Below are 288,358 nucleotides of genomic sequence, written 5' to 3'. Positions count from 1 at the left end.
TGGGAGGGAAGCAGAACAGCATGGCCCCTGCTGTTGTGGGTCACCTGCCTTTCCTCCAAAGTGAGAGGCTATTGCCTGCTCTGCCAGGAGGGAGCCCTTGTTACTTGCCTGAGCATTGCTCCAATGAGCCTTACACTGAAGAAGCCAAACTGTCTAATGGACCACATTAGCAATTGAACAGTATGAATGTGTTTTTGTTGCTTTCCTCCCCTGGCTCTTACCCCCTGAAAAGTAGCATCTCTGTATGTACACCCCATGGGTCTTGATAACAGAACAAAACTCGAGACAGCTTAAACAGAGGGTGAAAATGAATCATGTTTTTAATGGCATAAGGTGTTAAAAAACATCTGTCTGTGGATATTCGTGTATGTAACACAGCGAGTAGGGAACAGAAAATATCTAGTGGGTTGGGAGTTCTCTGTTCTTCTAGTGCAGGATTGTTCTTCATAAAACATGTCTTAAAAATACATTCTTGTTTTGTTTGCTCAGGAATCTCAAGCAGTAGGAAGTAAAGAGAAATAGCATTTGAAAGGCTAATTGGCAACTAGATTTTTATGAGTCAGGAAAGTTTTTATAATGTGGTTTTTAACTCTTTCCTTTCTTAATAATATTTGGTTCATCATATGAAAATTTTTTTGTACTGTGTTGCACATCCTTCTCTACATACTCACAGGGTCTTCCTGCTAATCATCAGCTATTGCCAGAGATTCACAGCCAAGGGTTCTATTTGCCATAGTAGGGACTCAATTCTCTGGCTTCCTTAACCTCATTTGGAAAAGATAATTTTAAAAGGTGAGTGAGCAGGTCAAGTTCCTTTATTCTTCCATCTTTGCTTTCATTTCTAAGGGTGAAATTTGGCTTCTCATAAACATTGGCATCTAGTGATAATTTAGATATATTAAAGCAGTCACCATTGCAAAGTAGTGCAGGTCTCCCCTGCCCTATTTACTTACTCTGTATGGGTCATTGTCCCCCAAGGATGTATCAGAAAAGAATAGATAGCTAAATAATAATAAAAATGTCTGCAGTAGAGATGGACAAGACCGTAAAACAACACATTTAAAATTTAGTCCTGAAGGGATGCTAAGGATAATGATTCAGAAGTATCCATTTAGAGCAATAGCTGATGATAACCAGTAAAGACTCAGTAAGCATGCTAATTCAGAGACATCAAATTGGATAGGGAAAAGGAAAAAGCATTAAATGTGGGAGAGCAGACTAACTATGCCCTTGTGCCCTGCCTCCCCTTCTCCCTCTGCTCCTCTTCTCCCCCCTCTCCCCTCTCCTCCCCATTCCTCTGTGGGTCACTTTTGAGTGCAAAATTTAGTGATTCCTGTTATCTATCTGTGGTTTATAATTCACTTCATAATTACTATTAATAACAAGTGTTAGTATTCATTTGAATAAGTTCAAGTAAAGACAGTATTTGAGGAAGTGTCATGTCTATTGATAATAGCATTAAAGCATAAATTTTACAGAAAAGTGACATTAACTTGTATCTTGTAGGAAATCTTGTGAGACAACTGGAATGAGGAAAATGGTATTCTTCAGCTCAATATTGAACTAGAAGTGTGAATTCCAATAAAAGTGTTCATGCTAAGTTACATTAATGTATCAATTTTACCCCCTGTGGTAATTCTTTTGTTGTTCTGCAAATCATACCAAATCATTAATTTGATAGAAAATTGTGCTGATGGGGAAAAATAAGAAAGGATGTCCCTGCACTACTGAATAGTAGGATCAACACTTTTTCCACTTTTGCTGTAAATTTGACAGCTATGTCTTTGCAAAAGCCAAACTAATAAGGTCAAAGTAAAACATCTGTAAAAAGAAAGCTGCTAGTCCAGCAATATTTCATGGTGCTGACACAAGCTATGAGGTACCTTTAGCTTGCTGAGTGCATATATCATTTTCTATTGATACTGATATTATTTTGTTTCTTTTTTTTTTAGTTGTACTGCTTTTCTCACATTTTAGTTGCATTTAATTTTGATGGTAACCAACAATATGCTTTATATATGTAGAATATTATAAGAATCTCTTATTTTTCTCTTCAAAACCATTGTCTATTTTGTATAAATTTTCCACTGAAGCAACTACTTCCTACTAGTATGTTTTCTAAAAATGTTGGCATAGTAAGACCCATCTATCCACTGAAAAATGGCAGCAATAATCTACAATAATACAAATATTGTTTATTATTTTCTTCAGGAGCTATTAGTGTCTCCCTCAAAACATAAAAGGCTACAAATTTCTTGTACTGAAAGAGTTGATTCAATTGATTTCTGGCAATAACAACTTTGTAATAAAAAGGAATTGTAACTTAGGAACATGGGAAATAAAATAACCATCAAAATACTATTGTACATTATTTTTATTGTATAAAAGTATCATTGAATTTAAAAATCTCCTGCTTTCTTCAAGGATTGAGCTTTAGTCTATTGTTTTTTGGGGTTTTTTCCTCAAAAAAATAGTCCTTTTAATTTCCTTGATGGTATATTGTGAAGGTAACTGAAAGCCTATTAAAAATAGTTCATAATGCTGTTGAATAGCTAAAATAGCCCTGATCTTGTGATAGGCACACAGAGTACAAAACACAAAGAAAATATTGCTTCCAGTGTTTGAGGAAATGTGAAATATATCAGCCAACCATATATAAAGCAGTGACAAAGCTTATGCAGTAATTCTATACTGTTCCTTGAAAGACAAACTCAATGACTGTTGAAAAATCTGTGGGATTCACTTGTTTCCACTGAAGCTACAGTCTCAGGGACACCACTTTTCAGACACTTGAGGACTACTTCATTAGAAAAGGAACAATTAGAAAAGCTACTCATGGATTAGAGTGTCTGGTGTCCAAGGAGTGGTGCCTGTTAGAAAGGAGAGCTTAAATAAGTACAGGAGCAGTCATTCCTGCATTTCTATTTCCATCAGGCTGTGTTAGCAGGTAATGCTGGCAGAGCTAAAAATGGAGCCGTGGTTAAAGCACAGTTTCTTCATGTCCAGGTTTTATTTACTGTGCAAGTTCATCTCACTGCAATGTCTGGGTAATTTTGGGAATGGATCATGGACCTCTTTTCTTGAGGTGTGTTGAACCATAAGGCTTTCTGAAGCTAGTCAAAACTTTTACTCTTTCAAGGTCAAAGAAAAGGTTAAGGGATGTACTGAAACTATGATGAAAGTTAGTTGCTAAAAAAAAAAAAGTGCATTTTTTGTAATTTCTCAAACATATCCTTTTGTCTGAAAGACAAATCATTCTGTTGCAATAGAATAACTGGGGAACGGTAATAATACAATTATTTTAAAGGGAAAAGGATTGTGAAAATTGGCTCAGATGGATGAAAAAGTAATTCAAGACATGTTCTTATCTAATTAGTCATATGTTCTGTTTTTATAATTATTTGAATGGCTGTCTTTTGTGGATCTGTTGAAGCTTAAACTCTGTTGGAAAAGCTTGCATCCTGAAAAAATTCGGATGACTAGTGCATATAATAAATGCCTGGATAATCTAGAAGGGAGATGTGCTCCTCCACAACACTCCTCAGAAACCTGCTTTCGAGCTATTAAAATGTAAATTGCCCACTGGATTTCTAGCTTAATATGTGACATCTTTATTGAGCACACAAAAACACAAGAATTAGATTCCAAGAAGTGAGTACTCCTTTTTTAATTGAAATCCTGCAAATAATTACAATATAACTTCCACTCCAATTAATATTTTTCTCTTATATTTTAATTAAGTAAAATCAAGCTCAGTTTTTTTCACTTTGCAGTCTGTGCACTTCCCCAGGGAAACATCATCTTTACAAGAACTGAAAACAGCAGTTATGTTTAAATGTGTCTGTCATTCTTCCTTTCAAAGATAAAGCCTTAGATTATTATCTCCACCTCATAATCACCTCCAATTTTCTGATTAACATCATGTCTGTGCCCAGTACTAAAACAAGAACTAGAGTATTAGACTGTGCAGGTGAAAAATTCTACTCATCATCAAAATGGGCTAAGAATCTGCCCAATGCTCTGCCAAACACCAGCACACTTGCTTTCTGAAGAAAAAAAAAGGTCAATCTGATAATGTTTGGACTGAGAAAGGGCAAAGAAAACGAGAAGAGTTGACTTTAAGGATCTCATGGTTCTAACATTCTCCATAAAATGCACACATGGAATGCTGGATATGTTTTGGAACCAACTCCTGTCCTATATATGTGAATGCCTGGAATTTGTCAGCTGGAGGTAGAAGATATGTGAATCAGGATCAGAAGCTGAAAAATGTCTGGTTTTCTTTCCTGGCAAGCACCTGCTTCTGAAAGTCTTTGTTACTTTATGAAAGTCAAATATACAGAAATATTTTGTGTTATACTCTTGTGCATCAACAATGACATACAATGATTCCAGCAGAGTAAGATAAGCCTGTCTTTAGAGCCTTCATCTCACTGATTTTTGCAACCTTCAAACTCTCAGTTTTGGAAGGCTTGTTGATTTTTGCTTAAGACTCTCAGCTTGCATTCCTGATTTGCCACACAGGCCAAGGAGGCAGGCATCTGGTGGCTTCTCTGGACATGCAGACTCATTGGTGGAAGCAAGAGTATTTACTGAGATAGGGTTTCAATGAAAGGCAGACACCCTACTGACCTGATTTTAGTATCTTTGCACTCTTTTCATGCTTGTATTTTGAAAACGATCATCATATAAAAAAATAAATTATATATTTAAAGTAAATCTGCAGGCTATTTTCAAAAAGTCCGTTAGATGTAGTTTCTTTTCCCACGATATTATATTCCCACGCAATTTTTGATCCCTCTCTGATTATTATTTTTTGTTCAGCTGATAGAACATTCCCCATGTCCAGAAACATAACAAACACTTCATATAGATATTCATGCTTCTATTGTTTGTATATGAGGTTTTATAGCTATTGGTCAAATTATCCCCTTGCTTACACTGAAGACAAACTTTGAACTAGATATGGAAACCCATAAATGCTTCTTAGTGATTTTTTTCCTAATAATTTTTCCAAATAGTAATAGTTCATTTTTTTCTATTATGCTTGTGGAAGATGTCATAGCCATTAGTATGGATTAGAAGAGCATACAGTGATATTCAATAAAGCAATACAGAAGGTGTATCTCCAAATTTGTCTTCCAGAGTTCTGAAATGGTTGTGCCTCAGCCACTCCCCTTGCATAATTTAGTGAAACAACATGGCACTGGTATTTTCGTCTCTTGAAAAAGCATTATTTATGGTGAATTGTATTTATCACTAAGTCAATGTGGTTTTCAGTGTATTTTCAGCTTTTCAATATCTTTTCCAGTTCTAAGATCATTCTCTTTACATTTGAATGCATATAATTCATGCTGGCAGTAAGTTCTTTGCTGTGGGCAACATGTTAGCTGAAATATGGTATTTTTAAAATAGAGAGAGGTGTAAAATCCACATCAACCGTATCATATTTTAATTAAGCTTAGTGATGACACAAGGAAAGAAATGCTGAAAAATAAGGCATGTAAATATTAAATGTTTGTATTTTTATTGTAACTGGAAAAACTTACATCAGGAGTGCAACTGTGGCCTGTCTGTAATGCCTGGAATTTCTGCCACTAGCTTCAAGCAGTCAGGAATTCACATAAGAAGTCAGGAGCTAATGGCTTAAAAGCATCACGTGTTCTTAACAAAGTCACTTCCAAAGATGCTTTTGAAGGTCCTGCTCTTCTTCATTATGTCAGTTGTATAACAGCAATGCACTCAAGCATATTTTTCATTAAAAAATAACCATTCTGAACTCCTTGATTTGCCATATGTTCATTAAAAAGGAATAAACTGCTTTCGTATTGTACAAGACATTCTTGAATGGAAAAATTAAGGGTTTTAAAGTGAGCTGCAACTGTCTGTGACCCCAGCCAAAGGACACAATTGTCACCTGCTAATGCACACTAGCCAGAGGTGAAGTTTAGGGACCCTGACTGTAGGTGACAGTCAAAAAGCAGCTGGCAGCAAACATAAGCATGATGCAGGGTTCAAACCCATGGTAGATCTCAGCTGTGTTACTGCTGCCTGACAAGATCTTGTTTGTCTCGTTTGGGCTACAGGAACAGGCAGCATGAACCTTCTTCAGCTGTCTCAGCTGCAGAGTGAAGCAGGCTATCTGAAATTCAGGTTAAGGAAGTCTCAGCTTTGCAGTTTGACAGCGGGGGGAGAAGCTCAGGGGACACAGACCCACCACTCAGCTTGGGAACACTGCTTCTCATTAGAGTGGACCATTCTGGCAGCCTGCTGTAAACACAAAAGAACATTGTCAGAAAATACTCTTTTTGTTCCGACTCTGCTTCCTCAGATTCTTCCACAAGAGAACCCCAGTCTTCCTAGTCAGATAATTAAAGCAGTAGATCACAGAAATTAGCCCCTTACACTTAAAAAACCTAAATATAGTGAAATGAATTGGTTTCTTTCTAAGGTGTTACAGGTGTTATGTAGCACCCTGGTTGTATTTTCATGCAGTCCTGCCTGGGGAAAAAAAATGGGAATTCAGAACAGATGTTTACTTTTCATTTCCTGATTTTTCTAATACTGAAGACTCGGTTTTAAAATTATAAGGCTACAACTTTGTTCAAAATATATTGTCATTTTTTTATGACAGCTGATTAACTTAGTGCTCCTTGATGACAGTTATTAAAAATTATTTTATACAAAACCTGCAAAAAATACCACTGTGTTTCTGAACAATTACTCACTGGCTTATTTACTGTCCCCTCCCTTGAGTACTACAAATGATAATGACAGATTTTTCTCTTAGAAATCATTCATCATTGCCTTGAGCTTGTCAAGATGAGTAAGGCTGTGCCCTGCTCTTCTATAATGGCATTATTATTTTTGAAGCCAAAGATTTCACAAAGATAAGTCTCTTGGAGGTAGAGAAATTTTGTCATGTTCTTTGTAATATTTAAAGTCACTCCTTAATTACGTATGTGAACTCTAGAAACACAATTGTAATTTCTAAGAGCTCCTAAAGAAAACAGAGTTTAATGTTACTTGTTTCTTTTAGATTGGTATAGTAAGTAAATCTCAGTTATCCATACTGTGAAATGACAATAGGCAAAATATGCCCTTTTAGCTGCTTTTTAGTCTTTGAATTTCATACCAAATTCATTTTCATATTTATGTTGAATCTAGAGGTTTAACAGAACAAATCATAATTCTGAGGAAGAAATGATCATAGATGACAAAGTATACTAACAACATGTAACTGTTCATTGAGGGTGTTTGGGCACGGTGCCAGTGTATAGGCATTCCCTGTAACAGTGGTGGCCATGCAGGGCCCCATCTTATTGCTGAGTGTTCAGCTGGGGGGAGATCAGAATCCACTTTACTCTACACCTCTCCCATGACAAATCTGTCCACATGCTGAATATGAATGGAGTGGGCAGCTTTGCCCTGCTCATGTGAGGTCTCAGACCCACAGACTGAATTTTTGATTCTCTGAATCAAACAAAACAGGCCAGGAGTTCGTGGCTGGCTTAGATTTCCAGTGGACATCAGCATTAATAAACAGCATGCATCTTCTTATATAACCTGTATTAAGAGGCAATTTATGCTGGAAATCAGGAAATCAGATAACCTTATTTGGTAAACATATGAATCTGAAACAGTTCCTCTTGGGCTTCAAAAACATAAATATCTTTATGGGAGCAGCAGCAGCTGGCTGTGCCTGGGGTCGTTCCAAACAAGAGGAGCCATTCCTGGGGAAGGGACAACAGATCAGCAGCCACTAGATCACTCAGTTCTAGACTGGGTCCTCCTTTCTGTCTCTACCAGAAAAAAATTGATCCCAGAATACTGTGAGCACCCTAGATAAGGCTCTCTCATTATAATTTTAATTGCATCTAGGTGCCCTGTTGCATTCCATTGCATAAAATTCTGCCTGTTTCTCTGACAGATGTGAATTCACTCAGCTTGAAAACCTTTCAGAGTTTGAGTTATGTATGCTCATGGCAGGCATTGCACTTGCTCCAGATGGCTACAGCTTTAGGTTTGTAGCAGTTTTTAGGAGTTCTTTTTTGAGTTCTTTGGATATGCCTCCACGTTTTTGAGAACATATGCTATTACAGAGCAATGATATCAGTCAGCAGGCAGAACCCCTCAGTACCCCCAACCCCATAACACTTCATTTCACATTATTTATTTAAACATAAAAGAATGGAACTGAAGAACCTGACAGAATGATTTTGAAAGAGTGCAAATAGAATGAATGGAATTTGAAAATACAGCATATAAAACAGACAGGAGAGAAATGAGAGTGTTACAGAAAAGGTATTATTTTAATCTATTTTCTTGTAGTTTGTTCTACAGATGCCATTTTTTCTATGGGAATAAAGTAAACAAATGATCAACACCACCATGGTTTTCTAAAAGTGGAATTCAAAGATAATTCCATTATTATCTCCATTAATGTGTTTATAAATACAGATGATTGAACTACTTATCATCCGTACAGTCTGTACCAATATAATATCTGAACCCCTCAGCCTTTAATGTACTGTAGTACTAACATTCCTGTCAAGTTTGAAAATGTGATTTTGCCATGTAACAAATGAGAAACTGAGGCAGAGAAAGGGAGAGCCTTACAAAAGGACAAAAATTTTGTCAGGTACAGATACAACACTGAGGCTAGTAGAGAATGGATCATGTATACTCTTACATGGAGGAGAATATAAAGTAAAGGAGTATTTGTTTTAGACAATGTCTGGAGGCAACAGGGTTTATTTATTTTCAGTGTAAGATTTTGAGAAAGAAATTAATTTTCCAGGTGTCTTAAAAATGCATTCTGACAATGGAAATGTGTTTTATTTATCAGCTGTAAGTTCCTCCTATTTTCATCTGTTTCCTTTTGAGCTACAATGTAGGATAAGTCACAGCAGTGATCCTGCATTTACTGGCTCCAGAGGGTTTTGGTGCTCCACATAATGTTTTTCACCATTTGATGACATAATTTGGCTTAAATTTTTATTTTACCCTTTTCCTCTTTACCTACAAGAATTGTAGTAGCTCTTTTGTACATATCCACAAAAGCAGACTTTAAGTGGTTTCAGGTAAGGCAGGAGATCCTTAGCTAATCTGAATTATTTTCACCGTGCTGATTCTTTCTCCCTCCTCAACCTCAGTCTATCTGCCTAGGGCGTTTTTAAGGTTTTTATACTTGAATTTTGTCTGGAGATATATGCTTTACTTAAGATCTTCTGGTTAAAAAAAAACACATACAATATTAATACTTAGTTCATAGAATCACAGGATCACAAAATGGTAAGTTGGGAAGGGACACCTGGATATCCTCTAGTCCCATCTCCCTGCACAGGGAGCCTGGCTCCTCTTCACAATTTTTTCTCATCAGGTGCTCGTGCACACTGAGATCCCCCATGAGCCTTCTCTTTTCTGGGCTCAAGGGTACCAGCCCATATGGGAGATGCTGAGAGATCTTTGCAGTCCTGTGTTGCACTCACACAAATAAGTCCATGTCTTGCTTCTACTCAGAAGCCCAGAAATGGACTCAGCATTGAGATGTGGACTCATCATTACCAAGAAGAGAGGAAGAATCACCTGACAGGAAGGAATCTTAGGCAGCTGGGGATACTTTTTGCTTCAAGGGTGTGCTACTATTGTTCCCCAGGACACTGAGGCCCCTCTTAAGAAAGCTGCTTTCCAGCTGGTGAGCCCCCAGTGTATACAGGTGCTTGAGGATGTTCCTCCCTGTGTACAGAGCCCTGCATTTCTTCTTGGACTGCATTGTGTTCCCCTCAGCCACTCTCTGGCTTGTCCTCTGAAAGATGGCACAGCTCTCTGGTGCACCAGCTACTGCTCCCTGTTTTGTATCCTCTGGGAACTTGCTGGAGCTCTCTCTGCCCCACTCATCAGTGAGGATATTGAACAGCCCTGGGCCCGTTAGTGAGCCCTGAGATGCAGCGCTCAGGACTCGCCTTCAGCTGGACCAAGGCCTCAGTAAAATTGTGCTAAGCATCATCCACGGCTCTCCTCTTATCCACCAGTGCAGCCTCCCCACTGTAGAAAGCTGTCAGGTTGGTAAAGTAGGATTTCCTCTTCCTGAATCCAAGGTGACTATTCCAAATCAGTTTCTTGAGCTTCATGTATTTGGAAATACTTCTCAGGAGTGCTTTTTGCTGTAAAACAGGAGTTAAGAAGGCAGATTTTATCGGTGTTATTCTCTTCTGCATATTTGCATATGAAGTCACAAGGTCAGAAAGTAGGTTTCTATTAAAGGGTGGCTTTTTTGGTATCAGACAATAATAGTTAATTTTTCCAGTGTTCTGTATTTGAAGATATTACCAGACAATAGCTACAACAATATGGGCAAGAAGAAGGAACAGAAAAATGCAGATACTTTTCAATCAGAGCCTCAGTATTTATTTTAAGATATCATTACCAAAATTAAACAACACAATTATCACAAATTGCTGTGCTCTGTAGAGCCATCACTTTGGACATGGGGGCAGTCTGTCAGGCATGACCACACTGCTCTCTCAGCAAATGTGTATGGTTATAGATCATAAGAACTTGAAAAGCAAAAAGCAAAATTGATGTGGCTGATTGTTGCAGAGGTAATGTTAAGCACTTGGCTGGGCTGCCTAAATTAGGAGTTACTCTAGCCTTTGTGTCTAGAGAGAGAAGAGAAAAATAACCTCAAGCCTTCAAGTATCACACATTCTTGGAATGTATAGAATACTTTAATTTCTTTATCAAAAACTAGGGAACTTATTCTAACCTCAAATTTAGGCAACAAGTTTTTATATGTTTAATACTTTTTTATAAACTCTGAAACGGATATAGATTGTGGTGGTGTCCTTTCCTGTTTACATGGAGAACAGATATTTGTTTTTAGGATGCCTGTGTTTTATAATATACAGTACATGACTGGTAAGTGCTCTACAAAAATAAGTCAACAAAATATTTATGTCATAGACATAGATATTAGGTCATTCACTAGTTTTCATGAGATATCTGAATAAATTAATTTTCTGTCATGGAAATCCACTTAGACCACAGTCCTCAGGAAGGGACCTTACTCAGTCTTCTATACTACATTTCTCTATAACATGAGACATACTGTGGTTTTGGCTTAGCTACCCAGTAAAACCTTTATCTTTCACTATTCCTACTGACTCTATAGCTCAGTTTCATCCCTATGAACTTTAAGATTCTCACCAGGATGTTTAAGTTGAGAAAGAAAATTTTCTGTGCTCCTTCTGTGCACTTTAGTGATGCAGCAAGAGGCCCTCAGGGAGTGACTCCCATAGGGGCAGGTGAGTTTGGTGCTCCTTTGATGACAGAGTCCGGGTAGCTACACTCAGCTCAAGGCACTTAATTAGATGTGGGTTGGAAAATATTATCTAAATGCTAATTGGTTGATAGGGATGACTAATTTAAATTTACAGGCCTTAAACTCCTTGCTGTATCATGTCATGGTTTCAGTAGGAGAAGTGGCCTTGGGCTAGGATAGCTGGTAATTTGGGCTGAGGACCCTCATAGCAGCTTTCAGCCCCTCTGGCTCAATTCATATTTTTTGCTTCTGTTGGGATTTCTTTTTTTTTTTTTTTGTTGGTTGCTTTTTTCTTTTTTTGTGGGTTTTTTTTTTGGTTGTTTTTTGGTTTTTATTTTTCTGTGAATTCTTTATCTACCAAAGACAAAATAGTGAGGTAGGTGAATTGAACTACGTATTTTCTATTTTGTTTTGCTTTCCTGAATTTTTTTCTCTAATTTAAAAGACGTGTGCTGACAAGCCTGTTCATACAGAGGGGCTCCTTCTACATCCTATAAATCAATGTCTAAAGTTGGGAAAGGGTAACATTTCAGGTACATTCCTCTTTCTAGCTTCCTTCACTGGCAGCTTCCTGGTAAAATTTTGTAGGATGTAGGAAATGGACCATAAATTTAGTTTGGAGTAAAAAAGAAGAGGAAAAAAAGAGAATTTACACTGAGCTCTTGCCCAGGACTGTAGTGTCCCTTTTGGCAATGTGGCAATGATGGAAGAGTAGTTCTGAGCTGCCTTACTCTCCCACCTCTCAGTTTCTTTGAGCATCTGTGGATATTGGCAGAAGGAGAGATGTGGCAGGTTCCTGTGTATCTCCAGAACATGGTCTCAGTTTCAAATCAATGAAGTAATCTGAGGTCCTTATTCCCTTCCTGTAGGATTAAAAGTGCCAAAATAAAGGGTTTGGTCATACCAAATGTGTCACTTGATATCACATCGAAGAGAAATACCAGTGCAAAAAATTTGTTTCTGGCTTAATGGTGCACAATACAGAGATCCTGCTTTTAAGGTTAAAAAAAACCCAAAAGGGCTTGGTTATGTCCAAATCTCAGTGCTGCTTCAAATCAATATGCTGTTCAAATCACTGCCTCTTTGCTATTTCTTATAATTACCTACATTGGGTAAAGTTTTTGAAAAAAAAATCACTGTAAATTTGTGGATTTTTAAGTCGAATTTTGCAGCTTTTAGAGTGCCTAAAGTTACTGTTTCTAAGGGCAACCTATTCTCTCTTCACTTTTTTTTTTTTTTTTTTAATTCATCTTTCCCCAGTTGTTTTGCCATAAATGTGGGTAGTGGGAGAATCTCATTTCATCTTGCTTTGCCAATGCACTGCTTTGAATTTTTAATGATGACAGCTCAATAATAAACTTTCCCCAAAGGTAAAAAAATCACGGTAACATTCTGATGCCTTCTCTGTAGTCTGCTTTGGAAACAAACATCTGTGAAAGATGATTTCCTTTAATGCTGCCTGATGGAGATGACCTTTCGAGTTATCACAAAAGCAATGCTTTAACCACCTGCAGAGGAATAGAAGGCAGATATTTGCATGGTGAATATTTGAACAACTGCTGGGAAAAATATCCAAAAAATTATTTAGGTAAGTCATCAAATGATATAATAGTTGGAAATTGGGCATTAGGAATTTCTCCAAAGTTAAATTGTTACAGTTTGTGTTCATGTTTATTAGGTTATAACACCACAAAGGAATAACTCAAAAAGTACCAAACACATAGGATTTTGAATAGGCACACACGGTATTTTATCTGCAAATTGGGAGAGAACAATATTAAAAAAATATTAAATATTAAATTTAAAGTTACCAAGACTTTGGGAAGCTGTGCAAAGTAATGGCTGCAGTATGGACTAAAGGAACCCATGCCAGAGTAGCTCCAGGGCAGCAGCTGGAAGTACACTAAGTGATGGTGATATGGGCTGATGCAAACTAGCAAATGCCTTCTGAAAAATTTCCTGGGTTAAGTTGAAATGCAAAGCAGAATTTACAGAAGACTTCCATAAAACACAGTGCAGAACAGAATATGACATTTCTAATATTCAGAGCTGTGAATCAATATGCTTTGAGTATATGAGTATCATTTTTTCAAGGAGAAAAAAATCTAAAAGATTTAATTTTAAGTTCATATAGATTTTAACTAAAATCCAGTTATATTTGCACATAGGCAACATTATGCTGACATGCCAACATAATTCCATGTAACATTCATAGAACACAATGGGTTGGAAGGGACCTTTAAGGTCACCTACTCCCAACTCCCTCTCCAGTGGGCAGGGACACCTCCCACTACACCAGGTTGCTCAAGGCCTTATCCAACCTGACCTTGAAAAATATATTTACACAAAATGCAGGGGGAAAACCCACAAATTATTTGCTTTATTGTGAGATTTAATTATAATTTCCCACTAAATTAGAATTATTTTGCCTAAATCCAGTGTTCCACAAAGCTACAGTCAGAAATTTTTTTGTTCCATGAAAAAGTTTATACCCCCAGAAATGCATTTCTTCCAACATTTGTGGGGACATTGATTAATTTGGCCTTGAAAACAAGATAAGCCATAAGTAAAGCTTCAAGTTACTACATGTTGAGCTACTAGCATTATTGGGAAATCTCTTCCTTCATGTCCTTGCTTATGTTGTCAGAAGAGACTGAGTCACAGAACATGACTCAATGTCTATCTTTGCTTCTTGAATTTTGTGGGGTTTTTGTGGGTTTTTTTTGTTTGTTTTTTTTTTTGGTGGTTTTGTTTGTGTTTATTTTGGTTTGTGATTTTTTTGTTTTGTTGTTGTTGTTTTTTGTTTGTTGGTTTGTTTTTTTGGTTTTTTTTTGTGTTTGTGTGTTTGTGTGTTTGGGTTTTTCCTCCTGTTTATTTCCCATCCAGATGGGACTGATTCCTAGTGAGGAGATGTAACAATCTCTAAAGTATCTGTCATGTTTTCTAGTTAGGTTATGTTTTTCCCTATTAGCATATAAATTTGACTTTCACAAAGTAATCTTTAATACTTGAGGGACTATATTCTGAACACAACAGTATGTGGGGAGAATCCCTATAATTATAATGAATAAAATAAAAAATCTAAAGGGATGAAAACATATCTTTATTTTACCCAGACATTTATTTAGTGACTGGAAAAGAGGTAAATTTGATTTTTTTTTTCAGAGAAAAGCAATTATCAAAGTTGGTTAACTGTTAACTGCAGGATTTAATAAACCTTAAATGATCCAGACAGAAGATAAAGCATTAAAGTCAGCCTTTAATTATAGAGGCTGGGCATTTCTGGTAGGAGTTCATGCAAAATATCATCTCTGTACAAATAGTGTAGATCCTTTTCTTTTAATATATCAGGTCTGCTTAAGATTTTGACAATGGTTTGCTTAGACTCATTGTAGGTAGATTAATGTTAGTGGAGTTTTTGTAAGGTTGTTTTTGAGGTTTTTCCTATCTCATAATTCAAGCTGAGTTTAAATGATCTTGTCTACAGTTATCCTGGCATGAGTTTTTACCAGTTTACAGTTCCTTGAGAACTGTTCTTTCAGCTGAGTTCATGGGTAAAGTTTTTCTGATATGCATGCAGCCCATTTAAATCTTGGCTATACAGGGAATACATACTACAAGATCACCCATCTTCTCACATAAGCTGTTCTAAGTCTTGAGAGATAATTTCTGGATTTTCATGGACCCCTTCTCAGAAAAGAAATAACTTCCTCTTTTTTCCAAAGTTTTGAGAAGTGACTATTTATATGATATTTGAATTTCAGCTTGAGTTACCCTTGAAGTGGTCTGGGTAGGTAAATAAGAGAAGAGTTTCATTTCAAGAGCCTAAAGTGCAACAATTTAAGGTCACTAGTATCTGTAGGTATTGGTTAATCCATCTCCAGACCAGAGACACTCTTTGCTTATGGGTAGCTTGTGCTTGTGAGAAGACTATGAGGTTAAGATGAAATGTGTTACTCTGAGTTGCCAGAAATGAATGACATTGCAGCTAATGTCAGAGGAATTCTAGAAAGTAAAAATTTCAAGTGCATCACATTATGTGGCAAATAATTGAAGCATGCTCTCAGCTTCTACCTTAATCATAAAACTAATAAAATTCAATTATCAGTTATCAGAAGCAAGAATGTGTGAAGTATCTTCTTTAGGGATCAATCTAAATTTTAATGAAGGATTACATTTGGGACTTTGAAAACAATATAAAGCTCTGTCTGTTGGTCTATGGTGAGAAAAATCATGAGGGCTGAAATATTGATGATTCAAGGATTTGGGTGTTTAAGCAGTTTGTCTATGCTGAGATTGTTTTATAAGACCTTCATTAAAATTCTGTTTGAACAGCTAAAGGAGAGAAATAGCATTGCTAAACCCATTTTCTGGTAGTAGGACTATTATATTATCATCCACTTAAATTCTAATTGAAGCATTTAACCTGTTTAGGTCTGGGACATAGGCCCATATCCACAAAGCTATTTGAGAACTTAATTCTTATTTGACCACCTAATTGTCACTGATTTTGAGAGACTGGACTTGCCAGAATGGGAGTTAAGTGCCTAAAATTACCTTGGAATAGCTGATTAGTAACTCTTTTCTTCAGAGCTGTAGTTTATGCAGGTACCCATGTTCTAATTTTTGGTCAAACTCGACAATACTTTTCTAACCTTCTCTATTCAAACCATACATACCCACAAATTACAGTCTGACACAGTTAAACAGGAAGGCTTTAATCCCTTATTTTTATCTATATTGTTGCAGAAATATAAAAGCTAGAAATTTATGTAAGCAAAGAATGCCTTGTCAGTCCATTTCTTCAATATGCTTTGACTTTGTAGTTGTTAATGCTCTCTCTCTGAGATATTGATGTCAACAGCTAAATGAAGCTCTTGTGAATAAGCAGGAGATTTTTCTTAACTGGAAGTACAATATTCAGCTAGCAGAGCCACCTGATTAATTAATATCTTTATGTTTACATAGCCATACTCACTTCCATGTAATTTGGTTGCTACTATTAGCAGAAACCATCCAGTCTTTATTAAACATATTTGTAAACCTAATTTTCATTAAATATGTAACATCTGCATTTTTGTCTGCTGGGTTCTGCCTTCCTACCTGAAACAATCAAAAGTAGACACATTATACATCTGTCATCTTTCATAATCTAGACTGCCTCAAGCAGGAACAATGCATTTATATTTTCTAATGAAAAGAAAGCCTCTGAATGCCAACTAGTACACACAAAAGATTATCTTTCTATTTGCCAGGCTCGGATTGTCAGACATTAAATTTTTTAACAGCCACTTCCACTGAATTATTGATGTTCTCACTATTTAGAAAATGGATCACATCACTAGAGTAATTAGCACCCTGCCACTTCTGGCTATGGTATTTAATGTGTCGCAGGAGAAGGCTGTGTTGAGCTATTTCCTTTTAAGTGAATGACTAGCATTGCTTCTCATCATTGGCCTGCTGCAAATCACCCAACTAGCATAGATGGATGGTGTTCCATAGGGTTAGGATCCAACATGCATATGTGGATTCCATTTTGTATAAGTATACATGTTTCTTGTCAGAATTTAATGACATAGATTTCTCCTCAGGATTAATTTTTACATGCAAGACAGAATGGATAACTTCTGCAAGTGTTAAAGTTGCAGTAAAGGCAGTAATTGAGATGTGTGCAAATTCATATCACAGAGTGTTATCCCTCATATCTGAGATGACTCATTTCAGGATATCTAATTATTTAGAAATAGTGATGATAAGCAGATTTTTATTCTTTCAAATGAATAAAACAGAATGCTGCTTTGAGCTTTATATTCAACAAATAACTCTTCTTGAAGAATTGTCTAGATTCAGATAAAAAAAATCCCAAAGGCTTCCACATAAATACAGAATCTCATCAGAGTAAAAGTTTCTTGCTGTAATTTTCTATCCTTCTGCAAAATTAAAATGCAATATTGGTGGTTTTGCTTTCTTCCTGATTTCTAGACCTATATGCACTTTGGAATTTGTTGTGTGTTAGTCATCTGTTTCTTCCAAAGAGCCTGCTAGAAATGACTGAAAACAGAGCTAAATGTGTACCAGTAAAGTAATTTTATCAGGCCAGTAATTTATAAACATACTGCATGTTACTTAGAAATACAATTTTCAGAGCATATCTGGAACTGCATATTTGCACTTAACTGAGCACTCAATTATTTTCTGAATTTTATTCTCTGTATATCAATACCTGATACTTGGGAAAGCAGTAATAATAATGGAGATACTTAAGAAAATAGGGAAGTGGAAAAAATATCTCATAGAGCTCATGCTTATCAAAGTTATTTTTTAAAAATCATTGTGTACCTGAATAAGAGACTACAGAAAGGGAAATTGGCCTCATTCAGGTATTTAAATGGACAAGGGCATTGATCAGCATAATTAAATGCTTAACTAGACGTACTAGTCTATGGATTTGAATGTGTAACTATGGCACACAGGGAAGTACTGAAGGTGTTCTGTTTCAGAGGACTTTGTTTTCTGGTTTCAGGCTATTTATGTGACTGAAGAATGTAGATTGTGTAACAAGGACAGTAGGGGCAAAAAAACCCCAGACACAAACAAGAATCTTCCACAGAATACATAAAACAAATCTGAAAAATGAAGACTAAAACTAAGCAATTATAAACAGAATCAACATAATGACCCACTTCTTAAGATAATTTTTTATCTGTGATAGATATGCATTTAAATTTTGTCCTGCAATTGGAAAGTGAAATTGCATCCTTACTTTCAAGTTTAAGTGGATTTTTCTTGAAGAAATGAAGAAGCTGAAGAAATGGAAACTTTCTTGACATCTAGCACATTTGGGGTGGAAGAACTGCCAGGCAATTTCTGTGATCACCTGGCAGGAGTCTCCAATTTGAATGAACTAAGCCTTAGGACACATTTCATGCACTAATGGAGGATAGAATCATAGAATCACTTAGGTTAGAAAAATATCAAGTCCAGCCATTACCCAGCGCTGCCACACCCACCCCAGACCATGGCTCTAGGTGCCTTGTCTGCATGTCTTTTAAACACAACAGGAATGGTGGCTATGCCATGTGGCAGTCTGTTCCAATACTTGATTACCCTTTCAGTGAACAAAATCTTTCCTAATATCTGATCTAAACCTCCCCTGGCTAGAGCCCTTTCCTCTTCTCCTGTCACTTCTTATCTGGGTGAAGAAGCCAAGCCCTACCTGGCTACACCTCTCTTTCAGGCAGTTGTAGGGAGCAATGAGGTCTCCCCAGAGCCTCTTTTTTTTTCCAGGCTAAACATCCCCAGCTCCCTCAGCTGCTCCTCACAGGGCTTGTGCTCCAGAGCCTTCTCCAGCTCCTTTGTCACTCCAGAAGCTCAATGTGTTTCCTGTGCTGAGGGGCCCAGAACTGGCCACAGTATTTGAGGTGCAGCCTCACCACTGCCAGTGAAAAAAATGGGGGGAAAATATCTGCCCTGGTCCTGCTGTTGGCACTATTGCTGATATAGGCCAGGATGCCATCAGCCTTGTTTGCCACCTGGGCACAGCTGGCTCATGTATTCTGATGCAACTGAGTTTCTGGGTTGTGAAGCACTTGTAGTAGAAAAGCAGAATATTTGATTTCTATGCAGAATGCAAAATAAATGGTAAACAGTACATGCACTGGCTGGTAACAGAGACAGATTGAGATATTTAATTGGGTAAGTAACTTGGCCTCTTTGTCTTTCTCCCTTTCCTATTGTCCTTGCCCATGCACTCTTCCATATTTACTAAATTTTTGTGAGCAGACCAAATTCTGTTTCTTCACCATGCTAAAAAAAAATCACTGTTCTGGATGTCTTGTGCTTCCTGGATCTGCAGCTGAACCTCTTACATGCTGACTCTCAGATGATTGCAGAGAAAAGCTTGACTTCTCTTGTAGACTCAGTTTCTGGATTAGGATCTGAAAGTTCTCCTTTTGTTCCAGAAGTTGTAGTGTTGGCTACCAAACCAGAACATGTTTGATACTTCCCACAAGGTGTGTTTTACTTTCCCCGCTTGTTTCAGAGTTCACGATTCAAAGCTGAGGTTCTTCTCCAGTAACAAACTTCAGTAAGAAAGGAAAAAAATTGAAATGTAGTGTAACTGAACTTCCTGGTCTGCACTCCTGCAGGTAGCAATACCAGGCTTGTAGCACTGCAGTGGAAATCACAGAACAGAGCGTGTACCACCAATGCTTGCATACCTTTTAAGTTTAAGTCTGTAGGAGAAAAGGACTGCTATTTCATAACAGCACAATCTCAGAATACAAATTGGGAAGTTCTATAAGCAAAAAATGAGTATATGTATGTGTAAAAATTGCTTGAATTTTGTTGGGTTTATATTGGGATTTTTTTGTGTAATTAGCTTGGATGTACTTCAAAGAACAATTGTGGTTTACAAATCCCTTTTTCCTAAGCGCAGCCAAATAATAATGAACAAAGGATGTGTAGGAAAAATAATTTTAAAATCACTTCTGTTCCTTTCAAAAAGTAATTATGTACACAGAAAAAAAAAAAAAAAGAAGTGACATTGCAGACTAATAATTGAATTTATTATTTTCATTTATCTTGAATAGTTGCAATAATCCAGAAAACTACTTAACTTATCTTTCTATTAGGATTATAAAACTCATGTAATATTGTGTTTTTACTCACCTAATTTCAATATGAAATTTTTGTATCTCTCTGCTGTAAAAATCTTGCTGTAGTATTTGACTTAAATAATTACATCACACTGTCTAATGGAAATAACAATAAAGAAAAAAGTACTTTGGTGACTCAGGACTTCCTTCTCATTGACTTTCAATAATACACAGGCGTCTAGAAGTCTTACTGAGTCATACAGAAAGACACTGAACATTAAAAAGGAATTTAAACAGACTTCAAGCCCATACTTCTGTAAAAAAGTCCCATTTAGCAGTCACCTTCCCCTAAAATTCAATACCTCCTCCTTATCTGATCTGGCATTTGCAAAGCCTCTTGTTTGGTGTAGCCATGCAGCTGCCCCAGTCTGACCATCTGACTCATACCTAAGATTTGCAAAGATCAAGAAATTAGGGCAAGTGATGCTTTAGTCCTTTGGAGGACTTTTCTGGCACTTCTGCTCTAGGGGTGCCCCATAACTAGGCCTGAAACATGAGCTAGGTATGGCAGCCTTTTTTTTTTTTTTTTTTTTTTTTTGTGAGCTTTTTTTTTCCCCCTTCCTTTTTTTTTTTTTTTTTTTTTTTTTCCTTGTCAGACAGCTTAGCTGCCTTTGGGAGAGCACCTCAGGGTAGAAGCTCCAGATGCCTTCTGTGCCTTCAGTGGTGAAAGAGCAATGGGAGGCTGCTAAAACTGGTTCCAATCTGCATTCTCCAAGTCCTCCAGATCTCCCTGAACTCTTTTTAAAGAAAGAATCCAAAAAAAGGAAATGTTGTAAATTTAGCCTATTATTTTGTGTCAGTTCACAATATACAATATACTGCAGAAAAGAGCAAAACAAAACAAAAACCTGACAAATAATTTATTTGCATCAGCCTCACTTCTCTATGGACTTGATTCTGAACTTAGATTTTTTTGGTGGTCTTAAATGCCTTATCTCTAACATTGCAGTGAGATATAAAGTATTTAGGGATAAAGAGAGGCACTCTATCAGCACATCTAAATTCTACATCTAAGGACTCAAATCAGTGTATTGAGGTCCTGAAAAGCTATTTATCTGCTAAAGCATCATTTTGAGCTTTTAAATAGAGGACTAGAAAGACTTATCAACATCCTGCAATGGTAAAATATGGCTTCCATGAATACCTACAGCCATGCTTAGGAGCCTAACTTGCAGCTTTGCCTGTGTTCTCTCAGTGCACACACAAACCTACGAAGATTTCATATTCTGAAATAATGTTTAGTAAGTAACACAGATACTTTCCCTGCAAAACTGAATGAAAATAATGCTTGTTTTTTTTTTTCTTCAGTAAACTTCCTGTGAAATAATGAGGATAAAATATGTGTTTTCTGTGATAGGCTGCCAGGAGGATAATGAAAATATCTGAGTGTATAAAGCTGCTCAATTATTTCTGGATTTTGTGCACTGCACTTCTGCACCCATGCATTTATTATTTTACATGGCTTATGTTCAAATGAAAACTATGTGTGTGTGTGCTAAAATACTCGACCTGAGGAATTCCAGGAAACTAATTATTTCTTCAAACTGATCTGACACCATGCACAATTGATACTGATGGGTGATGAGATTATAATTTTCTTGTGATTAACTGATTGGAAAAGTAGTGGCATCTGTTAGTGGGTGTGGGTAGCTTGCACTGTAATTGAATGATGGCCATAAACTCATTGTCATGTGTAGTTGTTGGTTATCTGTTCACAATAAGAACCTATTGGTCTTGAAGTTTGATAGCAATTGATTTTTCTCTTTAATCTGCTGCCAAGCAGATACAAATTCTGGTTGCATTAACATGCCTACATTTCCAGACAACTGTGGTAAAATCATCTCAGGGATTGTCCATGTTGAAGCTAGGTCTGATATAACAACAGAGCCTTTTTCTTCATGGTTTTGATTACAAGTGGGAGCCCAACAGCAGTGGTGTGAGGGACAGAGAGCAGTATATTTAGGATATATTGTTATCACCTTTAACAGTTGTAGATTTTTTTTTTTTTTTTTTTTGCATTTGAGATTGGATGGAGACAAGGGGAAAAAGGAGACCCTGAAATAACATAATCTGGACATCTATTTTATCCTGATATAAGCTTCATTTTTCTTTCCTGTCAGCCATAGGTCTGCTTCTGTGCTGGCTCTGTGATACATTTTTTTAGGTCTTTGTATGTCTGGAAGGTAATAGTGTTGCATTTGGTTTATTTACATATTTTGGATTCAAGGGGAAATCTCTGCCCTTTGGGAAAATGCAAGGGTAGAGGATGAGAAGAGCGTCATAAAAGTTTATTAGGAGGCAGACTGCCTTCTCTGCCTTAGTTAGGGCTTAACTTGTAGCCTTTTTAAAGAATTTAACATTTTTTCTAGAATTGCAAAGTCAATACCTCAAAATGGTTACTGCCAGGATCATTTCAACATTGTCATTTTGAGCATGTGAGTGGCAATGACCTTAATGTGGTCACATACTGCTCCCTTAACCCCTCTAGGTCCCTAGACCTATTCAATGTGCAGAATGTGCTTTGCAATTAAAAGGTAGGAACCATTAGTTAACCTTTTAATCTTATTGCTCAGTGTGTGGCACTCAAATTTATCTACTGTTTGTTGTTCTAATCCTCCTAGAGATACAAAATTATTTTACCCATATGCTTTTCTGTAAATCTTCATTATCCTATCCAAAGGCATAAACTAATTTTCATGATACTGAGAAAAGGGATATTATTCCATTAGTGCCATCTCCCAGACAGAGGACCTGGGACATCAAGTAGGATCAATATTGGAACAGATTTTGTCTTTCTTTGGAAGAGTTTGCATTGCAAACTTCATGCCTTGAAAGCACAGTTCTGATCAGCTTTAGACACAGTTGTGGCTATTCAGTGACTCAAGCCCCAGAGTCTCAAGATGTGTGTATATAATTAGAAAATATATTTATATCCAACCATGAAGCTTAATATGAATGACTGTGCAAGCATCAGGTCAGCTTGAACCAGTGATAGTGTGGCCAGCAGGACCAGGGCAGTGATTGTGCCCCTGTCATGGTCCACACCTTGAGTGCTGTGTCCAGTTCTTGCCCCTCACTGCAGGAAACACATTGAGCTGCTGGAGTGTGTCCAGAGAAGGGCAGTGGAGCTGGTGAAGGGTCTGGAGCACAACTCCTGTGAGGAGCAGCTGAGGCAGCTGGGGCTGTTTAGACTGGAAAAAAAAGGAGGATTGGGAGAGATCTTGTTGCTCTCTACAACTGCCTGAAAGGAAGGAATGTTGCAGAGGGGTTAGTCTCTTCTCACAGCTATGTGACAGGACAAGAGAAAAGGGCCTCAAGATGTGCAAGGGGAGGTTCAGATTGGATCTTAGGAAACATTTCTTCACTGAAAGAGTTGTCAAGCATTGGAACAGGCTGCCAAGTGGTAGAGTCAGCATCCCTGGAGGTATTTAAGAGATATGTACATATGGCATTTAGGGGCATGGTTTTGTGGTGGCCTTGGGAATCCTGGGTTGATGGTCGGACTAGATGATCTTAGAGGTGTTTTTCAACCTAAATAATCCTGTGGCTCTGTGATTCTGTCACAGTTCACATTAGTGTGTTGCTGCACAGTTATATCTCTTTGCCTACATGCAGAGCTCAGCAGATCTGCATTAGCATGCATTCCCACTTTGTCTGCTCTGTTTATCCTCAGTGGAGCCAAGCACAGTGCTGTGCTGTGCACATAGACTCTGTCAGATGGAGCAGTAGCATCCAGCCTGGCATTGTGCTGTTTGTGTCCTTGTTCACAGGAGCAGCTTCTGCCTCTGGGAAAGCCCTTGTCTTTATTCACTACACATGTTCTAAATCCCTGAAACCATGTTATAGCTGGTAAAAAACAGGTCCACCTGTTTATTTAAACCTATGTGGAGAAAACTAGTGCAAAATGAGGTCTTGGAAGATTTTATTTTTATGCATTTGTGCATGGTTCTTGGTTTGAAAAGCTTGGCTTTATTCAGTGTGGTTTCTAGGAAAAAGCACTCCCAGGGAATTCTGATACCACTTGCCTGATTTATTCCATATTCTCATCTTCTTACAAAAATGTATTTGCTCTGTTGCTTACTCTAGCAATGCCACCTTGTTCACATTGTTTTCTCTTTGTATGAATCTTATGTGATCCTGTCTCTTTTCGAGCAGCTGGCCCCACTTCCTAACAGGCTACAACAAATCAATTTCTCTAAATGGATGTAAAATGGTAGACCTTTCTAATTGGCATTTTAAAATACCAATTTCCTTACTTTGACAATAATTTTAATTGAAAGTACCATACTTTTAAAATAATTATAGCACAAGCACCAAGCTGTGTTTTGGTTTTGTGTTTGGTGGTTGGGTTTATTTATTATACTTTGTTTGGTTTTGTTTTCATCCCAATGCATTTATTTGATCCTATAAACCCACCTTTGGCAATTCTGGTGCAGCTGTGTTCAGGATTCTGACAACTCATCAAACACTAGGAGGCCAGTGCACATTCTAGGCAAACAGCAGGGATCAGATGAGGACTGAATCACAACTCACTTATTGCTTAACATCAGAGGGGAAGTAAATGCCCTCATTCTTACTTGTGGGGTATCTTGCATCTCCCTTCCCCTTTTTTATTTTTTTTTTGTGTCAGCTTCACCTCCCTGTCTGGGAGCAAAAATGATACTGTCTGTTGCAGAAATCCTTTGGCTCACATACAAAGTGCCTGGCATTCCCACTCACAGGAGATCAGCAGAACTCCTTTGCTTCCTCATGAGGACATGTGCAACCATGTCATCAGCTTCTGTCTGCTTCAGCTCTGCTCTTACCCCACGAGGTAGTGCTGGGATCTTTTGTTATGCCTCCTTCTTTCCTCATGTTTTGTTAGGTGATATTCAGGGTATGCTCTTATCAGATGCTTCTGAAAAACTAAAGTATGAAATATTTCCACATGCCTGCTGTAATGGTAAGATCCAAAAAAATTCTTGCAAGTCACTTATGAGATTTAGCTCTTTAATTTATCTTTGGTCTCTGTCAGAGCATGTTTTTCATTCACTGTGGAATATATCCTTTATACTAGATCTGATATTAATATATCCATAACTGTTCATCCTCCTTCAGTAGTGCTCAGCTACTTTATGATTACACTGAACCTGTTTTTGTACTGTAAATATGACATTATCCTTCTGAGAACACTTTCTTAAAACAGTATCTTCTGTCATTTATGGGAGAGTGGGATTATATTTTATACAAACAGAATCTTGACATATGGGATGTGAGCTTGTACTGTTAAATGTCTCAAACCTCCATTTCCTTCTCTACCAAAGTAATAGTATGGAGAAATCAATACTAAAGGTACAAGGCAAGAAATTCTAGCTACCCAGATTTTTTCACTCTGCTTTTTCTTCAAGCCAGACTATGGTTTGTACATATCTGCTCTTCAGTCATTGGACTTCCAGAAGTCAGAAGTTCTGTTGCCATAATCTACAGATCAGTGGGTGCACCAAAACCTTCTGGAGCACCAGGGTAAGTTAAGCTTATGCCATGACAGCACAGGAGGCTTCTGGTTTTTGCACTCTGCTGTCAGGGAGATTACAAGTGCACATCTATTGTGGTATTTCAGGCAGTGCTAGAAAACTCATTCTCCAGAAAGTTTTTCTTCTTCCTGGCTGCAAATTAAGAAGGTGTCATGATAGTTTTGTTTCAGACTGGATAAAGCCACCAGAGTCTCTTCTCTGTCTATTTTCTGAGTAGTTGCAATGTTCTAATATTTTTCAGGCTTTTGATTAGTGTGACAAAAAAACTTTCTTCATTTCCATCTTCATTTCCTTCCAGTCTCTTAGCGATGTATCGCTAGACAGAGTACTTTGTCTATTTTAATACATGACTAATCTTTTCAGACCCATTTCCATTACTATCTGTGCACTACAATTGCTAGCTGTATTATACCATTCAATATGGTGTGCAGCAGTCCATCAATTCTCTTTTTTCATCTAAAGGCAGAAAATATATAGTAATTGCTTAATAAATCTGCCATTCCTTTATCTCGGTTTCCCAATTCCCCATTTACATTTTTAGTACTTTTATCTTTAGGGCTGGCTGGTCATCTAACCAAGACAGGATGATAGCTAACTTTTATAGTACAGAAAGCAATAGGAATCTGTGGTGAATTAATATTTTTTTTTATTAATAACAGATACTAAATCTTGATGGAATAGTTAATGTCATGCATAGCTCCAACCCCTGCAGAACTTGTCTTGGGTACCTGCAATGGGTAATGTTCTCTTCATTTGCCTCACGCTGGCAATGCAAAGAAGTTTCCAGCACAAATAATTTGACAACAAATTCAGGGCTGAATTCCAGCAAGGTCAGCTTTTCCTGGGTTCTTAGCAGCTATTCTTTTCAAGACGATTACCACATTTTTAATGAAAATAGTGGCAGGCACATTATTGTTACAAGGAATTCTTCTTTGTTTCTTGCTGAGCAGTGACAGATTCATCAGGTGTGATCTTATTTTTCTGCTACAGTATCAGAGACATCATATTAGTTGAAACTATCAATGATTTCAGTTTTTTTATGTGTATAGTTATTTATGAATTGACAAGAATTGTTTGCTGTGAAGAAATCTAAAATTTCTAGCTGAGAAAAACAAAGGAAAAGCACAAAGGCTTTCAGTTAGTATATTAACCACACTCATGTTTTACACCTCATTCTGTGCTGCAGTGAAGTTTAAGAACACTCCATTCCCTAACTGAAGTTTAATTTTCTATTAATTGTTTGCCTTCTGAACTTTGAGCTGTGTGATAGGGAGGATGTGCAAGGAGGCATTTATCACTGGTGTTGCTTATATATGTACTTCTTGCCATTTCTGAACAGGAGCTTTTGTTGTGCAAACCTTCTGATTTGATAGTGAAAATTTTCAGCATTTAGGAAGCATGAACCTCTGCACACTCATAAAGCATATCTCATCAGCAAAACAGCATTTTGTAAACATCTTTGACCCATTTCAGCCCTCAGATTCTTCAGACTTAGGTTAGAAAGTGAAAGCAAGTTCAAGATCTCTTGTCTTCATCCCGAGAGAACTCCATAAAATTAATCTTCAGATATCTAATTTTTTAATTTAAGAAATTATAGCATAAATCCCGTTTTGGAAAACTGGCATTATGCACTGTCCTAATTAGGATTAAATTTTATTTCTGATGACAGTGAAACTCTTAAAGGCTGTGCTTGAGACTATGAACCAAACAGGGAATTTTGAAAAATGTAGGTCTTGTGTCTCTTTTCTTTAAACTATGCCCTTGCTAGAATAAATACATAACAATAGATAGAAATGAAGAAGAAAATCCCCAAACCAAACACTTTTAAAAACAAATTGGAGAAGTCACTAAGTCAAGACATTGATTGCCTGTGTTTCTGAGGGACTGTTAATAAATGGAAACACATGGCTGATATTTAGTTATTTTGCCTGTATAAATACCCAGGAAGTATTAAATGCAACCTTTGGAGGATTTCCATAGAACTGCCAAAATGTATTGCTGCTTGCTACTATTATAACCTACATCAACATTCAGGAGCAATATTAAATCCCTAATTTATTTTGAATTCAGTGCCAAAGGAGGAATAAGCAATTTTGAAATAAGTTAAGTACAATAATATGACACACAGCTCTGGCTTTATGCTTCAGGGAACCAAGGAGATTTTATTTCTGGGGGAGTAGAGGTACATAAGGGAGTATACAGTGGAAGAATTACTGCTTTAATGTTTATATTTTAAATATAATGGGAAAAATAAAAAGAGAAAAACTTTCATAGTTAAGCTGAACAAATATTTCTTCATGGAACCTTCTAGTATAATTTTTTTTCAGACACAGAATGGACCAAATAATAAGGATGTGAGATGAATCAGGCTTCATGTGGCATGTGGTCCAACACATCTCAAATTAAAATTTGAGATGAGCACAGCAAGAGACAGAACTGTGTTTTATATGGAACAGAGTGTAGATCTTAAAAGGTAGTTACAAGAACACTTAATCCAGACTGACGATAGAATTCCTGCTTAAAGGTGGCATAGCCACATCCAGTTAATTTTCTGACTTGTAAAGAACTACATATGCATACTATAACCAAAGACCTTCCTGCAGTGAGATTGCTCTGTGTATGTGAATATCTCTTTTCTCCCCTCCTATAATGGAGAGGCAACCTCTTTCTTGTTCTTCAGTCTGTTTCTGATTCACCTAGGAATTTTAAATTCCTTCCAATTTTTCAGAGTATTCCATATTTAAAACTATTCTCATTGCTTCTGTTGTTCTTGATTATTCAATTATACTTGATAAAATTGGTCTTTGTTGCCCTATTTTCTTTTAATTTCACCATGGGTGAATTTCAGTTATCTTCTGTTCTTGTTCTCCTTGCAAATTTTGATCTTATTTTTTTAGGCTCTTTTACATTTTTAAAAGAGACTTATATTAAAAAAATAGCTTCTTTTTTTTTTTTCCATAGTGGATTTTTTGAGTTGTTTTTTCTTTCTTTGGTGTTATATTGAATGACAGTTCTTTATGGAAGTATTCTGTAATATTAAATTCACTTACTTTACTTTTTCCCATTTGGCATATGAGTTCATGGACAGCTTTTTCCACACTGCCTTGTCAGGAAACCAAAAGGATCAATCTCACTCCTTTTTTTAAAGCCAGTGGCAGAAATCCTTCTGATTTATCTAAGGGGAAAATTGAGGCTTCTTGTAAAAATTCCTAGAAATGTTTCCCGAGTTCCAAATGTGCAGTTCTCCCAAACAAGACCCTTGCATTTTTCACAGGTCTCATGAAACCTTTCTGCAGACATTCAGCAGTATACATCATTCATCTAACAGGCCAAATGAACAGGGTAACTTCCCTGTATTTCTTACCATCTATCATTCTTTACCTTTACAACTGCCCTTCTTCCTGCCCTGCTTTTCTCTATACATTTGATAAAATGTGCATTCTTGTATTTTTTGTTCCATACAATGTTTGTTCTTCAGTCAGCCTTTGATATATTAGAGTGAGTAGAACATGTGGATTAAAGGGCATGTATGGGGTTTTTTCTTTTTTTTTTTTTTCTTTAAGTAATCAGTGTTTTCTAAATGTCTTCAAGTAGGTAAAAAGGAAGCCAGTCCTTGCTGTCTGTGTAATACTTGAATATCAAGGCTTATACCTGTAGCTAAAGCACAGATGACTTCACTAAGTAAAATCTCTGAAGTCTGTTTAAATGGCCATGGTTCTGCAATGATAATGTCAGTAAAAGCCTGGAACTGCTATGAATAAAACAAATATAAAATTGAATCATTTCTTTTTCTGTCCTGTAACAGAAAGGGAAAAAGAAACTTAAAATTGTTTTGTGTCAGCATTTTATGTGAAGTTGGCTTCTGTGTTCAGGAGAAGAAAAAAAGACTGGAAGGGCAGAAGGCAAAAGAATAAAGTAGTATTTTGAATTATTTTCTACATGACATGTCTATGAACTACTTAATTCTGTATCTGTGTGGGATTTTAAAAAAAAAAAGATCCACAAACAATGAGCCAACTTGAGACTTGAATCATAAATTAATTCAGAGATTTCTGCAGAAATTGCCAGTGTGTAAGCTTGGAAAAGCCACTGTGCAGGATGTATCTTCCTCTAGCTTGCCTTGGCTGATCAACTACACCCGTGCAAGATGTTTCAACAGATCTCAGCAGACCTCAGGTCTCACCTGAGGAGTCAGGAGACATTCCTGGTTGACCTGGCTGCAGATTTGGAGCTGAGAGTGGGGAAGATTGATGTGAACTGTACTAAGCCACTGCAGATAGCGACACGCAGTGATAGCAATAAACTTTCAAGGAGTTAATTTGCTGTGTGGAGAGGGAATGCAGCAGTGAATGCATACTCATCCTCTCTCTACCCTGCTCCACACTCCTCTCTTTCTACCCAAACTATCTTTTGTAGGTGACCATACAGGTACTGTACTTTTAAATATACTTAAATCCTGATTTTAGAAAGAATTATTTGCCTCGTGGCCTCAGAAATTTTATTCCATCTTCCCAATCTTATTGCTGGAACAATAAGTTCATTTCTAAGGCATCAGGAAACATGATATCTGGTATGGAGGTTCTCTGGAGGTCTGGGAACACCATTTCTCCAAGAGGGAAGGATCCACTTGCCATCTAGCTGCTCAGTGTCATCCCTGTAAAGTTTTTGCTTCTTGACAATGAGCAGCAGCAGAAGGGTTCAGATCAGAAATCAGGCTGCATCCTTAGGTCATGGGTGACTTAAAAACCTCATGTCTATGGTCAGATATACCAGGCAAGGAACAGAGCAGGACAACTATGAGCCATAAGCTGCTTTTTGAACAAAGTGCAAAACCAATATTGATATAAAATATTCTACTCTATAATGATACATAATATACATACATACATGTATATATATGTGTGTGTATGTATATATATATTATGAAACAAAACATCTGTGTTTTGTTTAGACTGTTTTCAGTTTGGGCAAACGGGAATCTGGAAATCACTTTACTCTTGCCAGCGTATAATACTGGTCCTGGGTTTTATTGTATTTCCTTTACAGCTGTGATTTGTGACCATTTGCATTTTTGCTGACAGGTACTAAGGGTAAGTCAATATTTATAAAATACTTTTTCCTATGCCTTCCTTTTACTAGAGAATTTCCCGGTTGTAATGAGCTTTTTTTTCAGAAAGTGAAACACAATTTGGGTGCATATGCCAACAAAAATTGTACTTGTCAAAAGAAGCAGATAACATTATAACTGCCTGAAATTTAATCACCAGAAATGTGATAATTCATATGGGAAATCATATTTTATTCAATTTCTTTCTTTCCATGTGGTTTAGAGTAGTTAAGGGGAAAAAAATTATTCTGTTTAGGCCAAGAATGCAGAATGGCATAGAAAGGCAATTTAATGCAAAGCTTTTTAAATGTGTTGGTGTTTCCTGCCAACAAAAACATACCTGAGACTCCAACAATAAGAGCACCATACGAGAAGTTGGAAAAAAGTAATTATATTTAATACTTGTGTAATATACTTACTTGGATTTAATTTAAAATTTTAAGATTTTTCTTTTAAAATTTTGGCAGTGCTGCTGGGAGCAAGTATAATGTAGCATATATAATAACATTTCATCTGTGAAGTGTGAGATCTAGTTCTGTCATTAGTGTAACTGGGCTAATATGTTACATCAGATTTGTTCCATATTGATAGTCATATAAGTGAAGTTTCATCTGGGCCAACTCTCATATGCAAAAATCCACTGTAATTTTAAATTCTGCTTTAAGTAACAACAATAAAATTACTTTTTAACAGTATCAGCCCATTGCTCTAAAAGCAAAGAACAAAAAACCCCAGATCACAAACTCAACAAAACCAATCATCCAGTAAAACTCAGCTAATCGATCCATAAGTTATTAACAAAAGATATTTTTATTTATGTTTTTGTACCAACCAAGTTGTGTTCTTACTGTGTTGGTTGGAGAACCTCATAACCAGAATGAAGATAGATCTTCAGAGACAGACTTTAGATGTGTGAGCCTGGCTGGAGGGAAGAGCAGAGAGCTCCTGTGCTTGGTTGCCCTACAGAAAGCCTAGCTAGAGTTCCAGCTGGGGTCAGGCACAGTGGCTTAGCTCTGAGCCTTGATTTGCCTGTCAGCTTCTCCCTGTGAATGCCTTTGTCCTTTGTCACCTTCTGGTGGTATTTTGATAACCTGTGGGATCCCTTTTTGCTGGAGGCATCTTGGTTAGCAGAAGGAAAGGCTGATTCACTTGAGATATGTCTAAAAACTTTGGAAAGAATGGGTAAAAGTACAGTCATTACTCAGATATCTATCCAGCCTTTGCAAGAACACTGTCAAGATGAGGGTTTGTACTCATTTGGACTTGTGTGTGTGTGTGTGTGTGTGTTTTTGGTTTGGTTTGGTTTTTGTTAGTGTTCTGCAGAGCAGTGCTCCCATTGCACAATCAAATTAAATACAGGAAAAGAGTCAGTAAGTTGTTTATTATAGTGTTCCTCTCAGAAGTACAAAGAAAATGAATATGTCTTTTTGCCCTGTAATGATTTCCTTGAATTTGGTCAATGAGTAATAGGGGTAGTCTATGTGGCTTGGAACTGAAATTCTGCCTACTTTGCTTTATACCTATTGATTTGTCCTGTAAAAGGGGAAACTTAGAAATTCAACAATCTCTTGAAGTTTTTATGATTGTGGTGTTCCCTGCCTAGAAATGAAGTTCTGGAGCAGAGTTTGGAAACAAACAGCAACAACAGGCTTTAATGGAAACAGGCCATGGCAAAGAAAAACAGGAAGTTTAAAATGAAGATGATTATAAATGCAGTTCAGAATAATGATTATGTACTTTTCATCAAGACTGATAGAGATTTCTTTGCCCAGCTAGGAAAATTATCAATAGTGCAATACAATAATTCTGGCAGGTGATTCTTTGTACTCAATACTTGCTAATGTGTAAAGAAAAAAATAATGGTTTGTAGGCTGTGTCTTGCCATACCCTGCTATAAATTCTTAGTTTTGTTCAACACTAAAAAGCTACAGAAGATTCTGAAGGGGATTTTTTTAATATACTTTCTTTTTTTTTTTTTTTTTTTGCTAGATATAAAATATGAAGAGTTGTACATGAAAACCATTCTACAAATTGATGAATTTAAGTGTTGGTATGACCATAGTAACCCACCATAGTTTATATTTCAAGAGAATTTTTCTAAGAACAAAGTTTCCTGCTTCAGAAAGAAGGTCACAAGCAGTATGCAGTGACTTAGAGTTGATATGCTAATATATCCCTAAAGGATCCAGCAAATAATTCTGAAGAAACCAGCTATTTATATTGCAATCTCATGAAGAAAGAGCTCTGGAGATGTAATCTAAGAGTTTTGAGCTCTGTACAAGTACTAATCATCAGAAGAGCTTGACAGTTCTGTAATTTTTCTCTCTGTGGGTTCCCACAGTATATTAGTAAGGCGATTCATAAAACAAGTCAGCTACAGATTTAGGATTATAAATATGTGAGCTAAGAGAAAATATTTTAATAATTTTCCTCTGTATTTATATGTAGCTGTATTTACTATTGAATTTAGGAGCATACACCTAGAGAACAGTGTCTCCTGTAAAACATAGGCAATCTGATTTATCAGCAATAAATTTCACAGTGTTGCAAAACTTATATTACAATGTAGTTTTAAATGAAGGCAAAGTGAAACCTCCTTCAACCATGCAAAAGTGCATAGAAAGTGGGTATAAAGATTAAGCTTTTGCCATTTTATCATGCTTTAGGTTCTTGAGCATTATTGCTATGACCTCATTTTTCAGAGATGCCCACAGTGCTCTGTGATCTATTTTTCATCATGATATCCAGCATTTAAGATACCACTAATTTTTACTTTGATTTTGCTTCTGTTAGTGGCCCCTGAACTACCTGCAAGTGATGCCTCTGGTGTTCTCACACCATTGGCAGTGTTCATCTTCTGCCATGCTGGGTGTAGACACTGAGGGTGTAATAACACCTTATGAGTGAGAAGAAGTTAAGAAGTGTGTGTGTGTGATTTATAAATGCATCATTTGCACCCTGAACCATGCCCTGTGTATTTTCAATAGTGACACTGATTTCTAGCCAGCTGGTACAGAATCCAAAGAAATACGCAAATGAAAGAATTTCTATTAGAAATTTCTCCTTCCATACCAAAATGAGGAAAAGCTTGCCGTTCCACCTGCTTCCCAGGTGGTTTGGGAGAGCAAATAAGAACTGCTAGAGCTTAGGGAGGTATCAAAATTGATTTTTAAGCTATCTCGACAGTTGGAAAATACATTTAACTGGATCACTAGGAAACTAAATTAATTTGGGACATCAGTAAGTCCATTAAAATTTCTCTATCGATTGCATAAAGCAACAGGGAGCAAGAGCATCTAATTTAGACCCACATATTCCAAATTCAGCAATAAAAAGTGAAACACCTTTTTTCCATTTCTAATGCCTGTTGGAAGTAGATAAGGGAGAGTTTCATGTGTTTTCCATGCATTTGTATTCCTTCCTCCTATTACCTATTAGTTGCAACAGTACTTCAGGATAGTGTGTTCCATTAAACAGTGTGTCTTTCCACTGTATAACCTCCACAGGGCTTACTCACACAGTGTTTTCCAGCCTCTTTCATAGGTTAACTGGAATAAAAGAAAAGGGATCTTTCTCTGGAGATCATCATCTTGCTGCATGGAAGTGTGAACTTCTCCCCATGGAATTGAAGTGGGTGAAAGGAATGCAGTGCTTGACAGGAACAATTGTCATATGGAGCCAGAGAAGTGAGGAAGGAGACTTGAAGCTGGTTGGCTTCGTGTGGCCAATGGTGTTTATTTAACTTACTTGACAAATAAAAATACAATGTAAAAATACAATAAAAATGTTTTGCCCTCCATGAAATAAAGATCGTTCAAAGAAAGTGGGGAGAAAAAGCAAGGTGGGAATTTTAAGCAGGTGAGAGATGTGTGTAAGGCCAGCCATCAGCTAGGTGTGTATGCAGGCAGGTAAGGATGACAGGGCTCTGCTCTCAGTTTTCCCTGCAGCATCTGGGAGATGGTGAATGTACTTAAAGAAACATTGTAGACTGCATCTGTCACAGATAACCTTTGATGTCTTTAAATTACAGATGTTTAGGATGAAACCCAAGGTCCAAATATCCTTGTTCAATTTAGAAATTCAAAACTGAATCTAATCCCATTTAGTATTGAGACTTTCACCTGTCCTTAATTGCCTGATCAGCTCTGATGAAAGAGAAGAATCTCTTAATTTATATTATTAAGTAATGTAGTAAACACCAAATCCCTTTCTAACTATGTAAAAACTAATCCAAAAAGTACAAATCGTTTTAGTAGAATAAACATTTATTGGGTAAATTATTAAAGAACTTTGAAATAAAATTTAAAATAATTGAAGAATTAAATAACAAACAAAATCCCTGAAGAAATGAGGGAAAACTAATCTTTCAGGATTGTGGCTCCAACATGTCCTTTCAGTGATGGAAAGTTGTAAGGAGGATAAAGCAAATTTTATGGCAACTTCTGGGATGATTTCTTTGCAAATCAGATAAACCCAGATGAAGAAGAGCCCTATGCAATTTTAATTAGGAGTTTAATGCTGGGATGAGCCACCTACCTCAAGAGAGTGGACAGAAGCAGTGCACAACATTACAATGCTAAGATGCTATAATGAGAAGTGGCTGGTGATATCAGACACTGACTGAACAGGATCTTCTGAGCAGAGCTGTGAAGTTTTGATATCAGAACCGTGTGAAATGTTGATTGTATTTGAAAAGCAAAGCAGAGCTCTGAGGTCTGCACTGATCCAGGACAGTTTAAAGCTGATGTCCAGGTGACAGTGCATTGTTCCATGCTCATGGACCGTTTGCTAATGGGATATAATCTAATGACATACTGCTCTCTTCATAACACTGGAAACCAAGCCCATTGTCTCCCAGTTCAGGTATTGTGAGAAAACAATTTTTTAATTTAAAAACTTCACGTCATATTTGGATTGATCCTAACTTACAAGAAAGAAAGAAAGAGAAAGAAAGAAAGAGAGAGGAAGGAAGGAAGGAAGGAAGGAAGGAAGGAAGGAAGGAAGGAAGGAAGGAAGGAAGGAAGAAAGAAAGAAAGAAAGAAAGAAAGAAAGAAAGAAAGAAAGAAAGAAAGAAAGAAAGAAAGAAAGAAAGAAAGAAAGAAAGAAAGAAAGAAAGAAAGAAAGAAAGAAAGAAAGAAAGAAAGAAAGAAAAAGAGAGAGAGAGAGAGAGAGAGAGAGAGAGAAAGTGGAGCTACCAGAAATTCAGTTTTTTTAACTTGGGTTCATCTTTCTTTCCCATGACTTTCACACATTATTCACAGTAACTCTCTACTTCAACTATTTTTCCTTTTGATGTAGAAGGAAGTGGTGAAAGGCTATCTGATTATTTCAGAGAGCTATTTTTCTTAGTTTCCCTTATCTATATTAACAGTTACATCTTCAAAGAACTTGAAGAAGAATGTGATACCTTTTCATTCTAAACTCATCTTTGAACATGCTAGATTTTCAGTTTTCATTCACTACCAAAGCCATAGTTTTCTTTCTAAGAAATTCTCTAAAATTGATAGAAAACTTGTAGGTTTATGGATTAATCTTGTGAACGATTTCCTGTTGGAAGACATTTTTCACATAATCTGCTGTTCTAATTTAATGTCTCTGAAACTTCTCAAACTATTCAGTAAGGTGTGCTCTGCTCTGCAAAATACATTTCTGTGCTCAAACTGTGGTGCTTTATAATTTTCTGCCATTGAGTAGAAACCTTTTTCAGCCTTACTTCCCCCAACATAATAGTCTAAGAATAGCATAAATTAAAATTTAGAATTATATTTTCAAAGTGAACTTTCTGTTCATGTTGTAGGTTTTTTTTTTCTGCTCTAACAACTTGCCTTTTCAGCAGTTGCTCAGTATTTATGGAGAATTAGGTGTATCTCTAAAATGACACCACTGCACTGGTTGGTTCCTGTAGTACTGAGTACATACATATACACCATCCCAGGACCATGCTCCAGCCTGATGATTTAGATGGAAATAGATAAGTTATTTTATTTTAAAAGCTACAAATTACTATTGGCTGCACACAAACTCCTTATGTTTTTATTTCAGACATAGGGTTTCATAAGTCAGGACTATAATTTTGACATTACTGTGTTGGTGATCAGTGCTAATGCCCCAGCTGACACCACCATTATAACATCTGTGAGCTAGCAGGAATTTTGTGTGACTTCATATGCATCCTTGTCCTTTTCACTTTATTCTGTATTTATAGAATAGTGATGCTACTTAAGTCACAGACTTCAGATTTCAAACTGTATATTTTTCTTAATCATGACATAGTCTAATGGGTAAAACACTTTTTTTCCCCTTTGAGATACCTTTTAATTGAATTTATGGCACTTACTCAGGAATCATTCAGGTATAAATGATAACTTTAAACCTCTTCCTCTTTTCTCAGGCTTTCCTTGCCACCTCCAGAAGGATCTAACAACAGCAAAACCTTCTGTATCTTGTCTCCACATCATCTAAGAGTCCCTTATCTCCTCCTAACATGCACAATAGCGAGAAATTGTTCACTTGGAGTAGAAAACTAAATCGGATTGTTGGTATCTTAGGCACACTCTCTTCTCAGCAAAGGCTCAGGTAACACCAGTGAGTCACAGAAACAGCAGAGAAGGGAAGAAGTCAGTTTTGCCATGGAAGGAGGAGGTAGAAACCAGGCCATCAAGGAATCAGATCAGACACCAGACCAGGGAAATATCAGCACTTCACAGCAACAGCTCCTGGTGTTCAGAAGAAGTTTATTTCTATTCAGCTGTCTGCTAAGGTTAGAGAAGGAATTTAGAGACTTTATATAAAAGCTATATGAATTTATATTTTAGAAATAGCAGTGTCTTAAGAACTTTTAAAAATATGAAATGCAATAAATTCTCAGGTTTGTTTAACTGGCTATGCTAGAGCTTATGAACAGTTATTTAGAAGCTTAATTTCACAGTGGAATATAGATATTTTTTTTTTTTCTTAGGGTAACCTTCCCCTCCCCTTCTCTCCCACCTCATTGCAGCCTTCCTTTAAAGATTTTTAGAACAAGATATCTTAAAAATAGGTATTAACTGTGTATGAGCAAATTATGATTGACTGTCATCATTGGTGCTGTGTCTTAGATGCTGCTAGATCCTGGATTAAAAGAGGCATTTGCTAGTTTCAGATACTTAAAGTGGAGAGGTAGGACCAGAAGGAGATAGAATGAGAGATGTCACTTATCTTTCAAACAGATCAGTTTAAAGCCCATGTAGATTCACTGACTCAGTTAGACAGTTACACTTAAATGTACAGTAGTGTATGGAACTAGAATCAGGAGTCAAATGTCTTTTACACTCTTGGGAGAGATTTTTTTTTTTTTTAGAGACAGAAGTAAAATAAGTCACAAGTATACCATGAAAAATTAAAGAGAAGGTATAATTTAAATATAAAATCTTATTAAACAGTATTCACTATTATCTTTTCATTGTTCTATAGTGAGAAAGGAACTAAAGTAGAGAAAACTAAGCTGTTAAAAAGAAGGAAGAAAAATTAAGTCAGAATATTATGGCTTATAAAGAGCTGGTGCAGATAGGTAACTTTCCACATTAGAGAGTGCTACACAACATCTCTTTTCAGTTACTGTATTTCCAAACTTTGTGATTAACATCCCTGTGCAGAGCATCATTGCACAGCTATTTATTAAACAAAACCTTTAGGATCAAATTTTTAGCTTAAATTTTAAAATGAATGAAGAAACATGGGAGTATTTACTCTGCAAATCACAGTTATTTCCCTAGCTGCCATCCAGTTCCTGGAAGGAAAGTAAATTGCTTTGGATCTAGCCTGCCTCAGTGTCTTGAGTGGGCCAATTCAGACTGATTTACAGATTTATTTACTAGTTTGTTCTCTTTGACTAAACATAATGCTTGCTTGCCCTGGTGAAAAATTCCACATTCTTTCTCCTTTTTCAGGGACTATAACCTACTCACCAGGTATTCCAAGAGCTATCTCAAAATGAGTTTTCCAGTTGTGGATCAGATAGCAGTATTTGTTGCTTGCCATGCACAGCCTCTTCTCTGAAAAATCCATTTTGAATTGAGCTAATGGCCATTCAGCTGTGAAAAGAAATACAGCACAGAGCAGTGCTAGAATTGATTGGACCATGGGATATCATCACAACCTGCATAACAATAAACCAAAATGTTCAACAAGCAGCACGACTTGAAATCTGACCTACATTCACCACAACTTGGGAGAAAAAATCCAGGACTCTGCAATCTGACTGTGAGACAATACACTGAGGCTTTAAAAAATAAGTTTCTCAGAATATTTTGATTCTTTCCAAAGTGGTGCTATTTATCTACTCAACTGTCCCATTCTTCTTGTTAAGAGTCCATTTACCAGAAATGCAGGGAAGGCTTCTTCCTATGACATTGTGCACGTTCTGAATGTTTCATTAGGTACTTCAAATACTCAACATGCACTAAACTTTTTCAAGGAGTGTATTGAAGAAAAAAAATATTGATTAAGCTTCTGTTTATTTCCTCTTGAATTCTGAATAATGCATTTTCTGCTTACTTTGTGATTCTCTTGAAGTGTTGTTTTACAGATTCACTTTTGCTAACAAATATTTAAGATTGACAAAGTACTCATATTCTCTTAGTAGATCTTGTGAATGCTTGGAGCCCCTTCAGTCAGTCTTATGCTGTTGGCTGGGTTTTGTCATTCTGATTTGGTTTATTTTATTTTAATGACTGAAATAGGTTTTAATTCTGAATCATGTCTTCCCTTTTTCCTTAATTTTCTTTTCTGAGTTGATACAGGTTCCTAGAATAATTTGTATCCTGGATTTCACAAACTTTAGTAAGTCCTTTTTGTTATGTGTTCATGTGGAGTATATGAATACCTAGAGCATAACAAGACATGTATCTTATTAAAAAGTACGGTGAAATTATTGATAAATATAGTCTTAAAAATATCTTTTTTATGAATGCAATGTCATAGCCAGAGATGATTGAAGTCAGTAGAAAACACTGTCATTCAGGGGCTAGTATTTTTTTTTAAAGGAAAAAAAAATATTTTTTGAACAATAAACTGCTTTTATCAAACTATAGTCTAAAAGACATTTGAAAATTAAATTTTGCTTTTCGAGTATACTTCTAAAAATTATAGGATTTACAAAGTATATGAAGTGCAGGAGGTTGTTGACAACTCTAACTTGTTTTATTATTACTGAAAAACAGCAAGACTTGAATAGCAGAATGCAAAATAAAAGTATTGAATGTGATTTAAAGAATCAGCTGAACAAATCATGTACCTTGGAAGAACATTCTTTAACTGGTAGTAGATCAGTTCACAAATTATGCCCACTAAAGTCACAATGAAAAGTCTAATCTTAAATAGATGTGTACAGAGAGGATGCAGAAATGGAATTAATGACTTAATTTCACTTCATCTGTCTCTCCAGGAATGGGCATTGTGTTGCCCAATATCAGCTCCTTCCTGTGTAAAATTTCAAATAAAACGAGAGAGAAGGAAGTGAAATACTATGGTTCATTATAAAATATGGTATTAAAGAAAAAAAAAAATGGAATGTTCTACAAGAAATAGAACCCTTGTGCCAGGCTTAATATACATTTGAAAATTAACACAGTCTTTAAAGTATTTTATCATGTATTTTTAATTTTGAAACCTAGATTCTAAAGAAACTAAATAAATGAGCAAATAAAATACACTGTTATAGTTTTTCCACTGATTTTCCATCAGTATGTCCACAAATTGTAGAAATATTTTATCCATTTTTTCCAGTACTTAATAGTGTAATGAGCTAGTCTTTTTAGAATAAATAATCACAGACTGTTGCCATGAAAACCTCCTTTAGTAATAGTGATCTTATTTAGTTAGAAATTAAATAGCCTTAGTACTAGGACTTAGATTTAAATTACTTCTAGTCTTGCCTACCAGTTGTCTTTCAAAATACCATTGTATATTAATTCCACAGCACTTTAATATCACCCTACATTCTAATAAAACACTGCTTCATGCTTTCTACCTCCATCTTAATGACATGAATGTGGAAAGTCTTTAAAGTAACTGGTATTTCCAGTGAAAGCATGATACTACAGAGCTGAACTCAAGTTTTCCAGCTGCTATGTATCTAAAAGTAACTACTCACATAAACAACCCACTAGACATGGAACAACAAGAAAACCCCGAAGAGTGTGACAAACCTAGCAGCCTATGTGGAACTCTTCTTTAATGTACAATAGACTGGAGGGAGGGCAAAACTATATAATTATATTTCCAGATTTTACCATATATTGTGTTTATCAAACTGTGAATAAGGAAATGTTTACATAGTTCTCAACTATATATTGTTATTTTTGGTTCTACCTTATGTGATAAACTTCTCTAGGAAACAGATATATAAATAATAGATTAAAAATATTAAAAAGTGTTATGGTACTATGAAAAATATGGAAAAGAATAATTTTTATATTATAAGATCCCACTGATTTTATGCTGAAAATTGTTTTATTTTTTTTAAAGTCTATTTTGACAGGGAAAAGAATGCAGCAGGGATTTTAGTAATGTTGTGTGGAAAACCTAAGCATCTTTTCAATAATAAATAAGCATGTTTTGTATGTGCATTATTGACTTCAGATTGAGTTTCAAATTTGAAACATCTAAATCTATTTTGGACTCTGACTATGGGATAAATTTACGTTGTTAATATAGATGTCATTATGAGTTTTGAAATATTAAATACTGACATTGAAGGAGGGAATTTGACTGAATTAGGAAATAGAACTGGTTAACCATGTTTATGTTAGGTTTAAGCCATTTCCAAATGGTGTAAGGAAAAAATGAACATTCATTACATTTAAGTAATAGTCATTGTAGAGTGTAATGCTCTTTAACTCTCTTTTACCAGCTGAGAGTTAATTTTTCCAGTTACAGTAACTAAAATAATCAAATATATTATTTCTGCTGACAGTTTTCTCCTCTTCCATCTCTGTCTCAGTCTCTTAAGAAGACTTGCAAAGTCCTTGCCTTACAGATGACTTCATTGTCTCAAGCAATGATATGCATGAGGCTATCTATGAAAATAGAAACCACTCCTCTTTAATTGGATGGTGGAATTGGAATTCATCTTAAAATGACAGTTTTTTAGAGGAAAGAAAAAAACCAATGGCAAAGAAGACATGGAAAGAATGACAAGAGATGAAATGACGAGTTATCCTTAAAAATGAAGCAGTGTAACTTCCTCTAAGATTGTACAGTGTCTTTTTTCTCTGTTTAACAGTTTTGATAGGGCACACCATATTTGATGGTCAGGAGCAAGAAACTCCTTGGAGGCCAAGTCTTTGAGTGCTGAAAATGACCTTACTGAGGGGCTAATGGAAAGAAAGCTAAAAAATCCTGTGGTGGATGAGTAATTTTGGAGATTTACTGCTTTTCAGTTCTGCTAGGTCAAAGCTGGAACCATCAGTAAAACCATAAGTCTTGATTAATGGAAAGTTTTGATGATCTTGTACTTTAGCACAAACATAGTTTAATATTTCTTCGAAAGTCTTTAATTCATCTACTTCTCTCAGAAAACTCTCTGAGAACAAGGTCTTATTGTTCACAAACGATAATGCCCTTCAGACTTTTGTTAATGTTCATTTGTAAAGAGTGTTTGTGAAGCCCAATCAATGAAGACTGAATTAGGTGAGACACTGAAGGGATTAGGGGACAGAGAGAAGTATGTATAGCACAGCTTATCTGGGAGGAAAAAAGCAGCTTAGTAGTGCTGATCTACTTTTCCACTCTCCAGAAGTTGCTTGAGACCAATAGCTGTGGACAGAAGTTCAACAAGAGGCCAACATTTTGGAAATGTGCCTCAGTGGAAAAACCCAGGTCCACTCAACCTGATTGCATTACAAGTGGCTTTCTGCAAGGTAAGCTGAGTCTGCTGTGCACTGTTTCCTGTATTGTGTTCTGGGAGGATGGAGCTTCTTATTTAAGTGCTAAATACTGCATCCAGAATATGCAGAAGCTAAATTTAGCAGTGCCAATTTGAACTCTTGGGTTTGGCTTGTTTGGTGTTTTTTACTGGCAAGAAAGAAAAACAGGGGTAAGAGTGCAACTGTTTTAGGCTGTACCAGACACTTGGCTACTCTTTCTGCACACTGTGAACTGGCTCTTCTAAATTTTTGAAAAACAGCTTGGCAGTATTAGGAAGTATTAACAACATAATTAACTGTGTATGTACAAATCTTTCAAGTATGGATCTTGCCTCATCTGAGACTCTTAAGGATGGAAAGATTAAAAGGTGTAAGGGAAAACTCTGTACTGGTATGTGTCAGTGCCTGAGTGGTTTCAACTGGGGTGATAGTTGTGCAGATGGAGATACTGAGTCCTTTAGAAAGATGTTTCTAAACAACGCAGAAAATGCTAGAGAACAAGAGCATCCCAAGGTACAGGACATGTGTTTATGAACACATTCAACAAGTATCATGTATCAACACACCGTTTGTGTGTACAAAGTATTTTTGAGAGTACAAGTGAAGCACTGGGAGATGTGGCTCATAGTAATACTGTCTTTATGGACCTTGTCTGCTGTTCCACTAATGGGGAATATGACATTGTTATAAAGAAAAAAGATTAAAATGTTAAGTGGAAAGATTAAATAAAAAGTTGACAGCAAGCTGCTCCTTCAACAGCTAGAGAGAAGTTACAGAAGCCTTTCATTTAGTGTGCTTGACTGAGAGTGATGTAAAAGAATGCCTTAGAGTGCCAGACATCCCTCATGTATTGTGATGCAGCTCTAGCAGAGTCAAAAATGGGTAATCATTGGAGTAGTTTGCTGTACGTGGCTCAAGCATGCATAGTAAATGATTTGCAAAAGCCCATTTTAAATTAAAGTTCTGAAGCAGTATATCATTAGACAAAAGCAATAACATTGCCCAGACACATTAAGAATAACAGTCAAAGCTTATGAAAAGTAGTCTTACATAAATTTTGTGTTTCAAAAAATTTGACTGAGAGCTTTTTGCTTAACCTTATACTATATTTTAACTCAGCCCTGTTTTCTAAGTGGCAGAGCTAGTGATCTGAATGCTGTCTTGGTTTGGGTAGATGGCTTTGCTGCTTTGAAATATATTTTCTAGGCAGCTCAAGTGTAAATATTTCCACAGATGTGGAGGTTTTGTGGGTGTCTTTGCAGAATTTGTCTTTGCTGCCTGAAAATGACAAACCATCCTGTTGCACTTCTCATTACATCTCTGGGCTGGGCTACTTTCTCCAGGAATCATTTCTTTTGATCTTGCCTCCTTTGCTATGTTAGAATTATGACCTGTACATAAATTTTCCTTTTGTATTCCTGAAAGTGGATTTATTATTAACAATGAATTTGCTTTCCTTAAATCTTTCCCACAAAGTATTGTCTGCAGGAAATAGTATTAAAAAATGTTCAGTCATTTTCCATAAAACTGCCAACAACATTAACATAGCATCTGATTATATGACCTGTATACTTTCTTCACGTAGAAGAGGCAGCCTTCCTCTTGCCATATAATCTGCTTTACTACACACACCTACATAGATCTATTAACTTGTGACAGGCTTACACTTTGAAAAATTGCTATCTTTCTTTGGTGTCCATAGAGCAATTGCAGATGCTTTTCAAGAAGCTTAAGAAGGTAAGCTGCTATCACAGTGCTTTAATTCCAGCTTCTGTTGTCTTCTAAGGAAGCACAGATTTGCAGGGAAGACTGTTGGACGTGGGTCTGTCATCATGTTATTGTTTGCCTGCTTTAGCAGGAAAATGTCATGCTGAGAGGAAGCACAGCTGATTCTAAAGACAGAACTACACAGTGGACTTCTATGGACATTGAAATGCTGGTGATTACAAGAATCTGCTACATGGCTTTTACTGATGCTCTTGCATTAGCTTTTCAAAGAACAGCAGTCCTGCAACACGCCTGCAGTCACAGTGGGGTGCCAGAAAACCTTAGGATAATTGTAAAGGCACAGGTTCTGGTATCTGCAAGCAAGGCTTCCAGGATCAACAATTTTTATAAGGCATAGGAGAGAAACAGAAACACCCAGAAACACAAATAATATCCAGCTTCTCTAAATAAATAATTAGGAATGAAATTAAATATTGTATTTTTAAAACGAGGAATGGAAAGAATTATTGCTAGGACTGCGAGCAAGTAGCAGAGCTGTAATTACTCAGCTTTTATGCCCATCTCGACAGGTTCAATGGAATTAATGCGGTTCCCCGCCGCCACCGGGGGGCGATCCTCTCCCAAGTACTTCGGGAAAGAGGCACAAATTTCCCATTCCGGGCTATCCCGGTGGGATGTCAGCATGAGCATGGGTCTATTTAAAGAGGTTTCTAGAAGTGAATTTTAAAAGGTAAGAATATTTTGACAGCTAACTTTTAGTCACATTCCTAGAATTCTTGAATCTGTGACTAAATTCAACTTAAAAAATAATTTAGAAATGACTGTGTTTTAAGGAACTGGAATGTTTAATGTATTCTCCTTGATTTCAGTTAATGAAGATTATTATTAAATATCTTATTCCTGCTTAGAGCTCAAAGATACTCTCAGAAGTCTGTCGTGTTCTTAATCTTCATTGTCAGTTTGTAACCATTAACCTAACATTGGTTAATACTTCCCTATTTATTATCCATATACTTTTGAAGAAATGTGTAATTTACTACTCTTTGACTTAAAGGAACAAAAGATAAAATCCTTCCAAATGTTCAGAGTATATATATTGTTAACCACTACTATTCTTCAGACCTTTAACCCAAACGTGTATTTCATTCCCTGTGAGTGCATTGGCATCATATACAGGACAAAACAACTTCATCTCCAGCTGCATAAAGCAGTTGACTAGTGAGTATATCTGAATAAGATAAAAGAAATGGAGAAATGAAAAGAAAAGGGAAATACCTGCCATTCAAAAAAAAATAAAATTAAAAAAAAAATAAAAATGGAAAGGGAGTAGTAGCACTACAAAACACAAATTTGTTATAAATCAAAACCCCAAAGATTTTGCCATTTCAGTTTAATTTACTGTAAACTCTTAAAAACCTCACTCCAAAAACCTAATAAGAGATTAGAAAAACGGGTGTTTTAATCTATATATACACATACTTTTTCATATTGGTAAAAACACTTTGAACAACTTATGGAAAGGACAATTATATTTTAAATACGCAGTTTATTATTAAAAGAAAAGAATTCATTGCATGCTTTATAACTCTCTGTCTTTTTATATTATCTGTGTACATGGCCTAGGATCAGGAATAATCAGGTTCAAACACAATTTCAAATATTCAGCAATTAGTTCAGACTCCTGGCATTCATAATGTGACTCGGTATATACTGATCAATGCAGCCTATTCAATTAATGTGAAAGATATAATTTCTTCTGCTGTTCTATTTCAATGCACTATTTTCAGAGCCATCTCTGAGAGGAGGTATCAAGATTATTTCCTAGGCACAAGTCTTATGACACTGTCTAAAAATGTCTGTGCCATGTCTCAAAGTATTGCCTATCCCCATAGCTTCTGTTTTGGTCTGAGACCTGTGGTCTATCTTGGAGCTAATTTGATTGAGCTAGGTTGATGTCAAAAATCAGAAAGCTCTATGTCATTCACTCATTGCTGTTTTTTAAACTTTTCTTGGTGCATGATTCTCTTCCTCTTCCAGGGCTACTTTAGGTGAAAATGTTATTGATTATTGTGAGTATCTCTCAAAGAGAAACCCCAGCGTTATGACTCTGACATGTGGTCACCAATACAAAAGTCACAGAGTGGAGACATTCCTCCACCTTGATTAAAAAGAAGTCTTCTATCTTGTGGCTAAAAGTGTTCCTGTTCTCTAACTCTGAATCTGAGAGAGACCCTGTTATTAGAATTAGATGATTCTTTGATATTGTTCTGATAAATGTGAGGCTGGATGCTGTGCAGGATTTTGGAAAAACTTGGACATTGATTTCCTACAATTAGTCTGGATTTGCATCCCTTAATGAATGCAATGCAACCCCTACTTCAAAGGTGTTAACAGTTTGGGGCTTGGATCCTCTAAGCTCCTGGCAAATTTCAATTCCTATGTCCTTGATTCTCCTTTTTGCTACTGAGTGTATCATTCAGAGTGATACATGAAAATCCAATTTCTGTATAGAATCCAGAACTGCACTTATACAAATGAGTGAAAAAATCTTGAAAGGACTAGCCTTCTTTCTCTCTTACAATTTGAGTGATGACTTATATTTGGTATTTGGGGAGACTATGTCATCACTTATAGAATTAGGGGTTTCTCTGAAAACCCTATGCTTATAGGTATTAGGGGTTTCTCTGAAACATAAGCAGCCTCCTTTAATTGAATCCTGCAGCAAGGAAGGGGCACTCTAGGTAATTATCTGTAATATAGGGAAATTATGTCACTTATACAATGTTTGAAGGTAAAAGGAAATTTGGAATCCTTTGTGTTTACTTTGATGATATGAAGGAGAGAACTATGAAAAAATATAAAAGCAATTCCAACAAAGAAAATTCCAAAACAAATAGCAGTGAAAGATCAGAATTGCTTGCTGTTGTACTCTCCTGTGTTTGCATAGTTAGGATGGGTGTGATATATGTTCATATAATAAAAGTATAAATCATAATAATTTATTATGGTGAATATAGATATACTTTTTTCTTTTAATGCAAAGTATTATGTTATGTATTAACGAATCATTATTTTACTCTAATAAAGTGGGGAACTATTGGACACATAAAGTTTTAAGCTAACAAAATATCCCAACAATTATACTTTGAAGAGCTATTAATTGAAGGTCAGCTTATGGTCTAATATACACATGCAAGGTGAGAGAAAGGGAAGAAGAAGTTTCATCAGCTGTGCCAATACATTTCTGCATTTCTGTTGAGCTCTATAGGAGTCTCTGGAGGAACTGAGGTCTAGTGGTGGGGTACTGCTGAATCTAGGGGGTAGCTCAGTGGGTTACTATCAGACTGACAGCATCTTCACTGCTGCCCAGAAAGGCACCAGTATGAAGGATAACAAAATACAGTGTAGAAAAGCATTTGATCCCTATTCAAGACCAGGAAATGTCAGTAGAAATCTTAAACCTGTAACCTAACAAATCTATTCAAACCTAGCTGGATTAAATCCTGGGTAAAATACAGTCATTTAAAGCCCTATACTTGTTAAGGTAAGTGGAGGAGGTTAAGCACTGTCTTCTCCCCACTTTCCTCTGTATGCACAGCCATTTGGCATACTATGTGTCTGTGCTAGGGAGAAAATGTTTGCAATGGATGCAGAAAAACTGCCTTCTCAGAGGGATTTAGATTTGGTATTGGAATTATGGTAATTCTCCCCATGGTGTCTTGTGCCCTTAGAAACAGATCATCCTAATGGAAAATCATCTTAAAGTAAGGGGCATGCAAGTTTCCAATAGATTTATAAATTGCTTTCCAGACTCCTCACAATGTGTACAATATTTTGTGAATTCCTTTCACATTTTCTTCCGTGTCAAATTGAGATGAAACATCAATGTCCTAAAACTATTTGTAGAATCCTAACTTTTAAAAGGATTTTTTATTTAATTTCAGTGTTTTAATTGCCTTGAATTGAAAAATTAATTTAAATTGAATGTCAAATTGCATCTACTTGTATCTCTAAATTACTTCTTTATTGTCTGAACTCTATGTTCTTATTCTCTCCTATGGCAATACCTAAAAAGACAGATGGTTAGAAATTTCCAGGTCTTTGGCCAGGCTCTGTGACAAAACTACATCATCCACAACTTGTTATGGTCTCCTTTGAGGTTTAGACATATCTGGCCCACAGAGTCTAGGACTCAGAAATTTACTCTTTGAAATACAGAAACTACAGAGTGCAGCCAATTAATTATGGTGGAAACAACTTTTTAGTAGGTCACTTAAATTTTGACAAAATTAAATCGTTCAGTTTGGTTGGATAAAGTGTTAAATTTTGCCCTGTGAAAATGCCCACAAAATAAGCAGAATTAGCTTTCTACAGGAAGAATTTATTTTGCGCTAACACATTTTAACTGTTTACCTGGATTATTTGTTAATTGGAATGTCATGGAACTGGAGTTCCTTTCCTGTGTTCCTGGGGTTATTTTCTAGTGGTGTGTGGGTTTTTTTGTTTGTTTGTTTGTTTTTTTGTTTTGTTTGTTTGTTTGCTTGCTTGCTTTAGAACTTCTTTTCCTGATTTTTAATGTATTAATGGTGACTGAAAAATCAAAATAGTTACAAGAATGATCATGTGGAAAAACTATTTAGTTCCTAGACTGTCCTGATTCGAGACAAGCTGCCAATTGTGAAACACTGCTGCCAATTCAAAATGTCCAGGTCAATACAGAGAGATTAGGCTGGAAACTGCAAGTAATCTATAAATCAGTACCAATCTACTCCCAATAGCTTCATCAATCCTGGTAATCTGGAAGGCCAACTCTACTCTAGAGCAGTGGTGTTTGTTGTTGTGGTCTTCTTCCACATCAATTTTCCACTTCTGAAATATGCCATATATATAAATGAAGAAAGTGAGAGAACAAGGGAGAGATGAAAAAAGATGGAAAGGAATAGGCAGAAAAGAAACTATGTATCTCTTTTCTGAAAACCACAGAAAAGAAAATTAATTGAAAAGAAGTGGTTTTGAAAGACAGGAAGTGACAGAAAGATGAGAAAGGTATTGCTGGTTTTAATAAATGAAATTTACGTGAAGATGTAAATTGAAGAATTGTAATAAGTAATAAAAGAAATAAATAATATTAAATAAAAGAAATATTATTAAATAAAATGAAGAATTGTGTCATTTTGAGTAATTTTCCCTGCAGTAAATTTGATATATTCATATTTAAATGTTGGGTAGAAATGCGCAGAGGCTCTTCTGAGTTATATCCTAGAAATTCTATCTTGTTTTTTTGCAAGATTTATGATCAATTTAACTTACTTTTAAATTATACAAAGGGTTTAATGATTACAGCACACTTATAAGAAAAAAAAAAAAAGTCATTTCAGAGACCTCAACTTTATATGGAGGTTATTTGTAAAGAAATTGTACTTAATTGCATATCCTCCTCTCACTTCTGAGTGAATTGGTAACAAGGTAAGACAAACAGCATGTGTGATAGTGCCTACAGGCCCAAAACAAATTAATGTAATGGGCACAAATGTGTACTCCTGTCAAATTATGTATTTGATTAGGAATGGACTTGGCTTCAACTGTACATGTGGATTAGCAGAAGAAAAATAAGCCCAGTTAACCCATGTAATTCTGAAATGTCCTACACAGGTATAAGACAGAGCCAAAGAATAGATATGGTTTGTGATTGAAGTGTAAAACTAAGATTCCTCTTCTGTAATACGGATTCCTTTAATGCTTACACTACTCCAAAATCTATCATATTAACTAAGCATTTATATGACATTTATAGCAAAATTATTTAAAAATATGCAGTCCCCCAGATTAACATCAAATTGGGCGGGAGTGTTAATCTGCTGGAGGGTTGCAAGCTCTATAGAGGGATCTGGACTGGCTGGATCAATGAGCTGAGGCCAATTGTCTGAGGCTCAACAAGGCCAAGTACTGGGTCCTGCCCTGCAGCCACAACCCCCTGCAGCACTGCAGGCTTGGGGAAGAGCAGCTGGAAAGCTGCCTGTTGGAAAGGACCTGGGTGCTGGTTGACAGCAGTGTGCCCAGGTGGCCAAGAAGGCCATCCTGGCTTGTGTCAGAAATAATGGCATCAGAGTGTATCAACAGGACCATGGCACTGGTGATGCCACACCTTGGATCCTGTGTCCAGTTCTGGGCCACTCACACAGGAAGGAGACTGGATGCTGGAGCAGGTCCAGAGAAGGGCAACAGTGCTGGTGAAGAGTCTTGAGCACAAATCTTACAAGGAGCAGCAGAGGTTATTGAGCCTGGAGAAGAGGAAGCTCAGGAGAGACTTTACTGCTCTCTACAGCTGTCTGTAAGCAGGCTGTAGCCAGGTGTGGGTTGCTCACCTAAGTGACAAGAGGAAACAGCTTCAACCTGCACCAGGGGAGGTTTAGACTGGATATTAGGAAAAATTTCTTCATGGAAAGGGTTGTCAAGCACTGGAACAGGCTGCCCAGGGAAGTGTTGAGTCACCATCCCTGGAGGTAGTGAAGACATGTAGATGTGGCACTTACAGCCATGGTTTGGGATGGGCTTGGCAGTGCTGGTTAATGGCTGCACTTGATCTTAAACGTTTTTTCTATCTCAAATGATTCAATGATTCTAGAGTAAAGAGATGTTTCAGGTGGAGGTGGCATGGTGAGTTCAGCTAAAATCTAAGTAATATAACTGTCTCTAGCTAGTCCCACAGGTTAATAATTCATCAACCTACAGTTAGTCAATAAAATATAGCATGTCAACCTGTCATCACTACAAAATACAGGATACAAGTGGGAAATGCCTTTGCTCAATTACTGACAGAAGAAAGAGGCAAGATGGTTTTATTTGATCAGCTTAGCTTTTGCTTTTATGCAGACTTTTGTGAAGACTTTCGTGAAGATATTGGTCCCCTTTCAAGTTGAAAAGACATCTTTCAGAGACATGACATTAGGCTGAATTTGTAGATACTCATCTTTAACTTCTGAAAACATGGACATTAGTTCTTTTATTTCTCACATAAAACATTTTGATAAAGGATAGCTTTCTTCATAAATGACACCTTATTGTGAACATTTTCAAACATTATTAGAATTATTTAGATTTAATTAAATCCTCTGTAACAGTCTCAATGGCAATGAATACATTAGAAGTGTCTTGTAATATGTGCTCTATTAGGAGTGTAAAGCTTGATAGGATAATTGATATATAATAACCAATATATGCCCAGTATATTTTAACAAAATATGTTATACTGTATCCAATTGCTTTGGACATCATTAATAAAACATTTTCAGGAAAACATTGGTTTCTTAATAAATAAGATTCATAAAAATCTGAAATAGGAACTAATATAAAGAAGAATGATTCCATATTGGACAAATTTGATTTAATTGGTTTAAGTATTTGAGCAGACCTTGCCATTTTGATCAGTGTTCTGGTAAAACAGAAAAAAATTAACCCCAGTTTTGCACAAAAAAACCAAAGTTTTTTTGTTTTATACAAACAAAGAAAAGCAAAGTCTTTTAACATGTTAAAAGAAACCCCATGAAACCAGTCTCAAGGTTAGAAATTTATCATTAAATAATTTTCTTGCTTGCTACATTATCTATAGGCTAGAGCTATTGTTAAGAGAAGCATTCAAGAATTTAGAGGACCCTGTCTCTTCAAAATAAGATGTAAGAACAGACAATGACTTGTGGTCAGGGAGAGTAAATATTGGGAAGGAGATTAATTAGCATGCCAAAAGAACTCTACTAAGATGAGGAGGCTACAATGGGGCTGAAAATCTCCAGCTGTGCAGAACTCTCAGGAAGGAGGAGCAAGTGGTAAATGAGGAATCAAAGAGAGTCCCCTACCTGTTTAATCAACCGCAATGATTAGAATAATTAATGCTTTTTCAAACTGTGTTGCAGAGACATTTCTTAAAAGATGCTGGTAATCTACATAGAAAAGAAAATACAGGAGAGTGTGTTTCAGAGAGAAAATTTAAAAAAAAGCTCAAATGCTTCTGCTATGTAATATGCATTGTTTTCATGTTATTTACATTCTTCTTCAAAAGAATGAAGAGCTGAAAGTTTAATTACATACTTCATCTTCCAGTTTTGTCTGCACTGGAATTACTTGCCCAGGTAAGTTATACAGGTGGATTAGCAAAATTTTTCCTATAATTTACTTCAAGCTTGAAAATCCAAAGTGCCATAAGGTCACCCAAACCAAATATACCTTTCATATAATACTATCACCTACAGCACCTTTTGTTGAGCATAACTCAAATTGTACATCTATATTTATGACCAACATATTTGAGCAAATGTGAAAATTTCAGTGGTTAAAAATAGGAGCAGTATCACATCCTCTTTGCTTACCTTTATTTCTCATTTTTTCCTGAGAACAAAAATCACGTGGAAGACCTTCTTCAGTCACATACTTTGGAAAATGTAAGCTATAGAGGGTATGAATTGGAAAACTGCTGACCTACTCCATGAACTTCTGGAATACTTAATTACAGAAAATGGTGAGAAAGGCAAGAAAGAAATTTAGAGAAATCTAAGCTCACAAAGGGTACCTATGTCTACCCAACTGCTATATGGCTTCTATTCAGATTTTATGGTGTTAGATGGTTAAAACACGTCACCATCCAATACAAAAATGTCAACTTGATGCCCAACATTTTTTGGTGCTTAAATAAAGCCAGATAGAAAATTCAGCCACAGCTCTTGAAGCTGTATAAAGGACATGTGAAACAGAGATGCATAAACTAGGAAAACATCTTCTCAAGGAGATTGTGAATAACACAGGAAGGTCTTAACAAACATTGGTTTAGAAGCTCCATCAATCTTATGGTTTTATGACTGTTTTGTTCACAGAAAATCTACTGCATATAGTGTTTGATTTTAAAGGGTGTGTCTGTGACTAGGACACAAGGAGAAATTTTCCTTTTTCTGGAAGCTGTGATGGGTGCCAGATAAAACTGTGGGATAGGAAAAGTTTCAGATTTTTTATGTCTACTGAGAACAGTCAGATGAGAAGAGTTTCCAATTTATAATTAATAAACTGCATCTAAAAGAATTGATATGTAGAGATAGAAGATTGTCCTTGGAATCAAGGCACTGCTTATTATTGTGTTGTAAATTTTACCATATAGTTTAAATTGTTCACTGGACAAAAAAAGTTTCTAATTTTTGAACATCAGCAAATATAAACATTCATTGCATGCTTTCTAGAGACATAAACTTAATTTTAAAAATGTCAACTTAAAATATTCCATAGTCAAAGAGATAAATTAAGATTTTATCTCTAGACAAGGTACTTTTCTTGAATATGCATGATGAAACCTGTGTTCCTGAGTTTGGTTGGGGAAGTTCTTCACTTTGTATTATATAATTAACCAACTCTTTCTATGTTTAACAAATTTGGATGAAGAAGAAATTCTCTTATCTTTGAAGGCCTGAGTTCCAGGATTTATCTTTGTGAATTCCTGTTGCATCTGCTGTGGTTGTTGGGGCTACATAGAACATCAGAAAGATTAGATGCAGTGTCAGGCAGAGATGTCACACCATTAAGATGGTTTCTGTTTCAGTTGTAAGCTTGAGAGGACTTTGCTTAGACCTGTCTTGAGATGGTCTTCTGCCTCTGATCTTGGACAGGTCCACATAACAATGCCTTATTCTGAAGTGTGTGTAAGCTGTCCATAAAAACAGATGGATGTGTCCTTAATGCTGACCATCTGAGCTACCATGCTCTCTGGATCTTTGTGGTTTCTGCCTTTTTGACAGTACTTGTGTTAGCAGAGACCCACAGGTGTTTAGCAATCTAATCAAATTCATGAAGAAAGAGAAATATGAGCACCTTGGAGCACCCTACAGGAAAAATATTAAGGATTAAATTGCAGCAATAGCAGAAGAATAGGGAAAGCCATAGAAGACAAATACATTAAATATTCAAGTCTGCAGTGGCCTAAAGTAGAAGATGAATGTTGAAGAAGAATGAAAGATGAATGCTTCAAAGCAGTTTGAGACATAAGTAACAAAAGTCAAGGAGAAGGTGAGATGCAGCTAGCAAAACACATCAAGGTTAATAAGAAATAAGTGCAAACATAGTATTACTATAAAGAAGATGAAAGGAAAGGATGAGTCCCATTGTGGAGGAAGAATGCAGTAAGGAGAGAAATTTAAGAAAAAGTAATTTAAAACCTATGCATCAATCATTGATGGCATGTAGTTGGTTAACTTAGTCATCACAGCAATGACAAGGAAAAAAGGGCTTAGATAAGCTTTGTCTGTAATGAATGTATTGTGTAATTTTTGTAAAAATGAGATTGTTGTAATAATCTTATGAACTCTGCCCTGAATATTAACAGAATTGTTTGAAAGGGTCCCAGAATTGTTAGTCATTGCTTTTGAGAAACTGTAGAGAACAAGCAGGTGCCAGATGACTGTAAAAAACCAAAGCAAATTAAAGGGTTTCTTTAAAAAAGGGACCTTCAAAAAAGTGGGTGAAAAAGGGTCAGAAAATGAAACACTTGTCATTCTACCTTCAATTTCTGGAAAATACCAGGACAGGTAATTCAGTACACTTTGTCTAAATGTCTGGAATATACTAAAGAAGATGCGAATCCTATCAAAACAAAATCATTTATATTCATGAAGTAAATCCTATGCTTTCTTCAATGATGTTTTAGTGTTCTAGACATTGACAATGGAAAAAAGCTCATAGCCCAATTCAGTGGCATAATAAAGTGATCAGAGATCTCAAAATCATGGTATAAGATTAAAAGAACAGGGTAAAAATACAGTAATAAACATATCACTGGGATGAAATAGAGAGTGTTGTTACAATAGATTCCAATATGGGAAAGACTGCTGATCAGAGGAAAAGAGTTATTTGTTCATGCTATTCATGTTTTCATGAATAGGATTCACCATAATTTATAAGCCTTAATTGCAGCAAGATCAACTTTTTTCAGGTATTGGAAACCTTTTCTAAAATTAGTCTAGTAAAACCACTGACACAGATCAGTGTGGAGTTTCTACCACTCACAGACTCCACCAGCGGTGATTCTAGAAGTAGATTTGGATCAACATCTGCCAGCAGTGACAAGGCTTTGCCTGTGGGCAGTAGGATATCTTGATGTTCCCTTGGGATTCCCTTCAACACAAGTTTATTCAAATATAATAGCACTGCTCTTGTGGTTAAAACAGTTTTTAAAAATGAACTTCATACTTAATTGCCTTAAGTGAACATATTCTTCATTTGCAGGAAGTGAGTGAAGCACTTTTGTGGCAGTGTTCAGGGCATAAATTTCCTTGCATTTCCTAATAATTCCTCAGCACGTCCCTTCTTTTCCATCAGTAACCTATGCATACAAACTTTTCTTCCAATATATATCTCCTTACATACATTACATAATTCCAATGCTCCATCATATAACACGCAGATGTGTACACAAAATACATATTTAAGTGTATGGTCCCTCTTTTCTTCTCTTTCCATTCTATTCCTTGTGCAACAACCATACTATTCATGCCAGTATTGTAACTTGCAAGTACATTACCAGCTACACCACCTTCATTGCTACCTCTCTGTAGGATGCATCAGCTAATCAGAGGAGAAGATGCCTGTACAGTTGTTATTCTACATTAGGAAGTCTTAATATTGAAATATTTTTTAACAAAAATTTGCAAAATAGATCATATTATGGAATTGAGAAGAATTTTTTTGTTAACAACAATGATGCTTCTTGACTGGACAGTGATAAAGGGCTATGAGGCAGAGTTCCTGAACTCTCAGTAAAAAATTATGTTCCTGTTACCATTGGTATTATACTCTTACCTCTGCTGCAGTAACAGATTCCCTGCCACATCTTAAGGATGCTATTGTTAAACACATCAGTATGTAACAATGCAGTTACATTTTCTGAAAGAAATGTATGTACATTTAAAATAGAGAGTATTTCTTAAGGTACATAAGTTTAATCTTTGAAGAGAAGAGAAATTATTGAGGAAAAAAAGGGAAAACTTCTTAGTTTTATATCTTCAAAATGCCATTTCAATCAAGTATCATTGTGTGCTTGAATAAATGGAATTACCAACTTGTGTAAAGTCCTTCATCAGAATGAGGCTCTTAAACCAATTATGTGGAGATCAGAGTGCTTAAAATTATAAGGAATACATTTAGAATTATTAAAGGCTTCAAATAGCTTGGTTCAGGCAAAATTACATATAATTGATCATTAGTATGTGTTGTCAGTAGAAACTGCAGTCATAGGTGTTGAAGATCACTTTTTAGACAAATTGCAGTGAAACTTTTGTAAAACTCAAACCATAAGAGATTTCCCCTTTCTAAGGATTTTTATGGAATGCAAATCTTAGCCACTTTTATTGCTCTTCTTTAAGTATGGAAAGATGAACAATAACTTAAAAGTACTAACTAATATTATCTGGATGAAATTGTCAAACACAGATGAAGCAAACCAAAACAAAGATAGATCACCTTTGATGCTGAGAAAGTAAAAACACAAATACAGGAATTGGCGTGCTGTTAAAAAAAGTTCAAGTAAGTAATTCTTAAAAAAAAAAAAACAACCCAAAACCCCAACACATTAGCTCTACAGAGAAATTTCTTCTTTGCCAAAGGGCAAAGCAATTTGTAGGAAATTAACATTAAGACTGACAAATACAAACTGGTTTGTCAGAGAAAGATTCTACGAAGCACTGACTCTATAACCCACCCTGAGAATAACATTACTGTTTTATTGATTCTTATTTTGCCTCTGTGCAGTCCCTCTATCCCTTTGCTTTGAATTTTATGATTCATTTATTACAGAATATAGTATCATTCTGGATAGGTAGCATTTTTAGAGTCAGGCACATAAATCCTAATCTGGCAATCATCCTCTCTGTCATACGGGTGACAGGATTTTCATTGATTTTAGTGATATGAGTTTAGGAACAAAATGGCATGTATTATGTACTGTATGATGTAGGTTATTTGATTTAATTAATACTTTTCTATCTGTTTGTAGTTACAGTTTATGACCAAAATCAAAACTTGCTAAAATCAGTGGCAATCTCATAATCACTTCTCTTTTTGCATAAAGTGGCATTTTTATGCCATCAGAGAATCTCTTGATGGACTTGACCATAGTTTCAAGTCTGAAAGTAACTCATATTTTACCACAGAAAATACTTTCAGCAGCTACACTGAGAGTGTTGGGTACTTGACATACGTGGCTACCTCGTGGTGGGTTAGTCTTGGCTAACAGCCAAGCGTTCACCCAGCTCACAGCCCCTCTCCCAGCAGGACAAGTGTAGGAAGAACTGGAGTGAGAGAGCACGATCACGGGTTAAGATAAAATCAGGAGTACTGTTTACCGATTACTGTTGCAGACAAAACAAATTTGACTGGGAGAAGATTTATTGCCAATTAAAATAAAAATGCAGTAACTAGTTTGAGTAGTTGTAAAGAAGGCATGAGTTAAAACATCTGTTCTCCCTTCTAAGGCTCAACTTCATTCCAGACTCTTGTCTCCCTGACCAGCATAGGGAAAACTGAGGGCACAGTCAGCATGTAACAATTTCTCTTCACTGTTCGTTGCTTCTCACACTTTTCCTGTGCTCTGGCATGGCTTTTCCATCGGCTGGAGTTCTTCAGGAAAATGAGCCATGGTCTGGGCTTGCCACGGTTTCTTTGGGTACATCCCTTTTCTCTGGCATAAGTGTTCCAGGGTCTGCAGTCTCTGCCATGGAGGGCACCTTCTCATCTCTCTGTCCCCGGAGCTCCCTGTTGTTTCTCACCGTTTCTGTTCCATTTCCTCTCTCACACAGCGTTTTCTGCCCTTTCTTGGCTGTGCTTTCACAGAGGCACCGCCGGCTTTGCCGAAGGGCTTAGCTGTGGCCGCGATGTCTCGGCTGAGCAGCTGTTTAGAGCCAGCTGTTCCCAGATCGGGAGAGTCCTACACCTCTTCCCAGAGAGGCCACCCCGCAGTCCCTGCCCCGCTCCCTCCACCGAAACCCGGCAACACGCAGCTAATAAGCGGAGTGTTACTCTAGGGAGTAAAGCTAACATTAAAAATTAGGTTAATTAGGTCAACAGGATGGCACATAGAACTGAAATATGGAGGCAGCTACGCTGGAAAGGTAATTGAACTATTTCTGCACCTTGCTGAATTTTAAATTAACTAATTCGGGAAAGCGACCAAATGTCATTGAAGACTTTGAGTTAACACACTGTTACTGTTTAAAAGACAACAGCCAGAAAGAGAGGGAAGAGTGCCCGGTCCTTACAAAAGGGATAACGCGGGCAGGCGGCATCACAAGGTGCGTCCATCAGCACCCAGGGGCGACCCGCGAGCTCGCGTCTCTCCTTGTCCCGAAGGCGCGGGAACTTCTTGGCATGACTGTGGGTTCTGAAGGACCGTGTCCGCCTAGGGCTTTCCGCCGATCTGACCCGGGCTGCGAGGCGCCAACGCAGCCGTGGCGAAGTTCCAGCGGCATCCTCGCCCGCCTGGAGGAGGCGGCGGCTTGCGGGGCTGTGCCGGTGTTGTGCCGGTGTTGTGCCGGTGTTGTGCCGGTGTTGTGCCGGGGCTGTGCCGGGGCCGTGCCGGCGCTCCCGGTGCTCCCGGCTCCGGGCGGGAGCGGAGGGCGCGCGCGCCTCTCCCGGTGCGGCGCGCGGGGCGGGGGCGGGGCGGGGGCGGGGCGGGGCGAGGGGCGGGCGGCGCGCGCGGCGCGGGAGCGGGGCGGACGGACGGGCGGCCGCAGACGGCGGCGCGTGCGGGGAGCGAGCGGGCGCGGGGCCGCCTTTCCGGCCGCGGCGAGGAGCGCGGGTGCGGGGCTCGCAGCAAGGTGACGGGCCGGGCTGCCTCCCCTTCCCCTTTCCCCCGCCGCGGGCGGCTGTCCCGTGCCCCGCCGGCAGCCCCCGGCCGGGCTCGGCTCCGCTGTGGGTAACCCCCCTGCCCGTGTCTCCTCTCGCCCAGATGCTCGCGGCAGCGGCAGCCTTGGTGTGCGTGTGTGCGGCAGCCTGGTGCAGCCCGGCGGCGGCGGCGGCGGCCGGGGGCAGACCGGACAGCGGCAATTTTCTGGACGATAAACAATGGCTCACGACCGTCTCCCAGTACGACAAGGAGGTCGGGCAGTGGAACAAATTCCGAGACGTAAGTTCAGCCCTTCGACCCTGCCAGCCGGCAGCCGCGCCCAGCCCGCTCCCGCTGGTTCTGTTCCTGCAGGGTGTAGGGCATCACTTGGCGAGCGGGGACTGGGGTACAGCCTCAACTTTCCCCCCCTTCTGCCCGAATTGTAATTATTAATTAATTGCCTGCGGCGCCTCGGCCAGGAGCATGGGGGTCCCGCCGGGCATCTCCCGGTGCGCTGCCGCCGCGAGTGGCCAGGACCGCCCGGCCCGCACCTTGGGAGCCCGGCCCGCACCTTCCGAGCCCGGCGGGCCGGGCCGCGGGAGCCGCTTCCCATCCTGCGGGGCGCCAGGCGCAGGAGGGCGAGCGCCGCGTTTGTCCGCCCTCCTCCCGTTTCCCGCCCCGCTGCCTGAGGGATGCTGTGGGGGCGCAAGGCCGGGCCGGGCAGGGGCTCGCCCCGCCGCCGCTCCGCCCGGGACAGAGCCCCCTCCTCCCTCCGTGCCCGGGCACCTGGCAGCGGCGGCGGGCGGCACCGCCGCGTCTCGCCGTGCCCGGTCAGGAGTGCGGGCAGGGAGGGCGGGGGAGGAGGGCAGCGCTCACGGCCGGGCTGCGGGGCGGTGCGGGGCTCCAGCGCGGCGGTGCGCGGGGTCCGGAGCGCCGTGCTCGCAGCCCGGGAGCAGCAGCCCCAGCCTGACCCGAATCTCATCAGTTACGAAACCTGCCGCTGTAAGGTGGCTCTGTCCTCAGCGTGCTTCGCCTGTGCGCCTAGTTCGGGCTGTGTTTGCTGCGAGTTGGGTGAAACACAACCCATTTTCAAAAGCCGTTCACAGTTCTCTCAGTGGAAAAGATTTTATTTGGTCATCCAGTATCCTGCATCCCTTGGCGTCACTTTTAAAAATCCAATTTCCAAACGTGCAAAATGATTTTCTGTTTCTTTACTGTTTAACCTACTGGATTTCTTTGATTTGGTGTAAAGCATTGATTTGGTTTGCAACTTCAGGGGCAACAGGTTTCTTCTTGTTCTACAGCCTGCTGGTGACTGCGGTTTGCTGTTGCAAACTGAAGTAAATGTGTCCAAGAAGTCTCTTATTTTTCTGAGGCGTGCTGTGTGTTGTGATGCACGTATTTTCTAGCTTTATGTCTGTGTTGCATGTGGGATTCAAACTTGGCTATTTATCTTAAGCAACTAGGAAAGAACTACTAGAGTTGTGGGAGAACTTATTTTCCCAATAGTTTTTATTAAACAGCATAATTCTGGCATTCGGGAGCATTTCCAATCAGTAGTCAGATGTTTTTGTTTGCCTTGAATATCTTAAAAGAAAGAGCTCATGTGAAAAATACCTGTTCAGTATGCTGTGCATTGGGACCTCTGAATTTGGAAAGAAAAACAAGTGAAAATCTGGTGCTATGGAAATGTTCTAGGATTAAGGGCTGCTGCTAGAAAACTCCAAAATACGTTCATCAGTTATGCTTTGTAATTGGGCAAAGTCATTTATGTAAGGACTAACCTGCAAGGCTGAGGAAGCTAAGTGCTCTCTAATGCCTGTCTCCTGGGTGCCCACTGACATGTACTGTAATATTGGATATTAGCCAGATAATTTATTCTGTGACAAGTAGGTGTCCCCAGGGCTTTTAAGAGTGACTGCTTTGAGGAAGTACTGCATACTGATTCTTCTGAGGCAATTTGCAAATATGCTGGCTTGTTTTTACACTGTGTAAGTTTTATAAGGCTGGTGCTTCTGTGAAGAGTATGCTTTTATTTCTTGTGCAGAATGCTTGTGTGCTATTGATTGGTACCTGGTCTGGAATATTTATTTAATTTTACAAGGCTCTCCTTTTAAAGCACAGGTAGTTTAACTGTAAGAACCCCCTAAAATCGTGTTAATCCTTGTAAGAAAACTTAGCAATTATCATACTTAAATATAACATGGTGGAGAAGTTTTACCATCCTGCATTTTTATATGATTAGTAAATTTACTTGTGTGACTGTAATTTGTTGGTTTTGAAATTGTGATTAGCAATGTGATCTGTGATTCAGATATGGCCTCCTTTTAAGTAACAAAACAACAGCATTTGAAACATATGTAGGGGTAGCTGTCTTGCAGAGTTAAAATCAAGGTATGCAAGGCCTATGTTTGTGATTTAATTCTCTGGTCAGAGTAGGATACTTTTTGCAGGCTTAAATACCCTACAGATGTAGGGGTGAGATGGAATTCTGGTGTGAAAAGAAGTATTTAAAGGCTTAGCTTAAGACTTAACTGACAGGACTGATTAATGTGAAAGATAATGACCCTGACTTCTGGCTCATTGGCTCAGTTTCTTAATAGTTTTAGATCACAGTGAGAAAGAACACAGTCATTCAGAAAGGGACGCCTTACAGAACCTGATAAACCAGGATATGATACTTTATTTAAAAAAAAAAAACCAAAAACCGAGCCAGCCCCCAAAAATGCCTCTCTTAAGATCCTCTAAAATGTCAGTTTTGTCAGTAATTTTTACTAATTTGAGATTATTGGCTAAGATCTTTTCAGTGCTTTATACAGGCAGAACTGGAACTGACTCTTCAATTCTTTTGAAAGGTCTTGATCATTCTGACAAATCTGTTGAAAATAATGCAGTAGATCTAGGAAAGAACTGTGCCTTAACGTGCAACAGTGGGAAACTAGATGTGTGTTTGAGGTTACCTACCTTCACACTTATTTTTCTTGTGCAGAAGTTGAGAATGGTCCTCTTTTTAAATAGGAGACTTTCCATCTTAAAGATGGGGGGGATGGGATATGTCAAATATCAAGTCCCTTAAGTTGAGTGTGCAGGTCAGACGTTTTGGGTTCTATACCAGGGTAGGTTTATTTTTTGCCTAAAGATGTATGGCAGGAAGAGTTTTCAGCCCTGTCTTAGTGCTGCTGGAGTCCAGTTGCTGAGTAGCTGCAACTATTCACATCTGTCACTAAAATAAGTCTCAGGGTTGATGTGTTTGTTAAGGTTTTCCAAGTTACCTAGTTATGGCTGCTTCAGCAGCCAGTGGTGCCACGATGCTGGGAGGTTCTAGCCCATGGGAATGTATCCTCTGTTTATTTCAGGCTTGGGAGCTGAGGCTTTTCAGTAGATGCTGTTAGGGGTATCTTCTGCATTCATATTTTGTTATATTGATAATGCTTCGTGGTAATGGTTTTGTCTATGATGATAGCACTAAACATTTGATAAATAAATATGCTTGTCTGAAATAAAGATTATTATTTTTGAAAAATGTGATTGAGAAATGGCATTATATTTATACTCTCCTACTTTGAACATCCTAAATCTGATCTAGCAAGCCTTCATTACTCCTAATGCTGTAAATCTATGGAGAAAAAGAGAGTATCAGAATATAGGAATTACTTTTTCTGATTACTTTCCAAATAGTGGTGGTGTTTTTAATCCTAGAGCAAAACACAATGGCTTTGTAACTTAAAATAATTTTGTCTTTTTATATCATTTTTATAGTCAATTGGAAAAAATTGCGTAGAACCATGGTTGTCTGCTGTTACACTATCTGAAAATCTTTCAGACTTTCTTTTCCAAAATTTTAATTTCTTTAAAATACAATGAAGCAAGATTCTGTAGAGTAACTAATTTTAGTAATCAATATTTTTAAAGTGTATTGTGCATTTGTGTTCATTAAAAAGACTGCATTTTATATGGTAAATTTTACTTGCTGCTGGAAGAGAGATTTTGGGTTCTAACTTGCTTGTACATACTTTTTTCAGAGGTCAAAATTTAAGTGGTTGTGATATTTTCAAATTTAAGTTGATGAATGAACTTCACAACTCAACTGTGTCATGGTATTGCTATGAAATAATAGGATTGGTTGATCATTGTAACCAGCTGCATCATACTACAGTGTTAACTATCATCCCACCATGTTAATACAGTTATCAAGGGTAAAGAAGCTAGAAGGATATTGAACAGACCATAAAACCAATCAACTATGAAGAGGAAGTCTGCACTGGCAGTGCGCTCCTTTTTACTCTGCTTTGCTGTGAGGTGTTCTCAGATTGACCATTAAATGTATGGCCTTCTGCAAGATGTGGCAAGTTTGAGCAGCTTGTGTTGGCTTCCCAGAGGAGTCTTTTGGCAGTATTTAGAGTATGTTTTTTCAATGTTAGTGAAAACTAAACCTCTGTGTTTGGAAAGGAGATAAATTGAATATTAGGTCTCCATACCAATTCAGTAATCGCCAGCATTAATTATTCCCTTGTCTGTTTTGGAGTTTTAAGGCTTCTCAAAAACAAATACTGCCCCTCAGTTAAGCTCCATGCCAGCTGTGCATTACTGTTTTGAGCAGAACATCTCTGTGTGGATCACAGCTACATCTTTGTACAACTGAGCAAGCCAAAGGCCCTTTTAAAAGGGATTCATTACAAGTTCTTTGCAGTTCACTGTGGGATTACCATCTAAATATTTGGAAGGTTTTCATGCTTCCAGAGTGGAGTACCAGTAACTTTACTGGAGGAAGAGGAGGACTTCTGTTCAACAAGGTTTTTGCAATGAACAAGAAGCCCTCCTTGTTTATGGAGGATCCTAAATGTGCTTTAGAGGAAGTCAGTATTTAGGGTTGGATAGTGCAGCACTTAGGTTTCCCTGAATCAGCTTATGGTTCAGGGAAAGGAGCCTTATTATTGGGTATGGCAGCTCTTCTCCAACATCATATGTCATGCTCATGACATCAGGAGAAAATGGAATAGCAAAACATGAAAGATGAGCTGCTTCTTTATGTTGCCTTAAGCCTCAGTTAAACCAAGGTCTTATAATAATGTAAAGTTGCTTTTGCAAATAGGGCTTTGAATCTTTTCTTTGGCTGTTAGCTGAAACTTACAGGCACTTCTAGAGTAGTTTCAGTCACTTTTTTCCATGACTTATTTTGTATGATTTGAGTTTTATTAATATGGTGAAGGAGAAGGATTTTTGAAGCCTAGGAGGTCGGACAGAAAGAATAAGTATTTTGTACTTTCACCTGTAATTACTGCCTTTGAAATTAAACTAATGAGGACTTGACTGCTCTTTTTAAAACTGTAAAATATGGGGAAGTGTTAGAAATTTGTATTAATTTTAATTAATTAAGGAAATTTAAGAAGCTGTTGAATTGTTCATAGCTTCTAGATTGAATGTAACAAATTATAACAGAAAAGAGTAATGTAAATCTTAGTTTTTTCTGTCTTCTGTATTATAGACAAAGGCTTCTAATTTTTATATTTGCTTTTAATTCATTCTCAAGAATAGATTCCTTTTTTCTTTCACATGACTATTTCTCCTATGCTCTGTTTTTGCTGCCTGTTTCTAGTGCCAAATACTTTTTTTTCTCTGAAAAGGCAGAGTCTACTAATCTCAAAGTATTGTTAACACTGAACTCTTGAATGTCTCTTGGAAGGCATTAACTTGGAAGCTCTTTATATAGCTAATGTTTAGAAGTTAAGTAAATGGTAATGTGCTTTTCCTTAGATTGCCCTCATAATCTAAAGTAAAGCTGATAACATTGTTTCATCTTATCTTTATCTCCTTTCTCTGAAGAATAATCTTTATTTTATATGGTGTAGGTTATTTAGTGGCTATGGATACCCAGTCTTCTCTTGTCTTTCCATTAAATCTTATTGGGATTGACTCTAGCCATCTGTGCTTATTATAGTGTAGTATAAATAGCTTTGTAATACACAAATAGATGGTAACAGTAACAGAAACCGTATAGACTATCTTGGCTTTACAATCAGGAGGGAAAGATGCCTAAGAGGTTTTGCAAGGGGTGGCAGAATGTAAAAAGCAGTGGATTGAGCAGAATTAGAATATTTTTAGACTGACACCATTAATCCTTTCTTCCTATCTCCTCTGCTTCTATTAATTCGTGATAATTGAAGCATTTGATGTAACTATCTGCTGAAAAGAGAAATAATAGCTTGGATTAGTATGCTTGCAAGTGTTGGCCAGTTTCTGAGTGTGACTCCTTCGACTGAGTTGAAGCAGTTGTGTGTTTCTGTGTCGTGTCCATGTTGTCATGACTCCTGGTGTGTCTGCCTTGCCCCCTGCACCCCCTCTCTTCCCCGCAAGATGTGCTGAAGGAAACAAGAAAATCTATCAGTAGCTGGTTACTCTTTTTGGAACCAAACTTTAGAGCAACTCCCATGCATTCAAGCATAAGGAAGCTTTTATTCTAACCAAGGTATTTGTATCACTTTTCTATCAGTATTGAAAAAATACTTTAGTAAAATAGCTGTAGTTTTGTTTCATGTTGATGTTTCTAATGTAGACCTTTTTAAAATTTTTGATATTGATTTTGGAAGGGTGTTTCTTCTATTGCTTGTTTTTCTATTATCCTGTTTGTCTTAACTTGACGTATTTTAATGTCCTAGTAACCATAGAGCATTTCTTTTTCTGCATCTGTAAGTCCCACTATGCTTAATGCTAAAAATCTTCCCTGTTTGCTTTAGAAACAAATACTATGGAGGCAATGCTAGTAAATATCAGCATAGGAGATTGTATTAAAAGTTTTTGTAATTTTCATATTTCTTGAAATTTGATTTCTGAAAGAGAAAAGTTAGTGGCTCGTTTTATCAGTGATCACTTCACTGGGCGTTCTTACCTAATTTGAACAATCTTTAGTTATGTTAGATTTTTTTTTTAATGGTTTTTCTCTTCTACTTTCCTATTTCACACTGATGGATGACAGTAGGGAAAATTATGTAGGAATTAATGATGTGCCTAAAAAAGGTGATGAAGTTTAAGGTGGCAATCTTGGACACAAGGAGAGATAGAATGAAATTATAACCCATGACAAAGCATTCACATTATGATGAAGATGTGATTTCAGTGTTCTGTTACTATCTTTGCAAGTGGCTGCTTTAACAGAACAGAATAAGAGAATGGGTTTATTGAATGGAAATAATGCAAACTTTTTGGTATTTTACCACATCCAGAAAGTATTATCCTAATATTGTAATTGTTAATGTAATTATTTTTACAGACTATCCAGTGCTTGACATTTTGCTGCAGAAAATTCTTATGAACTAATTTTTTATTTTTTCATGTGATACATAATCATTGATTCAGAAGAGACTGTCAGTTTGCATCTTGTCCAGTATCTCTCTAAAAAAGTCTGCAAGTCATCAAACAATTTTATGTAGTGCACTTGCACTGGGGCCTACATGCAACTGAAAACAAACTCCTTTGACATTTTTGAGCCTGATCTTGATGATGAAGTTCATTCTAATTGTTAAATCTTTCTAGCATAGCAGCAAGAAGTACAGAGCTTACTTCTTATTGCTTATGAAAAATGATCTGTGTTTCACCAGCCATTCATTAAAGCAGAGGGAAGCTATTAATGTGAAGAGTGTGGGGATCTATATTTAATGATGCATATATGTTTGAGAATTTGGCAGGGCTTGTGTTGGTGACTGGAACATCATTTTAGGAGAAAACTCAAGCAGTGATTCTTGGAAGTAAAAACAATTGTTTGGTAGGTAAAGGAGCAGTGACAAGAATCCATTGAAGAAAGTGGCCTTCCAGCCTTTTGCAACAAAGTTAACCACTTTGGTCTGATTTAAAAAGTCTATGTCAAGTTCTTTGTGTTCATAAAGTTTAGGGCCAGTAGTTGGATTTGGCAACATGCTTGCCTGTGTATAGTGGCTTATTTATTTATATCTTGACAGATTATATTACACCCAAAAATTTTATTTTGGCAAAAGCATTTCAGGTTTCAGGAATCTTTGTGTGCTACCGGCACAGATTAAGGTTTGCTCTCTAAGGCCTGCAGTGTGAGGGAAGTAATTAGCTGCAATATTCCCAGATGATCTAGATTTATGCTATTTTGCAGATGAATAAGGGAGAATACAATTTAAATTCACATTGGTCTGATCTGGAGGTATTTCCTTCTTTGGCCCAAATATGAAATGACTGGAATGAGTGCTTGATTTTTCTTATTCTAATTTGCTGTTTAAAAAGATTTCTGTTCTGCTATCTTCATAGAATTTTCTTGTGTGTATTGTCAATAAAAGCCAATTGCTTTTATATGAAAAATCACAGTTGATGTTGAAATGCAAGCCAATTCAAATTCTTATGGAAATTAGAGACTGGCTTCAGAATTTTCATTAAGATAATCACCAGGATATATACTGTATGTATGTATGTTGTCTTAATCTAGTATTCAAGTCTTTAAGCATATTAAGAAATAGGTAAGCAGTCTTGTTTCCAGCATCCAGGAACAAAAAACATGAATGTGAAGAGCTCCTACTTTACAAAGCCAGCAAAGGGCTGGCAGATTGCTCACTGTATTAGAGCACAATATTTCATATGTGAATGGTATTAAAGCCCACTAAGTGCATTTTTCTAAATCTTACTCAGTCTAGCATTTCTCTCCTAAACTGCTAAACTGTTCAAATTTTTATACATGTGCATATATTTAACTTTAGGGAGGACTTCTTGGTAGGCAGTTACAAGGTCCTGTTTTGATGAACTCTGGTACTTGGGGCATGAGTGGACAGAATTTCTTTATACCATTAAGAAAAAAAACTCATATTAGAAAAAGAGACAATTGATTCCACCTGTGATATCCACTAATATTCATTGGCTCCTCAAAAGTAAATATCCTCTCAAAGCATTCAGGGATATATGCCCAAAACTGCCTTGTAGTTACTGTTAGTAATGTGTTAGCCAAGTTAAGTGTAACATGATTATGAATCATGAGATTTCTCTCTGAGATCTGCGGGTGTAGTCTCATTAAGATGGAGAGGGAGGGATATGCAGAAGTAGAATTAACTGTGTAGGTTTGTACTGAGTGAATAATATAGACATATAAAACCTCAAAACATTTCAGTGTTCTTTTCTAGACTGATTGTGGGTTTATAAACTGGGTTCTACACAGTGGTAGAACTTGTTTTTGACAAAAGCTACCATACCCTTCTGTCTTTGCAAAGTTGAGTGTTTTGTTTTTGGTTTTTTTTTTTAATTAATAATAAGTGAATGAGGCCACTTGTGCATGAGGGCATACACATGCTTCTGCTGACTGGTACCTCAGATCAATAAATGTAAAGTGATTTTATGTTATCTATCCCTCATTCTGAGGAACAAAATGCCTCACAGAATATTAGAAGTATTTTATAGGTCCAGCCTCACCATGTCTGCAGTTTTATCTTACCATTTGATATCCCATTGATTGCAGATCATTTTTGGATATATACTGAAGGTGACATGGGTTTAACAACGTTTGTGGTCTGCAGAGTGAAATAATAATTCTGAGTTCATGTCTCAGATTTGTGAGGCAGTTATATGCGATGGTTTTAGCTCACTGACTACGTATTTTTTTACATATTGAAGAGCTACATTTTTTTTTACATTCCTATAAATATCACATAAGAACAAGGCAAGTATTGCTACAAACGTGTAGAGATTGTCAAGAAAACTCCAGCTTCTCCAAGAAAGGTGGGAGAAGTTATAAGAATAGTACTTAAAGAAAATATGGAAGTTATTCTGTGAAGCAAAGCTGATGTTTGATTCTACCAGTGCTTATCTTATATGGTGGTAAAATTTGATGGCATCTAACATAGTTAAGGTTTTAAAAAGATCTTTCTTGCCAAACAGGTACTCCTTTAGATGGAAAGTAAGGGGATCTTGAATTTTTTTACAACTGGATTGTGGCTTTCCGGCCAAGTTTGAGTGTCGTTGGACTATTCAACACCATAAACATTAGGAAATCTTTTCCCTAAATATTGTAAATTGCTGTCAAACACTATTAATAGTAAAAAATTCATCTGGTTAGTAATATCTGTTTAGTGTTGCTGCTTCTACAGATATCTATGTTTTTTATTCTAACGCAGATAAAGGTTAGTAATTTGTACATGCTTAATTCCCACATACACAGATCCTATTCTTGCTTAGTTATATCAGAAAGATGTTTCTTTAATTACTGGGAAAAGTACTAGTTGAAGCTAAAATTTCTAGAGCTGTAAAATTCTTCACAGTATTTATAAAACTGAGTTAAAATATGTCAATGTGCATCATTCATTTATACTGCAATAAAGCAAATTTAAGCTTGAAAATGAAGTAGATGTATTTTCAAATTTGACAAATGAGTTTTTCTGTTGTTTTAACTTAGGTGGCTGTAGCCAAACAGCTTGCTCATTAGACCAAAAAACCTGCCAAGAGTAATCAAACATAGGGATAAAAAAAAGACATGGTAATGTATTATTTTTTGTCCTGTGTTGATCAAGAGAAGTGGTTGATTGAAGGGAAAAGAAGAAAATAACCTTCATCATGCTGAATTAATTATAATTTCAAAGTGACCTGTAATCATTCAACCCTATAATGTCTGAATTGTTAAAGGAAGTTGTTCAAATAGTGTATTTTTTAAGGAGTTTTTCAGGAAGTGAAGCATTTCTGCTTGAAGATTTAGAATTGTTTTTTCCATTTTATCAAATCTTCACTGTGGGTTTCTCTGGGATGATGCTGTAATAGGCTGGATCTGAACCTGCTTTGCAGGGAGTCTTGTCTAATTGAGGTCACTGAGGATTTGTTCACTGATGTTTGTGAGAGGTGGAATTATGCCAGTGTGCTTATTTTAAATCATTATCTGACCGTTAAGTCTACAAAACAGACTTCTGCATGTATTTTACATCTTTGAAAGGTGGAAAGAAAGCAAACTTGAGCTGGAGAACAATTTAAGTCATCCATCCAGTACCTCTCTTTCGTTAGAAAAAACTCTCTAGTGGTCTAAAGTATAAAATACCAAGATTGTGTGTTTTGTTGCAAGTTTGTTGCAGCTTATGGAGTACAATGAAAACATTGTTTCTTTATTTTGTTAAATTACTATATTTGACTGGGGATTTTATTTCTGTTTTCAAGACATTATTTTCCTGAATAAGTTTTTATTCTGCAGCTCTTCCCGCCTTCCTCCCTTCTTCAGCTATTTGTGAGGTGTAGGTCCAAACAATCTTTCAGTTTCACTGACCTGAATCAAAGTATTTAATTTTGGCTAATTCATCCTCAAGGATTTCTTTTTGTGTAAGTAAAGTCTGTGTCTGATTCATTTGCTGTGTTGCTTCATGGATTTGTAGGTAGGTGCCTCTGTGCTGCATTGACATGCCCAGCTCCTACAGTGAATTGCAGGTTGTATGAACACTCTGCTTTCCCCTTTTGCTGAATCACATGTTGCTCTGTGCAAAACAGTACAGAAAGTCAAGTAAATTGGAGGGTGGAAAGTATGAAGTAGAAGTAAATAAAGTCAGACAAGCATTAAAAAAGCTGCACAGTGTGTAGGAAGGCAGTATTTCTGAGGCAAGACTTTTCTCCTGTATCAGAAAGGCCATTTATATAGATAATATTGTTAAAAACTGAAGCTGAATAACCTATTTTGTCAGAGGTATTAAAGCATCTGTTGCATGGCTTAATTCTGTGGGAAATCACAGGATTGGTGGCAAAACAAAGTACTCGGATGGATTTATACAGTAGTTGTTTCTTTCATCTGGTGCTAGAGTAGATTGATCATCTGGCATTGTTAATTCTTAGATGTCCCAAGTAAGGTACAAATCTTTAGGCAGAACAAGTCAAAAGCAGGTTTGGGTAAGATACACCATTGTATAATTATAACTAAAATTTTTGAAATCCCTATTTAATCTCTGTTTATATTATGGTATATGCTGCTTATTTCACTCATCTTAAGTGAAATTCTGTTATGCTTGTCTCAGATTTATTTTCTTAAGAAGTTGCTCAATGATTTGATGTTTATAACATTTGTATTTTTTCCTCATCTTTATTCAGAAATCTGCTAAGCTATTTATTTCCCTTGACTAAGCAACACAATAGGTTGTTCATATTTAAATATTTTCACGAAAATCAAAATATTTTATGTCCCTTTCCTTTTATGACATTGACCAGAATGTTATAAATGAGGATAGAATGAAATGGAAGTCAAAAATTTATTGCTGTTATGTCAGCTGTAGGGATTTGCAGCAAGTGCTTTATCCATGTGGATATTTCTTTGACACTGGTCACAGTGATAAATATCCCTTTCTATTCAACCTTTATGCCAGGTTCAAGTCCCTGGTCAATCCCATAAACATCTCAAGTGTTAGTGTTGCTTGGACTCTCCAGGCAAGGACCAGTGATTTTATGCCTTTTCTATACCAGTTTATTTTTATATATTTGGTATGACAGAACTGGAAAAATGGGTGAAGAAAGAACTTCCTCCTTTTTCAACCTGGATTTAAATCAAGATCACTCCTGTTTTAAACAGTTAAATGCATGAGACTATGAACTCTGAAACTGAAGGTCAGCAGTACCAGCCATCATGGGGTGGAGAGTTAGTGAGCATGTAAACTCCCTGCCCTTCCTGAACCTAGATTAGTGGAAAGCTGGGCAGTACAGTTTATTATATCATAAGTAGAACATCTTACCTAAACTTGAGTATCAATTCAGATCAGAATTCCAGGTCTTACCACTTAAGTCATGAGTTTAGAAGAACTTTTCTCATTCTATTTTTGTTCTTTCTGACAAGTAGGCTGTATAAGTCTGGAAGTTTTCCTGCTTTCCTCCTGCAACTTTAAGTTTCTTAAAGAAGGAAATGAGTGCGTGCTTGCTGAAGTTAAATATCTATAACAAGAATCTGCTACATTTGTGTATTCTGTGAAATTTTTGTGTGACTCTTAAGATAATGCCTTCTGGCTTTTCAAAATACAGGTACTTTCATGTTTTTGTCATTTGGTGGGGGCTTTTTTGGTTTTATTTTTAATTTAGAAGGAATTATGTACCTAATTTTTGTTAAAAACCAGGGTGGTTTGGCACAAAAAATGTCCTGTAAAAAGTGTAGATTGTTCACGTGGAAAAAGGTTTAAGAAGTAATCGAGTTAAAGGGGATTAAAAGAAGGTTAAGGGCTTCATTCCAAGAACATAAAATTATTTAAGGACTTCATACTGTTATTTAGCTGTGTATTGCTGTTCTGAGCCATTTTTGACTTGAGATGTTAAAAACAGGTGTTTTTAATGACTGGCTGCCAAGTAGATTTGTAGGACAGGGAAGAATCCTGCAGTCTTCAAACAGTATGTATTAGCTTTCTGAGAAGTTTCAGGAAGGTATGTGAAGTATTGTGAATCATCAGAATACTTAAGCCTTTTGCTAAATGTGGAGTAGAATTGCACCACCCCAATAACTTTTGTTTTAAAGTTAAAAAACCCCACAAATATGAAATAATTATTCCATGTTGTCTTTTGATTTACTGTTTCTCACCTAGCTCATTGTCACTGCTCAATTTATATTGTTTTCTCTCTAATTATAAATAGTTTCTTGCACAGAGCAATTAAATCAGCAGTCTTGGGAGAAAGCTTAAGAGCAATTTAGAGGGTTTCTAAAGAAAAATCGCTGGTTTATAAATCACATGAGTATTGTTTCATGATTTCTTCTGAAAGTAGAGCAGCACAATTTGTGAGCAAATATTCGTCCAAGGCATTTAAGTACCCAGAGTTCTTATCTCATAGATGCCTGGTTACCCTCTATAGGCAGCCTACTCTATGTGTTTGTTTGGAGAAGTGGGATTTATCTGAGTCTTTTACGAGATCAGATTCCTAGTTAATTTCTAGGAGTCTGTATTTTACTACACTAAAAATAGCTTGCTTATTTCCTTAAGTCACTTAGTAACATGATGAAAAGACTGAGCACCAAATCTTAATTTTCACAACAACCATTAATGTTTCAACATGTCAAGTGCATCCTGAAATATCAGTGATGAAATGGTCAGGTATAATGATTTGTTAATATAGCATTTAACTCTGAAGATTCAGTTTTAGTCCAGTACCTTTGTCCAGTACTTGGATAGGTTGATACTAGTTCTGGCACTGGATTTCTCAGTTGAACCAAACTGACAGTGTAATCATCCTAGTTAATCACTACTGGGACTGATTTTTTGCATACTGAATTTGAATTTCTCACATCTTGAGTGCTCTGTGTTCTATCCAGCAAAGAGTTTAGGCCTCTGGCTAGTGTAAGCCTGTCACCAAGCTTCTTGTGAAATCCCTTGTTGTGATTCCATTAAGTAAGATTATTAATCTGTGTTAAGGTCATTACTACCTGGCCAGTTTAATTTTTTTCTGTTCATTCCAATAGTGGGGTTGTTTTTTAATAGATGAAATGGTTGAATTGTGCGCTTCTGGCATAGGTGATGCCTTACTGGTGGGTTTGATATGACAGTATTACTTGGACATTTCAGAAAGTTAAGCTCTGCCACTTTGGAAAGATTAATTGTAGCACCAGTTACTTTGACAGCCTAATTCACATTTCATACATGCACAAAAAAAGGAAATATGATCAACTGTCCAACTACTGTACTGTCTGAAATGATTTGGTTCTTTTTTAAGAAAATGTTAAAACCACTGGGTTTTTTGACCACTGAGACTTACAGCCTTCTTTTAAATTAAATTTCTCATTACTAATGTAGTATAAGTATCCAAAGCAAAGAATTTGTGGAGGGATTTGCTGTGCAGGAGCAAATAATATTAGTGCCAGTACATATCAGATCAGGTGTGTAAAAACATGTAGATTAATTTCTAGATTGTTATTTGCAGATATAACTATTCTGAGAAAACACTACTCTTTTTAATATTTTAAAGTTTATTCAAGAGGAATATATATCAAGAAACCCAAAATATTTTCAGTAGTTAACATAGTTTATCTTAATTGGTTGTGTTTCAAAATTTTATGTTAAACAGTAAAGCTAAAATAAGATTGTGTTTGAATTAAAGATGTTACTCTATTCTGCAGTTTCAGTTATGTATCCCATCTTTTTAGTGTACTTTTGTGTGCCTAAAAATTCTACATTTCCTTTATAACTGGACATAAGCCACTTACTCCTTCCTGTGATGTAGCTCTTTTAAAAAGTTAAGCATTTCTGTAACACACAGATCAACAGTTTATTTTGGACACTGGCTTTCAGTACATGAATTTTAGAAACTTGCCTTGTTTGTAAATTTGTTCTTCTGCAGATGTGTTTTTGTTGTAGATCTTTCACAATAACTAGCTGAAGAATAAGCAATAACTAATCAAGAAGAGCAGAAATCAAGAGAATGACCTCAATTTTTTTATATCCTAGGGGAGCAGTTACTATATGAAATGTAACTTGAATATCATGAACTATTGGCCAGGTGTCTTTTAGCAGCCAACTCCTATAGTTTATGTGCTTGCATTCAGCTAGAGCTGCTACTCTGAAACCACTATCCTGAAATAGATTTGTATGTTTATTGAGTACCTTGGGAAGATTTTGTGTTGATAGGAAATTGTTTCAGGTTCTTTAGGGCTATTGATGAATTCAGCAGGAGATGAAAGTAGCTTTTAAATTGAACATGTGGAAAAACCGCTTTTTGATTTAAAATTATTTTCAGCAGATCTGATGATTTTCTCTGAAATGTTTGAAACTGTAAGCAGTCAATTTGTTTTCATTCAGTCTTTCTTTTGTAGGAAGTGAAGTTAGAGAAACGTGGTCTGGAAAGTTAGTTACATGCTCATAGACTTGTAGTATTAGTTGTTACACAGCAGTATCTGGGGGAAAAAAAAATCACCAGAAGTACTACTTATATGAGAAAGGTTCTCATGGGTATTAGTGAATTCAAGATACAGCTCTGACCTGAGAACAAAAATGGTGTATTCTATCAGACTATAGAAAAAAACTCCTCTAAATGTGTGGTATATTGCTATCTATGACTGCTGTTAGGCACTTCGAATTCGTACAGTTGTTTCAGAGTACAATTTATTTGTGGTCAGTGTGTTTCTTGGTAGCTTCTGTCAGTTCCTTGCTGCCCCATATCGCTGATTTGGAACCAAAGTGTGATACTGCAGTGTGGTTTCACAATAGGCATCATATTTTTGATGGATTTTGGCAATTGATTATATGCAGAGATATATGTGATTCTTAATTTGTATTTTAAAAATGCCCAAATGAACCCAAATGACTAAGCAACCAGAGAAGCAGCAACTTGCTTCATGTAATTAAGTTTTCTTGTTTTTAAGTTACCATTTAGATTTGGTTGCTTGGGGAATAATTCTTTATCTTTAGCATACATAGTCTATTTAAAAGGACAAAGTAAATATGCTTAATATTCTCTTTCTGGTTTTAAGGAGTAATTTCATGCACTTTACATCTTCATGTGTTTTCCTGTTTGTTTTTATTGGTCTACAACTGTGTTTTTCATATCTTCGTGTCTTGTATTTACTTTCATGTTGCTTTATTAGATAACTAATGGAACAAAAGAAGCTGAATGCATCTCTAGGGGAAACAGGAAAATAAAATGTTGATATATATACAACAAGCACTAGAAGGATATTCTCACTGATGTAAAAAATTATAGCAACAGTATGGTAATCTCTTCATAGCTGGATTTTTAAAGCCAATGTTAGGTGTTCTAGATTTATTTAGGCAAAAAACAGCAGGGCAAATATGTGGCTGTTTGCAGGAGGAGCAGGTTTTTGTTGTAGCGTGTGCCTACATATTCACATGGTGGAATTTTTTGGTGTACAATTCCTTTGACTGTTAACTATAGGACTGAGACATTAATATTCATCTCATTTTTTAGAGTGCAAGAAAAAGGCCGGATGCTCATTTTATATCTTCGGGAAGCTAAGCTTGAGGAAAGGGTGGTATAGGTTCTTTGTGTTGTGTACCTTGCTGTATATGATGTGGCATAAATTTAGTAGGAAAATTAGAAACTTTTTTATTTTGTTTTGGTTTTGTTGAGTTTTTTCTTTCTCTTGCAGTCATAAATTATAGGTTTGCATTATTTTGCTTAAAAAGGACTCTTGCAAAAATACTGACTTATAAGTTTGTCATGTGTACAATTAAAACTTTTGTCTCATATAGAAATACTTCATTTAAGTTGGTAATGTTAGGAAGACCTAAATCAGTTTGTGATAAATCAATGACAAATTATCCTTGCTGTATCAATTATAGCAAGTAGAGAGAGAATCTTTCCAAATGAAAATGGAAGGTCTTCCTTTTTTAACCAAATAATAAAGAGTTTTAGTATTTGGTGTCAGGACATCTGTCGCTCCTCTGGGTATTCATTTCTACTGAGCACTTTTTCTATCAGTGATGGAAATACGTCTTTGAGTTTCTTGTTGAAGAGTTACAGAAACAGGTAGTATTTTTCTGAAGCAGGAGCAATCTTGTGAATTGAGTCCTGATTACAAAATTGCTATCAACAGCTGATACATGTATATAATGATTAATGTAAAATAAGTAGGTATAGAGAGCAAATGCTTTAGCTGTTCCTTCTGGTATCTCCCTGTGGAGAGACTAAAGGTGCATCTGTGACAAAATGCTCTCAAGAGGTATGTGTAACGAGTGAGGCTCTGGTGGTAATAATAATATAGAAATAGCATAGCTCTAGTAATGCAGGGCATTAGGCAGGCAAGTTTATCCTGTTTCTGAGCAATGCCTAAAAAAGCAATATATGCTCATACTTTCAATGATTTTGGTATTTGAATTTGATGTGCAGAGGTGATTTGAATGAATCTTTGTGGTAGTTTTACACATTTTGTATAAAAGTGCTTAAGTGCCTTTATATGAAGTAGCTTAATATAAACCTCATTTTTACCACCTCGAAGTGAAAACTTAATGCAGAACAGTTAGCCAGCTTGCTTGTAGGCAGCAGTTGGTCCATTGAGCTTATTTTTGAACAACAGCCACTAAACAATTGTATATATTGTGGCTAGCAGGATGTGTATTACTGCTGCTTTCCAAAACCAAAAAATGTTCAGTGGCAATGTTGTAAAAGTAAGTTGTAAAAGACTGAAAATCACTGCTATTATCAAAACAGTTGCAAATACATTTAGCTTATTCATTTTTAACTTGAAACTTGAATAATATTTCGATTGTTGTTGTCCTAATTTTCTTGACTTGGTAACTAAATTTTAATTCAATTGAAAAAGAAAAGGAAATATTTTTTAAAGAATGTATTTGACACATTTCAGATGTTTTTTTTCTTTCAGTAATGCTTCAGAGCACTCCAAATGCTTATGAGTATCAAAGAGCCCATGCAGATCAGGGGCTCTGTTTACTAATGCAATTTATAAATCAGCTAAACTGCTACAAAGATTTTGATATTTCAGCTGGGACTTAATTCAAGACCCCCTAAAAGTTAGAAGTTACTATTTTGTGATTTTCAGAGTACATGTTTTCTTTGACTCATTTCATTCTAGCAACTAGTAGGCATGAGAGGTGAAAAGAGTCCTTAATCTGTGGAGGAAAGAAATATAGTTAGGTATTTTTTTGGCTATGGTTAACCTCACTTCTGAGGTAAAAAATGAAGAGCAAAGAGAAGGATTAAACTGAGAGAGGAAAATAAGTGTAGATACCCCAAAAACTTTAAAATAGAAGGGAGAGATGGGTTTTTCATTGTCTGTTTCTGGCAGTGGTTGGAGAGAGTGAAAACTTCAAACATTGTTTGAGATGTTCAAATCCTCTGCTATGTACACACATAATATTTAAGTTATTTTCCTGTTGAGTATCAAAATGGGAGCAGCCTCTTCCTACTGATGTGTTTCTTCAAGGTTCTCAAAGATAAAGCAGCCTAAGAGAAAAGAGACGTGTTCAAATGCTATTAGAGGTGTAATTTAATTTGCTTAAGGCTATTGCATCTCCCCTTTTCCTGTAAGGATAGATGAGGAGCTCGACCCGAAAGTACCAAAATAAAAGATCAGTTAGGAGAAAGTACGTGATTGAGATTGGGTATTGTATCTCTGTTCCATGACACTTTTATTATATTATATATTATTATATTATTATATTATTATATTATATTATTATATTATTATATATTATAATATATAATATATAATATATTATAATATATAATATTATATTATATATTATAAGGGCATTTAAGACAAGCTTAAGACTCCTCAAGTATGTATATAATAGTCTTGATATAATATCTGTTAAAATAGGAGGTATAAGTTAATATTATATTAGCCTTTCTACTTTGTTAACTGTGTACCTGTACATGTTTTCTGTTTTTCATTGTGAACTATCTGGAAATGGAGGAATTAGTAAGACATTTTTAAGGCTTTTAAGCCTTTCAGCATTGATTAGTGTGACAGTTGGAGAGAGAGAAATTTTGCTAAAGCTTTATCTCCTGAAAGGTCATCCCTTTTCCACATAATTTGAGCTGTAATTAAAAGGAAGGGTTGTTTGAAAGGGGAATGAGCTTAATGGATACTACACTTGTTTGAAAGGGCAAATCTGCTGTGGGTAAAAATTCTGCTTCCCAAGTGCCTGAGTTTCTTTCTCAAGAGATGTTTCTTCACTTTTCCTCCTTGTGTGAGCCTTTTAAAACTATACCTGAGTTTCTTTATGTCTCCATCTGAATCACTAAGAATACAGTCCAGGCAGGAGTAAATTGCTAACATTATCCTCAGAGGAAAGAAAAGACTTCAAGCTCTAGATGGCCATGTTATTTTTACTGACTGGCTGTTACCATCTGTGCCTTAAATCAGATCATGTCGTATGTGCAAGGTCTGTGCTCTGTACCTGCACATCTCTAACCCCGGTATCTTGGCCTCAAAGTGAGCACATCATACAGCTGCAAATAGTAAATACTTGACTTACTTTTGCTATGCTAAGATATGAAGCTTTTGTATTTCCTTCTCTTGTATTTCTTTCCTGTTTCTCTCCCCATCTCTTGCATGTTGATTTTTTTTTTTTATCATTTACATGATTGCAAATGGCAATGGCCAGTTGGCAGAAATATGTTGTATCAAGTTTTCCAATGATGAATAATTTTTGCTAGGATTGGTCTAGATAATTTCCACTGAAGATTATTATTACTCTACAAAAATTTGTTGTCTTTCTTTATAGGTATGAATGTAGTCATGGAGGAGTTTTGCTTTAATCTGAATGTCAGTTGCCTGAAATTGCATTTCATGCATTTCTTTGTGCTAGGGTCGAAGAAAGAGTCCTGTTATAAGGCAAGAGGAGAGATTTTAATTTTTATTCCAGAAAAGTTTTGGCAGAAGAAATAAAAGTGAAGGAAAAAAAGCTATTCTTTTCTATAACCCATCATGACTTTGTATTTTGGCCTTTGGGATACAAATCCTTGGAAGCTGAGAAAATGAAAAGAGCCAGTTCAAAAAAAGTTTTGGTAACAAAAATGCTACATCTCAAGGATGTCAGGATATTGTGCAGGTCTTCATGGATAGCTACATATATCACCCTAATACTGGAAAGATTTAGATAATCTTCTTTGTATAATTGACATGTCTTTATGTATTCATTTTTCTGTTAAAATTATTACTAGACAAGACATAAAGTTAGGCTATAACTTCCATGGCTTTTGTTGAACAAAGAAGACTACTCAGTGCCAGGACACTTACCTTGGTTCCTTAAACAACCAGGAACTTCTTCCCCCTTATTTTCCTTACCTGATTTCTATCCTTGCATTTCAACTAATTCTCTTATTTATAATTTAAAAGACTTGAAAATTATTTTCACCAGCATCTGAGGCTAGACATTAATTTGTCTTTCCTTAGAAATGTAATATAAATTAGGTATTACTATGCTACAAGTGGAGATAATGAATTGTTTTCCTAGAAAAATACCAACATTAAAGATTTTTCAACCTTTTTTTCAGAGAAAAAACCCTAGATGTAAATGAACTATTTTTGCTAGCTTGCAGAAATCCAATTCTGATGGAGGTTGAATCAACTGTGATAGTAATTTTTTGTTTCTTGGAATTGCTTAATTTTCCAGCCTATGACTGCTCCCTAGATTTCAAATGCCATGGTACTGTAATTGTAAAGGAAAAAAAGAAAGGTGCTAACAAAAAGCATTTTCCCTTTTCCATTTCTTCTGAAATAGCCACTTTTGGAAAAGTAGTCTTGGTTTTTTTTTGGGTAAATTGTGCAAAACAAGGAAAACTTTCTTCTTGTACATTGTCCAGGTGAAGCGCTGCTGGGTTTGTGTGTCGGGTGATAATCAGGGTTTCCGTGCTTGGCCAAATAACTACTGAGAAGAGAAATGGTTATTCAGAAGGTGAAGCTGGGACTCCTCTTGCCTAAGTGCACTAGTGTAGAAGCTTAGCAGAAGCATGTTCTCTGCAGACTTAGTTTATATGGTAAGTGGAGACAGATGTCTGCTTTAAACAGTTTTTTTGTTGTGATTTTATGTGTGGCATATCATCCTTTCAAAGTGGTCACCTTTTTCTGTCAGGAAGGCTAATTGTCCTAGGTGCTTGTTCAGATGGAAAAGCTGATTTTGAATTGCTAAAATTAGGTACAACTAGTACTTTGTTATTCTGTAAATTCTGCATGTGAAGAATAAGTATTGAACCTGCATGTAAAAGAGGTGTTTTATGTGTAGATTTATTTTTACAATGTGGCATTATAGTGCTAAAAGAAGTTGAAAACCTTTAACCCTGATATGTATAGCTAGTATGTAGTTAATAAAAATTTAATTATTTTGTTTCAACATTCTTCTACTTAAAATCAGGTTTGAGGTTATTCCTGAAGAATAAAATAGAGTTATCACCTGCAGGAACTTTTCTAGATTTTTTTTTCCTATTCTTTGATATTAAGTGAAGTTGTTGATGAATTTATGTACTTCATAAACATTTAATACCTTTTACTGACCACACTTATGTTAGAGAAGATACATTATATCCTTTTAATCAATTGTTTCTAATTTTTTTTCCACAGAAGTGGCTGATCTTCAGATTATCTTGTTTAAACATGAGATATTGCAGTATGTTTTATTTATGGTGGAGGACTGATAAAGAGCATGGCCTGAAATTCCTGGAAATATTTAAAGTACTTAAGTGTGCTGTGGGCTGGTCCTTGAAGACCATGCTGATTAATGCACTCTGGATATGAATGTCTCAGAACACTCTTTCCCTTGCCCCACATGAGCTGTTACAGTACTTTCTCTGAAGGAGGCATAGGCGTATATATTTTGTCAAAAATTCTGTTTTTGCAGTAGTGCTGCAGTCTGCAGAGTGGGTGTTGGTTTCTCCAGGGAGCTACAACAAGAACATTCTTAGGTGTGCTGTAGTTTGTTAAGGAAGTGTAGCTTTGTAGCTTGAATTGCTCTCCTGCCACTCAACTTACCACATCCATTTATATTCTGTAGTTTCAGGGAGAACCTTCAAAAGCTACTGATCAGAGTAATGAATTGAAGGATTGGCAGTAAATTTTAAAGAGGAAATGAGAACAGATAAGGCCAGAGTTTAAATAAAACTATTAAGTTCATAGATCATGTGAAAAGAACACAAATAAAAGGTAAAATATGCAGCTATATCCATGCATAGGAAAGCCAGAAATGAGAAAAGGAGAAAAAACTGAAACAAGAAGATAAGTAAACAGCTTTGTGTATACTAGCTGCCATACTTCAGTTATCTAGGGATGCATTATATAGTATTTATGAAGTTCCTACTGCATGTACAAAAAAATTGTGAAGCCTGCAGGCTTTGCACTACAACTGTTTAAGTAAAAAAGAAAAAGGAATTGCACAGTGCATTAATCTACCTATGCAAAGATAAAAGCTTGAGATTTTTAGCCCAAATCGCTCCAAACATTGAAAAAAAATAAATTTCACCATATTTTCTGATACAAAGTAGCTTTCACTGCAGATATTTTCTTTCTTGTCCTACATAGCTTTAGCCTGAGAGGCGAGTTCAAAGTATGAGTTTTCTGAATGTAGAGTGTTAAGTAAGGGACTTTGTTTTGGAAAGGGGGATGGGAGTGGAGCAGAGGCATCAGGCTAAAGATGGATTTTGGTGGCTTATTAACACCTGAAACATCTTGATTAAAAACATTCTTTCTCCTTCAGCCAAAATAGAAGAGGGGTGTGTGAGTAGTTCTTTTGGCAAACATTCAGTGATCTGAATTTATTTTTATAGCTAGTCAAAGGGTCTTTTAGTATGGACCATAAGAACACTTTAGCTTATAAAATTAAAGTGATTTTGGGCAATCCAGATACACTCAGGAAGATATTCTGGAAAGAAGAATCCAGAGTAGACTGCATTATATGTAAAATGTAAAATAATTTTAAAAAGTAGTTTGAGTGCATTAAATGGAAGCTTTGCTTAATGGAGTAAAGTGAGCAAAGAAATTTTGAACAGCTGGGAATAAGTGCTGTTTTAAATACAAAGTAATACTTTTATACATCCATGTGAATTAAAATTGGTCCTCTGTATTGTTCAAAGGAATTAAGATGTTGATATGATCATCAATGATTTTGTGTTTAAAAGCAAAGAATAATTGGTGCTGTACACTGCAGGAAAATCTAAGAGTTTACTTTTTATTTCTTTAGTGCTTCCTTCAGATGAACTTAGATATGGAAGGGTACCTTTGTTCACAGGCTTGCTAAGCTGGTGAAGAGAGCTTTTGAGCTAAAGTTGCTGGGAAGGGGAACTGCAATCTCTCCCCATCTTAACACTTTGATACCAGAACTAGAGGGGAAGCCAGAGGCTTGGAGAGGGTATGCAGAGCAATAGGAGAGGACCTTAAGGGCAGCACAAAATAATTCCAGTCAGTAAGTTAATTTCATAGGGGCCCAGCTTAAATGCCTCTATGCTAGTGCATGCAGCATAGAATTAAACAAAGAGTTAAATATGTGCACACCTGCAGGGTTGTGATCTTCTTGGCTTCACAGAGATATTTTTGGTGGATCCTGTGACTGGAGTGTTGGAATGGAAAGATACAGGCTTTAGGAAGATAGGGAGGAGAGATGGGGAAGGGGTGTCTCTTTCTGTGTCCATGACCATCTGGAGTGCATGGAGCTCCACTTGGGAACAGATGAGGAGTTGAATGAGAGTTTATGGGTCAGGATTAAAGGGAGGGCAGGGACAGATAACATTGTAGTGAGGAGCTGCTACAGGGCTCCTGACCTGAGTCAGAGTGGACAGAGTGGCCTCATTTTAACAAACCCTGGTTCCCACACAGGACTTCAACCAACCCAATACTTGTTGGAAGGACAACACAGCAGGACATAAGCATACCAGGAGGTTCCTGGAATGTGTTGATGACAGTTTTCTTCTCCAAGTGATAGAGGAGCCAATGAGGAGAGGTGCTCTGCTAAACCTTGTTCTCAACTACAAGGAGGATCTGATGAGGAATGTGAATCTGAAGGGAGGTGTTGGCTGCAGTGACCATAAAGTGGTTAAGATCCTTAGGGCAGTGAGGAAGATGCACAGCAAGCTTGCTACCCTGGAATTCAGGAGAGCAGAGCTGGCCCTTTTCAGGGATGTGGTTGGCAGAGCACCTTGGGATAAAGCTCTGGAGGGAAGAAGAGCCCAAAAAAGCTGGTTGATATTCAAGGATGACATCATGCAAGCTCTGGAGCGATGCATCTCAACAAAGAAGAATTTGGGCAAAATCACTGAGAGGCCTGCATGGATAAACAGATTGTTACTTGGTAAACTCAAACACAAAAAGAAAGCCTGCAGAGGATCGATGCAGGGATAAGTAGCCTGGGAGGAAAGCAGAAATTGTCTGAAGAGTCAGAGATCAGGTGAGGAAAGTTGATAAATTTAAATCTGGCTAGGGACATCAAGGGCAACAGGAAAATCTGTCACTGATAAAAGACTAGAGAAAGTGTGGATTCTTTCAGGAAGGAAGCAGTGCACCAGGTCACACAGGATATGAAGAAGGCTGACATACTCCACTACTTTCATGCCTCAGTCTTCACTGACAAGTGTGGCACTCACACTGGCCTGAGTTGCAGGATGCAGAGGCAGAGAATGGAAGAATTAAGAACCACCCACTGTAGAAGATCAGATATGGTACCATCTAAGGAAGCTGAGACCTGATGAGATACAACAGTGGGTCCCGTGGGAACCATCCAAGGTAGTGGCATAGCCACTGCCCATTATATTTGGAGAAGTTATGGCAGTTTGGTGAAGTTCCTTCTGGAAAAGGAAAAAACATAACCCTCATTTTAAAAAAGGGAGATAAGGAAGACCTTGGAAACCAGAGGTCAGTCAGTCTTACCTAAGTGTCCAGCAAGATCGTGGAGAAGTTCCTCCTGGAAACTCTAAGTGATTGGTGACAGCCCAAATGGCCTTCTGTGATGGGATTACAATGTTGGTGGATACAGTAAGAGCAGCTGATATCATCTTCTGGGAACTGTGAAGACCATATGACACTGTCCTGCATAACATCATAATCTCTAAACTGGAGAGAAGTGTATTTGTGGGTGGATCACTCAGGGCATCAGGAATTAGGTGGATGGCTGCACTGAAAGGGTTGTGGTCAACATCTTGGTGTCCAAATGGAGATGACTGGCATTCCTCAGGGCTTGGTGTTGGCACTGGTGCTGTTTAACATCGTTGTTGTTGACATGGACAGTTGGATCGAGGGCACCCTCAATAAGTTTGCCAGCAACACTGAGCTGTGTGGTGTGATTGTAATGCTGGAGGGAAGGGATGGCATCCAGAGGGACCAGGCTTGAGAGATAGGCTTGTGTGAACCTCATGAAGTTCAGCAAGGCCGAGTGCAAGGTCCTGCACCTGTGTTGGGGCAGTCCCAAGTACAAGTACAGCTGGGTGGAGAATGGACTGAGAGCACCCTCAGGAGGACTCAGTGTGTTGGTGGATGAGAAGCTGAACATGACCCATCAATGTGCTCTTTCTGCCCAGAAAGCCAACCACATCCTAGACTGCATCACAAGAAGCATGGCCAGCAGATTGAGGAAGGTGATTCTCCTACTTTACTCTATTCTACTCTCATGATGCTCCACCTGGAATGTTGCATCCATGACTAGGCCCCCAGCATAAGAAGGACATGGGTGAGGGAGCAGTTCTGGGGAAGAGTTATGAAAATGGTCAGAGGCCTAAAGTGCCTCTCCTGTGAAGACAGGCTGAGAGAGTTGGGGTTGTTTAGTTTGGAGAACAGAAGGCTCTGGAGAGAGCTTAGAGAAACCTTCTAGTACCTAAAGGGGGATGCAAAAGAGCTGGAGAGGGACTTATTACAAGAGCCATATAGTGATAGGAGAACTTTGTTTTCAAAGTGGAAGGGAGGAGATTTAGATGAGATGTTAAGAATAAATCCTTTACTGTGAGGGTGGTGAGACACTGGAAAATGCTGCTGTGGATGCCTCATCCCTGGAAGTGTTGAATGCTATGCTGGACAGCGCTTTGAGTAACCTGGTCTATATAAAGGTTCCCCATCCATGGCTGGAGAGTTAGACCCTTTAAGATCTTTTCTATCCCAAAACATTCTATGCTTCTATGATACCTTCTATTTTTTGAGTGTTTCAGTAACCTTTTCAAAAATCTGACTGGAATAGGAAGTGTTAACTCCAGGTCCTGATGCCTCAGTTTGTATGAGGTTCATTTAACTTTGATAGTCTTGCCAATTTGCTTTTTGACACTCTTGAAATGTCACTTTTTTGAATAAGTGTGGAGGAGGTTACAAGTAGGTTTAGTCCCATCTTCCTATTTATTCTAGTGAAACTAGAAAAAAACATGGCATTTGTTTGGAGTCAGAAATTGCATTTTGTTTAAAACCTCCAGTGCCATTTAACTGCAGTAATTTTATATTAATAGATTATAGTTGTTCTTACGAAGAATAGCTTATCCACTAATGCCACATGGCAAAGTAGTTTTACAGCAAAGTCGTCTTTTATTCTGAAGTCTGACTACTTTTTTTATTCAAATTGAATGTACCCTCAGGCTTTAGATTTGTGACTTCTCCTATATTAGGATAGCCTGAAGATGAGCTTTCTAGTTCTTGGCAAGTCCTAAGCTCTTTTTTCAGAGTTTTTGTCATACGGAGCTGTGACCATCTGGTGATAGTTGTCTTATTTTTCCTTCTGGAAGTGTACTTTTCCCTAGTGAGCATAAATATTCTCTAATCCCATTGAGAGTAAATAACTCTGTTCTGAAGAGCCTGGCAATACTTTTTATCTGGGTAGAATGCTCCTATTGTCTAACAGTATCCTGGAAAGAAAGCTTTCTTAATCAGTATTGCTAAGATGAACTCCAGTTCTCCAGTTTTACTTTTGTATCTTCTGTCAGTGGCCAGTTTCTTATTCTAGCTTATTATAGATCTAGATTCTAACCTGAGTTCTAAACAAAGGATTGCTTTTGACTGCGTGTGTATGTTTTTCTTGTAAAGTGTGTATACGTTCAAAAATAAAATGGTATTTTTTTCTACTTTATATTTGAAGAACATCACAAAAGTCCTATATAATGGATGGGAAACAATGCCACATTTCTTCTGAAAGAAATGGACAGTTTCAAAAAGTTACATATTAAAAAGAGAGATATTTTGATGCTACAATTAATGTGACTGGTGAAGAAACCTTTGATCAAGACTCTGAAATGGCTCTTCCCTGGATAGTGGTTAGATCGTTGTATTACAGAATTGTGTGAAGAAAAGCCAGGCAGATATTCTGGGGCATTCCCCACTCCTCCCCTCCCCTGAATTTTTTACAGCAGCTTATATTGCTGGCAAGTGTCTAGCTTGTAATCCTTTTTGCATTTTCCATTCCACCTGGAAAGGGAAGGCTTTGTCTAACTTGTGTATTCCCAAATCTCTTCTTTTATAACAAAAGAACTGTCCATTTACTCCACCATGTACATAAGTATCAAAACTACTTAAGATATAAAAGCAAAAGCCACAAAGGCATAATGCTGTCATTTCAAAGTGATACAAAGGCACTTCAGAGCAGCCAATAATATTACAGGATTTATCAGCATTGCATCAGTTCTTTCTTCCATAAGTGTTTCACTACACAAATCAAATAGTCAGATGTTTAACAAAAGTGATATAAGGGAAAAGATGTTACGAATCTCCAGTACAGTTAAAATGAGTGTGACTAAAGAAAGTAATTATTTCATCATTCCATCTACAGTTCCCCAGTTCATCTAGGAAAGCAATTATTGAGAAAGACTTTGTAAGGTTGAGGCCATGCTCATTGTAGGCTATTTTAAACTATGTAGTTGGCTCAGGTGCAATAATACATTTTACTACCCAAGTCACTGGAAATTTTAGAGAGGATTTATCAGGTTTTTTCCCCCTACTTAGTTACACATAGAAGTTCCCCTTTTACTTGGCTGTGTTACATAGAATATACAAGCAATTTTTTCTTTAGCTGGTAGGCAGTCACTAGAGGGTAATATATTCTCATCTCCCTTTTGGTGTTTCCAAATCCTCAGGCAGCTGTCTCTGCACATTTATTTAGCCTGTGAGGCAGAATTGGCAGCTTTTTGAATGTTTGCAATCAGAATACTTTTGTTGGATGTTGCATTAATGGGACTGCAAGATTGCCTGAAATATTCATTGGAATAAACTGGTAATGTCAATGCTGTTGGCAAATAAAGCCTGTATTTTCAGCAAACTCTTGAATTCTTGAATTCTTTTAATTTTTTATATACTTGAAACTCTTTGTGCAAAAGGAAGCCCCTTTGAGAATCTACCAGGATTATTGCTTGCAAAGAAGGATGATATTAGTCTTGGATTTGATGAAAAGTGTGGGGTTGAGTCATACGATTGTTTCAGACCATTGCAATCTGGGGAGAAGAAAATTGAAAGGAATCTTTTTATAAGTAGCTTGGTTTCATGTTACTGGTCAATTTGATGTGTTGCTGCTCAGAATCACAGAGAATTGCATATTCTCAAATAATGCATATCAGACTAAGTGTCTGTATAGAACTGAAAATTGTGAAACTTTTAATGCAATATTTCTATTTCAGCAGTCAGCCCTGATCTTCTACAGAATCTGAAGCAGCTTCTTATCTCATTTGACAACTTAGTAGCTACAGGTTATTTCAGGTTTTTCTGTTCTGCTTTGAGATTTTTCATCAATTTCTTGCAAGAAATGTTCTCAAAGATTCTACTGAATCAAATTTTCTACACTTAAAAGTGCATAGTGGTAACAATTTGCTTTTGAGTGGTAGTTATCACTTACCTATACAGACAAATTCACAAGTGCTTTTGAGAAACTCCAGTAATTTTTTCTGGAGTTCTGTTTTATCCTCTAGTCTAGTCACTGAATTCTAGTGGCATAAATCAGTTTGTTATTCTGTCTTTCAAAACTCTATCCTCCATTTGCACCTTTTTATCTTTTCAGGAGATTAAAAAATTACATTCCATTAGTTTTTAGAATATCTTAAACCTGGCCAATGACTGGATCTGTAGTGGATCTGGTTTGGTAGACACTCAAAGGTATGTAGCTAGAAACTGTAGAAGGAACACCAAGTTAACAGCTGCAGCTGTGTGCTAAAAATATATGAGGGGTTAGAGGAAGAATTGTAAAAGTAATTGTAGCATACCTACAGCCTTCCAATGACACTGATCCCAAAGTGCATCCTTGTCTAAACGTAGCCAGTGTTGGAATTGGCCACCAGAGGGCAAATTAAATGTGCATGCTCCCCATTTCTATATGTTCTTGAAAATCAGCTGCAATTCTTCATGTCACTGTAGTTAGATTTGTTTGTCTCTCTACATTAATGGTAAATTTTTTTTAAAGAAAATACTCTCTTTCATGGAAGACATCATCTTGTCTTGGCTCATTGTGTAGCAACAATAACCTGAAAGACCAACTTTGAAACAGTATGTTTCATAGGAATGATGCAAAACATCACCAGTCTAGTTTTATATCTTACTGCTGGATGGGTTTTGATGGCATGTGCAAGCAGAAGATTGTCTGTGGGTATTTTGCTTCTTTTCATGATCTAAAAGAGCATTAATCAGAATTAGACTATCAAAGAAACTCTTTTGTTTACAGTAGGAAGTCTTTAGTAATGTAAGTTTGAGAATAACTATTCTAAAGTCCATTTCCCTGACACTGCAAATACTGACATTCTTCCTGTGTGTTTGAAATGAGATAAAATTTTATTCTGTAATTTAGAGTAGTTCCAGGAGTTTCCTTTTACACCTGCATAGAGTTTAGTTATTTACATTCCGTTTAAAGCAAACCACTTTACTAGACAAAATTGCACAAAAGTTTTGCTGAGGCAGGTGCTGAATTTGGTCTCAGCTTAGGTATGAAAGATGATGGATCTCAATGTTAATATGCTTTTAAGTAAGTAGAAATAGAAAGAAGGTAGATTTCTTCAGAGGATTATGTACAAAATAAAAATGTAGTAAGGATAAATAAAACCATCTACTCTAAATCTCTCAACTGCTTAACAAGCAGGAAATTGATTACAGTCATCAAATTTAGTAGCTTAAATGGATATTATCTTGTGTCATTGTGTACTGATAGATACATCTTTATTTTAATTTGTCTTTCCATTAAAGAGTATCTTTCCTATTTGACATGCTGTCAGATGAAACAGTATCTATAATGAAATGTATATCTCTTTGGAAGGGAATGGTAAAATGACTTAATTTGGTGTTAGTTTTCATGCTGATTTTAGAATGTAGGTAAGTGCATTTTCTTCCTGATATTTGTCAATATCAAGCTATGATGTGATGTATTCCTGTTTAAATTTGGGCCAAAATCTCAAAATTTTATTTTGTAAACGTTTCAGTATGGCCTGTGTCAAACCACTGTGAAGCTAGATGAGATATTACAGGATAGAAAGAAATGCTCCTACAGGTTCTATATTGAGTAACTTTGATTTATAGAAACTGTGGATTTAAGACCCCTGATGTGCAGGACAATAATTAACATGGACTCTATGTTTATCATAATTTTTTTTCTGTCATTCTTTCTGAGCATTTATGTTTGTTGAGCTTTTTCTTTGGGATTCATGAGACTTTGTAGAAACTTTGGATTTGTTTCATATAGAATTGGTCATTTTATAATTAGAGAACATCATAGGTAGAAAATGATCCTGACAGAATAAATTAAGTATTTGACAAGTTTTCAATGGGTCTGCTTTGTAGATCATATGTTGTAATAGAATTTGAAATATATTATATTTACAATGTAATATTTCTGTAATGTCTGGCAGAGGAAGATTTTGAGCCTCTACATCTGTATACATCTACCTACTAACATGAGTTGTAGTAAAAGACCATTTTTGATATATTTTGATATATATTTGATATATTTTCCGCAACATCTTGAACATAACCATTGTGTTTCACAAAGGTTTTCTCTTGAAAGATTGAACATGTCCCTGAGCCATTAAAAAATGCAAGAAAGCACAAAAAAAAATTAGAAACTCAAAGCAGGAAAGTGACAAACATTGAATACTTGCTTATGCTCTGTGGTGGATCAAACAGCTTAAAGACTCATTTGATACATTTAATGCTTTTCTTTTCAATTAAAACATGGCATGTAAAGAGTCAAAATCCTCTCTGTTATTTTGGTAAATCTGGGTGTGTAATAATGTATATTTTGTTTCTTTTTTCAAAATACTCTGTATTCAGTATATACTTTTTTATTAAAATAAGGTGTTTGAAGTTTAAAAAAACAATTTTTGGGAATATTCTTTTAGAATATCTTAAGGCTTTGAAGTTCCCCTGCAGCAGGCAGCCTTTCATTATAGAAAAGAATTAATGACATTACAACTGGAACAATAGTCTGCATTGATTTTCATAACATCATAATAATAATGTGGGGGAATAATTTTATAATACCTTAATACAAATTTGGTTATTTCAAGGAAAAAAAAAAAATCAAGTCCTATTGTAGTACAGTTTCATATTTAAAACTCAAATGGTACTTCTGGCATATACAACTGAAGAGGCATACCTGTGGTCTTACATGAGATTCTTTCCTGACTGAATATTGAAACATGTTTTTTGAATTAATTTAGAAATTGTTTTTATGGCATTTCTACCATCTCCTGTTCAATTTGGACTCTTATCTGTATTATTAATAAACATTTTTTTTCCCCCTCTTCTCCATGAAACTTGACCTACCTGCTCATGGTCTTGAATAAATGCAGGGATGTCTACTCCAAATGACTACTGGAGAGGAAAAGTTTTTTTTAAAGTGACTGCAAAAATAGGGACTTCATTAGTGTATTGCTTACATTTCTCAATCAGGGTATAGTGAACAACTCTAAAGGAAGTCATTCATGACTCATCAACTGAATTATTGAAACAACTGAATTCCCTGGAAATGTTGTATTCACAGAAGATTTTCCAGATACATCAGAGATGTCTGATGTATAGATGGCTTTTGTTGCTCTGCCTTTTCTGTTCCAAATAGAAGTTATTGCTGCCTCTGCATGAGATTGGTGGCAGCTCAAGGAAAGAAAAGCGTCTTTTCAATAGTTGTGTTCCTTATGACTGCTTCAAAACTGGCTCAGATAAGTTTTTGACAACTTGAATCTTAATGACACAGAATGCATGTTTGCTTTGTTTTCTTTTAGAAACCTGGTATTTTCAACTAATCTTCTATCATTATGGAAATGTGTTGTATATTTAACTATGTGATCCTGCCTTTTTGAAGGCAATTTTGCTTGTTTGTTTAACAAACTGTCTTACTTTCAAGGTTCTTTTTATTATTATTGTTTTAGTAATGTGCACTGACTGAATTATAGAGTGCACCTTAATGAAGTAATTATTGAGGGAAGAACAGTCTGCATGCACTGTATAATTGTCTTTTGCTGGGTAATGCAATCAGATTTGTAGTCATCCTAATTCAGCTTTTTGTGTCTCTTCTGTAGGGTCTTTTAAGTGGATTGTTCTAAAAATAAACCAGTTGGTCTATCTGATATTGTACATCCTGTGGGGATTTAAAGTTCAAGGTATTTTAGAGGAAACAAACCCCAATGCCTTCATTGATAGACAGATCCACCGATACTTGCTGCTTTTTGTGATGCTGGCTATTAGCAGTCTGCTTTGTAGTTCTTCCACATTTGAATTGAATCTGGAGTTTTTCAGGAGTAATTTATGATCTTGGCTTCTAATAAAACTTATTTGGACTTTATCTTCCTGAAAAATAGTAAGTAACTCAAGTAACTGTATCAATGTCTCCGGAATATTTTCTGTAAATGTACCAGAGATGACAGAAGAAATAAGATCATTTTTTCTTTAAATTATAGAAGATTAAGGCTATTTGGGACCAGTATGTTCAGGCATATATCAAACATTAGATATATCTGTAATGTTTGGATTCTGATAGGGCTGCATGCAAATTCCTATATTTTAGTTCTCTCTTTTAGTATTTCTCTCATAATGAAATAAGTTTTAAGGGAGAGCTAAAGTGTATGGCATATATGACATTGATTTGAAGATAGCTATCCTGTTGGATTTGAACTGTATGTCTTACTCATATTTATAGCTTTGTATGAAAGGTGTTTGAAACATACACTGTTTGCTTGCAGAAGGGAAGCCAGTGATGCACAGCTGAAGAGATGTTAAGCTAGCCATTGGCTTGCCCTTTTTGTTCTTTCTTGTTCTTGTTTTGTCTACAGTCTTCTTTTGTTTCTTTGGCATAAAAATATGGAGAAAATGAAAAATTGTACGTTATCGGCAACCTTATGATCCTAAAAAGAAAGTCTCATACATCTGTAGTAATGATTTCTTTATATGAAATATAAGGGAAAATATATGAGGGAAATTAAAACAAGTTGAGTTCAATGTTTCTAGCCCAGCAGCTTATGTCTGATAGTTGGCAAGAACAAGCAACCAAAGTAGCAGATAAAAGCATCAAGGTAGTTATAGATACTTCCTCTTTAAATTTAAAAAAAAAAATAAAAAAAAATCTGAAAATCTGTAGTGCTACAGTATCTGAATGTATTTCTGTAGTGTGCTATAGCTGCTCCCCTTTTTTGTGTTCTGTTTTGCCATTCACAGCTGTAGTTGCAGCTTTGAATGCAAATTGCTGTCCTTCTGGTGGGATAATGGTTTTATTTTGTATTCCAGACCTTGTCCTATGTGGATATTTAAAAATTAGGAGCAACATTCTATTTAACTGAATTACATAAACCATATATAATCTCTATTTCCATAGAATTTAACCGGGAGCAGACTTGGCCTTCTGGTTAAAATAGATCTTAAGATAGATATTTCTGAGTTGAAAGGATTTCAACAAAAAAACCATCTTGGATATTTTTGACTTTGATTTTCAACAATTAACCAGCCAATATTTGCATCCAATAAAGGATGGAAAGAAAAACATATTTAGATAAACATATTTAGGTTTGTATTTTGGTCTTAATATAAAGCTACTCCTGCTTTCAATTTTTTTTTTCCTTCTTAATCAGTTATTTTGGATTTCCTAGCACTGGATTTGTACCTGTGTCTGTCAGTGATCCCTTTTCCTACTTCTGAAAACTTAAGAAAGGATTAGTCTTCTTTTCCTCTAACATTAAAGGGGTTTTTAGCTATTATAAGTGGCTGTGGAATCGCTGCTATTTGGAAAACAGTGATAATCTTAAGAAATCTCAGTTGTCACTTTTTGCTTGTTTGGGTTTTGTTATGTACCAATAAAATAATTCTAATATTTCTGATCAAGCTACAATAAATTCTGCAGTTCTTTTATTTTTTTCGGGTTTTTTTTTCTTTCCCATTTTTCCCTCAGGTTAACCGCTGCTTTAGTTTGTTAGATGCAGTGCTTACAAATTAGGAGATACTGCAGTACTTACAATCTCTGAAGATGTTTGAATTTTATCATTGCTGTTTCCTCATCAGATTAACAGATGAGGATAAAACATCAATTTGCCAGGGAGCTTGTTAACTGAATACTTAGCTCTTCATATTCTACCTTCATATAATTCTTGTGGTATTCTGTCCTCTAATCTTTGGCCTTCACTAAAGAATAATGTTATGGTGCATATTTTCAGAGTGAACTTGATAGTCATGATGAATTTAGCAGTCATTAGGCACTATCATGGTACTTTACTTGCCACCTTGTTTTGTGTGGAAAGCTATTTTAAGCAAAATACTGGATTGTGATAATCATGACTGAATTTAGAGTTTGTGGGCTATATTTAGGCATTTTTAGTAAGGTAGGCTCTTCTGTACTTGGCATCAGATTTAACTAGAATGAACTGATGTATCCTTGCTGCAAAAAACAGGAGAAACATACAGCAATTCAGGTTAGAAAGACAAACGAGTATCTCCAGAAACATGTTCTGACATGGGCTGGTCCATTTTATTCAAAGGCAAATTGTACACTTTCATCACAAGTATTTGAGATAGAATAATTTTATACAGTGAGCTACATTTTTAAGCAGCTAAGTATTACTTGCTTTCTTCACAAATCACTGATCTTCAAAAAATTAACATTAATGAAGATGCAATTTTCTGAAAATTCAGGCAATAGTCAGTATAGAGGGGAAGGAGAAAAAATAAGCTACAGAAGTGATTGTTAAAGGACTTACTAAATTCATCTACAATACTGAGGCCATTGAAACCACCTTAGTAGATACTATAGGCCCTCAGTGATCATAGAGTACAATAGTGGGTTTATGAAATGTGGAAAACTGTGGGTAGAAATCTTAATGGTGCCTTGTGTTTTGGAATACACAGGCTTCCAATAGGAGACAAGAAAATTTTAAGATTGTGGAGATTGCCTGAAGGGTTGGAAAATTAATATTCTACCCTTTTACTCTTTAGTGGTTTTATCTGTTTAGCAGGACTTATATAAACGAAACAAATGATACACAGTTTTCAGTAACTCACATGTTATTCAGAGTATGAGCATGTGAAATATATTTGTGGAATATGATCAATAATTCTGGATCTATATCTTGTTTAGGTTTAATGTGTACATAACTTAAGCTGATGTTATGGAACTGTCTTATAGACTGATCTAAAGTGCAGATACAATTTGGCAGATGGTGATGGCAAAATGGAATATGTAGGCACGTGCTTCAGTGAGCATATGGGTGTTTTCAAGTTAATCATATTCTGATACATTTTTATCATCTACTGAAAAAGTGTTTGCATTATCAGTATGTATTTAAATCCAGAATGCTACGTTTATAGAAATGAGCGAGGTAATCTCAAAGTTTAGTCATTGAAGTAAACTGCTACTTGTTTACTTTGATAGCAGAGTGGGGCCATTGTGTCATCTCTAATATTATGAAGTTTCATTGAGGTCTTCAGAGCTTACGTGGGTCTCTTGCCAGTATGTCATCTTTAAAGGAAGCATCAAGGTTCTTTACTTGAACCTTACACTGCTAAAAGTTCAGGAAGAGCCAGTTTCTCTCTGACTGTTTGAATGTTGCAAATAGCTATGTGCAAATTCAATCTTTCAATTTTGAAGTTTCATGTGGTTATAGACTGGAGTTCATTGGATTTTCTCTCAATTCTAAGTGCCATTATTCTTTGCTTTCAAAAAATCTGTTTGATTGTAGTGTCTTTAAAAAAAAAAAGTTCCCCTCCCTACTTTTATCTATGCTTATATAGAGGCAAATGATAGTAGGACAAATTTTTCGTACATGAATCATCTTTTTCTTCATCCTAGGTAACTGAGACTATGTAGATAAAAACCGGTGCATGATATCATAGCATCAAAAATACTTCAAACAGGAAAAAGTTAGTTTGTTATCTGATCAGTTTTTTTTATTTAAGACGTATTCTAGATTTGGGATTACAGATATTTTTATTTAGATGCAGTCTGTATGTTAAAGAAACCTATGGTTTAGGTTTGACAAAATAAATCATCTTCATAAGAATTGGTAGGAAGAAAATGCATATTGTGCTTACCCATGAAATAATTACCTGTGTTTTAATGGGCAGGCTGATGAAGTGCACTGATAGCAGTACATGGATACATGCAGCTTCCAAGCATGGACTTGGAGAATGAAGCAGTACATGCTGCTATATGAGAATGAACTCCATCCCAGCCAGACTCAGTACAGCTGCCAGTTCCTATTTGCATGGTTTCTATCTTTGAGTACTTCTGTTCTGTCTCGCTGGAGTTCTGCTTCTCCCATGGTTGCTTTCACTGTTATCCTGCTATGTAGGCTGTTTCTCACAAGAGACAAGACACTCACAAAATTTGTCATTATTCTATCTATAAGAGCACTTTTCAAACTTTGATTTGCTACTGTAATCATACACTGTTAATGAATTGTGGAAGTCAGAGGTAGCTGCTTCTCCCAGGCTCCCATTTTGCTTCTAATTTAAAAACATTACATGATGAATTAGTGCTGAAGTACTCTCCCACATGTATGCCTCTCTTCAGGACAATTACACACTTCATCAGTGTAGACTGAGTTGAGTACTTAGTCTTCTTTCCCACTCAGTTTGCATTACTTTTTTTTCCCTTTTTTCTTCTTTTAGTCTGTTTTATATCTTTTTAACCGCAACAGCTGTAGTCAAGGCAGATTAATTCTATATGTATTTAATACGTGTGTAAATATTGTAAAATTTGTTTTTTTGATGAACTTAATTACGGTTTAATTTTTAAAAATTATTATGGTCATTTCCCTGATTCAAAATCAGTACTTGATTTGGCAAACAGACAAAATAAAGGATGACTCATTTTAGAATCCTGATGAGACCAATTGTCAAAGAAATGCTCTGAGCTGTGGTATTTCTTAATGGAAAGGTGCTGAATACTTGAAATTGTTCACTTGAGAATGGTTAGCTTAACTCCTCATTGGATTATAAAATTATGGTCTTGGGTAAGGTATGCATGAAGACTTTAGGTTGTAATGAGTTTGGTGTTTTCTAAAGTAAGATATATCACTGTGCAGCATGGATACTATCAGATGTTCACACTCATTATTGCACATCAGGAGTATTGGAGGGGACTTTTGTTTTTTGGTACACTTGGCAGTTTTTTGCTTTACGTAAACTTTGATGTTACAGAAATTGTATTTTAAAACTTCTGCTGTGATTAATAACATGTTGCAGAGTTCAGGTGAACAGCTTCAAGAATTGATACTTTCCAGATATTTATGTACAAAGGCTGCTATGTACCCTGGTTCTTTGCCAAGGATCCTGTTAAAATTGGAGTATTGAAGGCTTTATCCTTTTTCATTGTTAGCTGTGTTTTTTGTGTCAATATTGATTAATTTGGATTTTAGTTACTGTTTGTCAGTGAACTGAAAACACTGGAGACCTGAGACTTTTGTTTATAATATTCATTACAATACAATGCTGTTGAAATTATATTTAAGCATTCTTTTGCATTTTCTCTCTCTTTTCACTGGCTTGTAACCTTGTGGGATAATTCCATGGAATAAAGGACAAAGCACAAAACAGTGGAAACTTCTAATTAGTTTTGAGTAGTGTTTCTTCTGCAAGTAGTCTAGTTAGTATACATTCAGAATTCAGATGATGACTTACACGAAATTAACATTACTAATAGGAACCAGCTGACCAAAAAGTCAAATAATATGTTACCAAGTATTAGAAAATAATAAAAAACAAATTGGAAGATGTGGTTAAGTTCCTGTATAATTCTGTGGGTCACATTGTCATTCCCCCTCTTTTTACCCTTCAAGATATAGTATAGAATTAGAATAAATATTAAAAAGAGTAAAATAAGTGATCAAGGGTATGAAAAAGTGGATTTTTATTTAAAAATTTCTTAAAAATTGAGGACTCTGATAGGGAGAAGGGATGGTATGAAAGGATGTTGCTTTGCTTTCTTTCTCTAAGGACTTCAGTCTTTGTTTATGGATCAGTCAGTATCTCTTCAATGACAGACTACTACTGCTGCTACAGCTGTCTGTTCTTGGCTCCAGCTGGAGATGGAAATAGGGGTAGATGGTTCCATGTGGCAGGGTTGTTGCCTACATTCAGTGGCATACTTTCTAAAAACAGAAACAATAATGTCAATGGACGTATTTAAATGCACAATAACTCCAGTGGAATGAATGCAAGATGGATTCACTTGAAATTTAAAGCCAAAGATAGTAGAAGGGTTTTAATAAAGAAAATTGAAGTCTGTGTACCATAAGTAATGGAAATGTGGAAGGGTTCTCAGTCTTGTGGGTGACCATGAATTTTGAGAGAAGAAAAGAAGTACTTCTTATTGAATTTCAGCTTTACAGGAGGAACAGTTAGGGTCACAAGGAAACGGAAAGATTTATTTTCCACAGCTTATGCCAGTCCTAGCAAACATACAAGCTGGGTGAATCTTTTATTTAATCTACCTCCAAAATCAACACTAGTGACCAAAAAGAACGCTGAAAAACAGGTGGTGAAATTATGTTTTTGAAATATATTGCTAAAACGATTATTTTATAATAACAGTCATGGTCTGTGGACACATGATTTGCTTCGAGTGCATTAAAGACACAATTCATGTATAGTCCATTATCTCCTTGCTACTGGATGGAAATCAAGATGGCAATTAAAAACCAAAATTCACCTCAGCAAAAAAAATAGAAACAAAACTAAGGAATAAACCAAACCTCTCATGGCTTTTTCTTTACCTTTTATTGCCTTCACTTCCACTCATTCTGATTTTCCTTCTTTTGTCTGAGTTTAAAAAAACCAAAGATCTGCAGATCAGTGAGCACAACCAGCACCTCTGTAAATGAACAGGGATTTATCAGCCTGTAGTTCCAGTCTCCCATATTTATTACTGTACATTCTATGAATAGCATTATTGTGGTAAGTTTTATTAATTGAGGTAGACTGGAGCCATAAGTATGGAATATCGCTGCTGCAACACTTTTATTTGAGGAACTGATGACAAAACTGCCAGCTGGTGACTGGTATAGATAAGGAGGATTTGTTCTATGATTGCAGATTGCTTTGTCCTTATCATAAAGATCTCAGTGTCAATCAGAAATTTCATAATATGGCATAAGTAGGGCTTGACATGTGATTATTTTTTGATTTCACTAAGTGTGGTTTTAAACTTTATTTTTGCAGTACTTATTTTTCCTAGTTTCTGATTATTATCTTCTTCTTTTCTGGTAAGGTATGGCCAGACAGTGGATAGCATTTTAGAAAGGCAAGCAGCAGTGCCTTTAAAATTCTGTTGCTGTTACTGATTTTACAAGATAAAGAAAGACTAAAACAGAAATAACCTGGGGTAACAGTCTTCTAGGATACGTTGTGTACCATCAAAAACTCAGCCTGAGCAATGATCCAAATTGAAGCTCGTTGCAGAGGGATGGAAGGACTGGACTTGGCATAAATTGTGTAAGTTGCCTAAACAATTAATTTCTTCCTGGTATACTTATTGGAAATAGATACAGTTACAGAATGAGTAAGTGGCTTTGTCAGTCAAAGCATGCACATTTTGTACAAAATATTCAAAGGAAATCTCACCCAAGCCCTAAGATGCTTGAAACTTTCAGATTTACAGTGAGCTGAACTGGCAGAAGACAAGTCGGCTGGCAAAAAGGAGCTGAGCACGTGGAGTGTAAAATTGCTTTGTTTTGGAGTCATTTTAGTGATACCATTTTTTAAATTATTTTTTTTTCTGCTTTTGACTTGTTCCTTGTAGTTAGAATGAGCTTGGGCCATGTGTGGCCATAATTTCTTCTTTCTTTCTCAAATCCTCTTGGAGGATTTTGTGGAAAAAATAGGCTGCAAATCTTGTATTCTTTTGTCATGTTTATTCATGTCTGCATGGTGGTGTATGTGAGAGAGCTGATGCTTAAAGTTAGATAAGATAAGGAGATAATGTGAATGTGGAGTACTTAAGACTGGTGAATGACTTATTTAGAATCAGGGATAGGAAAAGATTGGAAAAGATCCTTAAGATCATCAAGTCTAACTGTAAAAGCATTATTATTGAATTATTCTGATCCTTCTCTGGTAAAGCAAGTCTGAGTAAGAGGGTGGAGTTTTCAGTATGCATTTTTATGGTATGAGCAAAGATAATGCCCCTAAAACGCTGTGTAAATAAGCAGCATTATGTTTATAAGGTTATATTTTCTTTTAAAATTGTGCCATCCATGTTGTTTATAAAGTGCCTTAAGTTGGGGGGGGAAAAGAAGAGAAAATTATGAAAATGTAAGATAGCAGTAACATGTTGAAGATACCATTGATATACCTAGGGTTAGGAAAAAGCTGATTAATAAAAAAAATCAAACTACCTACCAGAAGGAGATTTTAGTGGTAAAACAGGATGTCTTCTTCCATGTAGTGAATTATATATTGGCATAAAAGAAATATGGCAAATCAGCCTTTCCTATTGAAACTGAATGTATGTATGTATTTAGCAAGGATGTGACTGGCTAGTATGGCAGGAACTTGGTATGATATATAAAGGGATTTTACAGTGAGCTTTGTATTAGTAGCACCCTTACAATGTCAGTTTGACTACTTGGAGTACAAGGATTGATACTGCTGGTTTTTAAAAATCTAGTTTAATGAAACTGAGTATTTTCACCCAGAAATATGCCTAACTCTGTTAGTACTTACTGTCTTAATTGTTCTTTGCTGTGAATATAGGCAACCAGTCACTTTGGAACATCTGTCCAAATTTTCTTTTGTCAGGTATTTCTAATAATGCCAACTTTTTTTTTTAAACTTTACAGCATCTAGTATGATAGTTATGAAATCAAGTTACTGGTCCTGCTGTTGCTACACAGTATGATACAGCCTTGTATCTGCATGTTTGTATCTTGCACCTATTAAGTGGAATGGATTTTCTATGAACCACGCTTGACTTCAAGGACAAAGGACTTATGAGTCATTATACTTTTGTATGTCATGTTTCAAAGAATAGGTAGTGAGGGCACGGAACTGCAGGAAGAAAAAGAAAGGTAAAGTTAGTTTATACTTCAAGTATTGGGTAACAAAATGGAATCTCTTTTTTCTGTGTTTATTTTAAATATTCAAGCTTTCTAACTTGAATAAAGTAATAGTATTCTGAGTGTTACATAAAAAAAAGTTATTAAAATTAAATTTTTTGCACAGAATCAGCTATTAAATATTTAATGAAATAGAAGTGATGAATCAATACTCTAGTACTAGTTGTCATGTCTAATGGAATATACATGGAAGAGAATACGTGAAGAGAATGTTACACTTAGAAGCCTGACTACTCTTATTCAAAAACTTCTTCTAGTGAGGTCCCACTTAGGCTTTCTGTCTGTGAAGCTCAGAGAAAGGTTGTGTATTCCCCAGAGTGAGCAATACCGTAAATAAGTTTAAGTTCTTAAACTTGATTCTACTTCAAAATATAAGTCAGCTGCTTAATCTGTAATGTTTTGTTGCAGATATTACATGTAAAGTTTCAATGAAGTTTCTTTCATGCAATCTGTCATAGTAAATTAAAGAATTAAAATTGAAAGTGACCATGGCCCTGAGTAACCTGCTCTGGTTGACCCTGCTTTGAAGCATGGGTGAAATTAAAAGTACTCAGTTATTCATGCCAATTTGGACTTCTCTTTTTCTGATCCTGCAAAATGCAGATGCTGATAGTTCCTGAATTAACAGATCATGCTGTTAGTCATTGTTTTCATGTCTTAAAGAAGGCTGTTGGTAAACTCTGGAATGTCTTCTGTGCTTTCTGTGTTTCGGGGTTTGGTAGTTTTTGAGTGTGTTTTTTGTTTGTTTTGTTTTATTTTTGCTCTGTTATGCTTTTTAAGGCATTTTGATTTGTTCCAGTTATGAGCCTAGCACAGCTTTTTGGTAAATTCTGTTGCAACTCAAGTGACAGAAGTGGAAGTATGTGCTACATGTATACACACAATATTAAAAAATAAATGATCGAACTCCTAAAGTTGTTTTGTATTGTCCTAAATAGCTTTTGTTTGTAAAGAGTAAGAAAGTAGGCTTTTGGATTCTGTCCAGTGTTTCCTTCTTGCAGACCTGAATATTGAGTTTCTTTGTCTGTGCCTTTCTTACAGCAATTCTGTTTCTGTATTTATAGTTTAATGGGAGCAGTTGCTTAAATGGGCACCTTGTTTATTCTGCTTTATTTTCATATTCCTCAATTTTTAAGAAAAAAAATATTTTCTAGTTAAATATAACGTTTACAGGCTAAAATGCTGATTATTACAAAAAAACCCCCCAAAAACATGATCTATATAGAGGCACATATTCCTGTTAGTAATGTTGCTTATACGTGTATGTGTGTATCTATGTACCTCATAACAAAACTGTAAAATTTGTCTTATTTTACTGTGGAATTAAGTAAACAGTTTGAAAGAAAAGTTTATTTCAGTGTAATGAATGTGTATATGGACTTTGCTACATAGTTCTGAAACAGGATTTATGTAATTTCAGTAGATTTCTGGAAAATAACTGGCTTTATATCTTATAAGCAGGTATTTAAGAGCACTTTCTTAGATTTGTGTACATGTACATGATAAGCCATCAAACTGTTTAGTAAATCAGTAGTTTTCTCTGGCCACTTTAGACACAGTCTTAACTTTGTAGTTTAAACCAGAACAAAGCAGAGTATTTTAAGATTGATATTTTTTTCCTGTAATGTCTTGCTTATTTATAATGTAAGTACTTCAGTGCTGTAGTGAAGATTTCTTTCTTGTTGATGAGAGTGGAATTCTTTGTATTTGACTTTTATATGTGAAAACTCTGAAAAGTGCTTGTCCACAATCAGATGTCTGTAAATATTCCAGGAGCAGTCTTAATATTTCTGTATAAGTAGGAAAGCTGCAGTGAAGCTAATGGTACATGTAGTAGGAGGACAGGTATTGAAAAGCACTTTGCCCCAGTACTTGCTTTAAAATCTGGAACTGAACTCTGGCTCTGAGACAATAAATTCCTTAATATCAGCCAAAGCTATTCAGATAGTAAATCTGCATGCAGGTATGCATCCAAATTGAAAGGTCAGTATTGTTTCTTTCTCCTCTATCTTCACTGTAATGCAAAGCAGATAAGGTCCAGTATCTCATTCTCTGTGTAGAAGACCGAAAGATGACTTAGTATGAAGGGACTTGGGGTAAAAAGCCTCAATATGGGGCTTTAACAATATGGGAATCTCTTCAACAGGATATTATGATTAAGTTAAAATATGTTGTTTGCCATTTTTAGGGGATCTGGAAGGTGACAAGAGAGCTCAAGTTTGCAAATGGGCTTGCAGCCTTTGGCCCTGATGTAGCAGCAAGCAGTACTGTCAAGCCAGAAGGAACACAGGAATACATGCTTTTCTTCACTGAACAGATTTCAGCATAAAAGACAATCAAAACCCCACCATGTATTGAGTAGAGATTTGAAATAAAGACGATTAGCATCATAGAACAGTTCTCATAGTTTTGGTCTTTTGATTAAGGATTATCATACTTAAATGTAGTATATTGTATAGTAGTATATAGTTCTTAAAATAAGAAAAAATTTCTGTGTATTTCATAAACTCATAGAATAGTTTAGGTTTAAAGAGACCTTTTAAAGGTCCAAACCTCCTGCCATAAGTAGGGATGTCTTCAACTAGACCAGGTTGCTCAGAGTCCCATCCAATCTGGCTTTGAATGTTTTCAGACAGGGCATCTGCCACCTCTCTGGGCCACGTGTTCCAGGGTTTCACTACCCTCATTGAAAAAACATCTATATATACCTTATATCTAGTCTGTGTTTGTGTTCTTATAAGTTTAAAACCATTAACCCTTGTCTTTTCACTACAGATGTATTTGTTGGGCTTCTGTTCTTTTATATGTCATTTTTTTTATTATTATCTAAGCATGTCAGCTATCATACAAAATACCACACATGAAATACTTTATTAGAAGAAATTGTTGGGCTTTGATCTTCTTGGAAATGTCGTGTGTGGCTGAAAATAACGGTTGTCGAAGCTAATATACTGTAACAACTTGGAAATTGGCGGGATATTCATAGGCTCAGCTTCAATATTCAGTCTGTGCTGTAGAAGAGCTGACTTGACTATATTCTAGGGCCTAACAGGCAGAAAATAGATCTGTGGGGTTTTTTGCGGTGTTTTTTGTTTTGTTTTGTTTTGTTTTTTAGCTATGTGTAGGGGGTAAAAGATGAATTTTTTTAGATTGTGATCCTCATTTATGTGCTACAGATATTATTTTAATCCCAGACTTGGAAATCTGTTGTAATACTGAATATGGCATTAGAATAAGAAAGCATGGACTTACTTGATTTTGCCTATTGTCTCACAAGAAATGTTTAGAACACCCTTGAAAGGTGTTTGCATGAGAGGAGAATGAGAAAATAACCTTAAATAGTGAAAACTAGGACAAATTTTGCTGCTGTTTTCAACTGCCCTTTGTGGTAGTTTAGAGAAGGTAGAGACAGACTGTTCTCCGTGCTGATAAGCAGGGGTTGGATCAGAGGTAAAGGACATGTTACAATATGAAATCCCTAATGAAGTGAAATTTATTGTGAGAGTAGACAAACAGTGGAATGGGTTGCCCAGACCAGGAGTTGGAATCTGTTCCTAGAGATACTCAAAGTTTGACTGGGCATGACTGTGCAAACTTTTATAATTGGACGTGCTTTAAGCGGTGGTTAAAACTGGATGGCTGCCAGAGGTTGTTTACAACCTAGATTTATTTTATGATTATATGGAAAAATAATATTAAATAAAAGACTTTTCTATTCCTAAGAACTGCAAGGGAGTTATTAAAATCTTGTTCACTAAACAGTCTGTGATAATACTTTAAGTAATTTGTGAATGTAAATTGCAAGCTTTAAGTATTAAATCTGGTACTGTTCTGCTGAGGAAGTTTACAAGATGTTCACTTCTTTCCTGTCAGAATGTGCAACTATCCATTATTTGCAGCTTATTTAATCATCAGGATACAGAAAATACCTGAGGGAGAATGATACAATAAATAAATAATTTTCTTTTTAGATGTAACACAAATAATACATAGTTACAGAAGTTAAATTGCAGAATATGTTTGAGAGAAATTATGTGTATTTATGTGTATTTTACCACAAACACATAGATCTGTACATTGGTTTACAAATTTTAGAAATTGTTGCTAAGTACCACTACCAGACCAGGAAACTTGCTTTCTAGTCTAGTTAAAAAGAATATAGAATGGAGGATGGACATTTTTTTTTTTTTTTTTTTTTAAATATCTTACAAAGGTAGTCTCATTTTCTGTTGTGGTTGTCTTACTGTCTCCCTCTATCTGTGTTCAGTGGTTTTGGTGTAGTAATTTCTCTACCTCATAAGAGTAAATGCATCTGTTTCTATGTTGATCATAACAGCAAAGAGTAGACTAATTCTACTTCCTTTCTTTTATCAGTAGGCTTTCGTTAGAATTGCTCAGCAGAACAGCTTAGAGACATATTTCTCCTCTGAGCCTTTTAACTGATGCTACTGAGGCAATGCTTTATTTTTTTAATTGTTTTAAATTTCATTCTGTTTAGAGTGATAAGAGGAGGGGATGAAAGGAAATCTCAGGCCAGTGAGGGTGGTGCAGTGTTATCCACTTTTGGATCTAACAGCATTGTTGTAGCATTTCTCCTAAAATCTGAGAGAGGTGCTCTAGCAGAGGATTTAGGACAAAAATGTAATCTGTTCAGAGACACTATGATTTTCCTAAAGTGTTTCAAGGTCCATAGAAACCTGGAGTCTGGATGCAGAGGCTTGGCATAAGGATTCAGATCCCAACTGACCTCACAATCCAAAGCAGACAGCTTCTTTCAAGTATTTAAGAGGGAAGATTGTTGTTTTAATGTGGTAGGTCATAGCTGTTGACCTGGAAACATTTTGCTTTTTTTGCTTCTATCACCAAAGCGAACTACGCCTGATCCTGACAAAATATAACTAGTTAAGGATGGGAACTCAATCTGTTTTTAAAGTATCACTGAAAAGAAATGAACTGAAATGTTAATGTACTCAAGTGCCCTTTCAGGCTGTTGTTTTTCTTTTCAGCAAAAGGAAGGTGGCACATATAGGCCATTGGAAATAATGAAAGATGGTCTTCAGCTATGATTGTGATTTATGTATAAAGTGTGTTATTACTGAACATTTCCATAGACTGAGGAAGAGAGTTGGCATCTAGTCTTAAATGTTAGCTGTAGTTCTTGTTATTGTTGAATTCATTGCAAAGATTTGGTATGTTGCTTTATTTTTTTGTAGCGAGCACATTGACAGCCGTGGCATTCTGCTGCTGCTTGTTTGTCACTGTAACTAAGAAAACTTGACATTCAGAGTTTGTAGGTAAACACTCAGTAAGGGCACTAAAGGTTTGATCCTTTCTTGGTTTGCAACTTTTTTGTTGCAAAGCTTACATGACAGAGAAAGGCAGTGATATGTGCAGTATATTAGAGATTAGTTTTATGGTAGATCAGGATTTTCTACATTGTCTTTAGGAGTGTATCAGCTGCAATGAGCTGTCATTCTCTCTAAGTATAGCTGTTTTTGCTTCCAAAGTGCTTCTGGTTTTAGTTGCTGTACTCTTCTGTCTACTTGATAGCTGCAAAACCTGTGCTCTTTACACAACAAATTGGAATCAAATATTAACGTCAGCATTTCAAGGAAATGTCAGGCACAGAGGACATGCAGACAGAAAGTCTGATTCTCCTTCCAGTTATATAGTGTACTTCTTTCAGAATCAGCATGGAATTAAATTAACAGAATAGTTATCCATGATGTTTTCTTTGTAATCTCGTTTCCCTGTTTGGAAATGGGAAGTCTCCGTTGTTTTTTACTAGATCAGTCTCCTCTGTGCCAAGCTTTACTTGGGCAGGGATCTACTGACAGACACATGTAGTGCCTTGCTGAATTTGACGTACCATATTCAATAAACTGGGTTTAGAAAAATACTTCATTTCTATGGCAACATTCCTTTAATATGGAAAGAAGAAAGTGTGTTTAATTAGTGATAGAAGTATTATTTGATGTTGGTCTTTTAATAAGGCAGGTCATGCTGCTTGGTATTTCCTCGTGAAGTAACCTCTGAATACAGATCCTCTGTGTTACAAAAAAAGTAGTGGTAAGTAATTCCATCCTCTTCCAGATACTAAAAGATCAGTAATTATTTTTTGTGTTGAGGTTTAGGATATTATGAAAAATGCAACAACAGGCAGGCTGGATATGCTCAACAGATCGTTATAATTTGTTGCATATTAAAGTCCCTTTTTCTGCGTACTCTAGGTGTGCCTTTTTGTTTCTTTTTTTTTTTTTTTTTTTTTCTTCATATAACGATTTAAATAATGTTGAAGCTTGGTCCCAAGGTGAGAAAAATATTTGGAAAAGTCTTAATGGGCTTATGTGGATTTTGGGTCAAGTCTATGGGGAAATATTCCCGAAATCTAGGCTTAGAAGCTTGATATAGTAAAATGAAAAATGAGGTGAGATGATTTGCAACAGATTTTTTTTTTTGGCAGTATAAGGCTATGGAGGTTCTTACAGGAATGTGGACTGGGGTTTAAAGGTACTGTAAAAAGAACATTTAATTTGATCTTCTATAATTTTGGCTCAGTTTAGGCTTTTAACAAAGATAAGTCTCATTAAAGTAATCATTGCTTTTTGTGAGAAGGAGTAGAGAGTTCTGTGTTTTGTCATCCTTAGTACAGATCACTGCATCAGGGCTTAACTCAGAAACAAAGAGAGAAAGAAAGAAAGATTAGGAAGAGGCTGAAGTTCACAAATTGTCTTCTATTTGGAAAGATCCCAAAATAAATTGCACTGTATTTTGTACAAATGATTAACATTTGGCAACATTGAAATGAATCTCATTCTGGGGCAGGATACAGCAGATTTTTAGTGCTCAGCAATAAAATTCTATTTTAAGGCAAGTTGAAGACTCTCACTGTTTTTGAAGCACAGGGAAAACTCAAGAATGCAGGATTCAATTTCCTAATTGGATACCAAAAAGGCTAATCTTCCCTTTCAGGGGGTGTGTGTGTGTATGCCCTCGCATGTGTGAAGAGTTGTGTCATTTGTAATTGCAGCTGCTAAGAATTCAGCCCAAGTAAAATAGTCAACTGTTCGGTGTTAAGTCCCTCAGAAACAAAAACGTTTCAAGCAGCACAGTCCTTTGTAATACACTGCTCCTCTGTGAGTTCAGCATGGACTTGGTGTGTCACATACTGAAGCATCAGCAGGGTTTCCTGCAGCCAGTGGGATTATCCTTTGTCACTCATCCTGGCAAGTTCTGAATCTGCTGGGTTTGAGATTAAAGTCCATAATAACCTGGCATGAGACCTGAGGGACTGAGATAAGAGAATGCTCTTGTAGGTGGGAAAGGAGGATGATGCTAGGGGTGCAGTCAGGTTGTGAAAGTAGTATGATGTAACTTCTTTGACTGTTAAATAATGATTTGTCTTGCTCATGGTTTTTTATTGTAATAGTTGACAGATATTTGGTATTGGCAGTTTGCAGTTAAGATCCAAACGTTGTGATAAACATAGCTTTTTAATTTTGCTGTGTGCAAACTGGTCCTTTAGTTGGATTGGTGAATGGGAGTTAGCATTCAAACATTTGTCTTGTCTGAAAATATTTCTGCTGATATCTTTGAGATCTGGAAAAGCCCTAAAGACTGAAGTAAGCAAAATGTAACTTTTTAAGAAAAAAAAGAGAAAAATTTTAAGAAAAAAATTCAAAAGATAAAGACTAAGATTAAAGAGTAGGTGATTAGTTAATGAAATTTGGAGTCTATGGTAGAGTCATTAGTGCAAATTGTAAGATGCTGCTGCAGCAGGGATAACAGCCAATAGACTTTTTTCTTTCAAAAGTTTCTAGTCTTAAATTGAGGGTAGTTTTTCCTTCTTCAGTTCCCAACACAGCTAATGAGACTTTCTTTACTTGTGCTTGGTCTTGGCTGATATTTCTTACCACAGAACTTTTTTCTGTCCTGTTTCACATTCAGGATGTCTGCTATCACAAGATCTATACAAATGTAATGGAAACTGTTTATGAATGGACTGCTTCTTGATCCATGTTCTGCTCTTCTATAAGGGATGCATTGCAGGGCATCTTACAGCACCATGTGCTGAAATTGGTTGGAGGTTTTTGTATAAAGTAGGAATTTCATAGTATAATGTATATTAAAATATATTTCAGAATAATGCGTCACTAATATCTACAAGAAATGGGTCAAGTACTCTGAGTTAAATTTAGGTGGTATGTAAGAATAATTCCTTCGAGAAATTCAGCACTTGGTGATATACTTGTTCATTATCCTGTGTGAATTTATTAAAATAATGCCAGTATTTCTAAACTTCCATTTGTGCTTAAAATCCTTTTAGATCCCTTTACTGATCTTTTGAATGCCTTTATTTATTCTTGAGGGTTCATCAGTAAAAATTACTGCTTTAGAGTCTGAGAAATAATATTGTCTTATGGAGCCCTGCATATTGAATTGTTCTTTTTCTGAATAGCTGCTGTTATTCAGAATAAGAATGAAGCCAGTCTTTGCTATTAACAAAAATGACTAATGGCTTTATTTTCTTTAGAACCAATGGAAGATGGCCATTTTGGGGAAGAACTGTTCTTCAGTAATTTCCCTGAGGAGGGCTATTCTGATGCAGCAGATTTGATAGATAACTTTTAGTGATTAAAAACCATCATAGAAAACGCACGGTAACAAAGTGTGGTTTTGTACATATTGTCACTTCTGCTCAATAAAGATGTTAAGGATAACGTTAAGTAGAATCTCTGTATGTATTTAGAAGAAAGGCAAACTCTCATTTTCTTTTCCTCACTTGCTGAGCTAAGATGTGGGTAAATAAACAGATGGTGCCTGGTACATTTACACCCCTAAGAGAAGACCAGTGTAGGAGCTGAATTAGAGAAACTTCCTTAGAGCTATTCCCAAACATTTGGACTAAAACTAGGGCTGGATCAGCTTCTGTGACAAGTGAAGGATCAGGAGGACAAAGAAAATGTCACATGCACAGATTTCTTGCTATATCTGGTAGTATTAATAGAGGAAGTTGAACCAGTCTGAACCCTTTTTGCTGCTGCTGCCCCTGCAGTTGGCAAGCCTAGAGCTGCAGTTGGAAAGACAGAGGAAGGCCACTGTTTCTCAGCTATTTTATGGTTTCTGTAGATGTATAGTAAGTAGGGTGTTTTGACTCATGTTTCTCTGTAACATATCCTGATTTTCTTGGTATTTTAGGAAACTTAATATATTATAGAATAGTTTAATGCATGTTAATGAATTAGGATATAGAGTATCCTTGGTAGTATTTACTTCATGTGGGAGTTTTTTACATATTTTTCACTACATATGGTTAAGATATTGAATCAACCTTAACTCTCCATAACATAGGCATAGTGGCTGGAGTTAGGAAACAAAAAAATCCATGAATTCTATAAAATTAATTTACTTTTAATTGGGATTCTTAAACTTCACTCTTAGTAGGATTGAGCCTAAACTTCTTGCCTTGCTTATCCACCTGGTATCACCATCGTGCATTTTATTTGAACCTGTTGCAACTTTCTTGCCTTAACTTAGCTGTTTTCAAGGGAAGAAATAATTGGAATGTGCAGTGTTGTTAACATTTTTGCTATTATTGTTTGCAGATACAGTAATAAAAATGTCACAGGACAGGTGTTTCTTACTTAAATTGTGGACATGCTAGAACTAGTGTTTGAAAAATTGGAACATTAGAAGGCTTCTTGAGACAGCAGCCTCTCTTGATTTATCTGAGCAATATTGTAGAGTTATATTAATCTCCACTAATATAAACAGAGCTTTTCTTGGAGGTATCTGATTAAGCAAAGTTCAGAATAGGTAAGTAATACAGCAATATTGTAAATTCTAGTCTTAAATTTCACCTTAAATATAGGTTGAATGAGCACAAATCTTACCATTTCTTCCTACAAAGGCTGGCATGTTTTTGAAAAGAAGTTATAGTTGTGAAGTACATAAAGGAGATAAACTGAAGCCTAAATTTCTTCTTAAGCATATGAGATGTTTGGCTTGCAAATAATTTTCTAAGAAATAAATCCTGAGTTGGTTCTGGCTAAACAAAGATATGCCAGTGAAATCCCTTTCATCTATAGAATAATTATTTCTTTTCAGTGACACAACTTATATTTTCCAAAAGTGTCTAATAATTAAGCCCAATTCAAAATTATATTGCTTGCTGAAATACATATTTTCCCAAATCACATGATATACCACTGCTGTACTAAATCACCTATCACCCTGAAATCTGGATGTTCTTCTTTTGTCTTGTTCTTCAATTTGCTATATTTTTAATTTTCTAATGCTGGCAAGAAGTGTGGTAATTTCTTTTTAGCTAACCAATCTTTTTTTCTTATTTTTTTCTTACGTGACATCATATTTAAATTCCTTGATTTTAAATACCAATTATTTTCCTAATATCTGTGTAGCACTCTTTTGAACTGAGACCAGTAATTTTAACTACTTCTATTAAGTTGCAAACATGTTGTATATGTGTGGTTTTCCTTCCATCCCATTTTTTGTTGACACATCTGTTCTTGTTTGCTTTGGAATGACAAGAACACTGTAATTCCTCTCTCACAATACTTTGTATTCCTTAATTTCTTCCGTTTTGGACTGTATTCTCACTAGAGTGTTCTTTGTCTCCATGGCAATGAGAGGTAGAGTAGAACATTGTTCTGAGCCTTAGCTCGGCTGAGAGATTTTTTTTTTTCTCTCCTCTACTGGAAGAAACATACCAAAATTCTGTCCATGCAACTGATATGGTATGTCTCATTATTATCTTTTTAATTAATTTTCTGTAGGCTGAAAAATGAAACAAACAAACAAAAGCAATGTCAACAAAAGTATAGTATACTATCTGTATAAGTATTATGTAAGTATAATATCTGTTTTGTAAGTTATATTTGTTCTTAAGTTATTATATTTATATATTATATATCAGTAAGTTATTTTGTAAGTTATTGTTTTTTAAGTTTTTATCCCTGACATGCTGAAAAGACATAAATTTTCACCTTCCTGAATGAAAATTGATGAGTAACATTTTTTCCCCCTCTTGGTGTGGTCAGATATAGTTAAAAAAATGTTTTCCAAAAACTGCATAAGAGAAAAAGCCTTTTCAAATCCTTTCCTAGACATTTAGTAGACCTTTAAAACCTAGTGTTACTGTCCTTGTGCCCTCTGTGTGTCCTTTGCGTCTTACAGGACTTCTGTCCTGAATATAATGCACGTTTTTATTGCTGCATTCACAAACTGAATCTTGAAAGCATAATAGGATGAGCATCACCAGAACTTTTTATATGTGTAGTGAAAAGATGGTTCATTATTTCTTTCATTCATTATGAGAAATATGAGATGCACTTTTAAAGAAACAATGTTTTAAATTTTACTGGGATTTGGAAGGTTATTGTGTTTATACTTTGATATTAATTCCTTCCTTTTCAAAATGTTTTTCAGTATTTTCTCTGTATTTCTGAATATATACTTTAGTGAGCATTTGGTATTTCTTGGCAAGTGATTTCAAATACTGGACTATTCAAACTTGCTGTTAGTAACACTTCTGGTACCAAATAGACAGCATCCACAGAAATCTTACTGAATGGGTGCTGTGCAACAGAGAGGGCTGAAAAGTGGTGGCTCCTAGCCCAGTGTCATCAATGGTACTAGAAACAGGAGGCAAAGGAAGGGAGCAGGACAAACATTAATGTGGGGAGCTGAGTGCCAGAGTCACTGGAAGCAGCTATTGATTCTGATTGTGCTTTGCCAGTCCCATGAATACAGGCCCCAGGGGCGCCACAGCCCAGGAGCTGGAGCCCTGGAGGAAGCTGACATCAGCTGCCCTGGAGGCTGGCACTGAGCATCAAACCAGGATGTGTCCTTTCACCTGTCAGTCATGCACCCCACTTGTGGAGGCTGGCTGCCAGACAAGCAGGAAAGGACTTTTGCAGCAAGCCTCTATCTTGCCTACAGGTGTTTAGGTCTTTCTCTGCCAGAGGAACAATGCTTTTTTACCTCTGGGGTGGTTCATTATTTTTGAGTTTTTCTCATCTTGATTCTTTGAGTTACTAAACTGATTATTACCTTGACTTCTTGATTCTCAGAAGTATTGATGCAAAGAGCCACTACCTTTATCTGTATCTGAGTACTTTGTGCACTGAACGCCTGGTGGTTTTGGCTAAACTAATTATGTTCCTAATCTGGAGTAAAAGCTGGCAGAAGTGACCATTTTGCTAGCCTGTAAATATCTTCTGAACTTTTTTTCTAATTTTCTACCTGTAATAAATGTGATTTATTTTTTTTTAAACTGATTCACTGAAGAAGTATTCCTGCTCTGTGCAGTTCTTAAATGTGGCTTTATGGGAAGCATCACAGGTATTTCAGCTGATGAGAAAAGGGAGATCCTGTTGAGTAGAGAGTATTAAGCCAAAAAATGTGCTAGATACAACAGTCTCTGCCTTCCTGAGACTAGTTCTGTTCCTAGTTCTACTGCAGACCTGTAGCTATGTGACATCACATAAGGTCTGACAGATCAATCAACCTATCCAATGCATCTGGGACAATTAGTAAAAAATGTGCTAAGGAGCACATGGTCCATCCTGGCTTCTTGCTTTCACAGATGTTCTGAGATACGTGAGATGCTGTGATAGTAAACAGGGGAGTGTGGTATCTGCCTTATTCTCATGTGTGCACGATCCTTCATTTAACGGGCTGAGCTAACACTCCACATTTGTACAGAAGAGTTCTCATGTGGCTTATGATAGATCAGATGCCTGTGCACATCAGTGGAGATGAAAACCATCTGATAGGCAAGTGAATATCCACATGCTGCTGAACAGCTTGTCTGCATCCTGGATGAGAATTCCAGACTGGCTCAGGTTTCAGGTTGAGGAATTTTCCAGTACATAGCCATAATGTGTTTTCCTGGTGCAACTTATAGTTCCTCAGTTATGGTTTATGTTTTGGGGTAGTCCTCTCATTAAATGTGTGTTTCTTATTCTGTGTATGCTGTCTGTGGCCCTCATTTATTCAAGGAAATGACACTATTTAAGATTGGTGGATTTCCCATATGATGGCATCTTTGTTGTTGTCTCATCCTTTTATTCTTGTAACAGTTCTCCATGTGACCAGCAATTTAATGCTTCATAGGATAATGACAATCTCACTGACATTAGACTGAAGGTCCTGGAGCAGAAAAAGATTCCTGCACACATTTTGTGCTTTCTTTTTCCAGCAGTGGAAAGAGAGTGGTGCAGAGATATCAGATGACAACCCTACCCCAGCTATTTCAGGGAGACTTAGGATGCAAATATCTATTACAGAGTCACTGGGGAGGTTTGGGGCAGATGAGTCAAATCCTCTGCTTGCTATTGGACTGGTCCAAAGATGTGAAGAGGAGATACTTGCTGAGCTTCTTTGCTGCAGAAGTGAGCTTGAGGCAAAAGGAGAGCTGTGATGTGGGACAGTTGGCTGAACTGAGTTGGCTTATTGAAGTCTGAAAATAGCATAGCTACCAAACAGCAAAGACCTAGCCTAAAAGAGGTAAAGAGCTTTCGTGTTGGATGAGAAGCAGATGTGTGTACTTGAGATGAAAATAGAAGAATTGGAATGGAAAGCCCGTTAAGAACTCCTTGAAATTACAAAGAGTGAAATACTCAATAGGAAAACAGCTAATGGCAGTGAGTAAAAAAACTGAGTCTAAGACTGTAGGTTTTAAGGAGCATGTGCAGCCAGAAAAACTTTTGCTTCTAAAATTGTCAAATGCAATTCCATGTCTCTCTACATATTGAAGGTTGTAACTTTGTTAAGAATAAACCAACTCCTCTGTAGGAATAGGGAGGGATTTTGTATGTATACAAATACATGCAAATGTATTTTTTTGCATTATGGTAAGTCATATAAAATCTGAGTGGAATTTTATATAGGCAGAATTAAGTTTGCTGTTGAACAGTGTTCAGGAAATATTGTATTTTCTGCTTTGGTAACTGTTAGAAGTATTGTTTATTGAAAAGTTATTATAAATGAAGCCTGATATTGTGCAGTTACCTATTAGACTTCTTCTAAAATAGGTAGTTTGTAAGTCACATAAATAACAATAACCCTGCGCTGCAACAGTGAAAGTGTACTTTGGTAAAATATAAAGATAATTATAAGTTCAGAAAACAGCTTCAATTTTAGTGGATTCTCTGTTACAAATCAGCTTTTATTTTAATGTATCAGCTTTTATTTTATAGGCCATAGTAGAGCTAAAATGTTGAATACAAAACAGGGACTGAGTTTTCTTTATACGGTTTTTCAGGTCAGCTTTGTTCTGAAAAATATTTGAGAAAACTTCCTTGCTTGCCCATGGACACTTGCTGTTCTCTGAGTCACTCATTAAGCAAGGAATGGAATATAGATTTCTGTTCAAGTGATGGCAGCATCTACAGAAAACGTTGTAGAAGAGAGATCAGTTAAATAATGTAACCAAGGCACTACAGAGGAAAGAAAAGGAATAGGATTGTAGGTACTGTGTTTATTGAAAGATGAAAACCTCTACTGCATAACTAAATTGCCATGTATGAGTTAAGTTTTTTTTCATTGAGCTTATTTGTCTTATCATACTTAAATGCGATTTTTTAAAACTTATGTTATAAATCCTTTTTAAGAATGAAAGAATACATATAGAAGAATATCGAAGTCCAAAAAAAGCAATAAAAACGTTCAAGGCAGAGGTTTTTTTCCCCTTATTTTTTAATATGTTTTCTGACTTAGCTGCTGTTTTGGTTCTTTTTGTGGGGTTGTCAGATTTTCAGATGACATAGATCTTTTTAATAGCAAGACCTTTTCAGGAAAAAAAATTAGTCTTAAAACATGTTTATAATTGTAGCATGAACTTAAGTTCTTATAAACACTTCATCACTATGACCCCGAATAATTTTAAGACATGGACATTAGGCTCATTGAAATCCATCATCCGTGGCTATTAGAAGTGCTTTGTGTCTTTCAAAGAGACACTTGAAAGAAATCCTGACATTTCACATCGTTTCAAGTAGAGCAGTAAAGATGAATTTTCTGTTTAAAATGTATGAATACCTTTAGCTGGAAGATGTTGAAAAAGTGGGATGGTTGCTGTTACAAATCTGTGACTTTTTTTCAGTGTACTTTTACAACTTGTCCTTTAGCATGCTCAGGACAAAGGCAAGGAAACCCCTAAAGAAATTCAGAAGACTTAGGCTCTGTCCTGAGATCCTGAGACACTGACTTTTGCATTTATAGATTGTAAAAAGATACTTTACCTAGAGATGGTGTGATGCTACCCAGCCTTCACTGTAAGCTGTGTATTCCTTTAATCTGTTTTTATATTAAATTATGAAAATGAAGCTCTGTACATTATGTAATGATCTTGATTACATTCTGCAGAGGATATTGAACATTATTATAATCAGGCTTACTGACTGTAGATCAGGAAAGATCTGAAAGAGGAAGCCGGGTTCTTATGCAGAAGATTAAACAGCTTCAGGAATATTTGTAAAATTGTGAAGCTACAATTTATTGAAGCAATTTCTTTACTTAATCTGACAATTGATTAAGAAGTTTTTTTGTTTGTAGAGGCACTTAGGGATTTTGGTTAACATATCCAATAGTGAATTTTATTAAAGTAGCAAAAAAAAAAAAAAAAAAAATTTAGGAAAATCAGCATAGATATACGTGGTTTATGGGTATTTATATTTTGGATTTAAGATAGAAAATTCCACGCAAACCATTCAAATCATACAATTAAAAAGAATCAAACCACAGACACAACCTACAAAGACAGTAGAGGGGTAGGCATGTTGGGGAGAAGAGTACAGAACAAAATAGCATCGTGTTGTGTATGGATCCATAATGCTGCTTCATCTTGAATGCTCTGCACAATTCTAGTTGCCAAGAAAACAGACTTGGAAGAGATTCACAGAAGAGTAACAAGAAAGGTACAGAGTTGCTTTGTAGACAGAAGTAAGTCAGCAAGACTTCTAGCAATGCCTGAGGGATATTATAATTTGGATCTGTGAAGTTGTCTGCAGTATAGAGATGAACAAGAATTGATTTATCTTCTGGATGGTTTGAGGCCAACTTGAGAACATGTAATTTATACAAGCCTCACTTGTACATTCTTCCTTAAGCAGAATGCAGGATGCTTTGCCTTTGAGGGCATATTTGTCACATTCAGGATGACTTCTCTTTTATTTGAATAGCTTTATGTTCTAAATATTTTGTTTTTTCACAATTTTAATAACAACAATCATGGTTGATTTAGTAGACATGGAAAGACAATCTACCAATACAATTTTTTTTTCTTCAAGAATGATAAGTTTTGCCACTGTGGTGTGACTCCTGGAACAGCATTGCCTTACAGCTGGTTCAAACTTGTTCAGAACACCACTGTAGGAATAAAATCATAGTGACTATTAGGATGAGTATTTGAAAAATATTATCATTATTGTAATTTCTGTTTGCTTCTTGTATGATTAAAAAAAATGACAAGCCTGTGTGTATTTTATTACTTTAAAAATATAGTAATGAACAAGGCAAATCACATATACTAATTTGTAGATTGTTGATCTGTGCAGCACTAGAGTAAAGAAATGGGTAAGTATTTGTGCAGAAATACAGTTCTATTTTCCACTTCCAGATTCTGCTAATTTCTTTCTTTCTCTTTCAAAGCATGAGTTTTTGTAACCACTTTTTTACTAATAGAACATCATCAGTCAAATACATTTTAGGCTGCAAACACTTTTTTTTTTTTTTTTTTTCTTTCGGGGTAAAAACCCAATGAATGTTCTGTCCTTGAAAAGAGGTATTTGATGCTTGATCATTTTTAACTTCTGACTGTGTGGCTTTGACAACTGTATGAGATTTACATATTCTCAGTAGTTAAAATTTGTATAAATGGATGGTTTTTTATGGTGATCTTTTAGCAAGTGGGATGGAACTGCTGGATTTGACAGTACACCCACTGCGTTTTGTTAAATTTAATTTATGCAGACTTTAAAATGTTTGGTAGTCTTTTAAATATTTTGTTCTGGAGAATAGTTGGATTAAGACATAATAAAAAAATAATTCCAACCATTTTTCTGTGACACCTTTTATTTGAGATGTGCAGATCAATCTATTGTATTGGCTATGAATTTGTAATTTATTACCAAATTTCTCATTTTTTGAGAAATCATACATTGAAAATATAATTAAGTTTTTCAGTATCTTTGAAGTTAAAGTGCAGAAAAACTATCGTAACATTTAAAAACAATGTTAGAAACATAACCTATGTGAGTACTGTAAGACATTTTCTATTTCAAATGCTAGTAAGTAACATTTTTTTAATAGCATTTTACTTTGACTGATGCAAATGGCCTCTGAATTACACTGTTTTATTCTGTATGAGTAATTTATCCCATTATGATAACTGTAATCTTTTTCTCTCCTTTTTTTATTTTGCTGCTTGCCTTTTCTAGGAAGTAGAGGTTGGTATGCTTCTTCTGTCTTTTATGATACTGTGAGATTTTAATGGATTCCTTATGTTTTACTAATTTAGATTTTTTTCTCCCCCTCTAGGATGATTATTTTCGTACGTGGAGTCCGGGTAAACCATTTGATCAAGGTAAGATTTCATTCCTAGGTACTTGTGTGGGATAAAATTTAAGTAATTACATTTGTACTCCTGTTCTAGAGTACTAACGGAATTTTGTTAATTTGTGTGATTTTCTCTGTCTTCAAATAATTAATTTAAAGAGGACCAGAAATTCAGCCTAATCATCGTTTTATGTCTGTGATATTTTCAAACATTTATTGATTTTGCAAAGAGATGTGAGCGTTAGAAACCTACAAAGTAGCTTAATGTTTCCCTTGGAAAAACATGAGGTTTGGAAGATTTTGTTTTGTTTGTGTATTTAAGTTAGGAACTCATGTCTCTTCAGTAGGACATCTGATGAAAAACAGGCATGCAATCCAATACTTGTCTTTTGTGGTTAAGAAAAAAGATTAAGATTTTGAATGTCTCTTTATATCCATTGGATAAAAAATGATCTAGAAAACCAATTTTGGGAGTCTGTCATGTTCAAGTGATCTATCTTGAGGCAAAATACAGCTGGAGCTTTGGGAATGCTGCAGTACAACAGTTTTAGGCTGAGAATACTATGAGCAAATGCAGCAAATATTCCCATTACACATTCCCTCCCCAGGCTTGAAGCAAAATATTTACTGTCAATATAATCCCCCTCATGTATGTTGTTTCCAAGTGTATTGCTGCCATTTTAAAAGTGCTGAGAGTCTTAATACTTTTTTTAATTGGTCTGAGAAATGCTTCAGGGACTTTGTCTTTTCTAATAGTACCAGTACCGTAAATGCAATGAAGAAAAGGTGCAGGGGCTTGTAAACAAGAGACCAAGATAAAAATATGTTGCAAATATAGTGTTTATTCAATTTCAGGAACTTTCTCCATAATGGATACTAACTTGTGAGGGATATTATTTTATGTTAATATTAGAAAAATCTTTGATTCAAGGAATTGGTGATTGGGCATATTATAAAACCATCGAGTGTCTTCAGTTTAAGCCTTCCAGTCCCTGAAGGGGTTTGCATGAAAGCTGGAGGGAAGGGACTTTTTACAAGGACATGGGATAGGAAAAGAGGCAATAGCCTTAAGTGGAGGAAGCTAAGTTTAAATTAGATATTAGGAATAAAGTCCTTACTATAAGATGGGATGAGGCACTGGAACAAGTCACCCAGAGAGACTGTGAACTTCCCATTCCTGGAGGTGTTGAAGACTAGGTTGGATGGGGCTCTGAATAACTAGTGGAAGGTTCACTGCCAGCATGAACAGGGGCATTGGAGCTAGATGATATTTAAGATTCCTTCCAACCTTAATTATTTCATAATTCTGTCAATAGTGTTTAAATTCTTGCTTCAATGCTTCCACGTTTTGGCAGGCCTTTTTATCTTAATTTGTTAAAGTATGTCAGAATTGCTCACATAGACACATCTGTGGAATTCTATTTATATTACTACGAGTTTCTATATGGAAATATATATGTCCAAGCATACTAAGAGGGTAGTCCTTACTGTGAAAATGTGTAAATGTTTTTCTATTTCTATAAGTATCACAGTGTAACTTGTTAATAAACAATTATGTGGGGCAGGTATTACTGTTGGAACAAATCTGAGTGTTCTATTATCATATTTAGTTACTGCTAAAAGGCAGATTTTATTCTTTCATTGGTTTTACAAATAAGCAAGTAGAATATTTTGTGTCTAGGACTGTTCAAAATTGACTACTTTAGTAGTTTTGTCAACGTTTTATCAATACTTATTCAAATTAACCTCCCCATACACACACAATATTTTCTGACACGTTTTCATCATATACCAGTTTTACATCAGGTGAAAATATACAGAATACTTCTGGTACATTTTATTTTTAGACTACAGAGGTAGCAGAGCTTGGGGGGTGTAAGTATTGAATGAAATTGCCTACACAAAGACACTGGTGTAATTTTGTGAAGTGGAAAGGATGTTTTCCTTTGCTCAATAGAAATACCTTGGAGGAAAAGTGGAGTATATTCATGTAATTGAAAAAATGCAGCATGACATTTTTGTGGAGGTTGAACACCCTGAAGGTATAGTTGGTTTGTAGATGTTTTTATAACATTTCTTGTAGACCATTCTACTGAATTATTTTTGGCTTTTGTAGTATCAGGTTATATTAGATGTCTATTTACAGCAGGAATTTTGTAGATAATGTTGTACAACAAAACCAGGTTTTGAAACTATTTCACTTATTAGTTTAATGTTTGCCTTTTAGCTCTGTGTGTTTCATCTACCTAGTTCTGTAACAATTTGGGTAACTAAGGATATCCAAATATATGCAAACACATATCTATAATTTTCAAATACATTTCTGTACTGTGAACTGAAATAATTTAGTCATATTTGATAAAATAATTTGATCCAATCATTTACAAGCCCTGGGAAGTCATAACGGAGTTTAATGAAGATCCATTAGTTGAAGACTGAAACCAGTCATGTAGAATTAACTTCGCTACATTTGGTATGTGCTCTCATGATCTAGTTTTTATAGTAGAACTGTTGATATTTTTAAACTAGAAATATATATCCATCACTTTCAAGATAAGTTGCAGTGATTTGCAAATAAAATGTATCACATAGCACTTTGAAATGTTGTCTCAGATAAAGAAATAATGGTGTCTTTGTAGGACACTATGAATTTCAAAAAGAGCAGAACTGAAATATTTAAAATATTTCATGCTTATTTACTATTAAGACTAAGCTATATTTAATCTGGTCAACAGTTTCCAGTTTCAGGTATTTAGATATGTTTAGGAATCTTGCTCTTTAATGAAGTACGCTAAATCCTATGTTAAACAGATTTTCACTACTTTTCAGCTAGCCTATGCCTAGAAAGATCTCTTGTAGATTTTCTGAAGAATATTTTCATGGCTTTTTCTTAATTATTTGATGTTGTGTTTAAATTATTCTTTTTTTTATTTCTCTTTTATAAGTCTATCTATTGTGGTAACATCACGAAAGTGCCTTGTCCTGTACAATTCAGACTTGGCTCCTAACTCAGGTTCACTGGATAATACACATCTGCATCTCTAGTTACAGCTTGCAAATTGTTTCAGTATTTATTTCTGTGAGATCATCAAATGGATTCTAAATTTTATACCTATTTTTAAAAGAGGCTGTAGAAAGGATTTTTATTGAAGGCCACACTGAGCCCATAATGAGATTTTGATTGCCTTCAGTAGCAGTCTAAGCCCTTATTCCTGCTGTCGTGACATCTTTGCTTGATGCCCTGATGTTAGGTCTAGAGTCACTATATCGAGGATTATTGTAAGATAAAGTATGAAGTGGTTTTTTCTGTTAGGTTTTTAACATGGCCAATCCTAGATTCAGGTGGCTGTTCAGACCCCCAAATAGTTATGTCAGAAAAATGGAAATGCATTGCAGGGTGGTGGTGACTGGCCAGAGGTACAGCACCAGAGCTTCTTGAGCTGGCAGCGTGCTACCAACACCCTGACTGACGGGGTGTCAGGTTGTATTCTGACTCTCAGTACTTTTTTTTGTGTTACTGTATTTTTAACCCTAGTGTCATGGGGTGACTTGGGTTTGGCAACCTTAATACATTTAATTTCTTTTAGAGGCGGGACCCAGGAGTAGAGACAAGGCAGGCTCAAACTTAAAAAGGTACAAGAAGAAATTTATTAATAACACAAAAAAAAAAAAAAAAAAATTCAGAATAAGATTCCTAGATTATTCCCTCCTCCCTTCATTCCACATTTCTTACCAACAACATACAGAGAACACTTCAGTCAGTTATCCACCCAAATAATCATTTCAGTTCACTCAAGAGAGAAAAGTCCCTATTTTAGTTATGGCTTAGGGGGTGTCTTCACCTTTCCAGTCTGCATCTGCCTGGGACCTACAGAACCATGAATTTTCCTCCCATTCCCAGAGTCCTTCCAGAGCCGTGCTATGGGTTATGATGCACACATGGGGTACCACTTTTAAAAGCAGACTGCTGAAAAACAAAATTCTCTTCATCTCCTTCTCTATCAAATGTCTCTGTTCATATTCCAGTCCCAGAACAGAGAGAGAGCTCCATTTCCCTGAAGCAAAAAGTCTTCTTTTCAAGCACCCCAAACCTCCCCAAGTATATTTCACAGTTTAAAGGAATTTTAGTGAAGTCACAATCCCCTCACAGTCCCCCAAAAAAAGGTTTTCAGCTACTTATCAGTTGCATCTTTTCAATCTCTTCCCATCAGGAACTTTATCTTCATTCCGCTGACTTCTGTGGACTCCATGCTTTGTTCCTTCTCATTCAGGGGAGCTCAGGAGATCTTATCCAGGCATAAAGAAGCTAAAATTGTATCCAAATCTATAATAATTTAGAGAGAGGGGGTTTACATTTCAAAAAAAGATCCTACCTTCCTTAACAAACACCTATCTTTCAAACCAAAACAACTGTATAGAAGAAGAACTGTACATAGTTTTACTTGAATAGAAGAATGAAACCTGAAATATTAGAAATTGCCTTTTTGACCTGTTTAACTTCCTGTTTAAAAACCTGTTAATCTTTAAAATGAAAATATAAAGCATGTTAAGATGTACTCTTTAGAGAATTTATTCTATGTGGAGGTTATTGCAAGTACATTTCCAGGTCATTTTTGTTATTCCAGGCTTCTTCAAAATGCAGATTTATTTGTTTTTCTATTGTATTAGATACTTCATACACGCAGTCTTCTGGATTCTGGTTTAGTTAGTTTAAAACATTTAAATGCTAAAGTTGATTACAGTAAAATGAAATTATGATTAAAATTCCCTATGTAACTTAAGAATACATAATGAAATACAGAAATTAGAGTTCTCCAAGAGACAAAAATAGAATCAGTTGGAAAAGGCCTCTAAGATCATGGAGTCTAACCTTTAACCCATCACTTCCAAGCCCACAACTTAACCATGTTGCTGAGTGCCACATCTACACATCTTTTAACTACCTGCAGGGACAGTGGCTCAAATGCTTCCCTGGGCAGCCTCTTCCAATGCTTGGCACCCCTTTCAGGGGAAAAAAATTCCCTGCTATCCAATCTAAACTTCCCTGATGCAACTTGAGGCCATTTCCTATTTGTCCTATAACTTGTTAGCTGGGAGAAAAGACCAGCTTCCACCTCAATAAAATCTCCTTTTAGGGAGTTGTAAAGTGTGATAAGGTCTCCTCTGAGCTTCCTTTTCTCCAGGCTAAACAACCCCAGCTTCTTCAGATGTTCCTCATCAGATCCGTGATCCAGATCCTTCCCTGACTCTTTTGCCCTTCTCTGGACATGCTTCAGCACCTCAATGAAGAGGGGGGCCCAAAACTAAACACAGGATTTGAGATGCGGCTTCACCAGCACTGTATCTTATATAGCATGTTGTTTTGCAAGAACAATCATCTTGCCAAGTGAGACAACAGGTGGGAGAATTTTCAGGAAGATGCATTTCTGGTCTTACAGGTCAGCGCAGTTTTCTTTTGCCCTCGTTGCCCAATTTGAAGAACCCAGAAGTCAGTTCCAACACAGCCAGCATTGTCTCTAAATTATGATTTAGTGTATTTAGGAAAGAATAATATATGTAATGCTTAAATGTTTGCTAGTGATATATCCCTATTGTGAATCTTCAAATAGTGTTAAGGAGTTATTTATTTTCTGCCAAATCAAGGAAGTGAACATTTTGATGCAATTTTTTTTCTAAAAAGTGCTTTACTAAAGCTGTCGAAAACCTAAAAAAGTATGCCAGGAAAGTGTGCATTTGAATTTCTCCTTGTCTTAGTGGGTTTGGATATCTTTGCTCAGTATTTGAGAGTTCCTTATATATAGAAGAAAGTCAATGTAATTTCTTAATTTTGTTGTCACTTCCATCAGTCTGAGCCCAAAATAACTATGTTTTTCAGCAATTTAAATAAACAGGATCTTTTCTGAATTGTCACAGATAATGATAAGAGGCAATGTCTATGTGGAATTACTCATTTACATCTGTTTTTGAGCTATGTGGAATCTATTCTCTTGTAAACTTACAAGAAGTACCCAAATGACAAAACCCAAAATAACAGGAATGTTTTTGAAGCAGAGATCATAGGTATTTGTGAGGGGAATAATTTCTTATAATTTAGTCACTGCACAAATGGCTTAAAAAGTGTGACTCAGTGAAGATGATTGTTTTAAAGGGAATGGAGAAAGAGTGAGTGAAGTATTTGAAATTTTGAAAAAGAGATCAAGCTTTAGTAGGTTTGTTCCAGAGGAAAAATAGAGACTGGCAGATAAAATTTTATTTTTTTTAGCACTTATTTTAATTTATCCATACCTAGAATGCCAGGTACTATGTTATGAATCAGTATAATGGCATTTTCGTGTCCTTTTTAGAAAAACTTTATTTGCAGCCATGAGCAAAATGGAAATATGCAGTACTTTTTATCAGATGGTTGTAACCAGTGTGAGATGGTTATAAATTGGCATTAGACGTTTCTTTGTCAGAACTTTTGTGTAGCATAGCTACAACCATTGCAGGGCAGTTAGAAACTCATTGCTGACAGCTTTGTAATACAGAACATTAGGAACAGTAGTGGTTTTTTACAGAAGACTGAAAAAGAGGCTTTACACAATTGTCCTTGAGTTACTGGTATGAAGAGTTCTGAGCACTCATGAGAGAAGAATTTCTTGGGTAGAAACTACCTTCATACACAGAGCCATCTTAATTATTGAAGCACTTGCTCGCAAGATAGAAACCAGACTAGACAACCAATGATGTTCAGGGATTAGAATCTAAACTTTTAATTACTTCTTTGGCCACCTACAGAAAAGCTTCCTTCTAGCCTTCTTAGTGAAGTTGTAGATTCATGTGTCCAGATGGAACTAGTGTTCAGGAAGATTCCTCTTGTGAACATCTGGTTGTTGTTACCCATTCTGCTTTTTATGCTGTATAGTGAATCTTACATGCAAATACAGTCCCTGGGAAAAGAAACAAAAAATATGAGATTCTCCTTTTTGAGAACATTCCCATCAAGTTACTGAGGTGGGCTATTTCTTGTTTATTCTCTCTTTATTTATTATTTTCAGATTTCTAGCTGCACAGTGTTTCATTTTCATGTTGAAGTTAAAAGATGTTTATTTTCAGTAGATATGTTGCATAGTAAGATGCATCAGCTTTTCTTGTTAGGAATACACAGCAGTGTGGATACAAACCATCTGTGACTGTGTCTGTGTGTGTGCATGCAAATTTTAAATACTGATCACTATACAATTTAGGCAAAAGACAACCATTACCACTATTAATTTAATTAAATTTTTATCTGGGCTCCATGTTAGCTGACAATATCAACTGAGTGTTTATGTGCTCTGCCTTACTGTCCTCCCTACTGTTACTGGAAACAGTGGTGCTGGAATTATGCAATTATCTAGACCCATAACACTTGTCATTGAGAAGTCCTGCTGCAGCAGGTGAGAAATTGTCAGCTTTCAAAACAGAGAAGTAAAGATATTCATGGTCTTTAGGTACCTTCAGGAATTGTGTGAAATATCAAAGGAGGCAGTATGAGTCATTCCCTTCTATGGCTCTGTCTGCCTTGGGTTATAACCTAGGCATTTGACCTGGTTGTTAGTATTTTAGTTAAAACTTTCAGATAATTTAGTTTTTTTCCCTGCATTGTCAAATATGAAAACTTTTTAGGCGAAGTTTACTTGCCTTTTAAAGTAGTGGAATTAAATGACTCATGGTATGCACAAAGCATACCTGAAGTTTTGGTAAATTAAATCAAAATATGAAGTTGCTTCTTATTTTGCCCATCAGAAGTGAATCAGAACATTGGAGGAAGAAGATAAACTTTTAAGTCTGAAAACTTTGTCCTTAACCTTTTTTCACCTTGCATTTTGCTTGTAGTGGAAAGTAAGGACCATGTTAGCATGTGCTCAAAAGATTATGGAACAATGATAATTTACTCTAGTTTCTGCTGCAGTGCTAGCATTAAGAATATTCCTGTCTTATGGCTTGCTAGTCTTTATTTTCTATTATATTTCCTATAAAAATGACATTCTGACTGATGTCAGTTTTCAGGAGTGCTAGCTATAAATTAGCTTACAAAAGGGATGATTGGAAGCTTTTCTTAATTGCTTTACCAAATTTGAATTATAAATAAATAGATCCTTTTGTGGTTATTGAATCAAGTTTTTGAATATTAATTGCTTCTTTACCATGTGAGTAGAACAAATCCATAGTAATCTATAAAAGTCAGCAGAATTTTCTAATTGTTTTCTATGATTTTTTGGCAGAGCAACTTACTTGCCATTTACAATGTAAGTTCTTAGAGAAATAGTAGATGTTAAAAAACATCTTATATTTTTGATATGCTTTTTGTGACAGTGATATTTTTCTGCTTGTTGAAATGGTATTCATGGTATTGTAGCCAGATACATAGACAAATGTAAAGTAGGCATGCAAATAACCTGTAGGAAGTACACTTTTCTGAATATTAGATGCTGTATAAAGCTGAACATTATCAAGTTGTTAAAGCTAAGGTCAGACCTGCATCTTTAGAAGCTGGTTGTATGTGACATTGTAGGAAGTCAGCTGATACAGTAGTAAAGAGATGATTTCTGACAAGGCTTACATAAATGTATTTCTTACATCTAGTCTCCTCTCTGTAGTGCAAACCTTTACCTGTTTTCAATAGTAGTGTGATTGTGCTGTACAATTGATGTTTTCACTTCTATTATGGGGAGCAAAAGCCTCTAATTTTCATAAATACGATATTTTAGTAAGTGTTAATTGGATAAAAACTGGGATTGATACCTCTTTCATTTTGAAGACAATAGCTGTGAGGAATACATTGGTCCTGCTGGGGAATTTTGACACTTGTGATGATTTTAGTGTGATAATTGTACTTTTTCAAAGCTGCTTATTTTGGCAGAAGTGGAAAGAAACATGCATGTCATCTATGCAAGTCTGAATGAGATGGGGGAATACCAGGAATGTTTTGTTAGGGGTAGCTATGAGATGGAGTGAGGAAGTAAAGACTTAGTGCCATGTATTTCTTGATATAAATGAGTTACATACTTAGTGAAAATCTATTACATTTTTCCTGGAATAAATTTATGCATTTTCATAGTATTTTAAGATATTAGGATGACTCCTTATAAGACCAGATACACAGTCAGATGTGTCCCTGCATTGTGAGGAGAGTACATTTCTTCCCCAGCATGAAGAATTTCAGAAATTCTGGTTTTGAAAACTGTTTTTCTTGTGGTTCAGCCTTTTTTTCTCATGAAAATTATTCATATGTCAGTTCCAAGTATCAAATAAAACAGGCTCACAAGAATGGCAAGCCATTTCTGTGCTTTTGTAAATATCAAATTTTTTTTAGTCCTTTTAAAGCTGGCAAAATCACTAATGCAATCTGATGTGGATGTTGTGTACTTTATAGTGTAGGATTGACTAGAGCATCTGATATTCAAAGAGCAAAAAGATGAAGACTTACAGTGGTTTTCATGGTTTCTAGCAACATTTCTTTCTGTGTTCTTTCTTGTTTTATCCTCTGGCATGTTGTTAGTCCAGGCAGACATTTGTCCTTCAGTTAGTTCACTTTTTTGTGTTCCAAAAACATGCATTTTTTACTCTGTTATTTATCTGAGCTCTCCCTTGCTGTTTAATAAAAATGTTTCCAAGGATATACATCCTCCTCTCACTTCTGCATCAGTAAAACTTAGTTTGGTAGCTGAGAAAGTTTCATGAAAAGGTACTAGGAAAAGGGAGGTCGTGTCACACATAAGGTGAGGCAAAAACACTTGTACAGAAAGCTCATAGCTGACAGAGAACACATTCAGCAGGTCATGGAGTGATACTGTGAGTTAGTGTCAGTGGCAAGCCTGTGAGTGCTGAACGTGCTTTTGAATATAAGAATGGTCTTGTGATTTTGGCACCTATCGCTCTGCTGGCTTACTCACCTTGCTTAGTGAGTATATACCTCACCTGAGGGGATCAAAGGTTACATACAGGGTGTGATAACCACTGAGTCAGCAAATAGTGAAAGATTATATTACTTATATCAGTAAATACTGGGAGGCCTGGTTTCCATTTCATACCCATCTTCATATTGTCATAAAGACAAAGTGGGAAATTATTACCTCTTGCTTGTAGAGTTGGGTTCTGCCTGTAATGTTTTGCCAAAATGTAACATATTGCTAAAACTGTGTTTTGTGGCTAGCTAAATTTGATGGAATTGTCAAAATACACCTTCAGAGTCCTAAGAAGTTTAGAAATTAAGTAACCATTTTAGTGGGGATAGTTACATGGTCTCCCCTGTTCATCCTTTTTCCGTAAACCTGTTTTCTTCTTAGTATTAAACTCAGCTTCCTTATATAATTCCAGATTTCTGTTACTCATGGTTTTTTAAAATTTCATTAACCTATTCTATTTTACAGAAGAGTTGTCTGAAGATAAGCCATATTCCAGTATTGCTACCTTAGTGTCTCCATCAGGGAACATTCTGGGAAGAGGTACTTAGACCAGTACCTTAAATGATTACTTGTGGCTGGCATTGCATTCTGCCTGACTTAAAGCAGAGAAAGGATTTTAAATGGAATCTAGCATCAAAAGTAAATTGAAGAAGGATATGCTCTCCTTAATTTTGGCTCCAACTCTCTAACCCTCGTTCAATCTTTTTTTTTTTTTTTTAGCTGTCATTTCTTCCCATTCATATAGAATTGTTGTAATCAGATTTATTGTGGTTTACTTGTGGTGGTTTTATGGTAGTTTGCTATAGAAGTAAAAATGTGTGGAGGACGAATACATCTTTTCATATGTCTTTTGCTGCAACTAACAAAATACTTATTTTCAGTCTGCATTGAATTATTATTACATTAGTGATTTCCACCACTTTTCTGCTTTGATGATATGATGTATTTGTTTTACACAGCTGAATGTATTATTAAAAAAAACTGAAAAAGTCACTACTCAGACTATATTTAATCACACCTGGCACTACAACATCGTGTGTCAAAACTGCAACTAATGATCAGCTTGGTTCATGTTTTCCTGGGTAAATGCATGGTTAACAGGCTTAGGTTAATATACTCTGTCTGGTCACACAGAGATCTGGTTAAAAGATTAATTTTGATTGTGAAGAACAGAAGAAACATAAATTTTCCTTCAGAAAATATATATGCAAATGAGTGCTCTCAGGCACATGGTGTGGTTGTTGGGAATGTCCTTTGCAGGGCCGAGAGTTGGACTTGATGGTACTTGTGGTCCCTTGCAAATCAGAATATTCTGTGATTCTGTGAATTTATGTTTAAAGATGGAGTCACACAAATCACTCACCTGCATATTTTAGTTTACTTTTTCTTCTACTGATATCTCATCTGAGTAATAATTTCTCAGTAAATTCAGTAAATTCAGTGTTATTGTTCACCACTTGTTGATTACATTGTTCACAATGTTGATTAGGAAGAACCCAGTTGTGTGTCTTAGTAAGCACTTAAGGAAAACTGCTTTCAAGGTGGAAATACCATTATTTGGGGATTGCAGTCAGAGAGTGGAAGTTGTTAAAAGAATATAGCAGGGAGTAGTTACTTACCTAGAGAAATACAAGAGCTGTATTTTTTCTCAGTTCCTTTCAGTCCAGCACAGTACAAGCCCCTCCACATACGGGGTGGGTTTTATGTGTGGTGTTTCTTGCCTTAATTTCAAATTCTAGATAACTGTTAACGACTTTCTAAAACTCTTTTCAGCTTTAGATCCAGCTAAAGATCCATGTTTGAAGATGAAATGTAGTCGCCATAAAGTCTGTGTTGCACAGGATCAACAAACCGCAGTTTGCATTAGTCACCGAAGGCTTACGCACAGGTAAATACTTCAGAAGTTAATCCTACAGATGTTTTTGTAGTGTTCATGACTGACTTGTAAACCATAAATCCATCATACTCAATTTAATTACTTAACAACATATGAGCAGGGTGGAAGTGGACTTGAGAAGTCATTATGTACACATAATTTGATTATAATGCTTACTATTTGATTTTTTTGAACTAGAAGGTATACGTATTTAAATATTGCAAGCTGCTGGTACAAATATATTTAGGGAAATACCCACTGTGCAAGTACCAAATGAATAAAAGTATTGTGATAGTATCCTACTGCTGTACATTATTTTGACACCATCACTTCTTACATGAAGCTAGAGAACTCAAAACTGCCTGCTGAAGTGAAGGTAGCAGCTTGATACAGTGTAAGTTGTTTGAGGTTAGTGGGTTTTTTTTCCTCTCTTCTATTTCTCTTCTTCTGTGCATTCTGATTTTCTTTGCATGCTGGACTGGTTAAATGTAAGGAGAAAATATATAACAAATTCATGTATTTTTATAGCAGAAATATGAATATGAAGGACCTGAACCATACACTTAGTTGAGTCATGACTGTTGTGTGCTAAGGAGATGGACTCAAATTGCATTTTCGACTTGAGATTGTTCTTTTTTCCCACACTTCATTGTGGGAAACAGGACACAATAGAATGGCTAAATTTCAATAAATTGATTTAAATAAGTGTCTGTTAAGTGCTTTTCTCAATAGGGGCTGAAAAAAGCTGAGGAAAATGGGACTTCCTTGTTTGTTGGAAGAGCATAATTTCAAGTACAGTTTAATGAATGATACAAGGAATGTTTTTCTGAGTGTCTAGTTATGTTAAATACATTCATCTGGAGCTTTTCAAACAAACAGGGTAGTACAGAGTGAAAGGAAAAGTTTAAAATGTTTTAGATCTGCAGTTGTATTTAATTAACAAAAAAACCCCCTGTATTTGTGGAATTACACTGTTTACATTAAACAATTTCAGTGTAGAGCTAGACATTTTAGTTTGATAAGGTACTATATATGGTGCTAGACTTATTATCAGACGAAGGTAGGTAGCCTGATTTCAACTGAAGTGTCAGGAATATATGAGTGTTAACTGTGAAGAGACAACATAATTATTCAAAAGACTAAGGTATTACATGTAATGGAAAACAATGAAAATAATGACATTTCCTAGTTAAGTATACATGCAATAAGTGACTGAAAACTCTTTTAGATTAGATGAACATGCATACTCTTGTTGAATTAATAAAGCCTTCATCCCTGTATTATTCCTCTCACAGTTCTTAGTACTCTTTTAGAAAGGTAGTACTTTAAAAGACAAAACTTGCTTGAATATAATGCAGCCAATAATGGGGAACTTTGGAGTGGCAGCAACATGGTAATTGTAAAAGGCATTGTAAATCTAGTCTTGTAAGGTAGATGAAGCAATTTTCTACCTACCTGTGCTGAGCCCAGGCAGAGTTTTCTTAAGCTTAGATCTCCCTATTCCCCCAGATTACCACATACAAAGATCAATCATTTGCTTTGTCCTTCCTTTTTAAAATGGTTTTTCTTCATGTAGTTTCTGACCTTTTTGTGACGTGGTGGGAATAAAATATGAATATCATAAACACAAGCAGTCATGTCTGTTGGGTCTCTTTTCCACTGCTGATTTTCTTTGCCCAACATGTTATTCCTTCAGTTGTATCTGCAGTTTACATTTTGATTATCAGTAGGGCCATCTGTTTCTCAGAGTTCTCAAAAGACTAGTCCATTCTGTATGAGTCTTGGTAAAAATTTGATGAGAAAGCATAACTTGATTGTTGATAATAGAACCTATTTACCACTATCCATTTCTAATATATCATTTGTGTATAATCTGTTGTGAATCAACATTCATAAGATTTCATCCTAGTAATCCTTCCTTTTTGTTTAATCTGTGTGTGTGCACATGTGGAGTTCTTCTAGGATCAGATAATATGAATAATTAAGAAAAGGCAGTTGGGAATGTTTTCTGAAAAAATAGTTGAGACTTTTTTTATGAATTACTAGGAACTCTTCATAAAGAACTTGCCCATATATTTTAATTTGAACATTACTGCTGTATAAATCCATAGAAGTTCTAGATATTTTCTCAAGACTCTTGCACAGGAAAAGTAGTTTAAAGTATGTGAATTGATACAGTGGCAAAGATAATTTCCAAGAGACCATCAGGGGAGAGGAGACTTGCACACTTACAAGATAAATAAAAAGTTTATGGGCACCTTTGGTCTACTCCTGGGGAAAGAGGCATGAAATACTGTTACAGCTGAATAGATTTTTCTGTAGTGTCATCGAGTTTAAATGCTCTGATTTAGAGTTGAATCCTCTATTTACTAGAAACATCATTCCCAAGCAGCCCTATTACCTAGTCCATAATTTTCTGTTTATGAATTCTGTTACTTTCTTTAGGTAATAGCATAAACAGAGAAGTTGCTAATCAGTGAAGACTGATAATTGTATCAAATGGAGGACTCCATTTATCAATTTCTTTTGCTGTTTGTAAGAAATTAATGTGCAGGAAAAACGCATAGGCATAGACATTGTTATTCAGTCTGTGCTGTCCTAGGTGTTCTTCTCTTTACAGTACAATCTCCAAACTGTTGTAGCCCAGTTTGGATTACTGAGGGCCCTTCAGTATCACACAGTGGAGCATAGGTGGATATCCCAGCCATCTGCAAGGCTGGTAGTGATGTGATATGACAAGGTCCCAACAGGATTAATTAATGTGACAGCACACTTTAGTGATGATTCTATCTGTGCTTTCAGAAGTACTAAAATTTCTATTAGCTTGGGGATCTCAGCACTGTGATCTTGCTGCAGTGTGCTTGCATTTGCATGGTTTCAAAACCAGCTACTGTATCTCACTGTCCTTTTCATGGAGTTGTGGGTCAGGCAAGCCTATGGTTTTGCTCTTTCCTTAGTTTCCATGGCAGCTGAGATCATGGTCTCACTTCTGTCTCCTCTCAAGGCTCATTTCCTTTTCTGGTAGACTGCCAAGATGGCAAGTCCTCTTCTAGCATACTCCTGCAGGGCCACAGCACAAGAGCTTCCTTTATGTGCTGTCCTGGAAAGACTGAATAGCTTTTGGCAAAAAGATGAAATAGGTGTTTTAGATCATTGGTCATGAGAATAGTTGGAACTACCAGGACTGTGAAGACACAGGGACATGCTTAAAGGTGCAAGGTTTTTTGTTGTATCAGGTAACAGCATTTGCATCTCTGCTGGCTTTAACTGTGTTGGAAGCTGCGTGCTGTGTGCTACACACTTATCTCTGTGCTGTGAAAGATAGATAATGTACTTGAGGGGAAAACATGCAGGATATGGATATGAATGTTGTTCTCACATTATTTCAGTATGGATTGCTGTGAAAAGAGAGTATCTGCTGGCACTAGAATGCACCACAAATGGGTAATGCAGACTATGGTGTAAAATTTTCATTGATTCTTTAAAATTTGGGAAGTTGTAACTAACTTTTCCTTTTGGCTGAATGGTGTTTTGCCATCCCATTGTGCTTTCCAGTTTATCTGGTTAAGTGAAAAGGCTTTATGGGGAAAAAACCTGTAAAGGGTCTTTACATGAATTAATGAAATACTTAGGAGTATACCTTATTCAGTTACAAATACAACTTGCAATATTGCTTATGCTGGGATGTGTTGATGTGTTATGGTGAACAGGCAGGATATTCATCACACTAAGAGAAATTGTCTGCTCATCTTAGTTTCCAATCTCTTCACTCTCAGGAGATTTAGTTATTAGTATCTGCAGAACTAAGAATCTGTGGCAACCATGAGTTCACCCGTGTGAACTTGGGAAGAGGAAGGAAGTTGTGTGAGTGTTCTGCCAGAAGATAGTTGGACAGAAGGTAAAAGGGATGAGTCAGAGGAGAGGGCTGTAGGTGGTAATGGACATGTCATAATTCCCGCAATGGAATGTGTGCTTCTTGTGTATTTAGCACAGCAGGTGGTCGAGATAAATCCTTAAATCTCTAAGTGCTTCTTCTTGCCACTTTTGAGAGAGAAAAGAAAGGATATGTGCAGCCACCATTACATGCAGGAGCTCACTAAGGCCATGCAAGCTGGTAACTAACCAGGCTCAGAGAACTGGAAAAGTTAGTCCAGTGGTGACCTCTCCTAGATTTACAGGTCCTGATGATAATGTGTTAACTTTCTTTTAGGTTTGAAACATACAATTACGATATTGACACTTACTGTAATTTTCACTAAGACTGACATTCCATGAATAATGGGCTGCAGTACTAAGCAGCGTATAGGTGAAGTTCTAAGCCAGTAGGTAAGGTGCAGATGAAGAGCAGAAAAATTTGATAAAATGGGGAAGGGTTTCTACCCAGCACAGAATTTTAATGTAAGCATAACAGTAAACATGTGCCTATGGTTTCAGGTGAATTACTTTTATTGGAATCCTTTTTGTACTCCATGTTTGTCAGAAATATTTAACACTTAAAAGTGAAAGAAAAATGAGGAGATGTAGACTCTGTCTTCTTCAAGTGTTCCTCTTAGCTTTTATCTCAAATCAGCTGCAGGAGACACTTTATAAAGGAGATGAATTTGGTTGAGACTGAGTTGAGAATGAGTACAGCCCATTCCTGGAAGCTGTTGAAGACTCTTTCAACATGATTTGTCTAAAAGTTCAGAAAATTAGGAAATTGCAAAATAGTTTTGGGCCAAAAATCATGTTTCAAGTAAATCCCAGTGTCTTTGATATATTAGAACCTAGTGACTAATCTTGTACTTACTCATTGATCCTAGTGGAATCTGATAAAAACCAGTCTCTTTTTCTTCTTCTGTAAGTAGGAGAAAAGTGCTGTGTAAAATTGATTGGATACATTTAATCAGTCAATGCTTGGAGACATTGAATTGTTCAGTGCATCAAAGGTGTGTGCAGTTTTTCTAGGCAGATGTAGATCTGTCTCTTTTATGAATTCCCCACAAGACATAATGTCCACTGCCTCCACTGTGAAGGTTCTTCTGTAATCTCATAGTTTATGTGAATTGTGCAGATCAGCACAATGGCTCCCTGCTATGGCAGAAGTATCTTGCATTTGTCTCTGCCTTTGCATGGTAAGATGGAATAACAGTGTTTAAAGACCTGACCACACTTACCTGTGTCATGGTATTGAGCTCCCTATTTCTTTGGATTTTTTACCTTCTCCAATCATGTATCCTTAGTTTTCAGAGCAGAAAGCAGTAGTAACTGGCTCCCAGTAAATATTAACTAAGTCACAGATTCAGGTGATACTAGCAATTTTAAAAAAAACCTCACCCCATTTTATTAAAGTAAAGGTTAAGGTAGGAGTGGTGACTTTTTCATGGTAAAAACATTTCAGTTATGGATGTTGATCACCTGGAAAATAATGAGAGTTCACCAGTCATGAATAGAGTCACAATAAGAAAACATTTCTCTAAGTTTAAAGTAAGAAATAAAAAATCATAGCAGTTCTTCTTCTATTATAGCTCCACAAGGCAGGTTGCAGAGAACTGTCCAGACTGGACATCTGAAAGGTGCACAGCTGGGTAAAGAATTCACTCTCTAAGAATGAGTGACCTCAGAGTTCTGTGAAATGAAGTTAGATTTAGTGACAATGATTCCCTGCCCCAAAGCTATGTGGAGTAGGACCTGAATTTAGGGATTAATAAAAATTATTATTTCTGCCTATAGGTGCAGTCAGCAAGTTACAACAGTTTCACTATTAAAGTGTATTAAAGAGTGTCAGTTTATTACAGGCTCTCAGAAGCTGATAGTGGTAAAGATGTTGTGTCACCTAATCCAGTTTATTAAGATAGAGGAGTTGGATAGCTTCATAGATTTTGTGGTGGCATTTATTCTTGTTACAACTTCCTTCAGAATATTGGTTTAAAAGATGTTTTGAAGCTCATTTGATTCAAGTAATTGGTCATCTATACCATTGCCTTGGACTCTATCCTGTTTCAGTTTTCTGAAGAATGTCAAAAATCAGTCTAAGTACATTTTATATGAGGTAGATTATCTGAAATTCTTCTCTGTGTTAAAATACCTTAGTATTTTAACTTGAGGAAAATGTTCTATCTCAGCTTGGAAGTGATGGGTGTTGGGCCTTGGATGGAGCATGATGTGGATTAGCCTGGATGTGTCACAGGAGCTCAGAGTAACATTGTGAAAGAAAGCCAAAACCTCTTCTGTTTCTATTTGTGCATGGCTGAGATCGTGCTCCCAAGCAGAAAAGGTGAAGAAGTCAAAATATGTGAGAGACTTATTTGTGTCTTTATGTGAGAAAAATTCACACACATATATAATGCATACGTGTACATATGTAAGTACATACATATATATGAATGTATATGTACACATGCATATGTATTATTTTTGTTTATATTGTATGGATACCTGTATCCCAGATATCCAAAACATCATACTTTTGAACCTGAGGCATTTACTTTGCTATCACCATTCCTTTGCAACAAAGGAAAGAGGGGTTTTAATTTAGATTTTTTACCACTAAATTTCTGATTACAAAAAGGGTGTAATTGCAAATCTGTAGTTGTATTAAAGTAGTCTGAGCAATTTTGAAAATAAATCTATTAGAGCTGATATAGAGGATTTTCTCATTTGGTTAGAAAAAAAGGAAAAGAAGCAGAGAAGAAGGAACAGTATAGCTTGTAACTTTCCTGTAATTTTAGGTGATGCAGTGTTTTATTAACTAAAGAAAACCCCAACAAAATAAGCAAGTTTCGAAAAACTGAAGGAAAACAAAGGACTTGCTTTAGTGAGATTTTGTGAAAGTTGCAAACACCACTATTTAGGATGTCATCATTTCACATTATAATGCTCCTGAAGAAGGCCAGCTGGTGCAGTTAAGTCCCTTATTGGAAATTTTAGTCTGATTCATTACTGTGATTTGTAGTTGTACACAGAAACACTTAATCATTCTTATCCTCCAAGCTCTATTGAATCTACTGAAGGCTTTCTGGTTCTTTGCATAATTTGTGCTGCCAGTCTGCCAGCTTGGCAGTGTTTCAAGCTTGTTGCATTATCTATGTTTGTTTGCACAGGAAGTGATATTGCACGTAGGCTGAATTTACAGTAATTCTTTTGTAATAAGCTAATGAGCAACAGTACTTCATTCACAATATTAACATTATATAGCTTTGATTAGACCAATTATTGTGTAACTATGCCATTGTGATCATACTTGCACTCTATAAAGTACTGAAAAGGAAATTTGCTTAGCTGTAGCTTAGTTAAACTTGCTGGGAAAATAATTTGGGCTTTTATGTGCTTAAAAGATGTGAAAATTTGAATATGTTGGAGGTTTTTATATGCTATGAAATTTGATTTATTAAAATGAGGAAAATTAAGCTTCTTTTTTTACTCTCCATTTCATTGCATTGGGGTGGAAAAAGGGTGACTAACACTGTGCATCCTATATTCTGCATGTGTTGTGAAGGCCTGTTAATTCCTTGGTGAGCTTGTTTTTCCTCCATTCATGTTAGTAGGGTTTATTGGTATACAGCTAGAGGAAAGCAGGATCCTCTCATGGAATTCCTTCTCTCTCAATGTGGAGCTTTTGCTAAGGCTAGTGGAAGACACACCTGTGACAATTGTATTGTATATTGTAGTATGAGTGCTGTCCCTATCAGCCTTACTATTTATTAAGGTTGTTACTAGCCATACAGTATTTATACTTCTTGATGTCCAGCTTCAAAACTCAAAAATTGCTGTCCTTATGGAAAAAAACCCAACAACACAACTTATCCATGCCCTCGCCTCCTCAAACTGTGTCTATAAAAATTGAAAATATTAATATATTAATGTTTAGTGTTATTTTGTTTTTTTGGGTTTTTTTTAAAGTATGTAAAGCAGACTTTAAACAAAAGAGACCTAAACAGAGCCTCTGTATTTTATTTGTTAGCATAGCAGGTGTTGTCCACTATACTTCCCCATTCAAAAATGTGTGATATGCCTTTTTTAAGGAAAGTGTGGAGCCCTATGCTAGACTAAATGATATGGACTTCAGTTAATTTAATAAGTCCTGGATCTACTAATTTTCTACCTGCTCCAGCAAGAAGCTTGTTTAGCTTCTCAGTTGCCTGTAGGAGAGAGAGGGTGCACTGTATAATCAGTGCACATGATGGGCTTTTTTTTTTCTGATCATGAGAGTTCTACTTAGAAATTCTGCAATGATAATATAAATTAGAATTGTGATTTTTTTCAGGAATACGGATTTCAGCTTGCTGTATTTCTGTCTTGCTTTTGGTGGCTGAAGGCACACTCAGTTGTACCATCTCCTAAGAAGCAGTGAGTTAGGAGATTTCTGTTCATAAACTAGATAACAGGAAAGAATGTGACTAGGAAATGTGACTATTTAGGACAGCCCTGCTGATAGAGTGTACAATTTGACTAATCCTGGGGCATGTTAATATACTGTTGTGTTTGTGAAAAATGGTGTGTCAGCTTTTGTTGTGTTGCTTTAAAATGATCTTTTTCCTTACAGTATTCCTGAGAATCTACTTTAAAAGATGGGGGTTTTTTGTTAAAAAGATTAGGAAGAATGATGAAGACAGCTCTTTTAAATTACTTCTCTGCCCTTGACTGTGAAGTTGTGATTGCAGTCCACAGCAATAAGACTCACTGTGTACAACTGTAAACATTGAAATAATACAAAATTAAAAGAATAAAAGCTTTAAATATTCCTTTATTAGAAAAGATAGGCAAAGTGAATTCATAAACAGTTCACAGCCCCTTCCTAAAAATGCCTGTTAAGCCTGTGATATGTTTTTATGGTACTTTAAAATTTAGCTGTCAGAATCAGTCTTCGGTGTACTTTATTAGAAAATATTATCAATTCTAAAGTAGCTGATGCAAACATTTGTAATCAGTTAATGCTTTATTTGGAGTTTCTTTGTGGGTTGTGTTTTCAGGGGTTTGGTTTTGTTTTTTTTCTTCTTTCAATATTACTGAAATACTGTAGTACTAGGTAATATAACACAGTAGAACTTCAGGATGCTTGTATATGAAGGGTTCTTTCACAGGTTTTAAAATTTGATTTTGGTTATAATGAGGTGCCTTTATTACTACATAGCATCAGTTCTTACGCATTTCATTTTATGTGAAGGTTGTGGTTCCTAAGTTGTTTTTATAGGCTCTGAATACATCTGTTGTTTTGCTTATGTTCCAGTGGTGGGAAAAGGACAGTGTATGAAACTGAGTAGGAGTGCTGTTCAGGGAATAGAAAGCATTGTACTAATTTCTATTTATGTAAAATAATACATTTAAAGTTTCCAATGTTGAGAAATAGATTAAGTGTAGTAGCTGGAGGTGTTTGTTATCATCAAATGAAATATGTGCATATATTGCTACTTTACAGTAAAATGTATTTGCTTTTCAAAATCAGTGTACTCAGGATACTAAAGGTATATCAGGAGTCTCTCATGTTCATGTTTGTTACATGGTGAATTACATAAGGGGATTTCTGTCTGGTAGTTTTTTTATCTTTTGTTGAAAATCAAATGCTAAAACCCTTTTAATGTGTCCATATTGTCTAAGGTAGGTTTGCTTTACAAAATGCTGTAGTCTTCTACAGCAGAACAGAAATATTTTTCTTAGGTGTGTAGCTTTTGCTACAGACTACCATATCTTTTATATTAGATTCTTATTACCTGAAAAACAAGTGTCTTTTTTTTTCATTTTGTGTCAAAAACTACATACTGGAACACTTATACCACGCAAATACTTTTCCTAAAACACCTATGCGTCTTCTGTATTAGTAGTTATAATAATAATAATGATGATGATGAAAAAGTCTTATAATCACAGTACAGTTAAGGCTGGATTTAAAGCTTCCTAAATCTGTGGGATCCACTGCCTTAATTCAGGCACTATCTGTCCAGTAGTTTCAAGAGTTGTTTTGGGTTTATTGTACATGCACAGACCACCCACATGATGTGTGGCACTGTAGATTCTGTATCCAGAAATCTCTGAGAAATACTCAAATTCTGTCTAAACAGAAATCTTGAGGGAGGCAAAGAAGAGGTTGCACATGAGGAAATCTGAACTCAGAGTAGCTGTGACTCCAGTGTGTTCTAGCTCAATTCCTTTGAGGTATACTTCTTTTAAATACAGACCTTCAATGATACATTTGAACATTCAAGTGCAGGTACACTTTGGAGGTAAAATTTATATAATCATTTTATAATAATAGCATGTGTTTTTTTTCAAGATTGCAAAAGTACGAAATGTTCAGGATGTGTCCTAGTTTTATAGACTGAGTTTTGCCTGAAGTTGCAGATGCAATAGCAACAATGCTTACAGTGTATCACTTTCCTAATAGACAAAGACTTGCAATTCCTAGACTATCCCATAGAGCAATAAAAAGCAAACAAACAAAACCTCCCCAAATCAAACTAGGAAAATTACACAGAAAAATGGCATCAATTCTCTCCTGTGTTCAGGACTGCTTGTCTTCACTAACTAATGGGGTAGAAAGATCAAGAGACTGCTGAACTAGTTCATAGCACCTATGGATCAAGCCATCCAAAATTATCATCTTGGAGGATACGTATTCATCAATGCTTAATTTTTTCACTGTGATTTAAAATTATTTAGTTATTTGTGGTTTTGAGCATGACTGTGTATGGGACATAATTTTTCTGTTCTGCTTTCTAATTACTATTCTTTCTCCCTTAACTGTAGATTATTTTAGTTCAGAGTCCAAATTAACAACTGTTATAAAGTACAACCTTTTTAATCTTATAAATAATGCCTCTGGGAAAGATAGTTCACAGATAAATATACCTATGTGGGCGTTTTCTTGTCAGAGAGTTTCATATGTGTCAACATTTAAGATAATTATTGTAATTTAGGGATTACTTCATTTCTTGATCAGCTGAAGATCTGGGCACCTAAATGTTTCTGAAAACATTTGCACACTTGAGTGCATTCACCTTGCCTCTACCTTCACCATTTGCACATTAATTGCTGATGAATGTTTGTAGTACTAAGATTTGCATACTCACGAAAGCTGATGTGAAGTTTTGTTTCCTAAATTCAGCACAAATTGTGTTTCTTTTTCTGTTGGGCCTTCATGTTAAAGATAACCCCAGACATCATCTCTTCAACCCCAAACTCATTGGTGCAAGGTAGAAGCAAATAACAGGAAAGATTGTCTCTGAGAGGAGATTTAAGTTGGAAAGTAGGGTGATAAACATTAGACTCCAGGAAAGTGACATCCTGAGGTTATCAGTGATTGATTTTGCATATTTGGAGTATGCTACTCTCGTCTCTAAAAGGTATGAAGGTACAGCCAAGATCCTCTGGATGATCTTAGATATCATAAAACAAACATACATGCTAGGAAGTAGGAGGTGAGGGCTTGCTGTTCCCTTATTCATTATTACAGTGGACACTGGAGACCTTTATACTGTTGAGCTTCCTACCCACACAGTTCTTTCACAGAGAACTCACAATAGTAACATTTCTAGAGTAATTACAGTGCTTTTTTTGTACACTTCTAAGTTGTCTAGAAAACTCAATTTCTTTCATATTCTGATGTGTACTGGTATCTAGAAGTTATATGACATCATATAACTTTTCTTCAAAGTAAAAAATGCTGGAGGATCTTTTATCTACACTGCAGTATTTTTGTCATACTCTAATTCATCTCTCCTGTCTTCAAATTGTAAACCAAGATAATTTTTGATAGAATTAGTAATTGCTTGTAGAAAATTGTTCAACTGAGAAGCAAATGCAAAGGGTCATTATGAAGACCTTGGATAACTTATGCAGATGCAGTGGTTAAAAAGCAAACAAAGCAATGGAAATTTGTAAAGAATGGTAAAGAGAATAGTCTGTAAATGTGAAGAAATAGTTTTGAGTGAGGTCTCACAGTTTATTTAATAACCCTGTTTTCTATGGCCACCTTGATAAATGACACATACCAGAAACAGAAACACTTCTGAGCTGCTGAAAATAGGATCAAAGACCTAAAGAGATGTCTGGATGAAGACACTGGAAAATGGGCCTTAACTTAGAAATAATGACTATGACGAGATTTTATTTCTGTAATCATTGCACAGTTACTTTAATTTGCTCTCATAATGAAGGGAAGGGGAGAATACATGAGGCAGCAGATTCCAAACAAGTTTTAAGAACCTGTTTGATTTTGAAAGACACTACTGCCACAGAGCTCTTGGTCCACATTGTGGTTAAAAGGAAGGTTGGAAAATGTTTCTGTGAAGAGCTAGAGCCATACTCTAAGCTAGTATGCAGGTTAAGACAACTGATTTTTCTGGCATGTGACAAACCTGTTCTTTCGCAATAGAGTAGTAAGTTTTGCCTCTGGTCATGTTACTTCTAAGTTCCTTTTAGCTGTTCCATTTACTTGTTCTTTCCAGCTTTTTAGCTGATTTCTACAAGGAGGTTCTCTATTTCATTTGCAGACTGGATGCTAGTCCAATTAGAGACCACAATTTACTGTTTTTACTAACGTAATTTAGATATCAAAAGATACAGTTACTTATGTATGCCTGAATCCATAAAGACTGTAATAAAAATAAAAGTTGAGTTAAATTATGAAGTAGAGAAGGAAAAATGTCACTGGAAAAAGTAGCACTGTCTACTCTCAGGATTTTTAAACTAAAAAAAACCTCCTCTTGTGCAAACAGATGCTTTCCCAAGCAAATTATGAAATGGTTTTTTTTTGCCCCACAGTGGGGGCAGAAAGTATCTATTTCCATTTGTCATCTCTCTATAGATTATTTTTTTCTTTTTTCCTGTAACCATAGCATTTTTATCACTCTTACTGCCTTGTGATTTTGTGACCTCAAAGCTGAAATTGTGATTGGTCTTCTAAAGCAAAGTATTTGGAAATGTGTTCAGCCGTGAGGCTGAGTGGTGACTTTTTTGTTTTGCAGAGTCATGACTTTGAAGATGAAATTAGGCAGCTAAATCAGGATCGAATATTGTCTTATGGTATGCTGAGTACCAGGGGTGTCCAGCTGAGGCACCAGCAAGCTTCCTGGTTGTATGAAAATGTAGACCCTCCAGGAGTAATTAAGTGGAGGAAGAGGTGAAACCTTAGGTATCAGATTTTTCAGTTTTTCTGAAAAATTTGAAATAATTTTTTAATTACTTAGAGAAATTTCCAAATTTTGTGTGCTGCAGAAGACATCAAAGTACAGAGCCCTAAAAGCTGAACCAATTGCCTTTGTGTTACCATCCCAGAAATATTGATTATTGCTGTTTTACATTTTGTAGCATGCTTTTGTTTATTTAAGAATTTCTTCTAGTGTTTTGGTTGTAGTTTCGTTTACTTTTTTTCTCTCTTTCAGTAACTCTTCTCCATTTTTCTATATTACTTCATCACAGTACTTGGTGTTTTCACTCAGGATGGCTTATTATTTATGCAGTCATATCCAGTAAGAGATACTTTATGGTGGCTTGAATGGAGAAGAAATAGATTATATATTATCCTGTAGGTACCGTTTTATGGGACCTACATTAGAGTAATCGGGGAAGGAAGAAAAAAAAAGTAAGGAAGAGTCTATACTGTTGATGATCATTAATAGAAAAGGAAAAGCTATTAAAATTGGAACATTACTGACTACTTAGTGGCAGAAAAAGAGGTTATGTCCGGTTGTTTGCCTATCAGATTATTTTATGGAATCAAGTTGAGTTTGTTTTTTCTTATAGACATAAGGGAAAATATAGTGCCAACATAAATAATGAAAGAGAACTTCTGTCATGCTAGGCTAAATAATGTGAAATGACATTACAGTAGTTAGTAAAGCTACTTTTGGCAGTGTTATTGACAATTTGTTTTTCAGTGATACTCTGGCACACATATTTCATCATGGAGATGTCTGTTTTGTATTAAATTTTTATCTCCAAAATGATCTATTTATATGTGTGAATTATCAGACTAGAAAACCTCACACTTTAAATCTTTGATTTTCTTGCCTTGAGCAATAACACAAATAATCTTTTATGTTTTAAAAGTACCTTCATTTATAGATGGCAATGAAAGTAGCAAAGTTTTGTTTTAAACTATTTGTTTTATTTCCAATGCAGCAATAAATGTATCTATCTTTGCAGGTTTAATATGTCTATGACAAAAGCAGATTAATAAGTAAAGCAGACTATATATTATCTAAATTTTGAATATTTTCAAGCTGTAAAAAGCATCACATGCAATATATAAAAAAGCTAAATTGCTTCCTAATTGTGAAGGGAACTTTTACACCCAGTGAGTCACTGTTGAAATCCTTGGATTTGATCAGGGGTAAAAGAGTATTGCAAATCTAAACTAGCATTTAGGGAACAACAAGTGATGCTGAAAAATATGGCCACATTTTGAAGAATAAGGGCAAACACAAACAATATGCAGAATGGAGGCTGTGCAGGTGTTGCTCTTTCTTTTTGTACATTTAGCTGGTGTAATACTTTGTTGAACTGGGTTTTGTATTTTATCAGAGTTTTGCCCTCTTGTACCATGAAGTTTATCTAAACAGATGTTGAAACTCGTTTAGTGAATTTCTGTGTATTTGCCAATATGGGTGACCACAGTGTACAGATGTGTTGCACAGTGAGTGTGTAATAGAAACTTGCTGATGGTTTGGGTTTACCATGGCATGCATGGATGCCATTGCCTAGGCAGGATCTGCCCTGAGAGCTGGGTGAGGTCTGAGGAGAAACACTCCCGACCTATGACAAACTTAGCCTTCAGTAGTAAGCAAGGAGAACAAAGAAAAAGGAAAAGTTTTATGTTTTTTCAGTATAAAAGGATATCAATAGAATATGTTAGTATATTGTAACAGCTGATCCTCCATGGCTAATTGTTTGACAACCCGTTTTTACTCATTTATCGTCTTACTATACACTTGTTGCTATATGTTTTGTCTGAGCAGACCTCTACATGATAAAAGCTTGTCAGGTTGTTGACTCTATCTTCCTATTTTCTGATGTTATCAGACATAATTTATGAACTCAGAAGACATCATACTGGCAGAAAAGATGATATCAAGCTGAACAGCCTTTCTGTCTCTTTTTTGTTTGTTTTTTCTCCTCTTCCTCTCCCTCTGCAGGAGTGACAAAATCGGTGCTCTTCCATCTAAGGAGCACTTAGAAGATTACGTACAATAAGCTGACAGTTGTCTCCATGATCTAAAGGAATTTTCTCTTTCACAGACGTGCTATAGCTATTAACAAGTGCCAGAAGACAGAAGTTTTATGAGCTACTGATTCACAGACACAGATAATTCTGTTAAAAACTCATGAACTGTAAAGCAGTGCTCTTTTAGCACCTGATTAACAACATCATCTAAAAACATCACAGCCTTTATCAAAAGTGACCTAGAGTAAACACAATATCAAAACTAGTTTGAGATAGTAGTTCTTTAGTTTTAAATATCATATATATGGTACTTGTAATCCTGAGCACCATTGCGTAACACAGTTTTCTGTCTGTGTGTGCTATATCTTAGAATCTGTAACCACAGACAAGTTATCTTTATGCTTTTGAAATTATTTTTGCTGTAGAATTAAGGGCAAATAATACTAGCACTAGAATTACCAAGGCAGCTGGCCTCTTTCAAGCTTCGTTCATAGAATGGTTTGGGTTGGAAGGAACCTTAAAATCATGTAGTACAACTCCCCTGCAATGGACAGGAGTGCCTTCTACTAGACCAGGTTTCTTAAAGCTCCATCCAGCCTTGAACACTTCCAGGGACAGCCATCCACAACTTCTCTGAGCAGCCTGTTCCAGTGCCTCACCACTCTAGAGTGAGGAATTTCTATATCTGATCTAAACCTAACTAAACCTAATGTAAAGACATTACCCCTTTTCCTATTCCTACACGCCTCTGTATTGCTACTCAGCATCAGGCAGTAGATAATACATAAAGAGGTCTATTACGTGGTTTTCTTGTTTAGCAGAATTATTCTTGATTTAGATAGAGTATGAGTCCAGTTTAAAGTTGTTTAATGTAAATGGGTGTCCAGGGTAGGTAGAATTATCTTACACAGTTCGTGTAATATAGCAGTTTAAAGTAAAAAATCCCACTTTTACTGTTTAAGCAAATGAGTTGTGGTACTGGAGGAGGGGAGAGCAATAAATTAAACCTGGCAGGTTTAAGAAGCTAAGCTGTAGGTGGTGAGTGCAGCATCAACCACACAGATGGACACACTGATGAATGGAGTTAAGTACTGTACAACAGAAGCTGAAACAGGGGTTGTGTAGTTATCACTCACTCTAAAGCTGTGCTAAAGAGCAAAGAACATTAGTTAAAATGGATGGCTGCAAGATTTTGTGCCATAAAGGGACTATGAAGCAACCCTGAGTAACTTATGCAATTAAGGGATATTCAGATCCCTGAACATGAATACTTTGAATGTATTCTTTGTAGAAGCATCTTATTATTCCACACAGGTGTAATGAGGAACACAGAATTGTTAAATACAGTCTGGAGAGACATACAGTTCCTTATGTCTCTCTTTAAGTTTTTCTGTCTTGCTTCAAAGTATATTATTTAGATACCTTCTATACTGACTATTTAGGGAAAAAAACCCCACACGTATTCTTTTGAAATTGATCAATAACTGATATTTTCTACCTGTAATCCTACCTAAAGAGTTGAGTATAGAGAAGATAAATTTTAGTCATTGATAGGGTGGACATACTTTGATAATATTAAAGGAAGAAAATGGAAATCCTTCTTTCAGATATTGATTACTGTTATGCTTGTAAATGGATTTTTCCTCCTTCTTTACTGTCTTTATTTTTAAGCAGACACTGTGACATGAGGGAAGAAAGAGCTGAAAGTGTGGGCAGTAAGAGTGCAACTTGATCTTGTCAGATAATGAGAAAGATAGATTGCATGAGAATCATTCTGCAGAGTTCTGAATCTGATGAGTGGAATATAATTTTATTCTTATAGTGGTGAAAGAACATTTTTGTGGCAGCCAGTGTTTTGAGCCAATAGGAAAAGTAACTATTTTCTAGTGAAAATTATTCTGTAACTACATTCAACATAAAATAGTGAGTGTTGTAGGTCTAGACATCCTCATAGTAATATTAGTCAAAATATTGTTACTATTTGTCTGCTTTGGGTTGTATAAGTGATTATTAGTGATTTGACAGTTTCATTTGTTTTAATTTGTTTCTTTTGTGTTTATTTTTATTCACTCAACTGTGCCTTTAATTGGACTACCAAATGCAGGTTACAGAAAGCATCATATTATGCAAAACAGATTCTGAATTAATAACCTTGAATTCTCTCTCAACAGTAGATATATAATCATTGAATAATGTAAACCATTACCCTACCTTGCAGTTTTGCAATTGCTAAACATGCTGATACATAAGACTCCCATTTAAAGGATGATAATCAAATGAAATTGTTGTGCTTTTCTTACCATTAAGGAATTTTGGATTCCTGTTCAGAAAACTACAAATAATTTAAGATGTGACACAATACTCTGGTTATTAGATTTATTTCTTAAAATTATGTCTGTTGCCTGAAGATAACTATTTGCTGTCTTAAAAAAAAAACGTTTCTACTTTATTAAATAAGGTGCAAGAGAAAAAAAAGAGATTACTTTTGTGTCTTTGTTATCTTCTTTAGAAAACATTGAAAAATGTCTGCTTTCCTTTGGAACACAAATTGATTTCTTTTTCCAATAGAACTAATACATAGTGAATATATTTATATTCAAAGAGGTAAACTCTCTAAACTGAGTAAACACAATATCTATATAATGTTCTGTCTTTGCAGAGTGGAAAATTATAGGTTTAAAATGTGCCTAGTAATTCTTTTGGCTTTATAAAATGAAAACAGTTCTAAGAAAAGGTAACAAATATCTCTAAGAAATTATTAAAACTGCCTTATGACAAGGTCAAGCACTTAGATTAGCATAAAAAGCGGTTATGAAAGACATTTGCATACCTTGGTGATCAAAAGGTGAAGTCTAAGTTTATAAGTTAATATACACTATTAAAAATCTTTTAAAAATAATACATAATTGCTTTACCAAAGTGGGGTATGTGTGTATATGAATCTCAATTTCTTTTGCAATATTGCGTATGTATTATATCAACTAAAATGTGTATTAAATTTTTTGATGCTTCAATTCGGAATGATTTAAAATTGTGAGCATCCCATGTAGTCCCTGAAGCTATTCAAATCTTTGGAACTTTATTTCTAACTGTTTATGTTGTGAAAAAATTAACTATTGATTATTAGCCTTTTTTTTTTTTTTGTAACACTTAAATAACTTTTGTAAGTTAGGAGATCTTTAGTTTCTTATAGTCTGTTGAATGAGTAAAAATGCATATATCCACTGAAAGGAAGGAAGTTATATTTAAGTCAGTTCTTATATGAAGAAGGACTTCTTACAGGAAGTCCTTTAAAAACTTGAATTAGGAAAAACAGTAGGTGAGTTGATAAGCTTAAAAATTACAAAATCAGTGGTAATTTTGTATGATCTCTAATATGTGAAAACAATACGTAGTAAAGGAAACATCTTTATCATTTAAATTAGGATATATTTTCATATAGTTCCAAAATAATTGAAATACCTTTTTCTCTAACTTTACTGTTCTCCAGCTCCTATGTTGGATGCCAAAATAACTATGCTGAAGAGCCAAATTAGACATCCTGCTTCATCCAAGGCTTCCTTCCAGCTTATGCTTAACTTGTGAAACTATCATAATCTTTGCTCTCTGGACCACTTTATTCAAATAGTTTTTACAGGGCACAAAGGCCCTGTAGGCAGAATACATACCACCAAAAAGTATAAAATTATTTGTTGCTCAATGGACACGACATTTATCTGTGACTAATTTGCTGTTAGACTGTACTGATGATGCTCTCCCCTCTTTCCAGATACTCAGGGGGTCTTTGCTGGCCAGAAAGTTCAGAGTATAACATGTTGACTTCTGTGGCTCATTGAAATGGACTGATTCTCAGTGCTGTTTAAACTTCTGTCTCTTTTTACTTTTACCTCCACTCCAGACTGACCTTGTTCAACAATCTTTGTTCTGTCTGCGGTTTTACCTTTCTTACATTACATGGTTCCTTCCACACCACCTAATTTCTGATAGTTCTTCTTCATAATTGAGTAGTTTCCTCAGTAGTGTGTGCCAAGGTTATTCATCCATTTCATATTAAAACCTCGGTCCTTAGTAGAAAGGCTAGGTACCTAGCTGTGAGTAAACTGGGAAATATATTCCATTCTTCCCTATTCTCATGGTCTGAACTGCAGATGCTTGTGGGATGGAGTGTGCTTTGCTGCCTCATTGATCAGCATGCCTAGATTTCCTAGAGACAGTGAGAGTATAGTTTATGCTCAACTCTTACCTTTAGTGGGTGAGTCTAAAGTTTACCAGAGTCTGTAGCTCAGGACTTCCAAGTGGGACTTGTAGAGTAGGTAGGAATAAAAGGCAAAACAGTCATGCAGCAAATGGAAGTGTAAAAAGGGGTGAAAGGTAAAAGTGGTAATTTAATACTCTTATTATCTAGGTATTGTTTATGCAAATGTGCTTCACTTGTTTCTCTTGAAGTAATTTTATCAATCTGCTAATTTAAGCAGATATTTTAATAGAGTTATTACAGATGTTAAGGGTCAGCTTGCATTTGTCTGCAGAAAAGTCTGAGTGCATGGTTTCTGTGACAGAAAATGAGGTCTTGTTATAAACAGGATTGTTTCCACATCTCTGGCATTTGCTAAGCAAAATCTGCTTGAGCTATATGTATGTGTCCATTTCCAGTTAAATATATAGGATATGCATGGAACTCTGTCAGATCCATAGTAGGCATATCCATAAATAGTTTTGGACAGGAAGTTCTACCTGAATGGGTCTCAGTAAACTTGCAGATGACACCAAGCTGTGTGGTGCTGTTGACACTCCTGAAGGACGGGGTGTCATCCAGGAGGTCCTGGACAAGCTCCAGAAGTGGGTCCATGGGAGTCTCATGAGGTTTAACAAGGCAAAGTGCAAGGTGCTGCTCCTGGGTCAGGGCAACCCCCTGACATCCCCTGGAGGATGGACAGATTGAGAGCAGCCCTGCCCAGAAGGACTTGGGGATGCAGGGCATGAGCTGGTGATGTGCACTCTCAGCCCAGAAATCCAGCTGAATCCTGGGCTGATCAAAGCAGCATGGCCACTAGCTGAGGGAGGGGATTCTCCACCTCCTCTCCATTCTTGTTAGACCCACGTGGAGTGCTGCTTCCAGCTGTGGGGCCTCCAACATAAGAAGGATGTGGATGGGACGGAGCAGATTCAGAGGAGGACTGCAAAGATACTCAGAGAGCTGGAGCACCTCTCCAGCAGAGACAGGCTGAGAGAGATGGGGATTGTTCAGCCCAGAGAAGAGAAGGCCCTGGAGAGACCTTGTAGTACCCCTTAAAGGGGGCTTGCAAGAGATCAGATCTGGAGAGGGACTTTTTACAATGGCATTTAGTGATAGGACTGAAAAATAGTAGCTTTAGATTAGATTCTAGCAAAGAATGAATCACTGTGAGGGTAATGAGGCACTGGAACAGGTTGCCTAAAGCAGTTTTTGATGCCCCATCCCTGGCAATGTTCAATGGGGCTCTGAGCAACCTTGTGTAGGATAAAGTGTCCCTGCCCATGGCAGGTGGATTGGAAGGAAATGATCTTTAAGGTTCCTTCAAACCTAAAGCATTTTATGATCCTATGATTTCTGTGTTGGGATGTAGTCTTTGTATTTTTGTCGTATTAAAATGGTACACTTGCTAACTCATTCAATCTACACTAAGATTGATTATCAATAAATATAAATGTCTTACCAACAATGTTAATTCTTAAGTTGCTAAGATATATTTTATTTTGACTCCCACATCAATTTACTAATTTTTCTTCTATTTATCTCAGTTTAATTCTGTTGTTACTATTCTGACGGATTTTTCTTCTATTTAGAAATAGTGCAAAGTAAAGAAACAAGTGAAAGTACTCAAAAAGGCTGGCAGTAATGAATTGAGTGGTTTTTGACATTTGAAAGAAAGATCTTAGTAGTAAATCAACAACTATAGTTTTCTTCCAAGAGGCTTCTACGTGAAAGGCAACTTTGAAGGAAATTCAGGCAACTCTAAAGAAAGCAATTTAGATTTTATGATACAAGTGGTTTTTCTGATTATGTTAATCTGACACAGCCTGATTGTGTCCCCCAAAGGCCATGGCAAAACACAATCAGGCAGACTCTCTAAATTGGAATAACTCTAAAATCTCCTAAGGATGCAAAGTAGTTATCAGAGAAGAGTTGCAAGAATTCTTTCAAAGATTAGTTTTTAGTAACTCAGACTTTTTTCGACCAGTTTGTATTTGAAAAAATGTGTTTGAAGATTATCAAATCTAGCTATAAAATACTGTTTTTCAATTGAATTGGGCACTCATGCATTTTATAGATACCATTAAATAAGTCATGTTGCCAAAGAGTTGCTCAAAGCTAAATTTTAAATGGCTTACATTAAGTATTCTCAAAGTATTTGCAGGCACAATCACTGTGTATACAGGAAGGTAAGTTTATGTATGCAAACAGGTACATAGGCTAGAGTAATTGGGCAGATTGGCTAATTATGTTTCTAGGCAGGCATGCACAGTTTGGTGTATGCAAATTAATGCAATCAGAAGCATTGCTGGTAAATTAAGCCCATATATTTAATTTTAACCTTTAGGTGTCAACAATATCAGATAAGACAGAGCTTTCATTGAGTAATAGTTACTTTATTACAAGGCAGGTACCAAAGCCTTTTCAGGAAATTTTTAGTGGAAGAGGTTGACTTTCTTATGACATCATATTTAATGTGACAATATACTAACAAGTGCAAGAACATTTATAGTGATTGCAGTAGAATTGCAAAATTAAATGACAAAATTTAATTAACTGCAAGTTGCAGTAGTCTGGGTCTTCTTGCATATTGAATTATAATAAATACAAGGAAGAAACAAGTGATTTATTAAAGTGAAATAACTGCCTTGTTTGCTATTTTTTTCATGTCTTAACATTTTAAAATGGAAATATATATTGCTTTATCTACATGGCTTACATAAGTAATAACTAATTATATATGTTACAATTTTGTGCCTATTTCAGGATATTGTTGACATACATCAATGATCATATCTCAAGATAATTTTTATCATCATAGTAGTTTCTTAGTTATTTCCATGTCAATAGTTTGTATGTGTGATAATTGCCTAGCTTAAAAACATAAATCCAACCCCTGGTTACAAAGAAATCAACAGAAGCAAATTCAATGCAGTTAAAATAATGGTGAAAGGACAATTTGAATGCATAAGTAAAATGTGTTATTCCGGTATTTTTGAAATGCACGTATCTACCATAAATAGCATTAAAAATATTTTTAATTGAATTTTCATATTTGCCTGTCAGTGTCTGACAGTCAAAAAAACGCTGTTCAGCAGCTTTGATAATACAGTCCACTTTCAACATCATTGTAATAAAGCTTCTGAATAGATATCCATACAAATCATTCCCAAGGCCTGGATTGATACCCTCAAAGTATCTTTTTTTTAATAATTTCTTCATTCTTGAGCCTTTCATTACAATTTTGGAAAAATACAGATCTCTCTGTTTTTCACCAAAAAATTGTTAGTTATATAGAAGACAGTTTTGATAACAGTGATCTGCTGAAGGTCTCAGAGGAGTTCTGTGTAAAAGGGGAAATTTGACACTCTTCAGTTTAAAAGACTACTCTGAGACAGTTTGTATTTAAAAGCCTAACAAAGCAGAGGTTAGTTGAGGAAGGTAATTTATCTGACTATATCAAACATTTTCTGTTTTCTTCATACCTCTCCACTCATCACAGAACTGCAATTTCTACCTTCTCAGCTTGTTCTGTTTCCATCTTCTGTGCGATCCATTCTGAGACACCTCTTTTCTTTTCCTTCTCTTCATCTAAAACGAGGGGTTTTGTTTTTCCTTTATCTTTTCTTGTCTTCATCAAGGGCGTGCACAAGGGTGTATATATGCTAAAACACTAAGCACAACTAGTCCTTTCTTTGGTATGTTTTAGGCTTATACACCACATCCCCCTTTGTGTCTCACAAATTCTGCTTCCAGTCTGGTTTTTACTGATGCTAATGAGCTTCTTTCTATTGAAGTCTGGAACTTCTGCAATTGATTTGTACAGCATTTTAAAGTTACTGTATTTCTGATAATCAGAAATTGCATCAAGTTGGTAGTTGGGATGCCGGTCCTGTCAGTAGCTTCAGGCTACTGGGGCACTTCTGGATAATTGTGAGCTATAAAAGTAACAAGAAGTTAGAGAAAGATGCAGCCATCTATATAATCTAATGATGCTGGAACTCATGTGAATGATTGGAAAACTCTGTCAAGTGAAAGGAGCAGCAATAATCTGATTATAACTATATATTGTACATAAGCAAAGGTACAGTTCAGCTTTTTTTTACTATAATAGAAATTAAATGATTTTTACTTTGTCTTTAAATTATGCAACTCATCAGAAAGGATTTTTACTTGTTAATTGAGGTGATATGTTTGAATTGTTTTCTTTGTAGTACTTCCTGGTGGACATAAAAACTTCCTTTATTGATATTTTATTACTCATTCTCCTACATATAACTAAAGCTATTTCTGGAATTTTCAGTAGTAACTGACAGCTTCTGTGTACAGAATCTGATTCCTGTTTACACTGTAAAAAAATCCATGCAGTTCAGAATTTCATTATACAGCATAACCTGAATGTAAACTTCTGTGATTCCTGTGATTTTTTTTTTCTTTTTTGTCTAAAAAGCCATATTTACAGCTAAAATTATTCACAGCATGTAAACATTAGCATGACTTGGAAATGGGGCTTTTTTTTTTTTGTCATCAACAGTTTACTGTTAGGTGAGTGCTTTTAGCCTTTTACTCTGCTCATTATGGAACCAGAGGATGAGGAGTTTCTTTTCTCATATTTCTTTTTCCATCTCTGGACGAGGTCTTCTCAAACAGTGATTCATTACTAGCAAAAATAGTGATTGATTATCTGTAGGTGAAAGAGTTCTGAGAGAGTTCTCCTTCATTAAAGAATACTTGATTTGATATTTTATAAGTTTGAACATATGTGTGTGTCCTGATAAGTCATTGCTGTATTCTAAGTGTAGTTAATTTTAGGTTCCTCATTAAGATCCCAAGAATCAAAAACCGGGCGTAAAAATAATGCGTTATTGTTTTTTTAAAAATTTATATACAAGAAGTAACTTCTTTGTATATTTTTAGATCATAATGGAGCTGTTTCAGGATACAGTGACTGCTAAATGCTTTCATGGTTGGAAAAAAATGGGAAAAATTAATGAATGAGAATTAATTGAAAGCTTCAGAGAAAAAAGCATGCCTGTCTCAAGATGCCATATACCACAAACTGAAAGCTATAAAAGTATTGGGAAGAAACATCAGTAACATATTTTAGACTTTTAGTCTTTTTTCTAAATTGAAATAATCTACCTAGCTCTATATATGTTTATATAGAGTAACATATATATAGAGAGAGTGTATATAAACATATATACATATGTTTATATGTCTATATGTTTATATAGATATGGGGATACACATTTATGCTTGTGTAGATTGATTCTGTGCTCCAGTGGATTAACATGTTTTTTCCCTTTGAACTTTATATTGAGTGTTGACTGAATTTTGCAAATTGTAAACAGTGAAAGACAGTGTTCAGAGGGGGCTAACAGACCACCTCCCTGTTTCTATAGAAGTATTTATGATACAGTTCTCTAAAACCTTAATGTTGCCTCATAAAATACCAGTAGTGATACAATAGTTCTATTCATACTGTTTAATAACAAAAAGAGTAAGTGCCATGTAATTCCAACATATTTCACTGATCAATAAGTGTAACAGTGTCCAAAGCATCATCTTAATCATCTTCTTCTACTGATGTTTTAGAAAGTGAAATAATATACAAGCATCAAGTATCACTACCGTGAGTAAAGTACAAAGGTAAAGAAGTTTATGCCAAAGACATTGGCAGCCCTTTACATAGAAGAAAACCTTATGGTTCAAATTATGTATGGCTTACTGTTTGTAAAGGCTCATTAAAATACCCTGAACATGTTCTATTTTTACTGCTGCTTACCAGAATTACATACTTTTTGTTTACTTACAGTATGAAAGAGGCTGGTTTAGGCCATAAACAGTGGAGGGGTGGTCCCATTTCATCAAACTGCAAGCAGTGTCCAGTAGTTTATACCAATCCTGTTTGTGGATCAGATGGTCACACATATTCTTCTCAGGTAAGAATTGAATAAAGATCTAAATTAATCTTTCATTGTTCCAGTCAATTCCAGCTCTTGGAAAATAAAGTAATGTATTGTAACACAAACCAATATTTATTTGTTTTGCATAAAATATGTATTACAGATACAACCTACAACAATTTTAGAGTTTTGCATGGTGTAAAAGCAAAATGGTAGCAAACCCTAAGCATCATAAGGCAGTAATACCCATAGCAGCAGAGTGTAAGGGTGCTCCATGATGTAACCGAGCACACTGAGTGCTCTGCAGTGTGACAAGACACCATGGTGGGGTTTTGAGTAAGCAAGAAAGTGTTGGGTGTCCCCAGCTGGGGGTAGAATAGGCATTTTAAATCAGATTTTCCAGTTGAGCATTGAAGGTGTGCTTCAAATTACAGGCACTTAGACACAGATGTAACATACAGGAAAAAAAAAAATTAATAATGTAAGTGATTGTTGCATATCTTTCCTTGCAACAGTGTATTATGAGTTTTAAGATCAATATAAAATCTTCCTTTCTAGTCCTTAACCCTCCTGTCTTTTCTGTCATGCATATTTGTAGATAAAATAGTAATTTTAAAATGTTACTGTCAGTTAACCCAGTCTTGTTTGGATGAAATATTTTGTGCTGCTCTTGCTGAAGTCCAAAAATCCTGGGACTGCATTAGTACAGGGCAAAGGTGAAATTGTGAGATGGAAGGACATCATAATGCTGAAAACAGATTAATTTGTTTAGCATCCTTCATTAAAACTTTGAGCATAAGAATGATCAGGCAATGCTAACATCTGAGTCTTCTTTAATGGAAAAAAGTATGGGCTCTTGATAAACCCATTTTTCTCAAAAACAACATGTAATTCATTAGTGTGAAAGGAACTACTGTATTTTGTCTTACTGACACTGTGTCCTTACACTAACAAATTGTTTCATTAGTAGATAATATCCAGTGCTTCAAGAGAAGTATAATAACAGATTAAATTAATGGAGATGAAAAAGCTCTGTGTTTGTTACTTATGAAGAAAAAAACCCATATTACATTTTAAACAAAATACTTTAATGATTTTTCCCAGTATCTAAAGAGTTTTAGAGTTTCCACAATTTTTTGTTTGTTTTTACTTAATCATAAATTAATCATATCTGAAGTTTACCCATCTGTAGTCACACGAAGTTTACAAAAAAGAATTAGTTTCCAGGAGAGACTAGGTGTTGAATTGAATACCAAATATCTTCTCCAAGGATATTTTATTCTTGATAAAATAAAAACATCATCTTTAACTAGTACTTTTTAAACCCTGACAATTCTTAGACATTAAAAAACATTTTTTCTACTAGCTTGAATATTTAACTCTAGGGATTTGGTCTAGAATCCTAGTTTTTCTTAAGAGAAAGCAATTAAAAATTTCTAATGCTTACACCACGTTATCTGAGGCCCTGAAAATGAATTCTGGATTCTGGCATAGCTAAAAAATACTTCCTTACATTGACACTCTGACTTTAATTTAGGAATTTGAAAAATATTCTGATTTTCATTAATGGTAATCTCTTGCTGATTTTTTTTTTTTAATGAGCTAAAAGTATGCTGGCATCTTACTAGACATTGGGTGATGCTTTCATTTAGTATTTACTTTGCCTTGCCTTTCAGAGGTTCAGGCAGTCTTTAAGTCTCAAGTCCAGGCTGCACACAGATACTATACAGATGGTAGTCTCTACAATTTAAATAGATCAAGAAAAGTTAATATAGCTAATACTGGATGAACAACTTTTTTATTTTTTAAATACTGTATACTTCACTTATTGCAATCTCTCCCTATGTTCTTCCTAATGTAGTACAAAGTTAACCCCAATGTAACCTCATTGCTTATTCCCTATTTTACCATTTAGGAATGCTGTGTTCTAAATAGCTCCATAGGAAGAAATGACCTTTCTGGCCTCTCATGGTCTGGTCTGGAATAGGTGTACAAAAGTCTATAAATATTGATGAGATGCAGATATTTTTAAATCAGTTCATATGTTAAAAGTGCAGCTGTTCAAAGGGAATGATGAGAAACGAGTGGATTAAATAGACACACTGTGCTCCCATTCCAGTGCATTGTCAGTGCTGCAGTCAGTGCACCTACATGTTATCCAACCTCAATATGCCTTGCATGCAAACAATGCAGAAGTAATCTGCCATCAAGGATATTCTGCAAGATTCTACTTCTACTACCTTGTAATAGTATATTTAAATCTCAGTTTATGTAAGAAAAATGCTAAAAATGTTTATTGCCACAGAAATATTTATATTATCCTGTAAACATTTATTTTCATTTCTTTTCAGTGATTTGAGGATTTCATATTCTTTACTGCAGTTACATCAAAGCAGAGGTCCTTGCCAGGTTGTTTCAAGAGCATTGTTTTTAAAAATCGACTAAAGACAAATATTTGTGTTCCTGTACTCCAGGCAAACTTTGTTTCATTGTGTCATCAAGCTCCAGTAGGAGTTTATACAGCACTTTTTTGTATTTAGGAAACGTTCGTCAATAACTCTGGAAAATGGTATAATACGTTTTCTGAAAGTAAGTCATTAAATAGTAATAGTATTGTAGAACACAGCCAGGCAGTTGACATTTGTCAGATGGATGCTCTTTTGGGAGTATATCCTTTTCAAGACAAGCTCATGAAATGCTTGAATTAAGTTATGTAACTATAGCTATTTCATATATGTTTTTTGCTTTGGAAAGTAAACAAGCAAAACAAGATGATACAGTAGGTGGACTAGCTAGAAAGAAGTTATCTCCTAAACTGAACTTTTTTCAGAGTCAGGTAAGAATATTCTGTTTCCTGCTCATTTTTGCAGTCCAGGTTAGGTTTACTATTTTTTCAGCTTACAATTAGTCTCATGAAGTCAGTGTGAAAGAAAAGCAGATGTAAAATATTTGTTACTGGCATTGCAAGAATGTTGAAACAAAAATATTACATGCTGAAATGTTGAGTAATCAAAGTGAGCATGAATCATTGTGTGAGAAGAAAGTCAGTATAAAGGGATCCTGCCATTTTCTTGGCATAGCGGTGGTACAATTTTAACGTAATGGCCTTTAAATAATATGGCATATGTTCTACACTTCATCTGTTTTTACCTTCTGTGTTTCTCTAAACTTTGGCACTTGTAAGTGCACTATGCATTTTTACACTAGGAATTGTCAAGCAGTGCTGTCTCATAAGGCTTTAGTATCCCCATATACTTGACACTCTCCATGAAATACACAGCCTGTTTGTAGCTTCATCTTTCCTGGGATTAATAGGGAAATAAAAGGGCATGAAGTGCAGCTCAGATGGGTTGTTTTGAGGCAGCAACCCAGCTGCTGCCACTCTTTCACCCAGAGAGGCAACTCATTGCTGTGCAGCACATTCTGTAAAGCTGGTGTAGCTGGGATGAGATGGTGATGCTCAGGCTTGGCTGCTTCTGCTGGAACAATTTTCCCATATTGCACTATATTGTAACTGGACTTTCAGAAAAATGGCCAAGAGGGGAAAAAAAAAATACGTCATGCAGATGACTTTTCCTTTGAGTGGGTTTTGCATATTTTGATTTCAGCTCTGGTATTTGTTATAATACCAAATTATAAGCTGAAGTTTTTCTCTTAAGTTGAATGCAGTTGACAGTCACACTTTAACAAAATCTAACCTTAAATAAGATGAATGAACAGTGCTTGCAGCATTTTGAAAACATGGCAGAAATAACTTAATCTTTAAATTATGCCCATTGCCCTATATTTTTATGCAAGAATTGCTTTGGCAGTTCTGTTGTTAGCAACAATTTCCTCAAGATGGCTTCATATTGATAGTGAATTTTTTGTGAAATATATTTTCTCCTACCTATGAAAGCTTCATGTTATTGATGACAACCCTGCATGTATAAATGGCAATAAAAATTATGTTTCTCAAAAGTAGTGAGTGGGTCTAAACTAGCTTCTCAGACCAAGATGCAAACTGTGTAGAAAAATAGTCAAAAAAGGATAAAAATCTTGAAAGACTCCACAGATAGACAGGTATGTGGACTGAGATCTTTTTAATATTCAAATACTTGCTTCAGTCTGCCAAATTACAATTCCTTTCTCCGAGGAAGTTTGAAAGAGTTGGGGATAAAATTGCAAGGAAGGAGTGTGTGAAGGAGTGAGTGTAATGTTCCATTCAAGTTTTGTTTATCATTTTGCATGTTATCTGAAAGTTTTTTTTATTCTCAGGTATCCCATGTTCAGCATTTTTATTTTAAAAATCATTACTATTTTATTCATTTTGGGTATTTTTAAAATTAACTTAATATGTATCTCTTAGCAGTGTATTTGGTGTAAGACAGCTTGTTGGGAAGAAACATAAAAAATATGTTTTGACTTTTTAAATCTTTATTGTTATTTTAAGGATTATGATTTTATATCATTTACATTGATTTAAATGTGTTGGTTAGTGTATTGTGAGCTTTCAGGTCACATGCCCGAGCTGTTGAAAATTCTTTTCTACTTCAGGAGAGATTGCTAGAAACAGAATTGCCATTACAAAATAGATATTTTGTAATAGTAAATGAAAGTATTTTTCACAAGCCTGATTCAATGTATGTCAGTCATACTTCTAAAATACTTCTAATCTACTATGCCTTTCCATTTTCATCTGCCTTGTTACTAAGCAATCTGCTGTAGACTTAACTGTCAATTGAAATAAGGTTAAATCATTGCCTGCCATCCTTAGTAATAAAATAATGTAATCTTTCTGAAATAAATTGTTTGACAGCATACAGCATACTTTTGCAACTGAAGAAGCAAAAGTGCTTCTTCCAGATGCTCTACCAGCACTGATTTGTTTTTCTAATATAAGTAGATTGTGTCCAAAGGGGCATATCAAAATTAAGATTTGTGTCTCTAGCCCAAGAAACACCTAGCCAAAATCACCCAATTCTAAGTGGAAAAATGTAAAACTTTCTACAGACCAAATCTGGTTTGTACTGTTACAATGAACTTGTTGCTGAGGTACACTGACAAATAAAAAAAAGTTGGTAAATGGGGGACAAAAAAAGCAACAAATTTCCCCCCCCAAAAAACAGCCAACAAACAATGGCCAGCCCTTCTGTCCCATTCCCTCCCCTTAAGAAGCCCCACAAAGAAAACCCTGTAACAAACTTTTCTTGAATGAGACTGATGAATAGACAGTGATAAAAATAAAATGTATCATGCTTGATTGATCCTGGAGTATACTTTGGATCTTTACAGAAATAGTAGAAACTGGTTGTTTAATGTTTAAATGGTTAAAAAAAGAAAAAAAAAAAAAGGAAATTAGATTAGCCAAAGCTGGAAAGTCAGACATGGATGTGTTTTGCCAGTAAGGCTTGAAATTTTATCTTTTGGAGCCTTTATATTGCTAGAATTTGGTATTTAAAAAAAAAAAACAAAAAAAAAAAAAAAAGCAGAGAAATATCATAAGGGTGACTAACTTTACTTAATCCAGATTTTCAAATAGGCTGGTGTACTAAAAATTTCAAATTATATCAAATTATACATAGCTCATCTCCTCTTTATTTACTGTGCTCGAAATAAATAGCTGCTAAAGCTACAGAGAAAGAAGACAATACCTTAGATAATAAAATGCTTTACAGAAACTTTAATATTTTGAAATTCTGAGCAACTCAGTATTTCTTAGACTAGGATGATATATTTATATGAGCATTTAATTTGATTCTCTTTTTCATTTCCAGACTATCATATTTGTTAGATTGAATTTACATTAAGAGATACCTAAAGTTTAATATTTCAATAAAGGAAAAAAAAACCAAAACAACTTCATGGACTGGAAAATATTTTCCAAAGGCTTCATCTATGTAATTCCATTAAATGGAGATCCACCTCAGAGTGGATGAGATGCTGACCAATAGCTTAAGGGTCAGGATTAAAGGGAGACAGTGACAGGTGACATTAAGGTGAGGAACTGGTACAGGCCACCCCAACCTATCATGAAAAAACAAATGAATGAGGGTTTCTATGGGCAGATAGGAGCAGCCTCACTTTCACAAGCCCTGGTCCTCATGGGGGACTTCAGCTGTGTTCTTGGAGGGACAATACAGCTGGGCATAAGCATTCCATGGGGTTCCTGGAATGTATTAATGAGAAAATCAGTCTCCAAGGTGCCAGAGAAGCCAAGAAAGGGGATCTAAAGGAGAGACTTTCTGCAAGTGCATGTAGTGATAGAGTAAGAGAGAACAGTTTTAAATAGACCATGAGTAAATTGAGGTTATATATGAGGAAGAAATTTACTATATAGGTGATGGGTCGCTAGCACAGGTACCCAGAGATATTGTAGATGCCCCATCCCTGGAAGTGTTCAAGGCCAGCTTGGAAAGGGCTTTGAGGAAAGTAAATTTATTTGCCCATGGAAGGAGAGTCTGAACTAGATGATCTCTAAGGTGCCTTCCAGCCCTCAAACATGGAGTCATACTGGGATTCTCTGTGTGGTTTTTTTAAATAGTTTTATATTTTTTCGAAAATAGAAAGCATCTAGGCTGTAAGGAAAAGTTAATAAAAGGATAGGATGAACAGGTAAGTGAAAGAAGTATCAGTGTTTATTGAAGAACTCTCCTGTCACAGCAGTAGGATACGAAAACAGAATTCCAAATGCAAATTTGTGTGTTGAGTGTCAGATGGGACAGCCTGAAAGTGGAGATTATAGTTAAATATTCAGGTTTCTTAAACTTTAGATTGCATTAGAGACGTACATACTTAGGTGGAGAACAGTCTTTCTCTGAGAGGTTTAATCATCAGAGGTTAATATTTTGAAAATATTATTCAAAATATTGTAACTGGAATTGCAACTAAAATAGCACACAGCAATTATTTTCCAGAAAAGTGTGTCCACATCATATGCAGGCAGAAATGCACAGGAAATGAACACAGGAGCTTGCATAGTTAGCCTTGTGGAGCAGGAACAGTTCTGTAAAGAAACCAACAGAGAGAAGGGTCTGGGTGTTGAGACAATTAATAATGTTCTTATGTTTTGTAGTTGCTTGAAACATTAAGGCACTGAGAAAATAGTGTAGAAACTAGAGATGAGCTGTGTCAGTTGCAAGGAGATCAGGAGACACAATTGCCTCAGATTTACCAAGTGAAAGCTCATTAAAACATGGTTTCAGCAGAGTAGAAGGTAAGGATGGTAATAATTCAATAGTTAGGTGGGTTTAGAGGATTTTTATGATATTGGGAGGCTACTGTTCAGGCATTTATTTCTGAAAAATGGAAAAGAAGCTTTTAATAAGGAAAGAGAACGGTTAAAAATGTCATGAAGTGAAATAACGTCATCCTAGGGAACAGATTTGGAGAGTTTATAAGAAGAATGGGGTTAAAGAAGTTGAGATGGAAACAAGCAAATGGCAAATGAGAACTGGCTCAGATCTTGGCCCAGTGAAAGCATTCTGTAGCAATTAGCTACAGAACTGCAAATAAAGTAAAAATTACTAGAAACGTAATTATTCAAATTAAAATTTTTAAAACATGTAATTAAGTTTAGTAACGTTTGCATTTAGAAAGAAGCTGAAATACTGTGAAATTTGTGTTTCACACACAATAACAGAGATTTAGACCAGTAATGCTGTAGTGCTATAAACTAGTCATGATGGCCTGGAGCAAAAGAGAAACTTATTTTTTTTTTTTTTTTTTTGTCAGATTCCAACAAGGAAAAAAGTCTGGTTTTAATCCATATGGATTTGTCACAGAACAAGGAAAAATTTTGCATGTTTTAGAAATAAAGTACTAACAGCACAAAAGGGAAAAATTTAGGCATAGTTCTGTGTGCCTCTACACAAGACATATCTCTTTAAGCTCAAGAAGAGTTATGTGATATATGAAAAACAGTCATGCTTTGGAATGTTAATTCCCACTTGTACATCACCTTGTTTCTTTCCTGACAGAGTGAAAACTAGTATGAATGTGGAATTTCATAAATATTTTTGTCACTAATATCACATGGGGCCTTGTATTTTGGACTGTTTAATAAATTAAATCTAACACTTGGAGTTCAAATGAATTAGCATACATTTTTAGGTGAGCAAAAAAGCAGATAGCTGTACAGGCAATATGCTGATAAGAAAACTGAAAAGTGCCTAGGTGTTTCACTTACTTGTAACTATCTATATAGAATTTATTTTTCCTTTTTTTTTCCCTCCCCCCCCCCCTTTTTTTTTTTTTTTTTTACTATAGTTGATAAAGAATAGTTTAAATGTCTTTGAAACTTTTATGGGATAACCCAGTAAGGACTGTCTAGGTCTAAGCAGGCTGCTTTTAGTATTTTTATTATTTTTGCTGTACTTAAAATGAGCATGCACTTTAGATGCTATTTTAGGTCAGATACAACTTCATAAATATTTCAACTTAGATATAATTGGATAAATTGCACTTATTTAATTAGCAGTGCTATCAGCCAGCATGACTTAGGAAGTCATATCACATTAAAAATATAGTGATAATGCATGTTAATTAGGAATGAGCAAATAGTTTTAACAAAAAAAATCCATAGTTTTGTAAGCCATTTATGTCTTGTTATAAAGTATTACAGTTTTGCCTTTACTTCTTTTACTATTGCCATTATTCAGATATTTGTATGCCAGATGAAAATTAGTGGAGAGCTTTACTAGCTGATTTTTGAACCAATATATTTAGCTATTTTTAAGATGTTTGTGTAGGAGACTGAAATGGGTTTTTTCACCTTTAAAATTTTTCTTTGAATGTTAATTCAATTTCAAATTTGTAGTAGGAACTTTAAAATGTAAAGTTAATTTTATATAAGCAATGTTTATTTCTCTGTCTCTCAAGAAAATTTATCCAAATTGCAAATTACTGAATGCCAGCAGTGGGGCTCACCAAGGATCTCACATACACACAGTGTTGAGTCACATTCTGAGCATCTTTGCCTTGGGTGGGATAAATATAATGGAGAAGTTTGAAACAAGGAGCGTGATGAAGTGCTGAGGTTTGGACTATACAGGCAAGAGCTCTGAATAAGAGCCAGAATTTATGGATTTAAGTATATGCTTGTATATGTCAGAAAGGGTTTTTTTTTGTGTGTTAAGCATGCTTACAAGAAGCTTTTAGTAAATTTTCAGACTGCATCTATGTTTATATTTTTGGAATAAGTCAAGAGCAAGATATAATTTGTAACACATATTAACCCTTTTGTGAATAAGTTTTTTAAAACACAATTTAATTTTTTATTTGAAATGCCTTTTTACACTACTTATTGTATTGAAGAAATATTGAAATATTAATTTGGATGTGAGGAAATATATTACATTTTTTAAACAAATGCTACAAACATTATTATTAATTATTCTTATTTTACTAGAAATAGTGTATTTCAAGTAGGGCATTAAGTAAGCTTTGTTTTCTTACTTGATGTTGTAAAATACTAGTTAGCCTTTTTGCATTATGTATAGAATAACATAGTGAGGTATATATTTTCCAAACTGGGTAGGTGTCTAAAAATTCAGACAGCTGATTTTAAAAGCAGATAAGTTCTTTGAAGGATTTGCAAAAGCTCCTAAGCATCATGTGTCTCTAAGAGCCTCAAAGTAGGAAAGCAAAGATAAGTAGGTGCCTAATTTAAATAATCCCAGTAGGCATCTATCGGCATGTTTCTGTGACTCAATATGTGTTCTAGAGTGTCTGAGAAGGGTTGAATATCTAATTAACCTGATTTCAATGATTTTAAGCTTTTAATTTTATACTATTGCACTGTAGAACGCTGATGAAAATAGACAAGAGCTATTAAGGTGGATGGGAAGAAAACTCTGCATTTAGGTTTTCATTTTGTCATGAAAATAGCATTCTCATAAGCAATGCATCATCAGTTGTCTTTTAAGCACAAAAGATTTTCTTTGCTCAGAGTCTTGGTTCAATAGACACTTTTCCTGTTTTTCTCTGATCAAAATGCTAGTTATGTGTCTTTATGGTTAATATATTCAACAGTTGTTTTCATTTTAAATAGTAGTACTTGTTTGCTGAAAAGCTTTTTATCCAGACTCCTGCTTTTTAGGTAATACACGTGCTTAGGAGGTTACTGATGAGATAAAAAAGCATCTGTAGATCTGCTTGATGCTTCATGGATAGATTTGCACATTAATTTTTCCTTTCTTAAGCTTGAGTTAATTGAAAATGTGGTTTCTTGGCATTATGCCTAACTGCATTTGGCTTGAAATCTATACCTTCTTGGCTGCTTTTTGTAAAGAAATCCAAAATTACATAAAATTTTCAAAATTAACTTTACCACATCACTAACTTTGGCCATATTTTTGCCTTCATTTTAAGCTAGCCTAAAATGATTGCATGAATCAGTCCTTTACCTCTCTTCCATGTTCTGTATCAGGTAAAGGTCTGTGTTGAACAGGACCTGGAACACACCTGATCAACATTCACCCTACCCTCCCTGGCCACCCATGTTTGTGACAGGAACCACCTTTGTCTAAAAAGTAATTTACAAACTGCTCAGTATTAAATATGATGGTGTTCTAGAAAGCATTTCTGTAAGTATCAGTACTTCAGCAAATGAAAATACCTGAAATAATCTTTAACACTGAATTCACACTTTGTCCAGTGTTACAGAAACGCTTCTGTTTAGAAAAGGGTGTGTTGATGTATCTGGCCTAACTTCAGTCTTTCAGTGTGAAGGGATTGAAGCACAAAATGGACACAGTATTCACCAGATATCTAGATGGATATCCTGTCAGCTAATTTCTGCTGGCTTGTGTGCTGTAGGGGTGTACCAGATCTGCTTCCAGGATGCATACAGATGGAAAAGAGGGTTTGGAGGGGAGTGTCTGCAGCTTGTACCTCAAGGCTTCTGTTCATGAGCTTCTGTACTTTACTTGCCAGAGAAGTCACAGGTATCCTCATTACTTAGTTTGAGTTTGTTTTGTTTAAAACCTACTAGATATTCCTTGCAAGACAGTACTGTTGTGAGAAAATGTTATCTTGCACTGAGGTTGTAGCATTCTCAAAAAGAAACAGAATTAAGTCTATGAGAAAAAGCAGATTGATAAAATGGTAGGGAATGCCAGAGTCAATGTTATACAAGGACTTTATCTTTCTTTTTGGGTAGACTTATAATGCAATCCTAATTCTGTTGCCTTCTTCCAGGGGGCTCTTCACTCACATAATACACAGAATGGACGTACCTCCTTTTTATCTAATCAGGAAATTGTCATCAGTGCACTCTTACATCTTTTATTATATGGTATCCAGACAGTTAAACTAAATTTCTCATCTACTTTAATATGTCTTTATTCCCTGTACATTTGGAGAAGTCTGCAAATAGCAACTAATTTACAGCTGTCTCACACATTGTCTCTCTGTGTGATATGTCTTTCTACAAATAGATGATTGTTCTGCAGATGAAAGTGAATAAATTATATGTGGGATGTGGATATTCAATTCAAGGATTTTTTTTCTTCATATTTCAAATTGCAAACCATTTATATATTTAACTAATTTTTGGTTTAGTTTATCTAAAAATATTTACCATGGTCCCAAATCATATATCAGGTTTTCAAAAGCTCAGGAGAGCACAAATACACTCAGTACGAAATTATCTAAGATCAATAAACCAGTACAGGCATTACTTTTCTTTCCTTTCATGCCATCTCCCTAGCTCATTTCATTACACATCTTTCAAACTCTTCAGTAAATGAACAAGGTTTATGCAAGCAATAATCTCTAGACTGGAGCAGGTCTGTACTGTACTTCCCAACTGAATAAGCTTGATGCCATCTGATCCACCTATGTTCTCAAAGCAAGATAAGCTAACAGGTGTAATTCCTGATGGGTTTATCTAAGCCTGGTTGTAAAGACAGTTATTAAGATTCAAAAAGCTTCTCCAATGATTTAAGATGTCACTACTCTTCTTAAAAAGTCTGCCTAATATCTAACTTATTATTTCTCTGCAGCAATTTTAGAAAATTACTTCTTGTAATATTGATCGTGGTATTCTTTTCAGGTACCTTTCAGATGTCTTTTGCTTATTTGACAGCTGTTATGTGAATCATCTTTTCTTAAGACCAAGTCCTTCAGCCTCTTTTTGGTGACCTAGGTTTCTTACTCCTGTTATTCCTTTTTCATTTAATTCCTGCCTCATTTGAAACCTTGTCACAAGCTGTGCAGTGCTGCCAGAGCTATGTGAAATTATCATACATGTTTTGTAGGATATGCTAGCATTTATATAACATTTATAAACACTGCTCAATTGTTCTTAGTGATCACTAGACTTCTATTTTTCCTTTAGAATGGATGTCTAGCCAATTGCTTCAGCTCATTGTTAATGTCTTATTTTCTCTACGTAGCATAGCAGTTTTCTGTTTTGAATTACATTATATTTTCGCCTTTTTTAATATTATGACTATTTTTATTATATTTCTATCTTCTAAAACTTCCATGTTTAATAGGATATTCTTTAGCTCATCTTCCAACCCCCTAGAATCATAGAATAGATGGAGTTGTAAAGGACCCAGAAGAATCTTCATGTCCAATTCCTGGCATGCACAAGACATCCTCAACGACATACTGTGTACCTGAGAGCCTTCTTGAGCTCTGTCAGGCTGGTGCTGTGACCATTTCTCTGGGGAGCCTGTTCCAGTGTCCAACCAGCCTTTGATTGAAGAACCTTGTCCTACTATCCAGCCTAAACCTCCCCTAACACAACACAGACCATTCCTATGAGTCCTGTCACTGGTCACCACAGAGGAGAGAACAGTGCCTGCCCATCCGTTTTCCCTCATGAGGAAGCTGCTGGCTGCAGTGAGGTCTCCCCTCAGTCTTCTCCAAGCTGAACAGACCAAGTGACTTCAGCCACTCCTCATATGGCTTCACCTCAAGGCCCTTTACCGTCTTTATGACTCTCCTTTGAGAGGCTGTCTAATAGCTTAATATCTTTTTTATGTTGTGGCACCCAAATCTGCCCCAGCACTCGAGTGAGGCTGCCCCAGTGCAGAGCAGAGTGGGACAATCCCCTCCTTGCCTGGCTGGTGATGCTGTGTCTGATGCCTGCCAAGGCACTCTTGGCCCTCCTGGCTGCCAGGACACAATGATTCATATTCAGCTTGCCATCAGCCAGGACCCCCAGTTTCCTTGCCATGGCACTGCCTTCCATCATTTCATTCCCCAGTTCATCTGTACATCCAGGGTTGCCTCTTCCATTCTAAGTGCAGAATCTGGTACTTTTCTTTTTTGATCTTCATACAGTTGGTGATTGCCCTGCCCTCTCTCTACAGGACCTCTCTGCCTTAGTGGGAGTCAACAGCTCCTCCCAACTGAATACCATTGGCAAACTTATTTCATATGCTTTTGAGTCCTGCATCCTATTGGTTATGAGGACCTTGAAGAGCCTGGCCCTGCAGTGGAGCTGTGTGGAACCCCAGTAGTAGCTGGTCACCAGCCTGATGTACCCCACAGTGCTTTGTGTCCAGCCCATGAGCCAGGTGCTCACCCATTCAGTGATGGGTTTATCCTGCTGTCTGCTGGACATTTTATCCAGAAGGGCCCTATGAGAGACAGTATTGAAAGCATGATCCAAAAAAGATTATATTAACTGGCTTCCCTTGGTCAGCTAGGTGGGTAACTTTGTTGTAAAAGGAAATTGTCAAGTTATCCTCAGTAATTGCGTTGTCCTTCATATGCCTTCCTGTAACTCCCAGAATAATCTTCTCCATAATTTTCCCAGGCATGGAAGTGGGACTGGGTCAGCATTTGCCAGCTTCCTGTTAATTCTTCAGATTCTCAAGACTGTTGAAAGGTCCTGAAAAGAGAGATCTCGTTAGGAAATCAGGCAGCTCTTTAAGTACTGCCCTGGCATGAATCTCCTCACACCACCTCTCCTTTTAATCCACTATTTCTCATTGTGTCCTCATAGCATGCGTGTCATTGATTTTTTTTTTCTGTGGAATTTTTCAGGTATGTTACTTGCTCTTTTACTAGTTCAAGATTAATACTGAAGGAAGTTTGACCCACCTTTATTTAACTGAGCTATCTTTACAGTATCCTAGTGCACTGTTAATTTGGGGAATGATGTCAAGAGGTTTGAACCAGAGTTCTATTCCTGGTGTCGTTAGCTGCTAACAGGATATTGTCAGAACTGCCTTGATTCATTCATTACCAGGTTATGCAAGGCCCATGACATTACTGTGTTTCTGAAAACAATGAATATATCTCTGCTGTCTGCCTGTCCTTAAAATGAGTTCAGCAAGAGTAAAATTTTATCATATCTGTAAATGGGAGTACTGATTTGGAAGTGTTGTGTGCTGACCTTGCACTCAGTATTTTATGTATCTTTGCCTGTGTCAGGTGTTGAACGTTAAGGTTGTTTTAGCATTTAAAAAGATAGTGTTATTTGCAGATGGGACTGAGTATACAACTTCAAAGAAAAATAAATGAAAAATACTAAAGTTGGAACTCATGATGCTAGCTGAAGCACCTATGAAGTATTTACTAGTGTCTTTAGCAACGTTTGAGTGAATCAAAGTTAAGAGCATTGGAGTCTGTAAAAAAATAATCTCTCAATAAAGAATTTAAAAAAATCTTCAGAAGTTAAATAAAAGTATTACTCTTTTTTTTCTTCATTCTTCATTCTCTTTTTCTCAAACAAAATCAAACCTGAAATGGGTTTGTGTCAAATATTAATTAAGTGGTCTTACCAAGTAGAATAATCAAAGCCTAAAGCACAGCTATCTGTAGGTTTTAATCCTTAAACTACTAAGTTTGAATAATAAAAACTCTCAGATCTTAAAAAAGGAAAGACATCTCTTTTTAACGGAGACAAGTATTAAATTTGAGTGATACAATCCATTCCACAAACGCCAGATATTTGTTTGAGCATTAAAATATTAATTAGGTCATGTACTTTCTGGAGAGAGGGCTGGTGGGCATCATAGTAATGCAAGCACTCTCCTGTACAGCCAGAATAATTGAGATAGAAAAAGTATTCAGTTGTTTCCAAATCAGCATGGGCAGGTGCTTGCTTTGCTTCCATTTTCTAGTCCTTTATGGGATATTAGTGCTGTATAGCTTTCAGTTATGTTGGGGTTTTCTTGGGAGAATTAAAAGGTTCTATTGGTATCATTTCCCTTTAACCATGGCTTTTTGGCAAAAGATGACACATTCAAAACTGAAGTACAAGAATGACTATAGTACACAAAATTTAAAGTATTAATTTCTTTTTAGTACTGGCAATGGTGCAAAAATGTGCAGTTTTGATACAGTGATGCACATCAGGTTATGCAAGACAGAACTGCATGAGCGTGTGACAAGAGTAGAAGTCTGCTTAGGAAGTTGATAAAGTTCTGTAAATTCACAGTGCTTACATCTGCACACTAGTAGAAACCTCAAGTGCAGTCTTTCAGGAGGCTCCTTGATTCTTACATAACTACAGTGCTCCCACCCCTTATATATTTTTAGGAGAGAGAGAAACTTTGACTTTAGCGTTCTCTGGAAATCCTGAGAATAATATAATGGAACTGCATTACAGTGAAGTTATGTACCCCAGCAAAATACGATTCAGGGAATAAGAGCCAAATTCCAGTGAGATTGTTCTGAAGTGCTGTGATACATAGAAAGCACTTAATATTTTTGTTACTTGGACTGATTTTCTGACTCATATGCTTCTGTGTCCTTTACCTATTTAATGAGACATTTGGCATCTTTTAAATACAAAGTGTTCTTCATAACAATCTTTCTTTTTTTTTCTTTTTGAAAAAGCTCTTTGTAGATGCTCCCCCGCCTTGATTTTTTGTTTGTTTTCCCTGATAATACATTGACGAAACATCCCAGAGAAAGGTCTCTATGCAAAGAACTGTTTTATTGGAAGAAAAGTTCAGCTTTTCAGTAAGAGTGACAGTGTTTGCAATGATATTATTTTCTCTGTATGTTTTTTTTAACTATGTTATTTTTATATGCTTGAAACAACAATTTTGTTTCTCAGATATAGTTAGCTTCTGTGTGGTTTCTGGATTGGAGCTGTAAGTACACAGATCAGAACCTTAGAAATTAATCTGTTTCTGTATCAGTAAATATAGTCACTATGCAGAATTACATTAGGTACAGCTTTTCATTTTATTCATTAATGCTTTTTTGCCAGGATACTGTCATCTTAAAGATAGAAATACAGTATAAATTCTGTAAAAATTGATTGTTTATTGCTTTCTATCAATAATGAATGTTGTTGCTGTGTTTATTTGCTCATAGAACACAGATAAAACCAATGCAGTCAACTTCCATTTAGCATGGATATTCAAATCAATCTCGCACCACAAGTGCATGTGTTCTTGAATTGAGTCTGAAACTGTAGCCAGGTTAACAACCAAAAACTTTCTTTATTCTGATTTTTTAAATGGAAGCAGCATATACTGCAGAAGACCTTTCTTCACACATGTATGCAAAGATTTAAACATTTCATGAAAGATTGCTTCAAATTTCTTAGAACTAGATAATTTTTTTAATAAGACATGTTTATATTAATAATAGCCATTCTGTCTCCTTGCAGTGCAAATTAGACTATCAAGCCTGTGTCTCAGGAAAACAAATTTCAGTGAAATGTGAAGGACGTTGCCCTTGCCCTTCTGACAAATCCACAAATGCAGGCAGAAGTGACAGGAGAGGTGAGTGATGATAATTCATGTAATATTTTTAATACTCATTTCCAGAAGGAAGGAAGATTTTGCACAGAGAATATTACAGTTATCAGAAAAACTCATTATTCTTGAATAAAACTTGCTTTATTTTGTTCAAGGTTTTTTCTTTGCCAAGGATTTTGAAAGTAAAATACCATGGTATTTTTCAAATGAGCTATTGTAGTATGAGTTACTGCTGTTCCTTTTTTCATTTGGTATTTAATACTTCTTGAGATGCTTATAGGTGTTATTTAGGACAAAAAATTAATTCCTTACTCCTCAGTGTTTTCAGTTGAATATTCAAGAAAACAAGGTGTGATGAAAAGGATGGAAATTTAGAAGTCCTTGTTGCTGGTCATAGGAGCAAGCAGTTGAGCTGAAGAACTGTTAGTAATGGCTGTATTATGTAAGTGTGTTGATTTGAAAAGTGCTTGATTGGAGTAAATCAGCTTCTTTTTGGGCCATGAATGGGATTATGCTGCTAGAAAATGAAGTTGCTTTGCAGTGCTTCTGAGCCATTGGTGCAACTGGAACAAAATGGGGAGAAAAAATGTTGGCTAAGCATATTTGTATTTCAGTGGCTCCCAGGTGATTATGAAAGGTGATTGTTAAGCAAAACATGATACCATCTTTGGTGCTTCTGAAGAGAGAGCTGTCATGAGGTTTTAGACTACCATGGACCTGAATCTGTCAAGAAAAATGATTGGAAGTCTGCAATTTTGAAACTTCTTTAGACTGATCTCTGTTACATGCATCATTTTGTTCTTTCTGTATAGTAACACTTTTGATGAGTAAAATACATTAAAAATACAGCAAAATTAATTTTAAAGATGATGTTTTTTTCCTCTGTAGCAACCTTATAACAAGAAATGAAACAAATATTGTGTTCCTGCATTAAGGTTGTTATTTCATTATAGTTTGAAGCACTGTTTTAGATTTATTGTGCAGGATAGTCTTACTTTCCATTACAAGCTGTAGCTACTGCCAAAACTGTTTTTTTTCTAGTTTAAGGAACAAATTAATGTTCTTTTCACAATGAATATGACCATTATAAAGATTAAACTGTGTGCAGGCATACAAATCAATTTAAAAACTGCTCTGAAACACTTCTTTAGGTCCCTTTTTTCATCTTTGTCAATATAATTGATTATGTAATTAAATATTAATTGAATATATGTAATTAAATACTCCCTGTGCTGTAACCCCTCTGCAAAATGATAGTCTTCATGTTTTTTAAAGCATTAATTTACAATTTCATGTAGTATCTTGAAAATAAATAGATAAATATGTCATCTTCTCATATTGTTCAACAAAATGAAAAGTTCTGGAAGACCCAGCAGTGTCTGGCTAATGGGGCCCCTTTGATAAAATATGAGTGTAACCTTAATGTGGTTGCAGCATCCTCTAGCAATAGTATCTGTATCTCCAGGATGGATGTGGGAATGTTTGCTTAACAGTGGGCGTGAAATAAAATTAAGATAATGAGGTGAAAAGCATCTCTTTGTGAGTAGTGGGCCTACATTCTCCATTGTTAGTCTTTTAATATGCTGTCATTGCCCTTAGATTTACCAAATAAGATCAGCATTTTCTCTCCTGGCAGCTGTTTTACCTGATGTAGTTATTTTTGTCCTTGTGTGTATTCTTCCAAGCATATTTAATTTTTCATACTCCTGTGCTAAAACACTTAAAAAAAATCTAGAGACAATTTTTTTTGCTTCAAATACTGGAATTTTTTAAAATTAAGAATGAACTCTTCTTGATTATTTGAGCTGCTAAGGAGTCAAGATTACTTGTGCCTGGTTATGTAAAAGAGAAGGAATAAAGGTCTCCTGGGTATAGGAATTAACACTAATCCTATCCTGACAGATTGTAAGAGCAAGCAAAATACAGGGCTTTTCCAAATGCTATATTTTGTTGCAGTGCAGAAATTTGTTAATACATTTTCTTTACAAGGCCAAAAGCCAGGAAACTTGAGAAACATGAGAGTGAGCTGAGTATCATTAGTGAAATTTCAGCTTTTATTGTGACAGAATACAAAATTTCTTGCAACAGAAGTTCTAACAGAAGTTAGAAGAATACAATTTTTGTCTTTAAATGAAGCTCTGTAAAGTATTGGTTGAACTTGATGATTTTGGAGATTTTTTCCAAACTCAATGTTTCTATGATTCTCAGCTGCATATATGTATGTCAGTTGCTTACAAATTTCATGAAGCCAAACAGGCAAAATAAGGTTACTATTCCTTTTTCAGGGATAACTTAAGTAAGGGTTTCCTAAAATACATACCCTGCCTGGGCTGTTTAGGACAACTGTTCATCTTTTCATATTGAAATTACAGATTTTTATTATTTTTTGTGAATTTGGAGAGCAAAATATGTCTATGAACTTTCCCAAAATAGTCTTGGTGTGGATCCATATATTCCTTTGGGAAGCAAAATTAAGCCACTATTCAAGAAAACAGATTTTCTTCTTAAAATGTATGTGAACTTAGTAATGAAATCATAGGTTCCTTTTATTTGGAAGTGAACTATGAAGTTTGTCTAATCCTTATCTCTGATGAATATATGAGGCAGGTGAGGGGATCCAGGCTTTTGTAAAAGCTGTCTCATTTTAATGATATATTTAGAAACATTGTACCCAGTTGATGTGCAGGGTCTCTTGGATTAAATCTATAAATGAAAGGGCTAAGAACTTGATTTGACTCTAGACTTGTCAGTTGATAAGAAAAACAAAAGTTACAAGCAAAGAAAACCCCTAACCCCACAACAGAATAGCCCACAATAAAATAAAAATCTTTACAATCTTTGTCTTGAATGTAATTTTGATAAAGCAATGGATATCATATAAACTATAAACTACAGTAGATACTCCAGTAATTTTTAAAAAGAGACAGAAAATACTAACTTATGTTTACAAATGAGAGAGGAACATCTGCAGAGCATTAGAGGCAGTATTAGGGGAACACAAAGTTAGAAATAAATGAATATGGGGAGTGCAGAAGAGAGGGAGGGATTTGGAAGTTGTGTAGAGGCACAATGAGAAAAGGTAAAGCAGAATGAATGGGAAGCACCACCACTTGTGACAGATGTGTTAAATAAGAGATGTGAGGAAGCATCTTGTTTTCCAGGCATAGCCATTGCCTCATGTCCTGCTTTTGCACCAGTCTCCTTTTCAAGTGTGTAGCAGGATTTGGGGTATCCAGGTCATACTGAGTAGCACAGCTGTAAATGAAAGGAATTCATTGAGATGGCACCTGCAGATCTTTATTTTCCTAGGCACTTCTGAGGCTTTTTTCAGTGGTTGTGTGGAACCAGAAGCTAGGTAGGATTCCGTGCACTTAGGTTTTTAAAAAACTGAGGAATCTTTTGTCCCCTTGACAGTGTCTGAGCACATATTTTTTCTTTCAAATAGTGATCATGGTCCTTTTGCTCTGAGATGTAGTGAGCCCTGTCTCTTGCTTGTCCTGCTCTTCAGTCTGATGGGTAAGAACAAGTACACATGATGCAAAGTGTGGTCAGTGAAGAGCATAGGCATTTCTGCAGAAATTTTGTCAGCAGATTAGTGTATGGCTGACAGCTCTTTGATATGGTTAAATACCTTCAAAGGTATCCAAGAAAAGCATTCATTGTCAGTTGTCTTAAATTTGCTCTACTCCAGAGTGCATACATTGGGAAAGTTAATTATTCTTAAAACTAAAAAACCTGACAGAGTGCTTTGTTTTATTTCTGCGTCAAGCTGCACTAACATTCTGACAAACATAACTATGACAGGCCCAGGATCCTGGTCTCCCCAACAGTGTGTTTCAAAGATTTGGCTGTGTACTACAGCATTCTTCTCAATTATGTCTTTGGGTATCTTCATCATAGAAACAACGCTGTGTTTCTCCCCTGACATAGGGTCGAGATTCAGCTGGGACATACAGTCACATCCAAAAGCTCAGGGCCAATTGATGGCCCTGCAGTTTAAATGGCAAAAGTTGTATAATTGTTGTTAAAATACTGAATATGCATTTTTATTAGCTATTGAAATGCAAGAATTCAGTCTCAATTTTTGATTTTCTAATAATCCTGTGCTAAGTGCTCACTTGATATTTTTCACTAAAATAAGAAATTTTGGCTTATACTCATGGAAGAAAAAAAGGGCTTCTCTTCCTTTCAGCATTGGAGGAGGACTTCGTAGGTAACAAGGAAGCTCTTACAAATGTCATCCTCTTTGACTCTAAACTTTTGCCAGAAAGAGGTGAAAAGGCAATATTTCAGGCATCAAAATATTTTCAGTTAGCATATCTGAAAGACTTTAATCACAGAATATGACTACTCTCTCAGCTGCATCCTGTTTTATACTGAATACTGCTGAATTGTTAATTGCTTTGTAGAGATGGGGAAGAATAACAATAGGATTAAAGACACTGGATACTCGTTCGTTCTGTGTGCATCTGTGCTTGAAAAACTAACAGAGGGACAAACAACCAAGCAGCACTCTCAAATCCTCTGATTTAATTTGCATAGCATCATCTTTTCAATACATGACCTCCACTACTCTTCATATAGTGCAGGTTTAGATGCCAAAAAAGAGCTTTTCTTTTGTTTACATTCAGAGAGAACACTGACTGGTTTCCAGACTTCACCTATAAAGAGATTGAGGGCCAAGAATACCACTTGTGTTATCTCCTTGATCTCTACTTTGTACTTTTGCCTGTCAATGAAATACTACTGTTCTGTAATTCCCTTTTTCTCCTTTGAAAAAGTAACTGTAGGGCATCAATAGAATAAAACTCCATGTTCAAGCCAACATGTACTAGGCCAATTAGGCCTGATACTATCAGTGACCAGTTATGGGGTAGCCAGAAGAGACCATTTGTAGGAGACAGTGAGCAAAATTCCCATCTGTAAGTTGAAGATGTTCATGCTGTGTGGTCAAGGATAAAATTTAATTTTCAAACTTGAAATACAACAGAAAATAATCCACCAAAGAAAATTCCTGTTATGTTATAGTGCTGTTTGGACTCTATTTACAAATATGGTAGTATATCCTACTAGAATGCATAGCTTTTAGTTTTCAATCTTAATGCTGTTCATCTTAGACTTGTGTTTGTCCAAGCATCCAAGCTACTGTTTTTCACCTTTTTTACCTTGTTACACACATTTACAGTAATGATGAGCTGTAAGTATATATAATGTACAATTTGAAGCCATTTGAAGATAAAGTGGAAATTGATGCATTGTGGATTTTTATGCTTTGATATTTGGTCAGCCTAATTAATTTAGAATGTTCTTTTTTTCTCTGTTGTACATAAGGTGAATGATAGACCATTTTTTACTTGATCTTTAATAAGATCAAGTAAATAAGATAACATTGTTTTATCAACTTTTTAGACTTACCAGATTTTAGAGCTTTACTAGATATTTTATAAATAGTAGGTTATTTCTGAGACAGTAGACTAATAATCTTTGCAACAATTCATTTGTATATGTAAATTATTTCCATATCTATGATAAAAGTTTGATTTGCTTGCACAAAAATACTGTGTTACTGTATTTGTAAAAGGCATTTATTTAGGATTCATTGCTGTATTTGTGTAATAACAGAAACTCAGTGGAGCTAGTTTTCTTGGCTGTTTCTTCAATGCTAAGATAATTTGTTTGCATGAGTGTTTTAAATTTTTTGACTGAATATTTTTTTTCTCAAGTGACACTGAGGCAAGTAAAATTGTCAGCAGTATCTTCTTTTCATTAATCAAACTCCATGCTAAGACTTTCTAAAAAGAGACTTATCCATCATAATTAGTAGTAATCTAATGCAGTGTGATTAGTAGCCATCTAATGTGGTTTAGAATGACAGAGAATGTGTTTGAGAGCGATTTGACCTGTGTGCCAACAATCCCTGGTTCCCTCAGCTAGCCTGGGCTTAGCCAGATATCTGGGCTTCCTTCCTCTGGAAGCTGGGAAAGGTTAGAGAGGAGCTTTCTAGGCTGCTTGTCAGGTATTGTCCACGTGTGATGTAGAAGTGATGAGGGGCCTGTGACTGTGTTTGAAGGACTGGAGAAATGGAGATGCAGCTGTATAAGCTGTTTTTAGGCTTTAGAAGTGACTCAGTTTTGCTCCAGATGCCTGTTTCTCCTAGAACTTCAAACTTCTCCTGCATGGAATAGTGTGTGTTCACTTTGTTTAAAACACCTTTACAGTTTGAAAACGATAGCTAGAATTGGTTAGTATACTGGTAGATGACCTTTTTGCTAAAGTTTTTTTTGCTTTTTTTTTCTGTTCTTACAGGGATTAGAATATTTGGGAGCAAACATATAGAGTATGTGTTGTACAGAAAAATGATACCACAAATGCAGGTAGAGCAATAAAGCAGAGGCATTCTAGTAAAAAGAATACTATTGATTCAGATCATAGTGGAGCTGATAGTGTAAGAAAAGTGTAAAGATAGAATGTGCTTGAGCAGTGAACTATATTTTTTATATTCTCTGCAATTAAGTCATAATTGCAGAATGAATTAAAATTTGATTGAGCTTGACTGTTACAAGGAACAAGGATTAAGGGAAGGTTGTCCATTCCATAATAATACTGTTTCTGAAAAAAGGCTAGAGTATAGATGCTGTGTTTATGAAAAATAATCCCCATAATACTGCAGAACATACTCGAGAATGCTTTGAAGAACATTTTATTGTTTCCAGGATGAAGTGTAACACTGAGAAAGGATTGTTAGCTGAGCACTTGCCAATATTGCAAAGAGCTATGACACTAAAGGGAAGATGAGAATATTACATACCCTTTGCTGGAAACAGCTCTTTGTTCAAAGTTCCAAGCACCTTTGCAGTAGCAATCTTCTCTAGAACCACTTTGTCTTTGCTCTTCCTTTGGCTTGTTTGTGTCCAAGTCATTCCACTTTTTATGGCTGCTTTTGGAAGCTTTGGGGTTCTCAAATCTATAGAGATTTGTCAAATCCCAGTATGCATGTCACATCCACAAAGTCACTTTTAAATGGAAAATTCCTAAGGTCTCAATGCTGTGGAAAGCACTTCTGTCTTACCCTGGTGGACTTAACTTGAAGAATTTGCTTCTTACATTTCTTGTTACCAGCAGGTATGTGTTGAACTGAAAGATCTGGCCTTGTGTTAAAAATAGTTATGTAATACAGTTCTTGATTTCTAAAATAATGTCAGTGTTGCATCTCTGCTCACTGTGTGAGTACTTTTATCACATGGCACTGAGGGCATGTGTGTTCTGTGCAAGTTGTGGCTTAGGAAACAGGAGTGCACGTTTGAGGAGCTGGGCATAGCATAGGACTCCTTGTCCCTCCTGTGTGTAGGGGGCAATTCAGGGTAAACTTCCCAAACTCCATTGCAGGCAAAGCTAGCTGGCTCTCTGTAATTTGTGGGAGTGAGCTTATACACACAGGATGAATGCTTAGAATGCATTGCTTTTTTTGTAATCCTTTATTTCTGTAGGATTATTCCAACACTCAGAGCCATTTATACACTGGCTCTTTTTAGACTTACTATATACAAGATGAGTAATCAGTCATTCAAAGTTGTGTTCTGACTACTACAAAGTATTCATATACTTTTCACAGGGGAAAAGATTGTTCTATAGGAGGTTGCTTTAAAATGATTTATTATGAAAATTTTGATCAGCTTGATTGATTTCTTCCTTTCCTCTTGTGTTTTAGTAGGAGAAGCCCCAGTGAACCCAATGGTGAATATGCCTTTAGAGGTGAAAAAGTTATCTACAGTGTATCAGCCTGTGGTTTTGTATGGGTTCCTGCAATTTTAAGAGAGGCAAGCTGTTACAGTGAAATAAGATAATGTTGTTATCATTGTTATAATTAATTTTAACTTAGATCTTGAAACAATTCATGAACAAATTCTGTTCTAGGGTCCCCAAAACATTCAAATTATTTTGTAAGCTTAGTCTGTGTAGCACAACAAACTAATTGAACTATTTTAGGTAGTCATGAGAGCACGCTTATTTAGGATATATTCATTATCTTCTTTTGCACTTTGCCAACCAGCTTCCATGGATTATAAAGCAGAAGCTTAAATATAGTCCAGCACATTAAAATGGTGCTGCATTCGATTATAATGGCTATAATTGCCTTAATTATGTAAATGAAGGAGCCTTGCCAATCTTATGGTACATTAAAGGCTTTGCAAATGTGTCACAGTAGTTGTATTGAGAATAAATAACCAAAGATTTGCAGATCATATGCTAAGTATCTGGATCAGCATTATCTTTCTGTTCATGCCATGTACAAATAAGCTAAGGATGCCTTTAAGTTTGTGTCTCAATTACTGATGTGATGGTAATATTTTTTTACTGGTACTATTTTTATGCCATCAATCTGCAGTAATATTTAAAAGTCTTTCATTACGCAACAGTGGAAGACAACTGCTAGAAACAGATTTTTTTGTAAATCAAGTAATTACTTTAAATTACTTAATTTGCTCCTCCTTATTTATTGAAGATAAAATTGTGGTGCTAATTGCATAATCTAATTCTGAATTATTTTTTCTGTAAGTATGTCAGTTTATTGAACAGTGAAGCTACTTGAGATCCTTAGGAAGCTCAGGAATGGACTAATGATGTTTCAGTAGTGTTCTGAAGGTGGATCAGTGAGATTCATGGAGTCCTCTTCAAGCAGGATGTAAACTGAGTGATATTTAAAGAACATGTGATGACCTTTTGGCGACCACTTCTCAATAATAATAATTGAGTCTTTAGTACTTCAATGTCCTATTTGCTTTAGTACTTCAACTGAGCTCTCTGTGCTCCCTGTTAAACAGTTGCAGTATCACTTTTCTGAAATTACTGTTCTAATAGCTGCCAGAATTTTAGTACTTTCTTTAAAATATCAAAATCCTTTAGAAGTCAGGGATTCAAATGTTTGGTTTTGGCATCTATTGCTGCTACACTGAAATTCACACAAATTTGTTAATATCCTGGTAATATGGTGGCCCTTTTTTGTTTGTTTTTTTTTTTTTACATACATATTGTATCTCATTTGTTCTTTAAAGCTGACCTGTCATGGTAACTAGTTTCTACTTGAACAAATTTTAAGCAAATATTTCAGTGACTTATTATGCAAGGAAAAAAGTTTACTTGGTATCACAATATCCTCTTTCTTTCAATAGTAGATGTATAATCAGTTCTTACACATAAAAGTAGAAGTTTTCTCTAAAAAAAAATCTTTCTCACCTCTCCTGAGCACACAGCTAGAGCAGTATTGATTTACTGTTTCACTTTTGCTTTTCTCACATAAATGTTTGAACACTTTCACAATTGAAAACCATAGTTCTCTTGGTTGGTGTAAAGTTTTGAGGCATTACTGAACATTTTAATGTGATTGTGTGTATTCACTGTGCATTGAAAGTATGGCACCTAGACCATGTTCACATCACTCATTTCTAGCTGTGATACTTCCTAAAAGTTTGAAATTATGATGCAGTATTACAAAAGAATTTAACAGTATTTGAAGAAAGTTAATTAACTATAACTCTCCAGGAGAATTTTTACGTGCTTCTGAGTGTCTTTAAGCAAGAGAAAGATGTATTTTCAAAACCCCTCCCATGCTTATTTTGCATTTAAAATAGTCCTGCTAGCTTTGAGTCTATGTCGGTTACTACAGCTTTACTGTAGAGTCTTGGTAAGAATATGTACTAGTGTCAGCATGATCAGAATATATTTCAAGGGATAGATTTTTCATTTCTTGAATGTTTTTACTGCCAAGAAGGCAGATTTTGTATTTGTAAATACAGATTTATTTTGTATTCTTGATGAATCAGCATTAAGAAAACATGTTTTAATAAAATTATTAGTTCAATCCTTTGTGCCTCATAGTAATTACCCAACTGTGTTGCTTTTTATCTGCATCACAAAATACAAAACTTATCATATATCTTTATTTTATATCACAGATGCACATTACTTTGCATGTTCAGAAATTCTCTAAATAAACATTAAAATCTTCATGGAAAATGAAAAACCCAACTTCTTTCCTGACGGTACCATGATCCATGAAATTAGCTGTGGCATCTGTTTTAACTGTTGTGCTGAAACTGCAATTTCAAGTGCTACAGCCATCACACATGTAGGCATCAGCATTCATTCAGTTTTGTCAAATTGTTAAGCTTTGGCTCATTTAGCATGGTGGCACCTTTAAAACTTAACTACCCCCTAAAATTAAATGGCTTTATACTGTGATTTACTAGTACTGAAGTATGTTTTAGTAGGGAAAAAAACCCAGCCAACAAATCTTCTATTTACCATTTCTAAGAGTACAAGTCATAAGAAATCCTGGGTTGACTAATCTTCAGTAGTAGCTCCTGTCAATTTTTTTGCATTATTTATCCTTTTTTTAGTAGGTGTTTGTTAGAATACTAAGAACAGTAGTAGAGACAAAACATTTCAAAAGAGATTTTTAAAAGCCAGTGTAAGTGGAAACTAAATAATGAAGAAAGTTTTTTTCTGTTTGGTGTCTTCAGCAGGATTGTCTCCAATTCAGGTGTAGTTGCAGGTTTTAATAAAGTTTACTGTGTCTCATAGGAATCTGATTTTTTTGGTGTACTTTTCTTTTAAGGTCAGTACTAGAAGCTGATCAAGCTCTGTAGTATTTCTGAATATACACTTTAAGAGGATTAAAAGAAACGTTGAAGATAGAGACCACTAAATTGCTGGTATTATACAGTTACCTTCTTTCTAAAGGTTTAGCTTTGGAGAAGGAATACAAAAAGAGTGTATAGTTTTAGCACAGTGAACAAAATACTGCTGCGGCTCAGAAAACTAAGAAAATAGTAATACTCTCTGTTTTTGTGTTTCATGCTGTTTAAATCTATTAAAGAGGAAATAAAAGAGAGTTTGGACAAGTATATCCGTGTTAGTTGGGGTGTTTCTGAGTGTTTAATTGAGCACTGGATCATAACTAGACTTCATAGCAAACAGGGTACATAACATTAGGAAAGCAAGTTTAAAAGAAAATTACTACAGATTGGAATCATTTAGAAGAATTTCCCACCAGCTTTAAAGATTACTGATTGATAGCTTAAAAGTGTTTTTTTCTGAGTCAACAACTGACAATAGCCAGCAGTATACAGTGTGTCAAGGCTAAAGGGTGCAGAGGATTGGTAGAGATGAGCATTTGTGACAATTTTTTGCTTAGGAAAAAAAAGCTGGAGATCAATGCAGTTATCCACAAGGTTATTGTGTACACATGTTTATTTCTTGATGTCTCTAGAATTTCATTCACTAGGTAGATTTTGTAATGCAAGCACTGATTTACCAAGTCATTAGTTCATCCAGATGGTCTTTTAATTATTAGTGAGAACTCTCACTGACTATAAGGATTAGCAGCTTGCACCTGTTACAGCCAGCACCTCTGTAGTGTTCATTTGTGGGCAACATGAATCTTGTCATGTAAGATGCCAGTCTGTCAGGATGTTTTTCCTGTATTGCATGAGGGGTTGTTAGAATTTCATTGATGTTAGTGAATGATGCCAGGGAACTGATTTCTTTAGTTTCTTGAAAAAGATTCTCAGCAGTGGCAGGAATGTAGCACTCAGTACAGAGTAAATATAGTAATTTAGCTTTCTAGCTGAAGTATATTCCCTTTCCAGAGAACATCCTAACTTTTTTACATTGATGAGCTATATATTGCTACTTTTTTTGTCTTTTTATCTCTCTCTAAGCCGCTTGGTGCTATTTTTTAACATATGACAAGTCTAAGGTATTAGTCCTTGTAAGTTAGGGTAGGAGAGTTAGAATGAATGATAAGCAGTTAGTTACTCATTTATCTTAAATATTTGTTTCATTTACTGTTTTAGTTTGAAATTAATTCAGTTTTTTGCATAAGTGATACCCAGTGTCATAAAGCTTTTTCCTTTTTTCTTTTAAATTCATTTCTAAGTTCCTCCGGTGTATTGGGGGAGATTTAAAATCAGTTGTGCTTTGTAAGAACAGACTTCGGTATGGCAAAGGGATCAGGCTTTTGACTTGCTCTATTTCTCTTTTCAAAATCAGAAATAAATATAGAAATAAGCTTGGAGGTGAGAGGATGTGGAGGTGGAAAACTTTGCTTAGTGTAAAAGGAGCAAGAAAGGAATATTCTTTTTTCCTGAAATAGGAAAGGAATCTGAATAAAGATCCAGTAAATGAAAAATTAAATTTTGCCATCACTTGAATTGATTTTTGTTGAGATATTTGAAATTATCAGTAAAATACTTCTGCTACCAAACTTTTACCAGGCTGTGCACTGCTATTACAGACTAGCAGAATGGTTGAGTTTGACAGTGACCTCTGGAGGTGCTCTTGCTCCAACCCCCCTGGTCGAGAGGGGCCACCTAGAAGAGGTTGCTCAAGACTGTGTTCAGACAACTTTGAAATGTCTCTGAGGATGGAGCTTCTACAACCTCTCTGGGCAGCTCAGTCACTCTCACAGCAAACAACTCTTTCCTCATGTGCAGCAGAAACCTCCTGCTTCACTTTGTGCCCATTGCTTCTTGCACTGTCAGTGGGAACCACTGAAAAGAGCCTGGTCCTTTCTTTATGTCCTCCCTCCAGGTATTTATTCACATCTATAAGATCCCATTGTTTTCTTGTCCAGCAGAAATGGTCCGAGTGCTTTCAACATTTCATCATACGAAATTCTTTTGATCCACAAAATGTAAAACAAAAAGGTCCACATTATAATTAGCTAACCAAAATTGTCTATCATAATAGAAACTCATGAGTGATTTTGTCACTTTCAGTAGCAGTTAGTGAGACAGTTTTGGCTAGCTAAGAAGACCTGTGAAATAGAAAAAGTTTTTTAAATGGTCTGAGAACTGTAGCACATGCATGTCTATTAAGGAATACTACACTTGCTTCTCTGTGCAAATGCATGTTTTCCTTTTTTATCCAAAATACAGGGAAAGAATACAGTCTGATTTCATGTTGACAAATGTGTAGCTTAACACATGGCATGAAACATAGTCACAAAAATGTGATTTATAGCTTGAAATGTATTTATCACAAAAAATTCTTTGTCAATTTAAAGTGGTGATGTAAATCCATAGGTTTCCTAGCTAACTTCGTACAGTTTTCAGTGATTCTAGATTTATATACTAACTTATGTTAAGAGAATTCTCTTAGAAAGAAATATTGTTTGCCTACATACACACACAATGCAGATGTTATAATACTTTATATACATATGAAAGATATCTTATAAATATATATATGCAGATGTATAAATAAATAAATACATATATATATATTTATGAAGCACATAAAAATTGAAATTATTCTGTGAAACTGAGTGGGTTTTCTGTAGGGTAACATACTCATGTACAAGATACACTGAAAACTATGGCCAGTAGTAGTAGTCTAGAAACCCAACATATTTTACAGAACACAAACTCATAAAAAGTGTTTGCAAATCATAATGCCAGCAAAACAGACTTTGCTTTCCATCTGCTTCAGGCACAGGGATGTAATGTTCAATTCAATCTGAAATAAACATTTTAGTGGGCAATGATTTATTCTTGGCATTTGGACAAAGGACACAAGGAGCCTTGAAGTAATTTTTAAATTCCTAGCTATATATATTTATATGTAGAAGCAAGTTAATCACACAACATAATGATAAAATTGTACTGAATTTCATTACCACAGAGGTCATGGAATAATTGCACAATCTACTATTCTTTTTTTTCTATTGCTCTACCTCAAAACAAGATTTCTTCGGACTGGAAGAGTGCCCATTTTTTGGTTTAAGGACTTCTATAATGGAAATAGAAATGCATATATCCATTAAGAAGTCATTTGCAAAGGGGTTGACAGTGTTGGCATGTGTTTGCTAAGCACCAGGCAAACCATCAGTCCATATGTGCAGGTTGCCCACCCAGCACGTGCTGTGAGTCTGGTGTGTCCTGGAGGCTTGCAGCTTAATGACTTGAAACTTGCATGGTACATGCTTCTGGGAGAGCTGAGCATGAAATGGTCTGGTCAGGGCTTCTGCTCTTGTTCTGTTAGAATCTGAATTTCCTCTTGATTTCCAGCATTTTGGTGTGGATGAAGAACAGCATTCTAAAAAGTTGAAATGTGGGAACTCTTTTTGTATGTGATTGAGCAATTTGTTCCAGTGTATCACATGGACATTGAGTCATTCATAAATCAAAATAGAATATAAATTCCTTATCAATCATTATAAAAGCCTATTAGTGTTACTTTCAGTGACGAGAAATTTCTTTTGCAGTGCAAGCCAAACAGTAACTGTGAAGACAAAGTACGTCTGCCTATTACAGTCTTTGCAGAGGTGGTTTTTTTTTTTTGTTTTTGTTTTTATTTTTTGTTGTTGTTGTTGTTGAAGTTGTTGTGTTCTTTTTTTCCTTTCTATTAATGTTTCAATGTTAGCCTGCATTATTTTATTTTTAAAAAATTTGAGTTTACTTTATCTGTGAAATATTAGGCCATGCAAAAAATGAATGTTTCCTGAAGACAATATCCTTGCTTCTTTCAGTGCTATAAGAGAAAAGGCTTGGACTCAAAAACAGGGACTCAAAAATTTCACACATCTGCATTTCTTTGGAGGAATTGGATAAATATCAGTCAATTAATTAGATTAAAATGTTCAGCATCTTCCCATTCTGAAAAAAAAGTTTTACATTGTAGTATTTTTCAAAAACTTAATTACTATTATTTTCTCCATAAAAAATATCATTCAGTAACAGATAATGATAAAAAATATTTTGTTGCAGAAATATGTGCTGAGTGACAAATACATCATTTCACAGGAAACTTTTCAACACCAAAGTGATTAAATGGGACACCATGATTATGCGTTGTACAATGAAATACAAATAATATGTGGTTCATTAGCTCTTGATACTTCAAATGTGAGGGAATAAAAAAAGAAACAGCCTAGAAAGGGAGCAAAGGGAAAAAAAGAAAATGTGAATAGAAAGGAGATGATGATTCTTTAATTACATCTTTGGCTTGGGGGCACAGTTTTGTGCCCACCAGGCAGGTGCTTGACTGCCTTGTCTGAATAGAAGAGAAGCTCACTTTTTTTTTTATGTCTATATTAATCCATATGTTTATGTATATTCCTATCGTCTGCTGAAGAGCTGGCCTATTTCATGTGTGTGTCTGTGTGTGTAGTAAATGAGAAACAAGTAAAATCTAGATACATGATATACCTAGTTGACTCCCTTTCAGACCTTTCAGGGAGGTTCTGGAGAGTTTGTGTGAATTGCTCCCTGTGGGCTATTGCCATTGCCTATATCCTCAGGAAGTTTCTTCTAATTATCATCACTGTTGGGTGACTGAATAATCAGAGGAACTGTTGCCTGCATCTTCTTCACAGATGATCAATATCAGTGTGTTGAAAATGTCATGGTTTCTGTTTCCTTGTTTATTAATTTCTTCTAAGAGACTTACCTAACACTTGAGCATTTTTGAACTTCAGGCAGTGACTAAGCATTCAGACATTAACTTAATTTATTTTGGTCAGCTGTTTGTTTACATCAGATATTTTACACAGCAGTGTCATGGTGGTAGCAGGAGTGGTTTTGAGCTCAGTGGACTGAGTGTTGTGCATTGATACTATTTGGTCACAGCTCCCTTATACTGACTCCTATTGAAATGAACAGTACTACTGAGCAATGGTGGGTGCAAGTCTAAATTGAGAGAGGAGTGGCTGGAGAGCAGCCCTGCCAAGAGGGATCTGGGGTGCTGGGTCCTTGGATGCATCCAGAGGAGGGGAACAAAGCTGACAGGGTGACAGGAATAGAAACAGTGTACTGTGAGGAGAGGATGAGAATTGTAAAGTTTGAAGAGGAGGCTGAAGGGTGACTTCATTGGTCTCCACAACTCCCTGGTGGAGGAGGTGGAAAGGCAGGTGCTGAGCTCTTCTCTCTGGTATCTGGTGATAGGACACATGGGAATGCTTCAGAGCTGTGCCACAAGAGGATTAGACTGGACATTTGGAAGCATTTTGTTACTGAGAAGGTGGTCAAACATCCTGCCAGCGTTTAAGAGGCATTTGGGTAATGCCTTTAATAACACATATTGGGTTATGGTCAGCCCTGAACTGGTCAGGCAACTGTACTATTGCAGGTCCCTTCCAGATGAAATACTGTTCTAAGTGAGTAGACATTGTTTTAATTTGATTGTTAAGTTATGATTCTATTTAGAAGCCTGCCCACTTACTTGCTTTTTTAATAGATTTACCCCGAATGCAGTATAACATACCTTGAGGCACAAACAGCAAATTTTACACATTTAATTTCTAGTATCTGGAAGATAATAAAAACAAATTATTTTCTACGTTTTTTATATATTTCTTCTCAGTCTGTACAAGGAAGTCAGTTTCATGTAAAGTTTGAAGCTTTAATGAGTTTTTGGTTTATTTCTATGTTCTGAGGCTTAAGCAACAGTTTTACCATTTTAAATTGCACATTTAGTGCCTTCAGGTTTGGTGGGAAGCCTGTTCTTAGTATAACTTCCCTTGTCACCTTGGAAACATTAGAGTCCAATGTAATTTTTTTTTTTTTTAAGAAATTTTTTCATGGCTCACTGGCTGATTTCAAAACACTAGTTGAAGTTGTACTGAAGTTTTTTTTATATGGAGTGTTAAACTACATTACCATAGTTGCAACTTCTGACCATACTGCATCATGTCTTGCAGAAGTTTGTTTAGTCATGGCCATCAGCTCAGCATAAGAAGGAATGGACCTGCTGGAGTGAGTCCAGGGCAGGGCCACAAAGGTGCTCAGAAGGGCTGAGACCTGCAGTTGTTCAGCCTGGAGAAGAGAAGGCTCTGGGGAGAGCTTCTAGCAACCTTACCTATATCTAAAGGAGGTTAGTTACAAGAGAGCAGGATCCTCAAGGCTTTATCCAAACTGGCCTTGAACCTTTCTGGGCTGGAGCATCCTCAACCTCCCCAGGCAACCAGTTCAAGTATCTCATCACCCTCACAGAAAATAAGTTATTCCTAATGTTTAACCTAAATTTCTCCTCTTTCAGTCTGTGCCCATTACTCCAGTTCCTCATGGGAAGTCCATCTCAGCTTCCCTGTAGCCTTTCTTGAGATACTGGAAGGTTCCTATGAGGTCTCCACACAACCATCTCTTCTCCAGGGGCTGAACAGACCCAACAACTCTCTCAGCCATTGCCATAGGAGAGTTGCTCCAGTCCTCTTTTCAACCTCATGGCCCTCCTCTAAACTTGCTCCAAGTCCTTCTCGTGTTGGGGACACTGGAGCTGGGTGTGATAGTCAGGTGGGATCTCACAAGATCAGAGTAGAGATGGAGGATAATCTTCAATTTGATGGCCATGTTCCTTTTAGTGCAGCTCAGGGTTCCCTTGGCTGTCTGGGCTGTGACTTCACACTGATGGCTGACGCTGAGTTTTTCATCAACCACCACTCTGAATTCCTTCTCTGCAGCCCTCCTCTAAGTCCTTTCTCCACTCAGCTTGTAGGTGTGCCTGGGATTGCTGCGTTACAAGAGCTTGCACTTGGCCTTGTTGAACTTCATGAGGTTTGCATGGGCCCGCCTATCAGGTGTGTCAAGGTCCCTCTGGATGCCATCTCTTCCCTCCAGCACGTTGACTGCAGCACACAGCCTGGTGGTGTCAGCAAACTTGCTGAAGGTGCACTTGATTCCACTGTTCATGTCACCGACAAAGATGTTGAACAGTATCAGCCCCCCAGTATAATTATTCTCTACATTTAATGACCTTTTAAAATTACACAGTTCATCCAGTCCAATTAGACTTCCAGGTGTGGCTGTAAATTATAAAAAAGATACTCTCTGCCATATACAGTATGTTGTAGGATTACCAACTCTAATCTGTGAACAGCCCTAGAAACTTAGAAAATTTTATTTCTAAAATGGGTATTCAGTATAAAATGAGACTAAACTAGTGTTCTCTGTAAGTTGATTGCATATTAAGAAATAATCACAGTGTTGGTTCTTAAAGTAGAAACATCTTAAAGTGTTGATGATGCCCTTTCAATTAATTAATTAGTATATGCAGACAGCAGCAAGGAAATAAAATCCCAAGTCTGATCAGGTATTCAAGCAATAGCCTTCAAATTACAACTGTGAAACCAGGAGGAAGTTTTTGAGGTTTTACGCATTAGCAGTAAGGGTTTTCCATCTTCATTGAATGCAAAACTGGTGCTGAAATCTGTGACAAAACTCCCACTAAATGGAACCAGGGTTTCTGTTTGTTTCATGAAATACAAGTCATGGAGAAACTCTTAAACTTGGACCTGTTACACTGAAAATTAATCTTTTTGGTAGTGGTGCCTGCTGTTGAGTCCAGTAATCTCTGTACACATTTGTTGTGCCTCAGCTTCACCTTGCTAAATGTGAATTTGCTGTTTGAAGGTCATTGAGGAGCAATATCAACATCTTGAAAGCGAGGCAATGAGCCATGCAGACAGGAAAGCAACAACTTTCTGAGCTCAGTGCATTGGTAACAAAACGTGGGGTTTGACCTCAGTGAATTCACATGTGGCTGTCAGGGCCTGTATCTTTTAAAACTATCTAAATAGCCTAGTGATGCAGCTGGCCTTATAGAACAGAATAATCTGGCAGGACTCTGTAGTGCTGTGTTGTTTTAATGATGATTGTTGTTGAAAAAATGAGGAACTTTAGTGTGACCACTGAAATTCAGGTATCACTGTGATATATTTCTCCATGTTTCTCTGTTGTTATTGATGTGTTTTCAGAAATACAAAGTACTTCTAAGGGCAGAAGAGAAATATGCATGAATTGAATTTCAGTAACAAAAGGAATTACAGCTAGAAAATTATATTAACGTTCTTTTAATAGAGAACTGAAGAATCTATGTGAGAAATAGACATAATTTCACACTATAAATGTTTCTTACTGTTCTTTCTAGGATGTCTTCAAAATCATTATCAGTAGGTATTTCATTATTTCTTAAAATAATTAAAGTACTGATTTTGTTTTTCACTTTTAGTCTCAGGTACTGATGCATTATTTTCAGACTTGCTGATGTCACTGACAGTTTAAGGACTTCTACACATTTTGTAAACAGTGCAAAACAGTGATGCCATTGTTAGGGATAGTAGTTTGGAAGTCTCAGATGCAGTGGTGAAGAGGCTCACAGTTGATGATACTTGGCAGTTCTTTTCAACTGTAGGCAATGGTGCTGATAATCAGCACAACCAGTTAGTATAAATGCCTTTCATGGCTTATGATTAACAAGTAAAATTATAACTGAATAGATTGCTACCTGGCATCTCTAATTGCCCATACTCTTTTTTCCTTGAGAGGTCCATGTGGAAAAACAATGTACATTCTAATTATATAGATTTGGTCTAAAATGCGGCACATTTTCTTGTATAGATTTTTTCAACATATAATGCCATATTTCTTTATACAATAAGGTAATACTTTTCTTCTAAGAGATTGCAAAATTTATTAAATGTAATTTTTCATTGTGAAAAATGTCAACAGAATTGTTTAAACAGTCGTCGCTGTGTTGATCAGTGTTAGCATTCCTTTCCTCTTCAAAGAACCAAGTAGTTGGTCTAGACAGCAGTAAATTGAGGGTGAAATTCTGGCTGTACTGAAGTCAGCAAGAATTTTACTACAGATTTCAACTGTGTAAGGATTTTAAAAGAGCTTTGTTCTTTTCTGTATACACATGGTGCTGATTTGTGCCTTCTGTAAGCAGCTCCTTTTGAGAACTTCTGTGCTTGCAAAGTCAACATGCAGACAACTGCATGCAGGTAGCCAACAGAAACACTACAGCTGGAGAAGAATTTTCTGAAGCCTATCATGATACCAAGACTGATCCTTCATGGTGTCTGGTTTGCATCTGATGTTGATTTATGTCACACATAGAGAACCTTTAACACAAGGAGTATACTGTAACACATATGAGGATCACTGTTGGTAATGCAAGATTTTTGGGTTTAAAATACATATAGGAATAACCACATTAGAAATTACCAAGGCTAAATAAATTCCCATCTCTATGCATATTCATATACAGCTCATAAAAATTGCCTGATCTACATCAGACATTCATGAACAATCCATTTGGTGCTGAATGCAGTGACTAGCAAAACATAATTGCACTTTGCTAAATATTTCATGTATGCATTTGTAAACATTTTGGATATTTGTGCTCTAATCATATTTTTTTAACTCATTAGTTTCTGCATTCCTCCTTACACTTCTGATTAGTGAATTTGTGTGGAGACATAGCTGCAGATTACATTTACTTGACCAGCATCATGATTTCACTGAGGTGGTGGTAGTGCAGTAGAGTTTGCATCTCACTGCCTGTTATTTCTGGTCCAGGGGAGCTGGGTCCTGCTGTTACATTACTGTATAATGGATGAGCTGTCATAGGTTTCTTCAACAGTAGAGAAAGAGCTTGTCTAGCTCTGTTGGCCTTCCTTTAGGGAAGAATTCAAATAATTAGCTAAATTGGAGTAATTCTGCTCTCTCGGTCCTCTTTGAAAAGTCTACAGGCAACTGTGCTCTTTAATGAAAATTCTACGAAATTTACAGCAATGTTAGTGATTAAACATTCAAGAAAAACACACAAGTAAATGGTTATTGTAAATAAAAAATGGTTTAAAGCACCAGATCACATTCTAAATATGAAAAAAAGTAAATTGCTTCAATGCAGCCTTGGATTTGTTAGACTTCAGTGGAATCCAACATGATGGAAGATTCCTTTATGCCAGGCTTGCAGAGCAGATTGTAGTTAATTTCTGTTAAAGGGTAGTTGGTCAATTCACTGTTCAATTCTCCTGCCCTTCTGTGCCAGAGAAAAGGTGAAAATAAGTAGATAGTCATAATGAGGAGCAATAATTTTCTCTCACAACAGAAAGAAAAGTCTGTCAGTCCCTTCTATGTTCTGTGCATGGTTACCTGATGTAATACACTTTTAAAGTCATTTATCAGGACAGAACATTTCTGATTTCAGAAAATACCTAATTTGAAATGGTGAAATAATATATGCATATTTTTAAACTTTCTTTATAAAGAGCATTGTTCAGTGATCTTTTTACCTTACCTTCTACCATGTTTCAGGGGGTTCAAGGGTGTCAAATGTCATGATCTTCAAGGGAAGAAAACGTCCAGACTTTGTCCCAGAGCTGTGTAGAACTTTCAGGAGTCCTTAAAACTGAATTTTGGAAACTACCATACCTTTGGGTTATGGCTTCCTTAAAAGCTTTCAACACTAACACAATTTTTGGTCTGTTCCTATTTGATACATCCCATATCTTTTATTACATTACATTACTGGATTCAATTGAATATACAGAAATATTTGAAAATTATCTTGGAATATAGCATATTACAGTGGAGCATCTCTTTGCTGTCTTCTTTTGCTGTGTTCATAACTACACAATTTACAGATTAGTAACATCATTTTCATCCTAAAAATTGAATAGTTGGAATAACGGAGCACAATGAGAAATGGTAGCCAGCTCTAAAGGTTAGCAGCAGTTAGCAAAGGAAGCCATATACATTGACTGTCCTTTGGAAAATAAATTAGCTAATTCCACAATAGGTCTGTGATACTTCTGAGAGACTAAAGAATCAGTACTGTCTTACTTAATTGCAATGTCTTTTTAAGTCCACTTATTCAAGTCAACTTAAGTTGAAGACTGTAATTTGGTACATAAATTCTGTGTGTTGTCATTAATACTATTTTTCCTGCGCTCAGAAATTATTATTATTATATTGAAATATGGAGTCTTTAAAAACTGTGAGGACACAAAAAGATCAGATTTATTTTATGAAAATGTAATTTATTGAAATCATTTTGCATTTTATGAAACATTAATCATGTGCAGAATGTCTGTATGGAACATTAATTTGGGGCAGTAAGAATAAGCAGCTGAAATTCTCTGATATGGTATCTGCAGCATTTGTATTAATTATCTCATAACACAGAATAACTGAAGTAGAAAATTCATTATTTTTAGTTAAATAGTAAGGAAATCAGAATGTTTTTATTTGTTAATTTCAAGGTATTATCTTCCTGAAATCACTGGCCCTAGAGGTAACAGATGGCTCATAAATATCAGCTTATAGAAATATAAGCATGAATTTTTTTTCAGTTTATAGCCCTTTTTAAAAAAAAAGCAAACCAGTTCTAACTGTACATCTGGGATGGTAAAAAGATGACTGAAATGACTGTTCCATCTTTTAGTTACAGGTTTGGAGGGATTTTTGTCCTTCTGCCAGATTTATTGGGCACATTTCTTTTTGCCATATGCTATTCTTCCCATTTGTGACAGATGATGCAGAGCTAAAAGTGCTGCTCTATATTGCATGAATTGTAAGTCACTTGCATACAATTCTTAGACATTTAGAGTTAGCCACATGGGTACTAACCCTTATTGTGGAGCCAGAAATTTTCACTCAGCGCTAAATTCACAAACCTCTGCAGAATGGCAGCCTTGCAGAGTACTAACACTGAGTAGTTAGGTGTGCTATAATGTTCCAGCTTTCTATAGCAGATAATGTCTTTAAAGGCAGCACTGAGTTCTGATGGCAGTTTTAGGGCTACTGTATTTTCAGAAGAACGTTTAAAGCCCCATGCCCATGCTGGAGCAGATACTCAGCATTTCCTGTGCAGCCATATGATAGTACATTATTGTACTATATACTATATGTACTATACCTATACTATTGTATAGGTAAGGCTATGAAAGGGCACTGGGCTGCATAAGCATCAGCTGTGCACAACTCCTAATAATTCTGCTCACAGCTGATTCAGAATTGCTGCTCTAACCTGGTTTCTGGGTGTCTAGCAATCCTGGACAGATGGCTGCAGTACTCAAGTTACAGCATGAGGAAATGCTCTTGTACTTTTCAGGGAGATCAGTATAGAGCTACAAAGCAGTTGACAGTAGTTCCTTTCAAAGAGGGGCTGTCTCTCAAACACTAAGGGGCCCTCACATGAATTGCATGATGGTCACAGGACATGAAGGGGACTGGACCCTGCCCTGAGCAACCTGATGTAATTAGACCTACTTTTAGCAGAGAGTGAGACTGAACTACTTCTGGAGGTCCCTTTCAACATGTATTATTGTTTGATTATTTGAATCAAACAATATAATTTTTTTTTTAATTGCAATGCTTTTCTAAGTCATATGCAGTGATTCTAATATGTCGGAAAAGTTTGAATAGCAAGTCTTGCTTCAGCACACACTGACTGATCAGTTGCCCATCCCACATGGAGTAATTATTAGTTGACTCTAAAACATGGTTGATTATGTACTCCATTCTTATTTCTATATGCTCCTCTTTATATTTACTTCCTGGTTATTTTATTGTATACATGAATTTATGAGTATATTTCTGCCTGATTGAATTGTGTGTTGAGGAAGATCATCTGCATAGTGTGTGGTGTGTTTCTTGCTTCCTTTTTTTTCTAAATAATTTTTTGACCCTTCACTTAGCAGAAGCTACTCCTTGATATACAATATTGCAGTGTTCTCATTATGTCCATGTCCATTCAATATTTACTAAACTACAGATGATTTTTTGTGTCTACATAAAAAGGAAACGCTGTTAAAATAACTTACTTTCTCTTATGTCAGGAAGCTGAGACTGGTTTAAATATGTTAGGGAAATCAGTACCTTATGCTAGTGAAAAACAAGCTCTGCATGTCTTTGCAGCTTTCAATAACACTATTTTTACTTCATTAATTAGCTTGAGTTGAAAGGCACTAAAAGAACTCAGGCTGATACAGCATTTTCAAATATTTTATTTCCAATCTGTAAAGTATATTCAAATGCCATCACAAATCATAACATTTACTGTATGTGAAAACAGATTGAACAGTTGGTTCCACCTAACATTTAAATAATATTTATCATAAAGATGTGTCTGGATTAAGTACCTATAAATGTTCAGATACCTTTATTTTTTTGCATAGTCATAGCTGTTAGTTTTAGAAGACTGTCTCATTGCTTGAAATGACAGTAGACTGCAGTAACCTTTGAGCTAGTGACTTCTTATTACCTTGTACTAATTCTCTTAATGGCTACTAAAATTGATTGTAATAGCAGGATTGCCTTGCATTGGCATTATGCAAAAACAGAAGAACTTCTTGGCAGGTTCCTAAGTGGATTCATGGGATTTAATATGCATTTTTTGATTACTGTCTAACCTTCTACAACCTTTACTGTCTGTCTTTCACCATTAAAGATTCATCTCCCAGTCTATCAGGTGAAATAATAGTCTGAATAGATGTGAATTATCTCATCTTAACCTATTTTAAATCAGTACAGACAAATTTGCACAGTAATTTCACTACTCTGTATTTTTACAAGCTCATCACTGGGATGAAAAGTTCCTAAACATTTTTTTAGTATGTATCAACTAATTAATACAATTTTTCATCATACAGTATAACCTCAAGCAAGCATGTTTCAATGGCAAATGGCATTCTAGTAAATGGATTGTTGGGTTGATCATCTCTGTTGCAGAGCATGAAGTTAAACATGAATATGCTATCTCATTCCTGGTGGGCTCAGCCTTGGCCAGCAGTCGGTCTGTCCTGGATCCAGCTGACACCAGCTCTGCTGGACACGGGGGAAGCTCCTGGCAACTTCTCACTGAGGCCACCCCTGCAGCCTCCTGCTACCAAAACCTGGCCATACAAACCCAGTATACAGGAGTGCTGCTATACACTGTGTCTTTTTCCTAATTACTTAAGATCAGACAAAGTATCGCAGCATGGATGGAGAAGGATACAAAAGACGCTCTTTCAATCTCAGTTTATTCCAGGACGATGGTATGGCCGGAAAGAGAGAGAGAATCTCTCTCCGAACCAGGTATTCAGGAGAGGGGAATGGGAGTGGCCTTGGCTGGCTGCCAATGGGATGAGGACACAGAGGGGACTAGGATCAGAATACCCGAGCCCTCGGTGGGTACAAGGACACAGGGGAAGGTCACAGGACCGGAAAGGAAGACATGAACTGGGGTTTGCAGGAAGGAGGTTACAGGGTAGGCTGATATAATTTCTTATACCTCAGATACCGAATTACAACATCTCCCCGTTTTTTGTTTTTTTTAAGTAGGGGGATGATATTAAACTAATTCTAGTTCAAATTTATTGTTTTGCCCACCATTTGTGATAAGCGGGAGAGTTAGATTGTTTTATATTTGCCATCTCTATATGATTGTCTGCTGAGGTAGAAGAAATTATACCATTAATGGCTTTAAATATTAAATGACATAAGATTCCAAATGCTATTGCTACAAGGAAAAGAATAACAACAAATAACATAATGGTTTTGACTATGGAAGTCCACCACCCAGAAAACCCCCAGCCCTTGAACAGTTCATTAAACCAGTCCTTTGTTTCTTGCAGAGCAGCGTGGACATTTAGGAGCTCTTGCAGTCAGGTTCATGCAGCAAAGTCCTTCAAATTCCTGGCCTGTGCCAAGGTTACCCAGATGTTTGACGTAGCTGAGGGATGATCCACGCTGCTGCCAAACTGTTCAAGGCTAACAAGACACAGGGTTAACTGGAGGGTAGCTTTTTTCTAAAAGGAAAAACAAGCATTTTAAAACATGTTATAAGTCTCTTTCTGCCAGAGGGTATTCCTTTATGAAGTTTTTGTTTCCTTTTCCTCTGCGGCGTCTTCTTTTCGAAGCAATGGTTACTTGCTTCTCATCTCCTTCTGCTGTAGCTGGAGTTTTGGGAACAAAAGGTTTAACCCACTTTTGGGGGATCCATCGAGGGCCTGAGGGGGTTGATACACATGCATAGCCCCTTCCCCAGGTTACTAGCTCATAGGGACCCCTGATTTCCCATGTTTCTGGATCCCTAATCAAAACTGGCAGATGCTGAGACAATTTAAACTGTTTATTGCTGTTAAAATGACGGACCACAGGAGGACTCACATTTTCAAATGAACAATTCAAGAAATTGATTGTGAACAGAGCTTTACAGAGCTTTTGCTGGGGAGACATCCACGCAGTTGAACTGTTTTGCCTAGCTAGAACTTGTTTGAGTGTTTGGTGTGTGCGTTCGATCACTGCTTGGCCTGTAGGGGAGTGGGGGATGCCTGTGTTATGTCCCAGTCCCCACTGCTGGACGAATTCCAGGAATTCCTTGGATGTGTATGTTGGTCCATTATCTGATTTTATTTCTTTAGGGATCGCCAACACTGAGAAGGCTTGTAGTAGGTGTTGTTTTACATGTACAGCCTTTTCCCCTGCATGGGCGGAGGCATAAACTGCATTTGAATATGTGTCTATACTCACATGAACATATTTGAGGCGTCCAAAACTAGGGATGTGTGTGATGTCTGTTTGCCACACCTCACAGCTGCCTAGGCCCCGGGGGTTAACCCCCATACCCAGCGATGGCATGGCCTGGAGCTGACAGCTGGGACAGGTGGCTACAATAGCCTTGGCCTGGCTCCGTGTTAGCTGGAACTGACGGACCAAACCTGCTGCATTCTGGTGGTACTGCTGGTGGCTCAGTTTTGCCTGTTGGAAAATGCCAGGAAGGCGTGCCTTTTCAGCTGGAGCTGCAAAGGTGTCTGCCATTCGGTTCCCTTCTGTGACCTCATCTGGCAACTCCGTGTGTGACCTCACATGCATCACATAGAAAGGATGTTCTCTGTGTGAAATCAAATAAATTAGTTTTGACAGCAGCCTAAAGAGCTGCTCATTATTGATGTCTTTGAGCACTGCCTGCTCCGCCCTGGATACTATCCCAGCAACATAAGCTGAATCTGTTATCAGGTTAAAAGGCTCTGAAAAACCTCTCAAAGGCTCTCACAGCTGCAGCCAGTTCTGCAATCTGGGGTGACCCCTCCACAAACTTAACATCAGCTTCCCAATGCTGAGTTTGAGGATTTCTCCAAGTCATCACCGACTTATGGGAGGCCCCCGATGCATCTGTGAACACTGTGAGTGCCTCGAGCGGTCTTCTGCTCCTCTTTTCACGAGGGATGAGGTGGAATTCCTCATTAAACAACTTATGAGCTGGGCTGTTAACAGATATCTGTCCAGTGTAGCTATCCAGAGATATCTGGAGGCTGGCATTGCTCTGTAACAAATGCTCAAACATTTCTTTTGTTAGCCTTTCAGGAGAGTTTTTTCCCTCCATAGAAAGTTTAATTGGCAGGTGAATGCATGTGAAGTCAGACCCAGACAGTTCACGCAGCCTCATTCTTGCTTTTTGAATCAACTGAGCCATAAGCTCCTGTGGTTGTGTGATAGTTTTGGATCTTTGGTGGGAGAGGAAGACCCATTCTATGATTAAGAGTGAGTCCCTCTGCCCCTCAATCCCCTGAAATATTAAACCATGTAAGTGTGGCAGTTTTCCCAAAACAATGAATTTGAAAGGTAGTTCAGGTTGGTAGCGGTGAGCCTGCCTCTTAGACAGAGCTTGCTGTACCTTTTCAATTGCAGCTTTTGCCTCAGGTGTCAGCTCCCTGGGAGACAGTAAGTCCCTCTCCCCTTTCAATAAATTAAAAAGGGGTTGTAAGTCCTCATTAGTGAGGCCTAACCAAGGTCTTACCCAGTTCAACGACCCACACAGAGAGTGAAGATCTGCAAGAGTTTTAGGATTACAATTAGTTTGTAATTTCTGTGGAACAATAGTCCTGGCAGTGATCTCTAGGCCCAGATACTTCCAAGGTGGCATCCTTTGAACCTTGTCTTCCTGTAATTGAAATCCAGCAGAGGTTAAAACTTTAACTACTAGGTCAAGCGTGTGTTGGAGTATGGAGTTATCAGGAGCACACACCAGCACATCATCCATGTAGTGCAGGATTATAGCTTCCCTGCTTTGTGCACGCACAGGAGACAACAGTGAAGCTACATACCACTGACAGATAGCAGGACTACACTTCATGCCCTGTGGAAGCACTTTCCAGTGGTATCTCTTCATTGGAGCCTCTCTGTTCAATGATGGTACTGAGAATGCAAACCTGGGAGCATCTTCAGGGTGTAATGGGATTTGGAAAAAACAATCTTTGATGTCTAATACTGCCAATTGCCAGTCTCTAGGTAACATAGTAGGAGAAGGCATTCCGAGTTGAGGAGACCCCGTGTCCTGAATTACTTTATTTATTTCCCTAAGGTCATGTAATAATCTCCATTTGTCTTTCCCTGTTTTTTTTACTACAAAGATTGGACAATTCCAGGGGCTTATTGTTTCTTCTATATGATTTTTCGCCAATTGTTCCTCTACAAGTTTTTCAAGTGCCTGTAACTTTTCCTTTTTCAGCGGCCACTGTGTTGTCCAGATAGGTGTTTCACTTAGCCATGTTAGTTTCTGGACTCGGCACTCTACAGTGGCCGCTTCCAAAAATCCTGAGGGGTTTTTGGAATTATCATTTTAACTCCCCATTGTGACATGGAGTCTCGGCCCCACAAGGGACACTTGTAATCTATTACAAACGGACGAACACTGGCCAATTTGCCGTCTGGTCCTTCAATTTGTACCATGCATTTTGATATTTTTGCTAATTTAACTCCTCCTATACCCCTGCCCAGCTACAGGTTGCAATTCCCAGTGTAAAGGCCACATTTTTTCAGGAATAATGGTCACATCTGAGCCGGTGTCCAGAACACCCTGCACATGTAGGTGATCGGATCCATGTGTCATGTTGCACGCTAGAGAAGGTTTTTCCTCCTTTACCATCTCTGCCCAGTAAACCTCTGCTGACTTATCATCTGCTGTGATATCTGCTGGAATAGGAAGGGCTTGGGCCAGTACTTGCCCCTCACACAAATAGAAAGGTGCTTGAGGGCAACGGGCTAATATTATAACACTGGATATTTTCCCCTTCATTATCATAGGAGCTATTTCAGTTTCTAAAGGTATGTGTGCTGTGTCTCCCACAACAAAATACTCACTCTCCATGTGGCAAACCGTCATGTCAATTAAGGGGCTTGAGATGTCCACTGTAATGATGGTCCACTCAGCAGATCTGAAAACCTTTGGTAGTCTGGAGCCTTACACGGCCACAGGACTGCCTGACTTGGTTAAGAGAACATTTAACATTTATATCATCTGTTATCCCCACATTGTCCCTTCAACCCTCCCCCTTTGTTTTTAAGAGAGAGGCTTTTGCTACAGTATAGCCTGCAGAATTTATATCCTGGCACTCTATGGTGTTTATGGCAGGCCAACGCCTCAATTCTAGTTTTTTTGTTCGTTGAGTTTCTTCTGTTTCCTGTTCTGAGGACAGTCCCTAGCAAAATGTCCTTCCTGCTGACATTGGAAACAGGTGATCTTCTTAGCTGCTGTGATGACATGTGCTGCTTCTTCATCTGTGGTGGTTGAGGTGCTGGAGGCTTAGGAGGTGCTGGACTTGGGGTTCTCTCAGGAGCACTGAACAGTTCTGCTTTGCGTGTGCATGCTTCGATCATCTGTGCCAGGGTCGGGTCTGGGTAGAGTGGTAAACTCAAGATGACTCTGCGACATGCTTGATTGGCATTTTTTTCTGCTAATTCTTTAATCAGTTCTGCATGCATGGCTGGATTCTGCACCTGGCATTCCACCTGTGTCTTTAATTGATCTATAAAACTTAAAAAACTCTCAGAAGAATATTGTTTAATATTAACATAACTAGTAGTTACTTCAGGTGTTGGCAATTTGATAAAGGCCTTTTCAGCTGCATCACAAACCTTACTCAAAATAAATTTAGATAATAACCGAGTTTGTTTTTCAGGGCAGTGTATTTCACCCTCCCCACATAAATGATCTAATGTAATTTCATTATCATCCGAATCTTTTGAATGTTCAGGATTTTTGTGAAGCTCTGTTAAAAGACTGCTCAAAGAACATTTCCAAATATTAAGCCATAATTCATATTCAGCTGGAGTTAGCAAACACATGAAAAGGTCCTTTATATCCTGGGGAACTAATTCACTGGACAAAAGAGTTGTTCTTAGCATCCCTTTAAATATTTCTCTTTGCCTCCCAAATTCCCTTTGCACCTTACAAATTTCTTTTTTATCTTAGTATGAGAATGGTTCGTAGCTTCTTCTACCATTCCTTCTACCCACATAATTAACTGGTGCTGCATCAAAACATGAGGAGGGTTAGTCAGCAAGTTAGGGGTTAAGTGGTTCTGTGTCTCTGCAGTTTGTGTTCCTGAAACACATGCTGCCCCTCCCCCTCTCTCAGCCCTCCCGGAGTTTCTATTGTTTTCTGTCCCGGTGTTAGAAAAAGAATTACAAGGCGGTATAGAAACAGCAGCTTGGAAAAATGGGTTGAAATAGCTAGGAAGATATTGAGTAGAAATGGGAGTTGGATGCAGGAATGGGTTATTGGAAGAAAAAGGCATATTGTTAGGAGTTAGTACAGGTTTTTCCCCTTGCACTGAAGAAAGGTGATTTTCTAAATTAGAATTTTCAGGCGGCAAGGCTGGAAGGCAGGGATACACCGGTAACTTTGTAGCAGCTTGTTTAGAAGCATCTAAGTCTGTATAACTCGGGGGATTTTTAGAATCAGTAGTTTCTTGAGGCATTTCTGATTTCTCTTTTAATTCAGGGACAGAAGATTCCAAATTAGGCAAAGAGGATTTTAATTCAGGGACAGAAGATTCCGAATCTAATTGTGATAAGTGTTTGTGAATATTTAGAAATATAGGCAAAAATAAAGCGCCGTGGTATCACCTTTCTGTATTTTAGAAGTTAATAAATCTCCAACACTGTCCCAATATAAAACTGAAGTGACATCTTGCTTCTCAAATTCTATAACTTCTTGAGACAACCAGCTAACAAACTTTCTAATCTGTTTTTTAGAAATTACAACATCCTGTGCATCTAACATTTCTTTAAGCTGAGAAATAATGCTCTTTTGTTGTGCAGAAAATTTCCCCCCCATTCCGATGTTATAAACACAAAATGCACGATTCCCTTACTTTCACAGAAAGTTACACAATAGCAGTCCGTTGCAAACCCAGGTGATTGGGGGTGCTGGGCTTTGTTACCACTGTCCGCTATGGCAGCACCGGCGGTCTCGGGGAACTCCTCCTAAGGGAAAACCCCGCGCCCGTGCTTACGCCAATAACGTAGCAGACGCCGGTAGAGCGGCCTGAGCACGTAAATGCCGGCGGGATTGCGTAACACCCCTTGCATGTCGCCGCTCTACACGGAACTGTCGCAGCTCCCAAGCCCGCGGGATACAAACCTCCCCCCGCAAATTTGGGGCTATTCCGTCTAAAAAACCCCCCCTCCCCAGTACCTCGGGGCTAGATTGGGGTTCACGCCTCCCCAAAGGGATATTTTACCTTCCTCAGACGGAGTGCGGTCGCGCTGTAACTCTGCAAAAGTTCTGATCCAGAACCGGCTCCCCCGATTTCACGGAGAAGTTATCCGTTTCACCCTCCTATGTTCGGCGCTGGTAAAAAGCAGCTCCGATCCACGGAGTTAGTTGAACAGCCCAACGGGCCTTTTAAAGTCCTAAAACAGGCACTTTAGCCAAAATGGGGTCTAAAACTGAAGCCCCCAGGATTGGGCACCAACTGCTACTATACACTGTGTCTTTTTCATAATTACTTAAGATCAGACAAAGTATCGCAGCATGGATGGAGAAGGATACAAAGGAGGCTCTTTCAATCTCAGTTTATTCCAGGGCGATGGTATGGCCGGAAAGAGGGAGAATCTCTCTCCGAACCAGGTATTCAGGAGAAGGGAATGGGAGTGGCCTTGGCTGGCTGCCAATGGGATGAGGACACAGAGGGGACTAGGATCAGAATACCCGAGCCCTCGGTGGGTACAAGGTCACAGGGGAAGGTCACAGGACCGGAAAGGAAGACATGAACTGGGGTTTGCAGGAAGGAGGTTACAGGGTAGGCTGATATAATTTCTTATACCTCAGATACCGAATTACAACACAGGAGCAGTGTCCCAAGTTAATACCTGATTCTTTGTGCTGACCTATCAGCTGATTGCAAGAGTTGGTACAGGAAGGTGTCATTATAGCAAACATAAAAATCCCACAGGTTTGAATTACAATATGTAGTCTTGGATCAGGAGACCATTTTCATCTGATTGTCGTAATGCATTTTTGACTAGACATGTTTATTTATCATTATTTTTTCCCAGTTCCCTATAAATTATTAGACAAGAAATAGTTCTGTTAAACAAGAGAAGCACAAATACAATTTTTATAAAAATGTCAGTCCATAACATATGCAAATATATGTATAGATGAATTATACTTTAGTCTTTCATGGATAGAATCAAAGTATCAAGAGGGACTTCAGTAAGGAATAAATAATCCCATGCTTAGATGCATCCAGTTGTACAGGCATTGATAGTTGTTGACATAATGACATGTTTCTATCTTATTCCAAAATACAAATAAGTCATAGTCTTGTTCAATTTAGTGAAGTGCTAAAAAAGCTATGTCACTAAATGTGTTGCTACACTATAAAGTAAGCAAACCAAATATTTATTTTCAAGAGTGTCACTGTGAAACTCTGCCAAGAGTTAGGTATGAGCTCTTCAAGTTTTAGCTAATTTGGTTACTGGTATACCTAGAAAGTGATCCCAGTGTTAAAATGACAGCTATTGAGAATGGCAGTGCAAGGTGTTTTGTTACTGAGCAGGGGTACATCTGGTGTCTTTTCTGCTCTTGCCATCCTCCAGATAGTTATTTCTTTTGTCTTCTTTAAGCTTTTAGCAAACAAATGGGAAGATGGAGTTCTGGGAAGGATATCTACTTGCTTCAAGCATGCCCTTCCTTTATCTTCTCAATGAATAAGCCTCTTGACTGCACATCTCCCTCTGATATCTACTTCTCTTGCTGGCTTCTGTAGCACTTCAGCCAGTCTGCTACTAATCTGCTGCCCTTGGTGCTGCAGATGCTCTTTTGGTCAGGTGTGCTTTTTCTGCCTTTGCTATTTCTGGTCAAAGAATCCAGCCTTTCCATCACCAAGTGGCTGTACAGTTGCCTGTTTGCCGTTACGTGCTCACAGATTTGGATTGTGGAAACTCAATTCCATGGTATAAACTTCCAGCACGCTGTTGAAGCACTTTTGCTGTCAATCCTGCTTCCTCTTTTCATGCCTCAGCATAGAAAAGCAGATTGGGTGCTCATGATTATCTGCCTAAATTGCACCTGTCACCTGTTCTGGTAGGGCTTGGATTTGTATTGCCTGAATGGACATGGAAATGAAAAGACAAAAGACTGTCATGGGTGTCTTAGCCTCATTTGCAATAAGATGTGAAAATACCGTGCTACAACTGTTTATAGTAGTTTGCAAAAGAAGTTTTCTATTTCTTGGTATCTGTAATTTTATAATTCCTTTATACAGCAGGCATCTACTTCACTGGGTTTTGAAGGCATACCTAGGCAATGCAACTGAATTAAATTAATTTTAAAAGCTGCGGAACATATATTTTGTATTATTATATAGGGTTTGGTTTTTGTGGGAGCCTGGGAGATTTTTTTTAGCAGAATTTGAAAAGTTCTATTTAGCATCCTGGAGAAAAACACTGAACAACTCTGCATATTGTTTTTCAGTGTGCAGTGACCTGGAATTCAGGGAAGTTGCAAACAGATTGAGAGACTGGTTTAAGGCACTTCATGAAAGTGGAATTCAGAATAAGAAGACTAGGATTGTTCAAAGGCCTGAAAGAAGCAGTAAGTGATTTTTGCATGTCTTATTTGATGTTTTCTTCGATCCTTTTCTGTTTTTCAGTTGCTAAGACCTGCTTTATTCTTGTGTGCTTAGAATACGCGTGTGTACAAAACTAGAACTTTGGGATTTTCTGAAGTTGGTTTCCTATTTATGGCTTAGAACTTATACAAGATGTCCACTTTAGACTTTAAATATGATTTGGCAGGACAGCTACCACTCACAATGCTTTAATTTGTGAATGCCATCAAATTAAAAGAAATAAAATAAAAGAGCTTAAATTATGTGTGGCCCCTCTTTGCTAGTTGATGTCACTGTAGATACTGGTACCAGTCAACCTTCAAAAACAGATGGAAAAGAAGCTTGTAAATAAAAAGGAATTTGTAAGATTATATTTGAAATTGGAAAAGACTCAGGAGTACTAATGAAGTGAATACAGTAGGGGGCATAATTTGTTTTTAACCCCCACAAATATTTAAATATATTTTTTGTTGTTGTGGAAAGTAGTTACATTTTAAAATGTAATCATCAAAGGGCTTATTCAGAAGAGCAGCTGAAGTGTGCATTAATAGTTCCAGAAGTGAAGTCCTACTGTGAAGGGAGTCAAATTGGATTTCATATGCTCTAAAACCCTAGCTTTCATTAATATGAAGAGCAAACTATGAATTCTTCTAGAGTATGTTTCACAGAACTTGGCCACCACTGACTCTTACCTTACTTATTTTTAGCTTTTTAAGTATTTGAGATGGTTTTTTAGCTTTTGTTTGTTTCAGTTTGTAGCTTTACATTTTCTTTTTTTTTTTCCAAGAAATTCAATAATTTCACTTAATTTGAAATGACATTTCACTGTGTGATTTTTTTCATGCTAAGAAAATGTGAATAATTCTGTAAAACAGTGAATTAAAGATGGTTCTATCTTACCTGGGAATACTTCTCTTAACATTGACAAAAATTGTTTCTGAGGTAAGATGGTAATACAGTAACGCCAATTTTATTGATATTGGAAAAAATGGCATTTAAACCCATATATTTCCAATTTACATTCTGGTTGGTGCCTGTAACTGATATGTGATATGCTTCTCATGCAGTAGTGAAAACAATATAAATACAAAGTTTGCAGCCCTTAAGTAAAAATTTTTTGTATGGTTTTAAAAAAATGTATCTAATTATGTAGGTTAGTGCATTGCTCAGTTGAAGGTAAACTGAAGTATCGTGTAGGGTCCTGTTTCTTGTTGAATGCTTACTTTGAAATTTGGGCAATGATAAAGGAAGCAGCTGTAGAGCTGTTAAGCATTACGTCCTGCATAAATATCAAGTCAGTGTTTCAAGAAATTGGATTCCATGTAATACAAGAAAGTAAAGTTCATAATTAATACTTTGAATACCATGAGATACAGTGCAAACACAAAGCTCTTAAGAGTGAGGTTTTTCCCTTGGCTTTTTTTCCTTTTTTAAGCACACAGGGGGTTTTGATAAGACCTACAATCTCCACTTGAAACAGGCATTTGTAGCGTGATGTGTATGTGGATATAATATAGTCATATTTGTTATGTCACTTGTTTGCTTGCAAAGTTATACTTTATAAGAGCAATCAAAGACTATATTTAGACTGAAGATCCAAGATCTTTATATGTGAGGCTAAAAATGCAAGAATGTTGTGGGTTTTTGGCACTCAATTTTGGAAGCCTTCAAAGTCATAAAGTTCTCTCCTTTGGCATTATACAGAATCTGCACATATTTTAGGAGGTACATGAAATTTAAGGCACAATTTAAATTACATGCTAATTAACATTTTTTGAAAGATAGAATCAAGAGTTGATTTGGTAAGAATAGTCTTTGCAAGGCTCTTTTTCATCAGCAGGTGAAAGATTACAATCTCTGTGGAAAATTCTGTTTCCCATATATTACTTAAATTATGTTAAATCACTTGTCAATGTGCTGTCATAAATGTTTGATTTAGGTTTTTATTTGTTTTATTCCAGTAAAAAGAAAATAAACATCCCAAAGCCTATCCTCAAACGTTGATCAAATTTAGAACCAGTAATAAATTAATACTTAGTACAACACTTCAAATTTTAATACTTAGTACAACACTTCAAATTCTGATATCACAATAAATTTTTTCAAAATTGTTACATGTAAGACATTCAGTTTGTCCTATATTTTCTTCTTTTTCTTTTCACAAAAGTGGTATTCAACAGAAACCTAATGTGTTTCACATTTGAACAATCACTGTTCAGTGGGTAATGTTTCAGTACTGCAGTCAGTTATCAAATTGCATATAGTTAATTGTGAAAAAATACTGGGTTTAGGTAGTAAACATCTTATTTGTGCAGTATTTACTTGATTTTGTAAATAGCCAATATTTACATATTTGTAATAATTTGATAGGCTACTGCATAAAGGCAGTCCATCTATAGACAGAAAGAAATCAAATGAGTGTATGTTCAGTAGTAAGTTTTTTTTTGTTTGTAGATTTGGGGATGCACAAATTATTTTAAAACTAGTCTCACTAGTGCTGTATGTTTTTCCTGTCATGTAAATTTCTGTACTTCAAAATTTCTCACTTAAGACAGCAAAATACATACTGCATTTTATGAGAAATTAATATGTCTGTTGTTTAGAAGAAAATCATGTGTCACTATATCCCAGTAAACACATAAAGAAACATAAAATATGATAACATTTAACATGGTAATGTCCATTCTAATACCATTAAAAAATTCTTAAAACTGTTCTTTAAGAGCAGAGTTCTCATGGCATATCCCTTGGTGTCTATTTCCAAAGTCATAGGAGGTCCAAGACATCAGGCCTATTGATATCTAAGTATATCAATGCATCCATCCATATTGATACCTTAGTATAGCAGGGCTGTCCATTCCCTATCTTGGAGATGCCAGAAAGCTACAGCTACAAGGTCCTTGGAGTTGTTCATTACTCTTGGAGAGTTAAAAATCGGATTTGTCACCCTTTCCCCCTAGGCTTTCCTGAATTCTTATCATAAAATTCCTTCCTCACTAAAAAATTATTCTGTATTTAAAGAAGAAATTTGTGGCCTCCTCTCTGGTTGGCTCTTTGTATTTTAGGTTTTTATGGTAGCATCTAGGATGGGATATATTAAAAGACTTGAGCACAGTCCTTCTGACCAAGGCAGATGTGGTGCAAGTTTACAGTGCCTCACTGATGCTTTTTGGAGTTGTTCCAGCTAGTAAATAATCCACTTTGTTCCATACAATCATTAATATACTTAAATAAACCAAACAATAGTGTTCTGCTAGACTGTCAGTATGCTGTTAACAAGGTAAAAATGTCAGGTGCCTGCATTGCTGTGTTTCTACAAGAGAAAGGTAATTTTGTCTTAATGACACTTTTTTTTCAAAGCAGAATGTTACTAGTAATTGAGAGCAGGATTTTTTAAAAAATAATAGGGTATTATTTCCAAAATCCCTTTGGGGTCCAGATGTGGTCAAATGTAATATATCTAAAAGTATCAATAGTATAGATGCTACATATACACTTAAATCCTCAGGTCATTTATGGTCTAAATAGATGACACAAAGGGGAAAAGTATATTTGACATTCATACAACAATAATACCCCCGTTATTTTTCACTTGTGGATCAGAATAGGTGGAGTTAAAAAATTAAGTGATATTTTATATACCTGTTTAAAGTATATTAGAATATTTGTTCTATTTCTATATTAATTTTGTGTGATAAAACACAAAATTAATTCATCATATGCAAAGCACAAAACATACCATAGTCCCACAAATATTCTATTTCTGAAGAATACTTGTGTACCTTATCGTTTTAGAAGATGAATGACCAGGGGCCAAAGGTAATAAATAATCTCCTTATGGCTTGGAAATAATATGATGATTTGGAGTCTAATGCACCAATAATTTTGTAAATAACCTAAAAATACAAGAAATATGAAAGAAAATTGCTTACAACTGGCTTGTCTGGAATTAGCATAGGAAGATATTATTTCACTAAAATAGGAAGACATTATTACATTATATAAAATTGCAGGAGGAAAAGACTAATTTTGTAAAGAGAAGTAAATAAAATAAGCAATTTCAGATTTTTGCTTGAAGATTTTAATTTCAGTCTGACTATGCTAAATTCCTAATTGATGAACAGACAAGCTCATATTATGCAGTGTTAAATTATATTTCCCTGATCTTCTCTGCCAAAGCATATTTGAAAACCCTGATGTAGACAGAGCTCTTGAGAAGAATAGGGATTTCCTTACTCCTAGAGTAGGGAAAGAACTCCTAGAGCTGAAAAGAATTGTAGTTTTAAACAATATTTTTGATGTCTTCTAAACACTGATGGCTTGAGAATTTGTCTAATTCCTGAGATTATTTCAGAAAATGTTCCAAAAAACTGAACTGCAAAGTTGAATAGGCTGACAACCTGAACCATAGTTCTAGTTTGTAGAAGGGAAAGGTTCTTCCAATGAATTTTTGCATGTGTCAGGTTATTTTGTGCAAAGGCATCCTGAATGAAAGAGTCTGGAAGAAGAAATCCAGCCTAGAATTAATTCTGCACAGGTATTTTAATGAAGCCATCTCTACTTAAAATTAAGTCTGTAAATGAACCACATCACTGTTGTTGACTGAAATTGGTTTTGACTTGATCTTTTGGACAGAATTATTCTTATACACAATGGAACATGTGATTCTTTATTATTTTATTTTGTTTTGTTTTATTTTATTATTTATTTCTTTATCCTCAGTTGCCTGCTTTCCTCTAGCAGTCACTCCTGTCAATAAAATGGTAAATCTGGTGTCCCAAATAACAAATTTAATCTGATCTGTCAATCTATTAGGAAACTGATAGGTTCTAAGAATAGGATTCATGTTGCTTCCCCCCCTCCTTCCATATAAAATTCTTTAAAACACTTTCTAGAAGAGACTTCAGAATGCAGACTTTCACGGGGACATTGCAGTTGTGCTTTATTTCTTTCTCTTGACCCTTTTGTTGTGACATGAGGGTCAGTTTTCCTAAGTTTACTAAAATACCTTTGGTATTTTCTGCATGTTCCCCAGGGCCAGGAGCTGGCCTTCGATGATTCTTATGGGTCCCTTCCAGCTCAGGATGTTCTGTGATTTTGTCTTGCCCTAACCTGGGCTCTGCTGTGTCTGTGTAATCATAGTGAGCAGGAATGTATTGCAGCCCCAGAGAGGGGACAGAGAGTGTTGTGTATGCCTAAATCTATCTCCCAGCTCCTGTAGAGCTAGATGAGGCTCACCAAGATCACCACTTTTGTGATCAAGTACAGAAGCATTCACCTCTGCTCAGTCTCTTTGTTTCAGTCTTTCCTGCTCTGCTCTCCCCTGATTGCATTAGGAAGGGAAACATTTTCCCAGCTTGTGCACAGTAGGCCTCAGGTATGAGATGCTGTTCACTGAAGGTTTTCTGCTAACTAGAATATTACAGAAATCCATTTCAAAATAAAACCTTCTTGCTATGCAGCTTGCACACTGAACAGGTAAAACCCATGGTCTAGATGTCAGCCAGGAGTCTGGCAAAGAGTGCATGTGTGTTTACTCACATGTGTGATTTATCAGCATCTTTATTGCTTCAGACAGCACACTGGTATTGGAAAAAATTAGGCACTTCTTGGCATATTAGATAAAAAATACCTATATAATACAATATGTGAGCCCTGTGTATGCATGCTGTTTTGATTTCCACATGGTTTCAAAGCTTTCTCAATATCCACATTACTTATGTGCTTAGTAAGCAGGCAAATGATAGTTTTACCTTGGAAAGCAGAGGAGAGTTGAAATTCTCCCCAGAGAAATAACCAGAAAGAGAATTATTTCTCTTGGTTCCTTTTGAGCAAATGTTTTGAATGCCCAGTATGTAAGCCATGGAGGATGGTTATATTTCTTTATAATTTTTCCCTTAGGATTGTTTTGACCAGGAAAAGAGCATGAGCTGATACTTCATATTTTTTAGGTAGTATTCAGAAATAGATGCATAAAAGTTCACTTCATTATAGTAAATGGAAATAGATTTTGAATAATTGGCTAAAATGAAAGAGAAGAACATCTTTCATAATTTAGTCATCTGAGCAGCAGTTTTTGCTTTTCTCAGCATAATGTCCTGTACTTAATCATAAAGAATAAATTACTCTCATTCAATTATACTAATTATTCCTTAGTTTCTGCTTATTGCTTTTTGTTACAACTGTGAAAAATGTGTAAAACCAGCATTCTAGTTGTCATTCCAAGTGATAATATACATAGTATGTAATTTGGGTAATAATTTCCTAGGTCTAGGTCACCTGGTGATTTTTTGATTCATGGTTCTGTATCAGCTGACACCTTCATGTGTCAAACTGTGTTAGTAGGTATTAAACTCTAGATATGTACTTAAAGGCTTTCCTGGCTCTTCTACTCAAGTATATCACCTTCAAGATGTATTATTTATCAATATTATAATAGAGGAAGCAAGTAATTGTTGAGATAAAGTACTTAAGATAATTTTAAGTTTGGACAATTCAGTAAAGTTTCTTTTAAAATGAACCAAGGATTTTACCACAATAATCTCTAAAAGAGTTGGTAATGTGTATGTAGACCTGAAGTGATGATCTTTTTGTGGCATAGCAGTTCTGGAAGAGGTGTAGTGCTCCATTTTGTATCAAACAAAGCTGCTTCTATCTCTGTCAACACCTGCCTGGTTTACATCTGAAACACTTGAGCCATTTTCAAATTTGTATTTATTTGAGCAAAACTAAAATTTTACTTAGATTTCAGACATTTCTATATTGCGATGTCTGATGGTTGTGAAAGACATTGGCTTGGTGAAACAAGACCAATGAAAACTAAGAAGAAATGTGATTTTTCCCTATTTACAACACTATAATTGTATATACTAAACAAGAGGAAGAACAAAAAACTAGTACAAACAGAAAATATACCTGGGCTCTAAATGAAAATACAAACTACTTCAGAGTTGAACTTTAAAAAAAGAAACATAAATTACTTTCAAGGTAAAGCATGATCAATTTCAGAAGTTATTAAATCAAACATTTATGTAGTAGAAAGTTAGACCCCATGATCCAGTATCTGATGCTATTTAACAGATAGGTTATGGCAGTTTTAATAAATTTAAGTTTTTTATATATGAAATGTTACTTTTTGAAGTAGATTTATTAGTTCTGATGTATCAGAATAATATATTCCTATCTTCTAGGAAGAGTATGTCATGAATATCAGACTTCATACTCTATATTTAAATATTCAGCTATGGTCGTGGTGACCTTTGACAGGATTTACTGAAAATATTAGAACATAATAACATTTTTCTGGTGCTATCCTGTTGGTTTCAGTGATCTGTAATAAAATGATCTGCCTTTCAATTATATTGCTGACTCCAGTGCAATTTTTTAAAAAATCTAAAAGCTATGTAGAAAGAAGAGTGAAAAAAATTCGAGGAACAGGAATAGAGAATGAACTCCAGTCACAGGGCAATGCTAGTCAAGGAAATCAAGAAAAAAAAATGGATAAAATCTTAAACAGTTGTATAGTATTGTTCCAACCTTAATTTAGTGGTGTGTGCACCTTTGAAATGTTCAGTTTTCTTCCACTGTTCTTCAGATAAATTTATTTATTTTTGTAGGATAACTTGAAACTGAGGAGTTGGACTTGATGATCCTTGTGGGTCCCTTCCAACTCAGCTGATTCTGTAAAATAGGCAGATATTTGGGGGGCGGGGGTTCTGCTTTTCCTTCATATAGTTTATTAAAAACATAAAACTGTCTTTTAGTATCCTAAAATACAAATACTTTATGATGTGACCTTTGCCAGCATAAACCACAAATGCTAATTTAAAAATATTTTGTCCCAAGTTTGAAAGTGATGCCTCTTTCAATAAACTTAAGCTGAATTTCCGCATGCAGAGGTATCATCTTCAATTACTTTGGCCCACAAGTTCAATCCTTAAATACACCTTTTAAGTGGCTTTTATCTTAAATTCCCTTCTAGTTAACATCTGATTAATTAAAATCATGGTTGCTCTATTTCTGCCCTGTCTCTTAGAGTTCAGAGCTGGCCACAGTGTTAAATTCAGAAAAAAATTGTGAGTACAAGAATAATTTCTCCTGTCATGCAGGTGCACAGAAGGCAGGATAGGTAGCAGTATGTTTCACGTTGACCTCTTTTGGTATCCAAGGTTGTGGGGGGATCTCTAGCTAAAAACAGAATTAAGAGAGAAAGTGTTAAGAGGCCTTCAGGAATGGAGCCTTATAGGTAAATAATGTTGCACTGAACATTAGTCCTTAGAAAAAAATGTTTTCAGATGGAGGAACTTTCCAGATTTTTTCTAATCAGAAACATCTGTTGAATAATTCTGATAACTTTTACAGATAAAGTTGCATAAGACATTTATTTTATATCCTTATTCATTCAGTTGGGTCTTGTATCTCACTGTTCTTCATAATCCACAGAAAATAAGTTTTGTCCTGAGGTTTTATCAGGGGCTGAAGAGGAAAGGAAAGAGATCTTTGGCTCAATGCTTGGGTATGTCTTTAAATTGTAATAAACATATGAAAACTTCATAAATATGAAACAGTTGGCTTAAATTTTTTTGCTTTTTTTTGTCTTCTTTCTATCAAACAAAAATAATTACTGCAGCAGATCATCGGGGAACTAGAAAAAGTGAGATCATTAACTATGACCCTGGTGAAAAGTCACATTTAATTTAGAATTTCTGGGGAAAGGGATTTTATGTGTTGGTCTGACTTGCACAGGGAGTTTTGATGCTATCAGCTTTCTTGTCCTTTCTGAAATGGTCATTCTACCACAGAGTAGGTATTTCCAGATATATATATATATACATATATCTCTATCTAAAAGGACATCTAATGACTTCTAAATACAATTACTGGATTAATTCTGTTTAGCAGTATAGAAGCACTTTTCAGATTTTCAACAGCAATAGAAATTGGGAATTCCTGTGTGCTCTCATATCAGCTTGTCTGTAGCCATATCTACCAATCTCATTTGTTCGGTGCTCAGTAATAACTTAAAATTTTTGAGAAGAATGATGTTTAGTAGCACTAAATCTTGTTCTGTATTAGAGTGTGTACTCACCTGCCTGGCCACATCAGCCTGTGGCATGACCCACAGCACATGAACCAGAAAAAGAGTGTTTGTATTATCAGCAGCTCACAGCTTCAACAGAGACAAGAGGCCTGCGGGTTTCTGCATTTCCCTTTCATGTCCATCAGCAAGTCTGCATGTACTTTAAAGTTCATGCAGGAAACAGAAATAGGAGGTGTGAGGTCTGGCTACAGGAAAAATTAACTCATCCTGTTGCATTTGTTAATTTTTTCAAGCACTGATTTAGGAAGATGCAAGCCATATAGGTAAGTACAATCATCTTCCACATGGCCTCCTCCAAGATAGAAAGTACACCAGTAAAGATAAAATATAATTTTCATACCATTGCTGAGATTATCATGTTCCTTTTTTATAATTTAAATATATGTTATCAGAACAAAAAAAAAAAAAGACCCAAAACACCCAAGCATGGACTCCTACAAGTTCCCTGGAATTTATTCTCTTCTTAGTTCTGTAAACTTTGCAAAATCCTTAAGTTCCATTCTCCTGATTTATAGTATCACTTAAATTCCTCATCAGTATTTTTTCCAGGAAATCATTATATATAATTTATTACTGTAAATAATGTATGTGGTATATGTATAACATTTGACATGAAAACTCTTACTTCTAAATGTTTTGAGGCTGACTGTAGAATTGATTTTTTAGCAGGTTAATTTAGTGACTTTTAAAATGAATCTGACATACAATTTCTGTGTGATTTCAATTGCATACACTGTTTATTTATGGTATCTACGTACCACCAGAGCTATTTCAATGATGCAGCATTCTTTTGTGGTGGCTGGGATCAGCAGCTGCTCCAGCTTTCCTCCTGTATAATTTTTATTGTTTTTGTTTTGCCTCTTAGGATTTGATACCAGCATTTTGCCAATTTGCAAAGACTCCCTTGGCTGGATGTTTAATAGGCTTGATACGAACTATGACCTGTTGTTGGACCAGTCAGAACTTGGAAGCATTTACCTTGACAAGAACGAGCCGTGCACCAGGGCATTCTTCAATTCTTGTGACACATACAAAGACAGTTTGATATCTAACAATGAGTGGTGCTACTGCTTCCAAAGACAGCAAGGTAAAAGATGAGATCAACCTGCATATGTATATGACTGACCTTTTTGTTGGGCTTTATCTTTTTTGTAACATATTAAGAAGATAACAGTGAACTACAAGCTATTAAATGCTGTGCCATTAATTTGTGTTAAGGTTTGTGACATATGGTGAATACTTAAAATGAACTAAAAAAAGGCCAAACAAACAAAAAAAAAAAAAAAATCCTAACTACTTAAGCTAGTTGGAAAGGCTTGCTAGAAATTCAGGGATTCTAAATAAAATGCAGCACTGCCACTAGTGATTTTATAGCTGAATTGTTCCTCATGCCAAAATTTAGTATGTATGTAGGGGAAAAGACATGAAAATAACAAACAACGTTTCTTAAATTATTTATTTCCCAATCTACTTTGCCTACATTATAAAATAAACTTTTTTTATTGCTAATTTAGGGTATCTAAATGTTCAGTGAGCCTAATAAAATAACTGAATGAACATTATGGATAAAGTTATTTCCAGTCATTTAGACCTAAAACCAGTTGGTTTTTATTGAATCTCTTGAATCTAGTTGAATCTCCTGTTAATGTTCTGATGTGATTTTGGTTAGACAAATAACACAACCTATAAGGGTTGTTTTCCTGAGTAATATATAACAATTTTAGGGATAGGTGAGACATCACATAAATTATATAATCAAGCTAGTTGTAATGTGTCAAGGAATTAACTCATTGAATATTGTCTGAAATTGGTCAGAATAACCCCTGCATTTTTCCTACTAATATGAGGGAGTTTTTCTAAAGGATAAACAGCAATTAGGGTTCAAATTTCTGCTGCTGATAGAAGAACTAAAACTGATTTGGTGGAAAGTTTGCTAAGCTAATTCAGCCTTTTTGAAAGTTTTATTATTGGTATTTAAATCTCACTTGTACCCTTAAAACTCTCATGATAAATTCCCATTAGCATTCAACATTTATGGTTTCATTCTGATTTCTGTGGAAATAAAGGCTTTTATCATGCCACATCTGCCAGTTGTAAATCTAAGTAAAAATAAAGCTATGCTTCTGTAGAGAAATACTAAATAGCAGATATTTTTTCTTTGGTAACTTTCTGGTTAAAAAGTTAGCATTTAAACTTTCAAAATGTCTTTTTTGTTTTATAGTAGAACAATAACTTTTGCATGATTTTTTATAAGCATCTATGTGCTGCTACCAACACTAGGAAATTAAAAATAACCCATCCCAGAATAATTAGCTCTTAAAGAACATATAATAATTACAACTTAATATATAAATACCCTTAGTCTTTGGAGGGCAGTATAATTCTTTTCTATTGCCAGAGGAAATACAGCAAATTACATATGGCCTACTATGGTCCAAGGTTATTCCACCAATTTCATATAATATATGCATGGCATAACCAGGGCATTAAGAAAACCCTTCCACAGATCAGTTTCAAGTAGATTTTGCATTTTCTTACCTATAAACATTATTTTGTGCATGGTATTTGCTCAGTGGACTGTTAGAACATCAGATGGTATTGTAAAGACTGATCTAAACACTACAGAATTTTACTAGTGGTACCCCAACAGATCCATCTTTCACTGACACTGATTGTTCACATTGCAGAACCCAATATTATCAAACTTTCTTTCCCCTTTTTACCAATTTCCTCACTGTCTTGATAATGGTGTTGAGATAAGGTGCTGATTTTGAACAAATTAGATATTCTTTGATACCACAGTGTGTTTGAATATATAGTAAAAAAGATGCCTCCTCAACATTGTGAGTGAAGTGAAATCTCAGATTCAGCAACGCTTGCAGATTAAATATGCACTTCATCCTTCAAAATTAACAATGGCATCAAAATCTATATTCTCCATTTTTTGGTGTAAGGAGAAAAAAATCTTATAGTCTTCTTTTGCCATGCTTTATTATTAGCTGTTGCACAACTGTCTGGGCCCTATTTCCCTAGTGTGTTAGTGACTCATTGAATTCTCTGTTTGTAATTTACATTGTTATGCTGAACCATGGAATATGTTCATGTCTGGTTATGTTTTACTTGATGGAATGATCTAAATAAGGTCTTTAACTATGCCCTTACTATTAATAGCAAAGAGATGGAAAAGCTGAGAAATTCAGCAGCTTCTTTCTGATGTTTATTAAAATAAGTTGGTATTAACAGAATGCTTCAAGCCAGTTCTCTCTGTTCATTGAGCTTAGTAGTGTTTTCTGGGCAGATCAGTGGTTTTAGAGTACTGTTGTTGATTAATGTTGTTCTAAAGGGAATACAAAATTTAGTCAACCATACTGGGATAGCAATTTCATTGTGCTTTTTAGAAGTACACAGTATTTGCTTGAGTTATTATCTGAGAAGCCCTCATGCTCTGTGATCTCAGTTTTACCATGCAAGACTGTCAGGATTAGACAAGTACTTGAAACTCTTCTTCATTCTTTCTTTCTGCTTGATTACACTACACTGGACCTATTATTGCACATATCTAGTCAATATAGGCAACTTTTTTATGAATCCTGAAGTCACATCTTTCTTGTGGAGATGATCCTTCTGTAGTACTTGTCCCACCTTGACCAATGGTTAAACACTTATATACAGTCCAATGATGCTTATTGCATTTTTTTTTGCTCCTACTCTGTTTTAAATGTAGTTTAGTATTTCTGGGGTATATCCAAGGCATTTAAATGCATTTCTGTAATATATCAAAATCTGCACTGTGATAGTGCTCTATGCAAGTCCTTCTGTACACTTTGGTCACTATGGCATTCTAGTTTCAAAAATCCATGCAAGTGTTTCAGCACCTATTTTCAGAACTTACTTTCTTAGTTTCTTAGTTTCAATGCTGATGTGACACTCTAGTGCTTACTGAAATGCTGAGGCCGTTGCAATGTTGGCCTGTTTAGAGGCTGATTTTTTTTTCTGCCAGTAATTGATTGCTGCAGCCTTGTTTTGTTTCATCACTGATTCAGAGTAGGAGAGTTGCTAATTTTGCTGGAAGTATTGGTGCTTAGCAGAAGAGTATTTCTTTACTACAGGCCTCTTCATGGATCTATTAGTCCAGCACTTCTCTAGATGCATTTTCTTAGAGGTTCTTCTGTCTCTCACACCTGGAAGGCATCTTCATGACTTTAAAAACAGTCTCTCTTACAGAAGAATGATAATTATCATGATTTGTATTTACCAGTCTTAAGATTGCAGGGACTTCAAATATATTTAGAGATAGTTACAAAGAAAGATGTAACATGCTTTTATCAAGATAAATGATGATCATAAATGAGATCCCTGTCAGACTTCTTGAAGTGTAGTCTTGATGCTTCAGATCCCTGAAGTACAAACCTTGGATGTCCAGCAATTATAATATAAAGGAAAGACATTGCTGTAGCCTTATCTGCAGTGGACCATATTCTAGAACTTAGGGGCTCTGCCAAATATTATCTACTTGATGGGTGAAAAATCACTGTTTCATTCTTGAATAAGAAGGAGAATCTCTGAAGGTTGGAGGCTCACTGTGTGGGTAACAGCTCCTTGAGACCTGTCTGTTAAAAATCATAGACATTCTTTGTCAAACCTACCAGTTTGACTCCAGTTGATCTGTTAATGTGCTATTTTGGTAAATCAAAACTTAATTATGCTAGCCATGAAGCACTTCTTGACATGACTGGATATTGATGCTCAGGGGCCTGTGTTGGATACTCTGGTGTGTACCAGTACTTTGAGCACTGATGAATTGTGAATGGCTGGTCTTGTGTGGTTCAGGATTCACTCCTAGCCATGCACTGATATTATCAGAAGGACAATTCCTGCCACATCTGTGAAAGTAGATTAAGGATGGAGATTATTTGATACCTTGCATCTAGTTAATCTGTCTTGTACCTTACATTTGTATTCAGATTTTCAGACTGACTGATGTCAGATTAATTGCTATTTCAAGAGAAGCTACTACCCTGATTTTTATAAAGGATTGTTTTTTCTCCTTGGCTCAAGACTGCCTTAAGTTGTCCAGTGACTGCTTTTTTAATTGAAATAGTTTCATAAATCTAAAAAAAAAAGCTTTTCAAACTTAGGAACTTACCTGGAAATAAAGAAGGCAGTATTATGATTTGGGAAGAGAGGAAAAAGAATGTGCTGTGAGCCAAAAGGAATTGGATGAACTTCTAGCCTGCCATTCTCTTTGACAGTTTTAAGCACCAGAGTGATTAAGTATTGTTAAGGATTTTTGCTGCTTTTATCCTGAGAAGCAAAGCTTAAGTGTGAATCTTGAAGACCTAACTTCTGAGAAGAGTGTTTTGGGTAAGTAACTGCCTCATGTTGCTTTGTTACCTCTTGGTTAGTGGTATTCCTTTTTGTAATTATGCCACAAAAGATTTATAGCTATAAAAGAAGACTTTTTTTTTTTAGGCATCATCCACAATTTTTGCATTTCCACATTAGTGCTCATGTGAACATATCTCTGTTTCTAATTTAGGATTATTTTTCATAGAAAAAAATAATATATTCTTCTTATTTGACTAGTTCTTCTTCATCAGCATATTTCCTGTCTCTTTTGGAAGAGAAGAGAGGAGACAAGGGAATAAAGAATAGAATAGAATAGAATAGAATAGAATAGAATAGAATAGAATAGAATAGAATAGAATAGAATAGAATAGAATAGAATAGAATAGAATAGAATAGAATAGAATAGAATAGAATAGAATAGAATAGAATAGAATAGAATAGAATAGAAATAGAATAGAATAAGAAACGTTCTATGACATAACCCAACTGTTAACCTAACTCTAACCACTCCATTCCTAGACTCTTACAACCTGTGATATTTGTATGATAAATGACTGTCATTTATTAGATTCATACTAGTAGAAAATACCTTTAGTTTAAGAAATAATTGATCCTCACAATGTTGTGGCATTAAGAATTTAAATCATCAAATATTGGGAAAGAAAGAAATATTAGTTTTGAAAGGTAATGAAATAGTGAGCATGATGATCCTCAAAGTACTTCTTAAAACGAAAAAAGTGAAACTTCGTGTAGCCTTAACAAATACTCAAAGGCTGAATTATTAAAATCCAATACCTACCCAGTGATGCCAAATCTCAGTGAATTTTCAAGACCACACAGAGAAATTGGTTCGTTGTCTGGAAAGACAACTAAAAATTTCTTCTGGCATTAGGACTCCCGTTGACAGTATTTTGAAAGTGACACCTACTGTTAGGGCCTTAACTCTGGAAAGAATCATTATAGATTTAGTGTGAAAAGCCAGGCCCACCAGAATTGAGGCCACTGGAAACATTTATAAGCTTCTTTAAATGTATTACTTATGCAAATGTTATTTAAAATATAAAACCAAGAGAAATTAACAGCCTGCAATAAGAGGTTATTATTGTCTGCTAGTTTTTATTTACTCTCTTAGATAGTACCAAAGGCCTGTTGTAATAACTAGGCTATGCCAGCCAAGAGGCTCTGTGTTCACCAGAAGTATATTTATGATCCCCACTTCACCTAGGCATTTGTCAGCAGAGTCTTTTCCATACTGACTGGGTGTTGGTCTTATGTGTGTTCTGCATCAAAGTCTTACTTATCTTTAAACCTGCTCAGAACACCTTTTTCTATTTGCATGGAGAAAAAGATATCCTTGAGTTAAGTACGTGGCAAAGATGTATTATAAATGATCAGAGTCTTCTAAAATGAAACATGCACTTAATATTCATGGAATGTAAGATTTTGTCTGGGAATGGTGCAAGCTAAAGACACCTGTGAGTAAACTCAGTAATTCTATTGCTGGTTCAGGATGAGAAATATGCTGGTGCTAATAATGGTCTAATGTGGTATGCAGAGACAGTGTTCAGAGATTAATTAGTGCTTTGCTGTCTTTGATTCTTTCACTTATTGCACAGTGATGTAAACACATCCACATCTTATTTTCTTCCCATTCATGGTAAGTAGCATGCTGCTACTTTCTTTTATGGACAGTAAAAAATTAAATTATTCAGAGCTAGAATAAGCTGTAGCTGAAGAACAGAACACTGACTTTTAATACATTTTCTGGTTCTTAGAGCCATCTAAAGTTTGGCCTCCATTTTTTAAGTTAGTTTGTTGCACATGGGGCTTTATACCCATGGGATCCAGTCTTAAATTCTTGCCAGAGAATCACAATCTTGCAGACTTCAGTGAAGAAAAAGGTCTTATTTTCTTACTGTATTATGAGAAATACAAAATTGGAACATGACTTCTAAAAAGGACAAAAGGAAGGAAATCAAGGCAGCCATCCTTTTTTTAGCTGATACATGAGACAAGCTTCACAGTTGCACTGGTTTTTGTAGACCAGTAATGTAGGGCATGATAGAGTTACTATTTTGGTCTAGCATTTCTCCATCCTTCAGACTAGTGACTAAATGCTCACTTGGAGATGAGTTAACTGGGAGTAGAGTTCTGCACAAATCCATGGTGGTGTGCAGATTCATAATTCTGAAGCTATAGCAAGGTGTGTAGTTCTTTTGTTTCAGATGTGTGCCTTTCATAAGATCAGTAGTTAGAGTGACCTTACAACATAGCAAACTGAAAACATAGTCGTGTGCTTTTTGTCCTAGATACTGTGTAACCTGTTTAACATTTTTTATGTCGTTTTAGACCCACCTTGCCAGACAGAACTCAGCAACATTCAGAAGCAGCACGGAGGAAAGAAGTTCCTAGGTGAGCCATAGATCATTCTTTTGAAGGTTTTATTACTTACATAAATAACCCTAGTTAAACAGCAACACAAAATCAATATTAATCCAATGAAGATGGACCACAGTAAACCTCAGCAACAAAATTTATGAAATTTTTGAAAGCTATTAAACTTGGTTTTATTATGTTACCTACCAAAAGCTCTTACATCTGTTTTATTACCCTGATAGAAAGTATGTTTTTAAAGTTACAGAAGGGACAGTATAAGGTACTCCTAAAGTAGTATTTCTGCTGATCCTTTAACTGTAATATTCTGTAAGTAATTGAAATCTTTGTTGTGAATCAGTTTATACTGTATCATTATTTCTGAAGTGTAATGTCTTCATTTACCACTAGCCACTGTGTAAAAGCTACAATAAAAGGCTTGGCCTGAAGCAGTCAATACTGTATTTCTCATAAGGATGGTTTCTAACAAGAGCTATACACTTCAAATGCTTTCATAGGAATGTTTTGTTCCTTGTGGTCTCTAGCTGGAGATTCAGTGGATTATTGAGCTGTAGGCAAATCGCTGCCTCACAAAATAAGCCCCTCTTATACATATAAATGCAAATCTAGTCTTAATTTTTTATAGTTTTTTTTTGTGGTGTGTTCTGCTGCATTTTTCTTCTGTGGTGGAGTAATTAAATGTTAGTATGTAAATAAGTGGTTTGAACAATACATATCAAAGACAACTCCTTGTAGCAGATAGTTTGTTAGTCAGGAACTGTGGCCCTTACTATTCAGACTTGTTTGTGCTCTACAGATTGTAGAACTTCCCATTCAGGAATGGGTCCCACATTTGAGCCTTTTTCACCAGAATACAGTGAAAATCTGGACTGAGATATTCAAGGAGTAAGAAATACATATTACAGGATCAACAAAAAATTTAAAGGAAAATCACTTGCTTTATTTCTTGAAATCAGTCCAAGGCTGGTATGTGTTATTTTCCCTCCCACATTTGATACGTTCAGTCACTTTGAGTCAACTGAATTTAGTACTACTAAAGCAGCCAGTACAGAGTCTGAAATGATGAAACAGGAAAAGGTAGTTGCTTTCTTCTAGAATTGTGATGTTGGCCGAGACATGGACTTCAATACACTTATTCAACATGTATATCTATTTCTATCTGTGTTGCAGGGCAGTACATCCCCTTCTGTGATGAGGATGGGTATTACAAACCAAGTCAGTGCCATGGAAGCCTAGGGCAGTGCTGGTGTGTGGACAGATATGGCAATGAGGTGTCAGGATCCAGAACAAACGGCGCAGCAGAATGTGGTAAGTTAAGAACCTTGTGTGGTGTTTGGTTTAGAGATTATTTAAGGTTATTCCCTTTCAGTGCCAGCCAGGTTAAATTTCTTCAGTAAGAAGTGTGGGACTAAACTACATGGATTTTGATACAAAACCCAACAAATGATAATTTATTATTGTTATTACTTCATTATTTTTTGAAACTCCTGTCACTGTGTCCACTATTAACAGATCCCTTACATGTGCTCGGTATAGTGTGTTATAAACCCAGGAAAAATTAATTTTCTAGAGCAGCGTTACATAAGTCCCAGAATGTTTCATGAAATTCCTTTGGGTCATCACCATGCAAGTGAATTCGATTTGACATTTTTTTCAGTTTATATTTGAGGAAATTGCCAAAAGTTTTTAGCACACTAAATCTTCCCTTATTTTTCCCTTCCCTACAGCACTGTGCAGCTTCTTCCAAGAATTCCCATGTCACCTTTATTTGATGTCCCAGATATAAAAGATAAAAAAAAGTATTTTTCCTCTTAAAAAAAAAAAAAGTCATTTATGACTCCTTTTCACTTCTTCTCCAACAAAAGAACATAGCCTGAAGCAGAGAGTAAATTGTACACAGTATTTGAGGTACAAGCTCAGGCTATTGTCCGTCTGATCTAGGATCATTTCTAGATAAATGCATAATTTGGTACAGTTCAAGATAGTATGTAAGAAGTGAACAATAGTCAGGGTATATTATCAGTAGTCCTTACTGTTATCTATAAGTTGTACTTAAATTTTTTGAATTGTTTCTAGCACTCATTATAGTTCTACAAATCCATAAAATTTGTCTCCTTTTGTTAACATTGAGAAATTAATTCAATATTGAGGTGGATTTTTGATGACAAAAGAATCTTCTTATTATTTACATTTTATGCAAAACTATGTAGTTGTCCTGAAAGTAAATATTCTGGTGTGCCTTTTGCATGATTATGTAGAATATGCTATAAATATGCTGTGTCTTGTGAGTCTATAACTATCATACCTTTTTAGCTATTGATTTAGAGACTTCAGGTGATTTTGCCTCTGGTGATTTCCATGAATGGACAGATGATGAAGATGATGAAGATGAAATAATGAATGATGAAGATGAAATTGAAGATGATGATGAAGATGAAGGGGATGATGATGATGATGACGACGATGATCATGATGGATATATTTAATAATATTATATATAGAGGTCCATATGTTGTACCTTTCTAAATTTCACAAGATGATATTTCATAAAATCCCTTTACTCTCCAAGATCAAAAGTGTTCTAACAAATATGTATATTTTGTATGATTATTTCAGACATTGCAGCTGGAGTCATAGACTTTTTTTGTTTAAATAAGAATAATTATATCATGTGCTTTTGAGTTTTTAAATGCCGTTGCGCTGAAGAAAACACATGGGAATTCTAGCCTGAAGAAAAAAATGTTATGTGCTACCGAAAATATATATATGTGCAAAACACACTAGAAAGCCAACCACTCTCTTATTTGCCCTTACTTGGAACTGTGCATGTCCTCTTCAGAATGCATATTGTGACTTAACTTCAGTTCTGTCAGTGTTTTAGGCCCTGCAATTGTGCATTTACTGAATCAGAAATGTATTGCAGTAGAAAAACATTGGTGCACAAGTAGCATCTCAACCAGCCTTTAATTAACCAAAGGTATGGAGAAAAATCAGGAGGAAAAACTGTAGCAAAGTCCTCCTTTGAGTTTGCATTTTTAGTTATGTTTTCATTAGGAAATGGCTAGATTATTGAAAGAATTTTTCAAAAGCAGTAGCATGGACAAGCACCAGTTCTGTAATTCTAAAATGTTCTTGTCCCTTCATTTTTTTATGTTTCATGTCAAGGTCATATAAGCTTTATCATTATTAACTTAAACATTGCTTCACCCTTTGTGGTTTTTCTGTATTTCTCTCTAATCAGACTAGTGTAAAATATTTACATTGGGAAAAATGTTGTATTACCTTTATACATGACTGTATTTCAGAGTATTGTCACTTGCCCCAAGGTAGTTTTTAATAAATGTATAATGGCGCTTTTTATTTTCTTATTTCAGGAGATAGTTTTGCTCTTTTTCTGATTTCATGTTGTTTTCTGTTACTAGTGCAGAAACTTCTAGAACGTATCGTAAAGGTGCCTTGCAAAATAGAACTAGAGAGGTTTTAGCATGCATACCAGTGTAGGATGTTAGGCAATAGCTAAGCACACCCAGTTCTGCTGCTGGAATGAAGAAAATGGATTATTTTAATTTTTTTTTCTTATTACTATGGAATTACCATTTGGTCCAGATTATACTCGTTGTGTAGAGTAGCACTTAAGATTTGACTGTAGGGAAAATTACTTTAATCACTGTATTTATGTTAGCATGTTAATTAATTGTGTAGGCATTTTGGGACTCCACCATCTTCATTCATATCCTATCTGTTTCTTTCTGCCCACAATAAAATTGGCATAACCTGTATAATGTATTGCTACAGGTTGTATAATTTAAAAATGAATCACTGATTTCCCATCATTAATAAAAGGAAAATCAGATTCTTATTTTTAATTAATTTCTACACAGTAAATACTAAATCTAATGTCTATCTTATGTAATATTTAAAAGTATAATGCATTTTCTTTTTTACTGTTTCTGTATAGTTTGCAAAATAAAAAATCTTGTAACCAACCTTTGGCCAGTATAGCGAATCATTTTGACTTTTTACATAGTCTGAGATTTAGAATCAGGAAGAATTAATGTTTCAGATGCATTTTACCTACTAAAATATGTATTTATTTGAATAAAGTCATTAATGTTTTATTTCCATTTAAAAATATTTGAATAGGGCAAGACACATACAGAACTTCTGTTTCTCTGTAATTTCCCTGATTTTTCTATAGCTTTGTTATGTACTTTTATGACATTGTCTTCGTTACATAGTAAAGAAAGAGAGAGAGACTTCAAGCTCTGCCATAATTTGTGGGGCATAGTTGTGTTATTTTCCTAAATAAAGATAGTTAAGAGTTTACCATTCTGATAGTGGGATTTTGTCAGAGAGCAGTTTCTTATGACTGAAATTCACTGATATATAAACTGATTTTAAATAAAGAAGCTAAAGAAAAAGTGTTGTCATTATTGGCTGATACAGTAAGTACTGTTGTGGGGAATTTTTTGTATGTGACAAAATGAAAATGCATTTCATTAAAAGTTGTGATACTAGGAGAATTAAAGAGAATTCATAATGTGTTTTGTCTAAAGGGATTACAGTATGAAGACCTTTCTGAAAACAACTGTCATGCAGAAGAGCCTGAAAGAAGTTTATATTCTTTATTCCCTGAAAATTCCCCACTGAACTGAAAGAGGGGAATAGATAAATTTTTGTCCCCGAGTATTAAATCTACTTAGCATAAACTCAGGAGTCAAGATAGTTAAGTTCACTGAAGAACAATGACAGTAGGGAATATGGGTAATTTTTGTGGTCCAAATCTAAAACAGCAACAAAAAAAATTGAATTTTTACATATTCCTGAGGAAAAGCCAGAGAAGAGGCTGGCAGAGTGTAAGTCTTCCTTTGAAAGCATCCTTTTGTTTTGTAAAAGATAGGCAACTGTGTATAGATTAATATGGTGTCATTGCTTACCATTCACAGTACCAGAGGAACTGGAAACTGCTTCACTGTGCACTTCTTTCCTGCAGTAAAGAAAGGCAGGAAATCAGGAGCCAGGCAAAGGCTGGTAATGTAAATGTACTAAATACCTAAACCATTCAGAAGGCTTTCCTGCTTTCCATAAAATGCAGCAATTTGCACAGATGTCTCTCCTCATGACTACAGTCATGCAGAAAGCAGTCAGGAGCCCTTGACTATTTTTACAGTGTTGCTGTCATTTGTTGTTTTTTTTTTTTTTTTTAATTTTACAGCTCTGCACATGTATTTATAGATAGGCAAAGATTGTGATACAAATTTGGGGATTTTCAGACACAGTAATTAATCCTTGTGCTCTTCTGAGAATGTGTGGAATCACAGATTTCAGTTTCATTGAAAAGTAATACAAAGCTAAATGCAATAAAATATTATGTAGTCCTTGAAAGGAGTATTTTGGGTCAAGGCACAGATGTGCTTAGTTTAGAAGGATATGAATTAGTGTCATTAGTTTGCTGATATGAAAATTTGATTATTTTACAAGACTGAGGGGGATGGATCATAATGATAGTAGAAAAATTTTTGCCTGTTTTGTGTTTGTGGACAATAACTGAATTTCCTTTATTCCTACTTAAAAATCCCACTGACCAGGTAAAATAATAAAAGTTTATCAAGATGTGGATTAGCTTTTTGCTTCATAGGAAATTAAAAAGTCTTTCTATTTACAGATTCTTCATGAAGGCAGTGAACATATTTCTAATTACTAAAAGCTTTTGAAAACTTTATTTAAATAAAGCCATGGCAGCACAAATTTATTTGAAATACTGTAATTCTTTTTACTGTTTTTTCAGCAAATTTATGTATATTGGTTGCAAATCATTCACAATTTCATTTCAGTGAGTGCAGTGGACACTTAAGTAGTTTGTCAGCAAGTTCCTGAGTGAAGTGAGATTGGTACTAACATGAAGAAGGATACAAAGGATTAGAAGAATCTCTAACTTAACCAGGTACTGCTGGGTAAGTAATTAAAACACTAAGTTCTAAAAACTTCAGCCACCTCCTGAAGGCAAGTACAATGCTGGACATGCTGAATTAAGCCTTTTGTGACAATTTGATTTCTGTTAACACAGTGTCTCTGTACTTGCTATGCAGGAGGGGTGCAGTTTGCTAATACATCCAGTCAGTTGGCAGTAGAAATTTTCCTGAAATTAAGGAACCAGAGCAAAAATGGAAAACAAGAGTTGCCTGAAAGATGACACCCTCCACTTGAATTTTATATTGTGTTTCAGATGCTATTTGAATCAAATCTTGAAAAAGAGACTCCTGCAGAGTATATATTCTCCTTGAAAGTGTGTTTTACAAGTGAAATATGTGTGCCTATATTTAAAAGGAATCTCAATGCGAGACTGTTAGTAATAATGCAAGACATTTTATATTTTTTCACCAGCTTTCCACACAACTCCATAGAAAAATTTTATTAAAACTTCAGACAGGGGTGTGCACAAAACTGGTGCTCATGCCCATAATAATTTTTACCAAGGTCATTGAAATTTATCAGTTTAAATCAAGGTGATCAGAGAGGTCACCTGTTCACCCTCTCTGCCCATAACATTCACAGCTGTTTTGTAAACTCGTGGAGCATCCAGCAGTCTGCTAAATTGAGAAAAAAAAAAAAAAATTATTACGCACCTTCCAAGTCAGGTTATTATTCTGCATATCAGGCAAGTGTAGTTTCAAAAGAGCTGGCTGTACCCAGCACAAGGCACTGAGGTCTTGCAATTGATGTCAAATACACATTTTTGGGAAGACTCTCCAATTCCTTTCCCTTTTCATAGTTTGTTTCACAGCTTACATACTGACTGTGAGATTATCTGCTGGTCTTTGGTCTCTGTGAAGAAGAGGAGATTTGATCTCTTCTACTGCAAATGTGATGCTTCTGAATGATTCCGTATGCCTGAGGGTGCTGGAGGGCCACAAGAAGATTTCTTGAGTCTAGGGTGTAAGAAGAGACTGTTTGCTAATAAAATATGTTGATTTTGTTTGAAAGCTACTCAAGATTGCTGAGCTTTTCATTTGTTTTAAAATTCACCTGGCAATAACAATGTATAGAAAGATTCCAGTTTTACAGTCGTAATGCCGTGATTCTTTTTCCTTGTTTCTTAAGAAAAGTGCAGTTCTTTGAAAATACACAGTAAGTCACATTTGATTGGTTGTGTACATTCTGCAAAATGTCTTCAGAATTTGTTCAGTTTTATACTTCTGTAGTAATTTTTATTAATACACATTAATTCTATTGTGCTGCATTGGTGTTAAGTAACTGAAACAAGCTTTAATTCAAAATCTGTTGGGTGAAGTTTTTACTTATTTTTATTTTTTGCATAAGTTTTCATTATTGACATGAATAAAACTTAGGGATGGTAATTCACCCGAAGTAAAAAATTACTGTAAAAACCGTGCTTGGTTCATAGGAGGCATGCATTTTAATATTGAGTATGAAATGGTTAAAACTGGCTTAGGAATTCTTAATGCTGTGACATCTGTGGCAGCTAGCTGAACAAAACAGGTGTGTCTGTAAGAAGTTTATATATTTATTTTGTGTTGGGAAGTTTTCACGTTGGTACAATGAAGATTTGTGCAAAGCTAGTGTCATCACTGTGATTAACTGTGACCCAATGGATGGTACCAGTTTATAGGTTATTGCATCTTGGAGGATGCACAATGTGAAATGATACTGCAACAGCACAAGATGAGGGTACCAGCCTGTATTTCTTCATGTGCAATGAACTTGTTTCCCTCAATTTCCCCATGTGTTTGGAAACACAGTCTAGTTTCCAGTGAAAGATGGAAATCAAATGTTGAGCAGGACTACTACCTTCAGCAGTAAGAACTTTAGGATCTGTCCCTAGAAATCCTGCCAGAATATAGGAAGGAGGCTCTTTTGGAGGCACAGCAGCTTCAAATGTGTAATTTAGATAAGACTGATTGCTCTTAATAATTTTGTGAAGAAAACCTACCTATAGTTTTAATTTATGCCTTGAAAATGTACCTGAATATAATGTACCTGAATATAATCTTGACTTATGGGAAGACAATTCCTTGTTAAAAAAACCAAACCAAACAAAACAAAAAACAACCCAAGATAGTAATGCTGAAAGTAAGGCAAGTTCAAAGGAAATGAAGGGCAGGAGAAACATTAGAATGTGACAGCATTGGGACAGCAAAGTGTGAGGGTTCTAAATTCATTGCTTATGTTGCTCTTTCCCCTCATAACTTCACCACGTGTGTTTTTATTAGGCTGTGTAGCCTTCTACATGCCTTCACATCAGAAATTATGCATGAGTGCTGAGATGAGCTCAGTTCCCACAGTGGCATCTGCAGGAATTGCACCATTAAGCAGCCCAGAAGCTGAGGGTGTTACTGACACATTAAGTCATTCTCAGGAGGAGTTTTATAGCAGGTGTTTGTCCAGATGTACTTTAGTTTATCCAATACAAATGCTTGTTTGACTCAGTACAAGGAAGTGTCCAGAGTTTTTGTTTATGTAAATTGTAATTTACTCAGATTCTGACATGAAATTGGAATAATGCTATTGACAGTTTTATGTCTTGTCCATTAAGAGAGCTTGATTTTCATGTAGTGGAAATGGTTTTGTTGTTTTATATCTCTCCATAGTTACTTTCATTTGAATCAGCAATAGTAGCAGAAAAAGTATTGCCTTCTAAGTAAATTTCCTATATCAGTTTTGTAAAGATAAAAAATGTCAGTGTTGACACAAGGGATGTCTTAAGGCCAAAGAGGTAATGAGTAGATCCCCTAATTTACAATTCACTCATATGATTCATAGATCTGACTTTCACCATAAGCACTAACTGCCTGGTTAGCTGTTGTCTGGCAATACTTAGAATTCAATTATAATGTGAGAGTGAATGAAAGAAGTTCTCTTTTTTTCCCCTTTCAAATCTGTAGCATGTCTGTTGCTGTTAATTAGAGGTCAGTTTGTATTATATGTCTCCCATTTCACTGCTTCTTAAATACCATTACGTAACAATGGGGGAAAAAAGGCCCAATAATCTTCAATAGCAGGAATGAAATTGCACAAAATTCCCATTATTTGCTGCTGTATGGAGATAGGTTCTTTTTCTACGTGCAGACAGGAACCTTGCAGTGCAGCCCCTGTGTCCTTTGAGTGAATGGTGCTGTCATGGGCAGGGCAGGGTTTTGGGAAGCTCTGCTGCCTGTCCAGTTCCTCTCTGTGCTGCCCTCCCTGATGTGAGCTGCCTGCAGAGGGTTTGGCTGTGCACAGACTGTGTTTGCTGAAGGGGAACTTCACGTGCCTGCTGAAGGGCTTTGTGGTAGTGCTGCTGCTCATGCTTGCCCATGTGTGGTGGAAAAAAGGAAAGATTTTTCTCTTTTGGCATAGTGAGATTATGCAGTCTGCATAGTCCCACAGCAGTGGGTCCTCTGGTGTCTGTACTTCGTCTTCACAAAAAATATTTGCTCTGTCAGGTGTATCAACTTTTCAATTCTCCTGTTTTACTAGCCCAAAATAGCCAGCTGCTTTTCCCTACCATTTTATCTATCTCAAAAAGAAATAAATATTGTGCTTGTGAGGTTTGTTTCTATTTTTTCTAAAGTGTTCTTGGTCCAGCTCTTGTTAAAAAAAAAAAATTCTAAACAGGAGAAGAAAACATGGCAGAAGTGTAAAAACTAGTAAACTACTAACACAGAATTGTGGAAAAGAGTAACATATTGAAGTTGAGAAAACCTCACACTGCTCTTACTCCTCCTTATTTCAGCTAAAAGCTCTTTGTGATCTTTGCATCAATCTGTAGCCAGCATTTAGTTTAAACACTTCTGGGATTATACCACCTCATGGAGAAAACATGTGTTAATTGCCAAAGCTGCATTTTTCTCATGGGAAAAAATTCCAGTCATTCTCCCTTAAGACAGTGATTGCAATGAATAACTCTCAATGTGAATTTTTTTTTTTTGAGAGTTTAATTCACATGTTAATATGCTGCAGTACAATTTCTTCCATTCCCTGGAGTTCTGTAGGACCAATTTCACATGCCACAAAATGTAATCATCAACTCAATGTAAGAATACCAGAGCATCTAAGATGTGATGCATTGCACCAGAGGAACTGATGTCCACTAAGCTTTGCCTTTACCCCATGGAAAACCATCCCAGAGCTGTGATTTAGTAAAGGTATATTACAGTACTGCCTAGCAGACACTACCCAGCAAAAAGTAAAGAGGGAAACAAATGTAAATGACTAGTGGTTATGATAAGAGTTACTGTTTCTCTTTGTCCCCTACAACAATATGTTCCTCAAGGTATGATCTATTTGTACTGCTAATCTGACCCTTCCCACTGAATCTTACCAGAGCAGATACTGATTTTAGACAAGGTACTGTCATTTCTTCCCTAAAATAGATTCAGGTCAACACATGGACTACATACACATGTAAACAAAAATGTCAACAGCCATTAAGGACATCTGTAAGGCTGCCCTTTTTGAGAAAATTAATTTCTATAAATATGCTTCTAGGAATTGCTCAGGTTTGTTGGTTAATGTTCTAGAAAGTGACTTCTAATCCTTTTTCAAATTAAAATATGTCTTGATATCCTTATTGAAGCTGTTGAAAGGAACCAAACCAGAACTTTTTTATATTCCTGCTGACCTACAAGTTGGCCTTCAAGTGGCATCTTCTTAGCAGGATCAAAGCATTCAACACATGCTCTGAAGAATTGGCCTTGCCTACAAAAAGAGCAGGTATGACTTTCAATTCTACATCTTCTTACTTAGCTAAACTGTAATATCTTTTTCCCATTTTTAAATGTGATTTTATTGGTGAGACTTCTTTTTCTTTGTGAAGAGCCTGATCATTGTTCTTCTACTCTTAAGCTACTATCTACTGAAAATTATCACAGCTAATAGATGTCTGCTGCACAAATCAATTCTCCATGCATCTACATCTATTCTACACCTTCATTTTATCCTTTTTGTCACTAAATTCCACTTTTCTAGGAATTAGAGCAGCAGCCAGGAGGCTCCAAGGCTGCTCTTGGTCTCAGTGTTTCATATGCTCAATAGGTCTCTTTAAGCAGAGGGCTCTTCACTATGATTTGTGCAGCAGCAGATGGCCTACTTCACATTTATTGAGAATTAGCAATTGACTCAGAAAAGTTTACACTGTTCTTTTCCCTCTTATATTACCTCTTTGCTGTCAGACTTGTTTCTTTGGAATACTCCTTGAAAGGAGGCTTATCTAGTGGAAATTTGTCAAATTCATTATAAAAGTCTAAATAATCAGGTTGTATGTCTTGCCATTATTGACTTTCAGTGTAAATTCTTCAAAGGGAAACTTAATGATAGGCAAAGTTCCTGAGGGGCTTATTACCCTTGTCAAACAAGACTGGGAAACCCACATCTGTATCCTCAGGGGAAAAATATTACATCACCTATTGGCTGGAATTGGCATTCTGTGTAAAAGAATTACACAGAATCCCAGAACAGGTTGGGAATCTCAGGTTGGAAGGGACCAAGGTGGTTTGGTCTGGTCCAGCTCAAGCAGGGTCATCCCAGAGCACATGGCACAGGATTGGGTCCAGACAGCTCTTGGCTATCTCCAGTGAGGGAGACTCCACAACTCCCTGGACAATCTGTTCACTCACCCACACAGTAAAGAAGTTCTTCCTCAAGTTCAGGTGGAACTTCCTGTGCATCAGTTTCTGCCCACTGCCTCTTGTCCTATTGCTTGCTTTTTCCTACATAAGGATCTCATCCAGCAGTATTTTAAAAAATAGATGCAAAAGTAGTAAACTTTCTTTCACCAAGGTTTTTGACATTAATAGCATTTGACTGTCATAAAGGAATCACTGATAATTTACTCTAACATGGTTGTGAAGAAAAAGACCTTTAAAGCAATTCAAATGTAATTTTATTTTTTCATGAGAAATTATTTAATACTGCACTCCTGTTAGAACCTAGATTTTTGTGTCAATTCTGGTTAAATGCTAATTTCAAATTATTTGAAATTCATTTATTTAATTTGTCTTTTATTACTAGGTAAAAACTGCTTTTTAACTAAAGCAGTTTTAAGAGATTTTTTTTTTTTAATCTTTTCTTTCTCCCTCTTTTTTTCTTATTTTTTTTCCTTTCTTTGCCTAGAGGGTGAAACGTATACATACAAAACCCATATCTCCTAGGTACTTTAATTTAATTTAAAACTGCACTTGCCACCACCTGCCAAATCCCATAATGGAAGTAGTATAATGCCATAGTGACTATGCTAGCAGTGTTGTAACTAACATGAATTTATTGTTAATGTTGCTAACACTAGGAAACACAGCAAATCTCACCTGGAAACCTTCTCATACATTTTCTAGATCTAAAACTTTAAGAGTTGCCAAAATTCTTTCATCTCAGAGTCAATCCTCAGAATGTTGTCATTTGGCACCTGCTCATTTCAGATTAAATACATTTCCTCAGTCTGCACAGTGTGTATTTGGGGAAAAGGCCAAGTTCAGCTAGGGTCAAATCCCATTTATGTCCCCAGAGGGACATTTCAGGGAAAAGGAGACAGATCTTTCCCCAAGGTTTCTGAGTTAATCATTTTGATTTAGCCCTCTCAGGCTCCTTATTTTCTTTGGGGAATTACATATAACAGCAAATGTGTCTATTTGTGGAAGAGAAGAAGGATTAGTACTGCCTTCAGCTGTGCTCTTTTATATGTATTTTTAGGAAGGTGTTTCCTTTGATACAGGACTCTATCCATGAAATAATTTTTAAATTTCCTTTAAACATATTTGTTTGGGCTTTTTTTCCCTTTTTGTGTCTTTCCTTTTTGCATTTACTTGATGGCTTGAAGAGTAGTGGCTAAAGGTGTTTTACATGGTAGTGGTGATGTTTTGCACTAGTTTGTTAGGAGTTGCTCTTTCTTAGTAGTCCACCAGAAATTAGTGATTTGGCATGTAGATATTTAGAAAGATAGTGACATTCCACAAAAGTGTCACTGAGTGTCTTCCTGCACTTTACAGATTTAGGTATTTTTAATGTGCAACCTCTGGGGCACCAAAATTTATTGTCTTCATTTTTGAGGATAAGGTCTGAAACTTTTCAATGTAATTAAAATAGTTTCATTTTATTTGATATTGCAAGGCTAGGATGAGGGATGTGATTAATGCTATCTGTGAAAACAGTGTTTAATGGAAATTTTCAGTGGACAAAGCATATTGCTCTGGTTATTGCTTCAGAATGGAGTTCATTCTATGAACAGTGGATTCCAGAAAAGCTGTGGTAGTGACTACTCTTGGATGAGCACTGGATGACAGAACTAACAGAATATTACATGCATGTGTTTGCCACACAGAAGATAAATTTTAACTTCTGCCTGCAAAAGGGCGATCATAAATCCTCCATTGCAATACACAAACAGGAAGGTCTTGTTTCTTAATAGAGAATTGAATAAAAAGAAATAATTGCAGTAAGTAAAGATTTTATTATATAGCATATGTTCCAGATTTTGGTAAAATTTAGTTACATAATTTCCTGTTTTGCTTTTAATATCTGCAAAGTACTGGACAAGTGTAAGTATATTAAGTATTATATGTGTGCTATGCAATAATTTGGAAAACCTTATCAATGTTCTATTTGTGTTTAAATTCTTCTCCTGATCATGTCAACCAAAAATCTTAAAATCTTAACCAGCAGCAATCTTGACCCTAATAACAATATAAAAACACAATAAAACCTTTTGGCAAAAAATTTATGTTTAGTCTTTATTAGAAAATTAAAAAAAAAAAAAAAAAAAAAAAAAAAAAGCACAATTTATTTTCCTTTTTGCATAATTTTAAAGGCATAAATTTTCTGGTGAACATAATTTTTCTGAAATTAACAAAGAGGAGTGCTAGAATCTCCATCCTTGGAGACATTCAAAATCCACCTGGACATGGTCCTGGGCAACCTGTTCAAGGTGATCCTGCTTGAATGGTTTAGGATAGATTGGGACAAAGTGATGTCCAGAGGTCCCTTCCAACTTCAGCTATTCCGTAATTCTGTGAAACTGAAATAAGAAAGATATTTGCTATGCACTCTTCATCATTGATCTTAGATAGGTTTTACAGAATCATAGAATGACTATGTTGGAAGAGACCTTCAAGACCATTGAGTCCAACCCATGCCCTAACACCTCAACTGGACTGTGGCACCAAGTGCCACATCCAGTGTTTTTTTAAACACATCCAGGGAGGGTGACTTCACCACCTCCTCACTCCAGTACTTTATCACTCTTTCCGTAAAAAACTTTTTCCTAATATCCAACCTGTATCTCCCCTGGTGCAACTTGAGACTGTGTCCTCTGGTTCTGTCAGTTGCTGCCTGGAGAAGGAGACCAACCCCACCTGACTGCAAACACCTTTCAGGGAGTTGTGGAGAGTGATAGTACATGTCAACGCTTCTTCCTCACCTCTTTCCTGTTAGAGAGTGTTGGAAAGCAGCATGCATTATTTAGGGCCCTCATTATTTAAGTAGCACTTGCTGAAATGGAGCTAAGATGGCTCTTCCTGAGCCATCCATGTGTTGATGTGATGCAGACCAGAGTAACCAACTCTTTAACACATAAAACAGACACGTTCCAATTTGATGAGAGTTTCTGCTGGCCCTTGGTGAATTCCAGAGAATATTTTTTTATTACTTTTCTTGGGAGAAGGAGTTTTAGTGGAGACAGGATACAGGGGGAAGATGAGATTTATACAAAGAAGTTTGAATTGATAGGCCAGAAGTTAACATGAATATGCTCACAAGACTTCTGTCTCCCAAAAATAGGGCTGTTCTGTATAACACATGCCATTTATTATTTTTAACTCAAGAATACAAGCAGACTCTTGTCCTTGACAAGGGTTACTATAGGCCATGGATCACTACTGTTCAACAAAACTTTATTCTAATTCATGATTTTTTACTCAATACTTTTTGTTGATCTAGTTTTTTCTTCTTACACATAAAAAGGAAACAGAAGAAGCTTTTCTTCTCACAACGTAAAAAAAAAAAGTTGTGAGTTTTTACCATTTCCATATTGGTGAAAGTTACTGCAAAGTTTTTCCATGTCACTGTTTTCTGTCTATGCATCCTGTCTGCTAATGGCTTTAGCAATCAATTTCTTTCTCCTGTTGCTTTATTTATTTCACTACCACTCTGACCTTAAAATAATTCTGGGATTAAAAGCATCATTAAGTTTCACCATTCAGAAATAGATAAACATAGTTTCATTGGACTACTTGAAAAAGTAATTTGGATTTCTCCCAGAAATATTGAAGGAAATGCCACTAGGAAGCCCAGTCACAGGAGAAACAAATGCTCTCCCCGTTTCTTTCACACAAGGATTGTCAATAACAGTTTTTCAGCCAGTACAAATGAAACCACTAGAGAAATCTTTGAATGCTCTTTTTTTTTTTTTTTTTTTTTTTTTTTTTCCTGCTGTCTCTCTTTATTAGGTAGCTTAAATATTTATTGTATGTTAGCTGTCTGGAAAGAAAGGTTATTGTGACTAAGCAGTACAAAGAATAAGGATTTGAGTAACTCCACACTTGTGGCAGATAAAGACATGTTTTCTAGTGACAGCAGGGACTGGGATGGCAGCATGCTGTGAGATCTCTGTTTAAGTGAGTAGTTACAATGTGATGTGGCAGCTTAAGGATAAGAGAAACTCTTTTTGTATTATTTCCATGGAAAAGTATGATTGATGGGATACCAGATTTTTTTGGCCTATTCTCTACAAGTTCTTGTGATTCAGAAGCAAAACAGAAGTCTTTACAGAATTTGAAAATAATTCCTCATTGTCTAGTAAATAGTGTTTTTGTCTGAGAAGAGAAAAAAGTCCTGAGTAAAAGTCTTGCCTTATTGTCTAAATATTGTAGGATGCATTTAATAAATTCCTTGTAATCTAAGTGATGCAGGTCATGGTCCTTCACCTTAGATACTTTTTAGTGCTAATCTTGAACCTCAGTCTCCCCCGTGGTATCTTGATGAGTTAACATTGGCCAGGCAAGAAAGCAAATTTCAAAATTCTTTTACCATTCTGAAAAAAAAAAAAAAAAAGTCTTTAATGTGTCTAGGAAACTTTCACTTGCTTTGCAGTCAAAAAAAATGTTAATGACAACATGCAGCAGAACATTTTATCACTGAAGACTTCACAGTCTCACAAAGCTGATTTGGCTGTCAAATGTAAGAAAAAGAAGTCTAGCTAATCCACTAAACACATAATAATTAGCAAGTTCTCACCTGAATTGCTGTAAAAAAAAATAAGGGGCCTAAAAATAAAATCACTCTTCCTCTCTTAATTTGGAAATGCCCTATAATGGAGTTAGTGGCAAATGACTCTGTGTGGTGTCTAGAATACATATACAGAGAAGCAATGAATATCTATTACAGGCAGATTTATATTCCTTCTTGCTGTGACAAGGTGGCTGTGCTGTAAAATCAAATTAAAAATGGACATTAGCATGTGGGATCCACATTTGTTACCACATGTCACTTTTGGAGTCCATGAGCAGTGTGTGTCCCTTCAGCTGTAGAGTCATTCTCAGCTGTCAACACCTAACAAAGTTCAGTGGGTTTATATTCCCCCAGGCTGTTCTGCTGCAGGGACATGAAGCTGCATTAAATGAGAAGTTTCATCCTACTCCTCTTTGGAGCCAATAGCAGGTTTAGAAAATACTTTTTGTTCCCGATATCCAACTTATATGTGCTAATAAAAATATTCTATGGATTACAAGGGAGCAAAATCTCTGTACTTTAAGGACTGCATCATGATGTGCAAGGACAGAAATGCAGGACAAGGGTGTAATGGCACTTTTGTTTGTCTAGTGAAAAATTTCAGATAGATTGGTCTAATTATAGTTAAATACCAATGTGAGTGGGAAGTCATTTGAATTCCCTAAACCAGATGGTCTAATTCATCTCTCATTTGAAGCACTTTGATATGAAAATTTTGAAAGGATCTAATGCTCAATTTTACCATAATTCATTCTATAGAAAGGTGGGAGAGCAATGTATTGCCATGTAGGATTTTAGAGTCTGGGTGTGTGAAATGAGAACTTAACCACAAAGAAGTGCCAGCATCTTGCTGTTATGTAATAAGCCAGATATGCTTTCCTGCTTGTGCACTTCTAGCTCTAGGTGAAAACCATTAGGAAATCTAAATCTTAGCTACTCTCTTTCCCAAATGTGCACATTTCTTTCTCATCTGCCAATCCTTCAGTTGCTGGGGAGCTGGACATCTCCCTTTAGCAGGTTGACTGGCCTTTCTTCCAATTGTTTTGTAGCGAATAAAGTTTGAAGTCCAGAGAGACTAAGGGATTAAATCTATTGTCTGAGGCTTGTTTTCCCCAAATGTGTGTCATGTACAAATGTGTTTATCTGGAAAAAAACACCATTGGGAAAAAGGATTTTGTATTCTATATACTTGTGAGGATTTTGAAAAGTTTACTGAGGCCATGAGCAAAGTGATTCGTTGAAATGAGATTTCTGTGATCATCCATTTACACTGGTTGAATATGAAACATTTAACAGTGTTGTGGTTTAGGAATGGGATTCTCCAATTTAGTACTCCCACCATGCCCCAATCTCCTTCCCCTCTCCAACTGAAGGAACAAAAGTCAAAGAGCATGGGTTGAGATAAGTACAATTTACTGGAAATAGCAATGAGCTAAGAAAACAGACAGTAATAGCAAAAATATTAATAAAAAAACTGTGCAAAAGAGATAATGATTCATATGCAAGAATGTTCACTGCCCATGACAGTAAACAGTACCACACATCTTTCTGTGCCACGTTTTCTTGACCACAAGGAACCTCTTCTCCTTGGAAGAGAGTCAAATTCCCTGGTCCTGGCATTAACACGAGGTGGTATTCCTGTCCTAGCCACATTCCCTCCCAGCTAGTGTAAAAGATTAACCCTGTCCTGGCTGGAAGCAGGGCACATAGGTACTAAACCTACAATAAAAAAATGATCTTTTATTACTCTGAGCTACTCTGTTTCCAGTCAGGCAAAGTATATTATCTGAAAGAAATTGTGTTTTCAGATGCACATGCACTGAAGCAAAAAATCCTGGATGATTTATGTATTCTTATTCAGTTATTCAGGCTCAAACTTTGGTACTGAATATTTACATGAATCTCAATCCTTGGCTTCTTAGGTAGTTTTCAAAGTGGAATTACTGTTCAGCTTTAAATTTTGTGCTCTTTTGGCACCTTTATAAACATGGAGGGACAATTTCATTGGAATTTCTTTTCTAAATAATTACCTGACCTTGACATTTTTTGGGCTTATCATGTAATAATTTCTCAATTTCTCAATTGGTCTCAATAAAAAGCTTCCCAACTTTTCTTCTAGTGGAAATACTTCACACTCAGATTTACTGTGGAATTCAAGAAGATTGCTGCTTTTTGCTTAACTTTCTCCTGTGACAGATTTGCTAGGTAACTGCATTCATAACATTCTGCTGTCTCAGCCTGACAGTCTTAGCACCTTTTTCTCTTCCCCTGAACTTCCTTAACTGCCAGTCTAGCATATTTCAGGCTTAGATACTTATAACTCATTTTAAAGGCAAACTTATAGTGATGTACTGGGAGAAATAGTTCTCAGAAGAGCTGTTAGAGCTAGTGGTCATAAGAATGTATAGATCCCTTTAGCAGCAGGAAAGATGGCATCTGTCTGAATGGAGCTGAAGGGGATAAAAGTGAATTTTGTCAAGTGAGTTCTGTCCTAGTATTCAAAAGCTTTTTCCCTGAATCCATATTTTAAGTCATTGATTTGTTACTTGCAAGTATCACTTACTATTGATGATATAGATGATATTGTAGAGAAATGAAACACTAAAGTTACTGCCAGGCTGGCATTGTGACCTATCACTGATGCCAGCTGAGGGGTGAATGATGAAAACAGAACCACTAGCAACATTTTTTCACCAGCTTATTAACTTAAGTACAGAAAAACATTGACAGTATTTGTCTGTTATGTCACTGTCATATTTCCTTTCTATTTATTTTCTCTAGAAATATTAAAGGAAGGCAGAAAAAACACAGGGATTATTAAAATCTGTCCATAACATAAAAGATACCTGAACCCTTCAAGCCCAGTCTCCATAGTCCCTTCATCCGTGGCTGGTGATTGTGTAACAAGTGCTCTTCTCAACAAGCTCTTGCTAAGCAGCCTTGATGAGCCTCCCTGTATCCATGCCCTACCTCGAGGATGGGGACAAACATACTCCTCCTCCAACACTAATGGCAAAATCAGATAATAGTGACACAAGTCAGAACAGTCCTACCTGTGCTGAGCCTGTACACAGCAGAGTTTCATCTGCTGTTTCTTGGTAGTGTTCTAATATGGTAAAGGTCTCTGGCATTATATGGGAATTCAGAAAACAGGTTCATGTGGAAGCCCAGTTACTTCTTTCAGTTTTTTGTTTGTTTTTGAGATGAGTGTAGAACATCAGTGATTTTTCACATCTAGTTTTGAGTGTAGCCAAGAAATAAAACATGCACTAGGCTGAATGACTGTTTCTCTGAATTTGGTAACTATGGCAGCCAGGCATCTCCCAGTGTTAAAATACATATTTTTATGTGCATTCACAAGAAAGAAGTTCTGTTTGTGTGCCTCAGGACAGCTGTTGCCTTTGGGCACAGGTCAGTAACTGAGGACAAACAGGATGTCCTTGTGCAGTACTTCAGGTCTGAACATAGATCTACTTCATCTACTGCTTACGTTATTTTATTGTCTGACAGAGAGCCTTCAAGAAGCTTCTGAAGTGTCTGTGCACAGGAAGTTTTTCTTTTTTTCTGCAAAAATAGGTGAAATATTTATAATAGTTGCTGGACTGTGGTATTCATTCCCCATCTGTCTTCCTGAAATGAGATCTCACCTGAAAGAATAACACAAAAGAAGGGCTTATAGTGAGAGTCTGAACAAGGAACATGTTTTTCCTTTGGTTACTTTTTTAAAATATTTGGTAGCACAGACACATAAGCTGTAAAGAATCGACAGTTGTGACACCAGAATAGGGTGTTTGTTGAAGTTATTGATGCTGAAGATACATTCTTCTTCTTCTGAAGTTCAATAACACTTCTTAAATAGGATCAGTTTGAAAAATCCTTCACTGCAGAAAATGATTTATCTGTATGAAGGCAGAATTGAAACAGGTTAGAGTTTACATTTAACCCAGAATGAAAAAAAAAAACCAAACTTATTAGATATTTGGGCTCATGCAAGTAGAGATGTGCTCAAAACTGAGAGTTAATAGAAATTTCTGAAAAGTGCTCCCTTTTTTTGGCATATCAAAGACTTGATTTGTGGTCAGCAGCTGACATCTGTTTCTCTTTCCTGGTATATCATAAGTAGCTTTTCCTGCTTTCATCTAAAGATTAGAAGATAATGCTGTAGGGTCAAAGCTTATTCTAACTTAAACCACTGAAGTTAATGAGCAAAACTCTCCTCTGTCACGTTAGTACACCTGCTGCCCTGAAGTGTGTTTCAGTGATGGAACTTGCAAAACCACAGAATGAATTACTGTTTTTTGGGGTTTTTTCCTCTCAGCAGCATGGATACATCTTTAGAAAAATCAGTGAAAGTGACCTATGAGGTTATTCAGGGTGTGAATTCAGCAGATGTTTTTTTTCACTGCAGTTGCCATAACACTTTTGAACTAACTTTCAGACAGCTCAACTTCTCATCATACCCTTTTTTAAATAATGTAGCAGGCATAAAAAGAGTCCAAAGCAGTAACATATTCACGTGGAAACAAAGACAGAGAAAGTAATTTGTATAAAAGATAGTAAATATTTTGTTTTCCTTGAACCCTGAGAGAATAAGTATATATTTTAAAAAGATTCACTGCTCAAAAAGAATTGCAGTAATATCTATATGAATTAATAATAAATTTTTTGCAGAAGTTTAAGAAAACAGACTTGTTAACTTTAGTAAACTAATAACACCTTATTAAAAGAAAGTTTTGAACCAACATTTCAGAAGGATTATAAGTGGATTAGTCATTATAATTCATTTCTGTGGAGGGAATGTTAGGAATCATGTTGATTGCTAATGGTATGAATCTTTTAATAAAGCATTTGTAAATTCTGATGAAATTAGAAATTAGTTGGTAGGGATTATTGAAGTATATTTGATAAAGATTCAAAATGCTGAGTATCTATTATTTTACCTTTCATTAATTCTTTGCTATTGGGGACCCATATCAACTATTTAGGCATTGGACTTGTAAAGAACAGTTAGTGTACCATAGTTGCAGAATGACTTTTTTTGGCCAACCATACCTATGTTATAATACTTAATGTTTTTCCTACAAAGTATAAGTCACAAATCCCAATCCTGCTGCCTTTGAAGTTATAGGTTGACAGGTGGCTCTTGGATTTGTTCTTATGGAGATGTTGTTGTTGTTGTTTCTAATTAAAAATGAAGAGAAGAAGGAAGGAGAAGAGGCCTCCAAGCAATATCCTGTATGGTGATCCCCATAAGCAGAGTTCTATGACCTCTGCAGAGTGTTCATCACAGCATCACATCCAGGAACACCAGGTACCACAGAAAGTGTCAAATTCATTTGTGCCTACCTCAGAGATGTTGGGGTGCTCTGTCCTGATAGCTCTGAGGGACTATGGTGGGATTGTAACTTTTTTGGGTAGAAATCATTCCTGTGGTTTCTTGGAGATTGTATTGTTACTTCTACTTAAACCAGTTCAATAGGGAACACTTTCACTCGTGCTATTTGATTTACAAAAGAAAGGTGAGCAAAGCAGAGTGACACAGAGTCCCCAGGCAGGCACAAAGAGAGATGCTTTATTCCAAAAACCAGGCTTTTTTAAGCAGTTAGGCCTTTATCAGTTACATAGTTTTAAATCATAACAATCATAACTCAACCAAGCACCATGCACCACGATGTGGACACACAGTGGTTATATAACTTGTTTTTCTACCTCTAATTCAGCTGAGTCCCTTTCCCAAAGTCCTTTCCTGCTTAGCTGAAGTAACAGGCCTGAGCCATGGTCTTTTAAGACCTTTGTTTTGTAAGGTTTTACTTATATGCAACAGAAGGGTAGTCTTAAATGAATTCAGGATGCATAAATTGATCTAGTTTATGCTCTGTTGGTATGGATTATTGTTTCATATCAGTAGGCATTATTTTACTGCATCTGAATATTAGAAGGCGGGGCTGCTACTGAAAAATGAGGTGTCTGCTTACCTGCTCTTAGGGACAAAAACATTTATGTAAAAGAAGACAAGAAAGGAGGGAGGAAAACAAAATTTGTATGCTTAGAATCCTGCTTTATTACTCTTTTTAAAAGATCTGTCCAATATGTGGCTTCTCTAAAATACTTCTATTCAACTTATGGATTTTAAAATAATATACCAGATGCATTGGTTCTGGAAAGGGCTGACTGCTGACAATGTTACCTTCTCTGTGCTAATATGAGTGAAGAAACTAAGTCAACACAACCTAAATCCAGAGAAATGAAGTAAACTAAGACCTGCAGAGCACAGAATAATGAACATGTGGGGGGCGAAAGGCAGTTGGCTCTGGAAAGCTGAAATGGATTCAGAAGACAGCTAGACTATTTTCCTCAGAAGCAGAGCTCTGAAAGAGTCTGGTAACACAAACAGAAAAAGGGAAACCATTTTACCCAGATGTTCTCACCCCCACCCCTAAAATTATTTGCAATCTGCAATGTAGCACATGGTTTGAGTAAGAAGTGATGAGGAGAGAAATAAAAGAATAATTTCTTAACATTTTAAATTTGAGTTGCAGTTTATAATATGCCTGTTGTTAAATTTTACATGCAGAATCAATGGTCCCTGCAGGCTCTAGCTGCTGCACTTCCCTAGCTAAGTCAGCCTACCTTTCTGCAACTAGATGAGGCATGTAATTGGTGATGGGTTATATCACCAGCCATGGAACTTCTTATTTGTGAATAGATCCTGGATTATATTTATATTGCTGGCTCAGTGCGGGATGGTGTCTGAATGTCAGATCAAGGAGTTTTCTATGTTACTTTCATATTTTTAACCTTTTGTATATAGGCATAAAAATAAAGGGGATTTGGGAGGGTTCACATCTCTTGGAGTATTTCACACTGAAAAGGAGGCAAGAAAAAGCTGTGCTTTCACTGTCTGAAATCTGAACAATCTAGTTAGGGATTTCCTCATTCAAAGTAAATCCAACTGTATGATAATTCAACTCCTTCTACAAAGGTAAAAGTTGAATATCACTATGTCTGCTGCAATCCCTTGATATTTACAATATCATATTATACACCCTTGAGAGCATTGCCAAGAGCAAACCTGCTAATGTAGGTGCCAGTTTCTTTCCAGTTTTGTCCTTCTCACCCTTACTTAATAATCATGTAGCTTAAAATTCTCTTCACTTACTCAGATTTGTCCTGTATCTACAGGCAAGGAAATGAAGCAGCTCCTGCTGCTCTTAGAGTTTCTTTTGTTTCTTTTGACTAATCTGAGTGGGTTTTTTGCATCTTCAGACTAAAATTAAAACAACTATCAGCTATTTTTCAGTATTTGCATTTAGTATCTATGTCTCTATGACAGAATAAGTTTTCTTGTGAATGAATCTATCAGGGTTTTTTTATGAATTGTCTGCTAATGTCAGTGTGTTATCTATGGAAAGAGAATACTTCAAAATGTTGAAAGAGAAAAGGATGAAGAAAGCATTCTCTGTATCTACTATCTGTAGGGTAGGTTGGATGAGTTTTCTTTTATGATGGATTTTCTTAATATTTTGTTTCAATAATTCAAATAAGATGGCAAATATTTCGATGTGTTCATAATTGGCATCCAGGAAAATAAATTGTTTTCTGATTACTTACTAATGTATTGGTGACTCAAGCATGATGAAAAACAGTCCAGAGGGCTATAAAATCTTTCTTACCCTATATTACTTTATTTCCTTGAGGGTGCTTAAAGTTTTTTGGGGTTGCCTTTGAAATTTGCCTTTCTATTGGATTTCCACTGACCTTCAATGCCACACTCTACAAACATTTTATACCAGTGTTGGAAAGTAGCCTGAATGCTGAAGGAGAATGGAGACAGAGATAAGAGGGTATGTAAGGTCATAAGAAGTTCATAATAAAATGAAAGCAAGCCATGTCTATTCATCCTCAGCTTAAGGTTATCCTACTTTCCCTAGGAAAATACATCCTGTCAAAATTTCTGTGAAACTTGGGAAAGGCTCCCTGTGGTGTTTCTGATATCACATTTCTGGCAAAGCAGTATAAGCTGCAGCAAATACTCTGTCACACGATATCTGTTTTCTGGTATTTCACTACCCATGTGCATTTCCTCCAGCCTTCCTCCAGGCTATTAAAAATACAGTTTCCTTCCCTTTCCTTCCCCAAAATGGTGGAAGTGACAGTGATGCCCACTTGTCACTATACTTTCCATCTGAATGTTTCTTTACTGCAAGCAATGTGTCTTTTCTTTAAACAAGGAAGACCAGTTTATTTGTTAAACACTGATCTTCCTTGGTTAAGGATTACAGTTTCAGTAAAACAAATACCATTCCCAGGAATATTTACTAAAATACCCTGAAGAATGCACCATTTATATTTTGGAAATATCCCATTGTGAAAGAGAGACTGGCCTAATCTCTAGAAGATTCTTTTATTTCTTTTATTTTCCTGACACCATAGTAATTTGTCCTAAAGGAATTTTATTTAAAAAAAAAACAAACAACAACAAAAAACACAAGGGAAAAAAAAAAAAAACAAACTCACAATTTGAATGTATTTTCGTGTGCATTTTTAAGATGAAATTCATGTCTTATTGAAGACAAAAGGTATTTTGCCTTGTCACATAGAGAAATGACTCAGGATCTTGAAAACCTAGCATGTCCTTAGGGGTCTCATAACATATCACAGCATTTTATCATGACTGAATACATGTTAGGAGGATGATCTGTGTAAGCACAGTAGATTATTTTGAAGATACATTTTTGACTTGGTCAAGCTGTGAACTATGTAGTGCCTGAGGAGTTAGAAATAATCTCTCTTGCTGTTATCTGTTTTACCAGTGTGTGATCTGTATCTCTGTGTGATTTATCTTTTCAGATATTTGTAGAAATCTCTCTGCTCACTGTGTATGAGGATTTTTTTCTATATGCTAGCCTTGCTCCTTTTGAGTGTTTAAACCTGGTAACCAAGAGAGCTGACTTTTAGCCTTTTGGGTAGTTGACCTTTCTAGCAAAGAAATGAAGGGTTTATAGCAGATTTTATGTGTATACTTTTGAACTGTGTAAGATAGCTCAAAATAATGTGTGATAAATACAGTGTACTGTAAAGGGTAAGGTTATGTTTCAGTGTATACCAGCAACATTGATAATCACATTATCCTCTCTAAATTTTTATTTCTGCTGACATTTTGCCATTTGAAACTTTATTCATTTCCCTATGCTGTTTTGCATTTGTTTTATAAATTACATGTGCACAAACCTATGCCATGGTCTAGAAGAAAGGGAAAAAAGTATCTAATATCAAGCCCTAAAGGCATCTGCTCAGTAACCTGTATCTGAGGGCAAAGCAACCATGCTGCCATCTGTTATATTTTCTGTTTGATGGCTATTGCCCTCATTGTAGGTTATTGCAGGTCTCAAAGGGCTATGCTCACTTTGCCTTTGAGCCATTTTCTAGAGAATAAAAAATATTTTGCATTTTCTCCTGTCACTGCACAAGCTGTATTGAAAAGATTGCTTCAATTACTGGATCACTTATGTTGTTTTTAAGGAGAATTGATTTTGTTTTCATGTAGTATAGATGAAAGTGAACTCTCTAAGAGGTTATTAAAATGTGATGTTGTTGCTGTGCATGACTCTGCATAATGTTATGACATTATTTACTATTTATTTCAGATATTTAGTAAAAAAAAAAAACCCTCTCTGAGCAGCTCTTTGTCACCTGTACACAGGAAAAGGAAGGTGTTATTTAGAGCTGAATGTTAAAAAGCAAAAATATAACATGGATAGAAGTTGTTTGGGTTTATTTTAGTCTCGTTCCAGCCACTAATCTGTCATGATCTTTGTCAGAGTAAGTCAGATGTTTTATGAAGAAAATAGCAACTCTCTTCTCTCACTATTTTCTTGGCTCTGCTGAGTGTGAAAGGTGCAATACACTGCTGTGATCCCTTTCAGATAGTAATTTCATTTCTTTGCCAAGACTAACAAACAGATAAGTAGAAGCCCACACACTTCACCTGCCAGCGCTTGCATTTAAACTGTAGCTTTTCTTTGAAGCAGAATTTTCCACATATTTCTGAGTGGAAAAAAAAAAAAATTAAGAGACTGTGAGGATGAAACCCTTATTTTTAAGGTAAGAAATAGTTCAGAATTTCAGAGGCCCTTTGTGACCCTTAGTTCATGAAATGACAAATGAATGGCAAAAATCTGTTCCTTATTTATTTTGTTTTTGAGATAGCAAAATGACAGCCTCTCCAACATGAATGGCTTGCAAAAGCTAGCCAATCTTTGAGGGGGGCAGTGGGGGGGGGGAATTATCCTAGATTAAATAATAACATTTAAAGAACCTGGGGTAGAGGTATTTATAGTCATTTTTAAAGAATTCTCTCCAAAAATTATAATCTGGATGCTTTGGAAGGTGCCATTGTAAATTCAGGGTTTGCAACTCCATGCTTCAACTCAGTACTTACAACTCAGTGCTGTGGGGAGTAGGAGGGGTGAGGATGGGCAGACCTTTACATCCAGAGTACAGAGACAATGTCCTGGGCCAGCCCCTCTGTTGTTGACCACTGAGTGAATTCCTACAGCAGTGGCTGTAATTAGAGGCAAAATGTTACAATAGCCTTCAAAGCATCATTTAGCATATTTTATGTACTAGAGCATGTAGTGACAGGACAAGGGGGAATGGCTTATAACTGAAAGGCAGTAGGTTTGGACTGGATATCAGGAAGAAATGCTTTACTGTGGGGGTGATGAGGCACTGGAACAGGTTTCCAGTCCCTGGAAGCAGTTGAGGACATGTTGGGGCTGCAGCCTGGTCTGGTGGAAGGTGTCCCTGCCCACAGTGGGGGCTTGGAACCAGATGGTCTTTAAGGTCCCTTCCAACCTAGACCATTCTATGATTCTATGATTTAACAATTGTAAGCAAAGATGACTGTCATCATCTCATAAGCATTTAATGTTTGGCCAGCTAGCTTTAGGAATTAAACTAACAAATACATTTTGAATTGCAGTTTACCAACAAGTAATATTGGCCATCTCCCTGCACATTTGACCTTGTGATCTCCTGAAGAAATGAATTGTAAATATGTTAAAATATTTCCTGTTTCTTTTGTATGTTTGTGTAAAAGCAATTGCAGCATTACTGGCATTTCTTTAACCAAGATAAGCAGTGTCTGTGAGGTGAGCAATAGATGAGGTTAACCAATATCCTTTCAGATGGAACTCTTATCTCTCTCCATTTCATCTGTTGTAAAGGCTTTCCTGTAATTTAAAATGGTATTTCAGGTTTCAGCTCAGGGATTTTTGTATCCTGAAGAGCAAAGAAGACAAGTTTGTTTGCAGGGGGTAGAGAAAGCAGATGACCTTGCAGCAGGTCTGAGAAAAGGAAAATAGAGGTGAAAGCACCTGTTTGAGATGGAGCAGGCACCTGAGTTACATGTTTAGTCCCTGTGAATTTGCTAGAGGAGAAATATGAAGTGTTGGGCATTTAATTAGATGTAGCATTGGGTTAGGGGGTACTTAGAGGCTGATCTCTTCTTGATCTTGGCCAAAATTCAACAAACCTGTGCTAATCTTAAAAAAAAGGATAAGTGCTAAATCACATGAACATCTGAAGTATGGACTCAGTTTCTGAGATATTTCCCTGTATTTTCCCACAAACAAAGGTACATTTGAATTCTGAATACACCTTAGCAAATGGTTTAAGTGAGTCTTAGTGCATCAAACTTTTCTTCATACTGTTTGTAAATTTTTACATTTTGGTGCGAAGTTGAAAGGCAATAAACAGACATATTTCCTTGTAGTGTTGCAATATGCAAATTTTGAACTTTAGCCTCTTTCAGCTGCAGGAGTGGTTTTTGGGTGACCATTTCTCCTTAAGAAACACAGTGACTTTTCATAAAACAGCAGCCTGTTCCATATGTGATTATCTTTTTATCCTCCACAGCAATAGTTTCTCAATATGGAGTTGATTAATATAAAAAGAACGTGAAATGTTAATGAAGGCAATTATTCTTTCCATTACTTCATTAGTGCTGATAGGTAACTTAGCTGAAGTTTGTCCAAGGCTTAAGAAATGTGTCATTACATAAAACAGGCCATTTTTTCTAGATGTAGTGAAACACCTGGTTTAGAAGTGAGAGTAAGCACCTTGAAAATAACCCTGTCCATCTCCACTTTGCAGGAAGCTGTCATTAGAAGTGGAGGCAGAAGACACATTGTATTGCTCAGAGTAGCTTTATACATATTCCATAAGCAAAGGTAAGGGAATAAAAATCCCTTGCCTCAATCACTTTATCAATGCACAAGATTACAAAATGGAATTGAAAGTTGGAGGTTGTAGTTGGTGGAAGAGAAGCAGCTGCTTTTAGACAGTGTAACTTATTTGGTTTGGGGGTTTTTTTGCATTATCCAAGTGTCTTGTTATCTTGTTCCATTTTGTTAACTAGTGAGGGATCCAGACTCATGGGGCAGTCTTTGGAAAGATGGACAGAAATGCAGTGGTGGCTAAATTTCTATTCTTAAAAGGGCTTTTGCAGTCTTCTTGCAAAAGTGCCCATTGTTCACTGAGGTTATGGCTTAAAAAGAAAAAATAAAGATGTCATTAAAAAAAAGGGGGAAAGCGGAGGGGAAAAGGAGAACGTAGCTAATCAATTTTAAAACTGGTCTGTTGGTTTACTGAGACTGCTATTTAAATATTTAAAGCCTGCTAGTCTCTGGTACTTTACTGCTACACAGCTTAGGTTTTATTCTATGAAATTCCTTTTTCACTTACTTCTTTCAATGTGACAGAAACAAAGACTATCCCTAGAATATTTGGAAAAGTATTTATAAGGCTCCTTTAGAATTATTGCCTGCATTTGTTCATGGATGTGGTCTCCTGGAAACTGGTTCATGCTATGTAACTGTGTGCATGGTGTGTCTCATTTTTGTATGTAAAAAGTGCCAGGTTACAAACACATGAGTGTCAAAAGGTGGAATTTCTGCTAAATACTGCACTCAAGGTACAGAACCCATTATTACTACTTTAAAAAGACAGAAGATAAAACAAAGCTTTAAGGAAAAAAAAATCAATTTTGACTTTTAAGATACCAGACTGGAAGGCCTATTTTTCTCATTGCTGATACCTTTTCCCTTCTATTAAGAAAAGTCTATTTAAAAGGAACCTCTTGAAAATTATTAAGGATAGCTCTTATGGAGTGTCTTTCAACTTCATGTTTGGCAATTAATTCATTGTAATTATCCATCTGTTTATCCCTAAACTCATCTTTTGACACATTCAGTCCTCTTTAGCCTTTTACTGTCACAATTTCTGCTAAAGCTCTGCTGCTTGGGAATCACTTCATGCCATTTTCTTCTCTTTATCTTCTTCCTGTGCTTTCCTAATTTTGTGGACATGTCCAAGGAGGAAGCAGTATGTCTGAGGAAATAACAGGAGCATTTGCAAGGAGTGGGAAAGGAGATCCTGAAGAGTATTTGTACTAGGGTAGAGTGGGAAAGAGCTACATGCTTGTGCCTTCTGCTTTTCCTCCAAGTTTTCAAAAGAGCCTTTTCAGTAAGTCACTGCTCCTCCTGTGCTGCTGAAGAGGAGGAAACTTTCCTCTGGCTAGGGAGCCTTCACATACTGTGGACATTTGAAATGGTGGCAAGTTGTTGCTTTAACAGCTCAGAAAGGATGAAGGAGAGGTGATTACAGATGCATGGATCAGTGCATGGGCTCAGTCACTGCTGCTGTGTCGTGTGCCCTGGAGTACCAGTTGCCAGGACTGTGACACCATCAGAGTTGTTGCCACATTTATTAACCAAACCATCTGTCACTGTAAGATAAACCTGCAGATTTTTTTCCTGAGACAACAATCAGCTTCCAAAAATCAACAAGACATGATTACTCAGTGTGACAAAGCCAACATAAATGCTCTTGGGGACAGCATCTTATTTGATATGTTTAAGTATCACATACAGGGTTCAAAACACAGGAAAAAAAACATTGGTCCTGCCCCCAGAAATGTTTGCTGAGTTAAAAGCTTTTCAGGCTGCTGCAGGTAGCAAAATAAAATCTTTCTCAAAGGAAGGTATTTTCTATCCCAACATTTCCAAAACTTTCTGATCAGGTAGGTTCAAATCTTAGGAACTGAACATCCTGTATCTGATACACCTGTTGATGTGACAATGCTGGATAACATGTGTCTTTATTGAAGAAAGATTACTTTTCTGTAAAGCTGTTCTAGCTGTTCTCAGCAGGCTAACACCCATTTCAGGCTCTTTAGAAGGAAATCAAAGATCTCCATTAACAGTAGGTAGAGCATTCTGACCAAATAGTGACAAGTCAGTGACAGTAAAGAATAATATCATGTTCCTTCAAAAATGTTACATAATTCTTTATGAATTTCTGAAAAGAAGAGCTTTCTTATGTAAGAAAAGTAGTTACTAGTTTAGACAACCAGCACAATTAGGCCTTGAACATAACACTTTCTTTGTACAAGACATTGCCAGAATTTTCTCTTCTCTGTTCATATTCTGAACTTTTTTTTTCTGCATAGTAACTATTTTCCAGACAACTGAATTGCATAATTTCTGAATCTGTATGTCTACAGTCAGGTGCTGACACACATTTCTGTGTAGCTGTTTGTATATGTCTTTCTTGCTCCTAGCTCTGTCAGTTCTTGTTTACTCTGCCTTTCATCTCTTGCCTTTCCAACTTGACAAAGCAAGGAGGGAACCTCTGCATCTGCTCCTCTCTCCCATTGAGATGCTACATTCCCATCCTACAGCAGAAGGCTTGTCTTAGACATAAACAGAAACTGTGTGTATATATATATATATATATTAGGTATAGATAATGCAAAAATTTCCACTGAATCATATGTAAATGTAAAAATGAACAAAAAAAATGAAGGTTCCACATCAGTGAGTGTTGTGTTTCCAAAGTTAGGGAAATTATTTTTTTGCCATTCTGATTTAAGAGCCAGGAATTACCAGTGGTATTCTTTGAAAGCAGTCTACATAATGTCATGTTGTTTAGACCATCCTTTTTCTTGCTTCCTATGAACTGTATAGGTGGTCCATTCAGAACTTCTCTTCAGACTTTCCTTTGAGTGTCTCAACAGATATAAGAAAAGTTGAACCTATATAAGAAAAGTGACCTTTAGTTAGATTTTATGCCAGACATGTCATGATGTGGATCTGTATATGTTCTTTTCTCTGCTTTATATCCAGAGCACTTCTATGCCTTTAAATATTTATACTTCTACCATAGGGCAGTCCAGCCCAACAACATTACATTTTATAATATAAGTATTATACTTATTTATTAGGTTTCAGGTGCAGACCTCATTCATTTTTCTATGTGGAAATTATTCAGTTTTAAATTATTCTCTTCAGCATGGCTTTGTAACCCTGTGGGTGCTCCAGAGCTCTGAAATAAAATATTCATTAGCCAAAATTACACTGTCCTCTACTCAGGTTTCTGTGCTTTCTCTTGAAAAATAAACAATAAAGAACTTTACAAATAATTGCGAGGAAAACCTTATTGCTCAGAGGAGAGATTTAAAAGATGATTGTAACTAATGGAGGGCAAAGGATTCATTTTTTCCTAATATGAGGACAAAAATCAGCAAGTAGTAGCAAGAAGACCTTGAATTTGGGACATTCCTTTAAGATGCTAAAAGAAATTAATTGGTTTAGTTTATTATTGAGGATTCACCTTTCTCCACTCAGATATTATTTTGAAATAGATACTGGTGTGGGTGTTTTTTTTCCCCCCACAGAAGCAGATTAATATGCAATTGTTTTTTCAAGAACTGAGCATGATTTTTCATGTGCAAAATGACAGACAGTAGAGATGCCATGATATAATATACTCATATATATATTTGAACAAATACCTCATGAAAACAAGAACAGCAGTGCTACTGCTAAGACTGTGCTATTATTTCCTCTACTTTACTACTGAGACTTTTCTAAGTACTTCCTCATCTTGCTTCTCCATATGTTTCCATTTTGCAACATTTAAGTAACACATGCCTTCAGAGCAGTGATGGAGAAAATCTCTCTCAAAGGAGAGCTGATGCTCAGATACAAATAGTTTGAAATGTGGAGATTGTTTGGAGGCTAGAAAGGTGCTTACTATGTCTCTTTACAGCTTCTCTGTGCAATACCTACACAAAGCATATAATAAAAAGATCTTTTTTCATGAGCAAGGATTTAATATTAATAAAAAAAAGTGGTTATCTCTGGTGATATCCTTGTGTAGAATATCTTTTAAAATAATGCATCCTTGCCCACATTTTATAAATAAAATGGATTATAAACATTATAAACATATGACAATTCTTGCAGTAATTAGAACTGAATCTGTGATGCTCACTTTGTTATTTTTTACAAGTCCCTCTGTTCTTGTTATTTATTCAGTGACCATATTCTGAGGAAGTACATTCAGAAAGTATTTGTTTCTTCAGTAATAACTCTGAAACTTAAGAAGCACTAACTGCCCCTAAAGGTTATTCAGAAAACTCTTACTTGTAGGAATGAAAAAATAATTGTTTTGGCAACCACATCTTTGTTGTAAGATACTGAAAACTACTCCAAATCCCACTGAAATAGCTGGAAAGGTTTTCATTGACTTTGGTGAATTTAGGATAGAGCCAATTAAAAGCTGATAGCCTCAAACTCTCTCCCTACTAGTAATAATATTTAATACCTATTAAAATGGTAATTACATCTGTTTCTCTTTTCTGCTTGCATTTCTCTAGGTGTTGTGACAAGCCCATGCTGTGTTTCTTTCCTCTGGCCCTGAACTAGATTTACACATGATATGTGCTTTGACTGTGAGATACTATAGGTGATGCAAGAAAGCAATCAATCTCTTATTTCTGTGAATGCCTTGAGGTTAATTCTCATTAATTAAAATTAATTTGCTGATCTTTTTCTCAATCCCATTATTGTAGCTACAAAACCCACTAACAATTCTATGTATAAAAGTATTAAAGTAAGCTGCTTTTCCCTGTTTTATCACCTTTTTTATTTACTTTTTTTTTTTACTTTTACTTATCTTTTATTTCCTCTGCACAATGAGGAAAAGGTTGCCTCATGACAGGACTTCTTTGCTAGAGAAGAGACATAAACTTTCACTGATCATAATACAAGCAGGAAAACATCAAGAATTCTTTTTCATTGTAAGAATATATTCCATTGTATATGTTCACAGCCACTTTGTTTATAATATGCTTACTCACAAATAAGTTGGCTGAACCAGTTTTTTTTAAATAAACAATAAATTATTAAATAAATGTAAATAAATTATTTAAATAATTAATAAATTAATAAACAAATACTTTAATTTTGATTGTCCACTTTTCTTCTGAGATGCAGTATCCTGTCTAAGTGATAGCACTAAGAGCTGACTGACAGATGCAAAGTTCTGGTCTGTTTTTCAGTTTGCATTTAGTCCTACCTCAAAAAATAATTAAATGTACACTATGTTAAAAAAAAAAACAACCAACCAACCAAAAAAAAAACCAAAACAACAAAAAAACCCAAACCCAAAATAAAACAAGATAAAAAAATACTTTTATTCAAACTATTTGAAAGCAAAATAAACAGCAAATCCAAGCACATCTTGATATGGGAAGTAAAATTACTAATTTATTTTTCCTCAGAGTATTTTTTATTTAAGTCAACTAGGAATTAAATAAAATTCAGATTCAGGAAACTTCTCACTGTTTCTTAAAACACATTTTTAAAGATAGAGTGGAAGTTTTCATAGGTTTTTTTTTCCTCTTCTGTACTGCAGCAAAGGATGCTTCACTTTAAGGGGCTCCACCAGGCTTTTGATGGACCACAACATGTGTACAAGCTGTGTGTCTGAAGATTTCTCATTTTACCAAAGCACAAAATTATTGATGTTATTGGTACCAATACTGCTGGCATTGCTGGTATGAGTGCTACAGGCACTAATCAGTGGAGAGAAATGTTCCTTCAGACTGAAGTATTCCTCCTTCAGACTGAAGTATTCCTTATGTTTAGGGCTTTTTATTTGCTTGGAGGATAGGGTGGAAAATCAGCTTTAATCCAACTCTAATCCTATGCTTGGTTTCTTAACAAAATCTCCACTCATTTTCTGTAGTTCCCCACACCTTTCCATCACTTTATATCTCTTTCTTTCCCTCTCAGTGGTCAGTAAGAAGCACTGGGACTTCTTCCCTTCCTCTTTTTCAGGTTACATTGTGGTAGCTGACTGGTGAGTAGCTCAATATGAAAATAATTCATTTCAAAAAGTCAAAATTTCTGAACGTGGGTACATTTCCTGCCCAAGGAAATACTACTGGGTCAGCAATGATCATGAACTACCTGATACTGTCATCCAGCCTGCTTGTTATAAGGAGGAGAGCAGGAAGGGAGAAAGATGTAAATATTTTAAACACTAATTTGGAAAATAAATTAATTTGGGACTTTGCGTAGTTCTGTTAAACCCTCAGTTTAACTAGAAACAAAGGAAAGTGCTAACATTTGCACTTATTGTTTCAACTCTATACAGATTCATTAATCCTCATTCAAACATTTACTTACTGAATGATTCAAACTGTTAAACATGCACTCTTCTTACCAGACAGTTGAGTAAAGATTTTGTTTGAACACTTTTGAAGTGCTACCATATGTGACATTTTCTTCACTCTTGGCTTGTATACCCAGGCCAAAAGGGGCTTGGAGCTCCTGAATACACACTGCAGAAAGCAGGACATTTCAGGGGGAAGGCATGTGAAAGGTTTTTGAAGGATAATTTTCAGAACGGTTTGTAACTTTGAAAAACTGGGGGGAAAAGTCATCTTGTCTTAAATAATCATTCAATAGAATGGGTTTTTTATTTTCTTAAAAAAATCACCAGCTTGGAAAACTCAAGATTCAACAAAACACTTGGGTGATGGCACAGTATTGTAAGAGGTCTTGGAGGGGATTGCACAGTAACACTGTGCCTGAAATGTGCCTCAGACACAGGAAAACCAGCAGTTTCCATAACTTGATTTCCTGGAGTGCGAGAGGGAAGAAAGTCACAGCAGTACATAAGGGGAAAGATGAAAGGTTTTTTATTTTCAGATTTTCTATTCTTTTGATGTTCAGGCAGTAACCTTACAAGCTGAAGCCCTGAATATTGCCAAAATTACCAGCTTCCAAGGTCTTGTTCTTGTCATAGATAGGGCACAGACTTTAGCAATAATTCTAAATCCTCACGGCATCAAAATGTTTCAAGATGATTTTTCTCTGACCCATTTAATTTTGCCTTTAGGAAATGTCAGGTGTGCCTTCTAAAATGAGGCCACATTTCTAGCAACCCTTATATACCACAAATTGAATAAAAAATATTCTTACAGTCTGTATTATTTCCCCTTTTTTTGCAGGTTTGACAAAGAGGCAAAATACTAATAATCTCAGTATTGATTAACCTGCTATGATTGCCATTATTATAATTTAGTTTTTAGCTTTACTAACCGATACTAAGCATTTCTTAAAGCTAATACTGAGAATACTTCTAAGGCTAATTTGAAGGAGAATGAGAATCAATCATGTATCTTCAGCATGGTGACAGAAGAAAAACCTTCCTGAGAACCAGAACTAGCATGTGAGTATTTACTTGTAAGTGCATTGCCACAATACTTTCTTTGCTTTTCCTTTCACAAATCCGTTTCAAAATCCTACTAAAATTTGAAACACCCCGAATTCTTCATAAGCATAAGTAAAACACATGAAAGCAGCTGCATCTGAGTGGGAAGCATCAGGCAGTGAGTGCATAAAATCTGCTGGCTGAAGAAAAGGTGATAATTAGGGGATTGCTTCTGATGGTGGCCCCTTTCAGCACCCATAGGCTCACTGGAATTCCAAACATTGCAGACATATCTCTGTGGTTGTGACAGTAAGGAGCCAAGTTTGCAATGGCAGTCACAAATGATGCAGAATTTTCTAAAGGGCAGAGTGTCAATCCTGCTCCTACTAGAGCCAGGGAGACTCCACCAGAGAAGTATTTTTGGAAACCCCACTCATACCTTGCTGTCAATGTGAAATGCACATTTGCCGTAACAGATCTCTTGAGAGCACAGAAAGTAGCAACCACAAGAAGAGAAAGTCTACAAAAGTCAGTCTGGAAATAATGGCAAGCTAAAAATCAAAGCAGAAGATCCTCTCCATAATGAGGAAAGAAGCAATGCAGAGGTCCTTTAAAATGAAAGTAGAGTATTAAAAGAGAATGTTACTATGACCTTCAGTGTAAAGCTCTCTAAGATACATCACCAGGGCTATTGCCCAGCTTTTTGCAGCAGCAGAGTCACTTTGAACTCAGTTAATCAAGGCAAAGAAATACTTTCTTCCCCCTTAATTGAACAGTTTCCTCTGACAGGTGCCACAGAAGTTAGTTGATTTGCAGTCCTACTGGTAAGATAACTTTGCTTAATAACAGTTAAATGTTTCCAACAAAGTGCCATTTCAGTTTCAACCTGCAGTTCAGTACCCAGTTCTCCCAGCTGCAGAGGTTACAAGTTACTGGAGCCAGGTAAAGGTATCCTGACTTTTTAGGAAAAGATCCCTGAAAGATATAAGGTAAATGCCACCAAAAAAGCAAGTACCAGCAATGGACTAGTGCTTAGCACAAATTTCTGCATGAGTCCATTAATCACACCAAGGGCCACTTCCATCCTTAATGGCATTATAATGAGGAAAAGCTTAGTATTTAACTAACTTCAGAATTGATTGTGCTTATGGAGAATTTTAATGTATTACTAATGCAACACTAATTGCTGGAAATAGACATGTACAGGAACCAACTGAGATTTTATTATTTGGTTTCTATTTTGGGTAGCAAAAAAAAGTTTTTAACTGCAATAGTAACAAAGCCAGAACTTCAATATGTTCTCCAAAACACATTAAAACAAATATTTAACTAACAGATCTGAATTTACTGCTGCAAGATTTACTGGATTATGAAAAAATACCGAATTAACATTATCTGGGTTTTGCTGCTTTAGTAACTTGAATGAAATCTCATCCTTCAGACAGTGATCTTCAGTATTTCCATTCCAATAGGATTCTGAGAGCAACATCACATATTGCTTCTCCAGTCAGCCTAGGAAAAGACATAATTGTGGAAAGTGGGAGAAATCAGAGGAAAGTGGGGAAAACCTGAGAGGTAAGGTACTGCCTGGGAGTCATAATTTGGCAATCATAGACCAACACCCTGGCCATTGTATTGATGTGGTTTTGAACTGCTGCTCTGAATTAATCTGTCTTTGATATCAGCTTACATAGTCTATAGTTACTGGAGGTGTGAAAAAATGAGGAAAAGAGGAAGTCAGAAAAAGTTTTGACACTTCCTTTTCATTTGTAAAGCTGGTTAAAATACCTGCATGTTTTCAATTAAAAGTGATTTTGGCTGAAAATCCTGGACCATGAATTGGTTAGGTAATCTAGAAAATAGCCTGGTTTAGTTTTTACTATTTGACTTTTTCTGACACGAATTAGTCATTGGCAATGACCTAGTGCTGAATATATTCTGGACAATACCATGGGAAGTCCATGTACAAGGGAAGTCATATATCTTTCTGATGGGGTTGGGGTGATGGGGTTTTAATTTTTGTTTTGTTTTGGTAAGCAGCACAATAATGTGACAGAGATCAAAGAACCTAAGGTCTTCTCTTCAATACAACCTTCTTGATATGGAAAAACAAGTTAGCCAACACATGTAAAAGGTGGCATCTTGTGAATAAAGCTGCTTAAACCTCTTTTTTAAGCCTCTTTTTGACTCAAAGCATCTAATTAATGAATGCTTCCCAATGCATTATGTTTTTTGCCCCTAATTAAATATCTATTATTAATATCTATTTATACTTGCAGTATTTCTATGATCCTTGTTATCTTACAAGTATTTTACAAAATTGCTGTGTGGCAAACAATTTAAATAGTAATTGTAAAACAATATCAAAGCATTCTAATGAACCTTAAAGTATTTCTAGTCCAAGAAATGAGTATGTTATACCTCATTAAGAAACCAAATATCTTCCTGTGTTTGTTGTTTTGTTGCTGGGGATTGTTTTTATTTGACTGCCCACAGTTTCCCAACAGCAAGGCATTTATGGGCATGTATTTAGATATTTATTATTTTATAGTATTTAGAATTAAGTGGAAACTGTTATGGCAAGACTACAAAATACAGTTGTCTATGACAAGAGAGGACTGAATTAAGAAACTCAGTTAGCTTGGATTTTGATATTCTATTCCTTGCTACAACATAATTAACATAGGAATCCTGCCTGTGGAGACTGCATATGAAACACTGTGTTGAACACATCATATCTTTTTTCAGGGATACATGACTGTTCATCATGGGAAGAAATATGCAGGGAGGCAGGAAATATAAAAATATAAAAAAAGATATATAGAAAATTTCTATATATGTTTCTAAATATAGAAATATGTAGGATGGCTAATTCTCACTCCAGTATTAAATGTAGAAACAGCTGGGATATGCACAGTGGAGATGGAAAAGAGATCAGATATATGATGGTTTGATATGCTCCTTTTTTAATTTGGCATAAAATTAATATATATGGAATAAAGAGCTCTTTGGAATATTTTGAGAGCATGCAAACAGAGAAACTTAATTCAAATTAAATTTAAATTACTTTGTTGTAGGCTGTTCAGAAAATGTGAAGGGTAAGATTCTTAAAATGGTGCTGTCCTAGATCCCAACAAACTCATGGAGATAGTGTCAGATGCAAACCTTCATTAAAGCTAAAATAGATAAAAGTTTAAATTGATAGTTTCTTGAATGAAAAAACATTTACTTGTATTGAAATAGCTAAAACAAATGTATTTTGCTTTAAAGATTATTATATTTTCAAAATTTACTTTTGGTGGAAGCAATTCTCAAACCAATTTTTCCAAAGTGAGTGGAGGTTTTAAACATATTAAGAAGTCAGAAATAGTGGGTATTTCAAAGTTTCTGAAAATCTGAATGCTTAAGTCCTTCAAGCTGAGTGCACTACTTCTCATGTAATAAAGTTGCTTCCACCTGAATTCTGACAGTGCCTTTTCCAGCAGAATAGTCCTTTGCTGTGGGTGGAAAGATTTCCTTCAGTCCACAAACCTTTGTGAATGGCTGCTTTCAACATAAAAAATATTTTTGCCTGCCTTTCCCATCTTTTCTGTTTCTTTCAGCATTAGATCCTGGAGATGAGGTCATCTTCTGCTGCATCACAGAGGGTTGTTCTCCTGCAGCTGAGACTCATTTCACTGAAGGTGGATGAGGCAGACAAGCAGCAGAGCAGAATGTGAAGGTTTTGTGCTCTGCCTCCCCATGATGTAGATAAATGCAGGCTTTTGTGTCTTTAGTGTTGTTGAGCCAGAACATTTCTCAACTGCCAAAACCACACAAAAAAATCAAAATTCACAATGGGCATAGCTCTATGTATGATATACAAACTAACATTTTCACAGCATGCTATCAATTTTAAAGTCTATCTTTCTCAGTAAATCTCACTCAGGGCAGGTTTTCTTGAATGAGAAATCACCAGCAATGTGGCTTTATTTATGGGATCGATCACATGCTAGGTGTGCTATGGAAATAAAAATATTATTCATATTAGTGCATGCAGCACTGTTATTGATAATGTACATAATTTTAAATTCCCAGAGTAGGGTCCAGAAACATATATCCTCCATCATATTTTCAAATCTGAAGCTTTATAAGCTGCATATTTATTTTGTTAAATTTAAGATTCCCCTTAGCTTTAAAAAGAAGAAAGTGTGTGTACAGTTCAACTTGTTTTTAAAGAAATACATGATATTTTATTCTGGCAGTCTGCATATCTGGCTTGATTGAATAATTCTTTACAAAAAAAAAGTGTATGGCAAGTTTGTAGGTAGAATATTTATTCAAGAATAAGTATTTTTTAAAGTGCCTTAAACAACTTTTTAATGGAAATGTGGAACTAATTTTTCCTTTAAAAGCTTGGGTTGTAGAAAATCCAGGGAATGTTACAATGGAAAAGACAAAATATTTTTTATGTGCTAACATTCTACTTGAAGGGGAGAGAAACTCTATCTACATTTATAGAGGCTGTCCTAAGAAATGGGAAATCTTCCTGTGTGCAGTTTATCAATGCAGTTTATCACAGGACATACTTTTCCAGGAGGAGATTCCATTCAGAAGATGGAATATCTATGAGGTACATGTGTGCCAAATCCTGAAGTTTGAATTCCCCTGTGTTGCACAACTTGGAAAGGATGAATTTTATAGTGAGATAAGAAGTGGAAAAGTGTGTGCCTATTTTATCTATACACTGTGTAAACCATGAATTTTCATAAGTTAACATCAATATTCATCAGCTGGTTTAAGTCTACTGTATTTACTTGCAATAAAATATATTCTTGACTATATAGGGCTAAAATTAGCACTGCCTGCTTTCCCCAGAAGATAGTCTGCAATATGATGATTTTTTTTTTAAGTGGTACTTTAATGTACATGAGGATTGTTTATTTTGAAAGGAATGCAAAGTGGCATCTCTGGGTGCACTGTTCTGAGTCTGTGTGTCAGGGTAGGTTTTTAGTGGTCTGGTGCAGCAGTTGGTAACCAGACAGTGCTGTGCTGACTTGCAGATGATTTCTGTCTCTGCTTTTCCATATATTTGCTTTTCTCTCCAAGGGTATATCCATCAAAGGTGCTGACAAGCAGCACTAACAGTGTATATCAGAAAGGCCTTGGTTATGATTTTGGTATGAAACTTGGAGCAACTGTGCCATGGAAGGTGCTTGAGGCTGCCTTTAGAGCTGAATGGACACATCCAGGGATGAAAAATGTGAGACAGGAGCTGTCTTTCAGAGGAATTTGGTTTTCTTTTTTTTTTCTTTTTTTTTCTTTTTTTTTTTTTTTAATTTTTTCTTTTTTTGACTGTCTGTGCTGTTGAATGGGAGTCAATTCCAGGGTTTTTTTCATTACTGCAATTTCTAGATTGCAGAACAACATATCAAGGTATTTGAATAGCAAAGGATGTAGTGATAGGAAATGCCTTATCATTATTCCTCAGCACAAGAGGAACATTCAGATTAATGACTTGTGCAGACTCCATAGCATTGTGAAGTGCTAACAATTTCAAGATGCATTTTTCAGCTAGAAACTGTAACTACCAAAATGAAGTATAAATACTTCTTTAGTTTTTAAAACCACACTTTTAATTCTTATCTTCATAGGCATAGGTGCTTCATTTGCATGGTAAGAAGCATATAATTACATTTGGCTTGTCATATTTGGAAGCTGTATCTCTTGATGACACCCTTCAAGAGAAAGGAACTGTTCAGGGCATGAATAATACAACATGTGCATTTTCTTGCATCATTTTTACCTGCTTTAGTATAATATATATTTACAACTTTGCCCATTTTCCATTAATTTTGATTTTTAAATCTCATGCTTGTATCTCATGCCTGCATCTCATGCCTGCACATACAAAATCTCCATATAACTGGATGACCTGAGATTATTCTCTATGAAGGTTCTTACCATGGTTTAGACAAAAGGGGCAATTACTCTCTCAGACTTTTGCAAGCTCTGTGGCAGAGATTTGTGACTTTGGGTCTGCTCTGGGCAGACAATCTCTGTTCTACACAGGTGGTATTTTTTCCAAAAATTGTGGTAATTTCTGATAGGCCATCAGGCAAACAGAAAGGGACTTTTCCACCTTGGTATCATCCATTCTGATTGCATAAATCTATATAACAAAAGAAATGGAAGTAAGATTTGGATCCTGAAGCTGCTGGCCTTAGTGTTTTATTCTGTGGTTGAAAGCATGTTGCTTCAATCCAATTCTATCTCAGATTCAGAGGATGAGTTATGTTGTATCTGACAGAGAAATACACATTAATTATTGTAGCAGAAGTTACAAATTATGCTTTAATGTGAAGAATATTATCAGATAATGATTTTTTCAACTCTGACATCTATATGGTGAGAAAAGTACAATTTTACTCTCACTGAATTTCATGACTACTTCTAACATAAGTGATAAACCTTTAAAGTGATGCAAACAGATTTAGTAGTATAGCTTCCACTTAACACTAATAGGACTTTTAAGGCTAATTTCCTGTGCATCAACTGGAAAATATGCCACTTAATATAATCTAAACATGTATTTATAGCTTAATTATTCTCTACCATTAGACAAAATGCACCATTACATAGTTCCATAACTTATTTTAATGATATCCTGTACTATGCCCTCGTTGGAGACAACACTTCAAAATGTTTTGAATGTCTGCAGCTACGATAAATCTGACAACTGTGAGTGAACATTGTTGGGAAAGAAACCCCAAAACCTCAAAGTGCAATGAAAACTTATCTGTCAAGCTGGAGAATTTTATTTTGAAAATTGTAATGCCAAACAAAATGAGAGAAACTTCTGAAGAGTATAGAGGATTTGAGCCCTCTGGAATTATATAGGAATAGACACCTGTAATTTTACTGGTGTGAGTAATGGAAGAGAACAGGCTTCATATCTGGAACAACAGAACATGCCTGCTGCTTAGAAAAATCCACCCAACTGAAGAAAATACACTGCCACTACTTTTAACAATGTTCAGAGTGTCTATCGTGGGTGATCAGTTCACAGTGTTTGAAATCTCAAAAGTATAAACTTTGACAGTTGCAGTAAAAACAGGACAATTTAAAAAAAAAAACAACATTTTTTTTATTCTTTCCCAGGGTATGTTTGATCAACCAAAGTGAATTTGAAAGGAAATGGCAAACTGCCTTGAAGTGGCCTTCAAAATAAAAAAAGGTAATATGTTAACCTGCTGGGAATATGTAAGACTGAAAAGTCTTGTAAATGACTTTGTGGAAAAGCAGCTTGCAAGAATTCCCAGTTATTGCAAAGTGGTTATACTTGCTATAATATTGACTTCCAGAGTTTGTTCACAGCAGAGGAAAGGAAATCTGGATATTTCTGCAAGACTTGGGGAAAAAATGACTTTCCAGATGGCACATGGCATGACTATTGGTGTTAAGAGTATCAAGTGTCCTAGTTTGGAGGACAGGTGTCTGCCAATAAAGGCAGAAGTTTCTCTTTGAAATGGAGAGTGCAAACTCCCTCCCTCTAAATTATTATAATTTTGAAAATAAGAGGCTCTCAGTCAAAGATATGGGAATTAGGAAAAACAGTTCTTTACTAGGAAAATTATAAAAAAATAGAAATACAGTATTACAAAGAGAAATCCCAAAACACTGACAGAGTCAGAATACAACCTGACACCCTGTCAGTCAGGGTGCTGGTAGCAGTCCCATTAAATGGTGGCTGCATCCTCCTGCAGTGGCAGATGTGGTTTAGCTGAAGCAGCAGTCTTGTAGAAGGATGCAGGTTTCCTCTGAAGGTCCAGGGATGATGTGGAAAGGTCCAGCTTTCCTCTGGAATCCAGTGGAAAGAAAGTAACTTGCTGTCCAAAATCTCAGTTTTTATCTAGGTAGGAAAGGCTTGGCTGCTCCCCCTGGCTGGAGCATCTCCCAATGGGATGATGTAATTTTATCAGTCATACAGTGGGACTTAATGTCCCAGACAATATCTTCCCCAGCAGACAATATCTTCCTGGAGGGAGGATGGATTGTGGAAAAGATAAAGATGATTGCTTCACCTTGTCTTAAAGATGGCCCATTAGCAGATGGTATGTGCCATGGAGATAAGGAAATCAATACTCTACCCAGCTTCAACAGATGGAGATAGAATATACATTTCTGGCCACATCCTTTATTGCAAGCCAAGACACCATGTAAACTTGTTATCTCTCTAGTACACAGACTAGAAGAACATGTACATTGAGATAAAGAGAGAAAGGACAATTAAAAACACACATGATAAGACTGGCAGATCCACTACCATTTAGTGAATAAAATTCACAGAGTTGATTAAATTACTTTTTTCTGTACTTAAACATATTGTATTATAGCTACTTATTATAACAGCAAGAAAGGAGATTTACAAGATGAGTGATTGTTCTAGGTATTTTTAATAAGTATAATACTGCAGCAATAACTTCAATGATAAGTTGAACTGTTTAAAATAATTGCAGTGTGGTAAAGGTGAAAAAAGTATTGAGCATTTTTAGTGTCAGCTGCCTGCTGTGCTTAAGAATACAAGCCCAGTGGTCATCTTGCATAAGTTTTTATGCCTTCATTTATGCTTGTTGAGAATCTGGCCTATAAATGTAATGCTTTGATTTCAAATTTGATCAAATACCTTTTAAATTTGGGATTAGTTACTTTTTCAAAGCAATTCAGACTAATCTGAAAATAAATTATTAATTGTAGACACTTCAGTGGTCTGATAGGAGAGTGACATCATGTAAATGGTTACACAATTTTAAATGCAGAAGCATACTTTTTTTTTTTCCTAAAAAAATAACTCTATGCTTCCAGGCTACAATGGAGCTAATTAGCCCATTTTCGGGTGAGTAATTCTTAATTAGAGATTTCTATGTCATAAATCAGAAAGGGTTATGGAACTTCTTAGTGGTTGAGCACAGAAGTGGCAGAAGTTAACATGAGGAAGATCAATGTGCCATACACATCCTTCCTCTCTGTTATTACAGGATGTGAATTAATGGAATTAACTATGATCAGTAGCTGTGGGTTAGCACTCAGCTTTACATAATCAGCTTCATGGATTTTTTACTGAGACTTGAAAACTGAGAAGGTTGCTTTTATTGGCACAGTTTTGCTCTGTGAACAGGTTATTACAGCAGTTTAGACCAACTCAAAAACCTCCTTTCCTCTGTAGGTTGTCTCTGTGGTGAACCTGCATAAACTGATGCATTAGGTGGGATAATTTTCTTCTCAATCACAGACATTTTCAAATGCAGTTTTTAGGCTTTCCTTTTTAATGCACTGCTTTAAAAATTCCAAAAGAACACTTTTTAGTAATATTACCTGTCATTAAAGAATCTCCTACCCCTTATAAATCAGCTCTACCTAGAAAAAGGAGATTCTGCATGAGAATGACGTGTACCTAAATGTTTTACCAATATAGCTCAGACTCCTCAGTCCTTTATATCTTATAGCAACATTCATCAGTGAAAACCATATTGTTTTAGTATTTCTTTATTCATCACTTCTAAGCTCTAACAGAAAATGTCACTGGAAACAGATCCTATTTATTTTGGTTCAGTTGACCTGTTTCAACCCCAATCCTGCATTTCAGTTTTCTGCCTTATTGCTTTGGCAGTGAGAGATTTACACGTATCATCACATCTCAGAAACCAATTTTGCAATGCAAAATTATAACCATAAGACTTCTCAAAACCTGGGTTTTGGTGCCCACAAAAACCAACATATGGAGTACTAACAGGATGTACTAAACATTGCCATCAGAAGTGAGTGTCACCTCCCTTAAGATCTGCAGGTGCAAATTCAGATTTTATATCAGTGGCTCAAAAATATTTCCTGCTATTGTTCCTTAAGACCTGTGAGCATTTAGGATGCTAAAGAAAAAAGTTTAAAGTAGCTTTCAAGTCTGATGACTGGATAGATTATGACACATATCCAAGCTAAGACATTTTGAGTTATAATATCTTCCTTCTCTTTTGTATTCTCAGCCTAATTGTATCTGAGGGACACTGTAATTTGTGCAGCTTGATGTATCTGCCTCAAGCTTAATGAAAACACATCTGATGATATAATGAGGAAACAACATGCCATAAAAAGAGACCTAAAGGATTTCCACAAGAGTACAGGTAGAGGGGATTAAGAAGTCCTCCACAGTTAGCTCACCAACTGAAGACAATTTTAAAATTTTGCTTTGTTGCTTAAAATTTATCTCACATTACTTTTCTCTGAAGTGGGGAAGAAGTCTGTTACAACTATGAGTAATTGGAGTGCCATCTGCTTGAGGGACATAAACTTACAATATAGCACAGAAAGTTCATATGGATTAAAAAACTGTCAAAGTTTTATGCCAAAAAAGTGGTTGAGAGTGGTTTTTTTTTCTGGCAGAACACTGGCTCTTGGTAATTTATCCTAATTTTCTATTTATACAAAGCTGTAAGCTTAAGCATACAAGATTAATGAAGGTTGATTTGACTGCCCTCTTTGCTTCCTGTGCCTTCTGCAGCATTATAAAGGTGGTGGATTGCTAATCAGGAGTCCTTGACACTTTGTCCAAACTCTGGAGTGGATTTCTCAGAAATTATAATTACCTGTAATTCCAGTCATGATCTCTTTGACTGAATCACAGCTAAACTATTTGTCTTTTCCACACATCTTCCTTGCAAAATGAGACCATGCTTATAAATAGCATTTCATTATTCAGAGTACTGTCTCCTTCTTTCATGGTTTAATCTCTGAAGCTACATCAGTAGATGTCATGAAATTATAGATGACAATAATTCACAATTACACTTGTCTTAGGTAAGAAATAGGAACTAGCCTGTTTTCTTCATTTTTTAAGGATATTTTTGTGTGCTACACCATTGCAGTATAATGTATACAGTGCCCTGTGTATTTCACTTGCAGCCCAAGCTTGTATATCTAGATCATATCCACTGAACATATGTTCACCTGAGCTTTACAAGGGTCCTGTAATACTAGAAGATCATGTCTCTTAAATGTCAACTATTCTGACCCAGGATAATGCTGCTTTTTTATGAACTCCAGGATTTAAGCAACCCACTAACTGGATAAGCAAGTACAACCTCTGCCATTATCTGTGACATCCCAGACACCTGCCAACAGTTCAATAAAAGATCAGGACTAGAAGAAGACATTCAGAATCTAAAGACAAATAGGCAGAGGTTACAGGATACAGATAGTGGTAAAAAGAGATTAATATACAGTGAGATTTATCTCCATAAATATAGACATTCAAATTGCCATAGATGGGGTGGGATACAAAAAGAAAATTACTTTGCAGTTTTTTTATTTCAAAGGTCAATGTGCCTGTAGTGGCTGCAATGGTATTTCATGTTTTTGTTCACAAAAGGCATTTACTATTACCTTTATTTCTCCTTGCTTTCCTGTTCTTTCCTTCCTAGCTTGCCAGCTGCCATGGTACCTAAAACACTGATCACATAGGTGCTATGAAAAGAGCTACTATTTCTCTTTAGACTTTAAAAACCATTTTAACCAAAGGAATTTAAAATAAAATTGGTGAATCAATAATAATTACATAATATTTATTGCATTAAAAACTCTTTAAGCCAGGATGAAATAGTTGGACACTATTTCTACCTGATCTGCTTTGCTAATCTGCAATGACTTCAGGTTGGTTACTTTAAGGCAGTGCATTTGCTTCTCCCTGGTGATCTCTGCACAGATTATTGTGCCTCTTATTTCACAACAGACAAAACTTTCTTCTCCTCATTTATGCAGCATATCCTTGATTCATGTTTGCTGCTATTACAAAACATACAATAATGATAAGAAATGGGGCCGGACAACTGCTCCAAATAATTTTTTAAGATGCATTGATCTTAAAGGTCAGATCAGGGATGATTGTAAGGACACTGAATTAGCTAGTTCTTTGAGTTCCCTTTCCTCTCCAGATTTCTTTGTCCTGGACAGTTTTTCACCTCTTTCCAAGACATTTCCATTTCACTGCAGCAGATTTAGGTCTTCTGCCCTTTAGTCTGTGCTCTGGGTCAGAAGGAATGCAGCAGCAGCCTGACTTCCTTCTCCTTGCACAACACAATAGTTTATTTTTTTTGTCTAACAGCTGAGGGTGATAGGTAACTTCGAGGTTAAACCTCAGGATTAGAATACATATAGCTGAATGAATTAATAGGAATTGATTTTAAAAGCCAAAAAAACACATGTCCATGCATTCCTTTATGTGAATGCTCACCAAAAAAATTGCTGTAGATAGCTGTACACTCTGCAGGAACTCTATGTATTTAATTAAAATAATGAATATAAAATTAAATTAAAAAAACTTGTTCAGTCTATATAATCAACATCTTGTATTAATATAAGAAATGAAGAAGAAATATCCAAATTTTGTTAATTTATTCAATATTACAATTTTTTTTCCAAATGCATAGTTTCTTAGATGCTTTACATGCCTGGTCTCTTCTAAACTTGAGTTCATGCTTTCTTGCTATAGATCCTGCATCATTTCACTGGATAACCCATGGGTGCCATTTGTCACAACTGCTTTTCCTGTATGTTTCAAAGGCATAAAAACGGCAATCTTTTTCTGATAATCTCAAATTTATCATGTAGAAATTAACTTCATTTTCTGAATCTTTGCCCTTGGTATTAGCATCTCACTTTTACAGTTTCTTCCACATTGCAAAACATACATCATCAAAGTCTAAGACTGTGTATTAGGCTTGGTGGAAACGTTAAGAACAGCTTCAATGTATTTTGTTTCCCTCCCTTATTGACTGGTTAGTGCTCCTGCTGAATTTGATAAGAACCTCAGTGCTGAAGTACCACAAGAGCACAGGTAACATTTTTGGACAACCTCAGAGCACCATCTTCTGTTTTGATTTGATAGGGGGTGGATTGTTTGTTTATTTGTTATGTTTTTCATTTACAGAGTTTTTTATGGGAAAAATGAAGAGTCTAGCATTATGTTTTAACTGAAGATGTAGTCAATCTTCTCTTGAAATAAGGCCTAAATTACAATTTTCCTTGTAAGAGAGTAATATTTACAAAGTGAAACACTTGATCTCTTTCTAAATTATATCCTCCTTTTGCTTTTCTCTATTACTCTATATGGCAGATTCCATTACACATCTCATCCTATTACTGCTTCATAGTCTTCATGCTGTTTAACCTTTATATTTTTTACTCTGCTTTTCATAGTTTTCTCTGCTCTTATAATTTAATTCACTGTTCCATTCTTCATTTGCTTTCATAGATTTCTATTTTTGTTTTCTATTTTAAAACTTATTTAACGCCTCTTTTGTTGTCTTCAGCTCATTTTCTGTCTTTCCATTGTCACTCAAATTAAACACATCTTAGTTTTCTATCAGTCATGCATTATGTACCAGGAATGCATTTCTGGTTTCTTCAGCTATTTTTTTAAATTCTATTGTGAGGTTTTTTGGTTTGTTGTTTTTGGGTTTTTTTTTGGTGGGGTGGGGGGAAGCAGTTCTCCAGCAAGAATTAATATTTCACCAAGTGTTGATATTTCAATATTAATTTAACTTATGAGAATCAGTGGATTGATTTTATCAAATCCTTTCCATATGTGGATCCAAGTAATTGTTACTGCTACCAATTTATAGTGAAAATGACCAGGAAAAGGCATTCTTTCACAATCACAAACAGTAGATAGTTAATAAAGAATATTGATGTCATCACTATGTATTCCCATACAACAATCTACAGAAAAGAATGAAGGCTACAAGGAAAGAGTAGGAAAGGCAGAAGCCCTTCAAAACTAGGCAGTATTACATTAACATCACAGGGCTTTTGGGGTGCTGGTCCATACCTTAACTGCAAAAAGAAAACAAAATACCAGACATGCTTCCCCCAAAAACCTCCAAAAATACCATTCTGTTTCTGCCTGAGTTTAGAAAGTGATTTCCTATTTGCTGATCATTTTGTCACTGAATGTTAGTGACTGCAGAACTCTTTTGTGATAATTCACCTTTCAAAATTCATGTAGGTAGAAGCAAGGGTAAATAGGGGTATAAACCAATTTCTCATTTATTCAGTTAAGTAAAAATATGCTTTGAAAAAATTACTGTATAATGCTCACCTTTGGTTATCTTTCTGAATTACTTCTCAGTCACTACCATCATTTGTATTTTCTGTATCAGAACCTGGTCTTACAACTTTTCAAGGAGACAAAGGCAATTTTTTAACTTATTCTGGAATTTTAAATTTTAATTGCAATCAGATAACTTATTTTTTTTCCTTTCACTGTAAAATGCCTTTTTAAATTAAAAAAAAAATATTTTTTATAACTTTTTTAGTGTAAGACACCTCTAAACATGCGGCAAGTGACACCAAAAGTCCTTGAGGAATAGATATTAAATTTGACTTATTGTCAAATGGTTTTGTTCTTGTTTAGCTTTGTACAACCTGCAGCTACTGTTTTCCTTTACAGTGAACTTTTGGTTTTTCCAAAGGCCAAGAATAATCTTGCTTTTAAATGGAAGAAAAAAGAATGACATTTCTCTGTCTGTAACTTAAAAATTCACTTCCTTACTTTTACTTTTTATAAAAAGTGTTGGCATACTATTCATAAGAACACTTAGAATCTGTAATCACCAGTAAGGTTTATAGTCCTTGACTTGTTTTCAGCAGAGGTATATGGTATTCTTTTTATTTTCTTTTTTTTTCCCATATACAATGACAGTTATGCTGGATCAGGATGAAAGTACAGCAGAAAAACTTTAATTTTTTAGGCACATTTTTCATTCAGTAAACAATTTATGATGAATAGGGGAGTGATCTGACACTGACCTGGTGTCTAAATCTTCCAGTCATACAATATTACAAGCAATGTATTACAAAAATAACAAAGTCCATCATATATATATATGAAGTAGTTAATTTGTATTTTTTTGCCATTTAAAATGATTTTTTTTTTTTTAATTATTCAGGTAGGAATAAAAGTTTTGAGATTGGCTTTAGTTTAATGGTTAGGCTGTTCATGAATGTGAGGAGCCCAGATTCATGGTCACCTGAACAGAAGGAATGGGCTTTTTAACATATCTTGGAGGTGAACACTGAAAGAATAAAGGTGCAATAGTTTCAATTTTTGCATGTTTTAACAAGGAAAATTGAGCTTAGACGCGAGAAACAAGAGTGGTTAAACACTGGGATAACTTGCTCAAAGAGACTGTGGAATCTGCACACTGTAGCTTTTTCTGTGCCTCAAGTCCTGAACTACCTTTGAAGAGTTAGTTCTATGAGCAGAAGCTTGAACTAGATGACCCTGGGGGTTCCCCACCAACCTAAACCATTATATGAATCTTGCACTAAAATTCAGAGCCCATAAAACAGACTATGGGAAATCCAAAGTCAAATTTCCATTAACTTTCCAAGTTAAAGGAAAGATCCCATATAGCACTGAATACCAAGCCACAATGTGCTTAAAGTCAATTGCTTCATTTCTTGACCCTACATTAGCAAAGGTATTATTAGTTGAATAACTGGAGCAGAAATTTTGTTGGGAGCATCTGTTAATTGGGTGCTTTCTGCACTTCATTCCTTTTCAGTCAGTCGTTTTCTGCAGATTCCTTCTTGAGATACTTCATTTTCTTGCACTATCAAGTTGGAGCACCTAAGCTGATGCCAGAAATGCCACTGAGTTCAACCCCTGCTGGCAACTGGCAGCCTCCAGGAAATTCCTTGGGAGCATCTAGTGGTCCATGTTTGGTACACCAGGTTCTCATTTCTCAGTATTCTCTCATTTTATTTGCTTATTTTCACTTGAAGCTCTGTGTCAGGGGACATATTAAAAAAACCTGAAACACACTATTAATTTTACATCTGTGGCCCTGGGGAATTTGTTCCACCATAACTGAATGAGAACTGATATGTGCTTGCACCATTAGAAACAATAATTTCATTCTGTGTGATGTACCTGGCTGTGTTTTTTAGGGCAGCATCATGCTTTTTATTTTCTAGCATTCGGATTGCTTGAAGAATAAGAGGTGGAATTCTAGGTTGCTTTTTGTTAATATGCAGGACTACTCTGATTACTTTCACTCTAAAGTAATTGAGTGCAAAGTAGGTAGAGGTGAATGCATCTTTCCAGATAGTGTAAAGAGAGATGTGGTCCCAGTGAATGACATGATATGCTAGATACCATTGAAATTAGAAGAACAATTTGCTCATACTCCATGCAACCATGGAGTTGCTTTTCATAAGCAAAACAAAAATATTTCCTGTGTCTGTGATCTGTTAGCAAACTGCATGCTTTTGTTGTGTGGAATTCAAATGGGTTTTTATTCCTATTCCCGTTTGAACTCATGCTTCACCTTCAGCTGCTACTTAGATTTTGTAGCCAAAAGAGATGTTTTCCCCATAAGGAAGGTGATGAAAAAATATTTGCTGTAAGCTAAGAAGAAAATTGACTTGTTCAACATGGAACAAGTAGGTAAATGAGCTTTTCCTCTAAACTCTTGAGGTTATCATGAGATGACCTCATGCGACCACCCGTGTCTCTGCATCCTATTTTTCAATATTTTCATGGGCCCAAGATAACTGATTTGCAGAGCATATGGCTAGCTTCAGGTGTGGCTTGATAAATTCTGCACAATGGAGAAGAGGTGAACCTTTTTCTGTGATGTGGCCTGGAAACAGAGCAGCACCTCTGTTACACCACACCTGCCCTAAGCAGCCCAGGCGACCTGGACTGGAGCTGCACTGAGCCAGCTCTGAGTCTTCCCATCCAGGGCATGGCTAATCCACCTGGATTTGATTATAAATGGTTAATCCCCTGGGATAAACCACGGATGATGTGAACTGACTAAGCCCTGCTGCATAAGAAATATTATTTGTTGGCTCTAATAGCAGCTCTTGTGATTTAAAATAGGATAGTCTGTTTTGCCAGGAAAATAAACAACTAAAAAAAAAAAAAATAAAATGGAATTGGGTTTTTATCTCAACCATAGATTACATCTCGAAGGATTTTTAAAAGTGGATTTTAAAAGATTAATTTAAAATAATCCCTACAGTTTGATGGGATTTAAAATTGTATTAATTTATTTCAAAAATATATTTGAAGTCCTTTTAAAAAGTAATTTTCTTTCTTTTTCTGTTGCATAAAAACTTACTTTCCAATTTGTATCATACCATTGGCCAAATGTTAGTTGATAGTTGTTTAATTTTCACTTTAGTTAATATTGATTTATAAAGCTGTGCCATTAACTTCAGTCCTACATCTAAACATACATAAATTATGAGAAAAATCTGTAAATATCAGATTTTGACCTGAGCCCTAGTGTTTTCTGTCTGATGAAATTAGAAACCCATCCTCCCAATACTGCTTTTATATCACTTTTTACACAGACAGAACTCAACAAGAAATGCTTTTAAATAAGTAAAACACTGGGGGAAAACATATTTCTATTGTTTTTGTATTTCTTTTGTTAGTCTAGGAGAGGTAATGTTTTTATGGTGTTATTTGATGATTACCCTCCTTGTGAGGTTAGAAATGTTCATAAAATACATTTAAAAGATGCTGCAAGTTGGAATAAAATGTAGGAAAGAATGGTCTGTGGGTCTCCTAAAGCCAGATTTATTGAAATATTTCTTCCAAATATGTTAAATAAGCCTTCCTTGCACTCATGAATGTGTTCTTTCTGATTCCTATTAGGACTATAAATTTCATTTTTTCCCTCTGATTTTATAATGAAATGAGAACTACGGATTATTGAATAGACATAAGGCTTGTAAGTAGGTGAAATTTGGGTCTGGGATAGCTAACAGTGTGGGGAGAGGTGACTGGTGTGTGGATGGCACAAAAGTATTTACATTACTAATTCTGTGTTCCCTGTATGGTAAAGAGGTAACCTGAATTCCAAGGCATCTCTTCCTTCCTTCCTTCCTTCCATCCTTCCTTCTGTCTTCTTTTTCTTCCTGGAAAAATGAAAATCCTTTTCAGTGTAGGGTCAGAAATACAATTGGAAAGCAGGCTATTAGACAGGAAATTGCATCTAATTTTTTCTGGATGAACTAATCCGTGGTGAGAAGAATAAGGAAACAACCCTTTGTACAGATTTTTGTTCAGAAAATAAAGAAGCATGTGGAAAATTCTTTATGAAAACAGGTTTGGATGATCCTGAGGATCAAACTTGGCAGAATAATGAGATATCATGTTTTATTCCCTTTACATTTTTTCCAGCTGAGAAGAGTAACAGTACCATTCAAAGGTAAGTTCTTAATCAGTCCAAGAAATGTGATGCAGTCCTAGCCTTCCAGGCTATTATTTTTTTCTGAAGAGCAGGAGAATTTCTCTGTCTTGATGTTTACAATAACTTAAAGGCCAACTAGATTGTAATTTAGATTCCACTCACATAGGCAGAAAACAGTCTGTCTAATTTGAAGGTATTTAAATTATGTTCCAATCTCATGTATTGTTATAGGAATATATAATTTTCTAATGACACCTCTATATACAGATGCCTCCATGCCATTAATATGGTTTTCTGCTCACAGCAGTTACACTCCTATACATACCCATTGTTTTTAGCAAGATATTTCAATATTTATGTAAACATCCTAATAAAATGGGAATAATTCCTAGGGTCTTTCCCTGTTATAGAAGAAACACAATAAAACCCCCAAAATTATTTACTGCAGAGCAACCCCTCATTCCTTATCCATCACACAACCACTTGCTCAGTTTCCAGGCATGGAAAGAGGGTCATGGAGGGAGAAAACTACTCCTAGCTATGCCCACAGCCCATCCATGCCCTACTGATTTTGTGTGATGGTGGGAGCTCTCTGCCTGGGCACCAGATTGCACCTCCTGTGCTGCAGGGAAGAGTGAGGAGGAGCAGCACTCCTGGCTCTGGGGAGTGGGTGAGTATTTTGCAGTACAAGACTTGTATAGCTGGCAAATTTAGTATGGTTTTCATCTATCATACTTGAACTTTAAACACCTGAGTTCATTTATCATGAACTCAGTCATTATCAGCACTTTGCTGCTACCTGCTAAAGATCCTAAGTCACTGCTTTATTTGTTCTGTGTTTCACTGTGTTTCTTTGGTTCTCTGTGCTTTCATAAGGCTTCCTTTCAATTTTTTGCACCCTTCCCAATGTGCTTCAGAATATTAAATTGCTCTTAATTTTAATATTTCAATTAATATTAAATTCGTGATGAATTTCTAACAGTTGTTCATTACTTTGTACTGAACCAGAAGAGCTTGTGCTACACTTATCCCTTCATGGTGGGGGAACTAAGATTGATTAGATCAGGTCTCCAAATATCTCAAAGTGAGTAGTTTGTATTGAGATTCACATACATTTTTCTATTTACATTTTCCCATTGTTGTTGTTCCCAACCTTTCCTAGTCTTGAGGAAGCAGATCTTTTTACTATACTATAACTATATGAAAGAGTTGTCTGTTTCTCTGGGTTGCTGATATCCTGGCAAACATTTACCCTTGGATTAGAAGGGGAGTGATATAGAAATATCTCATGCTGTTGGACATTATCTGTATTTCATAGGAGCTCTAACAATATTTTACTGTGGCTTCTGTGAGATGCCTAATAATATCTGAAGCCTCCCCACATTTGAAACTTTCCACAGGTTTTGTGTTCCTTTGAGTTAAGTGTTTCTGTCCAGTGTGAATGTTAATTCAGACACCTAGCCATGCCAGTGTTCCTCCTGCTGAATACTGGTTAGCATCCTGATCAGGTATGTCAGAGATTGCAATAAAAAAGTTCAGATTTCTTAAAACCTTAGAACCTTAGATAACTGATGTCCTTCTCTCTCCCCCCTTTCCCCTGAACATGTAGCTGTCCCTTTTGCCCACTCTCTACCCAGTGATTTTAGCCACCACACTAATCGTTGTGCCAAGGGCAGTTTTTAGCACTGCTCAGGGTGGTGACTCATCACAAAGTTGTATAACCAGCTTGCTTTCTGAAATGACTTCATTCTTTGAAAGGGGTTGAGTTGATACTTCTCTGTTGTGCTAGACTCCAGGGCACCCTTCTGTGCTCTATGAACAAATGTCTGCTAGACATGATTTTAGTCAGTTAACCTCATTGCACTTATGGACTAAATCTTCTGTTTGTCACTTGTGTTAGACCTTACCAGAGTAGGGAAGAGGGTTTAGTAGGTAAGAACATTTTGGGCTTACACCCTCCCTCCAGAAATAACATTTAACTCAGGCACTTGCATCATATAATGTAATGTACTCTTTGTGTAAACAGCTCTGTGTCTTGGGGCCTTTGGTGCACCATATTCAGAGATTTTCAGGACAAGTGCCCCTATTTGGACTTCAAAAGTCCTCTGGGAACACAGGAAACCTGAAGCCCAGAGCTACTAGTTTATTAGCAATGTTACTTCCACTTCAATTTAAACAATTAGAGCAAAATAAAATTGAAGTAACTAAATAAAGAAGTAGCTAGCCAAAGGACATGTATGCAGTAAAAAATTGATTGCTTATGAGAGACTGAATTTTTCCATTTAATCCTCCTAAAACTTTGGGTGATCTGGCACAGTTTTTCTGAAAGATTAGTAATTTTTATGTGTGCTCCTGAAGCCTACATTACTGCAATTTTCAGTGTGGGTTAGCAAAGGTTAGAGGGATACTCATAGTATAAAATGTTAATATTAGTACAATATATTCCTAACCAACATATAGGAACGTGTTTTCCAATTGTTTTGTGGTTTTAGGAGATTTTGTACAACCTATTCTCAACTTTCTCTCAATTCCTGTATCATAAGCAATTTAGTTATCTATTTTCTTATGAAAATGCTAACTGAATTTTCAAACCTTTTCATTTGCATTTAGGTATTACTATGACAGAGCATGATGGCAGAGGAGTTTTATTAATCAGTGTTAATTTATGATGCTGCACACTGAATTTCTTGTGTCTTTAGTTTCAGATTAAATAGAATCTTTACACAAGAAAGCTATTTCACAAGAAAACTAAATGTCCTTACAGCAGTGTTTAGTTCTTTCCTGACATATGAAATGAGAAATTCATAGATACATTATATCATGATGAGGGCAGTTTCTTGAGAAAATTTGCAAAAGCAGTTAATTTTAGGTTTACTTGATGGATGTATATACAAATCATATTGCAATACAAATAAGAGTTAATGTCAAAACAATTTACCTTGAAACTGCTTTTCACTTACAGAGTGCAATTCTGAATGCAGGGAAACTATAATAAATAATACAAAAAAAGGTCTGTTCATGGGGAGGGTGTTTTGATACACACCATTCAATGAAGAGGTATTCATTATCATCAGGAATTAAAGAACTTCTATCCTTAGTCGGTGTGCATATCTATCTATCTCTATCTATATCTATATCATCTGTATCTATATCTCTATATCTATATCTATATATATCTATATATATCTATATATATATCTATCTATATCTATATACCTATCTATATCATCTATATCTATATCTATATCTAATCTATATCTATATCTATCTATATCTATATCTATATCTATATCTATATCTATATCTATATCTATATCTATATCTATCTATATCTATATCTATATCTATATCTATATCTATATCTATATCTATATCTATATTTATGAAATGGTGCTATATGAATCACATCAAAGAGCAATTCTTCCCTAATACTAAAATTCAGAGGTCCAGAGCCCTCTTTACAGTTAAAGTAATATCCTGATTGAAAAACAGGCAATTGTAGTCAGTAACTCTCTTACTAAACTTACTTTGAGAGTTTCAAACCGCAGCAAATCATAAACCAGTCCTCATTTGGTTTAAATTATTCAAAAGGAAATGAGACCTACTAGTGTGCTCCTGTCTCCTGAATCTGGCATAGAGGCAATGAAAAAGCACTCTTCAGTTCAAACTGGTATTGTAACTGATTTACACTGTCAAATAAAGTGTGCTTCACATTTCTTGTTGCTTAGATATTAATGTATATCATGAACTCAGCTCACTTTATATCTGCATGGATTAAGTCCAATGAAAGAGGCATTTCTGTGAAGCTGTCAGGAAAACAAACCTGCTAGCACATAAAAATACATGCAGCACTCTGAACACCTTAGTCTAACGAATTTATTTTGCTGTGCTTATCCCAGGCTGTGAAGCAGAGGACAGTGATTTATAACTTGCAGTGCCATAGGCCTGATAGGATGATGAAGGACCATTTCTTCTCATTATGCCAACTGAGCTTCTTTTAATCTCTTCTTTTATTCTCTGTTCATTGTTTGCCCTTGGCATCATCAGTCACCAGGCAGTGCAGTTTACAAACATGGTTTTGGCTGGCAGAGAATAAATTGTTCAGCCAATGATGTGAAATCTATCAAATTCCTACAAAGCAGCATCTTGAAACCCCTATTCGAGCTGATCCATACTTTAGGTAACATTTTACTTCCAGGAAATAGATCTTTCCCTCCTCACTCATTACTCAGAGCAAGATGCATTTCCTTTAATCTTTCAGCAGTCAAAGGCTGACCAGCTTCCAAGGGCCATAGAGACTAAATCATTTATCTCTGAACCTTTTTTGCTTTTGTTACAAAACCTACATGGACAACTTAATGAAGGCAGAGTTGAGCAGTATTTGTCATTGTGGGTAAGCAAACATGAATAACAGCCAACATGGTGAAATTAGTTGAACTTCATTGTTGAAAGGAAAACATATAAACCAGAAAAGTGAAAGGAACAGGTCTAAAACCAGAAACAAACAATGTGTCATGTTTATCCACTTGGCAATATCCACATGAAGTCATTTAAACTATAAAGCCCTGTTTGTTTGAGTGGATTGGAATAACCCACAAGTAAATCAGTTGTCTGCAAATGACTGAAGTTGCTGAATGGGAAATTAGGTTCTTGTATTTATTTTACCTAAAAAAAATTAAAAAAAAAATATGGATTACATATGGTATGGCTGTCCTTAAATGATTGAGCTGTCTGGCAGAGCTGTTGTGACCATAATGTGACTAGATACCCACTAGAATGGAGACATGAAGAACATTTGCAGAATATGAAGGCTGAAAGGGACATGGTGTTTTTAGTGCCTTGCATATATGAATTCTAGACTCTTGGGACAAAGTCTTGAAAAATATCCCATAGCTATCATTACTGCAAACTAGGGGATCACAGACTGAGACTAGCAAAAACAGTAATTTGCTCTGCTAGTCCAATACATCTGTACTTTCATGTCAGTTTGAATGATTTGAAGTACAATGGGGCATTTTTATGGTAGCCATTGTAAGTTGATGAACCTGAAGTTACTGCTAGGTCTGAGTTTTAAGGTAAGTTTGAAAGGAAAACATTTTTTCAGTGTTCTGACCTTTCCTATACTCCTGTTAACTGGATTTACTGTTTGTAGCCCACACAGTGGTGATAGCAATGATTAAAGTCTCCCACATGAACCTATGGACCTGAATGACTATTTTTCAAGAGTTTTGCTCTGCACAGATTTCTCATAAATGTCACTAATTATTTGCCATCAATAACTGGAAATTGAAATGTGCATGAAAGAGTCAGAAGTAATAATTTAAATGTTCTGAGTAATATTTCTTAAGTTTGTAATAGCTTATATGCTCCTTTCCTTTACTGGCCTACCCTGGCAATGCCAGGATTGTGAGGTATCCCAAAGAGCAGAGCTGTAGGCATCCCAGGCTGTGTTCATGTGTGTCACACTCTTCAGTCTCCACCTGTGACACATGCCTTGCCCTGCTGTGCAGAACTGAGGGTTTTGAGCTGTTTTTAAGGTGTTAAACCTAAACCATTTCCATCTGCAGAAGGCTGAGGTGGGATGCTGCAGGCTCATCACAGAAATCTGCAGTGCTGTCTGTGCCAGAGCTCTGGAAAGACAGGTCAGGAGGGAGATCTCTTTCATTCTTATGTGAGCCCCATGGTTTCTACCTGTCTGAAGTGGGTTAAAACAAAAATAAAAACAAATAAAACAAAAATAATCAAGTCCCAGTAGCTAAGTGTCTAAGAACATGCAAGTTCCTAAAGGACCAGTGAAGAGTTTAGCTGTCCCACCAGTCTGGGCTGTTGAGAATTTTCAGACCTGCTGTTGATTCAGAAGGGATGGGATACAGCCATCCCAACAGCATCAGTTTATTTGATATTCTGAATTGCATCAGCAATCAATAATTTTAGTTTGATCTTTTTGGTGCAACAAATATTTGTAGATGGAAAGAGTTGACTGAAATTCAGGATGAAAAGTAATTTGCTGAAAAAAAAAATGGGGGCTCTTTAGTCCTTTTAAAGTATCAAAGTAGGGAAGTGTGTTTTACTCTTGGTAAGTTTGATTAAATGCCATATCTCTCTTGTTCCTTTTTTTGTAAGTCATAGGACTGTCACAGCTGTCACAGATCTGGCTATCCAACTGTCTAAAGTATTTGTTTTAACAAATGACTTTGTGCTTTGGCAGCCTCCTCAGGCAGTGAAGTTGTTAGATTGTTAAATTTCTGTTTGGATACTTACAAGATTGGCTGCTGATGTCCATTCAATTTACCTTTTATCTTTCTGTGAACACAGTAATTTGTACTGGGTTATTTTTCTGGGTTTTTTTTGAGGAATTTAGGCAGTTCACTTTTCTGGTCCTCTCCAAGATCAGCAACTCTGCACAGGACTTTTCTGGAAATGTTTGAAATCAATGAATACTTATTGAAACTTCCTAAGTGTTTCAAATAATTCCCATGTACAGTTAAGTTTGTATGACTCCTTCTTTATTTTAAAATGTGTATTCTTTTTAAAACAACATTTTAAAAGGCCATTTTTTCTCCCTTGACTACACATCCCTCTTAACTCATAGTTTTCATCTTATAGGTTTGCAAATGATACAGGCAATTGCCTCTATGAACTCCTAATATGTATAGCAGAGACATACAGATGAGCTTGTTGAAATGGTGGAGAATTTACTTTATTTTTCTTAGATTTTCACAAACAGCTCTAAGGAAGTAACTGATTGTTACCTGTTTCCTTTTTTGACAGTAGGCAGGGCTGGTAGTCCTGCAGAAGACAACAGATGAGTTCAGCTGTCAGATAGATGTCCCTGAACAGTCTTTTGAGTTTTTCACAGGAAACTTGCTCTGGTCATCATTCATCAACCCTTGGTGGAGCAAGTGTTGATGGATTCCTTTGAACTGAAGGTAGAGTCAGAGCCAACATCTTCCTTCCCTTTGAAAGAGGATTTTTTTGTAGGATCTCTTTACCAAATTGAAGAGCTTCTGTGCTAAGAGACCTCTTAAAAGTAATTTATCTTTCATTGGTATATATATTTAAGTCTTGTCACAGCTATGACTTCATCCATATTTAGTTCTGGTAGAAGTAAGAAGAAGGACCATTTTTCTCTCTATATGAGTAAAGATTGGGTGGGAGAAGAAAGATTAGCTTCAGGATCTGAGCTACTAGATGCTAATTCTCAGAAGTGTACTAAGTCCTTTACAAATAAATAGCTGCAGTGTCATTTCTCCAGGGGTTTTATTCTGCTTAATATATAAGAGAGTTATTTAGATCTAAAGAGATTGTAGCTGTCATGATGCTGAATTGCCACATTTCAATCATATCCTTCCCAATGAAAATAATATGCCACCCTTTATTTAAACATGGAAATATAATTTGGCAGCAGTGTACACACTGCTATTGGTGGTAAAGTCATGAAGTATTTGTAATTTTTCAGGGGACCACTCTTCAATCTATTGTGGGCATTAAAACATCTGAAACTTCTTTGGATTTTCTATATTTATTGCCTTACTGTACAACATCTGTTTTACATGCAACGTATCCCTGTGTCTGCAAAGAAAAATCTATATTAAAACTTCAGATATAACTTTCTGGCTAAAGTTACATAAAGCCATGGATCTAGAGTTTCCCAATTATATCTATATATAAACAGCATCAGTCTGTGAAACTTTTTATATCTATTGTATATTTTTATTTTACTAATCATGATTAACATTAACATGATTAAAATCTTTTAATCAATTTATGAACACCACTAGAATCACTGTTAGAATTAAGGACTCTGCATGTGTTGAACCTTTCAACATGACACTAGAAGCAGTAGTTTCAAATCCTTACAGGCTTTTGAAAGTTTCTGCCTTTTTTATTCCTTTCTCATATGAAACAGATACCTTTTGAAGATGCATGCTTTCCAGGAAATTAGTATTCTTCACATCTTCCTATCACTGTCTAAAAACAGTGCAGCTCTTTCTCTTAGAGAGCCACTGTAGACTATTTAAGTTAGCTTATTATTAAAAAAACCACAACATGGAAGGGCCATCATTGTGCTTTTACAATGGCTTCTTCTCCTCATGATCTGTTATATTTCTGCCTATTTTAAACTGTGCTGAAATTCTTCTGTGTTTTTCATTTGCCCCCTTTAGTCTATGTGCCTTTATTCTACTTCCAGTCTTCCATCACCAGTCTGGTCCCATGTCTTGTTTGCAGGTCATGATGAAGGCCAGCAATATATCTGAGTTCATAACCAAAATAAGTTTATCAAGGTAAACTTAACAGGTAAAAACCAAAAAGGATTGAAAAAGATCTTGTGAAGAGGTGGTGAAAGTTCTTTAGTGTTAGCCTGGCCTGCCCATCAGCAAACTGATCTGCTCTTGCCTCACTTGCCCCTATCTTGTTGGAGAGATATAATTGTGAAACTAGTTGAGTCTTTATTTTTTGAAACCAACATAGGTCAAAAAATTGGAAGACTACAAATGAAAACCACCTGTAAGGTTCCTTCACAAAAACCATAGTCCTTCAGAATAAATATATTTAAAAAAAAAAAAAAAAAAAAAAAAATCTGTATTTTATCCATTTCTCATAATAAGCTTTTCTATTTGCATTTCAGTCATTTTGTCTTACTGTGCTTTTTAGCAATGCTGTATTTTTATGGGCCTATGTATTTGTATGTGAGAAGATAAATATTTCAATATAAAAAACCAGCAGAGTCTTCCTTGAATCTGCTTTAATCTCTTTCCTTAAAGGTTTGAACATTCAGTAAGTATTTTTTGTTTTTTTATACTTTGTTTCCAAAGTCAATGGGAAGCATCTCATAAAAATACATTTTATTTTGTAAGTTTAATGCTAGATATTATTATTTACATGATGTATTATGTTGAGAAAAGAGATAGCTTAAATGAATGACATTAATAATTCCTCTCATAAATCATATTGTAAAGTAGGTAAAATAAAAAATTGCAATAAAATCAGTTTAAAATATAACTGATACATCTCAGCATGTATCTTTTAATTATCTTTCCTAGGCAAGGAAATGAATATGGCAATGTCATAATTCCAGTAATATTTGCCTGGGTGCTTGACCATTTCTTCGCTAAAGAAGTTGTATCTCTGTGGCAGCCAGGGTCACACAGATGGAGAGCATCCCCACCAGACCTGTACAGACTGTTAACACAAAGTAGGCTTTTCCTGTGGAAAAACTGACAACTGTTCTGGAGTGAATTTTCTATACCCTTCAATTTTAAATTGAACTGTCAGCAGGCACTATACTTAACAAGCCTACTTTATATGCTATTCATTAGATGTCTGCTAATAAATGACTGACAAGGCAAATCTGAAAGATTTCATCAGTGATCTGTCAAATGCAGCATGATTAACTCTCAAAACTTAGAAGTTACTGTCATGAGGGTTGTCAGTTTGAGTTCATTTGTTTGCTTCACTTGGTTTGGCTGGCTAAACCTATCTTTGTTTAAAATCATGCCTCTGGGACTATCTGCCTGGTTCATTTTGTCTTCAGAAAGGCTTTCTACCCAGTGCTGGAATCACATACTTCTCACTGAAATGGTATTGCAGCAGTTAGATGTGGCTTCTGGGAAAGCCACACATCTCCCACTTTATTCTGGTACCCTCCCCTAGTCTGCACAAGTTATGGTTTATCCTTTTGTGTGCACCACTCACACAGACCCATTTCAGAAGCCAGAAAAGGTTTAGATATGACACCGGATTGGCTTCTGGTTTCAAAGCTTATTGGAATCTTAAGATTTTATGCTGATTCAAGTAACTTTGATTCAAACCTTTGCCCATGATGTTTTGTGAAAGTGGTTTCTAGACTCCAAGCTGTTCTGCTGTATGAGATAGAGACTGTGATGATTGCTGTGCACTACAGAGGAATCTAAAACTCATGATGTGACATTCCTCTAACCTTTTGCAAGGTGTCTTTAAATGAACTGCTCTGGAGAGAGCCAGGTGCAAAGTCCAAGCAGAAACCAGAGTACAAACCAACAGCTGGGCAATCGGGTGGATTTTGGTTCTTGTAGGTGAGATCATTCCCTAATCCTCCTTTGCAATGAGTCTGTATCTCAGACATATCTCAGACACATTTAGTGTATCAATATACCATATCACCAAAGTGTCTTGTAGGAGAAATGCTGCGTGTAGCAGTGTGAGAGAGAACAAGGAGGCCAAAACAGAATACTGGTGCATTTCCCATTCTGTCTTTGGCTGACAAAAATACCTCGGTAGGAGACTAAGTCCAAAGTATTAAGTGCTCAGCATGAGCTCTTAAAATCCCTTTCAACCAGTTAAGACATAATAATCTTGTTTCTTTGTTGGACTTATTAGATTCTGTTCCACAGTGTGTACTGATTCTTCTAGCAGAGATTCTGCATGGGGAACATAAAAAGAGAAGGTTCTACACTAATTGTAGAAAGGATGTCTTTCACTTTCATTTAATCCAGAAATGATTTGTTTTAGGTGAAAGTGTTATTTTAGGCAAATTCCTCACATGGAAACTTATTAAGAAATTCAAAATTATTCCTTCTTTTTCTAGATAGGCTGTAGCATTAGGAAGTAGGCAACTTACAGGTCAAGAAATGTAGCCTTGTCTTTCTCAGGGTTTTGTAAATCAATTGCCATATTTAATAAGTTAAATTGTTGTGTTATGTCAGAAATATACAGAAGTTTAATTCATGTTTTCAAGTAATATCTATCTATATTTGCTTTTTATTTTTAGTTTGCCAAGTAAGTAGTTAGGAACAGAGATTTTCAGGTTTTTGCATCTTTCCCCAAATGTCCTGGCCTGCCTTTTCATCTGTGTTTTTTTTTTTTTTTTAATTTATAATTCAGTTTTCACACTTGAAAAAGATACTGCTACAATCTTGTAAATAGGGGATAAAATAATAAATTTTTGAGTGGTTCATCATCCAGCCTTCAACTTTCTAAGAAGTGCAAATACTTCATCATCTTTTCAAACACTCATTAATTCAGCAGGATTACTTGTGCTGAAATTAAGTATGCATGTAGCTCTTTTCAGGGTTTAGATTGACAACTCACACCTTTTAAATCCAAGCCTTTTTAAAGATGGGTGCAAAGTTTCCCTTCTTCCAGTTGCTTGGGACTTTACCTGACTGCCATGACTTTTCAGATATCATAGAATGTCCTGGGGTGACTTTATGATGCTTGTATCCCCAATTATCTGTTCTGTTTATGCTGGATATTGAGTTCTGCACCTTCAAGACTGGTTCCAGGAGTGAAGGGGGTGAAAGAAGCAGTTTATTTTCAGGAGCTGCACTCACTGCTCTGTGTTTCTTCTCTCAGGCTGTGCTGTCTGCAGCAAGGACAGACAGCAGGACAGAGCTCTCCTTTGCTTTCTGTTAGTTTTTACCTAGCTGAGGAAGAGAAGTTCCCCAGACTGTGGGTTTTTTCCTTTTCTTGGAACTGTTCAAACCTGCTCTGGACTGAAAACACAAAGAAACACTAGGAGCTCACACTGTGGCCCACTGGGGCACAGCAAAGGAGGGACTGATAAGAGACTGAGTGACC

The 288,358-nt window shown here is 36.0% G+C and overlaps 1 protein-coding gene across 2 annotated transcripts; it reads left to right on the top strand.

The window, feature by feature from the left end:
* Window positions 1-58,976: 58,976 nt before the first annotated feature.
* On the top strand, window positions 58,977-227,593 carry SPOCK3 (SPARC (osteonectin), cwcv and kazal like domains proteoglycan 3). 2 transcript variants are annotated; one of them, XM_056490546.1, is made up of 11 exons: window positions 58,977-59,074; window positions 59,206-59,382; window positions 118,501-118,546; window positions 130,221-130,335; window positions 155,515-155,641; window positions 172,173-172,287; window positions 205,798-205,917; window positions 215,899-216,120; window positions 222,732-222,794; window positions 223,947-224,084; window positions 225,090-227,590. In XM_056490546.1, the coding sequence occupies exons 2-11, from the start codon at window positions 59,206-59,208 to the stop codon at window positions 225,260-225,262; spliced, it is 1,296 nt and encodes a 431-aa protein (XP_056346521.1). In that variant the 5' UTR covers window positions 58,977-59,074; the 3' UTR covers window positions 225,263-227,590. The 2 variants fall into 2 exon arrangements, with proteins under 2 accessions (XP_056346521.1, XP_056346522.1); XM_056490547.1 differs by lacking the exons at window positions 118,501-118,546; window positions 130,221-130,335; window positions 155,515-155,641 and having other exon boundaries at window positions 58,993-59,074; window positions 225,090-227,593.
* Window positions 227,594-288,358: the final 60,765 nt, after the last annotated feature.

Source organism: Oenanthe melanoleuca, chromosome 4 (assembly GCF_029582105.1).
Source record: "Oenanthe melanoleuca isolate GR-GAL-2019-014 chromosome 4, OMel1.0, whole genome shotgun sequence".
In the NCBI taxonomy this organism is placed as follows: Eukaryota; Metazoa; Chordata; class Aves; order Passeriformes; family Muscicapidae; genus Oenanthe; species Oenanthe melanoleuca.
Note: the sequence above shows the minus strand (reverse complement) of the source record. Positions and strands in the feature narration are given on the sequence as shown.

Bases quoted from the DNA above. Each gene is read 5' to 3' on its own strand.
- SPOCK3 (XM_056490546.1), top strand. From the start codon at position 59,206: ATGCTCGCGGCAGCGGCAGCCTTGGTGTGCGTGTGTGCGGCAGCCTGG. The intron at 155,642-172,172 runs GTAAGAATTGAA...GTCTCCTTGCAG, and splicing joins GTCACACATATTCTTCTCAG to TGCAAATTAGACTATCAAGC. The intron at 216,121-222,731 runs GTAAAAGATGAG...ATGTCGTTTTAG, and splicing joins CTGCTTCCAAAGACAGCAAG to ACCCACCTTGCCAGACAGAA.